This window comes from Myotis myotis, unplaced genomic scaffold (genome assembly GCF_014108235.1).
Source record: "Myotis myotis isolate mMyoMyo1 unplaced genomic scaffold, mMyoMyo1.p scaffold_m19_p_5, whole genome shotgun sequence".
Lineage (NCBI taxonomy): Eukaryota > Metazoa > Chordata > Mammalia > Chiroptera > Vespertilionidae > Myotis > Myotis myotis.
Window position 1 is genome coordinate 29,219,424 of NW_023416357.1, and position 268,027 is coordinate 29,487,450.

At 52.7% G+C, this 268,027-nt stretch overlaps 4 protein-coding genes, 2 non-coding genes and 1 pseudogene across 20 annotated transcripts; 2 read left to right on the forward strand and 5 right to left on the reverse strand.

The window, feature by feature from the left end:
* The first annotated feature begins 23,594 nt into the window (after positions 1-23,594).
* Positions 23,595-106,599, forward strand: SLC12A7 (solute carrier family 12 member 7). 7 transcript variants are annotated; one of them, XM_036308369.1, is made up of 25 exons: positions 23,595-23,800; positions 77,300-77,385; positions 77,908-78,030; positions 81,753-81,899; positions 83,151-83,205; positions 84,971-85,101; positions 85,383-85,624; positions 86,398-86,609; positions 87,793-87,960; positions 89,550-89,648; positions 90,273-90,330; positions 90,902-91,076; positions 92,545-92,663; positions 93,035-93,133; positions 93,687-93,806; positions 94,677-94,781; positions 95,695-95,863; positions 97,811-98,006; positions 98,371-98,540; positions 98,758-98,889; positions 99,632-99,739; positions 100,131-100,309; positions 100,957-100,971; positions 103,850-103,983; positions 104,867-106,599. In XM_036308369.1, the coding sequence occupies exons 1-25, from the start codon at positions 23,671-23,673 to the stop codon at positions 104,956-104,958; spliced, it is 3,264 nt and encodes a 1,087-aa protein (XP_036164262.1). In that variant the 5' UTR covers positions 23,595-23,670; the 3' UTR covers positions 104,959-106,599. The 7 variants fall into 7 exon arrangements, with proteins under 7 accessions (XP_036164262.1, XP_036164266.1, XP_036164264.1 ...); XM_036308374.1 differs by lacking the exon at positions 23,595-23,800 and adding an exon at positions 56,323-56,510; XM_036308370.1 differs by lacking the exon at positions 23,595-23,800 and adding an exon at positions 56,601-56,811.
* A 3,134-nt stretch (positions 106,600-109,733) lies between these two features.
* NKD2 (NKD inhibitor of WNT signaling pathway 2) lies at positions 109,734-136,743 on the reverse strand. Of its 3 annotated transcripts, none has more exons than XM_036310107.1 (10): positions 136,445-136,741; positions 136,304-136,339; positions 135,896-135,993; positions 114,986-115,046; positions 114,041-114,168; positions 113,566-113,661; positions 112,841-112,910; positions 112,342-112,426; positions 111,601-111,728; positions 109,734-111,407 (listed from the first exon to the last, which is right to left on the reverse strand). In XM_036310107.1, exons 1-10 carry the CDS (start codon positions 136,467-136,469, stop codon positions 110,800-110,802), a joined length of 1,335 nt encoding a protein of 444 aa, XP_036166000.1. In that variant the 5' UTR covers positions 136,470-136,741; the 3' UTR covers positions 109,734-110,799. The 3 variants fall into 3 exon arrangements, with proteins under 3 accessions (XP_036166000.1, XP_036165998.1, XP_036165999.1); XM_036310105.1 differs by having other exon boundaries at positions 112,763-112,910; positions 136,445-136,740; XM_036310106.1 differs by lacking the exon at positions 136,304-136,339 and having other exon boundaries at positions 112,763-112,910; positions 136,445-136,743.
* A 46,374-nt stretch (positions 136,744-183,117) lies between these two features.
* LOC118655982 lies at positions 183,118-183,675 on the reverse strand (annotated as a pseudogene).
* Positions 183,676-194,188: 10,513 nt separating this feature from the next.
* TRIP13 (thyroid hormone receptor interactor 13) lies at positions 194,189-216,837 on the reverse strand. 2 transcript variants are annotated; one of them, XM_036308631.1, is made up of 13 exons: positions 216,537-216,837; positions 215,543-215,708; positions 208,097-208,226; positions 207,069-207,124; positions 206,266-206,356; positions 205,300-205,372; positions 201,222-201,285; positions 200,397-200,483; positions 200,009-200,115; positions 198,953-199,106; positions 196,874-196,986; positions 195,560-195,629; positions 194,189-195,133 (listed from the first exon to the last, which is right to left on the reverse strand). In XM_036308631.1, the coding sequence occupies exons 1-13, from the start codon at positions 216,626-216,628 to the stop codon at positions 195,038-195,040; spliced, it is 1,299 nt and encodes a 432-aa protein (XP_036164524.1). In that variant the 5' UTR covers positions 216,629-216,837; the 3' UTR covers positions 194,189-195,037. The 2 variants fall into 2 exon arrangements, 1 of the variants encoding a protein (XP_036164524.1); XR_004967461.1 differs by lacking the exons at positions 194,189-195,133; positions 198,953-199,106 and having other exon boundaries at positions 195,565-195,629.
* On the reverse strand, positions 204,909-205,042 carry LOC118657212. Its single transcript, XR_004967933.1, has one exon. It is a non-coding gene; the product is annotated as a small nucleolar RNA SNORA55 (small nucleolar RNA).
* On the reverse strand, positions 208,389-208,495 carry LOC118657130. The gene has a single exon (XR_004967869.1). It is a non-coding gene; the product is annotated as a U6 spliceosomal RNA (small nuclear RNA).
* Positions 216,838-242,485, forward strand: BRD9 (bromodomain containing 9). 6 transcript variants are annotated; one of them, XM_036308624.1, is made up of 16 exons: positions 216,840-217,030; positions 217,618-217,832; positions 218,127-218,259; positions 220,358-220,418; positions 220,815-220,959; positions 224,375-224,485; positions 225,168-225,343; positions 226,670-226,802; positions 229,008-229,083; positions 230,304-230,405; positions 231,701-231,833; positions 233,788-233,899; positions 234,845-234,883; positions 237,400-237,499; positions 240,140-240,307; positions 241,621-242,485. In XM_036308624.1, exons 1-16 carry the CDS (start codon positions 216,979-216,981, stop codon positions 241,719-241,721), a joined length of 1,857 nt encoding a protein of 618 aa, XP_036164517.1. In that variant the 5' UTR covers positions 216,840-216,978; the 3' UTR covers positions 241,722-242,485. The 6 variants fall into 6 exon arrangements, with proteins under 6 accessions (XP_036164522.1, XP_036164521.1, XP_036164523.1 ...); XM_036308626.1 differs by having other exon boundaries at positions 225,228-225,343; XM_036308627.1 differs by having other exon boundaries at positions 225,231-225,343.
* Positions 242,486-268,027: the final 25,542 nt, after the last annotated feature.

A 268,027-nucleotide genomic window follows, 5' to 3' on the forward strand; every position in this document is an offset into this window, starting at 1 on the left:
TATCGTGGACAAAATCATTACCAGGAGTTATTCTGGGCTCATTTCCATCTTATAAGAAGCTTCTGCTATTTCACCTTGGATCATTCAAAATGAGAATTTTTGTATGTATGAACTCTTGCCAGAATAAGGACTACCCCTTCTATTCTCTGTGTATTGAGAGGTGCTTTTATTTCTTTGTGTACCAGATTTATTGAGATGCAACGATCACAATATACAATCTACTTTCTTTTTAGTGTATCACAGCACTGTGCAAACATCACTACAACCAATCTGAGACCTTTCCATCACCTCCAAGAGAAACCTGTAGCCATCACACGGCCCCAGCCTTGAGGGGCCTCTTTTATTACGAGTGGGTGATAAATGTTATGAAATGGGTTCCTACATTTTTGTGATGATTACTAACTTGTTTTCCCTTATTCTCCAATATGGGAATAACAACTAGATGTTTCAATATGAAGCAACCTTACATTCCTAGATTAATCCCAACTGTGACCTCCTGGTTCATGGGTTGATGCTCAACCACTGAGCCACACCAGCCAGGCCCATAAGTTTTATAAAATGTAGTTTGGCCATGGTCGGTGTGGCTTGGTGGATGAGCATTGACCTATGAACCAGGAGGTCACGGTTTGATGCCCGGTGAGAGCACATGCCTGGATTTTGGGTTTTATCCCCAGTGGGGGGGCTTGCAGGAGGCAGCTGATCAATGGCTCTCTCTCATCATTGGTGTTTCTCTCTCCCTTCCTCTCATGAAATCAATAAAAATATATTAAAAATAAAATAAAATAAAATTTTAAACAAATAATTTTTTTTTAATGTAGTTTGAACCAGGAAGCTCATTGAAGCCCTGAGGAGGAGGATGTGGTCCTTAATCCACTTTGTGTTTGTCTCTCACATTTTATTTCAATGGGCCCACATTCAGCTCAGTATTAGGAGGGGACACCCCACCCGTCAAACTGATGGAAAATATGTGGAGAAGCCCAAGTTGTAACCTCTTCCTGTGGTGGGCCAGAAGCCAAGCGAGGGGGCCCTGCTCCTGAGATGTCCCCTGGACAGGACATGCTAAAGGATAGGAGGACCCCCAAGCCCTAGGACAGCAAGGCTTGGGACTGGAGCTGAACATTAGTGACTGACGTCTGCCTGGCCACATGCCCCCCATCTCGTCCTCAGTGCTGTATCGCAGCAGGTGAGGGAGGGCCGCAGACTGATCTCGTCATTAACCTTTGTCTTGAATGGGGTGGTTTGTTTTCATGAAGGAGTCCTGTTTATAAGGCCCGAGTTACTAAGTAGTAGCCTGAGAAGTCACGGGATGTTTCTCTGTCCTCAACCCTAAGTCTGCATTCACTGATGGTTGCAGGAGTAAAGCTGACAGGGTTAGTGTCACCCTATCTGACAGTCAGCTCTGGCCTTTTACCTGTATTCCCTCTGCCTTTGTCTTCCCAGGGAAAAGGAAAGAGGGAGGAGGGTGTTGTCTGTGCAGGAGAGAGAGAGAGAGAGAGAGAGAGAGAGAGAGAGAGAGAGAGAGAGAGAGAGAGAGAGAGAAAGGGGGAGGGGGGAGGGAGAGGGGGAGAGAGTGAGGGTCCAGCTGTCCTGCACCTGCCAGCTCAAGATGACAGCCCCTGCATTCACAGAAGGCTTCCTGCCCCAAATGCTTTCTCACGGGGAGTGGGATTCCCCAGTGGGCCTGCCCTGAGTGGAGTGGCCCTCAGGGATGCTTGCGTTGAACTCTCACTCGGCCTGGCCTGGGGGCGGGGGCAGCCAGAGTAATCGGAGTCTCATGCCTACCTGTTTGTTTACTCAGTTGTTAACAACCTGGATCTTTGAGGAAATAGCCCAGAGATAAGCTGGGACAGGATGCACTGTGATTCTGCCTGTGTTATGGCAACAGCTGCCCTTAGAGCCCAGCTGGTAGCAGGGGGTGGAGCACAGGGGGTACCCAGGGCCCCACTCCCCTAAATGGTCCCCAGGAGGCCTGGAAAGAGGAAACATCCCCCGGGAGCCCAGGATCCAGCACACAGAGCACTCACTTTATTTTACAAGTTTAGGAAAAGTGGACACAGTACTGGGCTAGGGGGCTAAGGTAATTTTGCTAGATAAAAAGTAATATGCGAGCATTTATATTTTTGTAATTTTTGCAATTATAAAAGTCACACATTTTTGTAATGTAGTTGAAAAATTCAGAACAAAGAGCTGAGTAAAAAGCATTCATAATTGCACCATTCACAGATGGTTATAAACAGTTAATTTAGCATTTCCTTCTTCTATATGTATATATGCATCTGTACATGCATATCACATATATATTCCGATATGTATTCATAATTGGTACCATTTTGCATTTTTCCACTTAACATATTGTGGTTTCTCATGTCATAAATCACACCCTGCGCACTCGCCTGCTTGCAGGGACCTGTTGGATTGTTGCCCATTTTCTATTGTTGGGCAGCTATGTTGTTCCAGCTTTCCGCTACTATAAATGTTGTGGCAAGAAACATCTTTGTTCAAACACCTTTCCCCCAATCTTTGAACTCCTGGGACAGGTTTTTCTAGAAGTGGCTTAGTCAGTTGAAGGAATGAAACTGGACGGAGAGACTTAGCAGACCCAATAAGGCAGTGTCCCCTATGACGTTCCCCACCCGTGACATGGCCTGCAGAGGAGAGAGAGGGCATCGCCTGCTCACCCAAATATCCAGGAGGACTCTTACAGGCGCTCTGGGGGTTCCAAGCCCGTGTTAAATCCTTGTCTAGAACTGTTTGTTCAAGTGAAGCTTGGAGAGGAAGCTCAGTCCAGAAAGTGTGGGAAGTCAGGGCTGTGCCACCTTCCACCAAGGACTCCAGGGCCCTGAGGGCCTGGCGGGGACAGAGGAGATGGTCTGTGAGGGAGCCCTGGGGGCAGGTGGCGCCTCTAAGCCCACCCCGCACCCCCAAAGTCCAGAGCAAAGGGGTCCCTGGCACATATGGGCTTGGGGCTCACATCCGTCCACCTGCTCACTGGCCTGGGGGAGCAGAGGAGCCCGGCCCACCCTCCCAGAGGGCCGCGTTTGCAGGGGGCAGAGGGCAGTACCCAGGCCACCGCCCCCTGTGCCGCTGTCCTGGCTCCTCCCTGCTCAGGCCATTCTCAGAAGAGCCAAGTTGTTTTCAAACTGACTAATGTGATTAACCATCAACCTGAGGAAGTGACTTCTCAGCAGACTCCCAGGCGGACTTTTCCAAGAGGCCCTGTGCCCCGCCCTGCCCTGTGTCCCTTTGGAGGTGGGCAGGGCTGGACAGAGTGGATGAGACAGCCTAGTAAGCTCGGACCAGAGGGACAGGGAAACCAAGAGACAGTTAAGTGGTTTACAGGCATCTAGTAAATCACAAAACCCGATTTTCCCTGAACCAAGGACACTTAAGGGTAAAGGGGAGAGCATTCACGATATTGCTCCCCAGCATATGTCATCAGTTTGACTCAAACTCATAAAAACTCTCCCTAAAATAAAAAAGGGTAAATGGTTTACACTTCTCCTTCCCAACCAGAGGGTAAATAGCTTAAATCAGCCTACTCAGGGAGGTAGATAGCAGAAAGCCAATTAGTGCCATCTGTGCCAACCACACCCAACAATGGATAAAGTCAGGGGAATGCCTCTCATTTTGGTGCATCAGCATAAAACTGATGAAAACCTCAGCTTTTATTTTTTTATGTTTTTTATTGATCTCAGAGAGAGGAAGGAAGAGGGATTGAGGGACAGAAACATCAATGATGAGAGAGAATCATTGATCAGCTGCCTCCTGCATGCCCCACACTGGGGATCGAGCCCACAACCCAGGCATGTGCCCTGACCAGGAATTGAACCTCGACCTCCTGGTTCATGGGTTGATGCTCACCCAGTAAGCCACATTGGCTGGGCAAACCCTAGCCTTTAAAACCCGCAAGATAGTATGGGCTAGTGTGACTCACTTTGTTGGAGCATCATCCCTTCCACCAGTCAGAGCATATATATAGGTTGCAAGTTCAATTCCCAGGCGGGGTACTTTCAGCAACCCACCTCTCTCATGTCAATATTTCTCTCTCTCTCCCTTCCTCCCTCTCTAAAAATCAATATAAAAAAACAACTATCCTCATTCTTTAAAAACACACACACCTCAGGACAAATGAGCTCAGCAAGGCCTTTCACCTCCCCTCCTCTCTCCCCCTGGCCTGTTGCCTTTACCTTTCTCTCTCCTAAGGTCCAAGGGTCCTTCTTTTGCCTCTGTAAGTTTCTAAATAAACTTTCTCCTATAGCTCTAAACACTTTCTTAGCCAGAACTCAAGAACTGAAGTCCAACTTTGCCGATAACTGGTGCCCTTTTGCCACCAACATCACATGGGAACCAGTAACATGGGAACCCAGTCTTTGCACTTGCAGACCCTTTGGGGGACTCCACACAGCATTCCACGTGGAACCCTGCTTCTCCCAGTCCAAGCCCCTTCTTCCCAAAACTCCTGGTCCCCCCGCCCCCATTCTTGCTTCAGAGCAGCCCCAGCATCTTCCCGGCCCCCAAAGGTCAGCACCTTCTTGCATCCCAGCTTCTCAGAGACGCTCAAAATCCTTCCTCAGGCCAAGCAGAATGAGCTCAGTGGGTCCAGTCCTGGGGCTGCCCTCCTCCACTTACCCTCCTTACTCGGGACCCTAGGTCCCCGACGGGGGCAGGGCTCCCCACCTAACAACACCCAGTCCGAGTGCCAGAGGAGATCTTAGGTGCACACAGAGCAGGTCTGAGGGAGTCCACCCGTCAGGGCCCAGTACCTGGCATATGTACATTTCTGCTGTGCCCTGGGCAGAGCTGGCTGGGAGGACCCAGCAGTGCCCCCTCAGGAGCAGAACCCCATTGTTGGCAGGAGCTGTGTGTGGACATGAAAGGGGTGATGTAATAAATTATAAACCCACAACTGGGCAGGTCACGGTGGGTAGTCACACCCCAGGCATATAACTTTTTTTTAGTAAAATGTTTTATCTTTGTCTTAAGCAAATCCATTGTTTCTGTGCATCTAAGTTAACACACCTTTGAAATAAGTCATGACTGAGAGAGATTCGAGGTTTGCATGCACAGGGGAAAGACCACATGAGGACACAGGGAGGATGCAGCCATCAGTACCTCTGCCATCATGTGGGGTACATGTGTGGATACCAAGAAGAGAGGCCACAGTTGTGCGAGAAGCCTGAAATTGAAGCCCAGAGAACGAAGGAGAGGGGGCTACAAAGAACCACGCTTTGCAGCCCTACCCAAGATGCAGTTGTACTGCACAGGTGTGGGGTGTCCCGTACAGGTGTGGGGTGTCCCATACAGGGGTGGGGTGTCCCGTGGTGGGTCTGCCACAGCTGCTGAAGGATGCAGAGCTGGAGGCACCTGGGTGGGGAGATGGGAGACTTGAGGGATGTCCTGGGTTAGAAGCCCAGAGGATCTTACAAAGATAATTGAATGAAAGGAGCAAGAAAGATAAGAAAGTTCTGAACAGGATATTACTTCCTAAATTAAACCACACACATTCCCCAAGAACTCATGTAAACAAAGTTAATTTTTTCAGAAGAGTTGCTGGAACAGGGAAGGAGAAGATGCAACAAGCTCTCCCACCTGACTCTCCAGCTGAAGGTAGGGATGGGGAGGGTAGAAGAGCTGATGGAGAGAAAAAGGAGGGGTCCGTGGAGGGGAGGGGCCTTGGAGAGGGGTGCCTGGATGGGGAGGGCTCACACAGAGAGAATCTTGAAAGGTGGTCAGCAGCAGTAAGGTTGGAGGTCAGGAGTATGGAGCCCATTGAGAGGCTGAGCTGAGGAAGGGAAAGGAAGTAAAACAAGACCCCCCAAGCTCCCAGGGGCCTTTGTGAGGGACAGTCTGATAATGAGGGGAGGGAGACATGGGGCTGGCCTAGAGAGGAATCAGGAAATTTGGAGGAAGGGGTCATAAAGGCCCCTGCCCTGCTCCTCTGGTCTAAGGGTGGTGCTAGGACGGCCCAGAGCTTGAGGACAGGTGAGGGCAGTGGGGCGAAGTCAAGGGTCACGGTGAGCTCAGCCTGGGCTGTGTGGCCTGTGGTGGGTGACCCAGGTTGTCCGGGAGGCTGACCTTGTCCTCAGGGCAAGCAGACCAGACTGGGAGAGAGGGGCCCAGGGCCCTGGGTACTGACCAGGCCAGGCCTTGGTTAAGCAACCCCGGATTCCGGGGCTGGGGGTCAGTTTGGATGCTGGGCAGAGAGTGGGCTTGGGGAGTGCCAGGCACGGGTGTGGTCTTGGATGGGGGCCAAGGTTCAGAGGGCAAGGTCACTGGCTGGAGGCCTGAGTCAGCTCTAGGAACAAGGAGGAGCAGGGTGGAGACCTGACCAGAGTCTTCAGAGGAGAGGCCTGGGTCAGAGGTCTGAGGTCAGCGAAAGGAGGAGGGGCAGCAGGGGCTGTGGTTTGGGAAAGGCAGGTCACAGACTAAGGGGGGAGCAGGGCTGACCCCCGCCCATCCTGAAATCCTAGGGGGCAGGAGCTGGAGAGAAACAGCATGGGGAGCCCCTCCCTCCAGGTCTCAGCTGAGCCCCTGAGCAAGGGGCATGAGCCCTGGCTTTCTCAGGGTCAGGAGCCTCCCTGCTCTCCCTGTGCAGGGAGGTGGGGCTCACAGAAGGGGGACAGCCAGACCCTTACTCTGCCTTCCCTGCCCCTCACCCTCTCCTCCCCTCTGTTCCCCTTATCCCCCTCCCTTCCTCTCACCCCCTACCACCCCTACAGGCTCCCCTATGTGTGCTAGGGTGAGGGACTGCGGCATGGAAGGGTTACAGAATGTTACAGAATGTGCTAAGGGGAGGAAATGGGACATGAGAAATTGAATGTGCTGGGAGGGGGGACTGACGTATGGAGGATTGTGTCAGGGTTAGGAACCATAGAAGAAAAATTGCTAAATTGTCTTAGAAAAACAATGTATTATGATACGCTCCAGCCAAGTGTGACTCTGTTTACCCCCCCCCCCTTTGTTCTTATGAACTTTCTATGAACTTCTAAGGTAACACTGTTGTGCTATAAAGGATCATACTGCACCCTTGATCTCTGCCACATGCTCCGAATCTCCCAGAGGGGGAGATAGGCGCTGTGGTCAGCTGGCCAGCGTAATAAAGGCTCTTAAATTTAAATTCTGAGTCGATGGTCTATCTCGTTGAGCTAACCCATAACACATGTGGATGTAAGAAACATCCAAATCTGTAGAGAATTTTTGTAAGAATATATTTAAGCCAAACTGATGACATATGCAGGGGAGCAAGACCTCAGATGCTCCAAAGAATGCCAGTTTTGCAACTTCCCTTATGCATTTGGACTTGAGGGAACTTAAGGAAGATTACATGAAGGTGAGAGAAAGCAAGTGGGGATTGGGTTACTGGATAGCTAGCAAGGCTCTGTGCTGTCTTAGGGTTAATGCCCCCTTGGAGGTGTTACTTGCCGTATTTCAAAGGTGTGTTAACTTAGATGCACAAGAGCCAGGGACAGGGCTGGCTTAAGCTGAGGTTGAACCTTTTACTGAAGAAGCTATGTGTCTGGGGTGTGACTACCCACCATGACCAGCTCCTTAGGAATTTATGATCAGATGGCCTTGCGAGGTTACGTTCCAGGATCAGGTGTGGTCTGCTCCTCTGGCCCCTGCAGAGCTCTGCCTGGAGCCAGCCCCTGAAGCCATGTCCCTTCTGGTTCACATGTGTTGACGTAAGAAATGTCCAAACCTGTACAGAGGTTTTTTGTTTTGTTTTGTTGTTTCTTTTCTTTCTTTTTCTCTTTCTTTTTTTTTTTCCTATTATTTCTTATGTACAGAGTTTTTATACAAGTTTACCTGAGTCAAATTGATGACATGTGCAGGGGAGCAAGATCTCAAATGCTCCTGAGAAGACGAGTTTTGCAGCTTTTCATTTTGTTGTTTTTATAATTGTTGACACTATTACAGATATCCCCCATTTTCCTCCTCTCTGCCCACCCCCACCCAGCCCCTGCCTCTGGCCTTCACCACACCTGCAGCTTCTTTTACAAATTTGAAATTAAGGAGGGAATGCAAGGAAAATTATAGGGAAATGGGAGAAAGCAAGGCAGGGATTGGCTACAGGAGAGTTAACAGGACTGTGTTCTCTTGAGGGTAGCTATGGCTCATTTCAAAGGTGTGTTAACCTAGATGCCCAGAAACAATGGACAGGGCTTAAGGCAAAGATAAACACTTTCCTAAAACGTTATATGCCTGGGGTGGAACTACCTACCATGACCTGCCCAGTTAGAGATTTATGATCCGATCACCCTGTGAGGTTATTTTCCGTAAACCCCTTATTTTCTTATTTATTTTTAAATCTTTATTGTTGCAAGTATTACACATGTCCCCTTTTTTCTCCCATTGACACTTTATAACCTGCCCATGCCCCGTTTCATTTTTTCATCCACATTTGGCCTCAGGACCCCTCCCTCGGAGACCCCACCATAACTCAGAGTCCCAGTCTCCCTCACCACATGCAGCTCAAGAAGTGCAAACCCTGATGCAGATGACCCTGGCCACACAGGGGACAGATTAGATGGGCCAGGATGGGTCTCGGGACCCGCCCCCCCCCCCAGACCCCCACCCCCGCTCATGTGAGTGCTGAGAGGACACCAGTTCCCTTGGCAAAGAAGCTGCCTCCAGGCCCAAAGTCAGCAGGGGGTGTGTCCAGGGGTGGGCCCCAGGAGGCCCTGCAGTTTGTCCCAGCTGGGGGACCCGTTGAGGCAGGGGGCTGAGAAGGTCAAGCAATTTCTTCCTGGGAAGGGAGGCTTCTCAAGGAAGACTCTGCTCTGAGCCACACGGAGTCCTGAGGAATCTTCAAAGAGGCAGCCTGGTGTGGATGAAAGGGGGTCTGTAATAAAACTGGCAAGTCCAGTGATGGAAAGGAAAGTCCAGTGAAGGCGTGGGGACCTGTCTCCAGGTGCCATGGGGCAGCAGGAACAGAGTGTCAAGGCTCTGACCGCTGCTCCTAGTGCCCACTGCAAAGTGCCCATCCCTGCAGCTCCGGGAGAGAACTCCCTACAGGGACACCAGCGGGTCCCTGGCATGCAGGGGACCTCTCGGCTGCTCTGCCTCCACCCACCCAGCAGCTGGCTGGAGCCATCACTCCAAGGACACAGGGGGTGAGGGGACTGCCAGGCTGCACCGTGAACATGGGTGACTTAAAAAACAGACATTTTCGCCCTAGGTTTGGCTCAGTAGATAGAGTGTCTACTTGTGGACTGAAGGGTTCCAGGTTCGATTCTGATGAAGGACACATGCCTGGGTTGTGGGCTCGATCCCCAGTAGAGGGTGTACAGGAGGCAGCTGATCAATGATTCTGTCTCATCATTGATGTTTCTATCTCTCCTTCTCCCTTCCTCTCTGAAATCAATAAAAAAAAATACTTTTAAAGAAAACAGACATTTGTCCTCACAGTTCTGGAGACTGATAGGTAATCCCTTCCTCTAAGGAGACCAATCAGATCAGATCAGGGCCCCACCCTTGTGACCTCATTTAACCCTAAATACCACCTTACAGGCGCCATCTGTAAATATAGCCACACCAGAGGTCAGGGCCTCAATATGAATTAGCGGGGACACAACTCAGTCACAGCAAGGAGTATGTCTACAATACAGGCATTCTCCAAGGTGCCTCTTAGCACATCCAGAGGGGATGTGAGGAGAAAGTTTCAGCAGCCAATGCAGGCAGGACCCCAATGACTGAGACCATTCAGATGTGATGGATGGGTCACCTGTCAAGTCAGGGCTCTGCGCTGCTGAGCTCTGATACAATCAGAACACGGTGACCAAGAGTGGAGGAAGGACAGGCTAAGCAAACCCCAGGCAGGTGCCCGCTGAAGTAGGGGTGCGTCATGCAGATTTCCCTGTCGTCATGCTGGGGATCTCTGTTCAATGGTCACTTCCTCCCAGCCCTGTCTCCCTCACATTGCACATAAATGTGTTGGTGTTGCTAATCTTATAGTAGAATCTTTAATCCAAGGCACGTGCCTGGGACGGGTGAGGCGATCGATAGATGGCAGGACTTTGGACACCCAGACAGAGATAAGAGGGTGTTCCCGCTTGCATGGGTGGGGGTGGGGGGTGCACTGTGTTGCTGAAGCATCAGCTCTGATGGTTAAATTGGGAAGGTGTTCATAGAGGTCCAAGGATGGAGCACCCAGGGTGTTCTGCTGGCACTTTCCCTCTTCTGAGCTCTTTACTCAGGGACTCGGGGACCTCATTTCCCAGAGACTCTGCCACTGGGTTCTGGGCAGCATCCACCAAGAGGCTGTCACAGCCCAGCCGGTGCAGCTCAGTGGCTGAGTGTCGACCTAGGAAGCAGGTTGGTCATGGTTCGGTTCCCGGTCAGGGCATATACCTGAGTTGTGGGCTCCATCCCGGGGGGGAGCATGCAGGAGGTGGTCGATTAATGGTTCTTTCTCATCATTGATGTTTCTATCTCTCTCTCCTCCATTCCTCTCTGAAATCAATTTTTAAAAAAATTTTTTAAAGGGACAGTCACAGAGCATGGGGCCAAAGAGGGGCTGCCACCTCCACAGCAGGAACAGAGTAGAGTGGGGGGTGGCGGGGTGGAGGGAGACACAGAGAAGACCCTGGGGGTAGAAACCCCCCAACGCAGACCCCAGGAAAGGCTGGGCCTCTGCCAGCTGGAGACCCCAGGAGGATGCTGCCATTTTAGTGTGGTCACCAGCACCCCCCTCCTCTCCGGCCAATCACCCTGGCTGGGAGTTGAGATGACCAGAACAGGGGGCCGCTTTGGATGGGTGACCAGAGAAAAGAAGGGGGCCCCAAAGGAGGGGTCAGTCCCCAGAGGAAGACTGAGGAGGAGTTTGCTTTCCAGACGGACATTTCCATAAGCCGTTGTCACCGGCGAATACTAACATTGCCCTGCGCAGCCTGCCAGGTGCTAAGAGCCACCTGCTTTTTAACAGCTGAGGATGCACAGCTGGTCCCTTTAATCCCAAGCACCACCCCCTGCATAACAGGCCTTGTTCGTGGCTGCTCCATGAGTCCTCCTCACGTATCAGTCACGTGGGTTCACGTGGGCTCACGTGGGGCAATCACCTTTCGGATCACGTGTAGCGGTCACGCAGGAGTCAGGCAGGCATCACCAGCACAGAGGCCGAGACAGACACAGAGAGGAGGCTGTGCAGCAGTGTGAGGTGGTCCTGAGTGGCGTGAACCACTCTGGTTCCTGTGAGCTTCTGACTGCTGCTGGCATCTTGGGACCCCACCTCTGGACCATCGCCTCAGCCCACATTTTGGCAGAGGGTCTCTGTTAGGCCATCAGCATACATTCTGCCTCCCTCGCTTCCCCTCGCCCTGTGGGACCTCCTGGGAGGACAGGCTGGCTCAGTCCTGCGACCCTGGACAGCAAGGTGGTGGCTGAGTTCCTATCGCCTGTCTTGTGTCAGGCAAAGTGCTTTATTTATTTGTCAAAATAGGGATTGTGCTGTACTCTGGCTTTACCGTCTGTCCCCCCCTCTCCCCATCCTCCCCCGAACTCCTATAATGAACATTTTCCCATACCAGTGAACACTCCTCATGTACCTGCTGTTTAAGGGTCACGTGCACCTGGTGTCTGATTGTTCCTTCACTCACCTGAGCCTTGCCTCTGAGGGGAGGAGGGGCCGCTGCCAGTTTTTGTTCTATAAATAATGCTGTGTGCTCATAGTTCATGCTCCTCCGGGTGGATGGCCAATGTGGGCTCTTTTTAAAGCTCCTGCTGCAGCAGACAACCAGGGGAGGTTCTGGGCTGGGGGCTCCCTGCCTGAGGTTCTGCTGTCCCCACCTCTTCCTCACTGTGGGGGGAAGATGCGGGGAGTGGGAGAGGCAGGGTGCACAGATAGCAGCCCTCTATACCACTAGAGGGAGTTGCTTCCCCTCGTGAAATGGTCAGGATCAAGAGCATTAACTCATTCCTGTTGGGCTGACATTAGGGCAGAAGGAAGGTCTCCTCCCTCCATCACCCCTGCCCATGGCCTTGGGCCTGAGAGGCACCATTGCCAGCTCCCGGGAGCGCCAAGGGTCTACAAGCCCAGGACTCAGGTACTGGGCCAAGACCTTTGCTGACCTTTGTGAGTGGTGCTGCGCAGACCATTCAGCGGCTCCCTTTCTGCCCTGAGTCTGGATCTTCGCCCCTCCTCCCCCACACCCGGGAGCGGTGAGGCTGGTGGGAGAGCCTGCAGGCCCTGCGTCCTCAGCAGGTCCTCTTGGTTAAAGGGGATAATCACAGTATTCGGTGCTCCCTGGGCCTGCCCGCCTCATAGACCTAAGATGGTGTAGACCGCAGGCTCACCATCATTTCATATGCGGCGGAGAAAGAAAAAATACTGCCTAACACAGTGGTTCTCAACCTTCCTAATGCCGCAACCCTTTAATACAGTTCCTCATGTTGTGGTGACCCCCAGCCATAAAATTAGTTTCGTTGCTACTTCATAACTGTAATTTTGCTACTGTTAGGAATCGTAATGAAAATATCTGATATGCAGGATGTATTTTCATTGTTACAAATTGAACATAATTAAAGCATAATGATTAATCACAAAAACAATATGTAATTATATATGTGTTTTCCGATGGTCTTAGGCGACCCCTGTGAAAGGGTCGTTCGACCCCCAAAGGGGCGCGACCCACAGGCCCTAACACGTACCTACCCCCACTCCCGTGGATGGTGGGAGGTGTCAGCACCGACAGGTGTGCACCTTACCGGGGCAGGTGTGCATCTCAGCGCCTGCGCAGTGTGGCAGGAGTGCTCCTTGACGCCCACCCGCCATCACTGCCGTGGGTGACGGCGCCACAGCTTAGGAGAACCTCGCTGAGCGCCGAAGTGGCCGCCATGACCCACATTCGTTGTGGGGACCGATGAGGGTATCTCAAGCCACGCCCACTCCGCAGCCCTGGCCCGGCCTGGTTGTGCGCGCGGTGGCCAGCAGGGGGCACCCCCGGGCTGGGCTGCACACTCCGGGGTGCCTCCATGGGCTGCGAGACCTTGCAAACATGGGGCGGCTCAGCACCCTGGCGCACCCCTGCTCATCTCGGTTTGCCCTGGGTCACCCCGGTTCACCCCTCCAGGGGGCCCTGGGCAGGTCGCTCCGTCTCTCTGCGCCTGTTTCCTCCTGGGGTCAGCAGAGCATGAAATGGGCCCTTGCTCAGGGATGTCAGCAAGATGCGGGGGAGGAGGGGAAAGGGGGTGTTGTGGGTTGGGGTGCAGCTGCTTTTTAGAGATGAGCAGAGCGCTGAGCCCAGAAGGGACTTGCACCCGCTGTTCATGGAGACCTCAGAGCAGAAGGCGGGGAGGGGGCACACAGGTATTCAGGGTGGGGGCCCACCAAGGGGAGAGCTGTAAATCCTGACCACTCACACCAGAGTCCCTGGGGTCCCGGGTCCCACCTGTCCATCTGACCCAGTGGCAGAAGGACCTCCAGGCAGGGGGCCTGCCCGGAGGTTCCAGGGACAGTGGCAGTTTTCCCCTCAGGCCTGGGGCAGAGGTGTTGGGACCCCTGTGCCTCGGCCTCTCTGCATGAACACCTGCTGCCCCTTTTCTTAGCTGATCTGAATGCTCATCTTTGACTTGATGGGCAGCGTGGCCCCCACTGTGGGGCCTATGCTCCGTCCCCCACTGTACTGCCCACCACATGACTTTGCCCTTTCCTGGGGTCCTTACACATGCCCTTGGCTCCTCTCACCTTCCTCCTGATAGCAGGTACCTCCGGAGAGCCACCACAGGGGGCTCCCATTTGTGTCCCCAGCCCTGCTCAGCAAGCTCATTCTCTGCACGTCCCTATATCATGGATGGACGACGGATAGATATGGATGATGGCGGAGGGATGACAGATGGATGGCGAGTGGGTGATGGATGGGTGGTGTGTGGATGCATGGATGAGTGATGGATGAATGGATAGATAAATTTATGGATAATGGAGGGTGGATGGATGGATGGTGGTGGTGGATGGGTAGATGGATGGATGGATGGGTGGATGAATGAGTGATAGTGTGGAAGGGGGGTGTCCACTAGTGGAAGTGGGGGATCCCCTTCCCCACTGGGTGCCTGGGGTCGGATCCTTACAATATCTCAAGAAAAATAATTTTCTGAGCTTGCAGGAAGGATGAGTGATTTTTATTTGTGTGGAATTACATCTCTGGGTTTGCAAAGTCCCATTTCCCAGCAGAGCTAGAAGCAAAGCCAGTGTCCAGACTTTCCGTTCCATGGTGGAGCTGGGTCTGCTGTAGCATCAGCCTAGCTGCAGCCTATTAGTCTATTGTGCGGGGGGTCCACATGGCCGTGAGCCAAGTGTGGGAATGCAAAGCGTGAGAGTCCGAAGGCCAGCAGTCAAGTGAGAGCAAGAGGCAAGAGAGAGAACTCCTTTGTTTAGGAACTCAAGTATCTTAAATCTTCCTGCACTTGTAGTGGCCACACCGCCTCTGGCCGATGATCTATTCCCAGGTGTGACTGATAGGTAAGTACCTTCTCTATTTCACTCAGACTTTACTGGGTATGCATCTAAATTGCAGCTTTCTGGCCCAGCCAGTGTGGCTCAATGGTTGAGTGTCAACCCATGCATCAAGAGGTTGCCAGTTCAATTCCCGGTCCGGGCACACGCCCGGGATGTGAGCTCAATCCCCATTAGAGACATGTGGGAGGAAGCTGATCGGTATTTCTCTCTTATCGATATTTCTATCTCTTCCTCTCCCTTCCTCTCTCTCTAATGTCAATAAAAACATTTTAAAACATCATTTAAATTGCAGCTTTCTGGCAAAGCTGCATAAATGGCCTGCCTCTATTATCTGGCCTTCCCTTTGCCCCTTTCCTGTTAATTAATAACTGGGTTCATTACAATGGTATCAGTGGGAAGTAGATTGCATGTACTGAATATATTCTTAGACCTTCTCAGAGAGCAGGCCGGCTGCTACGTGAGAAGCCTTGGGGATTCAGACTGTGCACCTGTGGGCAGTGCCCAAGCCATTCAGTACGGGAGGCAGAGCTCACTGGGGTTTGCAACACTTAGAGCAGTGGTTCTCAACCTTGGCTGCACATTAGAATCACCTGGGAATCTTTTTAAAATCCTGATTTCTGGGCCTCATCCTCTGTTTCTTTGTTATGGGGTGGGGCCACAACATTAGTAACAAAGAAACAGAATTTCCGGAGGATGAGGCCCAGAAATCAGGATTTTAAAAAGATTCCCAGGGGATTCTAATGTGGAGCCAAGGTTGAGAACCACTGACTTAGAGAGGCTTGAGGGCCACAGGCTTCCATATACTACGTGCCCAGCAAACCATGGGAGGCATCTTTTGGTGGCTCGGGGCCAGGATCACCTCAGCACCCCTTGCTAGAGCAGGCTGAGATGCCCAGCCCTGGAAACCCGACCTCCCAGGGGAGGGAGGGGCCAGAGGAGCCCCAGGGATCGTGTCACTGTGATGAGTGAGACAGCGGGTCGGGTGGCCCAAGTTTCCATGTTTACACGTCCAAAGTGGAGCAGGTCTCGCCGAAAGGAGGGGTTCTTGGTCAAGGGCTGTCCCAATGACATAGAAGCAACATGGCCAGGGTTGGGACTGTGGCCTCCGGTCGGCAGAGGCAGAGGGTCTTCCCTGGGGGTTTGTGAGTATTCTGCGACCCCCTGAGATTGACCTCAGAACCAGGACAGTCCTGTTTGAGGCTAACTAGACCCACCACAGCACCAGACACCAATGAGCCCAGACAAGGACCAGGGCCACCTAACCCGGCACTGGCCATAGGGTACAGCAGGCAGACCTCATACCCAGGTACAGGGGTCCCCTCGCCTCTGCCACAGGCCTGAGGGGAGAACGGCCACTGTGCCTGGAACCTCCTCCCCTGGCTCTGCAGAAACCATTCTCAGCAATGCTTCTCTTTCCCCAACCCTCTTCCCCCACACCTACCCCACAGCTCATTGGCCAGACCCTTATCACCTGCTCACACTTACACCCAGCAAGAAGGGGGAGGGGCTACAGAGATGGGCGCAAAGTCTCTGAACCTGCTGGGTCCTTCCTGAGAGTGTGGGCACCTGGACCAGCCCGGGCTTCCCCAGCAGGGTAGAACGACAGGAGGGATGGCCATGGAGATGAAAGGCAAAGGGGGTACCCTCCACCTGCCACAGCCTGCCCTCGTGTGGTCCTGTGTGGCCTCCCCCCGCCCCTCGCTTTGGTTTCCATCCAGCCGAGTGGATCCCAGCCAGCCGCGTGGATCCCAGCCAGCCCACCACTGGGACCAGTCCTGGCATCTCAACCAATGAAACCTGCCACATTCCACTCTCCCACGTGCCCGGCTCCTGACCTTTCTCTCGCTCCCTCCTCCTCTAGGTTAACCTCCCCAAGGTAGTTACACTATCTTACCTCAGCCCAAAACTCAAGGTAGAGATGCAGAACTGAAGCCCAAGAGCCACAGAGTTGTGGGAGGCTAAAACATGTGAATACTTTCCCTCCTGCTTTCTAAGTTCTGGCTGAGCTAATGGTCAAATTCACAGAGACAGATTAAGGGGGGTAATCAAGGTTTTAATACGTGTGCCGGAGGAATGCCCGTGAGCATGAAGAGTCCAAAGACAGCGAAGCAACATTGGTGTATAACACGTTTTGGACAAAGGAGAAAGGAGGGGAATAGGTAGGTATTAGATGTCAGAAGTGAGAATGGGCCATTTACAGGTAGTTGAGAAAGAGCAGAACACACCTGGCAGGAAAAGCCTTGCTAGGGGACTCAGAAACAGGCTGTCTAGCTACCTGTCTGAAGCCCTCTCTTTACCTACTTAATTCAAGTTAGGCTAAATGACACGCTAAGATCTCCTTCCTGAAGCAGGGTTCTCTGTCTGAATCTCTTGGGCAGGAAAGGGGGATGAGTCTTTTGTTTATTTTATTAATAAATATTCAGCTTAAAATGAATATCCCAAAAGGCAGGGAAAACAGTAGAAATTTTGACACTTTCTAGAAGCTAAGAAACATTTATTGAGTGGCGACTATACCTATTATCCATCCATTTGTCATCTATCCACCACCCATCCATCCATCCACCCACCATCCACCCAGCATTCTTTCATCTACCATTCATCCCTCCCTCCTTCCATCCACCATCCATCTACCATCTCTTCATCATCCACCCATCATTCTACATTAGTTTATGAATGTCAGTCAGAGGCACTGCACACTGTCCTGGGTGCTGGAGCAAAGCAGGAAATGACCCAGAAGGGCCCGGAGAATCAAGGGCACGGACAGCTGCCTTTGTCCAAAGGGGAAGTGCTGAGGCAGAAGGGGGCTGACCAGCAGGGGCTTTATGTTCTGCAGCCAGGAGGGGCCCCCCTCTTGCTGAGGGAAGAGTGTTACCATAAACACTCAACCCTGAGCCTGTCCTTCTGGGGCGTTGGGGGGTCAGGTCTTCCACCAATTCAGGAAGCAGTGAGAGGCCAGGTGAGGAGGCTCTTGCAAACCAGGTGGCCTCAAGCTGAAAAGGAAGCCTGTCTCCTTCCTAAATGAAACCTCCAAGTGTGTGAGAGTAAATGCCTTTCTGTTCTGAGGGAGGAACACCGCAGCCAGGACCCCACACTCAGCACCACTGTTGCTGTCCCCAGAAGCAGCGTTAAACAGGACAACTAGCCCTGACCGGTTTGGCTCAGTGGATAGAGCGTCGGCCTGCGGACTCAAGGGTCCCAGGTTTGATTCTGGTCAAGGGCATGTGCCTTGGTTATGGGCACATCCTAAATAGGGGGTGTGCAAGAGGCAGCTGATCGATGCTTCTCTCTCATTGATGTTTCTAACTCTCTATCCCTCTCCCTTCCTCTCTGTAAAAAATCAATAAAATATATTAAAAAAACACACACACAAAAAAACAAACAAAAAAACCACAGGACACCTAAGAACAGAGGACGAGTGTGAGGCTGCTCCCGGAGGGCCCGGGGCCTCCTTCCCCTCTGGCCCTCCTCTGGAATGAGGTGTGGCCTCTCCTCTCACAAGCAACATTGAATTTCTCACAGAGGTGACACTTGAAACCCAAGAGGGATCTGAGCCCCCAGGAAGGTCTAGGATTGTAGCTAATGGGGGAAGACTTGGTTTTACGAAATAAAAGGGAAGCTGAATATTTACAGGTGAAACCCTCTGATGGCTGGGATTTTCTTCAAAATAACACAGGTGGGGATAGATGGGACGTGCCGGCGAGGCTGAGCCACAGGCGGGATGGGCATTAGATCAGCGGTCCGCAGTATGGACCCCCAGTGCTCAGGCCTCCTCACTGTCCCTCATGAGTGGCTCATGGGCACATGGTATGTGACACACAGCTCAGCCCAACTGGGGATGGAGCTGCAGGGTCTGGGCCTGATTAGCCTGAATGGCTCAGCCCTTGGACCACACTTGTAACCCCGTCTGTCCTCATGGCTGACTATGGGGCCAGGGTTCAGGTTCAGAATGCTGGCACAGGCTTCAAGCCGTCCTAGACTTGTGTATGTGTTTGTGTGTAAGGGGGTGTCGTCTGCCCGGGGAGTCACCAAAGATGGTTCCAAAGTGAGGGCTCTAGGCTCCAGGTTGTTACTATCCTTGCCCCCAAAGCTTACCATTTTCTGATGAGACCCAGAGCGCCCTAATCAGCCAGCTGTGTGTTCTGATTAACGTGTGTCTCAGTGCCCTTCCTGGTATGTCATAGGGTTGGCCTCTTGACCGGCACATACTGAGGGGGGAAGCAGCTAGGCAGACAGAGGCTCCCCTGGGCCGCATGGACTGCAGCCCACAGGGGCCCTCCTTGGTTTTGATCCTGTGGATGGCTAAAGATGTCAAGTGGGACAAGCCCAGAACAGCAGTTGGGCCCAGGAGTGACTGCTGGGTGGTCAGGTGAGTATTGGGGATGTGTGTGTGTGTGTGTGGGGGGGGGGCATCCTGGTCAAATGACACAGAGGACTGCTATTCCCACATGCTTGCACCCATCCATGGATGTGCTGATTGCATGCTGAGTCCTCATGGGTGCCCAGAACCTCAACCCCAATACACGCACACGCACATACACAAGCACACACGTATTCTCTGCTGGCCATCTTCTATCATCAAAAAGACTCCGAGGCTGTGACTTCGCCTGAAGAGCCTTCACTTTGCCATCACTCCAGCCTGGAGGCCTGGCCAGTGTTGCCCCGGAAGTTAGACGCTCCTAGGAGGTTTTCTATAGCCAGGGCAGGCACTTTTAACATCAGCTTTAAATTTTTCCTGACTTGCCCTGACTGGTGTGGCTCAGTTGGTTGGGCATTGTCCAGTGCACCAAAAGGTTGCTGGTTCAATTCCCAGTCATGGCATATGCCTGGGTTGCCGGCTTAATCCCCGGGAGGGAGCGTGCAGGAGACAGCAGGTCCATGTTCTGCTCTCACATCGATGTTTCTCTCTCTATCTCTCCCTCTCTCTTCCTCTCTGAAAACCAATTTTAAAAAATCTTTTAAAAAACCAACAACAAAGAGCAAACTTAAAATAAAAGTAAATTTTTCCAGGCTAAGACTAAAAAAGCTACATATTATATGATGGATGCCACTTATAGGACATGCTGGAAACAAAGGTAGGGCGAGAAACTTGGCTGTGCTGGGGGGACAGGGGTGGCTAATGGTGCTCTGTGTTCTGCTGCACAAATTTGCCAGAACCCATGGGCTCCCTCAAGAGATGGTGACTCCTACTGTTGGTACATTAGACCTCAGTTAACAAATAAATTGTATACACACACACACACACACACTCTAGAGGCCTGGTGCACTAATTCACGCACAAATTCGTGCACGGGTGAGGTTCCTTGGCCTGGCCCGTGATCAGGGGTCGCCTAGCCTAGTCCATTGGGGCCGCCTAGCCTAGTCCACATCAGGCCAACCAGGGCGGCAGGTAGGGGGGAGGGACCATGGGAGGTTTGCTGTGGGAGCTCACTGACCACCAGGGGCCAGCTCCTGCATTGAGCATCTGCCCCCTGGTGGTCAGTGTGTGTCATAGCGACCAGTCGGTTGTTAGGTCGAATGGTCATAATGGTCGCTTAGGCTTATAGATAGATAGATAGATAGATAGATAGATAGATAGATAGATAGATAGATATAGATAGATATAGATATAGATATATATGTGTGTGTATGTATATGTATATAATGTAAAAAGTGGAGGCTATAAAAAGTGGGAGAGATTAAAACTATAATTACAGTCTATATAGAAAACAATGACATGGAGAAAATACTCAGAGAAGATTGGCCTAAGAGAGGAGGCCAATGCTGTTTTCAAAGGAAAAGATATAATCTTCAGTGTTTTCATTTACCGAGACATAATGATGGCCAGTTTTTCAAACTGAGTAGTCAGATCAAGATGATGGAAAGAAAGATGGAAAAAGAAGGAAGAGTGAAGATAAAAGCAGAATTTATGACGTGGGAGAAAAGGGGAAAGCAGGACTGATTGCTAACTCATTCTTATGAATGTCTCCTGTCCCTCTGCATGTTTTTCTGGCATCCCTGAGCTTCTTCCTCCTGCCCGGTATTCTGTACTCATAGCCTTCATCCTTCTCATCTCCCTTTACAGGCACACTGAGAGCTCACATGAACCAGGCTGCATTTTTCTGGTTTGAATATTTTAAAGAAGCAATTAGATATTTCACAATGTTCTCTCTTGCAGATGGATAGCGAAAATCAGAGGCCACCCCCACCAGGACAAGTAGAGGGTTCTGTGGTAAACAGAGGCATTCACCAAGAACCTCCCAGGTTAGCTGATGCAACCACTACCTATGTGGGGCCATTCATCCAGGCCAAGGTTGTGTGGCCAAGGTTTTGTGTGCAACTCCAATGTCTTTGGATTTCTACAATGGCCACAGAGAGATGAGGTGGGAAGAGAGTCTGTTTCATCAAGGGTACGGCTGGACCAAGTAGGTTTGGGCATTTTGAAGGGAAAGCTGGACTTATATGCTGTCCTACAGCAGGCCCTAAACAGAGAAGGCTTGTGGAAGAGAGCTGAGTGTGGGGATTGCCCTCGGCAGCTCCATTCCAGGTCTCCCAGGTCAGGTGTGTCCACAGCTGCCTCTGGGCCTTAAAGGTGGCTGCTGGCTTCTGATGGCTAATGATGGCCACTAGTGCCAGCAAGAAGAGGGCAGCAGAGCAGGAGTACTCATCCCAGGCCACTGACCAGCACAATGCTTCATGGGAAGACAATAGGACTGGTCCCATTCCAGTTCAGACCATCGCTCTATCAAGCATGGTATTTCATATTGCCTTGGAATTTCTAGAAAACTCCAAAACAAGAAAAAAATGGGAAAAAGAAAACAGAAGAGATAAAAACAATGAAGAAAGACAAAGCTATCATTCTTTATATGTTAAATGATTCCTTTGCAAAACATACCAAGTTGAACTTAAAAAGGCAATTGAATAATAGTATTTAGAATTATGTGAGCTGGCAGGTTGCAAAAGAAATACACAAAAGCCAGTAATGGTTTGTTTTTGTTCTTACATATCAGCATAGTTGCAAGATCCATTACAATAGTAACAAAAAGTGTGAGTTAACTTAATAAAACAGACATTCAGGACCTGATGAAAGATTCAACACCATAAGGATGTCAATTCTCAGCAAATTTACTTATAAACTAGAGGTCCGGTGTACGAATTCATGCATGGGTGGGGTCCCTCGACCTGGCTGGAGATTGGGGCCAATCGGGGCTGGCCAGCTGTGGGGAGGGACCACAGGAGTTTGGCCGGCCGAGTGAGGTTGGCTGGGGGAGTGCACTGACCACCAGCGGGCAGTTCCTGCATTGAGTGTCTGCCCCCTGGTGGTCAGTGCGCATCATAGTGACTGGTCGACTGGTCGTTCAGTTGTTTGGTCTTTGGTTGCTTAGGCTTTTATATATATAGATTGGACACCATTTCAATCAAAACATAAATGTATTTGGGGGAAATTTTCTGAAGTGATTCAGATGTTCATCTTGGGCAAATAAAATAAAATAAAATGAAATCATTGCTCAAGAACAGCCTAGAAAATATTAAAGAATGGCCCAGCTGGCATGGCTCAGTGGTTGAACATCAACTTATGAGCCAGAAGGTCATGGTTCAATCTCTGGTCAGGCACATGCCCAGGTTGCCAGCTCGACTCCCCAGTGTGGGGTGTGCAGGAGGAGCTGATCAATGATTCTCTCTCATCATTGATGTTTCTCTCTCTCCCTCTCCCTTCCTCTCTGAAATCAATAATATTTTAAAAAAGAAAATATTGAATAATGGGTAGCTGAGAGGCAGGGCTGCTGTGCCCATTTGTCATAGGCAGAGATCTGCAAAGTGGGAAGAGGGGCTCCTGTGCACCCAAAAGAGCCCAAAAGGTTGTGCAGGAAGGAGGTGGGTGTGGCCAGGTGTTCTATAGGTGTGAGAACTTGGACCCTGGTCCTCTCCTCTTCCAATGAACGGAGGTGGGGGACATAATGAGAGGGTGGGTGCAAGAAGGAGTCCTCATCCTCCAGACCCCTGGATCTTTTCTCTTGTGTTTGTTGCGCCCCTAATAGACTAAGTTCTGGCTAATGGGTCAAGCAAAGATGCTGTATGCGACTTCTGGGTTGGGTCCTGGGAAGAGAGCTAATTGCCCTTCCCCTGTTTTCTCTCTCCACTACTGGAATTCAAATGTGACAGGTGGGCCAGGAGCAGCCATCATAAACCATAAGGTGAGTGAATTGAAGCCACACACAGCTGACCACTGCCCTCCTGTAAGTCATTGCTCAGATGTCATCTCCTCCTGGGGCCCTTCTGAACACCCCTTTCACAATTTCACCCCTCCCAGATCTCTTCTTGTTTGCTTCTTAATCAGAGCTCTGACCTCCGCCGCCACTCTAGAATGTATGCTTCAGGGATTTCTGCCTTCTTGTGTCAGCTACAGGGCCTGGGATAGCCAGGCACTAATAAATATTTGTTGAATGAGTAAATGCGCAAACCACGCTGCATACTGTAAAGTGCAAAGTGAATAAATGTGCAGTGGCAACAACAGTATGGTAATATGAGGCCCTGGCGGTGTCGGTATTGTAGGAGCCCATGAACAGAGTGGCTGATTCTCACCCAGGTTTCCTTGTCCATTCGTTCCCACCCCTTCAGACCCCCAGTCTCACCTCACCCTCCCTGCTCTCCACTCTCCTGCGCATACCTCTCCCAGACTCCAGGGACTGACGCCCACGCCCCCTGTCCCCCGCCCCCCCCCCCCCCCACACACACCTGGGTCATTAGTACCTGCTCTCAGTGGGCGTGGTCAGTGGTCCCAGGCCGGCGTCCAGGTGCTGGGGGTGCTGGCCTCCCGGAACCAGACCTCTCCGGCGTCCCATTGCCTGTCCCTCTCCTGGACCAGGCCCTGGCTCGCTGACCCTTGACGCCTGGGATGGGATGGGATGGGGTCTCCAAGATCTTGCAGCGCGACCCCCGAGGTTGTGTTGCTCGCAAGGGACAGGACTGGCTTCAAGTCAAGATTTTACCCGGTGCCCCGCCCCCGCCCCCGGCGACGCTCCTGGCTCCTCCCGGGAGCCTGAACCCGCAGAGTCCATCGACGGCCTCCTCCGGGCCGGCTGCGCCCCGCCCCCACCTCCGCCCTGCCCCTGCCCGCCCCGCCCCTGCCTCCCGCCCCCACCTCTGCTCCGCCCCCCGCCCCGCTCCGCCCCCACCTGCCTTCCCCCGTACAGGCCCGGCTCTGGTTCCGCAGCCTTCCCCGCGCCCGGGGACCGGAGGCCACCATGTCCCAGCGTTTCCTGGTGACCCCCGCGGGGGGCGGAGTGGAGAACCCCGACCCCGAAGCTGCCCCGGAGTCGCCGCGGGTGGACGCGCTGCCCATTCTGCACTACGGACGTGAGCCGAGCCGCTACGGTAGGTGCGGCCCGACGGGGACTCCCCTGGGGGCGCGCGGGCGTCGGAGCGTCGCCGGAGGGGGACCCGTGGCTTAGGTGGGTGAGCTGCCCGGGTGCTGCCCTTGGGGATGACCAAGTGCCGCCCCGGGGCCAGCGCCGGGTGAGCCGGTGCGGTGCGTCCACAGCGTTCTCCCGGGAGACTTGGACAGCAGCCGACCCCCGCCGGCGGTCTGCCCTGCCTCTGGGCCTGGAGGGAGATGCGAGGGTTTGTCCTTGGGAATTGGCGGTGACAGCTCCCGCCCTCTGACCTCGTGCTCCTGGAGCGCAGAGCGTTGTGTATGGGTGCGGCTTGCACCCAGCAAGGCAGTGCTCTGCTGGGCTCCTGTCGGGTGATGCAGCCCAGGGTCAGTGAGCCTCCCTGCAGGCTGTGCTTTTATACGGAGTACAGCCCTCCGTCAGTCGCTTGGAGCGCGTCCTTTCCCCCAGTGACCTCACCCGCCTTTAATCACTTTAACATCTATCGTCTACTTTCCTGCACCTTCCCTTTTGAGAACTGACTTCAAGGGGTTGAGAAGTGTTGGCAGCCACATTGGTGACCCCTGCCTGTCCCTGTGTGAGGGGATGTGCAGACAGTGTCTCTCCTGGGCACTCCCATAGGTGGGTGCCCACAGCCCTGGGTATGGAGGGTGGGGATGTGGGAGGGCAGGCAGAGCCTGGGTGCCTGGCAGCGAAAGCAGAAGCAGGGTCTGACTGAATCTGAAAGGCTGCTGGAGCCCTGTCCCTCCACTGCAGTCTCTCTCCATGTGGGTGAGGATTGGCTAATGGGTCCCCCATCCGATCCCGGGGCACATGCCTTGGGCTCTCACTACAGGACCTCGGCCATTCCAGGGCTGATGTAGATCTGAGCTACCTCCCATGCCCAGTAGTCCCCGAAGGTCAGCTACGGGGAGGCAGCTCTTTAGGTAGAAGGGCCTCCTGTCTGTCCCACCCCCAGGGGAAACTCAGTGCATGTGAGTGTCCTGTGTGTGCACGCGATGAGAGAGGGTAGCTCTAAGTGTGAGGGCTGACAGAGCTCAGGTTTTGTTTTTTTAAATATGTTTTTATTGATTTCAGAGAGGAAGGGAGAGGGGGAGAGAGAGAGAGAGAGAGAGAGAGAGAGAGAGAGAGAGAGAGAGACATCAATGATGAGAGAAAATCATTGATCAGCTGCCTCCTACACACCCCCTATTGGGGACTGAGCCCACAACCCAGGCAGTGCCCTGACTGGGAATTGAACCGTGACCTCCTGGTTCATAGGTCGACCCTCAACCACTGAGCCATGCTGGCTGGGCTGGAACAGAGATTTTAGATGTATGTCCAGCAGATCTTCCACTGAGTTACTGGGAAGTTCCATTAGCTTCACGGTGACATCTGAGTGGTGCCTCCCACATGAGCAGTAGGCTTTCTGCGATGCGGGTATGGGTACGGTATGCATACACATATGCGTGTGGGTATATGTGTTGCAGACACCCGCTCATCCAATTCTACTCTGAGTTCTAGGTCAGGTGTGGATAGGTGGACAAGACACTTGTCACATTGGTAGTGGCTGGTTCTCAGGTCCTACTCCCTTCCTGTCACCCTCCAACCCTGGGAGCCATTCCTTATGCTCCAGGCTGGGTGTGTGGCACCTGCTGTGCACCTGTGGTATCAGCCCCAAAGCAGAGGGGACCCTCTCCATCAGCCCCTCAAACTGGCTGTGGCCCAGGGGAGGATGCTCTCTAGTGGGGGGCTGAGGTGTCACTTGCTCCTGCTTACCCAATAACGCAGTCCTTTTGTTTTCCGCTGTGAGCAGGTAAGTCCACAGGTCATTGATTAGAATGTAAGTCAGAGCAACTGATTATTTCTCAGGGGTTGTGCGGGCCTCCAGCCTGTTCTGAGGGAAATGGCTTTGATGCAGGACTCAGTGGAAATTTCAGGGAGAGTACAGGTAAGAAAATGAACTGTGTCCGAGAGCCGGCAGGTAAAGGCTTCCTGACTACAGTCAGCAGCAGTGATATGAGCTGTTGCTTCTGGGCAGTGGAGCTGGGTCCGTACTCCCTCCCCAGGGGACCCTTAGGGTGCTGGTCCTGGACTGCACTGACCCTGGCCTGGGCTTGCTCAGCCCCAGGCTCTCCTCACAAGAACTGGGGTCCCTGTGGCCTTGGTCTCGCCTCTAGGCTGGAAGATGGACTCCCAGTGGGCACCGCCCCAGCATGGGGTTGTTCTCCTAGCCAGTAGGACTCAGCACCCCAGGCAGGGGCACAGCTCTGGGTCAGCTGACCCTCCAGGTCCTCCTCTCGCCGCATCCCCCCTTTTGGGCCTCTCTGCTTCCCTGGCCCTTGGTACTTAGCGTGCTGGCCGGTGCCCCTGCGGAAAGGGTTCGGTGCCAGGAGACATGCTCAGGTCTCGACTTGTCTTTCTGTTCTCTGTCAGGCTGTTGAGATTTTCATCTTCATGCTGACACGGAAGAAGGGCATTTACCAGAGTCCTCGATGTGGCAACCAAGAGATAGGCTGTTGGGGCCAGGGGATCCCGTCTGACCCTAGAATTCCCCCACACCCACCTTCACCTCTTCTTGTGGCCTGCTGTCCAGGGGCAGGCCTCCCTAATCCCTCCCACCATCACCCAGGCAGGGAGGGGCCACCCCAGCCACCCCCACCTCAGCCCTCAGGTGTGGAAACTGCTGAGCCTGCAGCCACTTTCTGCTCTGCTGCTTGGCTGGCTAGTTTTTGCCCATAGACCTTGGGCTCTATGGTGCGGGAGTTCTAGCCAGCAGTCAACCAAATGATTTTATGTTGTGCCCACTATATGAGGAAAAAAATCCCTATTGTTTGGTGCTCCATTTAAACAATGCAACCGGGCTTTATTGGCACTCCTTGATCCAAGCCAGGAAGTGGAGCATGGTGGACACTTACCCAGAATTGTCCTTTCACTTCCAGTATGTGTGTTTGTGTGTGTGTGTTTGTGTGTGTTTGTGTGTGTGTGTGTGTGTGTGTGTGTGTGTGTGTGTGTGTGTGTGTGTGGCGGGGGAATGGGGGAAGGGAGGCGATGGAGGGGAACTTCTAATCCTTCACGACACCAGCCTCTCGACTCCACAGGCTCCCAATGCCTCGTCTGTGTCTGTCTGGTGCTTCCTTCAGTGTCCACTCAGACCAGTTCCCCTCAAGTGCAGTGTGTGGAGAGAGCACACTGCCGTGGGGTCTCCCTTCTCTGGGTCAGGACACAAGTCCAGCTCTGAGTCCCAATCCCTGTGTCTCCGGCTCAGCCAGCATTTCCTGAGGGCTCCTGCTGGAGTCACAGCACACACTGGTCACAACAGTGTGCCACTAGCATGTAAGGGTACATAGAGCCTTCTGTCTCACAGGTGTGACTCCCTGCCCCCCACCCTCCCCCGCATGGCTGCAGGAGGGGAGACGTCGTGTGTAAGGGAAGGTCTGGCTGTGCTTCCATGGGGTGGAAACGTCACACGTGATCTACCAGGTTCCAGTGAGTGAGGCTGAACCATCGCTGTCCTCTTGTTCCCAGTACAGGGGTGCTGGTGGGAGCCCCAATGCAGTTCTTTTGGTGGGGTGGTCAGAGGTTGTTGCAGATCCAGAATCAAGACATGAGATGGACATGTCCCGCTCAGCCTGAGGGCAGAGGAAGAGGAGAGGGTCCCGCCTGTGCAGAGGCCGCCTAGCGGACAGTGACATTCAGGGAGGGTCAAAGCCAGCTCTAGGCCACGTGGAGCAACACATGACCCCCAACCCAGGGCCACACCTTGGAGAGCAGCTTGGCTCCCCAGGGGCCGGACTCCCCTAGACCACCTCCTTGTTTCTGTAGCCTGGGTGGGCTGCACCTGCGTAGAAGGTTCTGGATGTGAGTAGGGCAGCGGAGCGGCTTGTCACCTCCCCGGGGGCTGTGTGGGAGGAGAGCATCCCCCTGGGCTGATAGGGACAACAGGAGGCCATTGGCATTGGAGGATCAGTCGGACAGCTGTCCATCTGGGCAGGGAGCAGCAGCCAAGGGACCTGGTCTGGTCAGGCACCACAGCTGCGGCGGTGGGGGGAGGGAGGGAGGGAGGGTGTGGAGCAGGCACATAGATGGGGTGGAGTGAGCGGCTGGAGGACATGCTGGCTCCCCAGTCACCCTGTGTGACAGACCCTCAACCTGTCCATGGACCCCAGCACAGTCCCCCCTCCCCCCTCCCAGACGATGCATCTGTGCTTCATGCATTCATCATCATGGCCATTAATGGTGTTGGTCATAGGATTCTGCTTGAAGAAAGTTTTGGGGAAAAGCCCCATTTTTCTGGCTGAATATGTTGTTTTTTGTCAGGACCCAGGCTGCTGTAGTTCCCTCTTGGCCAACTGACACCCAGGGCTGGCTGGCGGCTCTGGTGTCGACCCCACCCCCTCCCCGTGTGCTGGGCAGACTCTGTTTCCTTTTCCTTAAATATTTCATGGAGCACGGCGCATGCTAATCTGCTGGCCGCCTCCGGAGCAGTGCTTCTGTCCAGGACACCCAAGGGTTTGGTCACTCTAATCCTGAGGGATTCTTGCCTTGGTGATTTCTAACTTGGCTTAAAAAAGCACACGCTTAAAGTCACAGCCATTGTTTCTTTTTTTTTCTTTCTTACTTTTTAATATCCAGTTTGGTTTCTTTTCTTTTTTAAAAATATATTTTTATTGATTTCAGAGAGGAAGGGAGAGGGAGCGAGACATAGAAACATCAATGATAGGAGAGAACCATTGATTGGCTGCCTCCTGCACACCCCGTACTGGTGATCGAGCCTGCAACCCCGGGCATGTGCCCTTGATCGGAATTGAACCTGGGACCCGTCAGTCCGCAGGCCAACGCTCTATCCACTGAGCCAAACCGGTTAGGGCCAGTTTGGTTTCTTTTTCCATGGAGTGAGTGTCATGCATTTTGAGGCACCAACCTTCCTTGTATATACATCAAAATTTTCTTTAAATAAAGGCTTTACAATCCAACAGGAGAATCACAGCTTGGTCTCAAAGAGTGTGAGTCGGGGTCTGCACAGGGAGGTTGACCCCTTTGGTCTCTGAGCAGAGCTACCTCCACACAGGGACTCCTGGGGTCCCCCAGTCCTCGCTGCCCATCCCTGCAGTGGTCATTTCACACGGGTAACAAACACGAGAACATCTGTGTTCGGTCGGCCACCCAAACATCCTTACCCGACTGGGAGGCTGCAAGGGCAGGTGCAGGACCCCAGGAGCATCACCTGGAAGCCCTCCGGTGCCCTGTAGGCATCGCCTGCCTGGAACTCTGGCTGCCCTGCCCTCCCAGCCTCCACCCAGGCCTCTGTCCCGTGGGCTCAGGCTTGAGGTCTGTATCTGCATCCATGGATGTTGGCTACTATGTGAATGGGGGGAGGAGCAGTCAGAAGGTAACTACAAGCACAGGGCTTAAAAAGTGCAAACATGCACCACAGAACAACTATGAAAAGGCAACCCACAGAATGGCTGAAAATATTTGCCAATCATATCTGATAAGATTTTAATATCCAGAACACACAAAGAGCTCCTGTAACAACTCAACAATAACAAATGAAACCAATGACAAAATGTGCAAAGATTTGAATAGACATTTTTAAAAAAAATAAATTTATTGGGGTGACATTGGTTAATAAGGTTACGTAAGTTTCAAGTGAACAGTTCTGTAATACATCATCTGTATATTCCGTTGTGTGTTCACCACCCAAAGTCTACTCTCTTTCCGTCACCATATATTTGACCCCCTTTACCCTCTTCATCCTGCCCTACCCGCTTCTCCCTCTGGTAACCTTCATACTGTTGTCTGTGACTCAGTCTGTTTGTTTGTTCATTTGTTGCTTTCTCTTTTATATCCCACATATGAGTGAAATCATTTGTTCTTTTCTATCTGACTTATTTCACTTAGCACGGTACTCTCAAGATCCATCCATGTCATCACAAATGGCAGTATTTCATCCTTTCTTAGGACTGAGATGTATACATAAGTACCACATCTTCTTTATCCAATCATTGGTCTAAGGACACTTCGGTTGTTTCCATCTCGGCCACTGTGAATAATACTGTAATGAACATAGGGGTACATATATCTTTAGGGATAAATGTTTTCAAATTTTCTGGGTGGGTACCCAGAAGAGGGATTCCTGGGTCATATGGTAGCTCTCAAATAGACAATTCTCCAAAGAAGGTATACAGATGGACAATAAGCACATGGAAGGATGCTCAGCATCATTGATTATTAGGGAAGTGCAACCAAAACCACAATGAGATAGCACAATGGATAAACCCCATTTGAATGGCTATCACACATAAAAAAAAATAGAAAATAACAAATGTTGGCAAGGATGTGGAGAAATTGAGAAATTAGAACCCTTGTGCACTGCTGGTAGGAATGTAAAATGGTCCAGCTGCTATGGAAAACAGTCGGGAGCTTCCTAAAAAATTAAACATAGAGTTGCCATATGACTCAGCAATTCCGTTCCTAGGTGTTTACCCAAAGGAGTTGAAAGCAGGGTCATGAAGAGATATTTGTGCACCCATGTGTGTAGCGGCATTATTCACAATAGCCTAAAAAGTGGAAATAACCCAAAAGTCTATCAACAGAAGAATGGGTAAAGAAGATGTGGTCCATCCATACAATGGAATATTATTCAGACTGAAAAAGGAAGAGCATTCTAGCACATGCTGCCATGTGAGTGACCCTTGGGGATAATATGCCAAGTTAAATAAACCAGTCACAAAAGATAAATACTGAATGAGTCCACTCATACAAGGTCCCCAGAGGAGACAGATTCACAGAAAGTTAGAAGGGTGGGTGCCAGGAGCTGGGGGAGGGGGGGTGAGGAATTAGTATTTAATGGGGACAGAGGTTTAGTTTGGGAATATTTAAAAATCCTGGAGATGATGGAGGTGATGGTTGCACAACAATGTGAATGTGCTTAATGCCACTTAACTGTACACTTAGAATGCTGAGCTTTATGTTATACATATTTTATCACAACACAAAATAAAATACAAAATAAAAAAGCAAAAAGGAGCAAAGGGCCAAGAAGGAACTAAATCCCTCCCCTCCCTGCTGGTTCCTGCCGGGAACCCCTGGTCTCTGGTTTTCCAGGAGGAAGCCAGTTTGATTAAATCAATTCTCGCCATTCGTCATTCCGGGCTCTCTCAGGAGTGGGTCCTTTTAAATCTAAATTGCTCTCTGCAAGATGTAAGTTCAAACCTCTTACAGGAGATATTTTTGTCCAGGGACCTTCCTGTTTCAAAGAACCCTGTGTGACCCCTTCTGGGCTGGTCCTGAAGGGGAAGAGGAGGCGGCTGACGGGCTTCCTGCATGCAGATTCTGGGAAGGGGGCTGCAGACTGGCACAGCCCCTCCTTACACTGCTTCCCCCAAGGACCTGCTCTTCCCTGGACAAAGATCGAGCAGCAGCCTCAGCCACCCAGCCGGGCATGGGGAGAGCTGTGTCCCTTCAGGCCCCGAGTCTTCCTGCCCACTCAGATCCCCCCCCCTTCCCTGGACATGCGTAGAGAGTCTCTCTCTCTCTCTCTCTCTCTCTCTCTCTCTCTCTCTCTCTCTCTCTCTTTTTAATATATTTTATTGATTTTTTACAGAGAGGAAGGGAGAGGGATAGAGAGTTAGAAACATCGATGAGAAAGAAACATCGATCAGCCGCCTCCTGCACACTCCCCACTGGGGATGTGCCCACAACCAAGGTACATGCCCTTGACCGGAATTGAACCTGGGACCCTTGAGTCCGCAGGCCGACACTCTATCCACTAAGCCAAACTGGCCAGAGCTGCACAGGCTCTCTTAGTGCCCAGAGTCAGGCTCAGCAGGCGGCACAGGCCACAGGTCCTGGCTGCTGGGCCTGCAGCTCCTGCATTCCCCTGGCCTCCAATGTCCTTTCCCAGAGACCCCTGAGTGGGGGCAAGCTCTCCTGTCAGAAGGAGGGGCTGGGCTAGGTGCTCCAGGGCAGCCTCACTAGCCTTCTGGGTCTCTCCTTGTCGTGTCTGCTGGTGTTTGCCCTTTCTTAGCATTAGTGGCATGTCCCCAGAAACAAGAAGGTGGGTTCTGTCTTCTCTTCCTCCCCCAGGAGGCAGCAAATGTTGGCTTTTTGCCTAGGGCTGCTCAGATTTGGCCTTGGGGGCGGGGGGTGGGGGAAGAGGAATGAGGTCCCAGCTTTGTGCCCAAGGAAGGACCTGTGGACTGCATGCAAGGCAAAGCTAGTCCTAATAGTCCCCTTGATGGACATGCCATGTCCTAGCCATGGGAGGGAGTATGTGTGTGTGTGCACATGTTTGTGCGTGCATGCATGCAAGGTTTCTCCTGCCTTAGTAGAGGTGCCGTGTGACCTGGTCCTCATTTTGGACAGTTTGCAAAGCAGTATCACATCATTACCTCATTCATGTCTGTGACAGCCCAGTGAGCCAGGGAGAAGGTATGCTGCCTGGTGGAGACTGTGCCTCCACGATGTCATCAAGAGCTGAGCAGACCTGGCCCCCAGGCCTCGCTGGGAATGGGGGAGCTAGAGCCCCTCCTGTAGCAGGCTTGGTCCCGATGCAACCCCCACGGGGAGCCAGATGGGCTGGTGGGCTTTCCAGCCCTCTGCAAAGTTCCCTCAGAGCCATGCTGAGTGGTGATGCTCACTGCAGACACCTGGGAAGATGTGGGGAGTGCAGTCGTTCGAGTCCCAGAGAACCAGTCCCAACAGGATGTCTGTGGACACATAGAGACTTATTGGCTCCTGAGATTGTGGCTTGGTGAGTCCAAAATCTGCAGGGCAGCCAGAGGGCTAGAGACATGGGGGAGAGTGCAGCTTAGTCCACAGCCATCTGCTGGCAGGATTCCTTCCACTCTGTGAGGTCAGCCTTCAGCTGATTGCATGAGGCCCACCCACCCACATTAGGGAGGGCAATCTGCTTTCTTGGATTCCACCAATTTAAATGTTAATCTCATCCAAAAAACACCTTCACAGAAAGACCCAGAAAAATGCTTGACCCAATATCTGGTCAGACTTCCAACCTCCAGCACTGAGACAATAAATTTCTGTCATTTAAGCCTTCTGTCTGTGGTGCCTGTTATGCCAGAGCTGATTGAGATAAACTGTTACAGCCTGTGGGCACCCCCATCACCCTTAGGTGGGCCTGTCTCAGCTCAGCTTCCTTGGTGGCCGTGCCCCACAGCTCTGCTCTGTCCTGAGCCCCCATTGGCTCCCTGTGAACAGCCTCCCCACAGTTACCCCCATGAGGTCACCCTAAGCTGTCACACCAGAGCCCTGTGCCATCTCCAACCAGGTGGTTTTGACTGCCTCATCTGGATTGAGTCTCCCTCCGTGGCAGCCACCTCCATTGGGATCCATGCTCCCCTCCCTCTGGCCACCTGAGCCCTCCCCCGGGGCCGGGGCTCCTCGTTGCCTCTCGTTGCCTCTCGTTGCCTGGAGACCCTAGTGCTCCTGTCCCTCCGGACTACATGGCACAGAATGGGTGGCACCGAGATTCTGAGCAACGAGAAGGTGAACCACACAGGTGCCATCACTGAGCACCCATCCCTGAGAGAAGCAGGCCTGCCGGTGCAAGGGGACAGGTGTGCAGAGTAGAGCATGGTTGCTCAAGGGGACAAGCCAGGCAACTCTGCCCTTTGTAGGAAGGATGGTTGAGTGGACACCTGAGATATTGGGGTTCCCCAGGCCCCATTTCTCCAGTGTCACCCCCTCCCCCACAGGGACTACCTCTCTCAGAGCAAGCCAAATCTCACTGTGTGGGCCAGGCCCCACTGTCCTGAGTCTTGGCCAGGCTATACCTTCTTGGCTGGGGGGTCTGGGCTCATAAGAAGGTGACCCCCCACAGTGCTGCCTCTCACCACTGGCCACCTGCTCCTATGCTACCTCAGCACCTGCTCTGGCCGGTGTAGGCCCATGTTGTCCAGGAATGGCTATCACCAGCCCAGCGCCCCTCTGCAGGCATCCCTGCCAGGCTCTGCAGAGGCCAGGGTGACCTCCCCGCTTCCTCTCACCCTCGGGCTTCGCGGGTGTGAGTGGGGACCGGCCAGCCAGGCCCATGAGGGTGAAGGTGGAACCCAGCTTGTGGGACCATAGGGGGCTCTCAGAGTGGCCCTGCTGCTGTCCTGGGGTCCCTCAAAGTGACTGAGGGGCCACCCCTGGCAGCCCTTCTAAAGTCATGACCAGATCCACAGCCAGGATCCCCCGGGGACAGGGCACAAGTGATCCCCACCTGCCTGTCCAACTGTGAAGCGATCCCCCCTGTGCATGGAAAGTTGCAGTGGTGCTGTGGGAGTGACTCCCTGGGACCCCTCCCTGGGGTTCACGTACTCCCAAGTTTGGGCCCGAATCATCTAGATTTGAGGTGTGTAGTGGGCTAAGTGGCAGCCCTCCAAAGTTATGCCCACGCCCCAACCCGTGGCTCCTGTGAACGGGACCTTATTTGAAAAAAGGCTTGTCACAAATGTGATTAAGTCATGGACCTGGAGATGGGGAGATCGTCCTGGGTGATTGGTGGCCCTGAATCCAGGGTTAAATGCCCTTGTAAGAGACACAGGGGGAACAGACTCAGAGGGAGAGGCCATCTGAAGAAGAGGCAGAGCCTGGAGTGCCGCACCACAGGCCCAGGATGCCTGGAGCCCCGGAAGCTGGAGAGGCGGGCAGGACCCTCCCCTGAAGCCTCCAAAGGGAACCTTGATCTCATACTTCTGGCCCAGAGCTGTGAGAGCACGCATTTCTATGTTAGGCCACCATTTGTGGCTCAGGGAACAGCAGCTGTAGGAGCTGATACAGGCTCTCTGAGTGGTGCCTGCAAGGCTGAGTAGGTTTGCCTGAGCGGTGTTTCTGGAGTGCTAGGGGTCCGGGGGGTTGGAGCGAGTGCAGAAGAACAGACATAACTGCTGCTCTAGCCTCCTCCGCCCCCCTCACCGCACCCCCCACCCATGGAGCAGCATGGTGGCTGCCATCCAGGGGCTCTCCCATGTGCTGCAGCTCTGGGCTCCCGGGTGGACCCCATAGGGCAGCACCACTCTCTGTGTCGACAGGGACAGAGGGGGAGCCTGGGAAGCAGCCTCCAGCCCAGATTCAGCCCGTCCTGGGGCACACAGTCTGCAGCCAGGCGCCCAGGGCCTCCTGGGGCCGTCCCAGGAAGAGACTGGACCCAGCGGAGAGGTGACTCCTGTGTCCCGGAGTCTGTGGGTTGTGGAAAGAGTGGGACTGAGGACTGATCGAAGGAACCACGGACGCTGGAACCTGAGCCAGAAATCAGCGCCCAGAGCTGACCTGGCTCCAAAGTGCAGCCCTACCAGTGACTGAGTCACCCAAAGGCTGCCCCTCAGGAAGCATGGGGTGGGGCAGTGCCACCTTCCACCCTCCAGGGCCTAAGAAGCAGCCCCAAAGGAGAGTCACCACCCGCTCCCCTCAGCCAGAGACCTCTCCCACGCAGACCATTCTGGGGTTCCATGCACAGACCAAGACCTGACATCCACACGAATTGCCACAGGAGCACAAGGTCTGGGGTGTGCGTGTGTGCGTGCACGTGTGTGTATGTGTGTTCGTGTGTGTGCGTGTGTGTGTGTGTGTGTGTGTGTGTGAGTGATTCTCACAAAGGCCAAGGTGTCTCCTGGAGTCCAGAATGGGAGGCTCCACGGCCCCTGAGCCCCACCTGAACTTTGTTCCCTGAGCCCTTTGAACTTTGCTCACGTTTGGTTACAGGCTTTCTTGGAAGCCAGGTTGTGACTTTAAAACCCAGCAGGGGGTGAGTGACTGTCCTGACGGTGAGGTCAGGGCTTGGAGCCACAGTGGTAGAAGGAGGATGCAGACATGTGCATGCGGAGCGGGGCCAGCGCCTGCTCCATGGAACTGGAGTACCAGTGGCTGTGGCTGTTTTCCTGGAGGGCAGTGTTTCTCCTCCTGTGCTCATACTGAAGACAAAGGACTCGGTTTGTTTGGCTCCATGGCGTTATTCTTTCAGCTGAATGTTGGTGCTTCTGGTGGCTGGGCACGTTTACCTCCGCATCGGGCCAGTGGGGTGGCTGTAGGTGAACCCTCACACTGGATGACACTCTGAACACAAAGCCTTTGTACCAGTGACAGTGGAAATGAGAAACTGTCCTGGCAGAATCCACTCCGTCATCTCAGAAACATGTGGGTCGCCTACGTGTGCCGGCAGAGTTCAGTTCTCAATGTGAGGTGCCACCTCCCCATCAGTCCTGACTGTGGCTTCCAGTGACGTGCTGGAGTGAGTGGGAGGGATCTCGAAAGCAAAGGCTGCTTCCAGGAAGAGATGCCTGCAGCTGCTTGCATGTCCATGCCAAGGACAGTAGTGCAAAGGCCCCGGGGTGCTGATTTCTGGACAGGGCTGTGGATGTGAACAAAGACCTGCCAGTGTGAATGGGCAGAGCTGGCTGTGGTCAGGATCGGCCTGAGACTCCTGGGCAGGTAAACGAGTGGGAGAGTTCACAGCAGAGAAAAGGGAGTGAAAGCACCCCAATGGGGGCCATGAGCCTGGGAGCCAGGAGGCAGGAACAGAAGGGGGCATCGCATGAGGGAGTAGAGAGCATTGCTTTCTGTGGCTGGTCCTGAGTGGAAGTGGGCAGTCACTGACCAAGTTCTGAGCATCTGGACCCATCACCGCTGAGGTTGTGGTTGGGCTCTTGGGCTGTTGGCTGCGGAGGTTGTGGGGCAGGGTTCTGTGTTATCTGTGGTCTGGCCGCTGACTGCTTTTTACCCAGTGTCTCAGGGTGCAGATGATGGGGCTACCTAGGGAGTGGCTCCAGGTCATTCAGTTTTGTTTGTTTTTAGGTTTACAGGGGGTGAGGGGGGGGTGGGCAGGGGGAACCCATGGCCCCACCGATTATGGGGGTGGACAATCCTTTCAGTACAGGCAGAGTGAGCTCAGGGGAATGGGAACCCCAGGGGAAACCCCAAGTGGCCAATGAAAGTTGTGGCTCGTCTTCGTGGGGGGCACGGTGTGACACTGTGGGGCCCTGTGGAGCTCTGTGGGGGACCCTGTGGGCACTGTCGGGGGCATGGTGTGGGAAGGCTGGGTACTGTGGAGCTCTGCGGGGGGCACGGCGGGGTACTGTGTGAGGAACTGTGAGGACACTGTGGGCATTGTGAGGCACTGTGGGAAGCATCAGGGTCATGAGATTCCCCCCACCACTGGAGGGCGGGGCTAGGGCTTCTGGCCTCCAGGTGACCATTGGGAGAGGAACAGGATGACCAGTAGGGGGCAGGGGAGGACCGTGACTTGGGACCTCTGAGTGGGTTTGCAAGTCAAACTTGTGTCTGGTGCCCAAGCTCTGCTTCCAGCCTGTTCTCCTGAGAGCGCTCCTGGGTCTTTTTATTTTTTAAATAAAATATATATTTTATTGATTTCAGAGAGAAAGGGAGAGAGAGAGATAGAAAAATCAATGATGAGAGAGAATCACTGATCGGCTGCCTCCTGCACGCCCCCAACTGGGGATCGGGCCCGCAACCCAGGCATGTGCCCTTGACTGGAATAGAACCCGGGACCCCTCAGTCCACAGGCCGACGCTCTATCCACTGAGCCAAACCAGCTAGGGCCACCTGGGTCTTTTTGAGCTCTGCCTCCCCTTCTGCCTGTTGGGCTTCATCCCCTCTTTTCCTTCCTCCTTCACCCAGTGACCCTCCTCCACTTTCCTGTTTTCCTGGAAGGCTGGGCAGTGGTCACTCCTTGCACCCAGGTGTGTCAGAGGAAAAGGTGGAGGCTTCTCTCCTTCCCCCCACCAGGCCAACTAAGGGGAATGCCCAGCAGGAGGCGGGCAGGTTTGCACCCTTGGCCTCCCACCCTCCCTGTCTGCTCCTGGGAGATAGAACCTTTCTCTCCCTCACGTCAGGCCCCGGGAGGGCAGATGCCATCCTCCCGCTCCCCTACCCACGTGTAGAGAGTTCTCTTGCACATGGGGCTCAGGGCCTGCCCCCATGAGGTTGCCCTCAAAGGCCGTTCAGATGAGGTGTGCCCTGCCCAGGAAAAGGTGGAGGCATGAGGGCACCGCTTTGCAGCCATCCTCACTGAGGGGACCCACTTAGCGCCTGGCCAAAGAAAATGCTATGGCTTCTGGAAGACCCTAGAGCAGTGGTTCTCACCCTTTGGCTGCACATTAGAATCATCTGGGAATCTGTTTAAAATCCTGATTTCTGCCCTGACCAGTTTGGCTCAGTGGCTAGAGCGTCGGCCTGTGGACTGAAGAGTCCCAGGTTCGATTCCAGTCAAGGGCATGTACCTTGGTTGCCGGTACATCCCCAGTAGGGGGTGTGCAGGAGGCAGCTGATGGATGTTTCTCTCTCATGGATGTTTCTAACTCTCTATCCCTCTCCCTTCCTCTCTGTAAAAAATCAATAAAATATTTTTTTTTTAAAATCCTGATTTCTGGGCCTCCTCCTCCAGAAATTGTTTCTTTGTTATGGGGTGAGGCCACAACATTAGTAACAAAGAAACAGAATTTCTGGAGGAGGAGGCCCAGAAATCAGGATTTTAAAAAGATTCCCAGGTGATTCTAATGTGCAGCCAAGGTTGAGAACCACTGCTCTAGAGGGTTCTGGAGCTGCCAAATTCGGCCACCTTGACGGGGGAGGCCCAGCAGACCCATCACCACTGCAGCTAAACCTGTAACCAAACAAGCACAATGTTAGGTTATTTTCAGCAATTTTTCTGAACCACACCCAGAAATACAATCATAGAGGTAACATCAGAGGTTTCTTGTTTTTTGTTTTGTTTGTTTTCTTAACTCACTGGAGGGCATGCCTTCATTGATTTGAGAGAGAGGGAGAGAGAGAGAGAGAGAGAGAGAGAACCCATCGATGTGAGAGTGATACATCAATTGATTGCCTCCTGCACGTGCCCAACCAGAGATCAAACCTGCAACGTGGGTATGTGACTTGACCAGGAATCGAACCCATGACCTTTTGCTATATAGGATGATGCTCCAACCATCTGAGTCACACCGGCCAGGGCCTTGGGTTTTTTAACTTCCTTTTTCAGGGGAAAATGGAGATATGCACCCGAGGCTGCCCTGGCATGGATGTCCCTCCCTTGTGGTCTGACCCCAGGCCCTCAGGCTCAGGGCCCAGGATCGGATTTTTGCGCTCTGACGACAGTGAGGCGCTTTCCTTTTGAATCACCAGGTTTGGGCGGAGAAATAATGCTGGGCCTTGGAAGCAGCTCGGGTATCTGTGAATGTAACCCCATCTGAAATCTTTTCTTTTCTTCCTGTTTAATCATGTCAGTTCTACCCACAGTCGAGGCTGTAATTTTCCTCCCCAGACCATGTCGACTGTTGGTGACTCCTGGGTGTTCTCATGTTCATTCATGGGGTGGCTGTGGAGCCTCTAGCCTGGCTGCTCCCAAAGGCTGGTGGCATGCTGTCCAGGCACCTGGAGGCCACCCCGCCCCGCCCCGCCCCACCCCTGGGGATCCTGAGGGCACTGTGCCTTCTCTTGGTCTGGGCCTCAGGACACAACCCAGAAGAGTACAGGGCAGGGGGTGAGCAACCTGGATCTGCTCCTCACGCCAGGGGAAGGCCTGGACGTTCCTCTGGCCTCCTGCACCAGGGCTCTCAGGCTGACCCTACATGGCCCCCAGGGACACTCCTGGTGACCCTCTTCCCAGTCCGTGCCTGAGAGGGTATCACCCCTTCTGGCTCTCCCAGCTTCGGAACAAGAGTCACAGTCGAAACTAGCAGCCCCCTCACCTTGCTTGGAACTGCTCAGGCCTTTTAAATTTATTGTGGTAAAATATACAAAACCTAAAATTTACCATCTTATGCATTTTAAGTGGATAGTTCAGAGGCATTGAGTACACTCACAGCGCTGTGCAGCCATTACCGCTGTTCATCTCTAGGATTTTCATCTTCCCCAGCTGGAACTCCACTCCCATGAAACACTGGCTTCCCATTCCCCTTGCCATCTCCAGGCCCTGGGGCCTCCGGAGAGCCTGGATCATGGGGAGCAGGATGAGCAGACTTTTGTGGACGCTTTCCTTGTCTGTACTGAAGTGTTTAGCCGTGGGCTGGAGCCCTGGTAGCCTGTGTGCACTCTTCCTGCAGACCTCGCAGACCTCCGGCCTGTTCCTCCCGCCCCTCTCCAGCCCTTGACTGCCCTTGTTGACTAACAGCATAAATGAATCAGGAGCTTAGCTAAAAATAAATGATAAAGATTTATTCAAGGGCCTTAGCAGTTGTGTATTGGAAGCACAACTAGGCAATACCCAGAGTACTCTGAAAAGGAAAGAAAAGCTGAGGTTCTTATAGTGGAAAGGACACTCTTGAGAAGAATGGGCCCTGCATTCTTAGTCTCCGGGTTGGTCTGAGACGGGAATCCTCTAGAATCTAGACCAGGGGTGGGCAAACTTTTTGACTCGAGGGCCACAATGGATTCTTAAACTGGACTGGAGGGCCGGAACAAAAGCATGGATGGAGTGTTTGTGTGAACTAATATAAATTCAAAGTAAACATCATTAAAAGGGTACGGTCTTTTTTTTTTTTTTTAGTTTTATTCATTTCAAACTGGCTGGATCTGGCCCGCGGGCTGTAGTTTGCCCACGGCTGGTCTAGGCCCTTGGTGGGGGGTTCCAGCCTTTGTGGGTGGTAAGAGGTCCAGGGTGGCACTGCGCCTGCAGGCGGGGCCCAGGCAGTGTGGCCATGACCTTGGCTTCCTCACTGTCATGATTCACCCTGCTTGCCCCTCACTGTAGGTGAGGTTTTCTGTGTCCTGACCCCTTTCTCGTTTTCTTCTGAAGCAACAAGCAGTGTTTTTGGCTTCAGGGCAGAGAGGCCGCCCCTGTGTGAACGGTATGGGAGCACTCTGTGTCAGACTCTCTGGGCTTATCTTGCACCAAGACACCTTCCTCCAGACCTGCCTGGTGCCCCCCTCCCTCCGCCCCCGGGTACACTCGGCAATGTCCCAGTCAGGCGCAGGTCTTTGCCCTTTCGGAGGCAAAAGGCAAGCTTTCTCTGCAGCAGTGAGGGCCCCAGCTACACACACACATCTTCCCTGTGCCCCGTTCCCCTGGAATGGGCTGAGGGACCAGCAGGAGTGGCCTGGCCCCTTGGGGAGGTGCCCTTGATGCTTAGGACACAGGGCCATACCCCAGGAAGGACAGAGCCTTGGGTGAGAACTTGACCAGAGTCAGCAGGGGTTTGGGCAGGTGGGGAAGGGCTAGGTGAGGCCATCAGACCTGGGATCTTAAGGGGTCCCTCTCTCTGCCTGCAGAGGGCAGCAGGGTGTGAGTGGGCAATTCAGAGAACGAATAAACCTGGAAAGAGCATTGGGGTCAAGGTGAGGGGTGGAGCCCAGCGTGACTTAAGTGCCAGCCTTCGGGGTTGATGGAGGGAGGTGGTCTGGCCTGTGTGGGAGCGGGGTTGACGGAGGGAGGTGGTCTGGCCTGTGTGGGAGCGGGTCCAGATTGGTGTCTGCATGAGCAGGGTGCCTTGGGGCCACTGACCAGGCTTGTGACTGACCCTGGCTGCCCAGGCCACTGAAGGAGCACAGTGTGCCATGTGAGCACACACCCACAAGCCAACCCGCACTCACAGCATGCATAGGGCACAAACAAAAGGATACACACTCACAGACAGGCTCACACTCATACACCAACACAGACTAACAACTCACATAGACACACTCGCGCGCGCACACACACACACACACACACTCCACTGTAGTCCTCAGGGATTGATGGGAGCCAGGGGACAAGTGGCCTTGATTTCACTGGACTCTGAGTTAATGCTGACTTCCTGCCCAGTCGCGAACAGAAGACATGGGCAGCTCTTCAACCACATGTGGCTCCCAACCTCACCACTGGGCTGAAGTTGCTACTCTCCAACCATTCTCTCCACTCTGGCCTTTCCTGATGGACATGTCCATTTTATATAAACGGGCACCAACATGTGACATAAATGGCCAGATGGACACAAATTCTACATTTACTGCTTGCATGTAACCAGCCTGTTAAACAGAAACTTTCATGGCTGGGAGCTTTTCTGGGGGGGGGGGGGGGTGTGGGGGGGGAAGGTTTACTGAGCCACATGCTACCCAGAAAAAAGAACAGGCCTTGGGCATCAGCCTGAACCACCAGCGAAGGGCTGGATGGAGAAGGCAAACAGGTCGCTGTCCTGTTATTACAATAAGTTTGGGGAAGAAGAATGTAAGTTGTTTTGAAAGAATGTACACTAGCTGCATAGGGGGAGGGAGCAGGTAAAGAGGGGCTAGGCTGGGGCCAGTGAATCATCGTAGGAAAGCGGTGTTTGCTGATTCTGCACGGGTATGGGCCACAGCCCGGAAAGTTCCCGTGTAAGCAGGAGGCGGTGGTGTCTGGCGGTCATCTAACTCTCCAGATAAGAGCTGAAATAGCCATCTGGAAGTCGATCCAAAGTTTCAACAGAGTCAGGAATGTGAGCACTTTTGGCTCTAATTGACCAACTCCCTATCACTTCTTCCCACCTCAGGCTGCTGTAATTTAATTTAGGACATTTCAGAATTTTCCTCTTGTCACCTGCCAGGTAAAAAATAGAACGTTACAGACACCCCAATCAGCAGCATTTTAGACATTTTTATGGCATGTAGGATATCTCATTGTGGCTGTTATCTTTCAGTTCCTTGATGAGCAAGGCTGATTTGATAAAACAAGTTAGGCAGTATTCCTTCCTCTTTTTTTTTTTTTTATCTTAACTCTCTGGAAGAGTTTAGCATAATTGGTGTTATCTTTTCCTTACATGTTTGGAAAAATTTACCAGTAAAGCCATCTGGGCCTGAGTGTGTGTGGGAAGGTTTCAAATTATGGCTTTAATTTCTACATGAGATATAGTGTTATTCAGAGCTTCTCTCTCTTCTTGTGTAAGTTTTGGTAGAAGAATGTAAGTTGTTTTGAAAGAATTTACACTAGCTGCATAAGGGGGAGGGAGCAGGTAAAGCAGGAAACAGGAAGTGCCTGTTCCCAGAGAATTTGTCTATTTCATCTACAATTTCAGAATTATTATCATAAAGTTATTCTTCCTATCTGTATCAATTTCTTAGGGCTGCTGTAACAAAGCTGCACAGACTGGTAGCTTAAAACAACAGGGATGTATTTTATCTGGGTTCTGAGGCCAGAAGGTGTTTCAGGGCCACACTCCCTTCAAAGGCTCCAAGAGAGGACTGTTCCTGCCTCTTCTGGCTTTTGGGGGCTCCAGACATCCCTTGGCTTGTGGCCACATCACTCCAACCTCTGCTTCTGTTGTCACATGACCTCCTTCCCTCCATCTCTCCTCTGGTGTCTTCATATCTCTCCTTTTAAAGGCACAAAGCATATTGGATCAGGTTCCCCTCACTCCCCTACTCCAGTGTGATCTCATCTTATGTCAGTCACATTTTCAATGACCCTATTTCCAAATAAGGCCACACTCACAGCTACTGGAGACCAGGACTTCAGCTCTATCTTTGGGGGGGGGGGGCACAGTTTAACCCACCACACTACCTTTATAATCCTCACCCAAGGATATTTTTCCCATTGATTTTTAGAGAGAGTGGAAGGGAGGGAGGGCAAGAGCGAGAGCGAGAGCGAGAGCGAGAGAGAGAGAGAGAGAGAGAGAGAAACATCAATGTGAGAAAGACACTTTGGTTGATGCCTCCGGCATGCACCCCAGCCAGGGCCTGGGAACAAACCTGCAACCCAGGTACATGCTCTTGACTGAGAATCAAACCCACGACCCTTCAGTGTGCAGACCACGGAGCCACACTGACCAGGGCTATCTTGGTAATTTTTGCAGGGTCTCCTGTCATGACAACTTTCTCCTTTGCCCAGTTTTAGCTGCATTTTACAAGTGTCCATAGGTTGTATTTTCATTATCAGTTAGTTCAAAATATTACCGGCTTTCAATTGTGGTTTCTTCTTTAGCTCATTGGTTTCTTAGAATGTGTTGGGGATTATTCAAGTATCTCTCTGTGGCTAATTTTCCTTTCTGTGCTTTATCCCTTTGTGGTCAGAGATCCTACTGCTATTCCATTCTTTGAAAGTGATTAAGATTTGCTTGACGGTACAGAACGCCATCTGTTTTGCTAAGTGTTTTGTGTGCATTTGGAGAGAACATGAGTGGTGCAATTGTTGGGTGCACGTCTGAGTACCTGTCGATTATATCCATCTTGTTACACGTATGGTTCAAGTTTTCTTTATCTTTGCTGATTTTCCCCCCCTGTTCTATCAGTTACTGAGAGAAGCATCTCAACATGTCTAACTACCAGAATGGAAGTGCCTGTTTCTTCTAGTCCCATTAGGGCCCAGGGGTGGGCAAACTTTTTGACTCGAGGGCCACAATGGGTTCTTAAACTGGACCGGAGGGCCGGAACAAAAGCATGGATGGAGTGTTTATGTGAACTAATATAAATTCAAAGTAAACATCATTACATAAAAGGGTACGGTCTTTTTTTTTTTTTTTTTTTTTAGTTTTATTCATTTCAAACGGGCCGGATCCGGCCCGCGGGCCGTAGTTTGCCCACGGCTGCATTAGGCTCTGCTGCTCGGGGGGTGCCATCAGCACAGGAGTTGGCTGAGCTAACCTGCCAGAGTGGCTATCCAATTGTGAGCATGGAACTCAGTTCTTGCCATCTTTGGTATTAAACATGTCCTTTATTATTTTGTTTTCTCCCTCTATTAGTTGGTTAGTTACACAGGCTCCTATTCTTGTCATGTTGCCCTGGCTGGATGGGTCTGTATGAATAAGCACAGTTACCACGCCCCACACAGCACAAGAATCCACGACCTCGCCCCCCTGCTGGGCCACTGTTACTGCATGTTTCATTTTACACGTGTGTGACATCTGTACATTGTAAGCCCACAAGTATCACCACTGCTGTCCTGTCCAGCCAGTGCTCTTGCCCCGTTACCTGCATACTTTTCCTCGTGGTTATCCTACATTTCTGTGCTTCTATTAGGGGCCATTTGCCTGCAGTTCGGAAAGAGTTCTCTCAGGTTTTGTCTGTCTGAAAATGTTCTTATTCTGCCTTCTCTTTTCATGGGGTGGGAATCCAGGCTGGCTCCTGTTCCTGGTGCGCCTTGAAGAGCTCTTCCCCGTCTTCTCCGTGACCGCCTCCCACAGGCACTTGTCCTGGCCCCCAGCCCAAGTTGCAAATCTTTCTGTTTGGGGTTTTTAATGTGCATCCCTCTTCTCCTCACAAGCAGAGTGTAGCAATCAGAGAGTCTCGGTTGACCCTGTTTTTGTTTCCTTTTCTCTGTGCTTGTGGGCGCCTTTGTATTACTTGGTTTGGGCCTGTGACTTTGTCTGGGAAAGATTTGGCTATTTAGTGGGTTTTGAGCTGTGGATGAATCAAAGGGATTCTATGGGAAGTAACCTCACAGGGCGATCTGGCCATAAAGTCCTAACTGGGCAGGTCATGATGGGTAGTCACACCCTAGGCATATAACTTTTTAGTAAAAGGTTTAACACACACACACACACACACACACACGCACGTGTGTGTGTGTGTGCACACGCATGCTCGCGTGTGTATGAAGGTTTATTTAGAAAATCTCAGAGGTAGAAGAAGTGAACCATAGAAGAAATGGACTCAGGAGTTACAGAGGCAAAAGAAGGGCCCTTTGGAGTGTAGGGAAGAAGGGAAAGAGGGAGGGAGAAAGGAGAGAGGGAGAGGGAGGGAGAGGGAGAGGGAGAGGGAGAGGGAGAGGGAGAGGGAGAGGGAGAGGGAGAGGGAGAGGGAGAGGGAGAGGGAGAGGGAGAGGGAGAGGGAGAGGGAGAGGGAGAGGGAGAGGGAGAGGGAGAGGGAGAGGGAGAGGGAGAGGGAGAGGGAGAGGGAGAGGAGAGGAGAGGGAGAGGGAGAGGGAGAGGGAAGGTGAGCCTTGAGAGACAAAAGAGGGAGGAAAATGCTCCAAACAAGGGAGAGTTTATCTTAGCCTTAAGCAATCCCTGTCCATTGTTTCTATGCATCTACGGCAGGGGTGGGCAAACTTTTTGACTGGAGGGCCACAATGGGTTCTTAAACTGGACCAGAGGGCCGGAACAAAAGCATGGATGGAGTGTTTGTGTGAACTAATATAAATTCAAAGCAAACATCATTACATAAAAGGGTACGGTCTTTTTTTTCAATAGTTTTGCCCACGGCTGACTAGGGTAACAAACCTTTGAAATAATCACCCTCGAAAGAGCACATAATGTTAACTGTCCTGTAATTCATCTGCACTTGCTTTCTCCCTCCTCTGTGTAGTCTTCCTTACGTTCAAATTTGTAAAAGAAGCTGCAGTCAGGAGCATTCGAGATCTTGCTCTCTGGCATGTGTTGTCAGTTTGGCTCAAATATACTCTCTCTCTCTTTTTTTGTATTTGACATTTTTATTTTAGGCTACAAAAACAAGCAAGCAAACAAACAAAAAACTTGAACTTGTCAAATGATGAAAATTCATCCTTTCCAGGGAAGTAGAAGGTAGACCAGTGCAGGTTATCCTCAAGGCCATACATCCTGCTTCACTGCTGTTGGCACTCTGCTGGGTTTTGATTCTTCTCTGAGTCATAGTCTGGATCATTTTCCTCATCTTCTTCTTCCCCTTCCTCATCCACTTCTTCACCTTCATCATCATCATCATCATTATCATCATTATCATCTTCAATAGCTTCTCCAGTAAAGTATTATGAAACTTCCCTACAGGCCTTTCTTATGTCGACAGAATTGTGAGGCCTGTACAACCTTGGTAGATGTCTGCGGCAATCAAAGCTTATTTTAAAAATGTGTTTTAAAATCATTACCCCGAGAAAATAGAAATCAATGACTTGCAGTATTTACAAAAAGTAATTCTCTGTAGAGAGCAGGAAATCTTAATAGTCCATTCATCTGTCTGCTCTCATGTGAATCAAGCCAAATATTTAAGGTTTGAATGAGGTCCCTAAACCAAGAAATAGTTGTCTAACTCAGAAACTGTTCATCAAACTTTCCCTTAAACAGAAGAAAGTCAAGAAAAAGAGGTGGCTTTTGGTTCAGTTGGCCAAGCAGAATCTCAAGTTTAAAACTTGAGCTGATGGCTCATCCAGTCAGGGAAATGTTAGGCACAATTGACTCCAGCTGAGTCTGTGCCTCCAGGTCCGTGGCCACAGACACGTGCGTGTAGCTCAGATGTTCATGTGGGGCCTCAGCCCAGAGCCACGCTCGGCCCCAAGCCCATCATGGGCACGTCCTCTGCCTGGGCCTCTGTTTTCACCGGTTTGTTAGGACCCCTTGGTGTGACCTTGGGACAGGCCCTTGGGATAGGCCGTTGGTGACGTTATCTGGGCTGTGGGTAATAATAGGATAGAAATCACTGCCCTGGACGCCAGAGTGTGACCTGCTTATCTCCGGGCTCAGCAGCTGCTTAATTGAAATGATTGTAAAGTATTTTTGTCTCAGCAGTACTGGCACAGGCTAGACATGTGAAAGGTACAGAGGAGTGTGCAATGGAAACTCTGTCTCCTTCCTTTCTGCCCATCCCTGTCCCTGCAGAGATGTCCCTCTGCCACAGAGGGGTGTGCCCGTGTGTGTGTGATTCTTTACAAAAATGGTGACCAATTGCTTCACGTCACTCTATACAGGGGGAAATCATTCAGTAAAGCAAGAATCATTCACAGTGGCCAAAAGGTAGAAGCAACTCAACTGTCCATTGACAAATGATAAACAAAATGTGGTCTCTCCATGCAATGGAATATTATTCAGCCTTAAAATGGGAAGAAATTCTGACACATGCAACAATATGCATGACCCTTGAGGACATATGCTCAGAGAAATAAGCCAGTCGCAAAGGACAAACACTGATAATTCCACTTACACGAGGTCCCCGCAGGAGTCACATTCATAGAGACAGAAAACAGAATGGTGTTTGTCAGGGGCCAGGGGACGGGGAGCTAGTGTTTTAGTGGAACAGGGTTCCAGTTTTGCAAGATGAAGAGCATACCGGAAGTGAAGGTGGGGAGGGTTGCACAACGACATGCTAAAAGGCACATCAAAGTGTTTAAGAGTCTAACTGAGCAAATGCCCATTTCAATGGGTGGAAGTGGTTGGGAGTGCTCCCCTGACAAGAGCCACAGGAGCAACAGGAGTGTGGCTCGGGGTTTATAAAGAAGGTGTGGAGGTGAAGCAAGGAAACTGGTTGGTTGGCCTCAGCTGAAGCGGCTGTCCTTCGGGAAGCCTCGCAGGTGTCTGCGATGGCCGCTCTGACCAGGTCCCGGTTTCTCGGGTCCAGGTGCTGACTCTGGCTGAGGTCTCGTGTTGCCTGCAAAAGGCGCCCTCCTGGTTTAATTACTGAAAAACACGGGAGTGACTTCCTGCACCGGGCTGCACACTGAAACGTGGATATACGGCTAATTTTACCTCATATATAGTTTACAACAAACAAAATTAATGTTTTTAAGTGGGAAAGAAAGTCAAAGCTAGTAAACAGTTTTTGACAAGTTCCTGAGGTTGGTGTTGAGGAAGGCAGGGGGCCACATGGCACCAGGACCTGGAGCAGCAGTGGCCCCAGGGCCATATCTCACATATGGTGATGGCGTGGCCCTGGATGGCCAAAACCCCCACCCCAAGGAGGTGCTTTCATCCCCACCAACCATGTGCTGAGATTCTGACGCTTGGTGGGAACCCACCGCCGCTGGCCACTGGAGGACAGGGCCAGCGCCCCTTCCCGGCTGGCTGTGCACAGAGCTGCTCCTTCCTGGGAGAGCCTGCACCAATTCAGACAGCCTGTGGACACTCATCCAGGGCTCACCCCACGCATCCTTGGGGATGTTTGCACAAGCAGTGGGCTCACCTCCCGGGAAAGACACAGCTGCATCCTGGCCCCTCCCTTACCATGCAAGGGACTGGGGACACCCAGCTCCTGGAGCTCCTGTCCTGGTCCCAGCCCCACCACTCAATGGCTGCATGGCGTCTGGCAAGTTACTTAGCCTGTCTGGGCCCACAGATTATTGGCCCATCATTACTGTGCTAAGACAGTTGGGGTTCCCCACATAAAGACTCAGAGTAGTGCCTGCCAGGGTGACTGTCAGTGACAGCTCCCCTGAGAGCAGTTGTCCTTTGGGAAAGCCTCGCTGGAGCCTGTGATGGCTGCTCTGACTAGGTCCCGGGATGGGAGATCAGCACACAGGGCCTTGGACATGGCTCCACGCTGCCCAGCGAGGCAGTGGGCTACTGGAGAGGACATGTGGAGCTGCTCTGGCTCCTCTACACCTCCGAAAACCCAAGGTTGTATAGACTATTGTCTGGGGACTGACACTGGAATTCCATGTGCTAACTCCAGGCCTCTGTCCCAGGTGCCTTTGTTGGGACTGCAGGCTGGTAGAGTTCTGCCCAGATGGCTTTGTGATTTAACAAATATTTGCTGGCTTGTCCTTTCCTTGTTGACAGAAGGATGTGATAGAAACAGGCCCAGTCCTCCCACTGTCAGGAAAATGAGAGATTCAGGACCTGGGAGGCAATTCAGGGACCAGCGGAGGCGCATACATGTGGAGGGGTGGTCTCAGGCGCTGCTTCCCTTTCATAGTATGCTGTGAGGTCAGTCTGCACTCACCCCCCATCTCAGAGGCTCCTCAACACCCCTTTATCCTGTGAGGAGTGGCCAGCCAACAGTGGAGCACATGAGTCTATATCTGGTGAGTTCTGTGCCATGCAGCCCCCATCCAGGTCAAAGCAGGGCCTGAGGTGCCCTAGATCTTCCCTCCCACTGCCAGGGAGCCCCCATCCTGCCATCAAGCCCCTGAGCTTGAGGTAGACAGGCTCACACAGCCTCTACCCCAGGACTGTGAGATGGGGTGTGGCTGTGGTGTGTCCCTCTCACCGCCATGTGCAATTTCACTGGACACACACGCCTATCTGTCTGCTCAACAATGTTGTTGGGCATGTGGGCTATTCCCAGCCCAGCTGACATGAAGGTGCTGCTGTGACTGTTCTTATGTGTGTCTTCTGTGCCTGTACGTTTCTGTTGGGAGTGAAACTGCTGGGTGATTAAAGAGGTGTGTGTGTAGTTTCCCAGGTTACTGCCACAGCTTCCAAGGTGGCTGTATATTTTACATACCCACGTATGTAGGGGATTCCCTAGGGTGTAGGGGGCCCATTGCTTCTGTTGTCCATGCTGTTCGTGGTTGTAGGCTTACATGTCCCTCACACATGGCTGCTGGCTCTTCCTCTTGACTTTTCCTCTGTGGACTGTCTTTATGGAATCCAGGTAGAGACCTGGGCTGGGTGCGTGCATGTGGTATCTTGGTACACTGGGGCCTGTTTTTCCTCTCCTAATGGTGTCTTTTGAGGAACAGAAGTATCTGATGTTAAGAATGACACTTTGCCAGTTTCTCTTCCATGAAGAATGCCTATGAGGACACAGAGGACTTTGCAGCCATCGTTTGTAGTATAAATCTGCGGCCCCTTGTTACATGCTGTGCTCCGCAAGGTTGGGCCCTCCCCGGTGGCTTTGCCTCTGGTCCAGGCCCAGCCCAGCGGGATGACCTCACTGGTGTCCCACCGGGTGGGCCAGGCTCACCTCAGCCCCAGGAGGGACCCATGACACTCGGCGTGTGTGTGTGTGTGTGTGTGTGTGTGTGTGTGTGTGTGTGAGAGAGAGAGAGAGAGAGAGAGAGAGAGAGAGACAGAGACAGAGAGAGACAGAGAGAGAAACAGGAGACCAGGGCAGCACCCAGCAACAGAAAAGTCCGAGTTCATACCAGTAACATGCAATGGAGTCAGAGAGAGTCACATCTGATGGCCCCAAAGGCGCCGAATGTCTGGGGACAACGTGAATGTGTGTCAGACCAGTGTGGACTGGATTTTGGGGGGAAGATGGGGCAGCAAAGGGGAGCAGCCAGGCCTAAAGTGAGGTCAGAGGTACCAGAGCCCAAAGCTGAGGGTCCTGTTCCCACCATTGGCACAGGACAGCCTGGGGCTGGCTCATTCCCTGGAACTCTGGGGAAAGTCCAGAGGAATGGGGTGTGTTCCTGGCCTGCACCGTGAAACACAGATTCCCAGAAAGGGTGGGGCCGCTCTGCCCATGCCATCTCGGTCCTGGGCTAGGGTGTGTGTGTGGGAGCCTGGGGGAGAGGGACTGGTACAGGGATGGCAGAGGGATGGCAGCGTGAGCCAGATTCACGCCCTGACAGTTCCTGCTGGCCCTTACCACCTGTGCTGGGACTGCACCTTCGGGAGGAGCTGAAGCCAAGTCACTGGTCCATCTGGCACTGGGGCACTTGCCGTGGGTGACATGACAGTGTGGCACCTGTACCGTGACAGGAATGGGCAGAGATGTGTGCTTCCTCCCAGCCTTTCCCTGGAGCTGACGGCCCTTGGGGGATCTGGAGGGTACAGTGAGGGTGAGGGAGACACAGGGTTCCTCACCTATGCCCAATGCTGGCTGGTGGATGAGGGCCCTGTAGGCCTGTATGCTGTGACCGCCCCCAGAGGGCACTGGGGAGAAGGCAGCAGCACTCCTGGGTCTGGCCTCTGCCCCCAGGTTCCCAGTTGCAGGCTTTCAAGATGCTGCTGGTGTGTCTCTCATCTCCACTGGTGAAATGTAAAATGACGTGCTGATTAGAGAACATATTCTTAGAGCTTCCGAAAATGCCTGTAACCTGCTTCATGTATTGTCGTGTGTCAAGAAGAATGATCTGTAATTCACAGACTGAATTTCCACAGATCAGACTTTGCTTTCACAGAAGTAAGGCAGACCTCCTTTTAGGACCAATGATAAAACGCTGCTACACCCACCTCCCTCTCTCGGACATTCCAACAGAGGAGAGTGTCTGCTGTGCTTATCACTGACAGATGTGCAGGCAACTTGTCTTCTTTTAAATTAAAACAATGGGGCCCTGGTTCTGGCCTGTTTGGCTTAGTTGGTTGGGCATTGTCCCATGCACCAAAAGGTTGCTTGCTGGTTTGATTCCATGCCTGGGTTGTGAGCTTGATCCCCAGTTGGGGGTGTACAAGAGGCAGCCCATAGATGTCTTGCTCTCACATTGATGTTTCCCTTTAAAAATCAATAAAAACCTTAAAAAAAAACTTTAAAAAGGGGGCAAGGGCTCTGGCTGGTATGGATCAGTTGGTTGGAAGGTTATCCCATACACCAAAAGGTGGGGGACTGGATTCCAGGTCAGGGCACATATCCAGGTTTTGGGTTTGATGTCCAGTCAGGGCAAGTGTGGGAGGCCACCAATCAATGTCTCTCTCTCTCTCTCTCTCTCTCTCTCTCTCTCTCTCTCTCTCTTCCTCTTTCTCTATAAAAAAATAAATAGATAAAAACAAAATAAAATCAGAACAAATACAATAAAACAGTCGGAGCTTACGATCCCCTGAGGCTGTGGGCCGCCAGGAAGGTGAGGCTGTCTGTGGGTGCTAGTGCTGGGTCCCCCTCTCTCTGCCCTGTGGACCCTGAGGGTCCCAAAGGGGGCTGAGTCATACCCACCAGCTCTGCCTTTCTAGTCAGCCAGGCCAACTGCTCGCCTCTCCACCTCCCCAGCTTAGAAGAAATCTCCCCAAACTGCAATGTCCTCAGGGTTTAGCTCGGTTTATTTTGAGGGTGGTTCCTGGGTTTTCTCTATTTTCAAGACCACAGGAATGGACTTGACCAAGCCCTTTCTGGCCAGACCCTGGGCCAGGGTTTTCCTCCTTCGTGGACTCAGCATGATTTCCTGGTGGGATGACCCCTGAGACCTTTCATACCCAAGAATAGCAGCATTGGGCCTCACATTTGAGTTTATCAGGGCCAGCCATCTGGGCTCACAGTGACTGTCCTCCAACATGCCTGGGGGGTTACTGCAGTCGGTCAGGATGCATTGCTGCCACTGAGAGTCTGAGAAATTTGGCTGAGTCTGGTCTCCTCTCTCATCCTACTCTGGTCAAGGCTGCCTGTGCTTCAGCAGGGACTGTGCCAGCTCCAGGGACCCTGGGACACTCCTGGGCTCACTCTCCAACTCTAAAGCCTGGACTCTGGCACAGCCTTTACCTGGAGCCAACAGCAAACATTTGCCCAAGATTTCCTTGAAAAGAAATTACTCGAGGAACCAGTACAAAGGTCGGAGGGCAAAGTGGTGTGTGGGCCAGTTCACACTTTGCGAAGTGCTCAGATGGCTGGCTGCCGTCTCTGCACCATGCACCAGCCCCCCTTAAAGCCTTCCGTTTGTCCTGTAATTCACGAGTGCTCACAGCGAAGTCACTACGCATGTGCAGGATTTCCTCAGCATCAGAGAGTAACAACCAGAGGGGAGGAAATTTGTGCACAGTGCTACCCAAGTCCCCAAGCCTCAGAAAATGAGAGGATGGAGGTCCACAGCCAGCCACCCCGGAGGGGTGTGACCTAATGGGCTGGAGCTCTGCCCATTAAAGGATCTAAAACCCCCTGGAGCACTCAAGTCCTAGCTGCTGTGTTCTTTTAACACTTGTTATTTTTCTCAATAACAAAACAAAGCCCCAATGCCCTGGCCACGAGATTCAGTTGGTTGGCGTGTTGTCCCAGACACCAAAAAGTTGAGGGTTCGTTTCCTGATCAGGGCACATACCTAGGGGTATGGGAGGCAAGTAATCGATGTTTCTCTTTTACATTGATGTTTCTTTCTCTCTCTTTCTCTCTCTCTCTCCCCCTCCCTCTCTCTCTCTCTCTCCCTTACCCTCTCTCTAAAATCAATAAAAACACCCTCAGGTGAGGATTAAAAAAAGGAAAGTCCCAGCATGTTCTCCAAGAGCTCTTGCCGGGGTCCAACCCCAGCAGGTCCAGGGGTCCCCAAAGGTGTGGACGGAGTCGGCGAATAAGGAATGACACGGAGACAGCGTTCAGTTGATCAGCAGCCTAGCCAGGATCTCCAGCCAGGATCTCCAGCCAAGTTCTGGTCTGGATCTCCAGAGAGGTTCTGCTTAGGATCTCCAGCCAGGTTCTGTGTCCATGTTCCCTCGCTAGGTTCTCCAGCCAGGTTCAGTCACCAGGTTCTAGTCAGTTTCTCTTGCCAATTTCTGTAGTCAGGTTCAGTCCAGGATCTTTTGCCATGTTCTCTCCAGCGAAGTTCTTCTGTCTCTAGGTTCTGAGTAGGTTCTGTGTTCTCAGTTCTGTGTGTAGGTTCTGTCTTCTCAGTTCTGTGTCCTAAGTTCTGTGTTCTAAGTTCTGTCTCTTTCTGTCTTGTTACATCTGTATTTATACCAGTTGATTCAATCCTATCAATCTCAATTACAAAGGTTAGGGCGTTTCTTATCTCCATTCCAGGGAGTAAAGATTATGTAGCTTAAGCATGATTGTTCATAGTTAAAGTGATTAATTACCCGCCTGGCACTTAGTTAAGAGGTTTTATTCCCTCCCTAACTTCAGGGAAAAATCCCTACCTGGGGAAACAACCTTTCTTGGAGAGGTGACCTTGGTTAAAACACATAGTGCCAAGAAGGTGAGCAAACATTTTAAGAACAGTATGCCATATATGCCAGGTCCCTTGAAACAGCAAGCATGGACCGGCTCCCGGCAAGCTCTGTTGGTGGGGATCCCACTTCCCATCTTGAAGGGACTGCCCCTGCACCACCCTGTACCCCAATCCTGGAGGCAAAGGGCAGTGTGGGCAGCTTGAGACATCCAACTATGGGGTACCCAGGATGCCCTGAGCTGGGGACAGAGGAGCAGAGCAAGGCCAGCAGGCAGTAGGACGGCAGGATAACTCACTAGGGCATTGAAGGGCGTGGCCACTAGTGTTTTCAATAGAGCCACCTGTCACTTGGCAACAAGGAGCTCTCACCTAGACTTATGAAATGTTTTGGTTTAGAAAAATTTCAAAACGACAAAAAGTGAAGAGTGTGAGGACACTCACATGCTGGCAGCTCCACACTGCCCTTCCCAGCTGCCCCTCCCTCCCTATCCTGTGGGTCTTTTTAGTCCCTTTGGTCTGGTGAGTCTGTGCTTTCTGTTTGTGTATTCTCAGGTGACAATGACGTGTTTCAGGATCCAGGACATTGTTTTGCTGAGCCTCAGAACCAGTTAGGTCCTCTGGGCAGGCAGCCTGCCCTGCCCTGTTCCTCTGAGAGGAATATGTGTCCCCAGGGCCAAAACAGGGCTTCTAAGCAGGAGGGGCAGGGAAGCCTGGCCACAGGGGTGGAGCCTGGGGTAGAGAGGCCCACCCTTGGAGCCCCCTCCAGCTACTGGGGCAGGCAGGGGACATCTGCTATCCCTGACAGCAACAGCCCCTTTCTGAGCCACTGCAGGTGGGACAGACCTAGGGTCACCAAGACCACCCTGGACAGTCCTCTCCCAGAGAATTCTTCCCACCTTGGCAGCCAGGAGAGCCCTGGTCCCTCTGGGCAGCCAAAGGCCCGAACGTCTTCTACCCTCTGGGCTTTGTCCCTGTGGTGTCCCTACATCCCATCCTGCCAGGAAAGGCTCTAAAAAATGTAACTTTAGCTTTAGGTAATGGGCTTCCCTCCTCTCACCCTTCCATTTCTCTCCTTCCCCTCCCCTTCACTTCTGCCCCTCCTCTCCCCTGCTCTCCCCATATAGGGAGCAGCAGCTAGAGGGCATCTTCTGTGTGTGTGTGTGTGTGTGTGTGTGTGTGTGTGTGTGTGTGTGGAGCAGGGTGTGGAGGTAGGGAGGAGTGGGGGGGATTGGCTTATTCATGGGGCGTGCGGCTTCCAGGCCCCCAGAGCATACACCTGGGTGGTCAGGGCCTTTCCAGGTTAAGTGGGTGGAATTCCTGTGAAGAGTGGTCTTGGGCCTCCTGGGCCCCGGGCATCAGATCCCCAGATTCTGCCAGGAGCCTGGGACAGAAGGTGGGAACCTGACAACCCCACCTTCTTCTCTTCTTTGTCTTTCATTGGAAATGGCTTTTCTGAATTTGGTTTTCCGTCGTTTGGTTGTTTCAGGAATACAACGGGGGAGGGGAGAAAGCAGAGCTTCCAGGCACAGAGAGAAGCTGGTCTCCACGGCCTTTGGGGCCTGCAGAAACACACACTTTTCAAACACGATCGGACCATTCTGATGATTGTTTCAATATGTTGTGACCACCTTTGTCCATACCACCTGTACTTCTTCGTCATGGGTATACAACTGTTTGGGGTGACTCACTGCACTTAGATGCCCTAACTTTTCGGACGAACATCCCTTTGATGGACATTGGGTTGTTGGCCTGTTTCCATGTCTCCTCATTGGTTAAGGAGGTAACCGGAGGCTGTAAGACACAAGGACATGGATGCTGTGCTGGCCTCGCCTTCCCCGCACTGAGCTGCAAGCTCCCTTTCCCTGTGGCTTCCCCAGGCCCGACCAGTGGGGTGAGGGCAGGGCGGGCTCCCCTGAGCAGGCAGGGATGGGCCTGGGTCCTGTCGCAGAGCGGTGGTGACTTCTGTGTACCAGATTAAGTCCCTTGTGGACCAAGTCCGGAGCAGCCCAGCCCCCTCCTCCCAACCATAGCACGTTTCTGCCAGAAACCCCTGCCCAGGGGCTGGGTGAGCTCCAGGCAGGCAGGGAGGGGGCGGGGAGATCAGATTCCAGCTCAGTCTGGTTGGGGGGTGGGGCACTTCTGTTTCTCGAAGGAGCCAGACTGTGTCGGGAGCTACTACGCGGGGTGGTGGGGACCGCAGGCAGGGGCCTGCTCTGCGGCGGCAGCGCCAAAGCAGAGAGTCACCCATCGGGGGAAGGTGACACGGGGCGAGCAGGGGGCGCCGGCAGACCTGGCACAGGCTAGGGGAGCCACCTCGGCCGAAGGCACCCCGCTCCGCCCCTCGCAAACTTTCCGGGGCCTCGGACCGCAGGTGAGATCACGTGGCCGGGCGGGGCGGGGCGAGGCCGGGGCCGGGGGCGGGCCGGGGGCGGACCCCGCGGACCCCGCCCCTGCGCCCCTAGGCCGGCCGCGCGTCGGCGGGAGCGGGCGGAGCGGAGCGCGGCTGGAGAGCGCGTTGTGGCCTTGAGCGCGCAGTACCGGGAGTACCATGCCCACCAACTTCACCGTGGTGCCCGTGGAGGGGCGGGCGGACGGCGACCAGGACGAGGCGGCCGAGCTGACTGAGGCGCCGGGCGCCCCCGAGGGCCACGAGCCCGACTGCTCTAGCCGGGGTGAGCGCGGCCGCACCTGTCCGCGGGACAAAGGCGGAGCCGGGCTGCGCGGGGCTGGGGGCGGGAGGGGCGGGAGGGGACCGGAGGAAAGAGTGTGGGACTGCTTCCCCGCCTCGCCTCCCCTTTTCCGGGGTCACCCCGCAGTTCCTCTCACTTCTGAGGTTCCCTCACCCCCCTCCAGCCCGCAGAGCCCCCGACCAAGTTCAGTCGCGGGGACGCAGGGCGAAGTATCCCTGCGGTGCCAGCGCTCCCAGGGCTGTGGGTCCCCCCTGCTGTTTGCCCTGCTAGCCCATCTGGGGACCATGTTTATGCCCACCCCCCACCCCGCGCCCAGGGAGCACCTTCTTTCTCACACTCAGGGTGGGGCAATGGGGAGGTGTGGATGGTGGGATACACCCCCGGGTAACTATGGGAACGGGGGAGGGGCCTCCTGAGAATCCTGGGGCCAAGGTGGGAGGTGGGGTGCTGCAGCCGCAGCGGGTGGTTTGCCCTCTGAAGCGCCTTCCTGCTTCCTCAGGCCTTTGCTCCCATGCGGCCGGGCTGTGGGCCGCGGGTCAGATTCGACCCTGCTGAGGTCCCAGTTGCCTGCGCCCACTCTGTGGGTCATCAGCAGGTCCCTGGCGGGGCTCCCCAGCTGTGCACAGACTGAGGGTCCCCCTGGCCTTTGTTCTGGAGTCCCAGGTCAGTAACACTTTCACTTTCTCTTGTGGGGGCGCCCCCAAGCCTGGGTTCCTGCAGCTGATGGGTGAGTTCTCCCCAGTGAACAGCTTCATCTCTGCTCTCAGCTCCCCTCTAGAAATTGGGGGGAATGAACACCCAGCCTAGCACCCACAGCTGGGCTCTCTCCGCCTGTGCCGTCCCCCCTCTCTCCCTTTGCAGCCTGGGGTGGAGGCTCCCAGCTGCAGGCACTGAAGGAAAGAGGGTGAGGTCAGTGGAGGCCACAGGTCCTGAGTGGTCACTACTCTGGCAGAAAGGCCAGGCCCTCCTGGGGACACCATGGGGAAGGCATGTCCTGATGGGCTGTTGCATCCTCAGTCATTAGGGTCCTGTCCCCTCCCTCAGGTGTCCCCTCCCTCAGGGCGAGCAGCTGCCCAGCTTTGCTCTGCTGGGTGTGGGCTGGTCACAGCTGCTCCCTGGCTGCTTCCTGGCACAGGGTCTTGAGATGAGGTAGATAGAACATGAAGGCAGAGTCTGTAAGCTCGGCCTTTCTCTCACCACTGCCCAGTGGTTCTGCATCTGAGCATCAAGGATGAGCTTCCCTGGCCACCAGCAGCCATTGTGTTCCCCGAGGAGCCCTCCGCCGCCCTGTTGGATGTCTGGCTCCCTGCCTGCTAGCCCCATCTTGGGACCACACTCACTCTCTCTCCAGGCTTTGTGGCTTGTTTTAAAACGGGGGATCATTTTCCTCCTGCTTGTCCCTTCTGCTTTCAGTAGCTCTCGTGTGGTGCCCTGGGCCTAGGAGTCCCGAGCTGATGGTTTCCAGCCCCCAAGCCCCCTTCCCTGAGTGCTTTCACTTTACAAACCTGGATCCCCCAGTTCCTGCTGGGGGCGGGACAGAAATGGCACCTGCCTGGGTGATCTCAGACTCAGGAGCACCAAGTGTGGGCTTTGTGCTCATTTGTTAACAGACCCTTTAGGTTTGCGCTCAACTTGTGACACTTGGCTGAGCTGGCATGGAGCTGACTTGGGACTCCCATGTGTTGTGTTCTATAAACTTCATGTTTCCTCAGAGGGAGGCGGCAGAGGAGGTGGTCCCTGCTGAGGGGTCACAGTGCTGTTGTCTTTCGGGGTCTCTGAGTTTTAACGTAAGCTGTCAGACCACAGTCAGCGCTCAGATGCCCTGTGAAGGACAGTGTGTCACCAGCATGATGCGGAGGAAGCCACCATGTGCCCTCTTATGGGGGAAGGTCCTGCAGGAACTGGGAACATCAAGGCTGGAGCAGCTTCCAAAGTCCCATGTGTGGGGTCCATGTTGTGTGGGGTCTGAACTTAGGGTCCCATGCCAGTGGCCCTGCCTGCCCGATCACAGGGTCACTGGCGCTACTGAAGTTCCTTCATGACTCTGGGTGACCCTCGAACCCCCTAGGGAGGCACTTGGCTTTCTGGGTGGGCCTCCTGGTAGTGGTGGAGCAAGTTTGGGGAGATCTTGTACCTGGAAATCCCTGGGCTGTGGTGGAAAGAGGTGGTGCCATCCTCACCCCTCACCCTGGGTCCCGTGCCTCTTATTTCCACTGCAGCCCAGGAGCTCATGAGATCAGACTCGGATCTGTCTGGCCTGGAGGCACGAGGGCCTCTTGACCCTGTGACACTTAGAGCAGGAAGGATCCCACAGCGTCCTGGGCCCTCTCTGTGCTCCAGGCTGGAGCCTCCGTGGGAGCCGTATCTTTGTGAAGTTCAGCCCATTTCTGGCTATTAGAAGCCCCTAGGGCGCCCAGGCAAGTGGCAGCGTGGGCAGGTGGTGGATGCTGAGCATTGACCTTGAACTAGTCCTGCTGCCTTGACCCCAGCTCTCTTGGCAGGCCTGTGCCTGGTGCTGTACCCCAGCACTGCTTCATGGAGTCCTGGCCCCTTAAAGGAGACACTCCCCCAGTGAGTGAAAATTGGCTGGGTGCAGAGAGGGCTGGTGTGGGAAGCAGAGGCCAAGATCAATGTTAGCTTCTGCTGTGGACACATTTGAGTGCCCTTCCCGCCTCCCCGTTCCCTTCCAGCGAGGTGAGACCTGGTGTACTGGGATGACTGGGGTTCACTTTTCCTGGGGGCTGGTCCTCTCCCTGAGGATGGACACCACACCCTGGTCCCCTGTGTAATTGGGGCATTTATTCTGCATTTTATTGTGATGGGAGACTATTCCGGAAGTGGATAGGACAGATTTATATGTATACCCGCATTCTCGATACCTTCTTAATAGAAATACCTTATAGAGGGGAGGTGGTGAAAAGGGTGCTTTTCTGACTATGGTGATTTTTTTTTTTTAATTGATTTTAGGAGAGAGAGGAGAGAGAGAGAGAGCAATGTGTGAGAGAAATATCAATGTGAGAGGGAAACGTTGATCGGTTGGTTAGCTGCCTCCTGACCAGGGATTGAACCTACAACCTGGGTAAGTGCCCTGACCAGAAATCAAACCCGAAAGCCTTCAGTGTATGGAATGACATCCCAACCATACAAGCCAGGGCTAATTATGGTGGGTTTTTAACTGACTTTGAGGAGTCTAACCCTCCTCTCTTGGTGACCCGCCCCCCTCCAAGTGTGGGTGAGTCCTAGAGACCATGAACAGCCTATGGGACCATGGAGTGGACGGACACACAAGCTCTTACTGAGGCATGGCCACAGGCCCTGGCCCCCAGAGGAAGTTCCACCCCCTGCTTCTGTGGCTAATGGGGTGGGACTGCCCTTGGAGTGTACATGGAGCCCTCTGAGGGTTCATGGATCCTGCAACTCCCGTCTCCTACCCCAGCCGAGATCGTTCCCCACGTGGCATTTCCCGTGGCTCTGACTCCACTTCCTCTTCCTTGGGTTGCTGTTCTGCTTTCTGGATTCCTTTCTGTGATTTCATTCTGCTGCTCAGGTCCTGTTGGTCACTCAGGGTCTCTCCTCCCGCCCTCTGTGAAGGGGACCTAGGTACCCCGATGTGCTGATCCAGGCAGTCCTGGGGAACATCACCGTTATCCTGTTGCGGCTGGCATTCTACGAGGCCATCTGCTGGGCCAGTTCAGGGGTTATGGGGCCATGACCCCAGGTTTGGAGGGAGTTTTCTGCCGAGCGTGGGGCTGCTGAGATGGTGAAAGCACAACTCCGGGGGGTTGTACGTGGGGCTTCAGGCAGCAGTGCATTTGAAAAGTGGGACAGGACAAAGCTTTCGGGTTCTGTCCTGCTGAGCAAGGGCACGGAGCAGCATCCGCCCCTGGGTTTCCGGAAGGAAAGGGATGTGTCACACTGACACAGGAAGGACAGGCAGCACGGCTGGCCCATCCATTGGGCAGACCCCATGTTCGGCCTGTCTCCTTGGGACTCGCTGTCGGCGGCTTGGCCCATGGATGTTCTTTAGGGAGATTTCGTATGAGGTGGATAGCGGAGGTTACCAAACATGTATTTTGTACCAAATTCCATTTGTAAAGGCTAAGGAACAAAAAATAGTTGGACACACGAAATGGAGCGTGGCTCCGAGTGCTGGGCGCATGGCCTGTGTTTCTGCGTCCTCCGTGCACTCACAGGGGTTCCAGACCATCTTTAGGCGATAGGTCCTTTTCTTATAAATCAAGTGAAGATGTGGTTAAGGCCTCCTGCTGAGGCCGTGTGTTCACATGTGTGTGGGCATGCCGCCTGCATGTGCACATGTGTGTACATGTCTCTTTGTGCATGCATGTGGGCATTTGTGTATGTTTGTGTGTGTACACCTGTGGGCATGTGTGTGCGTGACTCCACACATGGCGGATAGAGAGGGGCGTAATCACTGGCATTGGGTCACATGGTGTGAGGGCATCTGTTCTTTCCTGCAGCTCCCCAGCAGACCAGTCCAGTCACGTGGCTGGGGGTGCCAGCTCCATCTTGGGCCATGAAGGCAGTGGGGACACGTCTGTGCCCTGGTCTGAAATGTGTTTCGAGCTTTCATGCTCTGTGAACAGTGTGGGAGCCCATCACCTCTTAGGTCCAGTTCTGTGGTCTTTTCTTCTGGAGAGTTCCCCAGACCTGGTCTCAGTGCTTTGTTGGAGTGGACGTCTGAGCTGTGGACACCAGTGGCTGCTGCTGCTCAGAGGAGTGGACGCATGGGATTTGGCTTGAGGGATGCCTCCAGAGGCAGCCCAAAAGGATCAGGCAGCTGCAGGGCCACTGGGCACTGGTTATGGCAGCTGCTGTCTGACCTGCAAAGGTTGTGGAGTGTCCGTCATGGCTGATCCATCGTGGTTCTTGGTGCATCAGTGAGCCCTCCTCCTGGGGGATGGTGGCTGTAGGATCTCGAATGTGACTTGTGGTGCAGTGGGGAAAATGGAGTACCATGAGGGTCCGGGTGTTGGGGTGGCCTCTCAGAAGGGGACATTTGTTCAGGACTTGGGGGCTGGGGACAGCAGTGGCATGGGCAGGGAGAGTGGCGACCAGGCAGGGTGGGCCTTCAGTCTTGAACCCTGGGCCTGTCCACATGGAGACTATATGCATTGGGGCCTGTTCTGCTCTGATGCCCTGGCTCTGTGACTGTCCAGAGGGTTGCTGCAACCAGGAGTCACGAAGACTGGAATTGCTCCATCCAGGTGAGCCCATCGCCCACCTGTCATTGTTCATGAGGTGGGCTGTGGCTGTGAGCAGGGAGCAGCTGACTCCATAGGCAGGCTCCCTGTTGTTGCAGTCCCCTTCGGTGACATGGACATATGACTGTCCTCATGTTGTCTTTTTTTTTTTAATCCTCACCTGAAAATTTTTTTCCCCCATTGATTTAAGAAAGAGTGGAAGTAAGGGGGAGACAGAAAAATATTGACGTGAGAGAGAGACACATTGATTGGTTGCCTCCTGCAGCTGCCCCAACCGGGGCTCGGGATGGAGCCTGCAACTGAAGTACGTGCCCTTGACCAGAATCAAACCCATGACCCTTCAGTCCGTGGGTGATGCTCTGACCACTGAGCAAACCGGCTAGAGCCCCATATTGTCTTATGGGCCCAACTGTCAGACTGTCCGGTGACTGAGTCAGGTTCTGAAGCCAGGGGTGATGACTGGCCCAGGGGAATTCCACAAGGGGCAGCCTAGAGCCGATGAGGCTACACTGCCTTGGTGCGGGGGATGAGAGGGGCAGCTGGAGGAGCGCCTGGTGTGTGGGTTCTGAGGGCCCTTGGCAGAATGGGCCTGTGTACTCGGCAGGGCTCTCATCGCTGCCAGCCGGGAAGGAGTTGGCCATGAGTTCCTGCAGAGCTTGGATGTGGTGGTACCACTGTGCTGTGTGTATAACTCACCTCCGTGCCAGGCAGCTCTGTGGGGTCAAGTGAGCCTGTGGAATTTCCTGCTGCTCCTAGTGCCTTCAAGGGGCCTGTGCATCGTTGGTGTCTCAGGTGCTATTGGAGAATGGAACCCCTTTTCTCATCTCTGCCTTGGGACCTGGAGGGGACAGGAGCCATGTGGCACCATCTATCCCTTTCTCAGTTGGCCCAGGTTCAACTGAATTTCAAGGATGTTTCCTTCAGATAATTGACAGCAAATGTCTTCTCCTCAGAGGTCTGTGGCAGGCTTACTCTATACCACTGGGATTTTGGATGACGTTCTTATGGGGCCATTGGAAAGAGGGAGCTGCAAGGGTAAGGTACCTTGTGGTCTTAGGGCTGGTCAGGGCCGAGGCCACGTGGGACCTTGGGAGATGTTTGGCTTGTGGTCATGTGCTGCAGCTCAGGCTCACAGACCATGTTGGGACAGCTGGAGTGGGCCAGGGGTATCTGTCCAGGTCGGACCCAGCCCGCTGGGGGACCTAGCCATGGTGAAGAGCCTCTGTCAGGGCCTCTGACCAATAGACCTGTGGCCACGGTCCTGGGTCCTGACCTGATGACCCCCAGGCCTGGGCTCCTACATCAGGGGACAGGTAGCCGTGGACCAGGACACCTTCCAGGGCAGCAGTGCTGGAGGGCCACTGTCGATGGCTTCTTGTTGCTGCACAGCTGTTACCAGACTGAAGGAGTCCATTTGAAGGAGTCCATTTGTCTGCTCACCTCAAAGCCCAATAACGTACAAAAGGAGTTTACAGCCAAGAAAGTTGGTTTATTTTAAGGAAATGATGCCAAGCCTGGAGTCACAAGTAAGCTAGGGCTCCTCGATCGCTTCCAGGGGGTGGGTTATGTGGGGAAAATCATTAATCATGGTGGCTAAGGGAGTAGGGTCTTGACTCTACTGATTGGCTGGGGCCGAGGTGGGGAGTAGTTGATCATTTTGTCAGGTCGTGGTGTCAGCCAGGGCATTCACTGTTCTATTTTCATGAGGGTGTGCTCCACAGGGTCATCCACTTTCTTGCTTTCTTGGGCCTGGGGCTGAAAGACAACTGAAGGCAAGATGTTATCTTTAGCTGGGCGGAAATTCCATGGTCAGCAGACCTGATGCTTTGTTCTTAAGATAGCTTGATGCTGACCAGAATCTGTTGTCCTGAGGGTTTAGTGATTAAGGAAGAGGGTGGAGGGCCCTGTTACAGCAGGGGCGCAGCAGATGGGACCGGTGTCTGGTTGATCGCTTTGTGTTGCCAGCCTCCCAGGTCTCCTGTCATCACCTCTGTGGGTATGGATTTTATAAGCGTCAGGCTCTGTAGATGTGAGACTGGAGGGCAAAATGTGATGTTCAGTGTTAGGTTTTAACTACTGTTCACACAGCCAGGTGCTTTCCGTTTCAGCATGTTTGTGGGGGTGTCCCGTAGAGTCATTTTGTAGAGACAGCTGTACTGGGGTGTGTGTGCAGATGTCTGCCAGCTCTGGGCATGTGAGGTCAGCTAGGGGCCTCAGGAGGGAAGATCCACCTCTTGGGGCGTGCCTGCCTTCATGAGGGCCCCTGTGGGGCTGGGGCTGAGTAACAGTGGCATGGATGGCACCTGGAATAGATGGGTGAATGGGCCGTCCAGACCCTGCCAGGCGGCTTGGCTGTGGTCACCTGCTGAGAACTGACCCCGGGGGGCCTGGGCCCCCTTCTGGGGGATGCTGGGCAGTGCTGTGCAGCAAAAGAGTAGGCACAAAGTGTTAATACCTTCCTTTTGTGGAGAAGAGGGGGGTTCACTTTTCAGAGCAGAGAGCTGCTCTGTGCAGTTAGCCCCTGAGCTTTAGCAGGACCAGCCAGGAATGAGGCAGCCCAGCTTCCCCATCCATGACTGCTGGCGCCATGTGGGTTCTTGAACTTCCTGCCAGGGGAGCCCTGGTGAGCTGGCTCCTTCAAGGTGGTCTCTATGGCTGGTGGGTGCTACGGGGCTGGGGTCATGGAGCTGGGTCCCTGGGTCCCTGGCCAGGAAGACGGTGAACTATTAGCGTGGAGGTCTTGCCTGTGGTGGAGGTGTCTGTGTGGACCCCACGGGCCCGCCTCTGGCAGGGCCCTGAGAAAGGCCCTGGTCCCTCCTTGGGGTTCCTGGCTGGCTTCCTCTTTCTTTCCTCTGGCGGTTTCTTTCTGAGAAAACAGTTGGGGGAGGAGTGGAAGTGCGTTTTTGTTTTGTGTGGATGGGGGTGGGAGCTGGGTTCCAGGCGGCAGTTTAGTTTCCTGCGTCTGGGTCATTCTCCAGTACAGTCTCCACTTGCCTGGTCCTGCATGACTCACAGGCCTGGGGTCTCTGGCTGTTGGGAGGAGAGCCAGTGGCGCCTGAGGCCTGTGCTCACCACTGGGCGCCAGAACCACTTTCGATTTGGCTGTGTGATGCGGCTGGGTGTTCACACACAGGCCATGCCCTTGGCCAGCACAGTGGCTGTTTCCTGGTGCCGTCTGCGAGGTGGGAGTGTCTGTTACCCTCTGCTCGAGTGGGCACATCCACCTTAGGATGACGTGAGGCCCTACGGGATTCAAGGCCATCCCTGAGTTCTCCTTGTGCCTCAGGTTCCCTCTCTAGGAGTCAGTCTGCCCACCCCAGAGGTGGCTGTGACCTCTTGTCTCTGGGCTCCGTCTGTTCATGGCGCCTGTGGGTTGGGCCTTGGTTCTCGGAGGCTCGGAGGATGGTCACTGGGGAGGGATCAAGTTGAGCCGAAATCAGAGGAGAGAAGCGCCAGGTTGTTCTTAGGTTTCCTATTCCTCCCACCAAGGGTCTTGACCACAGCCAGACAGGAGCCGGAGTTGGTAATGGGAGCTGCCCCAGGGGGCTGGTGGGGGTTCTTGCCTACCCCCCTCAGATTGCCAGCTGCTGGTCCCTGAGGTGGGAGGGGTCGGTCCAGGAGCAGCGAGCAGCCACATGACTGAGGGGATGTGGGGAGTGGAGTTCCCCAGGAGCCTGTCATTTCCACGTGGGGGGTGCATCCTTTAGAGAAAAGTCTGGGAACACATTCTTCTCTTGAGAAGCTCTCAGACCTGTGGTCCCCAGTGATGCCTATGAGCTTGTGTGTGAGTGTGTGCACGTGTGTGTGTGTGAACATGCATGCGTGTGTACATCTGCATACACAACTGAGTGTGTGCCTGCACAAGTAGGTTAATGTGAGTGTGATGTGTGTGCTGTGTGTGTGCGCCTGAATGTGTGCTGTGTGTATATATGCCATGTGTGTATCTATGTGTGTCTGTGTCTGCTCACATGTGCCTGTGTTCTGATGTGTGTCTGTGTTTGAGTGTGCACACATATGTATGTCTGAATACTTTGCCGGGACTTTATGGCCACCCCTGGTTGCCATTTCTCTGCATCAGTGCCTCTTGGTAGCTGAGCACCTGGTACTGTCTTTGCTTTCTAGACTGTGTGAGTGTCAGATCTAAAAACCTGCCAGAGGTGGGGTCATGTCCAGACAGTGGGGACTGAGGGCCCTGAATGGAGTGATGAGTAAGTTGAGGCGGGAGCAGGGGCCTTGGTCTTTGGTCTTTGGCCTCAGAATTCCCCAGATCTCCTCAGTGTTTTCCATGGGAACCTCCTCCCAACCAATGGGCACCGGAGGAGACAATGGCAGGAGCCCCGTTGGATGTGCCTGGTTGGTGGGGGAGGGCGAGGAACACACCTGCACCCAGGTGGGCTTTAACCTGAGGCCGTACATGGGTATCATTATCTTGGGGTATGTTCTCAGAGGACCCTTTTACTCCCCTGGAAGCCCCGATGGGGAAGGGGAAGGCTGTTCATTCCTTCCAGAGGACACGCTGGAGGGAACACCCCTCAGGAGCAGTGGTGGTCGTGGCTGGTGGATTGTGGGTGGTCCTCGTCCTCTCAATGTTTCCTCTGTTTTTCATGTAGAAGGCGTTTCTGTTTCAGCCAGAAACTTGCTGTTAAAAACGTGGGAACTCAACCTCAAGCTTTCATGTTTTCTTGGCCTGAATAGAAAGCCCATGGGCACCCTGCTGGCCTCGATTGCCAGGCTGCTGGATTTCAGGTCCCAGAATTGATCCTGGCGCAAAGCATGGAGGGCAACGGGCAAGGGCCAGGGGTCATTATCTAACTGTTAGGATTGTGGAATCTAAAATCACTTTATGCCAGCACTGAACCACTTCTAAGAAGACCTGGCCTCTGGGGTAGTGGCTGTGGGTGCTGTGGGGTCTGGACGATGGATGCACCATGAGGTCACCAGAAGAGACTCCACTCTGCTGAGGTGCCTCTCAGCTCTATGGGCAGACCATGTGTTCCCCCATCGCTGCGCCTATGCAGGCCCCTGTGTGGCCCTCAGTGTCCAGTGATGGGCAGACTGCCCAGGCGTGGTGGCAGGAATGGGTGATGGCTGCCAATGTTGGTCCAGCCTAGCCAGCTGACCCTTGGGAGCATGCCTGGCTCTGAGTCTCAGAGGTCACTCTGCTCCTCCCTCGGGAGCTGTTCTGGGAGAGACTGTGATGAAATCCCATGTTTGAGCTGGAGGAAGAAGGCGTGGGGGAGGAATGTGCTGGCTCACTCGGGGAGGGGAGAGTGTGCATGGAGATGGGGGGGCTGGTGGAGGCTGTAACCGGAGAGTGGAGAAGGGCACAGTGCACTTGGGGCCCGCTTGGGAATTCTGTCCTTGGCAAGACTTGGGCTCTGACCCAGTGTCCACAACAGACCACCACAGTGGTCTGGGCTCCCAAGCCACAGCAGGACACAGGCTCTGGGTCCGGGCTCCCGGGACACAGGCAGAAGGTGGGTCTGCGGCCTCCTCTTTGCCCCGGAGCTGGACAGCCTTGGCTGCCTCCCACTGCCCCTCCTGCTTCTCTGGGCGGATGGCTGCCCTCTCTGACCCTGCAGAGGACTCACTGTGTTTGCTCAGTAACGACAAGGGCATATACACTTCTCTCAGGGACAAAGCTCAAGTGCCCCACAGCTTCTGTGCAGTCCCCAGAGTGACCGAGGTCGGGCGTGGCCTGGGGAAGGGAGTTGTCCCTGGTCACCATCTGACGCTTACTGATGTTGGGATTAAGTCTGTATTTCAGGGAGCCAGAAACATGGGCATCAAAATCGATGCAGGAGAAATTGATTGAGGGCAGAAAAAGAAAAAGCCCAGAGGTTGCCTGGAGGGGGATGGGAAAACTGGGCCAGTGGGTGTCCTGTATCCTAGGCGTCAGGGTCACCGGGTGTTGGTGGCTGCTGTGTGCTTTGAGATGCCCCTGCCTCAGCTGGCTGGACGGGGTTCGTGCTTGGGGTGTGGCCAGCACTGGGGTAGGTGCGGGGCTTCGCAGAACGTCTGTCAGCTTGCAGAGTGCTGAAATGTTTTTGGAGTGAAATGACAAGGTGCAGATACAGATGAGTGGCATCATGGGGAGGAGTAGGATGGAACTGGTCAGGGCTGTGTGCTCCGGCCTGTCCTGCTCCTTCTCGCTGCAGTTGCTTCCTCAATCCCTTGGTTCTCCACCGGTAGATGCCAGCCAGCCATCCAGTCTGTTCCTGGGTGAGCTGGTCTGTGTTCTTGTGGGCTGCAGCTCTGGGTCCTTGGCCTGAGGTGCTGAAGGTGCTGTGAGCAGATGTATTCCTGGAACTTCGTTGAAGCCTTGAGGGGACCCGCAGGTGTGTGTGGCCACTGAGGCCCGGTTATGCCATGTTGAGGAGTAGCCCATGAAGTGCTGGCTTCCTTGGACTTCAAGCCAGAGAGCCAGGGGCATGGGGAGAGGGCCTCTCCAGGAAGTGGGCTCTTCTACCTGCTGCAAGGTGGGGCCACGTCCTAAAGCTGGGAGACCTTAGGCCGGGCTGCAGTAAGAACCTGCTGGGGGACCTCCTGGCTGGTGAGAGAGTCACATGAGCTGTGTGGTGAGAGCTGGCTGCTGGGCTCTGCAACTTATGGCCCAACAAACTAACTTTTGTCAGTAAAGTTTTATTGGAACATGGTCCTGTGTTCACACATTGTCTTCAGTGGTAGTGAGTGATTTTACAGAGAAAGCTTGCTGGCTTATGGTCTAGAACAGCCGTGGGCAAGATCCGGCCCGTTTGAAATGAATAAAACTAAAAAAAAAAGACCGTACCCTTTTATGTAATGATGTTTACTTTGAATTTATATTAGTTCACACAAACACTCCATCCATGCTTTTGTTCCGGCCCTCCAGTCCAGTTTAAGAACCCATTGTGGCCCTCGAGTCAAAAAGTTTGCCCACCCCTGGTCTAGAATGTTCTCCACCTTGCTGTCTTTCCTGACATCAATTTACTCAAAGATATCGGGGTCACACACCTTGTAGAATGCCACAGAACTTATATATGCCCATTTCCTTGGGGCTATTTTTAGGAGAAACACTTTGAGGCAAGAATGCTATGGGATGTTGGGTCACACCTAAGTATTGGGGTCAACCTCCCACCGCCTATATGACCTCAGATGACCCTAGTTCTGAATCCCGCACCTTTGTAATCAATATATGGAGACCTGCCCCCCACCACTACCTTTCACCTGGTGGTTTCCGGGTGTCTCTCGGGTTCTTGCCCAATCACTTAAACATAGTGGTTCCTAAGGACGGTCCCTCTCATGCCCTGATGTTCACGAGCTGCACCTGTCTGTGTTTTCCTGGCCTTCATTCTTAAAGTGCCTCTCTGTGGTCCCACCAAGATGAGAATTATTTACTCAGTGAACTGTGTGTTTGGCATAGCTCTGATTTGTGGGGCATGTGGAACATGCCTGGGAAGGGTTCCCGCAGGCCCTGGTGTCCAATCTGCACTCACCATGGTAGTCACAGCTGAGGGCCGGTCCTGCATGCCACTGCCCACTGCACTCCAGACCCTCAGCATCTCACCTCACCCTCGACATCCTTCTCTGTCTCCAGACCCCATCCTGCACTCGGCCATCATGCTGCTCAGTGTCCTGTTGCTGCAACAGGTCCTGCGACTGTTGTTGTTTTCCATGGCGCACAGTCTGAGGAGGTAGGCCATGGGCTGGAGGATGGCCTCAGTTGGGGTGTGACTCATGTTGCCCTCATGACTAGACTAGGGTTGTGGGTTTGGGGAGGAAGCCCTCAGAGGGTGACCTTCTCATCTTGTCACATGCTGGGTGCCCATATCACCGTGGCTCATGCGACTGCGGGAACCTGGGTGATGGGCTGAGGTGTGTTGGTTAGGTTTCTTTCTGCACTTTACTAATTAGAAACGAGTCATTCTGTCCAACCCCCAGCCTTTTACTTTTTAAAAAAGGAGTGGCACATGGCTTTATGATTTCGTGTTATTCCGTGTTGTACCCAGTTGTCACTGTCTTGCTGCCCAGGTCACCCCGTATTTGGGACAGCCACTCTGCTGTGGAGTTGGGGGGCTGAGTGCTCAGCGTTTCTGCTTTCAGTTAGGTGGTGGGTGTTGGTGTCCTTGGCCCAGGACCCCCGAGTGCTCTGAGGGCTGGTGGCCTCGGGACAGTCAGGGAGCGGGGCTGCTGTTGCCCTCTGCTGCGGGACCATTAAATATGCATGTCAGAGGCTATAAAAAGACGAATTCTAGGAAGTGGCTGCTGTCTCACAGAAAATCAAACGTCTGGCCTGAGCACATAGGAGTTCAGAGCTGACCGAGTGGCAGAGGTTGGGGCCATGTGAACCAGATGCTAATGGCTGGTGGCCGTGTGACACTCCCTGGCGTCCTGGTGGGTTTTGAACCCTGACAGCGGTCTCCTCGGAATCCACCGCCTGTACCAGGGCCACTGTCACGGGCACCACACCGAGCACACGGTGCCTCCCCGCATCTGCCATGTCAGGGATGACTTGATGGACCCATTACCATGTTTCCATAAAGTCTCCCATTTCACTCTATTAGGAAAATTCTCTTCTGTTCTTCAAGAGTCATTGGCACCTCAGTTCTTTCTCGTGTGATGTATCCACAGCTCAGCCACCCCATGGGGGAGCTCCGGCCAAGGAGAACCCATCCCGTCATCCCCAGGGCCACTCTGCAACCCCCAGTGCCACCCAGTCCGGCTGGTGGTGTTTCCTGGTCAGACTGGTAGGGGAGCTCGGTGAAACTCATGCTCACTGGTTCTGCTGCAGGTTTGATTGGCTGAAGGGTCTGTTTTAAAATCTAACTCGTCTGTTTTCTCAGTGATAAGAGGAACTAGTACCAAGCCATGGAGGGCGGGGGGCGGGGTAGTTTTGGGGGAGTCTTTCTGGGACGGGCTCTGTATCTGTAAACCCGCCACCACCACCACATGTCACCTTAAGGAATTGGAATCCCGCCTGCTATCTATGCCGAGTGACCGACGGCTATAACATGTCCTTGTGTCTCAGCTTTGGAGAGAGGGCTCGCATGAGCTGTGACCTTCCACATTAGTGCAGTATTATTCTGTATAATAAACAACAGGTAGTTACATCTAGATTGTAAAAGCAACAGATTTTAAAATTGTTTTTGTAATGGTGAGGCCGGTGTGCGTTTTCAGCCCTCAGATGTGGAGGTGAGTCGGAAATGGGTTATCTTTGGGCAAGGAGAGGGAGTGTTGTTGGCGGATGATTTGGGGTTAATCCCCTGACCTCTGGGCCATAACTGTGATTAAACGTCTGACTGCGGACACTGGCTCCTCCATTAGAGCAGATTACCCGTGCCCAGGGCGTCTGCTGAGAGCGCTCCTGCCTGGGGACAGCAGGCATGGGGCCTGCCCTCCTCCGGCTTGGCCCAGGACACCTGATCCTGCTGTGGGGCCCTCCCTCTTCACACGGCCCTCCACTTCATCCGGCCATCAGGAGCCACCACCGTGCAGCAAGGGCACCTGGAGCCTGGGGGCTGTGTGCCCAGTGGGGCTCGCCCAGGAGGACGCCTGGGGGCCTGGCCTACCCCTCCAGCACCTACATCCCAGGGTTTCCTCTGCTCAGGCTTGTCCTCAGTCCATCATGAATGAGCAGAATTACGAAGCGGGTGTGAGCCCAGGTGAGTGGCCTTCCCAAAACTCGGCCAGAGGAGGACCCTGCCCTCCAGAGCTTCGGCCGGCCTGGCAGTGCTGTGTCTGGGGAGTGGGAGAGGGTTGGAGGCCTGTTTTGCCCTCTGAGCTCCATGTGTGGGAATGGATCAGGCCCTGGGGGTCTTTAGGGCCCAGTTTCCTTTGTTCAAACTTTAATTGTAACCTGACCCTCCTTTAAAAATGTAAAATAGCCGAAACTGGTTTGGCTCAGTGGATAGAGCGTCGGCCTGCGGACTGGGGGGTCCCGGGTTCGATTCCGGTCGGGGGCGTGTGCCTGGGTTGCGGGCACATCCCCAGTAGGAGATGTGCAGGAGGCAGCTGATCGATGTTTCTCTCTCATCGATGTTTCTGGCTCTCTGTCTCTCTCCCTTCCTCTCTGTAAAAAATCAATAAAATATATTAAAAAAAAAACAAAAACAAAAAAAAAAATAAAAATAAAAATGTAAAATAAAATTTGAGTGTATTCAGAAGTACAAATAGTCCCAGGAAATCATAAGAACCATTCGGGTGCTGTGTGAATGGAGATGTAGGTGAGTGTAGGTGAGTCCCTCACGTCAAAGCATTTGATTTTTACTGGGGGGTGTCTTGACTGCAGCAGAGATGAGGAGAAGTAGTCACATTTCCTACTCGGGGGGCTGCTGCTCTGTGCCGGGGGGCAGGGGGCAGCAGGGAGAGGGGGCCATGTGTCCGCGGACGCTTACAGGTTCCTCTGAACGCAGGCCCTGTCCCGGTCTCCTGGCCGGGAGGGTTTGGGTCACACTCCAGCTCGGTGTTCACCCTGCAGAGACGCTTCTTGTCTCCTGATGGGTCGTCCGTTCTGCTGGGCACGCCTGAGGGCTAAGTGGGCACTTCTCAGAAATGAGGGGAAATGTATGTTCTTCACAGGAGTAATGACTACATTATGGTTTATGCCTCGGATGACAAGAGGAAATGTGGTTGGTCATAAACATGGGGGCAGTCTCCAGATGGGAGGGATTCACCCCAATACTGAGAGCACCTACTGCTACTTTTGTTTACTTTTTGGAAACCTGAAAAGGGGGCAAGCAGCTCCTGGGTTTGCAACTTGTCCCCGGCCAGTGGCCCCTGGTCCCCCGGCTGCCTGTGCACCCGGCGGCTCATACGTGCCTCCCGCCGCTGGACTGCCCCGACCTGTCCCGGTCTTTGTTCAGGGTGGTTACTTCACCAGGTTTCCGTCTCCGTGTCAGGCTCATCTACAGGGTAAACGAGTCACCAGATGCCCACCTCGCATGCGTCGTGCCTGATGTCCTTTCTTTTCCGCTCCCACGGGTAGCCCTGGGGACACTTCTTATGTTTCGTTTCTGAGTCCTCTGTCAGGATGCCTTGTCTTAGGTGTTCCTTGTCACAGCGAACGGGTGGGGTGCTTCAGCGCCTCTTTGACGGCCTATGAGCCGCCTGCTCCTGTGAGCGTCAGATGCCTGGGAAAGACATCGGGGCCTCAGGTTAAGTACTTGGAGCTTCTGTGCGGCTGGCAGGGGGGCCAGATAGACAGCGTTTACTTGCCAACAAGTCCCAAGAGCCACGACTACCAGCCTGTGCTTTCCCAGAACACAGCGTGGGGCTGTGTCTGGCAGTGAGCTGAGCGTGGACCTCTTGGGTGCCCGGGGACACTCCGGGAGCTGCCAGCCTGAGCTGTGCCGCAAGGCCCTTTCCATGTCGGCCGCCTTTCCCCAGGGACAAGAACACAGAACCCAGGAGCCTGACTTGCATACGTTGTCCAAGGTTGTGGGGCCAGGCTGGCTCGTCAGAGGGAGAACCTAAAACCGGGTGCATCGACTCCCTCCCTCCCCTCCTACCCCTCTCCCTCCCTTCTTCCCTCTCTCCCCGGGCACCTTGGGTGCTGGGCAACCATGTCAGGGCCTGGCCCAAGTATCCTCTAGACCAGGGGTAAGGAACCTTTTTTCTGCCAAGGGCCATTTGGATATTATTTATAACATCATTCACAGGCCATACAAAATTACCAACTTAAAAATTAGCCTGCTATATTTGTTTTTTGTTTTTGTTTAACTTAAATTCTTTATTGTTTAAAGTAGTACATAAGTCTCCCTTTTCCCCCATTGACCTCTCCCCGACTGCCCCCACCCCCCACCATGTCGTTCCCCGCCCCCCCATTTTTTTTTTTTTTTTTTTACAGAGAGGAAGGGAGAGAGATAGAGAGTTAGAAACATCAATGAGAGAGAAACATCAATCAGCTGCCTCCTGCACATCCCCCACTGGGGAAGTGCCTGCAACCCAGGTACATGCCCTTGACCGGAATCGAACCTGGGACCTTTCAGTCCGCAGGCCAACGCTCTATCCGCTGAGCCAAACCAGCTTTGGCGCCCCCCCCCCCTCCCATCTTTGTCCATTGGTTATGCTCATATGCATGCATACAAGTCCTTTGGTTGATCTCTCACCCCCCCACCTTCCCTCACAGGTTGGACAGTCTGTTTGATGCTTCTATGACTGGTTCTGTTTTTGTTCATTAGTTTATGTTGTTCATTATAATCCACAAATGAGTGAGATCATGTGATATTTATCTTTCTCCGACTGGCTTATTTTGCTTAGCATAATGCTTTCCAGTTCCATCCATGCTGTTTCAAATCGTAAGAATCCCTTCTTTTTTATCGCAGCGTAGTATTCCACTGTGTAGTGTACCACAGTTTTTTAATCTACTCATCTGCTGATGGGACCTTAGGCTGTTTCCAAATCTTAGCTATAGTGAATTGTGCTGCTATGAACATAGGGGTGCATATATCCTTTCTGATTGGTGTTTCTGGTTTCTTGGGATATATTCCTAGGAGTGGGATCACTGGGTCAAATGGAAGTTCCATTTTTAATTTTTTGAGGAAACGCCATATGTATTCCCACCAGCAGTGCACGAGGGTTCCTTTTTCTCCGCATCCTCACCAGCACTTGTTTGTTGATTTGTTGATGATAGCCATTCTGACAGGGGTGAGATGGTACCTAATTGTTATTTTGATTTGCATCTCTCGAATGATTAGTGACTTTGAGCATGTTTTCATATGTTTCTTGGCCTTCTGTATGTCCTCTTTCAAAAAGTGTCTATTTAGGACCTTTTAGCTGCTATATTTGGTCATTTAATTACCTCATCCCCAATGCCTTGGCAGGGGCAAATCACATGATTGCGCGGGCCTTGCAATCCAGGCGTTCCCCACCACTGCTTTAGACAGAGGCTGGTCTAGACAGCCCTTTGCATCTAGTGTTCACTCCAGAAACACCGTCAGGACCTGTGCTCTGTGTCAGCCATTGATCCTTATCACTAGAAAAGTAAAATCGGTATTCCCAGAAGATGTGCTGGTGACGACTCTCTGGTGGCCGTGAGCTGGGGCCTGGGTCAGGCTGTCCTGGCAGACTAGCCATGGAGGCAGGGGTCCGAGATGGCCACCTGTGGGCCGTGTCCTCTGTTGCGGTTCCGTGACACCCAGGGCAGGATCTGCCCTGAACAGCTGGGGGACTGCAGGTGACCCGTGAGGATTTGAGTGCTGTCAAAACAACTCTCCAGCTGTCTCCTCGTGGCCCTTGTCTAAGCGAGCGTTTTCCCGTTACAGGAACTTACAGGCCCGTGGTCAGGTGTTATATTTTAGATATTTGTCCCCAGGAGTTCGGGTGAAGCACAGGGTCTGTGGGACCCAAAAGGGATGGATTGGGACTTGACGTTTCTGATCAGAAGGCTGAGCACCCCCTCCCCAATAGGGACCTTTAAAAGGTCACAACAACACAAAGAGGTTATTGTCCGCAGTCCCAGCCCCGCCGTGAGCCCCACTTCACCCTGAGCTGCCCTTTCAGAGGCCACAGACTTGTGTGCGTTACCCGCTCTTCAGATACATGGGCATTCATCACACAGGCAGCCCCATATTTTTAAAAATAAGCGCGGTTTTATTACGTAGTGAGCCATATTTAAAACTAAACTCCCCCTAATGGGCCATTGGGTTGTTGAGCAGATTTATCCTTATAGAAAGAGCTGTATGTTTGGTCTGAAAGCGTCCGGTTCATTGTAGGGAGGGGCGTAGAAGTGGTGCCGGCCAGAAGCCTGTGCCTGCTGTGGGTCCCCTCCCTTCCTGGCAGCGGCACCCCAGGCCAGGTCTGCCTCCCACCGCCCGTCCTCTTGCATTGGTCCTCTTGCCGGGGTGCACAGTGGAGTGAGGCCAGACTGGCATCGCTTTCTCTGGCCTCTTTCCTCTGAGGTGGACAGGCTTTGTGTGTTGGGTTCTCAAGCCGCCTGTTGTCCTAGGGAAGTAGGTGAGAGGCGGTTGCCGTCCCTCCCTGGCTGGCCGTGGGCCTGGGAGCTCTGCTGCGTCTAGGCCCTCGGTGGGGGGTTCCAGCCTTTGTGGGGAGTAAGAGGTCCAGGGTGGCACTGCGCCTGCAGGTGGGGCCCAGGCAGTGTGGCCATGACCTTGGCTTCCTCGCTGTCATGATTCACCCTGCTTGCCCCTCACTGTAGGTGAGGTTTTCTGTGTCCTGACCCCGTTCTCGTTTTTTCTGAAGCAACAAGCAGTGTTTTTGGCTTCAGGGCAGAGAGGCTGCCTCTGTGCGGAGGCACTCTGTGTCAGACTCTCTGGGCTTATCTTGCACCAGGACGCCTTCCCGCCAGCCTGTGTGCCCAGCTTGCTGACTGCTCTGTCCTCTCTGCAGACTGGACAGAGGCATCCTGGCCCAGTGCCTGGGGCCTAAAGCCCCGGAGGTACACCTCCTGCTGGGTACATGGACTGCCCCCTCAAGGTCAGGCTATTGTCTGGGTGATGGGGGAGCCATTCTGTATGGGGTCCTGTAGCCGAGCCTGAGCCCCCAAGGCATCCAGCTCAGGTTTCACTGAATATCTGGGGGCAGTGGCTGAGAACGTGCCTCCGGGTAGAGGGGTCTTGTGTGTGTGTGTGTGTGTGTGTGTGTGTGTGTGCGTGTGTGTGTGTGTGTGTGTGTGTGTGTGTGTTGGGGTGTGGGGGGGAACACAGGGGCCTGATTCACCTGCACTGCCTTTCCTGCCTGGGTTTCGGGTTGGCAGGGATGGGACCATCGCTCCCCTCCATTTGCCAAGGACTTTCCCTGGTTGCTGAGTGGCTCCATGGTTCGTTGGTTGTATTGTTTGAGGGTCACCCGGGCTCTGGCCCGTTGCACCTCCATGGTGGACGGCAGCCCGATCCTGCCCTGGGCCCCGGAGGACCCGCGCTGAGGGCGATACAGGATGCCTGGCCTGGCAGCATCCTGGTGCCGCAGTCACTGTCCCGTCCTGGCGCCTCACTTCTCAGCAGCCAGAGCAGGGGGCTGGGACCCTCGTAGGCCTCGCTGGGTGGGGGTCTCCGGCAGAGTGTGGTGTTGGCAGGTCACCTGCACGTCTGTGTTCCCAGAGAAGGAAGACTGGCCACACGTGGCTCGCAGAGCCCCGTGACCTCATCAGCGCCCACTCTTCCCACAGTGCCCTGTGCTTGGCTCGGCTCAGCTGTGGGTTCCCATCTGTCTCTGGAACCCCGCCCCCCAGCCCCGGCCTGCCGCTCCCCTGGTTCCCTGTTCCCTCCACCTCCTACCAGCTCCTGGAACTGACCCGAGCTGTTTCCCCGCAGGAGATGGACAGTCGAGAGAGAGCAGCCCCAATGGCGACATGGAGCGAGAGAGTTTCTTTGAAGGAAAGAACATGGCACTTTTTGAGGTAAGTTATACTTTCTCCTGCAAAAAGCAGGGGTCAGTACAGTAGCTGTAACTTGGATAAGTAAAGCGGTCTTGGTCTCGTGACCTCCTGTCTAAGAGTGGACTGAGGAGCTGGGCCGCCTGACTGGACACCGTGTTGGGGGGAGCTGGTGGCCTGTCCCACAGCCCTTACACCATGTGCCCCCTTGGCCAACACCTCCCTGTGAGGGCCTTAGAGAGGCTGAATCCTGGGCCACCTCGGAAACCCTGATCTCCCTTGCTGGTGGGTGCCCTGTTCAACGTGTCCTGGAGCCTGACCTCTGGCCCCTGACCCCTGACTTCAGACCTGTTGTGACCGGGGCTGGCTGGCGCATTTTAGATTTGTGGGCTTCAGACCGGGGCGGAGCTGGGCTCCAGATGGCCCTGGAAATAGGCTCCCTGGAGTGTCCACATGGCAGGATCCCTGCTGGGGTTGACCTGGTCGGTTTCGGAGTGTTTGATGTTGGGATCTGGGTGACTTATCTCATATCTTGGTTCCAAACAGGAGGAAATGGACAGTAACCCCATGGTGTCCTCGCTCCTCAACAAGCTGGCCAACTACACCAACCTGAGCCAGGGCGTGGTGGAGCACGAGGAGGCCGAGGACAGCCGGAGGCGCGAGGTCAAGGTACCAGCTCCTGTGCCCCCCGACCTCCCAGGACCCCTCGGGGCCTCCTCTCCTCCCCTTGGTTTTCCAGTGATGGGACAGTTGGTCTCTTACTGTTTTCCTAGGAATTTTATTTCTTAGGGAATATTTCTAGGAACCTGTCCTAAAAAATAAGCAGAGCTGCCGCCATGAGGACTCGTGCAGAAAGAGGTTCTTGAGGAGAATGTGTAAGATCCACTTGGGAACCACGCAGACACCCCTTGGGGGCTGGTGGGTTGTGCGTGGTTCCAGGACAGAACAGCCAAACGCAGTTCTCACTGCTTAGGACGATGTTCACTAGTATATGGGTGCAGATGAAGCCACAGTTGAGGGTCTTTCTGTGGGAGAATGACGAGTGATTATTCGTTTCTTCTCACTTCCCTTACGTTTTAAATTCTCTTGCAATAAGTATGTGTTACTTTAAAATCAAAGATTCAAACTAAAAATCAGAAATATGTAACCACCAGAGGCGTCCCCACAGTGTAGGCCGCAGCTTCCAGCGGTCTTGATGGGCCATCTCTCTTCCTGCCTTCAAACTGACAGAAAGGGCGTTTCCCAAGTCTCGGCAATAGTTCCCTTCTGTTCACTTTTCCTGCAGGTGGCTTGCACAAGGGTGGAAATTGGCTTTTCTCTATTTTAAAGGGTGATTCTCCCCCCCCAACCCCTATTGGCTCTGAGAACACCAGGGAAGGATGCTGAGTCCTGAAGGGAGGGGCTTGTGAATGGGGCAGTGGCCTGTCGAGCAGGACAGAAGGCTGTCTGGCACTTTCTGCAGTGTTCTGCCGGCTGGGTGACCCCACAGTGTTGAGCTGGGACAGAGTGGGAGGGGGCTCGGCGGCTGCCTTTCTGCCCATCTCTTCCCCACCGGGTGTCCACCTGCCCATTGGGCCAGTGCTGGGGCGGAGGTGCCGGGAGCCAGTGTCCACACGGCCTCGCTCACTCCCCCTCCAAGTGCCTCTCTGTGCCTGTGTCTGGCCTGACCTTGGTCCCCTTGGGCCCCAAGCCAAGGCCTCTTCTCTCCGCCCTCGGACTGTAAACCCAGCAGGATTAACTCGAGTTTCCTGACACTCAGGGCATTGGCTCCTTGTGTTCCAGAAGAGCTGCTTGTTCAGGATGCCAGGAGTAGACGGGGGACATGGGACATGAGGCGTGGCCTGTGTGTCCAGCCCTGCTGATCTTCCTCGGCAGAGGGCAGTGGCCTCAGCAGCAGAGGTGTGTTTGGATGCACCTTTCCTGGTCCTCCTGCCATGATTTTCCTGGCTCCTTGGGAGCCTGTGGCCACCTTGGCTGTTCATGGAGCACTCCCCTCCCCCAAGGCAAGGGACAGGGAACACCGACCCCAGGTGATGCTATGTGGAAGGTTATAGCTTCCCATGAATGCCCTGGGCACTGCCTGTGGCTCCACTGCAGGAGCCCAGCTGTCCGAGTACACGGCACACGTCTGTCCCTCTGTCTGCTGGAGCTGGTGTTTCAGGGAGCCGTCCGTCTGCTCGGGGAAACACACTCTCCGCAGAGACCTGGGTCTGAATGTTGCTGTAACCGACCCTCAGCCTCAGCTGGGCACCACCTGGGCCTCCGCCTGCGCTGCAGCTCCTTTTAGGCCGCGTGGCGCAGCCTTGGGTCGCAGATGTCCTCCTGGCACAGACAGAAATGCAGCCAGACCCCTTGTTAAGGTTTTGTTGAGATGTGATCTCATGTTCAGCCTGGTGAATCTGAACAAGTCCGTGGTTTGCACCCACTGCCAGGTTGGGATCTAGAACAGGATTTGGTTTCAGTCACGGGAGGGACGGCCACCCCGTGACCCTCAGCAGGACTGTGTAGCCAGGTGGGCAGGTTTCAGTTGGGATGAATCTAGTCGCCCTGCTTAGGACTGAGTGTAGGTAGGTCCCCTGGGAAGGGAGGTGGGGGCTGCCCCTTATTGTCCCTTTGACCAACCTGACATAGGAGCTTGTTCCCAGAGATGGGTGTGTGTTCCCCCAAGGCTTCCTCTCCAGGGCCTCGGAGCCAGTTGGGCGATCCTTTAAAGCTGCCTTTTATGAGAGAACTGAAGGCCGCTGTGCCCTTCCAGGGTGACTCAGGACCATGTCAGCCGCTGGGCACAGAACTGGCTCCGGGCGGGCGGGGCCCACATGAGGCCTGGAGTCCAGCTGCTCTGGCTGCAGGGTTTGCTTAGCCTCCTGTGGTGGTTTATCGATCTCTTCATATGTTCACTGAGATTATAAAATAGAAGCTGGCAGTTTGTCCAGGGTGGTTGTCACTGCATTTCCATTCTCATTTTTATACAATTGAGATACGCCCACCCTGTGTGTAAGACACATAAATCCTTTTATTTACACAAAAAGCACAGTTATCCCGTGGGTGGGCGGCTTGGGAGGGGTGCGCTGGCCAGGAGCTGGAGCTCAGGCCAGACGTTCAAGGAGTCAGGACGGGCTTTCAGACCCTGGCTCCCACTCCCCGGCTGCTCTCAGCTCATTCTCCCCAGGGCCTTAGCATCTGGGAGCTCTGTGGGCTGCCTGCACTTAGTGGCAGGTGTTCCTGTCTGTCGGCAGCTCCATTTTCACCCGAGGAGCCCATCTGCTTCCTTGAATGGGGGTTCAGCCCCTTCTCTTCGGGCGTTTGCCCTCCAGCCACCTCCCTGGGGCTGGGCTGTGTCCCTGGGCGGCAGCCCCTCTCTGAGCTGCCACAAGAGCTAGGCTGTGTCCTTGTTTTCCACCAGCCTTATCACTCACAGGAAAGCTGCTCAGGTGTGTGCTGGTTTTCTTTTTAATGCAGGATATTTTCTCCATGAAACAGCAGCTTGTCTTTGCACCCAGATGTCCCGAAATCACAAGTGTGCTGCCTGACTGTGTGGTCACACTGGCTGTCATCCCAGGTCACAGACCAGGAGGGCCTTATCTGTCCTCTGTGGTGGGTGTAGGGCTGGCCTGCAGGCTCCTGGCCATGTTGCCACCCTGTTCTCTGGGCCAGTCTGCTCATCCCATAGTCTTTCCAGGATCAGAGCAGACATTTCTGCCAGGCGCCTCCCAGCACCGTCCATCCCGCAGCTACCTGTGTCCTTGCCCTGTTTCTGTATCTGCGGTTGTGGGTGTGGGGGAAGGAGGGTGCCCAGGTGGCCACTTCTCTGAGCTGGTTTGATGGTGCCCCGATCTCTTCCTCCATGTGGGTTGAGTCATTGCTGATATCTGCCTGAAGTTGGTGTCCTTGCACCTTCTGTGGTTTTAGGGAGCAGGACCGTCTCATCCTCCATGGCCCTCACTTCTCCTCATATTGTGGTCTCCTGAGGGTCTGGAACCCGGAGCTGTGGTCGTGATGCACAGAGCCTGGAGCCTCTTGCTCCCATCTTTTCCCAAACTTTCCCACCGTCCTGTCATTCCGCTCACAGAGGAGGGAGGCCAGCCAGCTGCTCCCCGCTCAGCTCCCTGGCGATGATGTGGCTCTGGTCTCTCTCAGAAGACCACCCTGCTCCCAGGCAGCCAGGGTCCTGCTCTAGAATCTCCTGGAGCTTCCATTCATTCTGGGGTGTGGTTCCCCTCAGCCATCTTCCCATGTCCAGGCAGCTGAAGCTTTCCGCCCTCACCGGTTCCTTTTCTTGTGTTCCTGGGACCTCTGTCTGGGCCTGAGGGTGTAGCCAGGGCTCCCAGAGGAGGGGTCCTTGGGGAAGGTGCTGAGGTTGGCCTCCCCAGAACCACTGTTCTCTCTCTCAGAACCCAGGCATGGGCACCTTCATCGGCGTCTACCTGCCCTGCCTGCAGAACATCCTCGGCGTGATCCTCTTCCTGCGCCTGACGTGGATTGTGGGCGTGGCCGGCGTCCTGGAGTCCTTCCTCATCGTGTTCATGTGCTGCACCTGCGTGAGTGGCCGAGGCTGTTTCTGGGTTTGGGGCAGTGGCAGCTGGACTCCAGGGACCTGACCATGTGGACAAATGTGGGCTCTCCCCGGTCCACTGCTCTCTCTCTCTGAGGTTGACCGCGTGGATTCTGTCCCTGGGCGGCCTCCTCACCAGTGCTGGTGTGATCACTGGGTGTGGCCTGGGGGCTGTGACCAGGCTGTCCAACAGCCCCAGGGCATCTTACTTAGTTGCACCTGCAGAAATACAGGGGCAACCCAGCAACCGAGGGTTTTCACCAGGCACTGTCACCACGCACGGGAGCCCTGCACTTTGACCTGGTCCCCTTCCAGTTGGACCATCTGCACATTTTCAGGGACCCTGTTTATAGGAAGGGACACGTGCTGGTAACTTGCTGAACCTCGACCCCAGCATGTGAGACCTGCCACTTGGCCTCCACACCTGTGTCCCTGTCTGTTAGGGACACAGTCTCTTCTTGCCACCGATAGTTGTGTCTGCTTTAATCTCTGGATGCTCCTCAGTGCCTCCTCCCGGCCCTGACTTTTCCTGCTTCCTTTATTGTTAAGAGGGTGATTAAGCTGTTGTGTTACCCCGTGTCACCTGGAGACGGCTGTCTAAAGAATTCAAACCATGCAGATGAGTGGGCGTCCACAGGCCCCTCTCAGGCCACTTTCCCTGCTGCCCTGGGTTTCCCAGAGCTGTGGTGCGGTCACCCAGCCTCACTGCATTCTCCCTGGGTCACAGCATGTTTTTTACGTTCAAGAGTCGGAAAGTGTCTGGAGTGCTGCTAGGCACACACAGGAAAGGATAACAAGCAGGACAGTGGGGTGGGGCCTTGCTCAGGTGGCAGACACGGCCCAGCAGGAACCTGGGCACCGTGGTCACCGGGGCCTTCGCTTCCCAGGCTGTTCCTTCTGGTCCTTAGGTTCTAAAATAGTTACTCCCCAACCCATGGGTGTGGCTGCTTCCTGAGAAGGTGGGCACCTTGTACCCCAGGGGGCGTGGGCACCCAGGGAGAAGCTGCCCTTCAGTGCTGGACGGGGTCCTGAGTCGAGTGCTTTCTGGGCAGCCTGTGGGAGCTCAGTTTTGGGAGTTCAGTGGGAGAGAACGTGGGGCTGGGGCTGCGGTCCTGTCTGAAGCTCTGCCTGCTGGTTACTCGGCAACCGGAGCTGGGCCTGCTGGGCTCTGGCCCGGGCCTGCTGCTGGGCAGCCCTCAGAAGTGCTCTTCTAAAAGGGTCACCTGTCTTTCTGCAGACGATGCTCACCGCCATCTCCATGAGTGCGATTGCCACCAATGGCGTGGTCCCAGGTAAGGGGGTGCTGGAGGCTGGGTGGTCTGAAACGAAGCCTTCCTTTTGTGAGCAGGAACTGAGCTGAGCCCTGCCTGGGCTCCGTGCATGCTCCACTTTCATTTTGGCGATGACCTTGGCGTTAGCCCTTCACCCAAGGCTGAAGGTGAGGCAGGAAGTGGGGCCCGGTCCCCAAAGGCCTAGTGTGGACATGCCCTTACCACCTGGAGGTTGTTGCCGGTCATTCATGTCTGAGCACAGAGATCTCCCTGTCTAGAGGGGTCGGGTGGGTGGGAGAGGCGCGTCCTCAGCCTGGCCAGGCGCTTCCAGAAGCTCTGTCGGTGTGACCTGGCCTTTGGGCAGTGATGCTCATGCAGCTCTTGCCTCTCACCTGCATGAGGACTCTCCAGGGCTAGTGCCCCTGGTGTCCCGGGGCCTCTTCCCCTGCCTCCCCTGAGGGCATGGGCATTGCTAAGACCAGGGTAGGGGCCTGTTATACGAGTGCTTGAGGCTGCTGTGCCATTGAGATTCTCCTCAGAGCGGGAACCATCAACACCCCCAAGATTTTTTCTTCTCAAACATGTCTTTGCTGTCTGGACAAGAGGCTGGCATTTATGACCAGCTGTATCCCTTTGATTTTGAAGTTTCATCTCCACAAACCATCATTCTCTTTTTAAACCAACAAAACTAATGTGCCACAGGCTTCATTTGTTGCCTCTGCCGCTGTCTGACGAAGTGTAGGAAGAAGGGAGGGGCTGCCTGGGTGATGGGGGCTGGGGGCGGGAGGGCGGGGCTCTGGTCTGCAGGGTTCACTGGTGTTTGAGCCATGAAATCATGGCTGTTTGTTCCCCCCTGCTTTGCAATGTAGCTCCCATCCCTAGGAGGCAGTGCCCACAGGACAGTGAGCTCAGCAGAGAACGGGAGGCAGGGGGGCCAGTGCTGCGCCCAGTTTGTGCCTGAGGCTGTGTTGTCTCTCGGAAGCAAAGGTGCAGGCACAGATGCCTCTAGTTTATTTGGCGCCTGGATTCAAGGAACTGAAACGATGCCACCTTGTGCCCCTGCAGCTTGTGCAGCCTGTGTCTCTAAATGAGGTCCAGCATGTTTTGCACCCTAAGTCCTTGAATAGTGACCCCTCCCCCAGAACTTCCCAGGCTTCACAAGGAGCAGCAGCTGTGTAGATGCCGTAATCCCGCTGGCCATCCTCCTGCTGGCCGTCCTCCCCTGGCCATGGAGCATGAGCCCCGATGGGCTTACCGGCTGGGCATGGGGACCAGTCTCCCTTCGCTTGATGTCCAGCTGGGAGGCGGCACCGACACTCAGTGCTGAAGAGCAGGTGTGACCTGCTCACGTGGAGAGATGATTCTAGTGGCAGGGCGGCGTTTAGGTTTGCTTTTCAGACAGAAGGGCATGCCCTGAGGGGTCCTTCAGGCTCTCCAGAGTCACCCATGGCCTCCCAGTCGTGTCTGAGGGTGGACTCGCTGTCCGGCAGAATAGCCAGGGACCGATCTGTGGGGCATGGGCTTCAGCTGCATGCTGGGGGTGATACAGAAGTGAAGCTTAAGCAGCCCTGGGTTCTCAGGCCTTTGGGAGTAGAAGCTAAGAGGATGGAAGTGTTGGTTTTACATCAAAATGTGCAGACTTACGGGCTCTGCCCCCTGCTTGTGGCTGATTTCCCCCAGGACCTGTTTGGTCACAACTGCCAGAGCCGCTGTGTGTTCTGTGAAGTCCACGTTCACGGTACCCGGTGGGTCCTTAGCCCCATTTCCTGTTTGGTGTTTTTTGCAGCTGGCGGCTCGTACTACATGATATCGCGGGCCCTGGGGCCAGAGTTCGGGGGCGCCGTGGGCCTCTGCTTCTATCTGGGCACGACCTTTGCAGGGGCCATGTATATTTTGGGGACCATTGAGATTTTTCTGGTAAGTGCTTTGTTTGGGGCTGGTTCCCCTTGCCTGGCACCGACCCCAACGGCAGAGCTTCTGGCAGGCCTTCTTAACTTTTGTTCCTTATGTATCCGAGGGTCCCTTGTAGATGCATCCTGGTGGTGTGGGGGCCCTTGGGGAAGGAGGGAGCCAGCGCTAAGCCCCCCCAGAAAAGGGCCCTTTGGAAGGTCGTGCCTGGCCCCGTCCCTCTCCCCATGTGGCCATCCTCTAGGCAGGGATGGATAGGCTGCCTTTCTTGACCTGCCTTATCCCCACAGACCTACATCTCCCCTGGCGCATCCATCATCCACGCCCAGTCGCCGGACGACGAAGCTGTGGCCATGCTGCACAACATGCGAGTGTATGGGACGTGCACCCTGGCCCTCATGGCCATGGTGGTCTTTGTGGGTGTCAAGTACGTCAACAAGCTGGCCCTGGTGTTCCTGGCCTGTGTGGTGCTGTCCATCCTTGCCATCTACGCCGGCGTCATCAAGACCGCCTTCGACCCGCCGGACATCCCGTGAGTCCCAGTCTTCTGTCCGGGGTCCTTGTCCTCGGTCCTTGCTTGGGCCAGGCCTGTAAGGATGCAGTGTTTCCTGGTTTGTAATTGTTTTGTAATTCATGGCATGACGGCGGGGTCCCGGGGTGGTGGTGCTGTGTGTCTGGCAGTCTTACCTTCTTCCCCTGGCATCGGGGATGAGCAGTCGGGCTGCTTTTGTAGCAGCTACCTGCAAAGACCAGGACGGGAGGTTTGGCGAAGGGCGTATAGGTTGGCCGGCGTCCCTGAGGACAGCAGGCAAACTGATCTCCTCCTGGCTGTGGTCTGCTCGCCTAGTCCTCATGAAAACCCTCAAGTGGGTTCTTCCCTTGTCCCCCTTTTGAATGAGGACACTAAGTCACAAGGAAGTGGCCCTAGGTCACAGAGCGAGTGAGTGAGCTGGTGCTCAGGCAGCAGGTTGCCCACTGGCCTGGGTGGGGGCGGCTGGGAAGGGGCTGGTGCCAACCCTCTCCTGGCCCCTGCACTTTGCTGTCTCCATGTGGAGGGAGCCACCTGGGTGGGAATAGTCCCATTCACTCCAGGACAGACCGTCCCTCAGCCCCACGCTGCGTGAGAACTGGACTCCTGCTTAAACACTGATTTCCAGCAGCTCATGCCAATGTTCTCATCGTGCTAAACGGGGAGTGTCAGCAGCTACTAGCAGGGCCCCCTGCAAACCTCCACCGTCACTGAAGAAAGTGGTGGGAGCCATTTCAGGCCCCGCACGTCCCCTCCCGCCCCCACTCCCGCTCCAGGGTCTGTCTGCTCGGGAACCGCACGCTATCGAGACGCAACTTTGACGTCTGTGCCAAAGTCCTCACCACCAACAACGGCACGGTGACCACCGCGCTCTGGGGCCTCTTCTGCAACAACTCCATGCCCAGCGCCATCTGCGACGAGTACTTTGCCCAGAACAACCTCACAGAGATTCAGGGGATCCCTGGCGTGGCCAGCGGCGTCTTCCTGGGTGAGTGCCCAGTGGGTCTCGGTGGGGCTGAGTTGTCCAAAGCCCAGTCCCTGGGAGCCGGTGCTGCTGCCCGGTCCCTGGTTGTGCCACCCCTTCCTCGATGCTGATCTGCCAGGGCCGTGGATGCAGCCGCTTGTCGAGGCCAACGGGTCAGGGGCTCCAAGTGGATCCTTTTGCTTTAGGATTTCATAGCAGCTCTGTTAATAAGGGCAGTAATTAACCGGTGGGGACTGGTTTTTCCTGTCTCCGAGTTCCTCTGTGATGAGAAATTGGGCTGCCCCCATACTCCCCTTATCAGGTGAGAGGCCTGACTTTTTATGGGAGAGGAAGTGGAATAATCCTGAGGCCGTGATCACTGGGTCCCTAGCTGTCCGCCCCAAGGCAGATGGGTATCACGGGTCCCTCTGAGGCTGTGATGACAGCGGGTGTTGGGGGAAGGCGGGGGCTGTACTGCGTTGAGATGGGTCAGGGCTGCACACGCCCACACATCCCTCAGCCTGGGATCCTGTTGCGCAGAGGCCCCTGGCTAGTGGCCCAGAGCAAGACCCTTGGAGGGGCAGCCATCACAAGTCACACAGGAGGGTAGTGGTGGAGCAGGGATCTGTGGAAGGTGGGAGAGAGGCATAGAGACCTACGGGGTTGGGTGTCTCTGTGGGAGGACAGGATCCATGTCGGGGGAGGGGCCCCTGAGGGGATGGGCTCTGCAACAGGGACCCTTCAGGGGGTTTTGGAGGAAAAGGGGGTCTGTACGGAGAGGGGGCCTACAGGCTATAGCCCAGCCAGCTGGGATCTGCTCCGGGTGCATTTGCACAGGTAGGAGGTGGGCCCAAGGTGACACCTTAATAGTGTGTGGGGCTAGGGCCATCACTGCCCCGAGGGGTCCTCCATCAGTGAGGCGACCTGTGTGAGGGGATTGCTGTCCGACCCTCCACTTGGAGACCTCCCCCCAGAGCCCAAGACAGTGTGTCAGGGACACACTTATTCAAGTGAAATCTTCTGCAGATGTGACTGTGGGACCGGAATCGTTCATTCAGTGATTAGTGAACAGTCCTCAGAGCTCCGGTTCTGAGTTTGATGCCTCATGTGAAGTTTGAGCATGCCAGGCGCATCTGCTGGGCCTCCCGACGGCAGGAGCCCTGGTGGGAGGTTCCAAAGTCCTGTGACCCATCCTTTCCCCCCACAGATAACCTGTGGAGTGTGTACACGGACAAAGGCGTGTTTGTGGAGAAGCAGGGCACGCCCTCTGTAGCGGTGCCAGAGGAGAGCAGAAGCAGCAAGCTGCCCTACGTGTTCACCGACATCATGACCTATTTCACCATGCTGGTCGGCATCTACTTTCCCTCCGTGACCGGTGAGGCCACGGGCACTCCAGTGGGCCAGGCCGGCTCTTCCCTCAGCTCTAACGTAGCCAACCCCGTCCCCCCACCCCGTTTTCTTTCCTGTTTGGCTCAAAAAAGGAGTTGCAGTCTGCTCCCCATCTGTTCTGAGTGGGGAGCGCAGGAAGTGTGTGGTTTCAGGCAGCTTTGTCCCGCGCGCTCCTGAGCGGCCATTGTTAGAAGTAACTGACTGTGGCGTGGCCTTGCTGAGACACCCAGTGCGCGATTAGGTGGTGCCTAGGAGTGAGCACGGAGAGCTGTTAGTGGCCAGTACTGCAGCCATCCTGGTCCTTACAAGAGCCAGCTGGCCTCCGGGAGGGCCCTCAGTGTGTGAAAATCCCTCATCTTGCCGACATAGACATGTACATATGCACATGTATGTGTGCACACACACAGGTTCACACACACACTGCTCCTGGAGACCACCTCCCACCAGAACACCCCCATCCTGACCCCCACAGAGCAGACGCCTGACACACCTGTAGCTGTGGTGTGTCTGTCCCTCTGGTTCCTGTCCAGGTCGGCTCCTGGCCCCCACTGCAAGCCTATGTGCACTCTGGGAGGCTGGCCTGCCAGGGGCCGCTCCCCTGCCCCTCTGTACTCATCTCTGCTCTGACTAACCATGGGGTTTATAGGTAGTAGGGGTGCTTCTTTTTAGTCTCCCCTTAAAGGTGGGGTTATGGACTCACTTTGGTGAGTGAGTGGGGTGTGGATCTGGCCCCTGGGGGTCTTTGTCCTGAGCCCCCTGCAATCTGTCAATATAGGATGGACGTGTTCTGGGATGGCAGCAGATCTGGGGGGTGGAGAGCGTGGGAACAGCCTCTGTGGGTGTTGGTGTTCCCAGAGCCTGGTGGCACCTGTCTGTGGGCTCTGCACCAGCCACCCACCCAGCGCTGCCTCTCTAAGCTCCTTGTCACTTCAGGTCACTCCTAGAATACACTCATGAGGTGCTCAACAAACCTGCCAGCGGTTGGCGTTTCTTTGAGCCCAGTTGGAGCCATTGTACTCTATGTACCAAATGGAGTGAGTGAGCCTTGAGGGCGTAGGCTGTGACACACCCATGTGCAGAGTAGCAGGACTGAACCCCGAGTGGAGTCAATGTGGGGAGGCCTCGAGTTACTGTAGGGTCGCCTTCTTATAATGCTTGATTCAGACCTGGCTCCGTGAGCATTTAGCATCATTGTCCCGGGAGTTTCTGACCCCAGCCACCTGGATTAACCCAATCTTAGCGGGAAGTGAGGTCGGAGCCAGGTGCACCCAGAGGCTGCCTCTGGCTTTGGTGTCAACGGCAAGTGTCTGGGTTGAGCCTTGCTCTGGTCTTGACTGTGACTTGGTTCATGGTGGGACTCGCTGTCCCTGTGGAGAGTGTGGGGGACACTTGGAGCCTTTTCCCAGGTGCCTGCAGCCGCCGTCCCACATCGACACAGTGATGTCTGGGCTGTGCTCTTGGAGGCCTGGCCTGGGGACAGTGGCCCCACGCCGGTGTGGTCTTCAGCTCACGTCTCTGCAGCTGAGGCCCCGGCTGCGTCTTCCTGAAGCTCTGCCTGCCTGTCTGTCTTTGCAGGCATCATGGCGGGCTCTAACCGATCGGGGGACCTCAGGGACGCCCAGAAGTCGATCCCCACGGGGACCATCATGGCCATTGTGACCACATCTTTCATTTGTATCCTTAAAGGGGTAAAGGTGGGGGGCGCAGGTGCAGGTGCTGTCCGTCACGCCCTCCGCGGCTCGCTGCTGTGCCATCCGCAGCTTGGGTGAGCTGCTCTGGCTTAGGCGAGTTCTGACCACAACGCCTGTCCCTTAGAGAGGGGCCAATATGACGCGAGAAAATAAGACACGACACCTGCCACCACCTCCACAGTCGGTTACGGAATGTGACACTGTGTGTAAACTACAGACAGTAGCCATGTTACCACATGCAGTATACCGCAGATGTTAGTAACACGTATCTGTGTGTGTACCACGTGATGGTCACACACATGTGCTCTAGTCAGTTTTACCCGCTGTGTCACGGAGCTGCCGGCGGAGCCTTTCCTCTCATGGCAGTGTGTCCCTTCTAAGCGAGCCAGTGTCCCTGCAGTGGTCACACGGCAGGCCCGCACGTCCTCCCTGACCGGAGGCCCCGTTCCCTGGAGCCAGAGCTCAGCAGTGAGGAAGGTGCCCGAGGGCCACAGGGCATGGCAGTGCCCAGAGTGGGTGGGCAGGCACAGGTGGCTCCAGGCCCGTCTGCGACCAGGGCCCTGCTGCCAGCACGTGGTGTCCACTGTTTCCTTGACATGAGCCATAGACCTCTCCTGCATCATGCTTTTTGGGGCCTGCATCGAAGGCGTGATCTTGCGAGATAAGTATGTTGGTTTTTATGTGCAATTTCTAGAAACTTCTGGGAACAGAGTCGGTTTTCTTTAGCTGTGAAATGGAGATCACTCAGGACTTCACACTGCTTGTGTAGAGCAGTGGGCCCCCATGGTCCCTTTGTTGAGATTCTGTTTGGTCTGATGCCTCCATCCTGCTCCTGCTGGGAGACCACAGTCACCTCAGACCTGACAGAGCTGGGGGTGCAGGGGATCCTGGGAGAGGCATGGGGAACCCCGCTGGCCCCACCACCGCTCAGTGGAAGAGCGGCCAGTGCCCCAGGCTGTTGCCCACCAACCTGCTTTCTGGTAGCTGCGTGTCCATCCGCCCCTCGGGTGTGAGGGCTGCAGGTCCCTGATAGTGAGGCCGTGCCACTGTCTGTCACTTGCAAGAGTGACAGTGGCCTCATGGACCCTGGACCGGCCGGCCATGGCTTCCTGGGGGCCCTCGGGGAGCAGGGCCTGTGCGTTTACTTGAGGGGAGTGCCATTGTGCCCACTCTGCAGCTGGGAAAATGTTTAATCTTCAGCTTATGTTTTCAACATGCACCCCGCCCCTCCCACAGGTTCGGGGAGGCCCTGCAGGGGAACCTGGTCATCGGCATGCTGGCCTGGCCCTCGCCCTGGGTCATCGTCATCGGCTCCTTCTTCTCCACCTGCGGCGCCGGCCTGCAGAGCCTGACGGGGGCACCGCGCCTGCTGCAGGCCATCGCCCGAGACGGCATCATCCCCTTCCTCCAGGTGAGCGGCTGCCCGCAGGTTGGGGGCTCCCTTCCGAGAGCGGGACCCTTGGGAAGGAGCATGTCTGGAGGGTCCCGTGCCTGAGGTTCTGCCCCAGAGCACAGCCTTTACGGTTAAAGGTGGTGGGAAGGACCCCTGTCCCCACCTCCAGCCGGCAGCCCCCTCCCCAGATGGTCACTGGGCTGAGGGCACGGGTGCCGGCAACAGAGGCAGCCCCTCACCGCCCTGGACTGGCAGAGCGGTTCACAGGCGTGGCTGTGGGAGCCGCCTCTTCCCAGGGGGTTGGCATGTGTCCCGTGGGACTTTGCGCCCAGGACTGCCCCACTGTGACGAGGGCCATGGAGTCCGGAGCCCCTGCTTCCTCCCGTTGGGGCTGACGCCCCGGCACCACATGACAGGGCCGCACACGCGGGGCGTAAACAGCACAGGCTGAGCCTCCCCCGGGCTGGAGGCCAAAGTCCGAGGTCAGGGTGTCCGGGCTTCCTCCTGAGGCCTCTCCTTGGGGAGCAGACGGCCCCTTCTCCCTTAGTGCTCACATGGCCATCCCTGTGTGTGTCCGTTCTACTCTTCTTACAATGACCCCAGTCAGAGTGGGTCAGGGTCCAGCCCAGTGACCTCAACTCCAAACATGGTCTTGTCCTGAGGTGCTGGGCAGGACCTCACCAGGCGCATTTTGGGGACACACCGACCTTCATATTTATCGAGCATCTGAGGCTAGCGTGTGGCTGTGGCCCAGCGCCTGCCATTCCCACGTGGTTTCCTGAAACCAATCCCAGCAGACTCGGGTTTCTTCCCCTTTCACGGCTTCCGTCTGTCCACTCAGGAGAGACAAGGTCGTGGAGGGTGCACTGCCAGCCCAGGGATCATGCTAGACTGTCAGGAGGTGGCCCTGGTGTTGGGGAGCCCCGCCTTGGACCCCCCTCCCCCCCCGCAAAGCTTGGCTGGTGGGACTGCTCCCCTGGATCTGCATTTTGTGTTTTGTTCTGTGTCTTTGCCGTGTGCTCAGTTTCCCTTCCCAGAATCCTGGGCAGCGGGCAGTGTGTGGGAAGAGCTTCTCAAGCCTGGTGTCCCTGAGCATGGGGCAGATCTTCTGGAAGGTTCTGTCACCCACATGGCTGTGGGTGAAGGTCCAGGTGCTTTGTAGGGAGGTCCTTGCAGAATTCTTTCACCTCAAGGCTGGGCTTAGGATCCCAGGAGACCCCTATCCAACATACTGGGTGTTGCCCTGTACCTGGCAGCCCCCTGCCAGGGCCCTGGGTCTGATGGCACACAGCTGCTGACTGCCTCACCAGTTCTGGGGGTCAGGTTTTCTTCCTGGGCCCTGGGATAGGGTGCAGGGTGCATCATGGAAATCCACTTCTTCATATGTTGCATCTCTGAGGCCCTGTGGGTTGGACCAGCCAACCCCAGGCGTCGTTCCTGTGGCCATCGGGCCCTGGCCCCCAGCCACGTGCCCTTCTCCCTGCAGGTGTTCGGCCACGGGAAGGCCAACGGGGAGCCCACATGGGCCCTGCTGCTCACCGCCCTCATCTGTGAGATCGGCATCCTCATCGCTTCCCTGGACAGTGTGGCCCCCATCCTCTCCATGTGAGCTGAGCACGGGCACGGCAAGGGCATGTGGGGATGTGGTCGCCACTGTGGCCACTGTAGGACCATGAGGCCCTGTTCTCAGGGCTGGCCTTCTGCTCAGGGGACCACAGACAGGGATGGGCCCAGGGGCCCAGGTGATTAGGTGTGGGACAGTGATGTGGATGAGAGGAGGCCAGGGAGACCCGAAGGAGGGACAGTGATGTGGACAGTGGGACAAGGAAACCCCCCGCCCCCCTGCACTGGAAGAGCAGTGATGGGGACGAGGGCCTCATGGGAGGTGGTAGGCAGGGACTCCCGCAGGACAGAGCAGATGCTGAACCACCGTGGGACCTGGCTCGGCTCCTCTGATGCTGCTTCTTGGCCCCCAGGTTCTTCCTCATGTGCTACATGTTTGTGAACCTGGCGTGCGCGGTGCAGACCCTACTGCGCACCCCCAATTGGCGCCCACGCTTCAGATACTACCACTGGTAAGACTTCTGCCTGTAAGGCTTCGCTGGGAGGGGTGCACAGTGCATCTGCCAGGCCAGCTGCTGCCGGGCCCGGAGGCTGCGGGGCCCTGGTTGTTCTTCGTGGAAGCGTCCAGCCAGGCTGGTGAGGACGGCATGCCTGTTTGTCACCCGGGACGCCCACTGTGGGCAGCCCTTGTCTTCACTGTGGGACCCAGGCTGCTGGGTCTTGTGTTCCCTGGGTGTCAGGTGCTGGGTTTCAGAGAGCCTTGGGGAGCGAGTGGGCGTTCAGCACAGTTGAAGAGCCAGGGCTGCAACAGGTGTCATCAGGCCGTTCCAGCCCACAGAGCCCACTCAGGATGGAGGAGCCAGCTGCCAGGCATCCCTGCCATTTTGTAGGAGTAACTAAAAGAAAGGTTTCCATGAAGGGACTAGTCCTGTTTTTGAGGCAGCTGCTCAGATGCTAGTTGGGGCATGGGACAGGCCGTGTGTGAGATGTGGGGGTCGGGGTCCGGGCCGGGGCATGGACTCTGGTCCCCACTTGCAGCCATTGAATGACCACATACTCCCCCAGGACCCTGTCCTTCCTGGGCATGAGCCTGTGCCTGGCACTGATGTTCATCTGCTCCTGGTACTATGCCCTGTTCGCCATGCTCATCGCTGGCTGTATCTACAAGTACATCGAGTACCGAGGGTGAGCTCTGCGGGCCACACGGCCGCCGCGGTCACAGGGTCCCTGCCAACCGGGGCATGTTCTCAGAGTGGGGCCTCCCTGAGGGGGGGCGGGGGCATTGGACCGGAGGGTGCAGAGGGACCTGGGCAGGATCTCAGCTGCAGCCGTCATATCAGTGGACAGGTGGAGAGCTGCCATGTCTGCTGTTCTCAACTGATCCCATGTTGTGAGACACAACATTAGGTTTATCTGTGTCTATATATAAACGCCATGTTTTAGTGTGCTTTTTGGAAACAAAAATCCACCGGATGGCAGCACTGATGTGTGACAGGTTCCAACATTTCCAGAAACCACACTGTCAATAAAAAACAAAGCCGAGGGCAACCATAGTGCCCATAGGTTACCTGTATCTCAGAGCCTGTAGTTCCTCACTGGGCGGTTACCCAGCCGCCCTGGTCCCTGCGGGGTGGGGTGGGGCCTCTCAGGGAGGTGGGCCCTCTGGCCAGGTGGCAGGTGGGCGGCTGCCAGAAGCTCTGTCCCAGCTCTTGTGGTTTGGAAGGAGGGTCTGAGGCTCATGCTGGTGAAGCCCAATCTTTTGGAGCCAGCTCTGCCCAGGTCTCTGCCTGCCCATCAGCCCCTGCCCCACCTTCTCCTGCAGTTCCCCCAGTTGGCCCATCTGAGGTCCCTTACAGATGCCAGGGTCACCTCCCCCACCCCTTCCCGCCAGGGTGCCCCTCCCCCATGTCCTGCTCCTCCTGCTCTTGGCCTGCCTGCTAGCCCCTCCTCTGTCACAGAAGTGCAGAGACCCCAAGGCAGCTTTCTGGGCACCGCCCTGCAGGCACCTTCTGAGTGTGCTGTGGGGGGGCCTCACTGCCGCCCCTTCCTCCGCAGGGCTGAGAAGGAGTGGGGCGATGGCATCAGGGGGCTGTCGCTCAACGCTGCCCGCTACGCCCTGCTGCGTGTGGAACATGGCACCCCCCACACCAAGAACTGGAGGTGAGTGCTGGCGGCCCTGCCCTCTGATCCCATGGAGCACTTGTTTCCAAAGTCAGACTTAGAAACTGGTCCTCCTCTTGTTAGGGAATATGTATCAGAAGCTTCGAGTGCCTTCCCTCCATCCATGGGGTTGAGGGGGAGGGATGTGATCAGCTTGTGTCTGATCAGACATCTGGAGGGCGGTGCTGGCTCTAGGCTGGGCCTGAGCTGTGGGTGTGGGGAGTGGTTAGCTTTCCTAGGGGCACCCGGGATGGAGGACTTCAGCGTGCAACAGCTGGGCTGTGCCCTCTTCTCACTTCTGGGAAGGGAGTGGGGGAAGGAATTTAATCTGTACTGAAAGTCCTTGGTCTCCCCTCCTGTACTTACCTGAGGAGTTAACAGGCAGGGACAGGAGGTGCCCACTGGGGTTTTCAGCAGGAGCCTCAGGCTCAGGGGCCCCAGGCGGCATTTGACTATTCACCTGTCCCATCTGTTTACCTGTCCCAACTGCTCACCTATCCCACCTGTCCACCTGTCCCATCTGTCCACCTGTCCCACCTGTCCACCTGTCCACCTGTCCCATCTGTTCACCTGTCCCACCTGTCCCACCTGTCCCATCTGTCCACCTGTCCCAACTGCTCACCTATCCCACCTGTCCACCTGTCCCATCTGTCCACCTGTCCCACCTGTCCCACCTGTCCACCTGTCCCACCTGTTCACCTGTCCCACCTGTTCACCTGTCCCACCTATTCACCTATCCCACCTGTTCACCTGTCCCACCTGTCCCACCTGTCCACCTGTCCCACCTGTCCACTTATCCTATCTGTTCACCTATCCCGTCTGTTCACCTATTTCACTTGTCCTACCTGTCTCAACATGTCCACTGATGAGTGTGTGGTGGTGAGTTGCCACGGTAACTGCTATCCTTACACAGGCCCCAGGTGCTGGTGATGTTGAACCTGGACTCTGAACAGTGTGTGAAGCACCCCCGCCTGCTGTCCTTCACCACGCAGCTCAAGGCTGGCAAGGGCCTCACCATCGTGGGCTCTGTGCTGGAGGGGACCTACCTGGACAAGCATGTGGAGGCCCAGCAGGCTGAGGAGGTGGGTGGGCACAGACTTGAACTGGAAGACGGATGTGGGACCAGGGTGGCCTGTGAAGGGGGCGGAGGGGTGCGGGCAGGCCGTGTCTGTCTGGGCTGCAGGTGAAGGTCTCCGATCGCCGATGCCCCAGGCACAGTGTTGTGTGTTTTGCTATCACTGGTCTCAGAAAAGACAGTGGCCTTTGAGTTTGAAACATGGAAGACTGAAAACTGCTTAAGAAATGCCCCCAACATGCGCTGCTCTGAGACCTTAAGGAGACAGCCAGTGCAGGTGACGCTCAGGAGGCTGCAGGCCCGGCGGCGCCCAGGGCCGTTGAGCTCAAACCTCGGAAAGGTCTTGATGTTCCGATTTCTCTAGAGCCCTTGTGATGGCCCAGCTCCAATCCGTTTCCTTCCTCGTTGGAGGTCCCAGTCCTGCTGGGTTGCCTGCTCAGAGGCTCTGAGGTCTCAGCAAAGCCAAGGGAGGGAGTGACTCTAGCCCTTTGTATGAATGTCCTGCCTACAGTGGCTGTAACTCATCACACCTGAGGGGCTGACAACAGGTTTATCCTCGCTCTCTTCGGGCCGGAAGTCCAAAATCAAGGTGTTGCAGGGTCCTACCCCCTCCCAAGACTTCGAGGAGGACCCTTCCTGCCACCTTCAGCCCTGGAGGCTCCAGGTGTCCCTGGGCTTGTGGCCACATTCCTCACATTTCTGTTCCTGTCTTTCCTTCTGTGCATCTGTCTTTCCTCTTCTGTCTCTTATAAGGACACTTGTCACTGGATTCAAGGCCACCTGGATGATGCAGGATGGTCTCTTCATCGTAGGATTCTTACCTGCAAAGACCCTTTTTCCAGGGTCTTTGAATGTTTAAGGCCACATTCACAGGTCTTCAAGATTAGGATTCAGGCATATCTTTTTGGGGGCCACCATCAACCCACGATAGTCTGTCCTCTGAACCCCAAAATGCTCATCTCTCTTATGTGCAGAATACATTCATCTTACCCCAACACCCTCCCCAGCCTCTGCTCATTATCAGTTCAGCCCAGAATCCCATCTGGCTATCAGAGGTCCCGAATCTCATCTCCATCATTTTAATTGAGTATTGGTGCACCTCTGGGTATAGTTCATCCTGGGCTGAATTCCTCTGTCCACAGACCTCTGAGACTTAAGAAAACAAGTGATCTGTGTTCCAAAGTACAACGTGGGGCAGACCTGGGAGAGACATTCCCATTTTAGGAGGCAGACACGTGAGGAGTTTGAAATCCAGCGGTTGGACCCATTGGTCTCAGGGCCGGGAGTGCGTCTCTGTGGCTCATGGCTTGTGGCTCGTGGCTCTGCCTAAAGCAAGCCTGAGCCTGGCCTCTGTGGGCTGCTCAGCGTGGCCAGGAAGACCAGCATCTGCCCTTGGCATTGCTTTCATGGAAGACATGCTGTTGGTCACTGAGTTGGGCCTCCTCTGATATCGAGCTGGCTGGTCAGATGCCTGGTGACCGAGCAGACAGAAGCTGCACACGGCAGGGCGCCTGGTGGGCACCTGGTATTTCATCCTGAGCCTGTGGAGTACCGCATTTTTTCTTAGAAGAGTGGTTAGCTTTGACGTGGTCTAGTGAAGTTCTCAACAAACCAGGCGTTTAACCCCGGGCTCAACGTGTTCCAGTGAAATAGTGGGCCGTTTTGTGAGACATATAGATCATGTTGAAAGAACCACCTCAAGTTTTTTCCCCGCACTGACCATCCCTCCCCTCTCCCGCACATGCATGGCCGCAGGCACACACAGGCAGGGGGTCCCCTGGAGCATTGTCAGGTCCTAAATCTGGTACCACAGGCACCACCCACGCTGAGCCTGTGGCCTTACCTGAGACGGTGATGTCGGCGTGGGGTCCGCCCAGGCTGCCCTGGCCCCTTGTGGGCTGGCGCCCGGTCTGCGCCATGGGCACTATGGCACTGACTCCTGGCCTCTCCCCAGAACATCCGGTCCCTGATGGGCGTCGAGAAGACCAAAGGCTTCTGCCAGCTGGTTGTGTCCTCCAACCTGCGGGATGGCATGTCCCACCTGATCCAGTCGGCTGGCCTGGGGGGCATGAAGCACAACACGGTGCTCATGGCCTGGCCCGAGTCCTGGAAGGAGGAGGACAACCCTTTCTCCTGGAAGAACTTTGTTGGTGGGTAACGTCTCCCACAGTGTGTGGGTGTCAGGGTCAGCCTGCTCCCCGGAGGCCTGTTGGGGCCCCAGGCTGTAATATTTCACTTGAAAACATTTGAAAAGCAAATGGCCCTTTGAGCCACCCTCTCCCTTTCTCCCAACTATGCCCCCCAATTGGCCATCCCTGGGGAGGTACCTGGCTTGGCCGCCCACACCCCTGTGCCAGCTGCCAATCTGCTGATGGAGCAAGCGCTGCCTTTGGAGCCACCCCAAGTGTGGGCTTCGTGGGGACCCTGTGGCCGCCTCCGCTGGCTGGTGCCCAGCGTCTCCATGGCATGTGCAGTGCTGCCGAGACCCTGCTGACCCGTGTGCTGCCTCCACAGACACCGTTCGCGACACCACGGCCGCGCAGCAGGCCCTGCTGGTGGCCAAAAACGTGGACCTGTTTCCGCAAAACCAGGAACGCTTCAGTGATGGGCACATCGACGTGTGGTGGATCGTACACGACGGGGGCCTGCTCATGCTGCTGCCCTTCCTGCTGCGGCAGCACAAGGTGGGAGCGGGGGTCACGTGGGGTGGCTCACAGGTGGGGGTTGGGTCACAGGTGGGAGGTCAGGGGCCATTCATTGGTGGGGTGGGGGTTACACTGTCGGAGAGTGCCAGGGGGAGTCACATGAGGTGGGAGACTCTGGGTGGCCTGTGTCCCCCGAGGTGGGCAGTGGGGCCAGCGTGCCAGAAGCTGCCCTGAGTGCGGATGTCCGTCCCCCCAGGTGTGGAGGAAGTGCCGGATGCGCATCTTCACGGTCGCGCAGGTGGACGACAACAGCATCCAGATGAAGAAGGACCTGCAGACGTTCCTATACCACCTCCGGATCAGCGCGGAGGTGGAGGTGGTGGAGATGGTGAGGGCCTGGGCTCAGTGGCGGGGCTGCTGGCTGTGCTGTTTTGTTCACGTTCCCCAGGCCCTTTTCTGTTTCAGGGCCCCGTGCTGCACGCCCTCCTCTGGGATGTGACAGTTTCTTTTTTCCTTTGCAACCATGGCAGTTAGAGGGATTCGGGTGCTTTGTAAACTGTCCCCCAGGTTAGGTTTGCCTGATGTTTTCCCCATGGGCGGGCTGGGTTTTGTGTGAGAGGAAGACTCCCAGAGGTGGCCTGCCCTCTCTAGTTTGTCCTGTCAGGGGAATGTGACATTTTACCTGTCCCAGGTGATGAAGACAGAGAACTGTGAGGGCTGTTCACACACATGGGCGCTTACACAGTCTCATACTCTTCCTCACATGCTCACGTTCACCATCGTCATGTCCGTGCACACACACACACACACACACACACTCTCTCACTTACACACTTGTGCACATGCTCACCCACAGATGTGCTTACACACACTCACATGCTGATTCATATACATGCTCACTCGCACATGTACACCCACACGCACATGCTTACCCACACACGGGATCACACTTACATGCACTCACACGTGCACACACGCTCACTCTTACTGGGCTGGGGGCTCTGAGCCACAGAGGGAGGGGCCAGGCCACCTGCTGTTTCAGTGCCTGCTCCACCTGAAGCGATGATCTGTGGTGAGAGCATCGCGTTCTGTACACCCTGAGTTTACTGCTGTGTCCTGGGGCGTTCTAGGTTGAGAACGACATCTCCGCCTTCACCTATGAGAAGACGCTGGTCATGGAGCAGAGGAGCCAGATGCTGAAGCAGATGCAGCTGTCCAAGACGGAGCGGGAGAGGGAGGTGTGTGTGGGCCCAGAACCCTCAGTAGAGGGGGCCAGTCACATGGGTGCGGGTGCAGGACCCATTGTTCCTCCAGACCCCCCCGGGCTGTGGGGACCAGGGTCTTTGCGGTCACTTTGAGCCAGCTTTCCGAGCTGGGGCAGGAGGAGACGGTGAAGGAGGAGAGGGAAGTGATGAATTTGGCCTGGAAGCCCAGGCGGAGGGTGGGCTGGTGGGAGTGGGGGCATCACTAGGACCCCAACTGGGAGGCTGTCCGGGGGTCTCTGGTTTCAGTTGGGCACAAACCTTGGTTCCGTGGGCCAGCAGCTCCTCCCTTCCATGCTCACTCTTCCCCGGGAGGTTTGGAGACCTGCTGTGGTGAGTCCTGTTGCTGCCCCTGCCCTCCCTCCAGGCTCAGCTAATTCACGACCGGAACACCGCATCCCATTCTGTGGTGGCCACCAGGACCCGAGCCCCTTCCACGCCCGACAAAGTGCAGATGACCTGGACGAAGGAGAAGCTGATCGCCGAGAAGTTGAAGAACAAAGAGGCCAACATGTCCGGGTTCAAAGACCTCTTCAGCCTGAAGCCGTGAGTGGCAACCTGGGGTACCGGTGGCAGGTCCCACCTCCCTGTGTTGCCTGTGACCGGGCAGCGGGCACACAGCTGCAGGCTGGCAGGCCTGGAGGGCAGGGAACCAGCCCAGGGGCCGCAGTGTCCTCTCGGGGCTGGGTGGCTGGGCCCGGGCAGTGAGTCAGTCGTGGGGCTACTGACTGTTCTTGGTGAATCATACAGCAGCTAGAAGTGAGGGCTCCTGGACGGGTCAGAACTCCCAGCTTGAACCTGCTGATGATGCAGGTGCCTGTTAGGGACAGAGACCTGTCCCCCTGCCTTGGCTCCCACCTGTGGCGTTGAGCTGAGAACCGCCAGGGTTGGCAGAGATGCCCGTGGAGGACAGTGTGGCTGGGCCCCAGGAACGGGTCTGGGTTGCGTCATAGTCACATAGCCCCTGTGTCCCGGATTGGAGGGCAGAGCAGCGCCTCCCTGGGGTCGTTAGCGGAGGGCTAGACCTAAAGCCCGGGTGGTTGGGAAGGGCCTGCAGGCTTTCTAGGACCCTCGCAGAGAAGACCAAGGTAGGCCAGGAAAGGGCAGCCTGGGATGAGCCTACAGTTGTTTAAAAGTGTTTACCGTGATCACTGCTGAAGTAACATATTCTCTCTGTTTTCTCTTCCATGTAGAGAATGGGGAAACCTGTAAGTCACTCACTTGGTTTAGGGTATCTGTTAGCCTGCTTGCTTCGCATGCCTGACTCACGTACCCCGAGTAACCCGTGTGTGCGTGCTGTGCGTGCGTGCGTGTCCGTGTGCAGGCGGAGCTTGCTCACCGCTGCTGTAGCTTTCCGTTATTTCCTGTCTAATTGCTCTTCTCCATTCAGAGCGGCTCACGGCACATTCCTGACATTCATTCTCTAAATTCCGCAGAAGCGCAGAGATCTGGGCCGGTTGGTCCTGAGCCGGCTCCGAGCGGAAGCATGTGTCTTGGTAGCTGTTAGTTGATTCATCCACATCCCTAGATCAAGGCACTCAGATACCAAACCTCAGCTCTGTGGGGACAGGATTTCCTGTGCCCCCCACATCCGACGCCTTTTCACCCTGTGGGAAGCTGCTGTTCTCTAACGTCTGTGTGAAAAGGGATGTGGATGAATTCTCTGTACGGTCAGGGCAGGACTTAGTCCCACAGACAGGGGGCCGGGGCCAGGCTGGCCAGGGGGGAGGGAGGGCCCCCTGAAGCTGCTGTTGGTCCATCTGTCCGTCCCTCTTTTTCTGTTGTGTCCCTCGTTCCCTGGCTGCCCCAGGAGCTGTTGGGCTGTGTTCTCCTGCGGTGGCCCAGTCCAAGGCAGTGTTCACAGCAAACTCTGGGGTCTTGGGGGCTCCACTTCCTTTTTTGACCCCTAAACCTGAGTGAATTAGGTAACAGTGTTGGTTCATTAAGATCCCCCCCCTCCAAAGTCTATAAATTAAACAAACAAACAGGTAGATACAGGATAGGGTTCCTCCCTACAGCGCTGTGGAACCCTGGGCCTGCTGAGACCCCTGTGCGGCACCCGTGGGCTCAGGACAGGCTCCATGCACCCGAACCCCCAACCCCTGCCTGGAGCAGGGGTCAGAGTGGACCCCCATGGGGGCCTGGGGGCTCAGAAGAGAATGAACCAGGAAGAGGCCGCTTCCTGGGCAGAACTGAGCCTGTGGGTGTCCATTCCTCCAGGGCCGCACCCCTGCCCGGCCCTCCTCATGGTTAGGCTGGGAGAAGCTTCGGAAGGTGGGAGGTCAGCCCACCCTGACATGTGCGCGCCTTACGGTAGTGTCCCCAGGGCACGTGCACTTCGGGGTGGTTTGCTGGCTGTCCGGGGTCTGCAGTGCGTGTTGTTTCAGCGTTTCCCCAGTCCTCGCCGTGTTGCCACCAGGGACCAGAATCGCCATTTGACTTACCACCCCTGTCCCCCCCACCTACCCCCACCCTGGACTTAATTCCCAGCTTCTGAAACCCTGTTTCAAAAGCTCTTCTCCCTCAGACAGAATCGGTGTCTCTGATACCTTTCCGACTTTGTGGACTCCCAGACTCTTAGCTTCTGGGGACGTGAGGGCCACCCTGTCCCTGTTTGGGCCTTTGACCTGCACTAGGGTCACTTTGTTCTGGAGCCACGGGTCCTTCCAGACCCAAACCTCTGATTTTAAGATTATATGTGCTTTCAAACTCTCAGCCCTAAGAGACCCTTTAATACCTCACACATGCGTTTCTGGAATTGCAGCCCTCCCCAAGCACACTGGTAATTGTGGTCTCTCCGGGCACCTAATTCATGGTTGTTGTGATGAGAGGTCCCGGCTGTGCCTCGGACAGAGACCCGATCTCTAATTTTATCAGATGGAATTGGAGGGAGAAAATAAAGGGTCTGTGTCCCTGTTTTCCTGCTGGTAATAATTGGTGGTTATAATCAGGTTTATTGGGTTGAAGGGTTGAGTTGTTCAAAGAGTACGGCCTGGGCCTTTGTCCTGCAGGCCTTTTCCCGACCCCTCGTGTGCGGCCTCTGTCTGTCTGTCTGTCTGCCCGCCGTCCCTCTCGTGTCCCGGGCACAGTGCCCTTGTAGAAGGGCTGCAGCCAGACTGGATGTCCTGAGGCTGGCCACGGATCCCCCGTGTGTGACCCCAGAACTGTCCAGCACAGGAAGATGCAAATGCTTTGAGGTGGGCGGGCTCCAAAGACAGCTGCTCCCAAGTGCTCATTGGAGCAATCCCCTAGAGAGGGGACCCGTGGCCACCTGGCTGGGGACCCATGGGGGCCTGAGTGCCTGGCGAGCTGGAGGGTGTGGTCTGCAGTCTCCCTAGATGTGTGGAGTGTGGAGAGCTGGGTAGTGAGTGAGGCCCCGCGACACAGGGTCGTGGAGCGTTGGAAGCTCTTGTCCTTCAGACGGAGCCAAGAGCAGCAGCAGCCCAGGAGGACCCAGAGCAGGTTGGAGCTCACAGTGGCCGCATCCTTGGCCAGGATCTCAGGCGCTGGTACCGGACTTCAGACTGTAGTGGGGGTGGGAGCCAGGTGCGGGGGCCTGGCTTCTTCCCCTCTACCTCTGGGCTCCTCGGACCCCAGCCTGTGTCAGGATGTGAGAGGTTGGCGTGTGCACTGGGTTTAGCAAACTCACCTCAGGGTCGTGTTTAAAGCAAGGTTGGGCCGCCACGCCAGGGATGCCAGTGGACACAGTTCAGAGCCCCCGGATGTGTGAGCGCCTTTCTGCGCCCAGACAGCTAGCCCCCCCGAAGCATTTGTTTCCGCCTGTGTGGACAGCTGCTTGTAAACTAGACGCTCGGCAGCTTTAGTGAGCCTCAGTCTGAAGTGTCGGGAGGCCAAAGCCTTCTGGTTGCTGAGTGAATCCCCCTCCCTGCCCTCTATCCCCAAAAGGGTCCTCCGCCCGTGGACTCGCCGCCCATGCAGCCTCAGGGCTGTGAGTCCGTGCGAATCGGATTTGTTTCCACTCGGCCCTTTCTAATGCGAGCGAAGTGGGGCGGATGGGGGTTCAGACCTAGCCTGGTGCCCAGCATCGTGGGCGGGGGGTGCCGAGTGACCGCTGTCCTTTTGCAGGAACCAGTCCAACGTCAGGAGGATGCACACGGCTGTGAAGCTCAACGGTGTCGTCCTGAATAAGTCCCAGGATGCCCAGCTGGTCCTGCTGAACATGCCGGGGCCCCCCAAAAACCGGCAGGGGGATGAGAACTGTATCCTTTCCCAGTTGCCATCTTGGGGCAGGAGGCAGGTGGGGTGGGCTCTGGGCTCCGAGCACCGCCTGGCAGGCTCCTGTCCTGGTGTTTGCCTGAGGCCTGTCGGGCATCTCTGGGACGGACCAGGCCTGGGTGACGGGTTCACAGGCTCTGCCCAGGCTCAGCTCTGAGCCCCCTCAGCACCTTGCTGCCCTTTAAACACCTTTCTATCCATTGAGCCCTGTGTCCCCACATGGGCCCTTTGACCCCACATAGTTGATCGGGGTGTGCCAGCCACAGAGTGGGAGGTTGTGACCTCAGAGGTCACAGGCCAGCCCTGCCCCAAACTGGTCTGTTAGCCTCTAGATGCGTGTCAGCTGCCACAGGCTGCAGGCTGCCTAGGGGTGGGGCCTGGGACCATCCTCCCCGACCCTCCCCTGGGTGTGCAGGGGAAGAGGTGAGCAGGAGTCTGCAGCTTGGCTCTCAGGTTCAAGCTTCTTGCTGACCAGTTAGGGGTTTATGTCCTGGTGACCAGCATGTCCCGGTCTCTCTGGGTGTCTTGCTGGACAGTGGACACAGCTGTCAGGCACATCCCTCCTTGTGGGTCTGCACCCAGAGCCCCCGGGAGGGCAGGGGTCTCTTCTAGGTTCGCAGTTAGACCACCTGTGTCAGTGGAGGCCTCTTGTTGGGGTGGGGTCAGTGCCTCCAGCTGCATTCCTGGGACCCCTGCCTGCCCTGGGTGTCTTTCCCACCCCTACCCCCCAGCTTTCCCTGACTCTGTCCTCACCCTCTTTCTCAGACCGAATCCTAACAACAGAGGACCCTGAGTAAGTCCCTCTTCTCACGCTTTAGGCTACGTGTCCCATGGGATCAGCTATGGCCTTAACTCCGTCCACCCCAGATATGGAGTTCCTCGAGGTCCTGACCGAGGGGCTGAACAGGGTGCTCCTGGTCCGGGGCAGTGGCCGGGAGGTGATCACCATCTACTCCTAATGCTCCGGAAGCTCGCTGGGCAGGCACAGGGGTTGTGTCCAGCACAGACCACAGCCTGACCTGCCAGCGTGGCTTCCTACAGAAGTTTCTAGAATACCATCGGGCTCTCCTGTGCCAGCTGGGAGCCAGCGCATGACTGGAAAGGTTTCCTCGAGGCCGAGGGGAGATGAGATGCCCGTGGTGCTCCGGGTGCTCCTGCGGGAGGCTCCGAGTGCCTCGGGCCGGGCCGCCCCCCTGGTGAGGGCCAGGCACCGAGCCTCTGGATTCTAGAATTCATTCTCCTGGCCGTCCCGCCCGGGCTGGGGCTGTGTCACATTTCAGTTCTCCCCCATCCAGGACATTCATAAGAAGCCACACCTGGTCTGAAGTTGACCCTGGGGCCATTAGGGTCCGTGTATGAAGGCGAAAGGTCAGCCTGTGGCTAAGGGCTCAGTACAGGTTCTCCAGCAGCCCCCGATCTGTCTGTTCTGTTGGATGTCCTTGTCTGTTTCCATATGTAAGGCAGAGAGGCCAGCCGCCCACGCCCACATCCCTGGCTCTGCTGATGGCATTGGTCAGGTGCCCGTCTCGTTGGGGACCGCTGGTAAGGGAACGTGGTTGTGTGGGAACATGAGGTGGGTTGTCCAGCTGGGCTTGTGCCCCAGGAACCTCTGAGGGAAAGCACCCCGATGAGCCCTCTGAGCCCAGGTGTGCGCTGCTGGGAACTTCAGCCTCTCAGAAGCACTGGCGGCCCGGCCCTGTGGGCACATTTCTGAGACACGGAAACTGTAAAAGCCGAGTGTTCACACCTTCAGAACCGTGAGCACACCACACAGCTCAGCGTCTGACACACTTGCTCCTGTGGCCTCCATGTCCCCCCTCGGGCTCTGGGGAGGGGTACCTGCCGAGGCTGTGGGGGTCCTGGGGCGGGAAGGGCACATGCACTGAGTTGTCCGGCTGCAGCCTGGTCCCTCCACCGCACGGAGGGGTGGCGACAGCTGTGTTTAGGGCACTGACGCGGTACCTTTTAGCGATCCGTGGACTTCGCACTTTACCTTGTGGTCTTTCTGCTTGTGGTTGTGAACACGTGCACTGTAGATGCTGCAGTAATTTGTGCCTCACTCCCCCTGTGGCTTATTTATTTCTTTAAACACCTGGGCATTTCAATGCTGCGTGGTCCCAAGAGGTTGTCTCTATGAAAGGCCTGAAGGACCACGTCCTTGGCTCTCTCAGGCTTCCATAGGGTCCCAAGAGAATGGACCTGGGCCTGGATTTCACGTTGGGGCAAAGACTAAGCATTCATTTCTAGATGGTTCTGTGGAGCCATCGGGCAGCCTAGAGGGCCAGCATTGCCATCCGAGTGGCCACTGGCCAGAATGTGTGCCAAGTAGCTGCAGCCAGCGGGGGGTAGGGGTGGGGTTCAGACTTGGACCGTCCTGGTTCAGCATTGAGTTAAGCAAAACCGTCTCACTCACAGATGCCTGGTGAGGGGGCACGTGTCTGCCCCACCCGCCTGTCCTCGGTCTGTGAGCACCACCCAGCCTCCCCACACTGAGCTTTGTGTAACTGTAACCGCAGCCAGTTCAAGTGGATTTTGTTCTTTTTACAGGCTCCTTGTCTTTGTATGGTTTTTGTTAGAACAATAAAATCTATGTTGAAGAATCTGATGTGTCTCATTCAGCATAAAAATTAGATAATTGCAGACGATGCCCCCACGCCTCCCTTTCCTTGGAGGAGTTTGCTGACATTTCTGTCAGGACAGAATCAGCAAGTAAAACCTGTGACCAGAGGGACCCCTTATTCTAACACAGGATCACAGCCAGACCACGTCATGCCCACCAGGATAGGGGGGAGCCAAAGGGACAGGAAAACCGCCAGGTGGTGTGAGGTGTGGCTGCTGGAGAAACTGCTGAAGCTCCTAAAGTTGTTAACAGTCACTGTGACCCGCAATCCCGCTCCTGAGTGTATAGCCCAGAGGGATGTGTGTCCACAGACACTTGTGCGTGCTGGTCACACCAGCCAAAACGTGGGAACAGCCCGCATACCCATCCGTGGACAAGTGACTAAACAAAACATAAATGTATTCACTGGCGTCCAATTCAGTTGTTAAAGGGAACGGCGCTCTGACGTGTGCTACCCCACGGGTGAGCTGCGTGGCAGAAGCCAGCCTCGGATCACGGATGATCCCACTTACGTGAACTGCAGGATAGTGGGATGTGGGTTGGTGGTGAGGTAATGGGCTGGGGGAGGGGAAGGTGGCAGTGGGCATGGGGTTCTTTTTGGGGTGAAGGTGTTCTGAAGTCTCATGGTGAAGCGTGCACTGTCTGAATGTGAACACGATGCCATGTAGTGAGCAGGCGTGTGAAGCTGTTAACCGTGTCTCCTGGTGCCGTGGGAAGGGTGGACACAGGACTGCTGAGGGACCTAGAGTGCCCAGGTGTTCTTTGGTCTCTGCTAGGGACCTTCACATCCATGACCTGGAGCACAGGGGCCCGGCCTCCCGGGCAGGAGTGAGGGTGTCATGGGGGAGTTGAAGGGCCAGGCCCCCGGGTGCTGTCAGACTCGTGGGAAGACATGGTAGGGCCCTAGGGTCCCGACTTGGCCACGCACCTGAGGGCACCCACGCAGCGGGGTCTGCGGGGAAGCAGGTGTGGGCATAACCAGTGCAGCACAGGGTCCTCCGGGCCTCAGGCAGCGTGGCACCTTCGCCACTGGACAGCCCTGGGAAGGGGTGCAGATGCACCAGACACCAGAGCCCAAATGTGTGAAAGGCAAACAGACTGCCGAGATGCGACACTGTTGTGTGTCACCCACAGTGCCTGTGAGTGCCCCTGAGCCGCTGCGGCAGCACTCGGCCTCTCTGCGGCTCCACTGCACTCACCCCGGTGGACAGGCACCTCCTTGGTGGGCAGGCTGTCGGCACCTGGCCCAACCAGGTGCTGCTAGCTATGCCTGTCGCCGCCGAGGGACCCCTTCCACCCTGGGGGCTGCTTTCCTCGAGGTAGCCCAGCCTGGGCCGTGGACCCTGGTGCGGTTGGTCTCTGGGCCCCACTCAATGCCACCCGCCTCTCCCTCCCACACGCAGGCTCCTGGGGCCCGGCCAGCACCGCCTGTCCACTCTGGTCTCCGGCCTCCCTGGCCCGGCATTGCTGGGTCCTCTCTGGTACAACTTTCCCCAAAGCCCTGTTTTGCCAGGATCTCGTCAAGCGCCCAGGAGACAAGAGGGTGGCTGTGGCTTGTCTGTTACTTGGTTTTTTTGAGGTTGTCCCGAGTGAGAGGCGGATGAAGGTGCAGGAGTCAGGGGACCCAGAGGTCTCGGACAGCGCTCACATCTGCCCCATAGGCATGACTGGTGGAGAAGGAGGCCAAACAGAGACAACCACCCACTGGGTTCCAGTGCCCTGATCTTTGAAACGCCCCTGGAAGGACCGTCTTTGTGTTGTCGGACCAGAAATGAACAGTTAATATGTGGGAATGTCTGCGCGAGCTTTCATTCACATGTCAGGCGCAGTTATCTTTTCTTTTTTAAAGTATATTTTTGATTGCAGAGAGGAAAGGAGAGGGAGAAATAGAAACATCAATGATAAGAAAGAATCATCGATCGGATGCCTTCTTCATGCCCCCCACTGGGGATTGAGTCCACAATCCGGGCATGTACCTTGACCAGAAATCGAACCGTGACCTCCTGGTTTGTAGGTCGGTCGATGCTACACGGGCTTGGCAGCCAGGCTGTCTTTTCATCTCTTCGCTGTGGATGTCACGATCCTGAGGAGGCAAGGTGTGTGCCCCCTGCCCGCCAGAGGTCGCTACTGCCCGCAGGAGCTGGTGGGATGGATCGCGCAGGCGCAGTCATTCCCATCTGGACAATGATAGGCTTCTCTGCAGCTTGGGCTCACGGGCAGCAACACACTCGGCTTCCGGTGTGTTTGCTGGCATTCATTGCACGCACGAACGGTTCTTAAAACCATGGTCTGGGGTCAGAGGCTGGAGTTCAGGCCCACCCAACTTCCCTGCCATCTGGTGATCCAAGCACCTGTCCAAGGGCTGTGGGGGGCCGCAGGGTCTGCTGGGATTAACTAAATTCGGTCCCTGAATGTGGAACCACGTGCAGGGGCTCTGCACCCTGAGAAACGGACCCAGGTTGGGATGACGGGCGCCTCTGTAAAAACCCTGCTGCCAGTGGTGTGGGTGTCACTGTGCAGATTCAAGCGTGTTAGTGGAGTGTAGGCGTCTCGCCAGGAGAGGGCGCTCCGCCCTGGGCAGCCGGCACCAGCCGGGGTCTGAGGATCTGAAACACCTGGAACTGAGATTCCAGTGCTCTGGCCTCTAAAGATCCTAAGACCCCGCAGTTCTCCCTACACACGTGGCCTCGACTCAGGGACAGACATTAGTTACTCGGAAATCCCGAGGGGCTTTACAACGGCCAGGAACAGGAACAGGAACGTGACGGCAGAAGGGAGGAGACGGTGGCAAATGGCACGGGGGCTCCTCTAGAGCCTCGGCACAGAGAGCCCCGCGGCTCCATGGGCAGCGCGGTCCTCCCAGCCCCAGACAGTGGCCTGAAGTGTCCTGTTATCATAAACCCAACCTGGGGCTTAGGTTTGGGTTTTTTGTTTGTTTTTTAGAGCAGTAACGTGGGGGGAAACGTTACCCACACACCTGGAGTTGTGCATACATTTCCTTTCTGCAAACGTCTGTGTAAACACAGACACGCTCTCCGTGCAGCATGAGCCCCCACAGGCTGGTGCAGGTGGACTGACTGTATCTATTTAAAAAGCTCACTTTGAAACAGGGAATGACATATTACAAAATGCACATATTTTTATTATGCCTGAGGGGGGAGGGAACTCAATTACAAGTCAATCACCAATTAGCTTGATTCTTAGACACAGTTCCACAGGAGAATGCAAAATCACCTGCACAGACTCTCAAAGTACCAGAAAGTCACTTGCTTGTCTCAGATGGAAGAAGGGGCAGCAGTGTCCTGCCACAGGGGGACGCTGCCAGCCAAGGCTCCATGACCCTCGGACACCGTCACTGCCCCTTTCCCTCACCCACCCCCCCCAGAAGGATCGACACATATTCCCACAGGTGGGCATCGTGGAAGCTTGATGAGCACTATGATGGTTTACATGAGCCCAGAGAACAAGCGTCCTGCCTCCTGCCTCCTGCCTGTGCGGGTGTTTTAGGTGGAACCTTCCACCTGCCCCGGCCCTGCTGTCCACTGAAAGATGCTGGTGCCAGCCCATCTGGACCTCCTCTTTGCTCTCATGGCCTCACCTCCAGAATTTCGTGACCACTGTGAAGAGCGCCTTGCACCCGCCAGTCTTCTGTATGATCTGTGCTCCGTGTGGTGAGACAGAACTCCCCACCGCACAAGCAGCGCACAGAGGAACCACTGCTCCCCAAAACCACCTCCTTTGGGCTTCAGAACGAATAATTACACGAGGGCTGCAGCACTACGTTCACCCCCGGCTAGGGGACAGCAAGGCCCCACCACCCTGCACGTCTCGGTCCCAGGCCCCCAGCGCATGAGGCACCATGAGACAAACATGGATGTCAGCTGAGCAGAGTCCCTTCTGCGCCACGAGGGCTCATTTTGGGATCACAAATGAAAGATACGATGTGCTTCTCTATGTGTACATACGGTTTTATGGGTTACACAGAATCACTTCATAACTGGGGAACGTCAGTGGCATCAGACGTGCTCATCCCAACACGACATCCGTCAGGAGCACGGAGGAAAGGCGAGCGGAGGAAGCGCGAAGGGCCCGCTCCACGAGTGTCCACGGGGGCCACCGCAGCTGCCACGGGAGACCCGCAGCCGGGCTCCTGGCCGGGGGCGCCGGGCGGGCGTGCACGCTAGGACGGGTGGTGGTGGTGGTAATGGTGGTGGTGGTGGTGTTCGTGGTGGTGGTGGTGCTCGTGGCGCTGGACCACGGGCACCGAGTAGCCCTCCCCCACCAGCATGGGCGGCAGGTCCCGCACCACCTCGTGCTCCATCACCGCAGGCTGGCCCAGCGCGGCCTTGAGGGGAGAGTGGCCCTCCCTGCCCTTCTGCCGGTACCGCTTGTGGCCGTAGGGCTGCGGCGGGGGCTGTGGTGGGGGCTGTGGGAGGTGGTGAGCGTCCTGGGGGGCCTGGGGCAAGGCAGCCGGTGGGTGGTAGCTGAAAGCCCTCCCGGGCTTGCCCCCACCTGGCATGCCCCCAATGGGCACGCCCCCACTGGGCACCCCAGGTGGCCTGCCCGCGCCCTTGGGGGACTTGAGGAACTGCTTTTCCTGCCCCTTCAGCCGGGGCTGCACGTCCAGGGCCCGGGCAGTGGGGTCGCCGGCCAGCAGGACATGGTCAGCCAGCACCTGGGACCTGCGGTTGTGCACAGTGTGTGCCTCTGACTCCTGGGAGCGAGACCTGCTCGGGGGGTGTGAGGCCTTGCCCTGGTGCTCCTGCTTGGCCTGTGCTGGCGGGGACCCTGCACACACGGGACACAGACCATGAGACCCTCTGTAGGGCCTGACACCTCGCCTTGGACCAGGCATCCCCCCGCCCCCACGTACACGCCTGGAAGCAATACTGCAGCGTAGTTGTGGCAGGAGCCCTAGAACCCCAGGCCAGGGCTCATGCTGCTAAAGGAGGCCTCTTACCAGGCCCCACCCAGTACCTACCAGGTCCGAATTTAGACGTGTAGTTCTCTATTCCGGCCAGGTCCAGGTAGTGGTTTCTCCGCTCAGTGTTCTCATCCACGCAGTACAGCCCCCTCACGGGGCAGGGGTGGGGGTCAGCATTGGGCCTCCTGCGTGGGGCACAGGGCAGAAGGAGCCTGACCTTCACATAAGGCCAGAGCAGACCTTCCTCAGAGATGAAGGGGGCACTGAAGGGGATGGTCCCGGGCAGTGGACTCTGACCAGCACCCACCACCCAGAGAGAAGCATCAGAAAGGATGGGTGTCCGGGACAGCAAGGTCCCCAGCTGGCCCGGGACCCCACCAAGACCCCAGGATCACTGCTGCCGACTGCCTTAGGGAACCTGCAGGAACTCCTGTCTCCTGGTCCTTGAGGCAGAGACTGGGTCACTGCTCTGAGACCTCCACTGGCTCGGTCACCACCACAGCTGGTGAGTGGAATCACAGTGTGTCCGAGCGGCCGGACTGAGGGCCCTCGGCTGACCTGCCCTTCAAGCCTCACCCAGCCCTCGGACAGACACTGGGTGTGCTCAGCTCCTGCCCGAGTACCAGGCCACAAGACAGCAACCTCACCCCAACAGGGGCTGTACCCAGTGCTCCTCCACACCCAGGTCAGTCTGCCCTGAGGGGGCAGCCTCTGAGGATGCAGGAAGCAGGGGTGTGGGCGGCTGCTCCCCGTGAGGAGGGTACACCTGGAGGGTGGAGCCAGCCCCCAGCCCCTCACCTGATGTGAGCAGACAGCCTCCTGTCAGCCACCCTGGGGTCCTCGAAGACCTCGCCCTCCATCCTGCAGCGAGTGGGTTCCCGGTCTGAAAGAGTGAAGTCACTCATTCATTCGTTCACTCCTTCATTCATTCCTTCCTTCATCCATTTACTGAGCAAACACTTCTGAGCCCCTGCCTGGTGCTAGTGCCTGCTTTCCATGTTCAGGAAACCAGAGAGTTTGCCCTGGTGGTGAGAGGAGGGGGAATGGGGCGCTGAACAGTAGACACAATTATGATTCCCCTGACCTGGTGTGTGGGAGGTAAGGGCTGTGGGGAAATGCAGAGTGGGGGTAAGGGCCAGGCGGAGGGTCTGCAGGGAGGGGTGGGCTGCCAGTTAAAGCCGGGTCTTCAGGGTATCGGAGCAGGGGCCCCGCCCCTCACCCTGGCTGGCGGGGAGACCCTCCCTCCTTTTGCTGGAGGGCTCGGGGCTGACAGTCAGCTTCACTCGGAGGGTCTTACTGCTGCCGGAGGAGTGGTTGACGGAGGCGTCGACGACCTCGTAGATGGTGTGCATCAGGCTGGACATGTCCTGAGGATGGCACCGACGTCACTGACACAGGCAGACGGGCGGGGGAACTGCCCACGCCACCGCCTCCAGGCTGCCTGCCTGAGTCACCTGCATCCCATATGCCCCTGCCTCAGACAGTACGACTCACCGAGCAGCCTTTCTCACCCCAGCGTCAGCCCCGTGTGGCGGCCCCAAACCTCCGGGGTAAGGAGCCCTGCTATTGTTGAAATCACATCTCTTGGACCTTTTAAATTTCACTGTGTTCTGGATCTATATGTTCAAAGGACTTAGCAGTCAGGTAACTACCTAAGTTTTGCTCTTTAACCCAAAGACACTTATTTCTGTCATCCTGTGTGTCTGCTTCCTTCCCAGCAGCTCTTTGCCCATCCTGGACACACAGCCAGCAGAGGTGAGCGCCGAGGGCATCCCGGGACCCTCGCCACCTTGCCCAGGAGCTGCTGGCCCCACTGAGCCTCCGGGGGATCCAGACACGGGCTCTGCAGGAAACTGTGCCAACAGCCTGGGTCACCGCAGCCCCCACGCCTGGGGAAGGTCCGGCCTCTCCTCCCACCCTAGAGGGCTTGGCCAGTCTCATCACCAAGACCAGGGCCCTGGCATCTGTCTGCTGCCAGCTCCCTGCCTGGTGGACCATCTTTTGAAGACACAAGTGCATCACCTCCCTGGTGGCCTTCCCACTGTTGTCGAAGCCGTAGAGCGTGAAGGTCCACTCCTGGCGGTTGTCCTCCTCCACCGAGACGTCGCACTGGAGCGCCTGCAGGGCACGAGGGGTCAGGGCGGGTGGGTCGTCACCCCACGCTGGGACCCCGAGCCTCCCCCCACCTCTCAGGAAAACAGGTGTCCTTCCACTCCTCCCAGGGGCTCCTGCCTTGGAAGGCCAATGGTGGACCTCTGTGGCATCCCGGGGTGCTGGCGCCACACCGGGAAGTCCCCCGGGTTATTTGGTGCCACATTGGCTAGTTTCAGATGGATTTGTGGCCACACTTTCCTTGTCCATCCCCACCCCCTTTCCCAGAGCTGGCGGATGTCGGAAGCACATGCAAGCTTTGCTGTAACTCCTCTAACCGGCTGAACCTCAGGCAAACTGCTCAGGTGCGGACCCTTTTGCACCTTGAGGCAGAGCAAAGACCTACGTCGATGTTCAGGCGCTTCTTGCCCAGGCCTCGCAGACCTTCGCGGTTTGCTGCTCTTTCAACATCATCTGTACTGAAGAGCTGTCCGGTACCCTCTCGACCCTCAGCCTTCTCAGGGGGCAGTGCCACTGGAGGTAGAAGAAGGAGTGAAGCAGAGCCATCCGCCACCCCCATCCCACCCAGGTAGGTGACTTAGAGCAGCGGGGATGCCGGGAGGTGCGGCTGGGAGCCTGTGCTCCTTCCCAGATGGGCCTGAGCTGAGAGCCCAGCCTTCTAGAACAAGGAGGCATCAGATCTGTGCAGAGGGCAGGGCAGCCCTCACCTGGGATAGCCGTGGTCACGTGTGCCCTCAGCCCTGCCTGGGATAACCATGGTCAAGTGTGCCCTCAGCCCTGTCCTGGGTTAGCCATGGTCAGGTGTGCCCTCAGCCCTGTCCTGGGTTAGCCATGGTCAGGTGTGCCCTCAGCCCTGTCCTGGGATAGCCATGGTCATGTGTGCCCTCAGGCCTGGCCTGGGATAGCCGTGGTCAGGTGTGCCCTCAGCCCTGTCCTGGGTTAGCTGTGGTCAGGTGTGCCCTCAGCCCTCACCTGGGATAGCCATGGTCAGGTGTGCCCTCAGGCCTGGCCTGGGATAGCCATGGTCAGGTGTGCCCTCAGCCCTCACCTGGCATAGCCATGGTCAGGTGTGCCCTCAGCCCTCACCTGGCATAGCCATAGCCAGGTGTGTCTTCCTGGATCTGCCCACCCAGCCAGCAGTGGCTCCGGAGATCAAGGTGGGGAGGAGGCTGCCTGTATTGGTCTGGGTTTGGTGGGGAAGTTAAGGAGTATGGAGTGGGCGTGCCTATGCCATCAGGGCTTCAGCTTGTCCAGGTGTCCTCAGGGCAGGTTTCAGGTATATGCCTGGGGTACAGGGTAGAGTCTGTGGGGTTTGGGGAGCAGGACTTACCCTCTAGAGGACACTGGTCCTCCCGGAAAGGTCCCTCCTTGGGGTCCCCACTGTGAAGCTCCTGCAGGGAGAACAGGGAGTGTGTGACCATGTGGCCCATGGGCAGGTCATAGATACCAGCCTCCTGGGGTGTCACTGCAGAGGAACAATCTGGGCATACCCACGAAGACTCAGTTTTTTAAGTAAAATGCACGAATCCCACGGTGTCATTGGTTCCATTACAATCATCTCCAGGCTCAGCAGGCGTGGCTCAGTGGGTGAGTGTCAACTTATGAACCAGGAGGTCACGGTTTGATTCCCGGTCAGGGCACATGCCCAAGTTTCAGGCTTGATCCCCAGTGGGGGGGCATGCAGGAGGCAGCCAATCAACGATTCTCTTTCATCCTTAATACTAGTGACCCACTGCGTGAAATTGTGTGAGCCCCAGGACCCCTCCCCCCACCCTCCCTCCGCACCATGGGACCGCCCTGAGTCCCAGAGTCCCGCCCCATGTGGCTGGCGCACAGCGGGATGGCCCCAAGTTCTGGAGTGCTGCCCCGATGCCCCGCCTCCAGACCACGTGGAGTGGCCACCGGGCCCCGCCCTCAAAGTGCGCACCACCATCTTGTGATGGCATGATGGAGGGAGGGTCAATTTGCATATTAACTCTTTATTATATAGGATTTCTATCTCTCTCCCTTTCCCGTTCCTCTCTGAAATCAGTAAAAATACTTTTTAAAAAAAGAAAATCTAACCTTGAAGGAAGGAAGGAAGGAAGGAAGGAAGGAAGGAAGGAGGAGGGAGGGAGGGAGGGAGGGAGGGAGAAGGAGGGAAGGAAGGAAGGGAGGGAGGAAGGGCAAAGCCCCCAGACCAGCATCCAGGAGTGTTGGAACCCAGAAGAGCCAACGGCACAGCTTCCATGGGGCACACAGCCAGGGAGTGAGAGGGCTGTGGGAGCGACCCCTGAGCACGCCCAACGCTACAATAACGACACAACAAGGAAGCCAGGTACAGCAGCCAGCCTGTGACTAGAGCCCTAAAGTGCCTTTTGAAAAAGTGTTCATCCACATATATCCCAACACTAGAATCTACAGTGTTTATCTACGAGCTAAATCAGCAACTACCTCTGAGATAGGCTCAAATAAAGGGGATAAAAACATTTGGGAGAAAAGTAACCATTCTTGTCCCTATGACTGGTGGTTTCAAATTCATCCTGGTTACATAAAAGTGCCCTTTAATCTGTGCTGCTTTGGCTAAACAGAAGGGCCAAAAGCTTTAATTGCAATGGGTAAACCTACCACAGGGATGCTGGCCAGATGTGCAGCCCCTCCCCATGGGGGTGACCTCGTTGGCAGCTGAATCCCAGATAATTGGGACCCTCAAGTGAGACAGGGGCACGGGCAGATACCCCATCTCCTAAAGTCCAGCAAGTGCCCACCTCCCACATCACCCTGCCCAGGGCGGGGCCATCCCTACCCCTTCCTGGGATGCCCCCACCTGCCTTCCCTGATCTGAGCACCCTGTGGTGGGGACCCCCCTTCTAAAGCACAAATTTCTGCTCTCCCTTTGCCACCCCCAAAGGAGTCCCAGCCTCATGCCCATAAAAGTCCCTAACTCCCCTTCTCATCCCAATCTGGCCCCCTTCTGCCTGGCCAGGTTTCCATAGAGGGTCTCAGCACCATCCTCCTTGCTCCACTGGCTGACAGAGCTCTGTTCCTGCACTCCCCGACCCCCATCCTCGGAGCTCTGCTCCTGAACCCCCCACCCCCATCCCCAGAGCTCTGTTCCTGCACCTCCCCCACCCCCACCCCCAACCCCGGAGCTCTGTTCCTGCACCCCCCCAGCCCCCATCGGCGGAGCTCTGTTCCTGAACCCCCCATCCCCATCCCCATCCCTGGCTCCCTTACCCAGCCAGCAGGCCTCCCGGCGGCACTGCCCATCCAGCTCTACTGACCTTCTGATCCCCCCGGGTATCTTCTCCTTCCTGCTCCCATCCCCAGCGGCCCTGGTACACTGTCCATTCATTCTCCAGCATCTGCTGGCCACTGGGGACAGGATCTCAGCCCCACATGCCCTAACGCTTTAGGGATCCCAGGTCCTTCTTCTGCATGTCAGTGTTGGGTGGCTGTGACCCTCGCTGTGGGGTCTGGTCCCTGCCCCTCTCACCCTGGGGGGCTCTCAGGAGGCTGGGGGATGGGGGAAGATGGGATCCTCCCTGTCTCTTCCAGCTCTTGGTGGCACCAGGTGTTCCTGGGCTTGTGGACGCATCTCTACAATTTCTCCGTTGTCACATGCCTCTCTGTGTGCCTCTGTGCCAAGTCTCCCACTGCCTCCCTCTTACAAAGATGCAGGTGCAGGCAGTTAGGGCCCCACCAGGATGAAGGTCACGTTGGCAGAGCCCCTCTTCCACCGCCCGAAGCTGGGCCTGGTCTCCGTCCTGTTGCTACTGGCTGACAATCCTGAATCCGCCACCTAATCACTTGGGCCTCAGTTTCCTTTCCATGAAACAAGGAAGGGATCCCGAGGAGGGAGTGGGGCTCTCCAGGGGCCCACGTGTGCCAGGCGCGTCCTCACCCCCCACTGTGGGACCTGCACCCCAACAGGGAGAGGTGTGCTGGGAGGACACATGAGGTAGCACCGCAGCCCTGACACCGGAGCTTCTGACTCGAGTTCCTCCTCTCACCTAAACCGGCCGGGAACAAGGCTGAGGGCAGGGAACACACAGTCCCTGCTCTGAGCGAGCCATGTGATGCACACACACCGGGGAAACGCGTTTGCTTCTCCAAGTGGATTTCTTGCAGACTCCAAGGGGCCTCTCGGCTGCATTCCTGAGAACGTGGTGCTCCCCAGGGGCGAATGTTTACTCTGTCCAGAAAACCAGCTGTGTGCGGAGTCCCGGGAGCAGGTCCCCTTTCCGTGAAAGGGCCCAGGGTATTGGTGATGAGAATCCAGCGTGACTGTCAGGAGAGCGAGGCTGGCACCTGGGTAACCACCCCCCCTCCAGACACACACAGGAGCTGCTCAGGAGCCCTTCTTTCCCATTAAAACAGCCTCAGGCGACCCACTCAGTGGAGCTCACAGCCCCTGATGGCCCACGACCGAAAGCCCCAGCACATCTGGGCTTCTGGCAGCACTGCCCTCCTGAATCTGAGGTCAGGGCTGCTCCTCAGAGCTCTGGGCGTGTTCCAAAGTCCTGTGTCTCCTCCCCCAGGTGCAGTGGGGATGCAGGAGGGGGCTTTGTGCAGACCAGAGTCCAAGCAGGTGAGAAAGAGGTAGTGGCGTGTGTGCGGGGTTTGGCGGGGGTGGGGGACAGAGAGAAAGATGGAGGCAGAGAGGGGCTCCTTTGGAGGAGGGGCTCCTCTAGGGGTGACGGGGAGGAGGCAAACTGAGCAGGACTGTTGGCGGCATTTTCCCAGAACTCACTGTTCCTAGGAGGACAGTCACGGGATGCCCCCTCGGTGACGGTGGCGGGGTGGGTCCCTCAGGACAGGATGGTCTTACATGCTGGGTGACCGTTTGGGATCGCAGGGCCTACACTCCAGGTCGCAGGGTGATCTGGAAGGGGGAGGGGACCAGCTGCTCCCAAGGCTGTTTAAATGAAAGCCCCCCCTCGCCATTCCGGGCGGGGTTCCGGCCGCCAGCAGGCCGAGGGCTGTGTGGGAGCCCATCTGCCCCGAGTGGCTCGGAGTCCGGCTACGTTCAGAGCTTGCCTTTTGTAAGAAAGGCCCGGTGAGGGGGCAGAGGCCGCTTTCTGCTGGTTGCCAGGGGATGGAATTTGACTTCAAGGTGATCCGCCAGCGTCTGTCTGGAAACACCACGGCAGCTTTGAAGTGGAAGTCTCGGTTTCAACGGCTAACCGGTTTCAGATGTGACAATGTAGTTTTATGGGCTTAATAATTCCGACACATGTGCGGCTGGGGCCCACGCCGGGCCCCGCTCAGGGGGCTGCTGCAACTGCTATTCTGAACTCCTGATTTTAAAGCGAAAGATTAGGGATGATGAAACCAAGCGTTCACGGGCAGGGGGCCCTGCAAACAGGCTTCCCAACGAGCTGCAGATGGTTTTCGTTTCTTTCTTTTCAAACTTAAAACAGAGCTTCCAGATCCGGCAGGGGCGTTCCTAGGTTTTGCCCATCGGTACTTCTGGGTTAGGACGATTTAATCAGACTTTGTAATAACCAAATTTGGAATTTGCATGTGGAAACCCAGTCATTTGGGATCAAAGGGTCTCCTAAAATAAACATATGTGTCTCTTCACATGAGAGTGGAAACTTACACCCTGTATGAGGTCTCTGGCTTCTTCTCATCCCTGTCCCAGCCTCTCACAATTCTGCTCATTTTAAGAAGACACGAAATGTATTTCACACCCCGCTTCCCCTGGCCTGGGAGACTTATTTGTTGGCACTCATCTACTCCCAAACCACCCTGACCCTGGAGGGAACGGTTCCCCAGGCGCCCCCCCCCACACACACACACACGTGGACCTTGCTGGAGATGACGGCCACGCCTGTGGTAAGGAGACTGAGAGCACACCCACTGATGACACACATACTCTGCCAGGAATCCCGCCCGTGGCTGGCCCGCAGTGTGTCGGTATGAAGAGGTGACCAGAGGTGGACCCAGGCCACCTGCTGCAGGAGTGATGCCCCATAAACACATGCAGGGCCACATCGTCATCGGCAGAGGGTCAGCAAGGAGCTGGGTTTAACAACGTGGTGGCCGGGATTCTCTTTCTCCCACACTTGGAGGTGACGCATGTTCCCTCCATTAACCCACATGATTCGGAGGAAAAGCAGTTACAGCCCTGACCCCAAACCCCAGGCTTGTCCCGAGGACCTGAACCCATGTCCTCCCAGAGTCTCCACTGGGTCTGGGGCAGTGGAGGGTAAGCAGGCTTCCCCAGGCAGGGACGACGCGTTTCAGCACAGACACTAAATGTATGTGAGCACACACACGAGTGTGTGCATCTAGCCTATGAATACTTATATGTACAGACGCGTGTAATACACACCATATAGACACAGTATGAATGCACGACACACACGCAGTATCTCACCCTCGATCACTGAGAAGTGACCATAACATATGCCCCCACCCTCAGGGGTTTCCAGCCTCAGCACCTGGAATGTTGCTTTCTGTTCAACACTAAATGTTATAGTCACTTTGCAGGCACGCAGCGAACCTTACTTTCTCCTTCCGGTTGTGCTGCTACTGTTTTTGTCTTCAGAGCTAACGATTCCGAGTTTCACAGAAAAAGGAAAGTCCAGGGTGATCGATCTTCCAAACGCAGCTGCTGTCCCCTGAGCACACTGGCTGCAGGTCACAACACACACACAATGAAAGCAGGACCCGCAGCTCCCAACGCCTGACCCCTCCACACCCTCAGCCACCCCCATTCAGGCGAGGGCCATGCCCCCGCGTTTCAGATGCACAATTGGTCTTCCCCCAACCTGGATGCTTCCATGGGAAAGCCCGCCAGACGGTTCATTTTCTTTCATTAGTATTAAAGCCTCGTGCTTCCTATTTCGAAGGAAGCTCATTTCAAAGCTGGGAGGGAACAATGTATGTTTAAAGGCTGTAAGTCAGAAGGTGCCGTGCGTTACCAACCCACGCATGTCCGTGCCCTTAGCAAAGAGGAACAGACTGGACGTGTGGAAGGGCTGCTCTCTGATGACAGCGCCGGGACCCCCGGGCTGAGCAGCTCAGAGAAAAGCAATGAGTGTGTTTTCTCCTGCAGAAAGCACCTCTGTCGTGTCATGTGGAAACACACCCTGCACACGGAGACGACGTAATAACCTCAGCCCAGCTCTGTTGTTGTTGGCCGAGGCTCCCGAGATCAAAGGAGGGAGGCCCAGGCCGGAGGCGCAGCCCTCCCTCAGCTCTGGTATCTGGCAGCGGCGGCCTCGGGATCTTAAAGGAGCAGAGACAAAACCTAAGCTACTTTTACAACCACCAACCCAAAGCCAGCCTTAGAGGAATTTAGTTGAGACCCCACAAGTGAAAGATGAAGTGTTTGGAGGAAACCTGCACACACGTGTGTTAAGCGACAATCTTGTCCTGAAGCCAGGCCCAGGTTCTGTGTGGTTTGGAAAATGAGGGGGTGGGGGGAGAAGGGCACAAGCCCAAGTGCAGGAACACCCTCTCCGTCCCCCCCGCCCCCCGCCCCCGTGCAGTCCTTCTGAGGTTGCTCTCAAACCACAGAGCAGGAAAGACCCCTGGCGCAGGGTTCTCGGGATGAAGACCGTCTGGCACCGTGATGGTGGAGCTGGCTGGCCAGCCAAGGACCCATTGTCTAGCCCAGGGGTGGGCAAACTTTTTGACTCGAGGGCCACAATGGGTTCTTAAACTGGACCGGAGGGCCGGAACAAAAGCATGGATGGAGTGTTTATGTGAACTAATATAAATTCAAAGTAAACATCATTACATAAAAGGGTACGGTCTATTTTTTTTAGTTTCAGCCCGCAGGCCGTAGTTTGCCCACGGCTGGTCTAGCCACTCGGGCAGCAAGCCTTTGACCCAATCCTTGCCTGTCGGGGCTCTGAGCCCCCCAGACAAGCCATGGCTGATGTGGTCAACATCCACTGGCCCTGCCTGCTGACCCTGAAAAACCTGAGAGCAGGAACTCTGTTCCCTCTGTCCTTGCAACAGAGGACGAGCACATTCCTTCTCCAACTGGGTGGTGTTCTGTCCATGACAAGCCCAAAAGAAGGGGAACCAAGGACAGGGCTCCCTGAACACTAGGCCCAGCACCTTCTGGGCAGCTCCCCTTCAGCGCAGCCAGAAGGCTGGTGCCGCCCTGCGCTCCCTCGCCACTCCAACAGAACACCGTGTGGCACTGGACATCCCCAACGGAGGTCCCGAGCCTGGCCAGGCTGGTGCAGGTCCTCCTGACCACAGGCAGGAAGCGTAGGACCGTTACCACGCTCTAGCCGGGGGCCTTTCTGCTGGTGGCCGCCAGAGTCACCACCTCCACTCACGGACCACAGATGTGGTTGACTCATCACCCCAACCCCTCCCAGAGCTTCCTGAAGAAAGCAGGGTTGGCCTCTGCTTAAAATACACCTCAGGCCTCTGGAGGAACCTCACCGAATAGCCATAGCACCACCTTCTCCAAGGCAGCGGTTCTCAACCTGGGGGTCGAACGACCCTTTCACAGGGGTCGCCTAAGACCATCGGAAAACACATATATAATTACATATTGTTTTTGTGATTAATCACTATGCTTTAATTATGTTCAATTTGTAACAATGAAATTGGGGGTCACCACAACATGAGGAACTGTATTAAAGGGGCGCAGCATTAGGAAGGTTGAGAACCACTGCTCCAAGGGCTAAAGACAGTTTTGTTTGAAAAGAAAACCTAAACCACTTTAAACAAAGCAATGGCGGCCCCCCTTCTCGGCTCCAGCCCTTTTATCACAGCTGGGAAGGCGGGGTCTGGGAAGCCCGAGAATGCTGACCCGGTGGGTGTGGGGCCCAAGGGCCGTCTGGCCCGTCTCCTAGCAGGCGACACTGTCACAGACAAAGTGTCCAGCTTCCCAGAGCTGCAGACAAGTCTGGGAGGCAACCATGCTGGCGTTTAGTGTAGCTGCTTCTGGGAGGCGGCGATGGAGTGTAGGCCGGGGTTACTGTCACCACCCTTCTCCTCCCTGTCCTACCCGCGCCCCTACCCCGGGCAGAACCTGGAGATACAGGGATGGCCTCTCCCACTTCTGTCAGAGCTTTCGTCAATGCCACGTCACTGCTGAAGCCTCCACCCCCCTAGCTTCTCATGCACCCTTGCTTTAGCGCTCCGGGCACCAGAGGCCCATGTTCTGACACTTGCTGCCTGGGTCTCCCACAACCTGTGAGCCGCACAGTGCCTGCCACAGGCAAGGGAGCCTGCTGGTCAGAGCACAGGCCTGGGGGGCTGGCTGGGTTGGGGTTCCAGCTGCACGACTCCAAGCAGTGTGCCTTGGGCAAATCGCCTCACCCCACTGTGCCTTGGTTTCCCCTGTGAAAGGGGAAATGACTGTTGTAAGGGGTAACCAGTAATTGCGCCAAGTGCTGTGAACGCATCACACTCCTGAGTTAACAAGTGAAGGTCTGTGGGTGTCACCCCAGGGATGCCAGGTACGCCCGGAGCTGCAGGGGATGCAATGGGGGGTGGGGGGAAGATGCCGAGAGGCCTGGACGCCGACCATGGAGTGTTGGACCATCCAGGTCCCCGGACAAGAGGGAAGGATGAGCCAAAGGCCACCGGCATTGGTACACCACCTGCAGGGAGGTCCTTCTGAGCCTAGGATCAGGTACGTTTCTTTTTTTATTTCAGAAGACAAACCTGGGCCTCTTGCTCCCGAGCGCAAGAGGCTGCGTCTCAGAGGGTTCTCCACTTGAGACCTGAGACACACAGGGCTACAGGCAGGACACAGCCCGGGAGGGTCCTGCCACCTCCGACTGACAGCCCAGGACCACGGCCGCAGCCTCATGTTAGCCAGCGCTGATAGCAGAGGGGCTCCCACTGTAATGAGCCACAGCCCTGGCCCACAAGGGCTCTGCACAGAGGCGCTCCAAAGCCAACCCGCCCAGGCACTTCCAGGAGTGTGTTAAAATAATCTCCAGTTTGAATTCTTATATTAAAATATGCCAGGTTTTGCCCGAGCCAGTTTTGCTCAGTGGATAGAGCGTTGGCCTGTGGCCTAGAGGGTCCCAGGTTCAGTTCCGGCCAAGGGCACATGCTCAGGTTGCGGGCTTGATCCCCAGTCGGGGGCATACAGGAGGCAGCTGATTAATGATTCTCTCTCATCATTGATGTTTCTCTCTCTCTCTCCCTCTCCCTTCCTCTCTGAAATAAAAATATATTTAAAAATATGCCAGGTTTTGTTATTGTTGTTGTTTTGGGTTTTGTTTTTGTTTCTTGTTTGCTTCTCTGATTTCAGAGCTCAAACTTGTTACAATATTCTTGGGAGACACTGCAGAACAAAAGGAAGTCCTTCCCCTTGGGCTGGCCCTCATGGTGAGCGAAATTCCAGCTGGCGCAAGGAACAGGACCGAACAGACCCAATTTGTTTCGTTCTGGCACGAAAAAGGCTGCCAGGGTGCCTGCCACGTATCCATCAACATGAAAGCGGGTAAGGAGCTCACAGGCCGCAGTGGGTGTAGTTCAGGGTGAGGCAGATGGTGTCCCTGCAAGGCCCGCAGACCTTTACACTCAGACTTCTCAATGGAGGGGCAACCCAGCGAGGCGCTCAGGCCTGAGAGATGGTCATCCCAGAGAGATAGTGATCCCAGCGAGGTGCTCAGCCCCAAGAGATGGTCAGCCCCAGAGAGGCGGTCAGTCCAGAGAGATGGTCAGCCCAGAAAGATGGTCAGCCCAGAGAGATGGTCATCCCAGAGAGGTGCTCAGCCCAGAGAGATGCTCAGCCCAGAGAGATAGTCATCCCAGAGAGGTGCTCAGCTCCAAGAGATGGTCAGCCCCAGAGAGGCGGTCAGTCCAGAGAGATGGTCAGCCCAGAAAGATGGTCAGCCCCAGAGAGGTGCTCAGCCCAGAGAGGTGGTCATCTCAGAGAGATGGTCAGCCCAGAGAGATGGTCATCTCAGAAAGATGGTCAGCCCAGAGAGATGGTCATCTCAGAAAGATGGTCAGCCCAGAAAGATGGTCAGCCCCAGAGAGATGGTCAGCCCAGAGAGATGGTCATCCCAGAGAGATGGTCAGCCCAGAGAGATGGTCATCTCAGAAAGATGGTCAGCCCAGAGAGATGCTCAGCCCAGAGAGATGGTCATCCCAGAGAGATGGTCATCTCAGAGAGATGGTCAGCCCAGAGAGATGCTCAGCCCAGAAAGATGGTCAGCCTCAGAGAGGTGCTCAGCCCCGAGTGATGGTCATCCCAGAGAGGTGGTCAGCCCAGAGAGATGGTCAGCCTTAGAGAGGTGCTTGGCCCAGAGAGGCACTCAGCCCAGAGGTGCTCAGCCCAGAGAGGCGCCCCAAGAGGCGCTCACCCCAAGAGGCAGTCAGCCCAGTAAGGCTGGCAGCTCCCCGAGAGGCGGTCCTGACCAAAGCCAACACTGCGTTTTGCTGTTTTGTTTCCAGGACTGCATGGTGTACTCCACCCACATGGGTGACTGTTACGCTGTTGAGACATCCAGTTTGTGGGTGGGATCACATTCACCTTGTGTAGAAATTAAACAATGGCTGTTCCTCCTATTTAAGGAGAGTGACCCAAGCTCCAGGCATTGTGGCAGCTTTGCCTGGCATCCAGTTGGACGAATTAGGCAGAACTGAGCCTTCAAAGGCCCCTCAGTGTCTCTAAGGAGCAGCTGATCACCCGGTCTGCAGGTACTAGCCTAGCACTATGAAGAGAAATTAGAGGGGAGGTGATGGAAGGTGCCAGGTGGGAATCCTAAAAGGCCTTTGGAGAGGGACATGTAAGCAGACACCTGAGCACAGGAGGCAGCAAGCAGAGCTGTGGGGGGTAGGCATCTAGACAGAGGGGCAGCATGTGCAAAGGCCCTGGGGCAGGACTAGCAAGGAGGCCCCAGCAGAATAGGCCCTCTCTGAAGAGGTTCAGGGTCAAGACACAGGGTGAGGGGTATCAGCCACCTGGGCTTTCACTCTGAGGAGGTGCTGGTATTGGCCAGTCTTATGTTCCAAACACCCACTTGGCTCGCAGAGGTAGAGGGGAGACGCTGAGGTCTGGTTAGAGGGGAGGATGATGGGAATGCGGCACAGGGGAAGGGGAAGAGGTAGAAATGGCTAATTATGAGAGACCAAGTTGACGGGTTTCCTGAGGAATGGGACCTGGGTGTGACGGACAGAGGAGGAAGGACCACTTTGCTGCGATGGAGGGGCTGGCCAGTTGTGTTGTGTCCTGCCTTATTCCCACAGGATGCAGGCAGCTTCCTCCTACCTCAACTGCACTATGAGGAGGGAAACTACAAGGCGGAAAGTCTCCTTAACATTTGGGGACACTGCTGTGCATGGTGTGGAGAGCGGCTACAGCGTTTGGACAGGTTCAAGCCTGGGACTAATGAGAGGGCACGATCCTCTCGTGGCAAAGCCATGTGTTAGTCCCAGCACAATTATAGCCAAAGGCTGTAGTTGTAAGCTTGACCTTATGGTCCAAACCTGTGGTCCCACGTGGCTGAGTGATATGGGCTGCAGGAGGTGCAGCAAGTAAACAAAGCTTGATCAGGTGCAAGTAATTGAGTAGATTTGAAACCCGAGAGAACGTTGTAACCACGCCCTTACTTTGCCTCCTGGAATTTGGCTATAAAATAAAGATGGCTTTCAGGCTGTGGTGCTGTCGCTAGCTCTCCATCAGAGAGGGCAGCGTCCCACCCAGACCCAGCTTTATTCTCTTGTCTGTCTTTTCTCAATCCTTCACCGCCCCCTCTCAGGCTCACCGATCCTGGCTGTGCTGGTGCGGCACACATGGAGTGACCCGTAGCCCCTGTCAAGGGGGGTGCCTCAGTCTACAGTGGACCCCTGCTGTGATTCTTCTCAAGCTAGGTAAGTCAATGAGCCTAAACTGGCCCCAGGCTAATTAAACGTTGTTCCAGATGTAGAGACAACCACATCCACAATCCTGCGTCTAACGGGGCCAGATGTGGGGCTGAGCTGGACTACAGTGCCGGGCCCGCCCTGCCAGCACCCTCCCTTCCAGGCCGGGCTACCAAAGAGTCACAGAGCTGACCCAGATGGGGACCAAATGGTGAGCTGCAGAGCACGGTCGCGTTCCGGCTGAAAACGAGCTGGTCAGTACACCAGAGGTTTGTCTGCATTCGTGGTTTAATACCTAGTTTTCCTGAGCATAGAGCTCAAATCTGGATACATTCTTAAATCAACACATGCTAAAAATGTAACAGTGTTCAATTGTCGCTCAGTGTGGACACAGGGTGGCCTCAAAATAAGGATTCCAGGTGGCAACATTAACGCGAAGACCACACCCACCTGGGCAGAAGAGCTTTGCTGAGGGCATTTGTTACTAAGTCCCTTTTGTGCCAAACAGAACAGAAAATTGCGAGCAATCTGACTCTATGTTTTCGTGGGTCATGTACTGGGCTGAACAGCACCCCCAGAACCCACGCCCGCCCACCCGGAACCTCAGAATGTGACTGTATTTGAAAGTATTTGCAGATGTGATGAGTTAAGATGAGCTTATGCTGGATTGAGGGTCAGCCCTGATCCAATGACTACAAGTGTCCTTGCAGGAGGAGAGGACACCGATGCAGGCGAGAGGCCACGTGAAAACGGAGGCGGAGACTGGAGCCATTCGGCCAGAAGCCCAGGGGCGCCTGGAGTCCCAGACGTTGGAAGAGACAGGAAGGACCTCCTCCAGAGCCTTCAGAGAGCACAGCCCTGCCAGCAGCGTGATTTCAGACTTCTGGCCTCCAGGACCGTGAGAGAATACATGTCTGTTGGTGTCACCAGTTTGTGAAACGTGGTCACGGCAGCTCCAGGAAACCAACATGGGTAGCTTCAGGCTACTTTTTTCATTATTTAACATATTTAACCCTAAGGCCCTCCCAGCATGTGCTTATATGGATTGGTTGTCAAAGTCCTATAATTCCTGAACGATCTACATCAGAGGTCAATGACCACATGACAAGACCATGTGGCTGGCTTCCTTCAGGAAGAACTACCCAAACAGTACCGGTGGGACCTGGGTGGAGTCAGCCCAGACTTCTCCTGAGGATCCAGGGGTCCTACGGGGCCGTGGGCCAGCCCTGTTGGGTATAGGACACACACGTGGGCATCTGTAACCCCGAAGGCTGGGGGTGCTTGTCCTCCTCAGGGAGCAGGATCTGAGAGAAGCTGTCCCTCCAGGCCGGGAGGATGGCCACACACCCCAGAGCATCAGGGTCTGCGGAGCTTCTGGACAGAAGAGAGGAGAGGCAGAGAAGGAGGAGGAGCAGCAGGAGGAGGAGATGAGGAGGCTAAGGGAGTGGAGGAATGGGAGGAGGAATGGGAGGAGAAAAGGAGGAGGAGGGGGGGAAGAAGAGAGGGAGAGAGGAGGAGGAGGGGACTGAGGAGAGCAGTGCCCATCCCTGAGAAGAGAGTGGGGCAGGGGTGAGGCCGGCCTCTGCCTCACCTTGAGCTGTGTCCAGCAGGCAGGCCCACCCCACCGGGCGGGCATAGTGGTGTGGCCTATGTGAGCGTCCCCGGCCCGGCCCTCACAGAGGCTCCGGGTGTCTGTTGCAGGGAAAGGAAATGAGTGCTCAACGCATTTTCTTCTCCAGATGAGAACAGGGAAACACTTTCTTATAAGAGTTAAAGTGGGGATAGTTGAACCACAGAAAAATATCCACCCTTCCTTCTTCCAACCAAAACAACCCAAAGGAGTTACAGGAATTGGCTCTGGAAACAGGAAACAGAAAATGTGGCTCACAGCTCCCCTCCCCAGACCCACCTCCCCTGGAGCCCTTCCGGGGGACCTACGGGTAGCAGCAGGGGACGCTCATGGAGGCAGCGATGCCCAGAGACTCTGCAAAGCCAGGGCACGGGCAGCCACCTGGTGCCGGGGGCACTGCCTGCGACAGGTTGGAGAACGAGGCCGTAGGAGCCTCACTGCTTGAGGACCAGACACCCCTTGGTCCTCCTCTCCCAAATGACAGGTCCCAGGTCGGAGGACAGCAGAGCCGAGAAAGCCCTCTGACGCCAGGGTGAGCAACGGGGAGAGACCATCTCAGGAGAGACAAGAGCATTTGCAGTCCTAAGCACCTGGGGGGCTCAGGAAATACAGAGGGTGCTAAGGATGGGGATGCAGAGTCAGGTACAGTGAAAAGACATGGTTCAGAAAATAAAACGATAGGAAAAGGTGCCCAGGGGCCCGGGCTGAGAGTGGGCTGCGTCCCCTGGCTCCCTCCGCTGGGACCGACTGCTTCCTTCCGATCATCACAGCCGGCAGCCCAGCCACAGCAGAGGCAGTGAGGAGAGCACAGGTGGACGTGCAGGGAGGACAGGTGGGGGGAGAAGGGAGCTGAGGAAACCCTGTGGTCTGTTAGGGACTGAATTGTGCCCCTTCCCCCATATGTAGAAGTCCTGCCCTGGGTGCCTGTGGATGTGACCTTATTTGGGGTTAGGGTCATTGCAGATGTTATTAGTAATATTAGGGTGGAACCGGGTCCAATATGGCCTGTGTCCTGACAAATGAACATCCCATGAAGAGGAAGACGCACAGAGGGATGCACACATGAGGATCTTGGGAGGTGACGGTCTACAGGCCCAGGAGGAACCACCTTGATCTCAGACTTCTGGCTCCAGACAGTGAGACCAGAGTCCTGTCGCTTAAGTGACTCCTGTCGGTGGTGCTGGTGCGGCCGCCCCAGGAAACCCATACTCGGCCAGCCGCCAGCCTCCCCTCTCCCTGTGCAGGGCTGGGGCACCTTCCTTCTCACAGCAGGTGTGTTTCTGCTGTGATGCTGTGTCAGCTCCTCACCCCACATGTGGGGAGTCATCAGAAAAGCACCTTCCAGGTGGGCACCAGGGACCATGTGAGGCGGAGAGCAGACCCTCCGCCCTCCCCCCAGGTCTCCCCACAAGTAAAAGGGACACAACTGCGGTGGGTGGGCCCTGGGGTCGGTCCCCACTGGCACCAGCTGGGCCAGCCTGCAGGCTGCCTCGGGCCTCAGGGGCTGCCCTGAGAACTTCCGGGGACAATACAGGCCTTTCCTTCCAAACCGGACACTTTCTGAGGCAGGTGTCCACCCAGGAGCGGCTCCGCTGCACACCTGCAGCTCCGGCGATGACCTCACAGGGACTCGGCCAGTGGTCTTCCTCAGATCCTGCCTATTGGACAACTCAGTTCAGATGAACTGTGCCCAGCTCAGGCCTCAACGACTGCTTCCGTAGACCACGCCTCTGCCAGCTCAGAGATTAGCACGGGCTTCCTTTCTTGGGGAGAGAAGAGGCAGGGCCACGGGACACCATGTCCCCCACGCCTGCTCAGTGCACCTGTCCACGCAGCTCGGTGCTCCTTCGTAAAGAGGATGACCCCGTGGGCATAGCTCACCGGTCCTGGTGCAAACTTACAGCCTCATGCCCCCAGCCCAGGAGCACCTGGTGTCAGAGCTCGAGAAGGTCAGGAATGGAGCCTGACATTGGGATTTACTGACCCATGTGGGCTGCTGTCCCACAGGCCACCCTCGCAGCCCACCCATGGCGAAGGATGCAGAACCGCCCCTGCCCAGCAGTGCCAGAGCTGTGACCTAGGCCTGGAGCCGGGTCTGGGTGGCTCTGAGTCACCACACAGGCCACCTCTCACTAATGGTCCTATAAGGGAAGCCTTCGGGGGACAGGCTGCCACATGTTAAAATGGCCGTGTCACGGGGTCCCCAGTTGTTATCTGTGAGCAGAATTTCTTTGGCAACCTCTGTTGGAGCTGGCCAGGAGGGTACTCCTTGGCCATACAGCGAGGGGTGGAGACAGAGGACATGGGCCTTGACCTCTCACCTCCTGAGGCGGGGAGGGCAGTGCCGTCCAATTCCCATACCCACACTCAGGAGGTTAAGCCATGTCTTGATCTGTGTTCTCACCCCCTTTGACTTGGCCAGATAGCTACCAGGGCTGAGCGCTGATTTCTGAAGACTGCAAAGTTGCACAGATTTTTGAAGAAAAGATGAGGTGTAAGCTCTTCAACAACCAACACCCTCAAAGTTATTCAAATGCCTTAACACAGTGAAGATGTGGAAATAGGTGGCAGGTGTGACCTGGCTGCAGCATGGCGTTTTCTGTGGTGGCTGATCACCTCCCTGAGGAGGCAGGGTGGCTTCGGGTCCCTTCTTCCGCTTGGGCAGCTGGAATTTCAGCTCCTGCAGCAGCCACATGGGCTGTTTGTGCCTGAGGAAGCCGTCACCGAGATCTGCAGTCTGCGGGCTCCTTCACTCTGCCTGCGAACCCCCCACCCCCTCAGAATTGTGTCCCTGGAGCAGCCCTGGCCTTGTCTGCCTGTGGAAACCAGCGTACCCATGGACATGGAGGGTCCACATTCTCTGACGCCGCTGCCCCATGAGAACATATCTTAACAGGTGCCATGTCTCCTGGGCAGGCCAGCAGCACATGGTGCATCTCCAACAGCTTCCTGGGAGCTTCTCTCGAGACCAGCATCTCAAGGGAAGTGCCTCTGTGACCACTGTCCTGGATGGGGGACAGGCTCTGCAGCCAGCCTGCGGCCCCACTGTGGCCAACCCCAGGATCTGCTGGCCTAGCCCCAAGGCCGGGGTCCAAGCTCAGCCTCGCCTGGTGGACATGAGTCCTTGACACACAACATGAGAGTGCCTGCATCTGAGCTAATGAGAGGTGGGCATACACACTGCTCGTTGGTGGCTGAGCCCTTCAATGGGCACCTGGTTGGGGCAGGTGAGGTGCATGGCATCCAACCCATCCACATGGCCCTCAGTCTCTCCTGAGTGTCTGATGCTGTTGGCTGCCTGCCCACAGATGACCCTAGCACCTCCTGCAATCCCCATTGACATGGGGACAGCCAGCTGAGCACGGTGGCTCCTTTTCCCTCTGGGAGTCCTCTCTGCAGACAGCACCCATCCACATTTCCAGGTGAGGAAAGGAGGCGAACTTCAGCTACTCACTCCAGAAACACACTCGGAGCAGTGAGCTCCCTCAGGGTCCTGAGGTGGGTCCCATCACCCCTTTCCAGGAGGTGTTTCCCACAAAGTGGCTTGGTGGCTCCTCAGATGTGAATTAGTTGGGACCCCTTGGCTCATCCTCAGGTAGGATGGGGTCCAGGAGAGCCATTTGCAATTTCAGAAGCATGGGTGGGGGTGAGGGGCTGATGCGGCTGACCGTGGGGAGAGGCCCCTGGTGCTTGGCAAGACCTGGACCCCCAGGACTTGTTGTCAGCTCCCCCGCATCCATGTGAGCCTTCAGGCCTCTGTGCACATTTGTGCCGGCATCACCACACGGCGGGGCCACGCCTGAGGGCAGGGACACGGCTGCCTGTATCCAGGGTTCCCACAGTGGGTGCCAAAAGAAAGTGAAGATCTGCCAGCCCTGAGGCCCGGACACCCCACAAAGGCTGGGACTCGGTGAGGTTAGTATCCCAGAGCACAGGTCACAGAGACAGAAGGTCGTCCCAAGGGGCTGCACTGTGGCTGGAGGACCTGCCACCTGTCTCACTGCAAGTCACACGGAGGATGCCTCTCCTTTCAGGAGGCCTGTGGCTGATAGCCAAGGGCTCCATGGCATCCACACGTCTCAGGACACACGTTGATTGCTCTGTGTTGACTACAGACGGGGTGGTGTCCAGACTTCGTGCAAAGCCAAGGGAATTTCCCAGGGATTTCGACAAGAAGCCAGAGTTAACGTCTCAACGAATCTTAACTGAAATGTGTACATCCTGCTGCCGCCATGTACTCTGGCGGCATGGTGAGTAGGTGGGCAGGTGAGCGCTGGCTCCTGGCTGCCAGGTGAGGGGGAAGGAGCAGCCCTGCCCCACCACAGCGGATGAAAGCCTGCTGCAGAGACAAGAGGGGTCGGAGGTCCTGGTGGCTCGCCCCAGGGAACTCCAACCAAGCGGAAGGCACCAAACCATGCCATGGGGCCGAGTCCCCAGATTCCAAAAGCAGTGAGAGGCCACCTGTGGACAAGACCACATGGAGGGCAGGTGGAGTTCGCTGGAAGCCAGAGGTCTGTCCAGAGGTGAGTCTCTCAGTGGGGTTTCAGGGTTTGCCTTCTAGACTCCCTGCAAGTCTGCTTCGGTCAGGAACATGTGCAGCATGTCAGTGCACACAAAACTGTTGTGTGCAACTGTGTGTAGATCCTTAAAGCTGAGAGCCACCCAAGACAGTACGGGCAGAGCCTTGCCCAGCCGCCTGTCCCGAAGCCTTAGAGGCTGAGAAGTTGCGTCCTTTCAGACCTCAGAGAGTCCCACCAGGCAGGAGGCCTCAGCCAGGCCCCAGGGGCCTTCCCCACTCATGCACTTCTGTCTCAAGTCTCAGTTAAAATGCCACCTCCAAAGTTGCCAAAACATCCCTTTCTCGGGCTTACAAATGGAAATCTGTGTTTTATCCACAACAAAATTTCAATTGTTAGCAGTGATTCTTATCTTCTGAACTTTCCCCGCCTGGTGGACATGAGCCTCAGGGCGCGTTGGAGAAATTATAGAGGCGGACAGAGGGTGAGCAACTGTGTGCAGGGAAGGGCGAGTTTCCAGAACAGTGACAACTGAGTCTCCACAGAGCCTCACCGTGACCCCTGCTGCTCCATGGCTGGCCCCACCTGTAGCCATGGCCCTGCTGCTCCGTGGCTGGCCCCACCTGTAGCCATGGCCCTGCTGCTCCGTGGCTGAATCCACCTTTAGAAATAGCACTGCCAAGTGCTGCTGGTGCTACCACCTGTCACTTCTCATAATTTTCACAAATGTATGAGCTCAGTTACTCCACTTCTTAGATCCTCTGTGCTGCTTGCCAACATCCCACATCACCCTGGCACAGCCTGGCCCTTCAGGGGCACTCAGCAATGAACCAACACAGGTCCTGCCATGACCAGACTGCAGCATTTTGCAGAACCAACAGCCAACACTATTCTACTAGTAGGCTGTGAAGCAGGGAGTGCACTCACCAGGAAAACGCTAGTATTTATAAGAACTTTTTTAGATGAACACTAAGTAGATACCAGGAGCCGATATAACCCATTAACAAGGGACAAAACCAACTTCATTTCCTTTATTTTGGCGACAGTTAGATGCACTTTATTTCCATGAGGCCATTTGCCACTGTTCTTGGGCGAGCTTCAGGGAGGGGAGGAGCGTGTCCCCTCACTGGCCCCAGTCAGACTCACTGGGTGGCTGCCTGACCCAGGCTGGCCCTCCTCAAGGACATCACCTGGAAGGCAGAGGTGATGGGTGGAACTCTGGGCACCACACAAAGACAGGGGCACATGACACTGGGCTGGAAACCAGAGATCTGTAGGATTCAACACCCAAACATCCCCCGATTGAGCAACTTCCAGGGGCAGACCCTGGAGCAGGGGTGGTGAGGCAGGGGTCCCACTGAACCTGGGCCAGAGCCGCCCAGTGTATGCCCAGCGAAGCCTGGCAAGCACGGGAGCAGTGACGTGGCAGTGGGGAGGACACCTGTGCTTCTGTGGCCCGGTGAGGGGCCTGGTCCAGGAGGTCTAAACTCCAGGCTGGTGCCTGGCGAGGGGCTCCCAGCCCCATGACAAAATGAAAATACAGCAAATGCAGTGCTATTGTCTTAAAGCTAAAATGTATTTAATTTAAAGGACCATCCTGGATTCTGAGATTTTGCTAAAATGACCTTTCTTGCATGACATGAGGGTGTCTTAGTCAGCTAGGGCTGCTACAACAAAGACCACAGACTGGGTGGCTTATACACAGCAGACACTTATTTCTCACGGTGCTGGGGGCTAGACGTCCAAGGTCAAGGTGCCACAGACTCAGTGTCTACTGAGAGCCTTATTCTGATTCACAGACAGCACCCTGCTGCTGGGTCCTCACGTGGCAGACCCGACAGGGAGGAGTCTCTCAGAAGGGCAGGGACCCCACCATCAGGGCTCCTCCCTCATGACCCATTCACCTCCCTACTGCTTCACCGCCTAACACCATTACCTTGGGGGTTAGATTTCAACAGATGAATTTTGGGGGAACACAAATATTCAGACCATAGCAGAGGGCAAAATGAAAAGAGAGCAACCTCAGCTAACTCCCACACCAGTCTTTCAAAAACTGTCCCAGGAGTGGCGTCCATCAACCTCAAAGATTGGTCCGGCCCGAGCTCCCACAATCTCACAGCAACGCCAGGGAGCCCTCGGCTCAGGGGAAGCACTGCCTGGTGCTGCTGGAACCACCTCATTATGCCACCACCTTCTGAACAGGTGAGAGCAAGCGCCCAGAGAGTCCTAAGGACTGAGTGAACCATGTCCCCAAGGACAAAGCCCCCAGGCAGTACAGCTGGTGGAACCAGGCCCAGCCTAAACCCTGGCCCATGAAGCTAACCCTCACACAGCTTCCCGCCTGCCCCCCCACCCCCTTACCTGCTACACACAGGAGAACCAAGCTAAGATGTACCATTCCGTTATCAACACCCCACTTCCCTCGGAAGAGAAAGACGGACCCGGGCTGCTCCTTGGGCAGCACCCTCATCCTCAGTACCAAGAAGCACAAGTCCATGTAACATTACCATCCAACGTTACGGTGACATACCCACAAAGTACCTTAAAATGTATTTCCTATCTCCACAGGCGTGGAATTAAACCTTCGCTCCCAGAAAGCAGGAACTCTAACCCCAGGATGGGTTTGAGTCAGGTGCAGTGTTTACGAATACACTAAGAACTTTTCATTTGTCAACTGGCCAGAAGAAGGTCGTTCCAAAAACAGACATGACTTATGCAGAGCAGTGGAAAGGGCGTGGGGGGTAACGGGCCAGTAGGGGTCTCAGCCATTGGTGTGGCCGGCCACCTACACAGATCCAGGTCACACTAATGCCCATCCAGGGCCCACTTTCTCCTGCTTGGCAAACATGTGAAAGTTTACCCAAGGCCCCTCTGGTGCCACCCCTCCCTTCAGGCAGTTCTCTGCTTCTGGTTGCCCCTGGCAGCACCTGCAGTCTGGGACACCCCCCCCTCCTCCCCAAGTCCATCTGGAGTCTGACTTTCCCATGAGCCTCCCTGCAGGCCAGTGGTCACCCACCCTGCAGATGGGAGGTCTCTAATTCTGGCCATCTTTGCTGTGCAAGCGATTGATCCTAAAGCAAACCATGCCCCCTCCCCGCCAAGCCTCCAGCCTGGGATGTTACCGGCTCATCCCACTGGCCTGGCCTGTGGAAGCTGGGAAGGACAGGTTCTCTGGGCCCAGCGGGCACCACTCCCGCCCGGACATCTCAGCTTGCGCCTTCTAGATCTGGGTCCCGGCGAGGGGGCACAACTCTGGCACTGGCGTCCCTGGGCCCCGCGGGCCGAACCCCCACCCGGTCACGCCTACCTGCTTGTCCCGCGCGCGGTGCTCCACGCCGCCGCGCCGCTCCGCCTCCACGGTGCCTTTGCGGCCACTCGAGTACGCAGACACCACGAAGCTGTCCCCTGCGGCCCCGCAGAGGAAGCGCGGGAACCGGGCGCCAAGGAGGGAAGGAGATGCGCGGTGAGCCCCGCGGGCGCTGAGCCTTAAGGATGCCCCGCCGCCGGCGCGCCCGCCCCATTCCCCGTTTCCGCGCGGCCTGGGGCGTAGGGCTCCAGCTGGGGAGCCGGGGCCGGGGGTGGGGTAGGGTGGGGGCCTTCGCGCTCCCGGAGATCCCGCGGCAAGGTCCCCCCACCCCAGGGCACGGGGCAGAACGCACGTCGGGCTCTGGGCGCTGGGTCCCGGCCGGGTCGCCGCCCCACCCGGCCCGCTCACCTTCAGGGCTCTCTCTCCGCTTGAAGGCTGCGGCGGCTGCGGCGCGCCAGAGGGAGGGCGCGGGAGAGGGAAGGGTGAGTGAGTGGCCGGCGCCCGCCCGCCAGCAGCCCGCCCGCCGCCCGCCCCGGGCCCGAGTCTCACCGTGCTTGGACTGAAATTTCCCCATGCTGCCCAGCCCTGGCTGCCGCCCGCGCTCCGGGCGCGCGCTCAGGTGCGGGTCTGGGGTCCGGTGCTGGGGCTGGGCGTGCGGAGGGGCCGCATGGACCGGGCGCCGGGCCTCCGCGCCAAGTCGGGGGGAGTGGGGTTCCGGGGTCCGGTGCAGCCGGGACGCTGGAGCGGCGGGCGCGGCGACAGCAGCGACAGAAGCTGCCCGGTTCCCTCTGAGCGCGCGCGCCCGCGCTCGGGCTTTAACGGCGGCCCCTGCAGCGCCCCCCGCGGCCGCCTCCCGCAGCGCACCGCCCCCCGGATCCCGACCCCCACCCACCTCCAGGCCCCGCGCAGCCTGGTCTGGGCCGGGCCTTGCTGGGGCGTGTGCCCATTCCCGTACGTACGTGGGGAAATGCGCTCGTCCGTCAGCAGCGAGGACTCCGGACATGCGGCCTATGAGAGTGGTCAGGGGCTGCAGGGACCCTTCGGTTCGGTGCTGACTTTTTGGGGGAAAGCTCTTGATCAGGCCATCCTAAGCCATGGGGTCCCCAATTCTAGAGAAGCCAAAAGACTCTCCTTTCAGAGGAGAGGGCCCTGGAGCACTGCCCCAGGAGCACTGCCCCAGGACTTGGGAAACAACGTGCATCTTTGTGGCTGGTTGTGTGGTGGGTGGGGGAGAAAACTTGGGGGGAGGGGATTCAGCAGGCAGGAGGCCATGGGGGAGGAACCTTGGAGAGGGGGCCCAGGTGAAGAGAGGTGTCTCTCCACAGGACCAACTCCCAGCCTTGGCCTGGCTAGTATGGACCAGGTGACCTTCCCAGAGTTCCAGCGCCAGCCTCTTTCTGCCCCCACAGTAATCCAGGATGGGAAAGGACCAGCACTGGGCTGTGGGTGGGATGCACTCTGACCGCCCCTCCCCACCCCAACTTTGACCTTGGCTGAACTTCTGGGCAATGTGAGAGTGTGTCAGCCACCTCTCAGAGTTCTGGGCCTGGGCACCTGCGCTCAGCTGCCTCTATATGAGGGACAGGGCTGCCAGCGCACCTTTCCTCCCCTCTGCATTCCTCCCAGCCCATCCACCTGCCCCGGTGACCCCCCCTCAGCACCCTCTCTGTTCCCTCCCCTTCATCCCTCACTCTGTGAGGACCCCTGCCCTTGCCCAGTTCTGTATTTTCCTGGGGGAACCGTCCTTTCTCAGGTTGCCACTCTGCTCACCTTCTCCCCTTGCCTCCCCTGAACTTCTCTTGCCCACCTGTATCTCCTCCAGTGGTTTCAACTTAGCAGGTGCCCTAAGCCTGTGGTCACTCCCATGTCCCCAGTTTCCATGGATGACCCCACCATGGCTTGGTGCCAGCTCCAAACGCTGGAGGTAGACTGCTGTGACAGGTTACTCACCTGCCCAGGCCTGGCCCACCTCCTTCTGCTTTATGGAACTGGGCCTCTCCAGCTCACTGAGGTAGCCAGCCCCCACCATCACCAGGACCCTTACTACCTCCTGCCCTGAGATAACAGACATTGATGAGTTGATGTCCAGCCAAGCCTGGGGGACGATTCTTATGTATCATCTTATCCAATTCTCAGGCCATCGAGGGGCAAGTACAGTCATCACCCACTTTGCAGTGGCCCAGAGCACCCCATGATTCCCCCAGGTACTCAGCTGGTCAATGACAGAACCAGCGATAGAACCAGTGTCCTGCTCCTGACTCCAGCAGACCCCTTCAGTGACCATCAGCCTGCAACCAAGCTGCACACAGGTGTGTGACTACAGGGCATGTGAACCATGCAGTGGACACCCTTGCTTGTGAGCTATTCCCACCAGGCCGCACCTCTCTCTGGGCTGTCCTCCCAGACTCTTCCAGCCCCTCTCTCTGTCTCCCATAAACTTATGTGGCCTTTAACCCTCAATTTAGAACATAATGGTTTGTCGTCTCTAGTGGCTTCATGTGTCCTATTAGTGTGTTTGTGACAATAATAATAATACTGTTGTAGTTTATGCAAAGTTACAGCTTAGAGATTGAAGCCCTTTCAAATGCTTGTGACTCTATCCATCACCCTGTACCAACTAGAGGGTGGGTGTGCAATCCGTGTGCAGGTGCAGTCCTGTATGGAGAGCCCTGCAGTGATGCTCACAGACGCTGGGAAGTCCACACCCCCCCTCCACCCCCCCCCAACACACACACACACACACACACACACGCACGCACACACACTGCTATGGAGAGGTTGGCTGGAACACCAGGCCAGGTGTGTTGGCAGGGACTATTGAGTCTCATTCCTGAGGCTCTGGTCTTTGTTACATGCAGATGGTGTAAAGGCTGGAGAGGGCCAGGATGGTGCATGAGTGCCCCTGGAACCAATTCCCCCTCCCTCATGCCCCCCCCCCCCCCGGGGTCTGTGGCAGTGTCTACGGTCTCATTTATCTTGTCACACAGAGCCAGGCAGCAGAAAGTGCTCACGTGATCCACCTTAACCTGTATTACCTGGAAAAGATTTTAAATTTATTCTTAAACAGTTTCATAGATATGTAATTCATATACCCTTTAATTCACTCACTTAAAGTGTACAAGTCAATGTTTTTTTAGTATCTTTGCAGATTTATGCAACCATCACGTCAATTTTAGAACAAACCCTAATCTTCCCATCAACCCCTGCCTCAGGGAGCCACAGTCTTCTCCTGTCTCTTTGGATTTCCATGTTCTGGACATTTCATGTGAATGGAATCGTGTGATTTCTGCCCTTTTGTGTCTGGCTTCTTTCTCTGAGCGTAGTATTTCCAAGGTTCATCCCTGAGGCGGCATGTGTCAGAATGCCATTCCTTGTCATGGCTGTGTAAAGTCCAGTGTATGGACGGACCAGGCTTTGTTTACCCATCCATCTACTGGTGGACATTTGGGTTACTTCTACTTTTTGGCTCCTGTGAACAGAGCTGCACAAGGCTTGTGTGGACACGATTCAATTGCTTTTGGATGGGACTTGAGCGGGGACTGGCTGGGTCACATATCAGCTCCTTGTGTAATTGTGTGAGGAGCCACCTCTCCGTGGGCCCAAGTGTTTTCCAGAGCAGTGGCTTCACCTCACAGTCTCACCAGCCATGTGGCGAGGCTCTGTTTCTCCACATCCTCGAAGACACTTGTTACAATCTGACCTTTTCTTTTTGTCTGACTTTATTATTTTGGCCATCCTGGTGGGTGGGATGTGCTGTCTCACTGGTTTGATTTGCGTTTCCCTAATGGGTAATGATGTCAGGCTAACGATTTCATGTGTTTATTGGCCATTTGCATATCTCCCTTAGAGAAATGTCTGTTCAAACCTTTGTCGGGATGTAAAGTTCTTTATATATTATGGGTACAAGTTCCTCATCATATAGATTATTTGCAAATATTTCCTCCCATCCATGGGCTGTCTTTTCACTTTCTTGATGGTGTCGTCTGAAGCACAGAAGTTTTCAGTTCTGAAGTTCAGTTTATCTATTTTACCTTTTGTTATTCCTGCTTTAGGTGGCATACCTTTGAATTCTTTGAGTCTTGATTTTTTATTTTCTGCCCACATGGCTGCAGCCAGGAGGCAGGGCATAGCCAGTCATTCTGGGGACTCCCATAGTGCTGGGAAATTTTTGACTGCAAGAAACTCTATTCCTGCCCTACCTGGTTTGGCTCAGTGGATAGAGCGTCAGCCTGCAGACTGAAGGGTCCTGGTTTTGATTCTGGTCAAGGGCACATGCTAGGGTTGCAGGCTCAATCCCCAGTAGGGGGTGCGCAGGAGGCAGCCGATCAATGATTCTCTCTCATCATTGATGTTTCCATCTTTCTCTCCCTCTTCCTTCCTCTCTGAAATCAATAAAAAAATATATTTTTAAAAAGAAAGAAACTCTATTCCTTAAGCCCCCAAAAGGTGTAATAGAGGCACAGATGGATGGAGATGAGACTAACTCGGGCGAATGGGCAGGGGACCCACCCACCAGGACACTTTGGAGGTCTCTCAGCCAGATGTATGGACTTCCTCCTCAGGTGTAGACAGGACCACGGCAGCTTCAGGCAGCCCCGTTCACACTCGGAAACTGGAGAAGGAGCTTTTGCTAGGAGGGTCCTGTGGAAGGGCCTGTGTGCAGGGCAGGAAGATGGGGCCGGGGTAGCCCTCCTGGTCAATGTCCACCCCTGTGCCTGTGGAGATGATGATGGAAGGAGGTGCTGCACTGAGGCAGACACTTCCTGGGAAGGCGTGAAGGCAGCTACCAGGGCTGGGGCCAGCCCCTAGTCTTTGCTTATTGCTCCTGCGTCCTGGTCACTCTCTGCCTGGTGGTCACACCTCAGCCAGCGACTCCCACCTGCTCCTTGGAAAGACATCCAGGCCTCCGAGGGGTCTGTTCCTTGTTTCCATGATCAACGCTGCTCCATCCAGCCAGTACCCAGGCCCCTCCCAAGCCTCGTGCTGACTTTCAGGAAAGAACACAGGCTTCATTCCTCATCTGGGCACCGCAATCAGGCACGTCTGTGGAAAGCCTGTCCACATGCCCAATGCATGGAAAGCACAGATCCACAGATTTGGAGAGGGCCTTTACTGGAGGCCACCGCACCGTGCTCAGACTTCAGGGATCCCAGAAGGGCTCACCTGGTGTCCTGGCCTCTCCACTGGGCATAGCTGTGGCTGTGTCCCTGACCACTGGGCACACAGCTCCATCCACCTGCCCAATGAGACACCAGTCCCTGCTCTGCTCAGCTCCCTGGACTCTGTCTGAGAGGAGCTCACAGTGGGCACCTTGGTGCCTCAATGACCTCCCTCAGCTCAGGCTCCAGGCCTGGCCACTCAGCCTCTTGTCACTGTGTGCCTCCCAGCAGCATAAGGCGTTCAGCTAGGCGACGATGCACACGCCTTGGTGATGCCCACGCCCCTCTGCTCAGCCCATGTGGGTCTGTGAACATCATCCACCCAGGGCCACATCGTGACTGTCCTGCCAACCTCCTAGGCACCAGCAACAGGCTTCCCCACATCTCCAGCTCCATGTGGGTTGGGTTTGAGGGTGGGGACCTCTCTGTGGACCCAACTCTGAGATTTTGGGGTGCACTCACGGCTTGAGCTCAGGAAGAAGGGGCTGGAATGCCAGCTTAGAAAATGACAGGTGCACTTGCCCATTGAGCAAGGCCTCCCCTAGGAGCATGTCGTCTAGCTGTTCTGCTCCCTGGCCCCAAACAGAGGCCTGCAGAACCTTGGGGGACCTGTGAGTCCCAGGCCTTCAGAGGTCCCTTTCTCCATAAAAATACAACAAAAAACTGACCCTAGCCACTCAGGAGATAGAGTGTCAGCCTGCAGACTGAGGGGTCCCTGGTTGGATTCTGGTCAAGGGCATGCATCTCAGTTGCAAGCTTGATCCCTCGCCCTGGCTGGGGCGCATGTGGGAGTTAACCCATCGATGTGTCTCTCTCACATTGATGCTTCTCTCCCTGTCTCTACCCTTCCTTCCACTGTCTTTAAAGATCAATAGAAAAATATCCTTGGATGAGGGTTACCAAAAAGAAAAAAAACAAAACAAAATGCTGTATCTTAGAACTGTGTCTTTCCTTGTCATTCTCCCAGTTCCGTGGCGTCATGTCTGAATGGTGGTCAGCCACCTCCCCTGTGCCTGTGGGGTGGGCCTGCAGGGACTCTGCCTCTGGACACCCTGCTCTGCCCTCCCCTGGCCTTGGGTCCCTGAGCGTCCTCACCCCAGGGAAAGCCTGTGGGGAGGGATATGTGCAGCATTTCATCGACCACAGCCCACCCAGAGGAGAGGGATAATGGGAACACCGGATGCGCCAGGAGCTGAGACCAGCTCTGGCCCAGAGCAGCTACAGCTCGAGTCCGGCCTAGAGCCCCTGACCGCCCTGCATCCTCCAGGTCACTGGGCAGCCCTTGGGAAGGCGGGGGCGGGGGGAGGGGGCTCACCTGTGTCCTGCATTCTCCCTTCTGCATCATGGAGCCTCCAGGACAGTTTCACCTGTTGATAAAATCAGTTCTCAGTACTTTCAAAGAGAAGGGCTATGCTACAGCCACACCTGCCGTTACTAATAGGCATCCTTGTGGGTTTTCAAAGCCTTCTCATTATCACATCAGTGCTCCCAAAACCCCGGAGGTGGGGGTGAGGGTGGGCAGGGTGGGGCACCTTTTCTCTAACAGGAGGACATGCTTCCTGGGGGCCGGACAGCCCAGTCACCCCTGGCCTGAAGGACATGCCTGAGACGTGAATCGCCTGACTCCCACATCTGTGCCCACAGCTGCACTGTCTGTGCCACGTGTGCTAGCCTGGGTGAACTCTGCCAGGTGGGAGCCACTATTGCCTCTTCGGGGTGGGGAGCAGCTCTCTCTCCAAGCCCCTAAGGAAGCTGGCACCTTCCCCTGGTCACGGAGATAGGGGGAAGAACGAGGTCCCCGCCCCAGGGGTGTGAGGTGGGGACGGCCAGCTGAGCGTGGGAAAGTCTCTGCTGAGAGAGGCGAGGGTGGCTGAGCTGGGTCTCTGATGGCTGAGCTGGGTCTCTGATGACGGTGGGGGAGGCAGGCCTGGCCAGGGAGGGACACGGGGCAGTGACTCAACTCTGGTGAGAACCCCAATTGTCTAGCGGCCCCGAGCATGGGGTGGGGGTACTGCTGGGTGGCCCAGGGGGTCCAGAGGCATGGTCAGCCTGATCCTGAAGGTGCTTGGGGCTCCAGGTTCCTGAGAGCCACAGAGGGTCTCTTGTCTCCTAAATTGCACTTTGTGGGGGAGCAGGGACCTCAGGCAAGGATTCCAGTCTTCCCAGGCTTCACTGTAAATACTGTATCAATATGACATGACGTGGGAAATGCCCGCCAGGCCTGAGGCCAATGGGTGCCTGCTCCCGCAGCCCAGGGTGGGGAAGGGGGGGCAGGGGCTGGGTTACTCAGTGAAGGTGGGGGGGTAGGCTGTGCTCACGTCACTGAGGTCTTCCCCTCGGCTGCCAGCGAGGCCCCTGCTGGATTTCCAGGACTCTGAGTCATGGGTCCGTGGGGGCCCCACACGTTCATGTTTCTCAGCCCCTTGGGTGCCCCTGTGAAGACCTGGTGCTGGGACCCTGCTTAGCTGTGTGACACTGGGTGGGTCCCTTTACCTTTTCATCCTCGTAATGGGTGTAATTATGGCAGTCTTCAGCCAAAAGATGGACGGAGGATAAGACAAGATAACCATCAGCAAGCAGGACGAAAGAAGCCGAGGCTGCCTCGCCTGAGCTTATCTGGCCCCTGAGAGGGCCCTTCTCTCATCGCCTGTGTGAGGGCCTGGGCTCAGGCTCTGAGAGGGGCCTGAGAGGGGACGAAGCCTGCTCAAGTTTCCTGCCGGGGATGCCCAAGCCTCTCAGCACAGGTCCCAGGAGAAGGGGTGGGGTGGGGGGGCCTCTTCTAACCCAGTCCCAGCCAGGCAGGGCCTCTCCACTGTGCTCCGCTCCCCCTTCCAGGTCCCAGAGGGCTGGGTCCCCCTTGGTTTGGGAAGACCGTCCCTCGGGGAGCCCTCTGTGTGAGGTGCACAGGCAGGTCGTGGCCCCTCCTGGAGAGAGTGTAAGAGCCTCCTCCGGGGGGAGGCAGCCTCTCCCTGAACTCCCGTAGCCTTCCGGGAAGACCGTCCTGGGCTCCGTTTCTCTTGTTTTTACCACAGGCAGGGTGGGGAGAGAGAGGAGGGGAGAGGGGGGACTTCATTACGGCTCTCACTGTCTCTCTGGCCTGGGGACCAGTTTCTGGGAACCACAGATCAAGTGCCTCCCTAGAAGAATTTGCAAATAAAGGAGGAAAGAGACTGAAATATGACCGTAGGGCTGGAGCTGAAGGGGCCGTTCCTCTGTGACCAGAACAGCCTTGACGGAGATGCCAGGGTGATTGTCCCTCCTTCCTGCTGATGGTGGGGAACCAACATGACACTCAGGCCAAAGCCCACGCGAGCTGCCGGGCTCCCAGCGTTTCCCCGGGGAGGGGGCTCCGTTGCTTCCAGGGGACTGGGAGCTCCTGGGCCAGCAGAGTCCTGGGTGGGGACTGCCTGTTATGAGGCCAGTCAGGTCCCCAGGAGTGAGGGCCGCTCAGCCCCGCCCATTAGAGTTGACCTGGCACCTGGCCTTCCCAGTGCCTGGGTCCCCCTGAAGAGCTCCTAGACCTGCAGACGCCCTGGGGTCGCACCTGCTGGATGCGGGAGCCGCTTCAGGAATGAGGCGAGACTGAGTTTTATTTTGTTCGTAACGTTGATGGATGTGGGACGACTGGAGTGGTGACATCAGTGCAGTTCTGGTTTACGGAGCGTGTTCATGACCGTGCGAGGCGGGGCATCCGTAGCCTCTCAGAAATCCAGTGCCCTCAGCTCAACTCTGGTCTCTCTGATGACTGTGTGCAGCCCCCTGAGGTGTCTTGTGGATCGAGTCCTAAGAACTCGCGTCTTGGGCTGCCCTGGATGAGATTGTGGAGTAGGAGGAAGGGGCCTTTGGACTCAGTGACCACTCGGAGCACCTGTGAGCACAGTGGGCACCTGTGTTCTGGGTGGAACGTCTGAGAAGAGAATGTGGTAACTTAGTCATGTTGAGGGGTTCCACACTGAGAAACATGTGCTTGTCTTTTGGGTCAGGGCACCCACCATGGGGCATTTTCCTACAGACAAGCGTGTGTGTGTGTGTGTGTGTGTGTGTGTGTGTGTGTGTGTGTGTGTGTGTACAGGTGTGTGTGTGTACAGATGTGTGTGTTGTGTCCCATTGCAACCCAGCTTTTGAATAGTTGAAATCATTGGAAACACCCTAAACGTCCACCAATGGCAACATGAGTGCAACGATCACATCCACGTGACGGAATACTATGCAGCCTCTAAAAATGGTCACGCTCTGAGCAGACTGCAGTGGGACAATGTCCAGGACTTACTGTTAAATGAGAAACAGAGCCATCCTCAGAGCATATTTTTGCTATGATTCCATTTGTACAAAAACAGCCCTATCTGTGGACGCGTGGGAAATGTCTGCAAGATACACATTAAATTGCTAACAGAAGTTGCTTCTATTAGAAGGAGGATGGGAGACCTTTGTTTCAGTTCTGAACTTTAGTGGCTTTTTTCTTTCTTTCTTTTTTTTTTTTTTTTACAACAAACACATGCTTTTTAATAGATGGGGGAAATTTTTTTGTTTTAATTACAAGTGTAAGGAGAGACAGATGGCAGAGAGTGCCCCGGCCAACCCGGAAGCACTTGTGCTGAGAAACGTATGTGCAGTCGGTTTTGAGCAAGGATCCTTCTGCAGCGTTCACTCCAAGGACTGGCTAACTGGTTAACTGATTAACTAGTCCTCCAGCAGTCCCCTCTGGTTCTAAGGTGACTAACTGCTGCAGCTCCAGGCCGCAGACTCCACCAGGGAGGCCTGAGGAAAGTGGAAATCAGAGAGAGAGCACTTTAAGGACTAGGGTGCCCTGCTTTATGGAGTCCTGTTAGTGACCACGCGGAGACTGGGCGTCCGGTTTTGTTTTCTTTAGAGACTCATCCATAGGGACCAATGAGCTTTAATGTCTTGGATTGGTATTGTCTTATTTGTTTCGCTCTAAAGAAATAAGGGTCCGAAGTCTGTGTTGAAAACTGACCACCATGTCTCGGTACAAGAGGGGTCGTATGAGAAAACAGGGAGCACGTCTGATCCAAGCAGTCGGGCTCAGGCTAACTTTTCCCGCCTGGACACTGGCACCGAGAGGAACCGCTGCTTCTCGGTCAGAGGCTGGAACCCTGGCCCCTAGTCCTGCCTCCCGGTGGCCAATGTGGGAGACGTTTTCGAGGTGCTTTTCTACCTCAGCCGCACAAAGACAGCCGCTTTTCCAGGAAAGACTTCCTGTGAACGTGTTAGGTCTTCTTTCAATAAGAAGAGGAAAAACAGAGCCTCTGTCTGTCTCTGAAGACACGCGTGGCTCAGACTCAACACAAATTGAAGGAGTAGAATACATATGATTCTTTGTTCCTCACCCCAACCTTCCCTGAGGTGAATGACTGCTTAGAGACAGAAGGTAAATGGAGGGGTCGCCCACCCCCAGAAGCCTGGCCCGGAGGCCCAGGCCCCGCACACCGCGGGGCCCACTTGCTCTGACGGACATACCTATGGAGGGGGCGTATTTCAGTCCCCATGCCCCTGCCCGCCTCCAGAGCAAAGGCAGTGCTCTTCTCCGGACGGTTGGCAGGACAAAGAAGGAAGTCGGCTTGCAAAAGGCCAGCGACAAAACATCTCTTTTGTCTTCCTGGGGTGGTTTCCCCTTTGGGGGAGCTGTGAATGGCTACTTATGGCTTGGAGGACACAGGAGAAGCCCAGGGCGGTCGGGCCCCAGCTGCCCAGCAAGTGCCTGGTGGCTTCTCTTTTATGTTCCCGTGTCTCCTCACCTGCGGGAAGAGCTGCTGGATGCTTTACTGCAAACCTCCTCTCCAGACTGGAAAGAACACACATCTTATTCTGCCCTCGTGGAAGGGGGCTTCTCCTTAAAATGTGGCCAGACACTTATTTCCAGCTTCCCCAACGTGTCCCAGGAGGAGACACCAACTGTGTTCACCCTCTTCTGCAGGACATGGTGCAGCCCGGCCAGCCCACAGTCACTGGGAGTGGACACTGAGCAGGGCACGTGGGCTGAACCCAGCAGTTGCAGGCCAAGGGGACATCTGAGAGAGGAGGAAGTCCGGCAGGATTGACTGGTGAAGGTTTCCAGGTCTGCAGAGGGGGTTCCCTGCCCTCCCTGGCTGGAGTGAAGAGGGAAGGGAAGCTGTGGCATCATTTGGATATTGCTGGTCGGCATCCCTGCAAGCTTTGGATGAAGACCTGACAACCATGAAAGACAGAGAGGGAGGAGAGGTGCTACTTCATCTTGGTGGCACAGAGTAAGTTCGTCCTGGATAGATGGAGCGGGAACCCCAGAGCTTCAGAGCATGGCCCCTTTTTTGTTAATCCTCACCTAAGGTTATTTTTCCATTGACTTTTTTAGAAAGAGTGGAAGGGACGGGGGAGACAGAGAGAAACATCAATGTGAGAGAGACACATCGATTTATTGCCTCCTGCACATGCCCCCACCAGACAGGGGATCCAGCCAGCAACTGAGGTACATGCTCTTGACCAGAATCGAACCTGAGACCCTTCAGTCATCGGGCCAACACTCTATCCACTGAGCCAAACCAGCTAGGGCTGTGACCCCAAATTAAATAGGAAGAGAGATGTGGCCACCTGTGATGGGGGGGGGTCTGCATCTCCTCCCGACGGCAGGACCATAGGAAAGGGCAGGCCCCCGGCATTTGCACCTGCTGGGAGGACTTTATGCTCTAATGCAGTTGTCCCAAAATGCTCTATTTTTCCCAAGAAAGCAGCCCGCCATCCTCACTTATGAGAGAAGGAGGCATCATTAGTGAGACTCTTCACTGGGTTATTTTGTCAAAATATGGCTAAGCTGCTGAAGAAAACGCCCTGCGACACCCCTCCCTCCAGACCACCCTGCAGGGCCTTCCTGTGGAGCTCCCCTCTGCGTTTTTAACCGGGAGACCTGTGTCTTCTCCCTCCACATCATCTGCTCCCAGACCCTGCCCCCCTCACTGCCCCTTCCTGTGCCCAGCCCACCCCTTCCTCCCTTCCTCCTGAGCTATGGCAGCCCCAGCACGTCTCACCTCGCAGCTCTGGAGACCACAGTCCCAATGGGCTGCCTGGCTTGGCTGCAGGTGTGCATAGGGCTGGCCCTTCTGGGAGCTGACGGGATAGTCATTCCCTGCCTTTTCCAGCTACTCCAGGCCATGGTAACGCTCCCCCACTCAGAGCCAGCATCGTACCTGAGGGCTCCCCAAGCCACATCTCTTGGACTCTCCATGTCTTGCTTACCCCCCACTTGTAAGGACCCTGTGGTTGAACTGGGCCACCTGGATAACCCAGAATCATGTCCCCACCTCAAGGCTGACTGGTCAGTAAACCTGGTGCCCCCCGGCCCCATAATCTAACAGCCACTCCCAGGACTGGGGTTAGGACCTGACATCCATGAAGGCTGTTATTCTGCCTGGCATCCCTTCTGCACTCAGACTGGAGCAAAGGGAACGTTTGAAAATATACTGGGATGTCTTAAGCCTGCCTCACCCCAGAGATCAAAGCTCCTCAGGAGATTCAGGAAATCATGGGTTTCCCCTTCTGCCGAACCTCATTCCCTTTCTCGCCCACACCTGTCACCGTAGCCCCTGCAGCTGATGCCGTCCTGCCCAGCTTCTCCAGAAAGTGTGTGTGAGGGTAAGACAGCAGGGGTCTCTCTGGGTCAGGAGGGGCCCAGAGAGAGGGAGATCTAGAGACAGAGAGACAGAAGGAGAAGAGACAGAGAGAGGAAGAGCCAGTGTCTGCTGCCTCCGGGGCCGGCATGTGGGATGAGCCTCTTCCTTGGGGAATGCTCTTTCTCATGCAACCAGGTGAGGCTCTGGGCATCAGGGCTCTGGCACCAGCAGAGCAGGCAGTTGCCTGAGGCCCTGGAAGCCCAGGTCGGCTGCTGTCATCACATTTGAAAACCAGCGGTTGACCAAATGTTCCCTGAGAAAGTTTTCACTTTGTGTTTTTATTTCCCAATCACTTTAACCCGAGGGAAGAAACCAGAGTCAGGGCTTTCTGGTGGGGCGCCTGCCAGAACCCTCCCCCTCACCCCAGGGGCGCTGGCCCCACCCAGACACACCTGTGGGTTCCCAGGAATGTATGTGCAGTCACCTGGGAGGAGGACCAGCAAACACTGTGCATTTGTGTATCCTTTAAACCGAGGGAGCCCACATCCAGGAGTGCACGCAGCTCCTCACTGTGGAGTTTGGCCAATATATATAGACACACACAGGGTGGGGCAAGAGTAGGTTTACAATTTTATATATATATATACTAGAGGCCTGGTGCACAAAATTAGTGCACTCAGCCGGGGGGCGGGGGGTCCCTCAGCCCGGCCTGCACCCTCTCACAGTTCAGGAGCCCTCGGGGGATGTCCGACTGTTACCACCACTGCGCTCACCAACTATGAGCCTGGCTCCTGGCTCCCTGTGGGAGCGCACTGACCACCAGGGGGCAGCTCCTGCATTGAGCGTCTGCCCCCTGGTGGTCAGTGCGCGTCATAGTGACCAGTTGTTCTGCCATTCAGTCAATTTGCATATTAACCTTTTATTATATAGGATACTAGAGGCCCAGCACACGAAATTCATGCGCAGGTACGGCCCCTAGGCCTGGCCTGCAATCAGGGCCATCTTCCCTAGCTGCCCGCAGCTGGTCCTGCCCCCCATCACCACCCACCCCCCCATTCCCCGTTCGCCATTGGGTGATCGGTGCCTGACGGCCAAGGGAAGGGACCAAGAGGTGGTCAGTGAGCCTCATAGTGACTGGTCCAGCAGTAGTTCTGGTTGTTCTGCCATTAGGGTCAATTTGCATATTACCCTTTTATTATATAGGATAATTTCCCCAAATAAGGACAGACAGGAGGTCCCTCTTGGTCAGTGCCTGGCCCAGACATCCCCCCCCCATTCCTGCCCCCTGGGCCAGTGCCCACTGTTTCTCAGCTTCCAGAGCAGAGCTGCACCGTCCACTGGCCAGCCTCCTTCCACCCTGGGGACTCTGGGAGGCTGCCTCCTGTGATGTGACGTTCTCCATCCTGTGGCTGACCAAACTGCGGGCAATCCCACGTGGTGCTGTGGTTGACGCAGTGTCTGGGACATCTGTGCTGGCCTGTTGGCCTCTCACACACTTACTCTGGGTGTCAGCCTTGGGGAGATGTGGCCCAGGGATGGGCATGTGTCCAGCAGAGTACCTTTTTTCTCTCGACATCACTGTCTTTGAGCCCTGTCCTCTCCCCAGCCCCCGCCTGTCCCTGGCCCCTGTCCTTGGCACTCGCCCCCCGCCCCCAGCCTCCTCACACCAGCCGTCCAGCATCTGCGGAGTTGGCTTATTGTGGTTTCAATTATGAGCATTATTGACAAGCATCTTCCCGCACGCTTGATGGCCACTTGGAAGTCCTCCCTGGGGACGTGCCAGGTCCGGCCTTTGCTTTTAAGTCGGCCGTCTCTCTCCTCAGTCCAGGCTCCGGATGCCTCTGTCCGTTCTAACATCTCCCCAGACAGGGCTGGACTCCTCCCTCCAATGGTGCTCTCCGATGAGCAGACGTGCTTAACTTTAATAAAGTCCCCTTGATCCCGACTTTCTTTTATGATGGGTGCTTTCTCCGTCCTATTGAGAGATCTGTCCCCGGGTCATGAGCATATTTTCATTGACTTTCAGAAGTTGTATGTTTTTCACATTCCCATAAAGGTCCATGATCCATCCTAAGTTTATTTTTGGTTTGATGTGAAGTAGGGGTCACGGCTCATTCTCCCTCCCATGCAGATATTCAGTTCATTCGGGACCAGCTACGCAGAGACCTTCCTGCTCCACTTACGGGAAGCGGTGTCTTTGGCACCAGCAGCTCTGTTCTGTTTCACTGCCTTTGCCTTCCCTGCACCAATGCCCCACTCTTGGGGAGCGAGGGCCAGGACCCCTTCCTCTGCTCTGGCCCTGAGTGGGGCCCTGAGCAGAGGTGCTGGGTCCTGCAGAGGCTTCCCTGCGTGTCCACCTCTCCCGTCATGGGATGCCAGCTCCAGGGCCCCCACAGGCTGGGCGCTGGGCTCCACAGAGGGCCCCTGGTGAGCAGAGCCACGGGGATGTCCACAGAGCAGAAAGAAGAATGCATTGTTTTCCAGGAAAGCATTTAACGAGACACCAGCCAAGACAGTGTAAGAGAAATAAATAAGGCACAATCGGATCCTTTATTCTGCAACATTCCCGGCTCCACTGTTTTTACAGACTACGCGCTGGCATGCTTTTCCTGCCGCCCCCCGTTTGCCTCACGCCTCTTCAGCTCTCACGGTGAGCTGACCATAGTGTTTATTAAATATTGATTGCAGTAATAAGAAACGATTTCTACCAAAGTCAAGAGGAAAAGAAAACATATCAAGTAAACCAGAACGTTTTTGACTTGCTCCTGTTTTAAAAGGCAGAGCCCGTGAAAACAAGGCGGGCATCTGATGTGCAGGCCATGGAACTGCGACTTCTCAGCGCATGAGCTTGGGAGGGGGAGATGGAAGGCGGCTGAAAACGTCTTTTGTCATACTTGTAAATGGGGAGTGTCTTGGCAGTTTTTTGATAAATGCATGAAAAATAAGAAAGTCAAAAGCAAGAACCTGAAAGAAAATTGGGCCCCGGGAGCAGCCACAGAGCTCCGTGAGGAGCTGTCCACTACACATCCCCTCCCCAAGGCCCCCACCCCCCACCTCACCCCCGTGGATGGTCCAGACATGGCGAGTCTGGGGCCATCTGGGTCACATGTCTTGTTCACTGAATCTGTGTTGTTGTCAGGAGGATGAGGGGTGACCACCGGCAGATCCAGGCCGACCCCTGGATGGACCTCATCCCTGGACAGAAATCATGGTCTTGCTGAAATCATGTATCAATTAGTAGTTGTTTGCAGATTCCTTTATATCTATGTGCTATCAATAATTAAAGGTAATATTATTTCCTCCTTTCTGTGTCTTTTACTTGTTTCGTTGCACTGGAAGGAGCCTCGAGGAGAATGTTTAATTAAAGTGGTAAAAATTGGTAGCCGCGGCCTTTCATTCAGCATTCTGCACGAGGTTTGTAGAGAGACTTCTTCATTATACAAAGGAATGTACTTGCTTTTCTTTCATTTCTGAGAGTTGTAATGAATGGGAATTGAATTTTTCAGAGCTTTTTTCCTGCATCTGTTGAGAGGATTGTTTTTTATTTTACTTGGTTACATGTGATGTATATTGATTTATTTTTTAATGTTTTACCATGCTTGCATGTCTGCATTGTACCTCAGTTAGCTGTGCTGCAGCTTCTATTCTGTTGACTGTGATTTGCTAATTTTTAGAGCATATTTTTGTCCATGTTTTTAACAGGACTATGCAGACTATTAAATTGCCCTTGCATCCATGTTGTCAAGTTGTGTTTTACAAATTTTGTGTAATTTATCTAAATTGTCAAAATTGCCCTAGCCAGTTTGGCTCGGTGGATAGAGTGTCGGCCTGTGGACTGAAGAGTCCCAGGTTCGATTCCGGTCAAGGGCATGTACCCTGGTTGCGGGCACATCCCCAGTGGGGGGTGTGCAGGAGGCAGCTGATCGATGTTTCTCTCTCATTGATGTTTCTAACTTTCTATCTCTCTCCCTTCCTCCCTGTAAAAAATCAATAAAATATATTAAAAAATAATAATAAATAAATTGTCAAAATTATTGGCATAAATTGTTCAGCATACTTTTTTATTATTTAACATTGATTTTTAGCGAGAGTGGAAGGGAGAGAAGGAGGGAGGAGAGAGAGAGCAAGAGAGAGAAAGAGAGAGAGAGAGAGAGAGAGAGAGAGAGAGAGAGAGACATGTGAGAGCAATACATTGATTGGTTGCTTCTGACCCAGGCCGGGGATCAAAACTGCAACCCAGGTATATGCTCTTGACTAGAAATAGAACTCACAGCCTTCCAGTGTGCAGGCTGACACCCTAACCATTGACAAACACCAGCCAGGGTTTATTTGTTCATTTGTTGCTTTCAGTTTACCATGTATCTTGTTATTTTCGATTTCACTGTGGTCATAGACTATTCTCCCTATGCTCTCAACCCTTAACAAGCAGTTGAGGCTTTTTACTGGCCCAACAAGTCATCAATTTGGGTTTATGATCCCTATGCACTTCGAGAAAAAGTATATCCTGCAGTATCTCTTAGATGCAGGGTTCTGTGCATGCCAACAAGGTCACATTTGTTTAATTATGTTTTTCAAATCTTCAGTATTTCTACTGATTTGTGTCTGTTTGCATGGTGTACCTTCTCCCATCCTTGCGTGTTTATGTACTTACATTTACGTGTCATCTGAAGAAATGAAGTTTGTTTTGTTTTATTTTTGTAATCCAGCTTGACAATCTTGGCCTTTTAATTAGGGCATTAATGTAATTTAATGATGTGATGAAATAATGATTACATTATTTTAGTGTAACTGATGGTATATTTGTGTTTAAATTTACAAGACAGTTTGCTTTGTAGTAGTCTCCTCTGTTTTTTTATCCTTCTCTGCCAGTTTCTGACTAATCAAATGTCTTTTTATTATCTTCATATTAGATTTTTATTATTCTTTTAATTATTTCCCACATGCATTCTTTTCCTTAAAATTGTTTTAAATTAAATTTATTGGGGTGACATTGGTTAATCAAATTATATAGGTTTCAGGTGTACAATGCTATAATGCATCATCTGCATATTGTATTGTGTGTTCACCATCTCAAGTCTCCTTCCATCACATTTATCTCCCCTTTACCCTCTTCTTCCTCCCCCTTTCCCTCTGGTTGTCACCATATTAGTCTGCATCTATGAGCTGGTTTTTTCTTTGCTTAATCCCTTCACCTGCTTCACTCAGCCCCCCAACCTTCTGACAGCTGTCAATCTGTTCTCTATATCTATGAGTCTGTTTCTATTTTGTTTGTTAGTTTATTTCGTTCACTAGATTCCACATATAAGTGAAATCATATGGTACTTGTCTTTCCCTGACAGGCTTATTTCACTTAGCATAATACTCACCAGGTCTATCCATGCTGTCCCAAAGGGCAAGAGTTCCTTCTTTTTTACAGCTGAGTAGTATTCCATTGTGTAAATGTGCCACGGCTTTTTTTTATCTACTCATCTACGGATGGGTACTTGGGCTGCTTCCAAATCTTGATTACTGTAAATCATATTTCAATGAACATAGGGGCGCAGATACCCTTTTGAATCAGTGTTTCTGGTTTTTTTGGATACACTCCCAGAAGTGGAATTGTTGGGTCACAAGGCAATTCCATTTTCAACTTTTTGGTGGTAACTCCATACTGTTTTCCACAGTGGCTGCACCAATCTGCATTCCCACCAACAGTGCACGAGGGTTCCTTTTTCTCCACATCCTTGCCAACACTGGTTGATTACTGATTTATTGATGAAAGCCATTCTGACAGGTGTGAGGTGATATCTCACATGATTGTGGTTTCAGTTTGCATTTCTCTGATTATTATGTGATGTTGAGCATCTTTTCCTATATCTATTGGCCATCTGTATGTCTTCTTTGAAGAAGTGTTTATTCAAGTCTTTGGCCCATTCTTTAATTGGATTATTTGTGGGGGGTCAGGGGGCTGTGTGAGTCGACTTGTATAAGTTCTTTATAAATTTTGCACATTAACCCCTTATCAGAGGTATCATTGGAGAATATGTTCTCCCATTCAGTGGGTTGTCTTTTCATTTTGTTGATGGTTTTCTTTGCTGTGCAAAACTTCTTAGTTTGATTAAGTCTCATTTGTTTATTTTTCTTGTGTTTCCCTTGCCTAAGGAGACATATTAGAAAAAATATTGCTACAAGAAAAGTCCATGATTTTACTGCCTATGTTTTCTTTAATCCATTTTGAGTTTATTCTTGTGTATGGTGTAAGAAGGTGGTTTAATTTCATTTCTTTTGCACGTATCTGTCCATTATTTTGTTGATATTATTGAGAATTTTAGTTCTGAAATTAGTGTGTTTCTTTTCTTTGGTCTTAGTTTTTTCTTAAGATAACAATAAACTTTGTAAAGGTATCGCTTCAATCTTTCTTTTTTCTTCTCATCTCTCTTGCAGCTTTCCCTGAGTTTGTTTCCCTTTTTATTTTGAAGTTTCTTCCCAAAATATTTTCATTGTGGGTTTTGTTGGCAAATTTTTTGAAACCTTATGAGAATATTTTTATTATGCACTCAAAATAGTTTGTTCTTTCAACTATTATATTTTATACCTACTATATCTTTGTTGTTTTTTTAAATGGTATTTCTTTTTAATATTACCAATTTCTTACCTTATATTTTAAAAAATATTTTTCTTACTTATCTTAAATATGCTGTCTGTCCTAATACTTCTGTTTTAGATGTTATAAGCTTAGAGTTTTTCCTTTTGTGATTTTTAAACTTCTTGGGTATTTAGGGTTTTTTTTTTTTTTAACTCAGCACTCACCTTCCCCTTGAAATGACTTAAGTGGCCTCAGGAAGGAAACACATCATCTAAAACCTTTGTTTCCATGCATGGCATTCAAAATCACTCACAATTTCCAGCCATACCAAAGGCCAAAAGTCCAAACACTAAGAGAAAAAAGGACAAAATAGTATAAACAGAAACAAACATGATCAAATATTAGATTTACCAAGTATGGATTTTATTTTTTGGCTTTAAGTTAACTGTTGTTATTATGTATACAGAAATATGACAAAATAGACAGTTTCATGGGAGAGCTAAAATATATTTTTTTGAAAATACTAGAAATAATATTCAGTAGAGAATAATAAGGACAAAGAGATGAAAGCTAGATGGATTAAAATAGAAAAAAGAGCATAAAACATATGCAATGAAAATATGTAACATGAATGGATTGGGGTCCAGAAGGAGAGGAGAGAGAATGAAAGAGAAGAAGTATTTGAAGAAATGCTGGTCAAGAAATTTCCAAAAGCAATGAAAGACATCAAACTATATATTTGTTAAGACCTGCAAGCATGAAGCAAAATGAATACAGAGAAAACCAAAACTAGACACATCACAGGCACTGTCAGAAATAAAAACAAAGAGGAAAATTGTAAAAGTAAACAAATTGACAGACAACTGACTTCTCAACAAAAATGATAAAAGCTGGAAGGCAATTGAATAATATGTTTGAAATCTGGAAAAAAATAACAGCTAACTTAGATTTCTACACACAGTTAAAAGACTTTTTGAAAATAAACAGGAAGTTGCCCTAGCCAGTTTGGCTCAGTGGATAGAGTGTCAGACTGTGGACTGAAGGGTCCTGGGTTTGATTCCAATCAAGGTCATGTGCCTCAGTTGCAGGCTCCTCCCTGGCCCAAGCCCTGGTCCCCTGGTCAGGCGCCTGCAGGAGGCAACCATCAAAATGTTTCTCTCACATCGATGTTTCTCTCTGTCTTTCCCTCTCTCTTTCACTCTCTCTAAAATAAATGAAAAAATATCCTCAGGTGAGTATTAAATAAATCTATCTACACTAATAAAAGAGAAACATGGTAATTGGCGTACGACCGCTACCCTTTTCATTGGCTAATCAGTGAGATATGAAAATTAACTGTCAGCCAAGATGGCGGCCGGCAGCCAGGCAGCTTGAAACTAACATGAGGCTTGGTTGCCTCAGTGACGGAGGAAACCAACGTTCCCCGCCTGCGGCTGCAGGCCTCTGAGACGGCAGTTTGAAACGTTTTAACAAATACCGCCGGACTTCAGCCAGCAGGTTCGCAACATTGTATGCAAAGGCCAGAAACCTACTTTCAGGAGCGGAGGCCTAAGAGCTGGAGCCAAGCCTCAAAGCTAAAGCTGGCCCAGAATTAAAAAGAAAAAAAAAAAAAGGAAAAAAGGAGCGTTTGGGAGTTCAGTCACCCCCAGCCTGAAAACAGCCCTCAGCCCCTCACCCAGACTGGCCAGGCACCCCAGTGGGGACCCCCACCCTGAAGGGTGTGTGACCAGCTGCAAACAGCCATCATCCCCTCATCCAGGCTGGCCAGGCACCCCAGTGGGGACCCCCACCCTGATCCAGGACACCCTTCAGGGCAAACCAGCCGGCCCCCACCCATGCACCTATCCTATATAGTAAAAGGGTAATATGCCTCCTGGCACCGGGATCAGTGTGACAGGGGGCAGCGCCCAAACCCCCTGATCGGCCCTGCTCTGTGTGTGACAGGGGGCAGTGCCCCAACCCCCCTGATGGGCCCTGCTCTGTGTGTGACAGGGGGCAGTGCCCCAACCCCCAGATTGGCCCTGCTCTGTGCGTGACAGGGGTTGCGCCGCAACCTCCCCATCGACCCTGCCTTGAATGTGACAGGGGGTGGTGCCCCAACCCCCCAATCGGCCCTGCTCTGAGCCCGACCAGGGGCTGCACCTAGGTTTGGGCCTGCCCTCTGCCACCTGGGAGCAGGCCTAAGCCAGCAGGTCATTATCTCCCAAGGGGTCCCAGACTGCTAGAGGGCACAGGCCGGGCTGAGGGACCCCCCCTTAGCCCCGAGTGCACAAATTTTTGTGCACCGGGCCTCTAGTATATATATAAAATCCTAATATGCAAATAGACTGAATGGCAGAACAACCGAACAACCAGTCACTATGACATGCACTGACCACCAGGGGGTGCGCACAGAACAAGGCATGTGTAGGCAGCAGGTGCAGAGCACAGAACATGGCGGGCATTGGCTACAGCGGGATGGTGGAGCAGGTGAGCAGGGCACCGGTCATTGTCATTGGGGTGAGCCTCTGGTGGTTACTGAAAATTCTTTGCTCCCGCATGCTGCGGTCCTGCCCAGTGCTTGCACCTGCTGCCAGCGCGGGCCCCACTTGCACCCACTGCTGGCACCAGCCCCAATTGCTCTGCACCATCAGCAGGTGCAAGTGGGGCTGGTGGGAGCGGCAGTGGCGGGAGCGGGGCTGCCAGCAGGCAGGGGACAGGGGTTCGCAGCGAGAGGGGCCGGGTGGGGGCGTGGAGTATGGGCTGAGACCTGCCCCTGTGCCCACCGCAGCCTCACAGCCCACAGTTCCTTTCAAGGTGCACAAATTCGTGCATTGGGACCCTAGTAAATAAATAAATAAATAAACAGGAAGTTAAGATATATTCAAATGAACTAAAATTGAGAAAACTTGTCAGCAGTGATGTTCACTAAAATAAATAATAAACATTTTCAGACAGAAGGGGAATGCCCCCCGCTCCCCAATCTTGTGGTTTTAAAAAAAACCAACACAAGAAAATGGAGGAAATTGTGGAAAACAATAGAAAAGTTTAATGTATGGCAAACCCCAGATGACTACTGGCTGAATGCAATAATAACAATAATCTCTTGTAGAATTTAAATATATGTAAAATTAGGATATAGAACAATAGCACAAAGGCTGGGATAGGTAAATGGGATTAAAGGACTAGAATGAGCTTGAATTGTCCAGGGGGATAACAGTGCCAAGTATATTATTAAGGATGCATATGAGCTACATCCAACTAAAAATGTTTGCACAGCTAAGAAAACCATCAACAAAATGAAAAGGTAACCCACTGAATGGGAGAGCATATTCTGCAATGATATAACTCAACACAGACACACACACACTCTCTCTCTCTCTCTCTCTCTCTCACACACACACACACACACACACACACGAAACAATCCAATTAAAAATGGACCAAAGACCTGAATAGACACTTCTTCAAAGAAGACATACAGATGGCCAATAGATATAGGAAAAGATGCTCAACATCACATAATAATCAGAGAAATGCAAACTGAAACCACAATGAGATATCACCTCACACCTGTCAGAATGGCTTTCATCAATAAATCAGTAATCAACCAGTGTTGGCAAGGATGTGGAGAAAAAGGAACCCTCGTGCACTGTTGGTGGGAATGCAGATTGGTGCAGCCACTGTGGAAAACAGTATGGAGTTACCACCAAAAAGTTGAAAATGGAATTGCCTCGTGACCCAACAATTCCACTTCTGGGAGTGTATCCAAAAAAACCAGAAACACTGATTCAAAAGGGTATCTGCGCCCCTATGTTCATTGAAATATGATTTACAGTAATCAAGATTTGGAAGCAGCCCAAGTACCCATCCGTAGATGAGTAGATAAAAAAAAGCCGTGGCACATTTACACAATGGAATACTACTCAGCTGTAAAAAAGAAGGAACTCTTGCCCTTTGGGACAGCATGGATAGACCTGGTGAGTATTATGCTAAGTGAAATAAGCCTGTCAGGGAAAGACAAGTACCATATGATTTCACTTATATGCGGAATCTAGTGAACGAAATAAACTAACAAACAAAATAGAAACAGACTCATAGATATAGAGAACAGATTGACAGCTGTCAGAAGGTTGGGGGGCTGAGTGAAGCAGGTGAAGGGATTAAGCAAAGAAAAAACCAGCTCATAGATGCAGACTAATATGGTGACAACCAGAGGGAAAGGGGGAGGAAGAAGAGGGTAAAGGGGAGATAAATGTGATGGAAGGAGACTTGACTTGGGGTGGTGAACACACAATACAATATGCAGATGATGCATTATAGCATTGTACACCTGAAACCTATATAATTTGATTAACCAATGTCACCTCAATAAACTCAATAAAAATTAAAAACAAACACAATGAGGGACCAGGAGGTGGAGATGGAGGGCTGTGAGAGACCACTAAGACCCTCATCTGGTCAGGGAGAATATTTGGTATCGATTTAAATAAAGGCAAAAACGAGAAAAGAGAAGCAGGAAAGAAAGAGCAAATAGAAATGCAAGAGATGACAGGACATGTCCCAGTACATCAGCAGTCACTGAAAACCTAAGTGGGCTGCCATGTCCTGCTGGGGCTTCACACACCTGAGTGTGCTGCACACCCCTGCCTCTCGCTTCCCCTGACCTCACCAACCTTGTTCTTCCAGAGCCCCTGCCCTTGGTTCCCTTCATCAGAGTGTCCACATGCCCAGCCTCTGCACTCGGGCGGCATGGGTGTGGGTCCAGAGCCAGGTTGTCCTGGCTCACGGGTCACGTGTCCCCCCACTGACACTCTCAGCTTCTCTCCCTGGGATTCCCGGTGTGAATTTCCAACCACTCCCATGACATCTGCTGGATGCCCCTCAGCACATTCCCTACACATGTCCTCTGTGGCTCCTTCCCTCAGGAACCAGCACCCACTCCTGCAGGGATGCGTCCTGGCCTTTCCCTCACCTGCACCTGACCTATCAGCAGGTGCTCTCAGCTCTGCCTTCAAACGCACCTGGAACCGGTCACTCTCACTGTAAAAAAATCAATAAAATATATTTTAAAAAAATAAATAAAACTGAAGGTCAGGCTCAGTCAACTTGCAACCCAATCCCCACGCCTCCCCACTTCCCCAGTAGGAGCTGGGGTCCTCAAATTGCTGCAGCCCCACATCATCCCTGCCCCACCTCAGCTCAGTCCTGCCCCCAGGGACAGGGAGTTCTCTGCCAGAGACGTCCACGGGCTCCGTCCCTCCATCCCTTCCGTTTCTGCTCAGCGGCTGCTCTGCCGTGTCCCATGCTGTCTTCTGGGCCCTGGCTTTCGCCGGCCACCGTGTGGATACTGGACATGTGAACCGCTCACAGCTTTTCGCCCCTCACCAGGTGCCTTTATCCAGGCCCCAGGGCGGGGAGCCCCACAGTGGGTGAGTTAGTGCCCCGGGCAGAGGTGATTGGAGAACATCCCTGCTCGCCTGTCTGTTGTTGGGAAGATACTTCTGGTTCCTGGGACCACCTCCTACTATGATCACTTCTCTCAGTCCCCAACCTGGGGTCTGCTTGCGGGGACACCCCCTTGGTGCTTAAAGCAGCAGCCCCTGCTTCCCTTCTCTGCATTTGTGTGAGCCTCTGCCATCACATCTGTGTGCTGACCATGCCCCCGGAGGACAGGTCCCCTTTATCTCACTGCGGGACCCCAAAGCCTGGAAGACCCCGCTCCCACAGCAGGTGCTCCGGAAATTGCTGATACAGGGAATGAAGAAAGAAAGAGGCGACCAGGATTGAGTGAGGGAGGGCTGGTTGTTCTGCGTAGGCACAGGAGGCATCTGGAAACTGAAGCTCCCTCCATCTAGGCCTGTGGGATTTGCCTTTATGGTCGCCTCCCCGCAGGGACCCCGGGAGATGGAGTGCTCTGCACAGTCGCCCCCTCCCTGCCCTGCCCCGGGGAGGGGGGACCTCTGTTGAAGAGGAAGCAGAAGCAGAGTCCTCGCAGCTCTCAGCTGGGCTGCGGGGACACCACCAGGACGCGCCCGCCATTCTAACCACGTTCTCTCCAGCTCTGTTCCTCATATGGAAATAATATTGGGCCTCATAAAAGATCCAGGTTCTTGTTTCAAATTATGAAACAAACATTCTCCTCGGATAATACCATGTCAAGCCGCGAGTGAGGTTTTGAATTCCAACTTCAAGGGGACGCTGAGATTAGCTCTAAACCAGAGCATGTACGTTTGTAATAAACCGGAGGCCACGTCCTGCTGCCAATTAGAAGGAACTGTGGGATCCGTTCCTTTGAATTATTTAAATCTATGCGTATGCGAGGCCCCGTGCAAAGCCTTAAAATTGTGCACAAAAGTATAAATTCAAAAATAATTAATGCGATTTAATGTCAATGAGTAAACTTCAAAGCGCTGCAAAACGGCAGAACCTCATCAAAGCAGAAAAAACAAATGTGTTTCCAGTTCAGATCTGAAACCCTCCCAGTGGCCCAGCATTTAATCTTGCGGGAAGGCTTGCGAAACCCTCTGGACCGAGGGTGCGCGCCTGCCTGCTCCCTGCCCTCTCCCCCGACGGCGAGGCAGGGTCATGTGTGCGGCCCACGAGTCCCAGAGAAAAAGTTAACTGCTTCTAAGGGAGTAAAGAGAGAAGTCTTCCCTGAGTAAGCAGACAAGGCTAACCCTCAAGACACGTCCCAAAGCTTAGCAAAAAGGTGTTTAAACTCCTGCTTTCACTGAACGCTGCTTTTTATAAAGGACCCAGCTTCTTCACTTTGGGCATTTTCTGGTCAACTTCAGCTCAGGGCTTTGCGGCTGACACATGTGCCTCTCTTCAATGCCTTTGGAAACGGAAAACAAAATGAGCATGAACTCGGCGTTAGTGTTCAGAAGAGGAGCGTGAGTTCGCGAGCTCCGTGCTAAGTGCCTGAGGATTAACGTTAAGTGCGCATCATTTGGAACTGATTCAGAATTAACAGCGGGCTCCGTCATGAGAACTGCACGCCTTGTTTTACAACGCGCCGCTGCTCGAGAAAGCACACCCAGATCACTTAAAATGTGCGCATAGCTGTGAGCACGTGGCCTTTCCTTCAGTGACTCTGGTGGCTCAGAAGGGTCAAAGTCATCCAACTTCAAAGGCCCTCATGACGTCTTCCCAAGTCTTTCTCTGCCCGGAATTGACCCAAACACCCTCCCATGAGCCTCCAGAGAGGAGAATAATGCAGTCTTTCTTGGAAATCTGCTCTAATGTTTAAGCCCCTGTCAGGAAGTTATTCCTTGTCTGCGTCTCCATGACACCAATACATTAAGTCAATTAGGCCAAAAATTGAGTCACTCACCCACATGTTGTGTCTGCATGGGGCTCAACAATGGGGGGCTGGGCTGACAGGAGGTTTTGACATCCCTGTAGCCCAGACTGGGCACCTCAACAAGCGTTCCTTTGATACAATGTCAACCAGTGTTTCTTTTCCATGTTGATTATAACATTTTGCTCCTAGAAACCTCCTTTAGACAACCCAGGGAGTTAGAGGCGTCTCTGTGTCTTTGAGGAAATGGTCACCTCACCCCTGGCCTGGGCAGGGAAATGAGTGACACCACATGCCCAGGTGAGTCAGGCCCAGCCCTCATCTGCCCCTGGGCTCCTGAGGGAAGGAGTGTGGACAGTGGGCCACCTACCGGGCCAAGTCCACACCATGGCAGCTGTGGCTGGAAGAGCTCCGCAAGGCCCGCGTCGCCCCCTCCTTCCTCTTCCCTTACTGGTGGTCCATCAGTTTATTGAGTGCCTACTGTGCGCCAGGTGCTGGGATGGACATGAGGACTTCAGGAATGGCCGCTCCTGCTTAAAAGAACTGAAAGCTGAGAGGAAGGGAAATACAGCGCTAAACAAGAGGACTGCGGGGTCCCTCCCTCTTCGCCCTGTCCTGCAGCTCCTCCATCAACCCAGCGGTCTCCTCCTCTGCTCATCACTGCCCAGGGCCCCAGCCACAGCTGCTGAGCCCTGCCTGCTCCCTGGGGTTTCTCAAGGCCCGCGTCTTTGCTGGGGGTAGTGCGGATGTTGGTGGTTTTTGTCATTCTCTGGAGCCCTTGTTCCAGGGAGTCTTCAGCCAGAACTGCCGGAGCCCAGCTCACCACCATCTTGGTAGGAACCAGCACTCCGCTGGCCCCCATCTGAATCATAAAAACAGGATTTAGATGCAAATCAACAAGTGCCACCCAGCCCCAAAGGAATATTGGCTGGAGACAGCGGAAGCGGTGTCCTCTTCCCCAGCGCCTCCCGGAGGAGCGCAGACCCCTGAAGCTGGAGCCTGTCTCCTCCGTCTGGCTCTCTGCAGAAGGTGGGTGCGAGCAGGTACACACAGCTGCGCAGCTGCCCCAACACGTCGGGGGCACCGAAGAGCTTAGGGATCCATGGCTGCCCATCTGGACTCCTTCTGACAAAACAGAAAGTGAGGGTTGAGGTGTGTGTGCCTGTGAGGGAAGGTGATCCACACAACAGTGGGCCCGGCGTCTGCCATTGTTTCATAGTCTCCTGGCTTTTCCTTCACCACAAAGGCCCCAGTGAGGACGCGCAGTATTTGACTAGAGGGAGGTAATTATGTGTAGATGTTTCAAGGTTGAAGTTCTTGTGTGTGTGTGAGTATGTGTGGACATGTGAGTGTGTGTGCACGTGCGAGTGTGTGTGTGTGTGTGTGTGTGTGTGTGTATGAGCATGGGTGTGGGTGTGGGTGTGTGCATGACCTCCTAGTGAACCTCAGGCAGGTGTGGCCGGGGGGTGGCTGTGGGGCCCCGGGGTGTGGGCAGTTTCCCACCAAGAGAAGCCGGTCCTTCTTCAGGGCTGGAATCCCATCACCGCAGACCCCTCTGTGCAGGGCCAATGCTCCAACCACTGAGCCACACTGGCAGGGGCGTGTTTGGCATCTTACCCCTCTCAAGTGCATCTTGTTTTTTCTCTGATTCAGCGGGAAGCAGCTTCCTCCTCCCACAATCACAGTCTGAAACCTCCTGGCCTCTGTGCTCTGCCCCAGTGCTGCCAGGTGAGTTTGGACCCGAGTCCTCTGCAGCTGCTCCTGCTCCAAGTGGGGTAGGCTCCAGCCCCTGTGAGGCCCAAAACCAGTGGGTGCTGCGGGGCTGGTGACCTTAACCTTCGGGAGACCTCCCTTCCCTGAGGAGCGAAGTCAGAATAATGCCTCTGCCCTCAGACGTTGTTTGGGTGGATGGGCCTGGCCCATCGTGTCTGCTCTCTCTACCTGCTGGGTGGGGCTGAGGAAACTGTGCATTAAGGAGGGTCTGGAGCCAGCACAGGGGGCTGGGGCTGGGGCTGGGGATGAGAGGGCATCTGTCCCACAGGTCCTGCTTGACACCCGGGAGCACATGGCCCGCTCAGCCTCCACGCTGAGCATCAGGCAGGGAGGGGGGAGCGGGCTCTCTCCGAGGCAGCCACCAGCCACACAGGTGCCTGCAGTCAGGGCGATGCGGCTTCCTTCACACATTCACTCAGCTGCCGGGAGGGAGAAGCGTCCCGGCTCAGGTGCCTTGGAGGCAGAGCAGTGCTATGGAACCCAGTTCTGGGGGCCCTTCTCCTGGGCCCCTGTAGGTGGGATTTCTCCAGAAGGGCCACAAAGAGGAGCTGCAGGCCCTGGTGGCCCTGGTAGGGACGGTGGGGACCTTGGGACATGCCCCAGGTTTGGTCCACAGGGAGTGCGGTAGCAGTAGCCAAGGGCACCCGGTGGCTTCCAGGGACAGAAGTGGGGACTTGAAGCCCCACCTTCCAAAGTGCCTCCTGGGCTGGAGGAAAAGCAGGAACCGGCCCTGACACACGGGCCAGGCTTTCCCGCTGGGCCGGGAGCCTCATCCCCTCCTCCTTCGGCCACACAGCCTATCTTGGTGCCTGCAGGGCCCAGGCAACCCTCCTAAGGAAACAGCAGTCCCGCATCCACAGCCCTGGTTTCTCCCTGTTCTTCCCCAAGGTCCCTTTCACCGTCCGCCCCACCTTCTCGCCTGCTGGGATCCTCATCCCTTTCTGGGAAAGTCTCTGGAACATGGAGCCTTCCCTCAGAACCCAGGAAGGTGCTACAAGGCGTCTGTGATCGCCCAGAGGCCCCTGGCGGCAGGCCCCCCATGTTCTGGGTGGAGGTTCAACACACATGTCTAGTCAGACTTCACAGAGCACCTCCGCTGCTGGCTGCGCCTGGTTTGGAAAACTTCCCTCTTTCCTCCCAGGACGTAGAACTATGACTTTCACTTCGACGTGTCCCCAATCGCCTTACTAAATGCAGTGATTCGTTCTGATAATTTTCTTTTCTGATGTCAGCGTCCAGGCTTCTGTGAGGGGCTGGTCTATCTTATTTGACCTCTTTTTCTCACCACAGGACCCGGCAGGCCCTGTGGAGAGGTGGGAGAGGCTGGAGCTGGCGCCGTCTTTTCCTGCCACTGGAAAGCGCTCCGTGTTTTCCACAGTGCTGTCCCCGAGGCCGTGGATGCCTGTCACCGAGTCAGAGCCACCCCTGCCCCTCCCAGGGCCCTCCGTTTTTTTCATGAGTAAGTGCTTTCTTAAAAACATCAATTAAGATGATCTATGCCTTGTCTCCTTTATTCTATTAGCATCTTGAATTGCCGACCTTGAATTTTTTGAAAAATACAACTTCGTTATTCTGAATTATTCTTTTTATGTAAAAAATAAAATATGCCATCTGATTTGCTAATACTTTGTGTGGGATGCTTGCATCCATGTGCGTGAGATTGATTGGTAGTTATTCTTCCTGTACTGTGTCTGGCTGTTGGATACCAAGGTTATGCTGCTCATGGAGTTATTTGGGAAATATTTTCTCTTTCTATTCTACGGACTGATCTGTATAAGTTTGATAGTAATTCTTTCCTAAATGCTTGGAAGAATTTACTACTAAAGCCACTTAGGCCTAGAGCAGCGATGGCGAACCTTTTGAGCTCGGCCTGTCAGCATTTGAAAAACCCTAACTTAACTCTGGTGCCGTGTCACATATAGAATTTTTTTGATATTTGCAACCATAGTAAAACATAGACTTATATTTTTGATATTTGTTTTATATATTTAAATGCCATTTAACAAAGAAAAATCAACCAAAAAAATGAGTTAGCGTGTCACCTCTGACACGTGTGTCATAGGTTCGCCATCACTGGCTTAGAGGTTTATCTGTGGGAAGATTTTAAATTGCAGAGTCCATTTCTCTAACAGAGTTAGATTTCTCCTCTTTCCTAGTGTTAGTTTTGGAAAGGTGTGTTTATCTAGGAATTCACCCATATCCTCTATATTTGAAAAAATAATGGCACAAAGTGTTTCAAAATAACCACATTACACTTAAGCATCTATAGAAGGTATGGTGGCCTTTCTCTTTTTATTTTGATGTTCAAAATCTGTGCCCTGGCCCTTTCCTCTCCACTTTGTCAGGGTGTTCTTGGTCTTCTCCGGCTCATCTTTTTAAAAACAATACTTTATTGTGTGGTTTTTTAGTTTCTGGTTCTTCCTGTTTCACTGGCAAATTTCCATGGGTGCTGGCTCTAGACCAGGGGTGGGCAAACTTTTTGACTCGAGGGCCACAATGGGTTCTTAAACTGGACCGGAGGGCCAGAACAAAAGCATGGATGGAGTGTTTGTGTGAACTAATATAAATTCAAAGTAAACATCATTACATAAAAGAGTACGGTCTTTTTTTTCAATAGTTTTATTCATTTCAAACGGGCCGGATCCGGCCCACGGGCCGTAGTTTGCCCACGGCTGCTCTAGACACATGTTCTGAGGCACGTGGCTGGGGGTGTTCTAGCCCCTCTCCCCCCACTAGGCCAGGGGCGTTCTAGCCCCTTTCCTCTCATTGGGGCCGAGCATGTGTGGAGACCAGACAGGACCCAATCAGGCCTCCTCCTCCTTCCCCAGCCTCTGCAAGCGCTCACTGGCCATCCAACAAACAAGGGTCCAACACAGGCCAGACTCCAGAAGGAGAGCAGCAAAGACAGCAGGGCCCACCATGGTGCGACCAGGCCCAAGTTGGCTCCTCACATCCACTCTCAGCAGAGGCACAAGGGAACGGAACTTCTAGCCTGTCCACACACCTGGCGCATCACTGGTGAGTGGGAGTGGGAGCTCTTGGATGAGAGAGGAACCCCGAGGGCACCGTCTTCCCTGGGCTCCACCATCCTGGATGGTCCTCAAGGCTCCAGGTGACTGGCTGTGGGTGGGGGTGGGTTCAGCCAGAGCAATCTGGAGGCTCAGCCCTCATACTCTCTTACCTGTTTGTATCACTACATGCTCTGCATCCAGTACCATGACCTCATGTCTGTCCCTTTGACACTAAAGGGAGACCGTGGACAAGAGGGCCACAATCCTACAGAGACTCATGGGCCTGGGGAGAGCAGTCCGGGGGTGGCTGGGCTCAGAGACACCTGGTGCTCTGGTGCTGAGCCCGGGGCAGCCCCATCTCCAGAGGCCACTTCCGCAGCCATGGGAAACCGTGGGTCTGGGGTGCGTTCTCCGGAATTCCCTTCGTGGAACATAACAGATGAGCATCTCCAGCTGCTGTCATCCCCACTGGCCCTGGAAGTTCATGTTTTTCTCCAAGTGGCGGTGGGCGCAGGCCATGACTGCGGGCAGGTGAGGACTTGGAGAACAGGGGGCATTTGCATTGTTGACCTTTGAGCCTGGGCACATGGCCAGCCTCTCTGTCTCCCCACACCTACAGCCCTATCCCAGGCCTGCGCTGACTCAGAAGCTGACAGGCTCATGCCTTCCTTATACCTGGGCTTTCTCAGGCCCAGTGTGCTGTTTCCGGATGTGGACAGAGCAGGATGGCACCAGGGACCTTGAGAGGTCCGGCTGCTCCAGTCACTGAAACCATTCATGTCATTTGTGGGTGAGTCAGCGCAGACCACAGTTAAAAACAAAAACACACTGCAGGTAGGGCCTTAACCATGACCCGCTTAGTCCTCACAATTCCAGAACTAGAAGGTCTAAGACACCACATGTGGCTCCAACGCAGCTGTGAGCTGGCCACGGAGGCAGCCACAGGGCCATCATTTCCTGTCCCCACTGTCCTGGCTCCAGCCTGTGACTCATAGGCCCCCTTTCAGGGTTTTCACCCAAGAATTTCATTCCTTTTGTGTGACGTTTTTAGTCATCACAAACCTATGAAAATAGACTTTTCCTTTGCCCCATTCCGACTGTTCAGAAATGTCTCCTCTCTAATCTTCACCCACGGCTTGGGTTTCTGATGAGCAAATGCAGACGCACGGAGGACCCGCGGTGTTGCCCGCCTGGGAGGAAGGCCCTGGCACCCATCCCTCGTTCCATGGAAATCACTGGTGCCTGGTGGGGGAGAGAAGTCAAAGATTTGCAAGTCCTTAGCACTGGGTGCATCCAAAGCTGTGGGCTTGACGCAGAGCCCGGAGAAGTCTGCTGGTGGTGGAGAGGAAGCTGGGAAGAGAAAAAGTGGGGATCAGAGGAGTACATGACAGGCTCTACTGGTCTCCCCAAAGTCCTCCTAAAAATTCACAGGGACCATCATGGAGTGACACCAAGACCCACGGACAGCCTCCTTCAGGACTGGCCACACTATCCCAGCATCCCACAGCCAGCAAGGGGCCAGCGCATGCCCGGGAGAGTAGGGATCAGAGCCCAGGATGGCCCTGGGCTACGCACTCCGAATCACCAATACCACTCACCAAAAGGAGAGGACCAGGATGGGAGCAGGGCCTGGGGCTGGGCGGAGGAAGGGGCGGGTCAGAGGGGCCATGAGGACAGCCGGGACAGGGTGAGGACATCGCCACACAGCTGGGCCAAGGGCAGCGCTCTGTAAACAAGGCTGTGGAATGTTCCTGAAGATGCTGAGCAAGGACCAGGGCTATACTCTGTGGGGAGGACTGTCTGGGTCCCATAACAACCAGAGAAACCCAGCTGGGAGGACACTTCCCAGGAGCTGCCTGATCACTGGCCATGCAAATCCATCAGTGTTCACCGGAAGACGCACACCATACATCCAGACATGTGCATGTGCACACACATACATCACACATGCCACATACACATTCAGACATTACACACACATGCACACGCATCACAAACAGACATGCATACACATCACACACAGATACACACATTCAGTTACACTCATACACATACATGCACACACAGAGACACACATCACACATCCAGACACAACACCGCACTCACATAAATGCACACATGCACACATATACACAGACAGACACACACCCTGTACACCATAAAAGCACACCCAAAGATACACAAACACACAAGCAATGCACACGCACTCCCCATCACCTTTTCCTGCTCTGACACGCATGACTTTCTCACAGGCCTTTACATTTTTTTATTTGTTTCTGTTCAATTTTCTTCACTCCTGTCATTTCCAGTTCCTTTTTTCTGACTGCTTTCCCATGATGTCTATTCTTAGATTCGTTTAAATTTAGTCTCCATTTCTGAAATTGCATTTCCTTTGTTTTTTGCAGTATTTCCTGATTTCACGTGTGCCTGTGATCTGGCTACATCGCCACTAGCTTTCCTGTTTCTGACTTATACTATTGTCTCAACATTTAAATATTGCCTTCATTTCTTGAATTCATTTTGAAGTATCTTATGGGGTAGGTTGCAGTCTGGGTGTGTATGCCTGTGGTGTGTGTGTCCCAAACAGTCAGCATCAAGATACATCCTAACAAACTAAACTCTAAAGATAAGGGGGAAATCCTTTGGACATTCAAACAAAAAGAGCCCGAATTTGTTTACAAAGGAAAGAACATAAGATTGGCATTAAATGTCTCAATAGCAACTCTTTGCTAGAAAACAATGAAGCAACATTTTAAAAATACTCCAGGGAAGAAAATGTGAGCCAAGAAGGCGGACTCTAGCCAAGCAGCTCTGCGAGAATAAAGGCAGAAGAGGTCATAAATTTGCAAGCACTCAGGGAGTATCGGCCCCCTGAGCCCTTCCTGAAGAATTTGCTAAAGAACCAACTTCCAACAACCACAGAACAACTGGAGCGGCTTCAGCACTGCCCTGAGGACAGGCCTGGGATGAGTCCTGGAAGAGCTAAGACAAGGGACCCAGACAAGGATCACTGGAGAGGATGCACATGTTACAGGTTGCAATATAGAAACAGTGCAGTTAATGTGAATCAAATAAACTTGTAATCCCCACACAGCGTCCCCTCGCCCCACATGCAGGGCTTGGGAGAGGAGGCAGAAAACCCCCCCACGGGGCCCGCTCTCGGGGGCTCACCTCCTCAGACCCTCCTAGCAAGGCCTCTGTGCTCAGCTACACCCTGGACCCTGACCTCTAACTGCACCTGGAAGGCGCCAGGCACGCCACGGGCAGACATGTGTGCGGTGTGCCATCCATCCCGGGGCCAGGGTTGCCTCGATGTCAACTCCTTACGCAAGATCATGTCATGTTTACCTTTTGGTGAACTGGTACCATGAGTCTTTCCAGGCAGGACCACAAAACTTCAGCAAGACCTCTCATGCTTCCTTCCTCTGAAACCCTTTATCAGTAAGTACATCAGGGTGTCGGGATTTATTGCCCAGATGGTCCTCCGTCTGGACCAGGGCCGTCCAACTGAATGCACTGCAAGCTCAGAGGCGAATTTTCTAGTTGTCACATTAAAAGCCCCAAAGAAACAGATGACATTAATTTTAATAATATGGTATTTGACCCCAAATATTACTATGTCAGCACGCAACCCAAATTTAAAGTTGTCTCGCATTCCTTCTCAGTACTGCATGTTCCCAATCTGGGGCCTCACACTCGCCCCACAGCTCTCCGTCGGGGGCGGATTTCCGGTCAGTGGACGCCAAATGGCACACTCAGGCTTCGACTTCTCCCTTCACCTTCAGATGCTGCCAAGCCCACCACAGAGAGCCTACACTTGTTTATACGGCCTGGGGTGGGGAGACAGTGTGAGCTCTGCCCCCTAGGGCCCTAGGCTGAGGATGAGTGAGGTCCAGGGCCAGGAACACATGGTCAGGACGGTTAGGGACCCCAGAAGACCTGCCTTGCCCTCCACGCTCTGCTCCCCCCGCATTGACTGTGAGCCCCACATGGGTGGCTGGGATCAGCTCTGAGGCCAGCACCTAGGCATGTACACACTCCTCTGCTGAGGCCCCGGGTAGGCGCTGTCCAGGCCACAGACCATCGCCCTAGTGGTTCTCAACCTTCCTAATGCCGTGACCCTTTAATACAATTCCTCATGTTGTGGTGACCCCCAACCATAGAATTATTTTCGTTGCTACTTCATAACTGTAATTTTGCTACTGTTATGAATCGTGATGTAAATATCTGATATGCAGGATGTATTTTCATTGTTACAAATTGAACATACTTAAAGCATAGTGATTAATCACAAAAACAATATGCAATTATATATGTGTTTTCCGATGGTCTTAGGCGACCCCTGTGAAAGGGTCGTTCGACCCCCAAAGGGGTCGCAACCCACAGGCTGAGAACCGCTGCCCTAGAGGGTCCTCATGTACCCACCTGGGATGCTTTCCTCTGGCCTGGGCCTGTGTTTCCTGAAAAGAAGGACTGATGGCCAGTGAGGCCTCTCAGCTCCCCCCGTCCCCCAGCCTCTCCCTGGGGTGGGGTGGAGCCTCAGATGGGCCCAGGCTTTTTTCCTGATACCAGCAGTGCCCTCGGACCCTGGCCTGTAGTTGGAGGGGAGGCAATGAGGGGGACTGGGGGAAAAAGGGATAGCCTCAAGAACAGAGTGGACACTGAGGGTGAGGCAAAGCCTCGGTGGGGGACTCCACTCCCTGGGTAATGGTAGAATTGCCCTGGCTTCTCCCAGCTGCAGCATGGTCACAAAAGGGTCAGCTGTCAGAGCCATCACAGCCCTCTGCAGATGCAGATGCTGGCGGGAGCGCTCTGCAGGCTGTGTCCTCGCCGGGGAGCTGACCCTGGTTTCAAACCCCTGATTTTGGGAACGGGTTTTTTTCACATATATCTTTTTGCCTGGAAAAAGCTCTGCCCTAGCCGGTTTGGCTCACTGGATAGAGTGTTGGCCTGCAGAACTGTGGTCACTGGGAACTGAGGCTGTGAGTGTCCTTGAATCTGATTGGGGTGCAAACCCTACATGGGCTGGTCACCTGTACTCTGTGGCCCAAAAGGCAGAGCACTGAGTTGACAGGTAGCTGTGGGGACAGCCAGCAAACTCAGCGTAAGGACCTCCCAAAGGCCAGGTAGCTCAGTTGGTTAGAACATCCTCCTGATATGCCAAGGTTGCAGGTTGATCTCGAGTCAGGGCGCATATAAGAATCAACCAATGAATGCATAAGTAAGTGGAACAACATCTATGTTTCTCTCTCTGTTTAGAATCAATCAATTAAAAAATTTTAAAACCTTATAATTGGAGGCAGGAGTCCATTTTCATTAAAACAATTTCCACGACATAGCAGTGAATCTTGCAGCTCTGGGATTACAAGAGCCGCACGGGAACAAAAGGGACGTGCGTCACCTCAGTGCAGTGAGGAGGAGGCGCTCCGACACATGCTCCCGGCCTGTTCCGTGTGCGTCGCCTTCACCATCCGAAGCAGCGCATCTCAGAACAAGAACTGGCACTCATTAGGCGAGGCAGCATCTGCCAGCTGTGGTTATTTCCTGTCCAGAGCTGCCTGGGGGAAGAACTGGGGAGTGGCCCCCTCTCCTCACCCCCAGCCTGAGAAGGCACCCTTTGTTGAACTACAAAGGGAAAATAAATGAGGCCATACTTGATTTAAAGCTGAGTCTGTTGTGTCTCCCACTGGATTGATCTCCCGCCAGCCAGATGTGGCCAGGCTCCGCCCCGAGAGCTCCAGCGTGGCTGGGTGTGTTTCTGGCAGGGAATCGTGGGTTTGGGGCCATGTTGTTTCAATGAACAATTTGTTCCCTGTTAGCCTCAGAGGCTAACACTTTCACAGGTGGCCTGCGGGTGGGCAGTCGGTGGCAGGTTCCCCACCCAGCATTTTTTGTTTTGCAGTTTGGGCAGGAGATGGGGAGACGGGAGGGAGTTTGGCTGGGGGCGACCACTCCCTGCTTCCTGGCAGCGTGGGCTCCGCAGCTCAGGCATTCACAGAACAAAAGGAACCGTGTCTCAGCTGACAGACAGCAGGACAGATGGTGCCATTTTCTTCCACAAGGGATGGCGCTGGAGCCGAGGAGGCTGGTGCTCCTGCCCACGCTGCACAGGCCCGGGTGAGGGGACCTTTCCAGGCCTCTCGCATCTGTGGGCCATGTCTGCAGGTGAGCTCCGGCCTTAACTGCCAGCCATCCTGGCCCCACCTCACACCACTTTCTGGACTCTGACTTCTGAGGGGAGTCCTGCTGGTGGTGCATGGAAACCTCACTGCTGACATCACACTGGGTGAAGTGGAAGGGAGGGTAGATGCCTCCCACTTTTGGAGGCTGACGAGGGACCAAAGACCTCTTTGCAGTCACACCCTGTGGTCTGAGTGATACCTGACGTAGCTCCCAGGGGGTCTGCTGTAGAACGTGTGGATCCTCTCTCTCAGCTTCAGCAGAGTCAGTGAGTGTGGACCCCACGTCTACGCCCAGACGCCTGTCCCGGAGCACGTTTCCTGATTGTGTGAGCTTACGTTTGTGCATGTGGCCTTTTGAATCTGTTTGCATGGGGCCAAGCATTTATGCAAAGCCATTCAAGACCAGAGTCTCTAGGTTCACAGGCCCTGGGAGGGCCTTGTAATGCACGCACACAGCCACTTCTCGGAAAAACCTGCAGAAGAAAAATATCCTGTCCATCAAGACCACTGCGTCCTTCCATCCAAGGCCCCTCTAGCTCAGATGAAGATCAGGCCACCACTCTCTGAGTCAGAGGAAACGTGGGGAGGCGGGGCATGGGCAGTAGGTGGAAAAAAACGTGATCATGTGAGGCTGGAGGCCTCTGTCAGAAGTTCTTGCTTTTTAAGAAAGCATTAAAGATCCCTGAGATGTAGTAAAGAGACAAATGCCACATATCTGTGTGGCTGCCACTGGTTAAATTTGAGACATTTGGGCAATAGAAAAAAATGAGGATAATGGATTCTAAAATACTGAATTTTCAAATATCCGTGCATTCCTAGGGATGCCTGAGAGAGGGAGAGAGGGAGAAAGGGAGAGAGGGAGAGAAGAAGAGAAGAGAAGAGAAGAGAAGAGAAGAGAAGAGAAGAGAAGAGAAAGAAGAGAAGAGAAGAGACGAGAAGAGAGAAAGAAGAGAAAATAGGTGGCAAAAATAACTATTTGAAATACTTCTGGAACCTTGAAACATACGTCTAGGTGACTCCTGGGTCACACAGCAGTGAGAACACTTTGGAGTGGGTGCTGTAGGGTCCCGCAGGACTGGTGCCGGGGAAATGCATTAAATGCTTATACTGGAAAAGAAGAGGGTCATTGTGAGCTAAGCATCTGACGCAGGAAGTTACGAGAATCACCGGAGCACAGGGCAGGCTGGACAATAAGGAGCAGATTTGACCGCCGTCCTTCTCCACACCCTTCTGTCTCCACCCAGCTGGGGCCGATGCCCTCTGTGCACAGGATGTCCTCCGTGTCCCCCCTCCATCTGTCCTCTCTCCCAGGGCCCTTTCCTGCTGAGCTGCCTGACTCCAGAGCCAGGGTCACTGGGCCAGGGTCTGGGAAGGGGAAGGAAGTGGCCTGGCCCAGCCCGGAATGTGGAGCCACTCTGCCCAGCCAGACACCTTCCTTGTGGCACTGGATGGGTCAGCGGGGCCAGGACTGAAGGAGCATGGGAGTGGCGCTTCAGTCCTGCCTTTGACCAGCATTGTGATGAGAGGGAAATGTAAGTCAACAAAACCCAGATGCCACATCGGATTCTGCATGAGGTCACTGCCCATGAGCATCCTGGAAGTTTTCACACCTGAGGGTCGGCTGGAGCCACTCCCTGGGTCCTAGCCTGGCAGTGATAGGTGGTTCTGCTCCCCTGGGGCAGCCGTGGGATGTGGCTTTGTTCCCTGAGTGACAGGTGAGCATCACTGCAGGTCCCTGCCCACCAGGGCCCACTTGGCGGCTGTTGCTGGTATTGCTTCTTGGCTTTCCTGTTAGGGCCCAGAGCACCCGCTGACTTCCTCTCTCAGCAAGCACCCCAGCCCCAGTTCGACAAGACCCAGTTTGGCAGAGTCGATGGCTCCTGGGGGCCTGCTGTTTCAGTGGCTGGAACTCCCGTGGAGCTCAGCATGGCTTTTCTGCAGCAACACCCATGCTGCGGGCTCCATGTTATGGGGCGTGGGGTCTGGGATCTCGGCAGCTGAGCCACAGGACCTCTCCAGCTGGCCCCGGTGAACCAGGGCACAGGGCCGCTGGCCCAGCCACCCCAACCGTCTTCTCTTTTCCCTCAATGTCACGAAGAGATTGCGAGGCTCCCCGTGGGCTCCCAGGTGGGGCTCTCCTGGAGCCAACCGTGGCTGCTCCCCCTAACCAGTCCCAGCACAGGCCTCTCCCAGCCTGCCCTCCCCACACTGTGTTTTCCCACCACAAACAAGACAGACAGAACGTATCCTTCCTGAGAGGCAGCTTGCAGGAGCGGCCTCGGTGTGTCGCGGACGTCCCCCGACGGGCCATGTGTCAGAGCCACCACGGAGAGGGGCAGGTCACGCAGAGGCCACAGCACCAGCCCAGGGCCCCGGTTCCACCTGCCCTTCAGCCAGAGAAGCTTTGGTTCACCTCATTCACAAATTGGGATTCTGGGTGAGATTTCTCCTGAAAGAAGTGTTGATGGATTTTAAAAACTATGAAAACCACTGCAAAGGGGTGAAGAGGTGAGTTCTTTATAAAAAAAAAAAAAATCCAATTTCGATCCCAGACCTCACTTGTGACGAATCCACGTTGAACGACTGACATTTCCCATAACCCCAGGCTCTTGTCTGAGGCGTAGAGGTGCCTCTGGGGCTGTTGTGAGGAACCTGGGAGGCCAGCCACACGTGCTCACCTTCGCTGCACGAGTCGCCCTCTCGGCGTCTGTGCCCTGGGCACGTGGCAGCCCGTGATGCTCACTCCGGTGAGAGCCAGCTGGCATCCAGGCACCAGACAGGCAGGAGTGAAAGGCTGTGTCGGCCACACTGACCAGGTGCACCATCTACACTCCAGGAAGCCAGATCCAGGGAGGGTTAAACCTGGCAAGAAGGAGAAAAGAACTTCTCTTCCAGGGATGGGTCCAGATGGCCCGGGACCCTGGCTGGAACAGCCGTTGATTCCTCCTGCGGCTGCCCTGCTCAGGAATCCAGTCCCGGCTCAGGCTCTTGCTGGCTGGCAGCCTCAGATGGGTTATTTCATCTCAAAAGCCACATTTTCCTGTGCTGTAATATGTTTAATATGCTATCCATTTTTCCGCCCCCACATCTCTCACACCCACCAGACTAAGGTTTGCCTGGGAGGAGAGGAGGGAGGGGAAGAAGCTGGAGGAGACACAGAAGAAGCTGAAAGTGTCTGGGGTCTGGCCCTTGCCCCACGTGGAGCCAAATCCAAGGACCCGACGTGAGTTCAGGGACCTGAGGGGAGACTGGCCTGTCATTGCCCCCTTCCCCAGTGGAGTCTGGGAAGACAGATTTTCCTGTGCGGCAGGAGGCAGGGATGGGCCTGCCGTGGACACCTGACATGGCCTCTCGGAGCAGCCAGCGAGCGTGCACCAGAGGCGAGACTGCACAAAGCCTGGTGTCGGCCGTCCCACCCAGCTCCATGGTGCGACTAGGAGCCCAACCCAAGGAGTGCAGCCTGGATGGAAGCAAGATGTCAGCTGAACAGCCCAGCCTGAGCCAGACGTGGTGGGACAGCGAGAACGTGATGCTAAAAAGCACATAATCAACGTCCTCAGAGAAGTTTGGAGCAGCAAGTTACCAGGCCAGCCACCTGCCAAAACAGCAAAGCACCAGTGACATTAAGAGTGCCTCCTCTCCCCACTACTAGGAATATATCCCAAGAAACCAGAAACGCCAATCAGAAAGGATATATGCACCCCTATGTTCATAGCAGCACAATTCACCATAGCTAAGATTTGGAAACAGCCTAAGTGCCCATCAGCAGATGAGTGGATTAGAAAACTGTGGTACATATACACAATGGAATACTATGCTGCAGTAAAAAAAGAAGGAACTCTTGCCTTTTGCAACAGCATGGATGGAACTGGAGAGCATTATGCTAAGTGAAATAAGCCAGTTGGAGAAAGATAAATACCACATGATCTCACTCATTTGTGGATTATAGAGAACAACATAGACTGATGAAAAGAAACAGATCCAAAGACTGAGAAACAGCGATCAGGCTATCAATCCCCAGAAGGAAAGTAGGGGAGGGCGGGGGTAAGGGGAATAGATCAACCGAAGGACTTGTATACATGTATATAAGCCAAACCAATGGACATGGACAACAGGGGGATGGGAGCATGAGTGTGTGGGGTGGGGGGGGGGGGTTGGGGGTTAATGGGGGGGATGAGGACACATTTGTAATACCTTAACTAATAATAAAAAAAAAGAAAAAAAATTATTTCCCCATTAAGTCCATTAAAAAAAGAATCTACTCGCTGATGACTCCAAAATTTATAAAAAATAATAAAAAAAAAAAAGAGTGCCTCCTCTCCCGGCTGGTGTGGCTCAGTTGGTTGAGCAGCGTCCCATGCACCAGGAGGTCGCTGGTTCAATTCCTGGTCAGGCTCCCTCTCCAGTAGGGGGGGTGCAAGAGGCACCCAATCCATGTTTCCCTCTCATCGATGTGTCTATATCTCTTTGCCTCTCCCTTTCTCTCTCTAAAACCGATAAAAAACATATATATATTTTTTTTAATAAGAGGGCCTCCTCCAAGGCCTTCGTCAGCTGGCAAGGATGGGAGGATGCTCAGAGCCATCCCTGGGAAGCCATCTGCCCGCCCACATCTGAGCACCAGCCTTGTGGCCTCACAGAGAAATGTGAAGACAGACTTGACAGAACCCAGATGCGACATCGCAGTAAGGAAGGGGAGGAGGGCTGACAGCTCCAAATGTGTGAATAGGCCGACACAGATGGTGGCTGTGAAAAGGGCAGTCAGGGCTCGGGGTCCGAGGTCGAATGCAGCGACAGCACCGGCGTCGGGAGGACCGACAGGCACGCAGCTTCCCAGGTGCTCTGTACGGAGGCCCAGGTGTTCAGACTCCAGGGAGCACGTCACACCCCACAGCAACCATGGCAACAGCAGAGAGTGTCACTTCCACGTTAACAGAATAACAAGGAAACGTTGTCAGATCACTCTGGAGACGAGGAAGGGGTGTGTAGCATGGAAGGAGCAGTTATGAAGAGAATGAGTCAGAAACATCAGGAATGAGAGGAACAGTAGCTGAAATACAGAACTCAGAGGGGTAAAGGCTTCCCAGGCCCCAGCCGCCGGGTGAGCCCAGCCAGGTGCAGGCGCACGAGAGAGAAGCGAGAAGAAAGAAGGCACTGAGGACAGAAGGGCACCGCATCCGAGGGGTCCCAGAGGAGAGAAACATATTGGTGAACATGGAAACACATAAAAAGATTTATGACAAGAGAAACCAGACTGTGACCGACAGGGTCCGCTGCATGCCACAGGGCACGGGGAGGAAAACACTGCACCTGTAACCACTGTCCTAACAACTAAGAGCAACAGCCCAACTGCAACCCCGACAAGTCCAGAGCAAAGAAGAATAAAGATGATGCATAACCTTCCAACCAGCCCAAGAAAACCTGCTCTCAACGGTGGAAGGAAAAGAAAGCCACAGAGGCAACGTGTGGGCAGTGACTCAGATGGGAACCTGTAATTTGAGGGAACAGATGAGCCCCCAGGTTTCAGACACCTCCGCTCTAAGGGGAGACAAAAAGCGGTGCGCGCCCTCCCACCCTCCCACCCTGCTCAGAATTCCCCGTCAACTCAAGACAAGAACAGAGCAAGGCTGGCTGAGAACCGCTTTCTCAGGGTTGAGTTTCTTAGTGCTGCTTTGTGTTTGAAAGCCTGTGGCCTCCTAAGGGACAGTGTGTGGCATCGGCCACAGACCTGGCCTTCTGTGCGCTGCATGCCGTGGCCCCAGAGCCACTGCTGCTAGTCACGTGGCCCTGGCAAGGCTGTGCCAACTCTGTCATTCACCAGCATAACAGGGAAACCTCAAGTAGGGTTTATGTGGGGGACAAATGGGGCCCATGTAAGAATAACATGATGCATGAGGCAGGCGGCTGCCCTTGCGCCCACCGTGCTCATCCTTGGAGCACTTCAAGAAGCACTCTCTGAAATACCTGCCAGTGCCTGGCCGGTGTGCTCAGTGGTTGAGCATCGACCCGTGAACCAAAAGGCCACTGGTTCGATTCCCCATCAGGGCATATGCCCAGGTTGTGGGCTCGATCCCCAGTAGGGGATATATAGGAGGCAGCTGATCAATGTTTCTCTCTCATCAATGTTTCCATCCCTCTCTCTCTAAATAAATTTAAAAACATTAAAAACAAACAAACAAATAAAAAACACCAAAAATGTACTCTTGGCTTAAAATACCCCCCAGTAACCTGTGAGGCCATTATGGCATCGTTTAGATGAGGTGCCTGGACTGAGCACAGGATGGACTCACTCAGCCATTGCAGATCAGCTGAGGCCAGGCCAGCTCAGAGTGTGGGGGCCGTTAGGGTGTGAGCAGCTCCCCGGGACTCTGGTCTGTCACTGAGGGTTCAGCCTTGGTGCTCAGGAGCACCCCACTTCCTAAGGGTCTCCATGACTGAAGGCTTTATGCTGTGCAAACAAGGAGTCAACTCCAATTTCTTACAAAAATGAGATGAAGGGTCTGCTGGGTAGATACACACAATTTAAGATCAAAGCCTTTGATCATTGTAACCTGACAGCTCCTCGTTCACTGGCTGGACATTTAGTTCCCAGTAATTATACTCGCTTCTTGTGCTAAGTAAACACTGAGCAGGGAGAATGGGAAAGTACACAGTCAGGACGCGGGCGAACACGGTTTCTCCATCTGTCCGTCCAGCCCAAGAAATGCCTAACTTCCCTTCCATTCCAAACGTGAAGCTGAAGGAAAGCTAGCTGGAACATTTGCCAATTGTTCTTCAAAGGGAGATGAAAGAAGTCGTGCGTCTCAGTAGAAAGCATAACAAGCCTGTGGCAGGCTGGTGGGCCAGGAGTTGGCTTTCCCTGCTGGGCCTGCGTGGCTCTGGCCGTCCTGACACAGAAGGTGCAGAGGCTTTCCCGGCTCCCAGGCGGGCAGCCCGCTCTTCCCGCGCACCCAGGAGGGGGCTACTAGTTGATGATGTTGCACGGTCTTATCATCACCATCAGTTCTCTGATTTACTCCACGAAGTGGACAGCAAGGCTGCAGTTCACCCCTCAAGCCCAGTCTAGAGCAGCCGGTGTAACGGGCAGGGGGAGGCCTAGATGTAGGGATGAGGGCCTCTGCCACGTGGCCACTGTGTCCTCTGAGCAGACCACTCTGTTCCCTTGAGAAGGAAGCAGCATGGGACTGAATGGTGGGCACAGGGTGGCCACGCCCTCCCTCCGAGCACTGGTGCAGAACACAGACACGCGGCTGAGTGGGTGTGGAGGCCCGAGTACAGAGGTTCGACTTGAGGAAGGCTGGGCCGGTTTGGCTGAGTTTATGCAAAGGGAAGAAAATTGAGCCAGAAACAGCCGATTCTGGCAGGACGGTGGCATCCTCGCCGAGTGCTACCTGTCTTCCCCTGAGGTGAGAACTCCGGCCAGTCCATCTCAGAAAGGAGGGCCCAGCAGGGTGGGCCTGGCACCAGCAGAGACTGGGCCTGCGAGGTGTAAAGTTTCAGCCTGGTCTTGCTTTTCTTGGAAAATGGCTCCTTCGTGTTCCTGGATGTCTAAGCCCCTCCCGCGGATCGGGAGGCCCCAGTTTGCTGTCCTCACTGCGTCACTGAAGGGGTGCTCCCCATTCCCGAAGGCTCCTGCTGTCAGGATCGCTGATGGTGCAATTGCTAAATTCGGGGCCTCCCGTGTGCCTGGAGGCAGAGAAAAGAACTCTTCCTGAAATGACTAAAAGGAAATGTTTTGTGTGTGTGTGTTGTTTTAAAGCAACAGCCAACAGTTCGATCTAGCCTCTTAGTTGGGTTTGGGGCCGTCCCTGCTAGTGGGATTCAAGGCCACTCAGACATCAGCCCTTTTTCCTCAAGTGGGGAACTGTGGCCGAGCTGCCTGAGACTTCAAGTATGGGCAGGAGAGACGGGGTGACAGGCTGTGTGCGGTGGAGTCAGCGGTGACCAGGCCTGAGCCCATGGAGGACAGAGCTGATGGCTGGGGGCAGGAGGGACACGGAGACTCTGCCTGGGGAGCTGACTGGTAGGGAAAACATAGACCCCGGCAACAGAAGCAAGGCAGTGGCCCCTGCTGTGCAAGAGGGAGAAGCCGCTGCACGCTGGGTTGTCGACACCCGCAAGCCCACAGCTACCTTGCAAGGCAGGTCGGTGTTTCTGAGCCCTTTCCACCTGCCCACAGCCGTGCACAGGACTGATGGGGAGTGGCCATCTCATCACTGTGTGTCCAAGCGAAACCAGAGAGAGCATGGTGGCCATGGGCCAACACATCTGGGCAGACTCTGGGAAGACTCTGGGCAGACACAGCAGGTTACACATGTGCATGTGTGAGATTGTGTGTGTGCAATCACATGCATTTGATTGTGTGCATGTGGTTGTGTGCATACAATTGTGTGTGGTTGTCTGTGTGTCCCAGGCCTGCCCAGTGGAAGCCAAGTCCTGCCATCTGTCCGTCCTGTTGGAGTCTTTCTGGCACAGTCCCTCCTGTCTTCAGGAGGAAAGCTGAACTAAACACACAGGGCGTGGGTACAGTTTCCTAAGAATTGGGTAACTTGGACTTAGATTCTCTTGACTGACACAAGGACGGTGAAATGCAGAGTGCCACCAGCCACATCACCCACATACCCGCCCCCTGTGAGCAGGGCCCCAATCCCACAGGCTGGAGCTTCTCACACAGATGCACCCACCACCCGAAGGGACAGGTGACACCAGTCCGTACGGTAAATGAGGGAAGAAGAGTCCTCACCCGCTCCCGGGACAGCTGCAGGCTCAGCTTGGGTCACAGGGCCAGAGAGAATCATGCTTGTATTTTCTGCTAAGTCTGAAGATGTGCTCTGGGCTCAGCCAACTCATTGCCTGGTCAGGCAGGGAGGCCCCAGCATCCTCTAAGCCAGGCACGCAGCTGTGTAGTTCTGAAAACGTGTATGAAGTCAGAGCAAATGCTCCCTCCACTGAAACTTTCCACGGAGCCACCCGGGGTCACAGAGTCTGGGGTGGGGGAAGGGCGCTGGCTGGCGGGTGGCAGCCTGTCCCAGTGGGCATGTGGGATGGGTGTGTCAGTCAAAGGTGATCTACGATGATGCGATTCTGTGTCCAGAATATTTTATCTTTTCAAAAAAATAAATACATGAGGACTATGAGAAACTGTTTAAAAGCTGTGAATGCCTGAAACTTATAAGCCTTGGTGTTCCCTGTCTGAGCTTAATGCTGTTCTTTCTTTCTTTCTTTCTTTTCTTTTCTTTTTTCTGCACAAAGCTTTATTGTTTCCATTCGGTCTGATGCATGGGAGAGGGCTCCAGGGTGGTTAAAAGAACGGCTAGTAGTTTCGGGGAGAGGCTCAGGGAAAAGCCAGACACCAGGGGATGCAGAGGGGCCCCTCAAAGGCCCCTGGGCTCCAAAGGCTCCTAGTCATGCTTGGAGGTGAGCCTTTCTTTCTTTGTTTGTTAATCCTCAACTGAGGATATTTTTCCATTGATCTTTTAGAGAGAATGGAAGAGAGAGGGAAAGACAGAGAGAAACATCAATGTGCGAGAAACACATCAATTGCTTGCCTCTTGCACGAGCCCTGACCAGGGCCCGGGCCAGGGGGAAGCCTGAAACCAAGGTACATGCCCTTAACCAGAATTGAACCCGAGACTCTTTGATCCGCAGGCTAACACTCTATCCACTGAGCCAAACGGGCTAGGGCATTGAGTGCGAGCCTTTCAAAGAGATACTTGCCCAGCCCAGCCGGGGGGCCGGCCAGCCTGTGGATATGAGTCAGGTGTTGCCCATCTTCTTGATGAGTTTCACCTCCTCACTCAGGAAGTGGTTCTCCAGGAAGTCACAGAGCTGAGGGTCTGGTGGGTAGAACCCAGGGCCTACAGCTCCAAAAGCGCCTGGTTCAGGTTCCTCTCCAAGGCCAGGGCGGCTGCCATGGCGTCCTGAGTTTTGCCCACTCACGTTGGGACGGCTTTAGCACGTCCTGGAAGAGAATGCGGCCACCGCGCTGGCTTTGCACCTTTAAGAGATGCTCAGCGCCCTCGCGCTTCTTCTCCCCCAAATCACAGAAGAAGTGACCCATGCCCTGGAGTGCCACATTCTCGTCATGGAGATTGAAATAGAAGCCCAGAGAGAGGTGGGTGTGGGCGGCCGGCAGATGCAGGTCAGCCAGGCTGCTGGCCACAGCCTCCACCACGGTGGAATAATTCTGTTGAATTTGAGAGCTCATGATTGTTCGGCAGCAAGGAGTTAAGGCAGTAAAAACAACAATAGTGTGTCGGCTGGTCTTAGAGGTGGTTCTGAAGATGGTGACTGGATAAGATGGATAAGATGCTGGAAATTGGCCGGAGGCTGAAAGGGGTGTTCCTGGGTCTGTTCCGTCCAAACGCTTTTGAAGCAATAGTTGTGAAGTTATAGATATTAGCTTGCCCATCCAAGCCACTGGCTGAGGTATCTGGGGAGGGGAGAGGGTGGCATAGGAGGTGCGAGAGTAAAGAGAAGGTCCCATGCTCTTAGGGTAGAAAACTCTCAGAGTCTTTCTGTTTTGAACTTTGAACTCTGCAACTATTGGTAACATCAAGTTCATTAAATCACTTCAAGAGTTGAAATAGCCCGACCGGATGTGGCTCAGTGGTTGAGCATCGACCCAGGAACCAGGAGGTCACCGGTTTGATTCCTGGTCAGGTCATATGCCCGGGTTGCAGGCTTGCTCCCTGGTGGGAGAGCCTGCAGGAGGCGGCAGATCAATGATTCTTTCTCAACATTGATGTTTCTATCTCTCTCTCTCCCTCTCCCTGCCTCTTGGAAATCAATAAAAAATATATTTAAAAATAAAATAAAATAAAAATCCTTAAAAAAAAAAAAGAGTTGAAATATTTCAGAAGCCCTGGTCTCAAAAGGAAGATTAAAGTTTCCTACTTGGGTAGTAGTTCACTTTAAAACACAAAACAAAAGAATTCTTTTTTAATCCTAAGAACTATTTCATACCCCAAACGCTGTCTTGAATCATGAGATCCATCAGACTTGACATCACCTAGACCTGCATCCAGAACCTCACTGTGGAATCTCTTTAGGCATGTGCTAGGTTCCTGTGAAAGCTTTGTTTAAATATGAACTTCACACCACACTGCCAGAGTTTGTCTTAATAAAACTACATAGATTTATTTTTTTAAAGTTTTCGAGTACAAATAATAACTTAGGGAAGAGGGAAAGAAAGATTTCCAGTCACTGATGATACTCATCAGATACGGAGAGTATGTATCCAGTATTAATGATAACGTGGGTGATAGAGAAAGACGGTTTCCAGTAATAAATGATAACATGAGTGATAGAAAAAGGCTTCTAGTCATAGATGATAACTCAGGTGATAAAGCAGGTTTCCATCAATAAATTAAGTCAGATGATACAGAATAAAGGTTTCCATTCATAAATGAGACAGAGAAGCAGGTTTTGTGTCATAAACAATAAGTGAAGAAATAGCGAAGGAAGGATTCTAGACATGAATGATAATTCACATGATAGAAAACTCAGGCAATATACAGAGCGGGTTCTTAGTCATAAAGAATAAATCAGATGCTAGAAAAGAAAGATTTCTAGTCATAAATGATAAATAGGGTGAGAGAGAGAAAGTTTCTGATATACATAATTCAGTTAATAGAGGAAGAAGATTTCCAGTCATAAATGATAGGGTGATGCAGAAAAAAGTTTTCCATTTATAAATAATTACTCAGTTGACAGAGAAAGATTCAGTCATAAAAGATAAATAAGATGATAGAAAAAGAGTGCTTCCAGTTATAAATTATAACTAAGGTGATAGAGAAAAAAATGTTTCAAGTTATAAATAGTAACTCATGGGATGGAGAGCCAGGTTTGGAGTCATAAAAGGTAAGTGAAGTTATTTGGGACACGTTTCTTTGTCTCCGTGTGTTGGCTGCCTCCCTGTGTTGTTTCTACGTATTAGGTAGAGCTGCTATGTCTCCCAGGCTTGGTCAAGTGGCCTCTTGTAGGAGGTGTCCCGTAAGGTCCTGTGGCAGAGCTCGCCTGACCACCGGAGCTGGGCACTCCAAGTGCACTCTCTGTGTGGGCTGTGGACACCTCCTGTTGCAGTCGAACCTTGATTGCTGTTGGCACCTCAATGGGAGGGATTTACCCCCAGGCTGATTGGCGTGAGGACCAGCTGCAACCATTGTGGAGGACCAGCTGTGCAGGGGCTGACACCATGAAGCAGAATCTATTCAGCAGGGCTCTGGTGCCTACTGAGTCCACCCCTTGAGTGTGTCCCTTATGGAGGAGGTTGAGTGGCGTTTTGATGTGGTCTGGAATTGTCCATAGGATGTGTTGGCTCTGGGGCATCTCAAGAGGTACAGGCCAAGGTGAGCCACCAACGATGCCCTGCCAGGGGCCACCCAGCATGAGCTACAAAGCAATCTTCAGAGAGCTACTACTGTGCTGGGCTCAGAGGTGCCCAGGAGCGGTCAAGCTGCAAACTAAGGCCAGCTGCCGTTAGAGCTGGGTCTGGGGCCACTTAGTAGGAAGTATGCAGCACGCTTTTAGGGAAGTTCTAAGCATAAACCAAGGCAGGCCATTCGTATTGAAAAGACACTGGAAGCAGCCTGGGTGAGGCTGCAAGTTGGGTGAGGTGGGGTCTCAGGGAATCACCAGGGCAAGGGGAACAGTGTTAGCCAGGTTATGGAAACTCAGATATGGTGCCCTACTGCTGGCTCTGTGGGAGAGGGCCCAGAAAAGGAGCAATGGCCTCTGACAGCACTTCTGTCTGGGAGAAAGCTGTCCCTCCAGCTCTCTCCCTCCTCCCATGCCAGACTACTTGGTTCCTCCCCATATGTCCCTGGTGCCCCAGCACTGGGGCTCAGAGCCAGTGAGTCTGAGTAAGTCCACACATGGGCCCTTTAAGAGGAACTGTCTGGGACTCCTGCAGCCCTTTGTCTCACTCAGCTACAACCCAAGTTTGTTTATAAAACTAGAAGTTATGGGGAGTTCTCTTCCTGGCACTGGAAACCTGGGCTGGGGGTCCTGCTATGGAGCTGGGACCCCTTGCTCCTGGGAGGGGGGAGGGTATCTGCATCCAAGATATCCCTCCCTATTTTTATCCAACACACATGGGGGTGGGGCCAGCCCGTTCCTTGTCTCTACCCCTCCTACCAGTCTTGATGTGGTTCCTCTTTATATCCGTGGTTGCAGGACTTCCATTCAGCTAGATTCCAGGTAGTTCTGAAAGATGGCTGTTCTATAGTTTAGTTGTAATTTTGATGTGGTTGTGCGAGGATTCAAAAAAAATGTTTTGATCATAAAAAACAACAGGCAATAAAAATAAAGGTATCCAAGCATAAGTGATAAGTCAAAGGATGAAGAAAAAAGGAAGCCAGTCATCAATGATAACTCAGGTTATAGAGCAGGGGTGGGAACCTCTTTTCTGCCAAGGGCCATTTGGGTATTTATAACATCATTCACGGGCCATACAAAATTATCAACTGAAACATTAGCCTGCTATATTTAGTCAAACATTTAATTAACTCACCCCTATTGCCTTGGCAGAGCCAGACCAAATGATTTTTCAGGCCTTATATAGCCCATGGGCGGGACGTCCCCCACCCCCGTTATAGAGAAAGAAGATTTTTCAGTCATAATGATAAATCAAAAGATATAGAAAGAAAAATTTTCAGTCATAAGTGATAAGATGATAGAGAAAAATTTTCTAGTCATAAAAGATAACCAACATGAAAAAACTTTCTAGTCATAAAGGGAACCATGAGGTTCCATCATAAATGATAACTCGGTCAATATAAAAATTTTTCAGTCACAAATGGTAACTCAGGCTATAGATGAAGAAGGTGTTCAGTCATAAGTGATGACTCAGGTGATAAAGGATATTTATAGTCACAAATGATCATTTAAGGGATAGAAAACAAAATATTTTTAGACATAAATGATGACTCAGGTTATTACAGGTGAAGGTTTTCAGTCATAAATGATAACTAAGGTTACAGAGAAGAAAGATTTTCAGTCATAAGTTGTTATTCAGGTTATAGAGGAAGAAGGTTTCTAGTCATAAATGATAACACAAATGACAGAGACCATAATTGCTTCAGTCATAAATGATCTCAGGTTATATGAAAAGAATGATTCCATTCATAAATGATAACACAAGTTGGGAACAACATACCCAATAATAAGTTATCATTCAGATGAGGAAGGACAAAATGTTTTCAGTTATAAAGAATAATTCCTCAGCTTAAAATGAAAGAAGGTTTTTAGTCATAACGATAAATCAGGTGATAGTGGGAGAATGTTTTCTGTCAGAAATTATAATTCACTAGAGGCCTGATGCAAGAAATTCATGCAAGGGGCTCGGCCCTCGCAGCCCAGGCTTCGTCCGGAAGGTCATTCGGCTCTGCGGTCTAATTAGCATATTTCGCTTTTATTATTATAGATGTGATAGAGAAACATTTCTAGCCATAAATAATAACTGAGGTGGTAAAGAACAAAATGTTTCAGTCATAAATAACTCAGGTAATAGTGGAAGCAGGTTTTCAGTCATAAATAATGAGGCAGGTTATAGAAGAAAAATGTTTTGTCATAATTGATAACTCAGGTTATAGAGGAAGAATGTTTCCTGTCACATTTATAACTCAGTTGACAGAGAAACATATACAGTAATAAATGATGATTGAGGTGAGGGAGCACAAAATGTTTTCAGTCATAAATGATAACACAGGTAATAGAGAAACAACATTTCTAGTCATAGATTATAATTCAGATGATAGAGGACAAAATGTTTCCAGTCATAAGTGATAACACAGCTTATAGCAGAAGGTTTTCAGTCATAAATGGTAACTCCAGTTATAGAGGGAGAAATATTCTATATTTATAGTCACAAATAACAACACAGGTGATAGTGACACATTTTCAGGTATAAATTGTATCAGATGATAGAGGACATAAATGCCAACTCAGGTTATACAGTGAGATTTCCAGTCATAAATGATAACTCTGGAGAAAGAGAACATAATGTTGTTAATAACAAATGATAACTCAGGTGATAAACATTTCTAGTTATAAATGCTATTTAAGATGATAGAGAACAAAATGTTTGCTGTCATAAATGATAACTCAGATGATTTTAAAAAAGGCTTTCTGTCATAAATAATAATTCAGATTATAGAAGAAGATATTTTTGGAATAAATGACAACTTAGGTGATAAGGGAAGAATGTTTCCAGTCATAAATGATAACTCAAGTGACCTGTTACAAATGGTAAATAAGGTGATAAAGAAACATCTCCCACCATAAATGACAACTCAGTTGATGGAGAACAAAATGTTTTGTCATAAATGATACATCTGATTAGTGTTTCCAGTCATAAATAATATCTCAGTTATAGAGTGCAAAGGTTTTTAGTCATAAAGGATAACTCAGGTGATAGAGAACAAAATGTTTTCAGTCATATATGGTAGCTCAGGTGAACTGGAAGAATGTTCCAGTCACAAATAATAACACAGGTGAGAGAGAAAGAACCATTCCAGGTATAAACTATTATTCAGATGACAGAGATCAAGATGTTCCCATCATAAATGATAACTCAGGCAATAGTTGAAGAAAGTTTCCAGTCAGAAATAACAAGTGAGGCGATGTAGAAAAATGTCATTAGTTAATGACATATCAATTGGTAGAGTACCAAGTATTTTTAATCATAAATGAAAATTCAGTTTATAGAGGAGGAAGGTTCTAGTTGTACATGATAACTCAGGTTTTAGAGATAGGTTTTCAGTCATAAATGACAACTCACATTAGAGGGAGAATGTTTTCAGTAATAAATAATAACTCAGGATATAGGGGAGAAAGTTTCTAGCCATCAGATGATAGAGGACAAAAAGGTTTTTATTTTTTAAATCCTCACCTGAGGATATGTTTTTTAAACATGATTTTTAGAGAGAGTGGAAGGGAGAGAGAAAGATGGATCAATTGCCTCCCATAACCTGTGTATGTGCCCTGACTGGGAATCGAACCCACAACCTTTCAGTGTACATGACGATGCTCCAACCAACTGTGCCACCTGGCCAGGGGGAGAACAAAAAAGTTATCAGTCATAAATGGTAACTCAGGTTATAGTGGAAGAAGGTTTTCAGTAATAAATGGTAAGTCAGGTTATAGAGTAAAAAGATTCCCAGTCATAAATGATAACTCTGGAGAAAGAACATAATGTTTTCAATCATAAATGATAACTCGGGTAATAGAGAAACAGTTTTCGTCATGTTATTTAAGATGACAGAGAACAAAATGTTTTCAGTCATGCTAACTCCGATGATTGAAAAAGAAGATTTTTCCATTGTAAATGGTAACTCAGGTTATAGAGAACATTTTTTGTCATAAATGACAACTCAGATGATATAGGAAAAATGTTTCCAGTCATAAATGATAACTCAGGTTATAGGGGAAGAATGTTGCCTGTCTTAAGTAATAAATAAGTTGACAGAAAAACCTTTTCATTCATAAATGACAACTCAGTTGATAGAGAACAATATGTTTTAAGTCATAAATTAGAGGGAGAGTGAGATTAAGTCATGAAATTAGAGGGAGAATGTTTCCCATCCTATATAATAAAAGGGTAATATGCAAATAGACCGAATGACAGAACAACCGAACAACCAATCAAAGCATAATACACTAATGATATGCTAAGGCTGCTCAACCGCTTGCTATGATGTGCACTGACCACCAGGGGGCAGATGCTCCAACCGGTAGGTTAGCTTGCTGCTGGGGTCCTGTAGATCGAGACTGAGTGAGATGGGCCGGACATGCACTGGAGTCCTCCCGCATCCCCTCCCCGGCTAGATGATGGCGCACCAGTGGGGTCCCTCAGCCTGGCCTGTGCCCTCGCAATCCGGGACCCCTCGGGAGATGTCAGAGAGCTGGTTTCAGCCCGATCCCGCAGGCCACTCCCCTGCGGCAGCAAGAACCTCTCCTGATGGGGTCTGATTGGGCACAAGCCTGTGGCAGGCACAGTGGGGCCGGGATGAGCGGAGCAGCAGATAGGAGCTGCAGGCGGCATTGCACTGCGGGTTTCGGCCCGATTCCTTCAGGTCACCCAGAGGGACCCCACCCATGCACGGGACCTCTAGTCATACATGAAAACTCAGGTAGTAGAAGAAAAAGATTTCCAGTCATACACGTTACCTCAGGTAATAGAGAACAAAATGTTTTCAGTAATAAATGGTAATTCAGATTAGAGGGAAAAGGTTTCCAGTCAAATATTGTAACTCAGGTGATAGAGAATAAAATGTTTTCAGTCTTAATGATAACTCAGCTGATTGAGGAAGAATGTCTCAAGTCATAAGTGATAACTCAGGTGATAGAGACACACATTTCCAGTCACAAATGATAATTCAGGTGACACAAAACGTTTTCAATAATATGATAACGAAAGCTTTGGAGGAAGAAGGTTTTCAGTATTAATATAATTCAGGTTATAGAGAAAAAATTATGAGGTACTTGAGAAACAAAATTCGAGGTCATAAATAGTAATTCAGGCAATAGAACAAAATATTTTCAATCATAAATAGTAACTCAGGCTATACAGGAGGAAGGTTTTCAGTCATAATGACAACTCGGGTTCCAGGGGAAGATTTTTCAGTCATACAAGATAACTGGTGATAAAGCAAGAATGTATTCAGTCATAAACAATAACTCAGGTGGAAGTAAAATATTTCCAATCATAAATGAGAATTCAGGTGACAGAAAACAAAATGTTTCCAGTCTTTGTTTTATAGAGAACAACTGTTTTTAGTCATAAATGATAACTCAGGTTATAGAGGAAGAATGTCTCCTGTCCTAAATCAAAACTCAGGTGACAGAGAAGCAACGTTTCCAGGCATAAATGATAATTCAGGTGATTATACACAAAGTGTTTCCAGTCACGTGATAGCTCAGATTTTGGAGGAGGAAGGTTTCTAGTCATAAATAACCCAGGTCTTAGAGAACATGATGTTGTCAGTCATAAATGATCTCGGGTGACAGAGAAACAGCATTTCCGGTTAAAAAGGATAATTCAGCCGAGGTTTTCCGGGAGCCTCGTCATGGTGACAGGAGTCACAGCCAGTGCCCCCACGAGAGCCATCGCTTCCTTCCAGGGCCGTGAGTGGTGCCTCTGACAAGGAGGCTGAGCCTCCGAATGGAGGCCTCACTGGCCTCGATGGCAGGGGCACGTCCTCGTCACCTTCAGCCCTGGGTGTTTACTGCCCTGAGCCATTTCCACAGCAGGTGAGCAGCTTCGCACCAGTGCAGGTGTGACGGCTGGACTCAGCGATGCCCGTTCTTGCTGAGCACAGGGGTGGCGGTGTGGGGGCTGCCTTCCCCCTGGGAGGTGGCAGTGTGGGGGCTGCTTTCCCCTGGGGGGTGGCAGTGTGGGGGCTGCTTTTCCCTGGGGGGTGGCGGTGTGGGGGCTGCTTTTCCCCTGGGAGGTGGCAGTGTGGGGGCTGCTTTCCCCTGGGAGGTGGCAGTGTGGGGGCTGCTTTTCCCTGGGGGGTGGCGGTGTGGGGGCTGCTTTCCCCCTGGGGGGGAGGTGGCAGTGGGGGGGCTGCTTTCCCCCTGGGGGGGAGGTGGCAGTGTGGGGGCTGCTTTCCCCCTGGGAGGTGGCAGTGTGGGGGCAGCTTTCTCCCTGTGGGGGAGGTGGCAGTGTGGGGGCTGCTTTCCCCCTGGGGAGCCGGTCATCTGCCTTGGAAGCTCCTTGTATCCCACTCCTCACTCCCACAGGCCACACCTACTCAAGGGAGGCTGGGGAAGCGAACGATCAGGGGTGGGGTTTTGGGGAGCACTGTCTCTGCCATGATCTTGCATCTCCACCTGCTTCCAAGCCGCCTCATCTTTCCCAGGGTTAGGGCTATCAGCTCATCATGATAGCCCCCAGGCTACCAACCCAGAGTAATTTTCCCAAAGTTAGGCACTGGCCTTTCCACGCCTCCCCTCAAAAAGCACAGCCCTGTGCCAACTCCCTCTGGCCTGTGCAGAGGGGCCTGGGGTATCCTCCGTGGCTGGGCCAACAGGAGCTGGTGCGGCTAGAACCTCGTACATTGCAGCTCCCAGGAGCTGAATGTGGCGCGTCCCCTGCCCCTGGGTCATTAGGATTGACACACGTGGCAGTCCGGGCCATCCCAACAGTGGGTCCTAGCCTGGGTATGAGAGCCATCCTAGTGGGGAAGGCCAAGTGGAACCCTCAGAAACCAACCCCACATGGGGAGCAGCATGTGGGGGGTACACCTATTCTCAACGTTCACTCACGACCTGGCCCTGCAGAAACCAAGGACCCTGGCAGGACCACAGACGCCCTCAGGCTTGGCTGACCAGTGGTTCCCTCGGCATGTCCCTGCCCCTCATGGCTGCAGTGCCCCAGGGGACTCAGGTCCATGGCTCGTGCCCACTAATTTGGAGGACTCAGAAAGGACCAGGTGTAGTCACACACATGGCATCCGTGGTGCTCACGCTCCCCTCCCTTGAGTCTTATGACCCTCTGAACTTGTTGGGGACAGCGCTCTGGTCTGCATCACCAATGGGGAATGAGTGGCCCAGCACAGGAACATGGTTACACCCACCCCTTCACAAATCTAACTCTCACAAGCAGGGCAGTGGGAACATCTAGCCTTGTCAGGCCTGTGCATCTCAGGGATTGACTGCATCCCAGAAGGTGCCCATGACAGCCTGTGCAGGTTCTGTGTCCTCGCCTGGGGCCCCAGGCATGACCCCCTCTTCATACCTTGGCCCTCCCATCTCAAGCAGAGGCCTCCTCTGGAAGGATGCGTGGGTGTGGGAATGGCCTATGTCCCTTCTCTCTACACAGGTCTGGTGAGCTAGGTCCTGAGGAGGCAAGTTCCCATGCCCTGCCCCATCCCCTCCCCTGCAGACACATACACACACATGCAAGCTCATGAACAAACATGGCTTGTAGGGAGGATGGAGGGACTGCAGGGCCTGAACAGGGACACATGGCCGGGCTGGCCACCTCTGCTGACCATCTTTCCATCTGGGGCCTTAGTGAGCCCTGAACTCCCTCCATCCCATCCCACAGAGTGGTGTCGCCCTCTAGTGGCCCATGGGAAGATGTGTCAGCTGCACCCACAAACCCCTAGAACCCACTTTCTGGGAAATGGGTCTAGGTCTGGTGAATGTTACCAATCCCCCCCACCCACCCCCAAATCTCTCATCCTCTGCCGGCAGAGCCTGGGCTCTAAGGCCCTGCCCACCCCATCTTTCTGGGCTCTCTTCCCCATGCCTGCCTCCCTTGCTGTCTATCTCATTATCCACCGTGCCCCAGGCTCTCCCTTTCCTCCCCAGACCCCTTCCTTCCACCTGGGTACCTGGATATTGGGCATTTCAGCAGCAAACCTGTGAAATGAAGTTGTTTCATGGTCCCTGCCTACTCCTGCCCCAATACTAGGGTGTGGAGCATCCCACCCCCTTCTGTCCTGGTATCCAGACCCCATCTTACCCAATTATAGGGTCTTTAGGAAGCCACAGATGGCAGATGGCAGAGTGTACCATGGCCTTGGGGGTCCTCCACCGTGCAGCCTGAAACCCTCCCCACAGCTGTGTGTGCAGTTCCCATAAAAGAGGCACAGCCTCTTCTGCCTTATCCCCAAAGCATAAAACAGGCTAAAAGTTAAGTAATCGTGTGAGCCAATTTTAAAAAATATTCAGAGCCTGGGAGAGATAAAAGAAACAAAACAAGAAAATTCTGGAAAAAACACACAAGTTTTAATACTTAAAAAAGCTATATAACAAAAGGTAACACGTTCTTTAAAAAATGTGTACAAAACACTAATATAAAATTTATTTTAGCGTGAGATAAAAGCAAAACATAATATTCTCTGGAATATACCAATTAATGGCCAGTTGTTTCACATCTGTTAACGTGAATTTTCACTTGAACTGTGATAACGCTATTGCACTGAACGCAGGGAGAGTTGCTGCTGCACCCTTGCCTGCGTGGCTGAGGGGCATCTGACAGGCGTTCGGAGGAACGTCGAGGACTGCCTTCCCACAAGGAGGCCACGTCTGACTGCTGTGAAGAACACTACCTAGAATTTTTTCTTGATTTCTGTAACACAGGAATAGCTTTTCCTTATGCATTAAATAGTCTTTGCAATGTCTGCACTAAGTAAAACAAGCTCACTGCAGGTAGCAAGTGCCACCTTCTATCTTGAGTGATTTTTACATTTTAAATGCTATGACCAGATTCTTATTTACGGCAATGTAATTTCTCTTTTGTTTCTCTAACCTATATTAGTCATCATTTTTAAACAAAATTTGTAAACATTTTGTGTCCGATCAACCGCAGGCAGGATGAAACACATCTAGACAGGTCTTTACAAAGAGATAACAGAACTTGAACTATCTCCCTTTAAAACAGTGAAAATGACAGGCCACCTGTCTTCTAACATGCATTTTAAAATATATAAATACAGCACTTTCTTTTCACAATGCTTGGCCCTGCAGGTCTATGCCACGTTGTACAGATTTCTGGGGAAGTGACCTCACTGGTTGCATGCATGATTTGAAAACCACAGGCGGGGAGCCCCGCTCAATCAATCACAAGAGGAAAGCTTCTCTCTCTCTTCAAACTGCTTGTCCACCGCCAGAGACAGGGCCTGGAGGAAGCCCTCGATGGTGACAGTGGGAGCCTGGAAGGATAGATACGAAGGAATTGAGGGGTGACCCTCGCCTTTGAGGGCCACTGGCAGCACTCACCCCTTCCATGATGCAGACGCCAGAGAGGCAACTCCGGGCAGCTGTTCTGAATGAGCTGGCCCAGACCCGAGGGGCATGAGCACCTCTCGGAGGCTTGGATGTAAGCTCTGGATGTGCTCGAGCAGAGACACACAGCATGGCCACCTCCTCCCAAAGGGCTTGGCGGGGCCCCACCACTAAGGCACCAAGGCTAGCACCTCCTAAGTCCCAGGAGCCTATCCCTTTAGAAACTGAGGTAAAATAAGGCAGCTATCCCAATGGCATTAAGTCTGACTCCTAACAAGGCCACACACTGCTGGACAGAGTGGGTGGTAAAGAGAAAAGTACACAGAGGTGGAGAGTGGCTGTGGAAGACTTACCTGAATGTACAGGGCATGAGCCAGAAAAGGGAGTTTTCTTAAGACACGGCCACTGAGGCCCTCGCTCTTCCTGTGAATGAATGTAAGCCAAGTTTGGGGATGTCAAGTGAACAATTGTGTTTTAGGACTGGTTTTCCTACCCATCTCTGAACGTCCCTTCTCCCACACCCCTCGAGTAGTCCTCAGCTACTGCTCCAGGTGGGGAAGGGTCCTTGCTGCCCTGATGTGCCTGCCACCTACAGGCACCGCTGTGCTCAGGGACCCAACGCCTGCCCAGCAGCATGGATTACCTCATATCTTTATTAATTTTCGCACAAATTTCTGAACTGCTCCCCTCTGTTTCATCTCAACTGGTTTAAATTTCTTCAACAGATAATCAAACAAATACCCTTTAGCCCAGCTGGTGTGGCTCAGTGGTTGAGTGTTGACCCATGAACCTGGAGGTCACGGTTAATTCCTGGTCAGGGCACATGCCCGGGTTGTGGGCTCAATCCCCAGTAGAGGGCATGCAGGAGGCAGCCGATCAAGGATTCTCTCTCATCATTGATGTTTCTATCTTTCTTCCTCTCTCTGAAATAAGTTTTTTTTTTTAAAGTCTTTAAAAAGTACTATTCCTACCCTGGCCAGTGTGGCTCAGTTGGTTGGAGCACTGTACTGTGCAATGAAAGGTTACCAGTTAGATTCCTGGTCAGGGCACATACCCAGGTTGGGGGTTCCAATCCAACCAGGGCGTGTATGAGAGGCAACTGATCGATGTTATCTCTATCACACCGATGTTTCTCTTTCTCTCTTCCCCCCTCTACTTTCTCCCACTCTAAAAGTATAAAAATAATTATATATATGTGAAAATAATAATAATACTGTTTTTCATGCTATCCCTTCATTCAAAACCTTCCACACGCCTCACGACCTCAGAATAAAGTTCAAACTCTGGTCAGAACTCAGAAGTTCTCTGGAATTGACCCTTGGCAGTACAACCCACCTGAGGTCCCTGCACACACAGTGCCTGCAGCCTCGCAGATTTCTCTTCAGTTTACCCTGAATTCTAACTGTCCTTGGAGGCTCTGCCCCATTTCTCCACCTACCTTTGATCCCCAAAGCCGTCTGAGAACTTAAAAGCTCTAGCAGCCCTGGACCAGGAACCCGGGGCTAGGGGGCTCCCGAAGCTCCCCCAGCCTGTGTATGATGACTTGGGGTTCAACTCTCTATCTTCTGACCCCAAACCCTGACCCCAGATGGCTACAGTCAATTATGACTCCCTATCACTACAGCAAATGGACTTTTCTTGGTTACAAAAATTAGGTCCATCCACACCTTGAAATTTCACTCAAAAGGAGGCTCAACTTGGACACGTTGTTTTCAATGAAGCCAATCATCTCCAGTTCTCGGAGGGTCAGCAGCTGCTGGCGAGGGTATATGATCTGACACTGGGAAGACAGGGGCAGAATGCATATGTCAGCAACAGGACAGCATGGAAAGAGCAAGCACATCACATCTTATAAAATGCAAATGGGCCATTTAACAAGCACAGCTGACGGGGAAACAGGCTGGTTTCCCCGATCTCTCGCCGGTGCCCGTGAGCACGCACACACACTCACTCCTCCCCAACACACATCTCCGATTCTTCAAACAAAGGCAAGAATACAGACAACAAAACACGTCTCAGAAACCAGCAGTGACCCAGCCTCTTCTATGCTTTTGGTCAAAATGTGTCTTCACATGTCACGTGTCAACATGGAAGTTCAGTCTGATATTTGGTTTCAAGGACATGACACAACCCACAGACGGCAGAGCTGGGCTTTGGAGCCAGGACTTTGCCTTTCAAGGAGGGTCTGTTTGATGTTTTTAAGATAAGACTCTCATTTGGTAGAATGACACACCCAGGATCTGAGTCAGAGTGCACCTTGTAGACCACAAGCCTGCATGTTGGATGTTCTTTGCCAAGTAGCCACACTGGGCTGTCAGACTGCCACCACTGAATGAATTTCAACATGAACTGTTTTGATTTGGGAACCAGGGGAGAGAAGAATGAAGGAAAGGCTTCCTCCGCACACTTTGGAGGTTTGATGAGGGTCGTGGGTAAAATTAAGAGGCAGGGTTTGAGCTCGATGTATTTTGACCCCGGCCTAAGTGACTGACTACCTCAGGCTCCCTTGCAGCCTCCCGAGCTGCCCCTGCGACCCCTCCATTAACAGGCACCGTCCTGCAGGCTGGTGTGAGATGGCAGACCTCAGGCTCTTGACAGAGAGGGCACAATCACACATCAGCTTTTAGGACCAGCCTAATCACTGCAGCATTGGAATACCCTAGCTTCCTGTAATCTGTGTAAGAACTACCCCGGCCCACATACTCAGCTCCCAGAAAAAGTCCGTGCACTTGGCTGAACCTTAGGACATCCCTGGATTCACAGCACAAGTGTGAGTACAACACCCCACTGAGGGCACTCGGCGATCTTCAGCGGGACCCGCCACCGCACTGGCTGCTTAGCAGCAGTACTGCGCCGCAACACTTCTGATGGCCACTTGGGGTCTCAAGTCAAAGCTCCCTAGGACCTCTCTGCCTCTCCCACTCCCCAGAAAAGTAGGATGTGCACACCAGGACAGTGCTGAGCCCAGCTCTCCTGTCCCTGCCAGAGAGGCTGTGCCATCCTTGTTGAGGATGTTGGGGTTCCAGATCCGTGGTGCCAGGAGGTGGCTGCAAGGTTGGGGGGTGTTGATTCCACCCCATCAGTAATTACAATGATGCCTTACTATGATCACCATGTAAATGCCCATTTGTTAGCTGGCTTGGTTACAGCCCATGTCCTCCCAGTGCCCAGAGCTCCTGGCACCAGGCACAGGTCAGGTCCCTGTTAGACTGAATTATGAGAGACTGTGAACATTGCTGCATTCACTGCTATCACCAGAACACAGGACCAAAGGGACGTGAACACCGTAGCCGATGACAGGCTGTGAGCGTCTTGTCTAGTCAGGATGATTCCCTGTGAACCAGGGCCTCCTGTCAGATGACCTCCCTGTCAACCAGGGCCTCTACTACTCTTCTTTCAGGGGAGGAAAATGAGGTCCGGAGAGCGGATCACTTGCAAAGGCCGTCAGAAACAGAACTTGCCAGCCCACACACCTCCTACCTACTCATTGCCTGCAGGTAAATCAAACAACCATGATGGTAATTTTGTGCTAAAAGAGCAAAAATATTGAGTCAGTGGCCATGATTTTGACCATTAATGCAACCTGCCAGATATAACAAACTGAAATTTTCAATCTAAAGAAATAGTTAATTCCTTGTCAAAATACCTTACTCTACCAGGTATATTCAAACTATTTTAAGCTATGTCAAGGAATTATAAAAATATAAAAAATCTACTTGTTAGTAAGAGAAAAAACATCAAAGCACCTTCATCAGTTCTTCCAAACAGGAGAGGTAGATTTTGAAGATGGCTGCCGCAGAGGGGGGCCCGATATACTGCCTGATGTCAGCCCTGTCCACGAAGGCCACGTCAATCCTCTCCGTGATGTTGGAAGTGGTCAGGATTACCACATTGGAGTGCCTGGAGGCAGAGGAGTGAGGACCAGTCACCCCATGCCTGTGACTCCCTACCCTACACAGGGATTGTCAGGAGCTGCCTGCAGGCTCTGGGCACTTAGCTGTCGTTCAGCTAGCTATCCTTCCTATCCCAATACCAGCCCATGAGGCCTCCTGAGGTCCTGCAACTCTTGAGCTCCTGGTCACACACAGTGTGCCAGGCCCACTCTCTGGGGACCTTTGCTCTGGTCACTTCTCTGCCCTCTGGAAAGCTCTCCTAGACACCTGCTGGTTGTTCCCTTACTCCTTTCAATTGTGGTAAAGGTCTAATCTCTGAGGGCATCCCTGACTGCTCCATCTCTGACCCCTCCCCCAGTACCTACACCCCGTCTGCCGGGGCACAGCATACAACTGCTCATCACACAGCTATCAACAACCATGGAGCAGACTTAAAATCCCCTTCGCCAGCTACTTTCCCCTCTAGCTTCCAAATTCCAAGAGAGCCACCATTGCCACTCTGCTCTCCGACCTAGGCTGGCACAAGGTGCCCTGGGAGCATGCTTCCCAGCCTGCTAGGCTTGAGCACAGGGGCAGTGCTGCCTTCAGGGACCGTGGTCAGCATACAGATGGTTCACAGGCAGCTGTGTGGCCAGGGAGCCCCTAGGAAGATCAGCTTCACCTGGACTCTGGCAACAGGCGTGCAGCCCTCCCAGGGTGAACAGGGCGAGCCAAACGAGGGCAGGGATGGGAGTTTGACACACTTGCTGTACAGGCTTGTAGCTGAGGAGCAAAAGGCTGTACCATATAGCTTAAGTGTGCAGTGGTTATGCCATCTGGGTTTGTATAAGTGCCTCTATGATGTTCATTCAACAAAATGACGTAACAATGCATGCACCCCCATCGTTAAGTGGCACATGACTGTAGTACCTTTTAATTTGATCGATTTGGGTCAAGACAGCGTTGACCACACGGATGGCATCTGAAGGCTCAGTGCCTGCCCTGCAGGCATTGCGGGAAGCTGTGAGGCTCTCCACCTGTGGGGACAGAGCAACGGAAAAAAATTACAGCACTGGCCCCACAGGGCAACCACAGAACATGTCAACTGAGCAAGTGAATGAACAAATGAATGGGTGTCAGGTGTCCGGGTGTGCCAGGAGCTTAACATGTGGGATGGCAAGGAAGACAGGGCTGCATGAGACAGCGACCGCCTGATGGAGGCTGGGCTGAGCCAGGGGCTGGCCGTGCCCTGGCAGCAGTAAGAGGCGCTCAGTCTTGAATTTCCTCCACCACAGGTTTAATGCCTGAACATACCTACCTCGTCAATCAGGACAAACACCAGAGCGTCCTTGTCATCAATCAGATCCTGGATCTTCTGGAACATCTTAGTTACTAGCTTGCCACTCTGGAACCAAAACACTCAGTGTTGACTTGTACTCATCATGCTGCCTGGTGCACACCTGTCCCCACCTGGCATCGCTCTGACCCCAAGTACCCCTGCCATTTTCTGACAGCCCTCGGAGAACTCCCTAAATCAGAGGAGCCAGGTCTGCAGGGGTGGAGGTAAAGCCAAATGCCCTCTTTCCCTGCCTCATGTGCCAGGACAGACACTTGAGCCCATAGACTCCTGTCCAGGGCCACATGGCTCACCTGTCTGCTTTCTTCTTATTTCCCCTTCCCCAACTGTCCCCACGACTGGGAATGAGATGAATCATGGGTGCCAAGATGCAAACCAGCCAGACACACTCCTTACGGACACTCCCTGTCCCCACTCCAACCTACCAGAAGGGCTCACTGGCAGGGCTGCCTGCGGCAGAGCACTTCAGAAGTGAGGGATACCTGTAATGTCACCTTGTCCAAGCCCCTCAGTTCACAGATGGCAGAAAAAAGGCTCAGAACTCCGAGTGCATGCTCAGCTGATGGGTGCAGTCCAGGTTAGAACTCAGGATGCCCTCCCTCCTCAGACAAAGTTGACAGTCAAAGGTCTGTTGTGCCCAGGCTTTCAGGCCTCACACTATTTCCAAGTGACTGCTTAGCTCTGAAAATTTCCTCTGACCACAAAGTCAGATGCACAGAAAGTCTGCCTAATATACAGGCCATCTTTTCAACTATATAGTTGACAATCCAGAGAATTAATACTTACTTCTGAAAACCACTTAGAAAAGAGGCTGTGGCTATTTATTTCAATTAGTTGGCCATATCGGTACCTAGGATGATTAAAAAAAAAAAGGAGTTAAGACAATTACTTTAGAAATTACTCCTCTGGCAACCCCAGTGGCAGCACTTTTGCTCATTAAATACAACAGCTCTCAGCTGCCCAGTGTGGTGAGCATTACTAACAAGTCATTATAATTACTGACAAAGAACTAAGGTACCTCTACTAGTCTGTACAGTGGGGCCTTGACTTACGAGTGTCCCGACTAACGAGTTTTTTGAGATACCAGCTGTCTCTCAGCCATTTTTTTGCATTGAGTTGATAGAGAAATTTGAGTTAACGAGCTCCTTAACGATCTCAGTCTCGGAACGAATTAAACTCATAAGTCAAGGCCCCCCTGTATACTAAATAGTATGAAAAATCTAAAGGAATGCAACCAACAGTTCTGGTTGAAGCAAATTAAGTTTTTCAAACTGAGTATTTTCATTTGAATTAAAAGAACAGTAAAATTCTTCTCATTTTTAATCTACTTATAATTTATATTTATTTTTTTAAAGTACTACTGGTACTAATAAGCAAACAAATCTAAACAAGCATCAGAAGTTTTGTCTGGCACTGAATATTTTTTCCTCCTTCCACAAAACCTTAACGACTGTGACAATTTATTTTCCAGCACAAATTCTAGCACCGTGGATACTCAGATGGCAAAAAGTGAACCTTAACACACAAAATGAATGACATCAGCACTAATCCTGCAGCCACTCAGGAGGCAGCTGAGAGGTCTGACACAATGACTAGTAGTTCTGGCTAGAATCGCACAGGAAACCAGACTGAGGCAGGACAGGAGCTGACTCCCAGGTCCTCTCCAGTGTCTTTCATGTTGAAAGTCTACAGAAGGAAAAGAATTACTTTCAAATTTAAAAAAGAGACTTTCCATTTAAAAAAGAAAAAAGACCACTTACTAATTCTGTTCACAAAAGAGAGGAGAGGGAAGACAGACAACGTAACAAAATAAAGACTGGGTTGAGTCTCAAACAGAGTTATACATTATCATATTTTTGTACAGTCACGTATGGTTTAATGAGGGGATACATTTGAGAAATGCATGGTGAGGCGATTTCCTCACTGTGAGAGCTTTACAGAGGCACTTACACAGGCCTGGGCGCACAGCACACTGCACACCTAGGCTCTGTGGTGCAGCCTGGTGCTCCTCTCCCGGGCTATTAGCCTGTACAGACTCTTACCGTGCAAAACAACAGATGATTAAGTCAAGCACAAGAGAAAATGATAATCAAGAGACTTGGTAAACACGAGATGTATGACCCAGCAAAACACCACATACACACCGCACTGTTTTACAGCAAACTCTTTTTATAAGTAGAAAGAGTACACTGTAAATAAAAATAAAAAGTATAACACAAAAAGCATACACACTAAATGCATAAGCCAGTAACGTAGTTGTTTATTATCATTATCAAATATTATGTATTGTACATAACTGTACGTGCTGTACTTTTATACAACTGGCTGCTCAGTGCGTTTGTTTACACCACCATCAGCACAAACACGTGAGTAATGTGTTGTGCTCTGATGTCATGATGGCTTCAATGTCACTAGGCAATAGGAATTTTTCAGCTCCATTATAACCTTATGGGACCATCATCATTTATGCGGTCGGTTGTTGACCAAAAAGTAGTCATACCATGCATGACTGTACTGGGAAAACTTCTATTTCTTGTAACAACATTTTCACTCTATGGTGTTTTAGGAAACTGCCCATAGAGATCTTTAAAACACAGATGCATTTCAATATGTCAAGACAAAGGCCAAGTTGCTAAGCATAAAATAAAGGGTTGAAATAAAGCAATTTCCCTATGAAAAAATACAAAACACTTTGAAAAGAAAGTAGATATTTAAAAGTAAATCTCATAGAATTCCATTTTCTAAAGCCAAATGGGAGTAACAGGTACCAGATTTACACTGTGCCTTCACCAACTAGACTACTGAACCGCATAAATGAAGCAACATCTATGAAGGGCACTGGACAACAGGCACCAGAGGACTGTGACCTGAGAGAAGGGAAATAAATTGGCGCTAAAATCGTCCGGTTCTCTGTGTGGAGAAGACATGGGAAGAACACAACCACGGGGCTGAATTGAAGAAACAGAGGTCAGAGTTTAAAGAGCCTGAGGCGGCAGAGCAGAGGTCCAGAGGGCAGGAAGAGTCTCAGAAATAAAGCACCAGAAATCATCCTGATGTTCCCTCAAGTCTTTACTGAACACTTGGATATCTATGAGCAGGGGAATCCATGAGGCTCTCCAGACCTATGAGCTACATGGTTTCAGTGCTCACACAGACTGGCTGTGTTCAAGTTCCCAACAGCCAAAGTGGAGAATACTTGTTACTCATTCAAGGTGTTCAACTGAGACCCAGGAGGGGCCCACTGGAGAATTAAAACTAGACTCACCTAGGCCTCTCTCTAACAAAGCTTAAAAACAAACCTCAAAAGGATTACAACAAATCACGAGTAACGGAAATGCCTATCAGAATAAGACCCAACAGCCTTTGGAGAACCTAGACACTTCAGACCACAATGTCTGCATTCCAACAGAAATTACCTGACATGCCAAGAGCAAAAAACGTGACCTGTAACCAGAAGAAAAACCAGCCAATAGAAAGACTCAGAAATAACGATTATGGATTTAGTCAACAAGAACATTAAAACAGCTATTATTCACTTGATCAAGGATTTTAACAGAACATAAGTAAAAAGTATAAAAGGAACCAAATGGCACTTCAGAGAGAAAAAATTCACTATCCGAAATGAAAATTTCTCTGAATGGAATTAAAAGCAAATTAGATACTGCGGGAAACTATCCAAAGTGAAACACAGCCAGAAAAAGTTTAAAACCTGAAAAAACAAAAAAGTATACCAGTGGCCTCTGGGATAACATCACACAATCTAAGATGCAAATTAATGGGCTCCCAGAAAAGGGGCCGAGGGGACACTAGGAAAATTAGTTGAGAAAATAAGGGCCAACTATTTTCCAAATGTGATGAGACCACAAATTCCAAAGCAGACAGAACTCAAGGAGAAACAGACAAATTCCCCATTAGAAGCTTGGCCATTCCTTTCCAGTAAGTGATAGAACATCAGACCAGACAATCAGCAGGGACATCAAGTACCCTGAGCTGACATCCATGAAGCATTCCACCCAACAAGAGCAGAAACACGTTCTTTTTTTTTTTTTTTTTTTTTTAAATATATTTCTTTATTGATTTAAGAGAGGAAGGGAGAGGGAGGAAGAGATAGAAACATCAATGATGAGAGAGTCATTGATTGGCTGCCTTCTGCACGGCCCCCACTGGGGACCAAGCCCGCAGCCCGGGTATGTGCCCTTGGCCGGAATCGAACCCAGGACCTTTCAGTCCCCAGGCCAACGCTCTATCCACTGTGCCAAACTGGCTAGAGCAAATTCCTTGACTTTAAAATAGGGTTTACATACTTATCCTGCTAACTCAGTTGATTTGATTATCAAAGAAAAATCAAGCAAATGACGCAAATTGCAAAACATGGAAAAACAAATTTCCCACTCATCTTTCCTTCCTTCTCAGCCCAGGATGGAAATTCTCACCCCAGCTCTAAAATCCTCACAATACCTTAGTTTAGGGAGAAAGTGTGGCAGAGCTGTAGAGACAGGCCGCAAGACAAATGAAAAACAGCCCGTCTGGATTTCCTCTGCTTTACTGTGGCACCATCTGTCCCCACACTAGCACGAAGCAGCAAAGAATGGGAAAGATTCAGGTGCTCAGAAACACGTTCTTTGAAGTGCACATGGAACAGTCTGCAGGACAGACCACATGCTGGTCACTAAGCAAGTCTCCATAAATTTAAAGAGACTGAAGTCATAACTCAAGACTATGTTGAGTATAGAGGAATTATTTTACAATGAAAGAGAGGGCCCTACTACTCATGTAAAGTTATTAAAAAGACAGCTTATGCTATTATAAAGGAAAAGCAAGGAATCTTATTCCCGCTACTCTCCTCTCTGAAATCACCAGTTACCTGCTTGAAAGTCGAATGGTCAATTTCTGGGCTAAGGCTCTACACAGGGATGTTTTTCCAGTTCCTGGAGGGCCTGTAACAAAATTTAAGCAAATATGTGTTTAAGTCAGTGTTGTGACAAATTTCTTAAAACAACAGCAGTTGCATTTTCCACAGAATACAAAATAAGAAGATGAGAGTTCAATACCATGAACGTTATTACAAGCACTGCTTATTAACTCACAAAGAAGTTTGCTAGCAAAGTGCCATAAAATATTACCACTACTGTACACTTTAAAAGTCTTTTTTCCTAATTTGAATTTAACTTGTGCTTCTCATCTTAGCTTCCACTGCCCCTGATACAAGCCCTGCTTCCAGGCCGAGGGGCTGGCTCAGCTGAGTGAGCACTGCATTTCCTGGTCTTTGTCTTCACTGACACTCTCTTTGTCCCCACATGTCATCTATGAAATTTACTTATTAAGACATCTTTCAAAAGTCAAAACCAGCCCTGACTGGTTTGGCTCAGTGGATAGAGCGTTGGCCTGTGGACTGAGGGGTCCCGGGTTCGATTCCAGGCAAGGGCATGTACCTTGGTTGCGGGCACATCCCCAGTACTTTCTGTACTGTAAAGTATGGTTTTGCAGCTTACTGCTCACAAAGCAAAGCTCTAAGAATGCTACAAAGAAATACAAGGCAATTTCTTTTCCAAGGAATTTATGATCAATTGGGGGAAATAAGAGTTAATTGAAATGTTTAATAATAATATAAAAAGTCACAAGGCAGTAATTGGGTAGCTGCCAGACAAAGAGTCAAGTAACAAATGCCCAGAGTAATGTCAGCTGCATCAGCTTCACGGAGAAGGAACATTCTAGGACAACTCTGGCTCCACCAGAACAAAACTGCTGTAACTCCTCCCAGAAGGACAAAGGTACAAGTAAAACCTGGCATCACAGTCTACCTTGCCAAATGCAACCTCGCATGCCTTACCGTGAAGCAGCACCACCCGGTTCCAGGTGATGAGATTGCTGTCAACATTCCTGTCTGAAAACAGTAACGCTGTCATCACATAATCGAGGAGCTGAGTGAAGAAAGGAAAATGCAGATAAAGAGGCTAACAGGCAAAGGCTCCCACTCTGTGTGCTCCTGCACGAGCAGCAGGGACAGGAGCAAGGCAGCCTTCCAGAGACGCCACAACCAGACGCTTCCTGGATGTAGCACAAGCTTTCATTTTAGAAGGTAACTTAAAGCAGAAGAGGATAGCTGCTGGCTATTACTATTACAAGCATAAAGGATAAACAATATTTGAATGCCTAGATTACACAAAATAACTAAGGGACTTGTCAAGTAGGACTAAGCTCCTTCCTCTGGGCTGACACAGAAGTAGGCAAGCACACAGCACACTCACTACAATGGAACAGTCAGGACTCCCTCCTCTCGCCGTGGCTGCCCAGAGCAGCCTGGGAGGCCAGGATAAAGATTTCCATTTACTTGCTCCATTCTGCCAACCTGCTCGGCCTGCAGTGTTCCCCTCAGCCCCCATGGTTCCTAAGAGTGAAACCCCACAGAAGCTGTCTTCACATTTGGCACCCTCCCTCTTCCCCCGCAGGGGACGCCCCAGAGACCAACTCCACGTGGGAGCAGCCTCTGAGGACAGGCATCCAGGATATCAGCTGCTCGCGGGCAGTGGCTCCCAAAAGCATACTTGAGTCAAAGAGCTCTGAGTTGTTAGCAACACAACAGTGACTCTACTTCAAACAATGGGGCCTTTTGGGGAAAAAAGTGCAACTTACATGAGATTTGACTTCCACATCATACACCAGGCTGTCCCACAGCCCGTGGAATTCAGCTGTGACAAAATGAAACAAAAACTTAACTTTAGGAAGCAAGCATTACACCTACCAGCTAGATCTGCCCTGAGCCACCGATGCTCTGCCCTGCTCCACACACGGCATGCTAAGATTCTGATTACAGGGAAGTTAAATTTTTAAAAATTGTCTTAAAATTAAATATGTAAAATAAATGTCAGCTATGTAGGATTTTTGACAGGTAATTAACTGGGTAAGAGTTACTTTTTATCATGTTGTTACATACAGCCATCTTTTGTGGACCTGCACTTTCCACAACACAGACTCTAATCCACCACTCTCCCTATAGGTCAGTGATGGCGAACCTATGACATGCATGTCAGAGGTGACACGTGAACTCATTTTTTTTTGGTTGATTTTTCTTTGTTAAATGGCATTTAAATATATAAAATAAATATCAAAAATATAAATCTGTTTTACTATGGTTGCAAATATCAAAAAATTTCTATATGTGACACAGTACCAGAGTTAAGTTAGGGTTTTTCAAAATGCTGATACGCTGAGCTCAAAAGGTTCGCCATCACTGCTATAGGTCAACACTTGGTAAGGCAGACCAGCGGGTCTAGTCTAGCCATTAGGACATCAGGCATAAAACTAGATGACTAAGTTAACCCCAGGACTCTGCCTACAAGAACACATTGGCTAGTCCACGAATAAGCATTGAGACAGTAGGAGGAAGGAGTGGTCTAGCAGGACTGACTAAGTAGGCAGGAAAGAAGCGATTGGTCCCATTCTCAATGAACACCATCTGTGAGGATCCAGTGTAAAGGAACTCTCTACTTCCCTCTTTTGTGATATACTTTCCATTTCATAAGATATAAAATACCTTAAAATCCTACAAAACAAATGAACAAAAACCTCTCAGGTTAGCTGACTTGGAAAGTCTGAGATGTATGCTATCCTCTGACCTTGTGGACTCAGCATGCTCTAACTACTGTTGCTATCACACCTACCTGCGGGCAGAACCCAATGATTTGCTGCAATTATATTTTCTGTCTCTTCTTCCAAATTTTCACTGGTGGGGCCATCTTCATTTAGGTGGAAGATGTGAAGTGCAATAGTGCATACACTCAAATCAATGGGCTGTGATGAGAAGGAAAATCAAATAAATCTACACAAATGGAAAAATCACTCGCTTTTCAATTCTAATATCCAATTTGAATCCCAAAGTCCAAAAATAAAGATTGAAGGTGATGTTAATAGAAAAAGTCTATTATTTCAGATTCAGAATTAGCTCTTTAAAAAAATAATATGGAACGCTTCACGAATTTGCGTGTCATCCTTGCGCAGGGGCCACGCCAATCTTCTCTATATCGCTCCAATCTTAGTATATGTGCTGCCGAAGCGAGCACCAGAATTAGCTCTTTTAAATGTGTTTATCCCTCCCTCCCCTTTTGGTGTATAACAGCTATTTGAAAAAACAACTTTATTGTTTTTGTAATTATAAAAGTAACACACTTGTTAAAAATTGCAATTACAGAATGAAGAATGTCAAAGTTGCCCAGCATGGCTCAGTGGTTGAGCGTCCACGGTTAGATTTCAGGTCAGTGCACATGCCCGGGTTGCAGGCTTGATTCCCAGCATGGGGCGTGCAGGAGGCAGCCGATCAGTGATTCTCTCTCATGATTGATGTTTCTATCCCTCTCTCTTTCTCCCTCCCTTCCTCTATCTGAAATCAATAAAAAACATTAAAAAAAAAAATATGTCTAAGTCCCCTACACCAACCTCATAGATGTTAGCCTATAATACATCCATACATATATCTGACCCAAAATTGATTCTATCCCAGTTTTCTACCCATGCTTTTCCCAGTTATTAGATCTAGGAGACATTTTCCATTAGTAGATAGAAATATCATTCTCTTTCATGGTTATAGCATATTTGGTGTGAATATGTCAGACATTTAACCAATCTCTAATAAAGTTAAAATATTTTGATAGCTAAAGTGGTGTGGTTTTGGAACCAGTGTGCCCATGAGGCCTTCCTGACTCCCCAGCATCCAGACAATTGCAGAGGAAGCCCTTTCTTCGGAGGGTGGTTCTGAGTTCATATCCTGGGAGTCACTCCTGGAGCCATAGCTAGAGCCTGCTGCTCTCCACAATCTAGCTCACGTTCATCTTACATTACTCAAATGTTTCCCATTATCTAAAAGATTAAAAATGGCAGCAGAGTAAGTGGATGTTGCACAGACATGCTTACAGGAACAAACTGGAATTACAACTAAAATACAGAAAAACTTCCTGAATAATCAATGGAAAACTCGCTGGAGAGAACCCTGATACCTGAGGACCGAAAGTGGAGACCGCATAGAGACTGTTGGAGGGGCAGAGGCGCAAAAGGGCTGGCTGGGCGCCTACAGACAGCAACTGAAGTTCCGGAGAGATATCTCAGCTGTGGGGGGTTGCCACTGAGAACTCTGGGATCTAATCCCCAAGCTGGGCCCAGCAGAAAGCACCAGAACTGAGAAGGGTAGCCACATAACATCTGGGTGTGAAAAGCAGCAGGGCTGCTGTCTGCCAGGGAGTGATGGCTGGAAATTCAAGCATCCTCTTAAAGGGCCAACACACAAAATTCCCTGTGAAGCCACCCACCTTGTGCTCCGGCAGGGAGGGCAGAGTGGACTGGAGCTGTGTGAGCAGAATCCAGGGTTGGGGACTCAGGGGTTAGAGCTCAGAAGGCAGACACTCCTGGTTTCCAGTGCTGAGTCATTCCCTCACACAGTGGAGAACACCTTTCCCACACAGACACTTGCTATTCAGGCAGCCTTGCCTGGGGGCAGACAGGTGACCCACCCTATTGAAAACACCTTGCCCTGAGGCCACTTAAGAGACTAAAAATAACAGCCTCCAGGCAGAAGCAACTGCCCCACCCTATTGAGAAAAAACAACAACTCTAGACACCCCTGAGGATGATTGCCTGGGGCAATTCAAGTCGTCACTCTATCAGTTGGTAGCAGAGGCTGTCTCTGGAGGCTTTGAGTCTTTGCCTGATCTAATTAGTCAGAAACAGCATTTGACACTGTCCTGCACTAGAGATTGAGAGGTGTAGCAGATCTACCTAATACCTAGTCACAAACCCAAACAGGCAGCCAAAATGAGGAGACAAAGAAACAACACCCAAATGAAAGAACAAGAGAATTCTCCAGAAGAAGAGATAAGTAAAATAGAGATAAGAAATTTATCTGAAAGAGTTCAGAGTAATGATGGTAAAGATGCTCAACAGCATGAGAAAAGATATAGTAACTATAAAAACAGAAATAAAGCATGACATTGCACAAATAAAGAACACATTGGGGAGAAACCAAGATGGTGGCATGTGTAAACACCGGAAATTGCTGCCTCGCAAAACCACTTCAAAAATACAACTAAAAGACAAAACGGACATCATCCAGAACCACAGAAAGGCTGGCTGAGTGGAAATTCTACAACTAGAAGGAAAGAGAAAAGCACACTGAGACTCAGAGGAGGTGCGGAAGTAAAGTGCAGAGGTACGGCGGTGCACGTGGAAAGGGCTGGCAACTGAGGACACGGTTGTCTTTTTCAATTGGGAGGGAGTCTCAAGCTCCCAACTGCTCTGAACTCCAGTTCCAGGCAAGTCTCTGGGGACCCAGACTCATACCGGGAGAAACTGGACTGTCTGGCAGCGGGCTGAACTCAAGGGCGGCTTTCGCTCAGAGGTGCTTGCAGCGATTGCTGGGACACTGAGACACAGGACCTCTTAGGGTAGGACTGAGGAGCAGCCATAGCTGTTTGCTCCGCCCTGTTGATCCCCTGAGACCCCATCCCACCCAAGCTGTGCAGAGAGGCTTTTGCATATGAAAAGCCTGGCCCTTTGCAATCTGAAAATTACCTAACAAACTGCAGCTGGGTCAGAGAGACCCAGAACTTCCAAAAGAAGGCCCAAGGCCCCACAGCAGCTTGCATTGCTTCACAGCTAGGCCTCATCTGGGCACCTCCAAACCCCGAACAAAGAAGAGGAATCTCTCCATAGCTCCTGCTGGGTAGCCAAAGGCAGAGGCTAAATTAGCACCTCCTTAGAGATCCAAGAGCCAGTGTACCCAGTGGTCAGAGTGGGACCATCCAGATTACAACTCCTCAGATCCATAAGGGACACACTCAGTGAGCACTAAAGCCTCACTGAAGCAAGTCTTGCCTCAGAAGGGTGTCTCCAGCAGAGAAGTTCTCCCACTGCAGACACAGCTGATTCTCACAGCCAATTGGCATGGAGGTCAATTCCTCCCAGTGATACCTACAACAATCAAGGCTTAACTACAACAAGACTGTGCACAAAGCCCACAAAAGGGGTGCACCAAGAGTGTCCACCTCAGGTAATTGGGGAGGCTGAGCCACTAGGCCCTATAGGACCCCTAGCACAGAAAGCCACTCTATCAACACAAGGAAGCATAAAAAATGCGGAGACAAAGAAACAGATCACAAGTGACAGAAATGGAGAAAAGCAAACTACTGGATATAGAGTTCAAAACCACAGTTATAAAGTTTTTCAAGAATTTTCTAGAAACCGCTGATAAATTTAGTGAGATCCTCAAGAAATCTAGTGAGACCCTCGAGGTTATGAAAAAGGACCAACTAGAAATTAAGCATACACTGACTGAAATAAAGAATATAATACAGACTCCCAACAACAGACCAGAGGATCACAAGAATCAAATCAAAGATTTGAAATATGAAGAAGCAAAAAACACCCAACTGGAAAAACAAAAAGAGAAAAGAATCCAAAAATATGAAGATAGTGCAAGGAGCCTCTGGGACAGCTTCAAGCGTACCAAAATCCAAATTATAGGGGTGCCAGAAGAAGAGAGAGAGCAAGATATTGAAAACCTATTTGAAGAAATAATGACAGAAAATTTCCCCTACCTGGTGAAAGAAATAGACTTACAAGTCCAGGAAGCGCAGAGAAACCCAAACAAAAGGAATCCAAAGAAGACCACACTACGACACATCATAATTAAAATGCCAAGAGCAAAAGACAAAGAGAGAATCTTAAAAGCAGCAAGAGAAAAACAGTCAGTTACCTACAAGGGAGTACCCATACGACTGTCAGCTGATTTCTCAACAGAAACTTTGCAGGCCAGAAGGGAGTGGCAAGAAATATTCAAAGTGATGAAGAGCAAGAACTTACAACCAACATTACTTTACCCAGCAAAGCTATCATTCAGAATTGAAGGTCAGATAAAGAGCTTCACTGATAAGAAAAAGCTAAAGGAGTTCATCACCACCAAACCAGTATTATATGAAATGCTGAAAGGTATCCTTTAAGAAGAGGAAGAAGAAGAAAAAGATACAAATTATGAACAACAAATACACATCTATCAACAAGTGAATCTAAAAATCAAGTGAATAAATAATCTGAGGAACAGAATAAACTGGTGAATGTAATAGAATCAGGGGCATAGAAAGGGAGTGGACTGACTATTCTCAGGAAACGGGTGTGGGGGGGTGCGGAAAGAGACTGGACAAAAATCATACACCTATGGATGAGGACAGTGGGGGGGGGGGATTGTAAGGGCAGAGGGTGGAGTGGGAACTGGGTGGAGGGGAGCTATGGGAGGGAAAAAGAGGAACAACTGTAATAATCTGAACAATAAAGGTTTCATTTAAAAAAAATTCAAATGGAAAAAAAAAAAGAACACATTGGAAAGACAGTTAAAATATTTCAAATTGTTAGCTATTATTAACAACTAGAGGCCCGGTGCACAAAAATTTGTGCACTCGGGGGGAAGGGGGGGTCCCTCAGCCTGGCTTGTGCCCTCTCGCAGTCTGGGACCCCTCGGGAGATAACGACCTGCTGGCTTAGGCCTGCTCCTGGGTGGCAGAGGGCAGGCCCAATCTCTAGGTGCAGCCCCTGGTCGGACTCAGAGCAGGGCTGATTGGGGTGTTGGGGCGCCGCCCCCTGTCATGCACAGAGCAGGGCAGATCGGGAGGTTGCGATGCCACCCCCAGTCACGCTCAGGGTAGGGCCGATTGGGGGGCTGGGGCACCGCCCCGTCACACTCAAGGCAGGGTCGATGGGGAGGTTGCGGTGCCACCCCGTCACACACAGAGCAGGGCCAATCCAGGGGTTGGGGCGCTGCCCCCTGTCACACACAGAGCAGGGCCCATCAGGGGGGTTGGGGCTCCTTACCCTGTCACGCACGGAGCAGGGTCGATCAGGGGGTTGGGGAGCTCCCCCCTGTCACGCACAGAGCAGGGCCGATAGGGGAGTTGGGGCGCCGCCCCCTGTCACACACAGAGCAGAGCGGATCAGGGGGTTGGGACGCCGCCACTGTCACACTCAGGGCAGGGCCGATGGGGAGGTTATGGCTCTACCCCATCACACACAGAGCAGGGCCTGTGGCGGGGGGAGGGGGTTGTGGCGCCACCCTCTATCACCCACAGAGCAGGGCCGATCAGGGGGTTGGGGTGCTGCACCGTCACACACAGAGCCGCAGGGCGATCAGAGGTTGGGGAGCTCCCCCGTATCAGGCACAGAGCAGGCACTGATCAGGAGGTTGGGGTGCCTTCCCATCACAAACAGAGCAGGGCGGATAGGGAGGTTGTGGCCCCGCCCCCTGTCACACACAGAGCTGCAGGGCGATCAGGGGGTTTGGGCGCTGCCCCGTCACGCTGATCCCGGTGCCGGGAGGCCTCTCGGCTCCGCTGATCCCGGTGCTGGGAGGCATATTACCCTTTTACTATATAGGGTAGAGGCCTGGTGCATGGGTGGGGCTGGCTGGTTTGCCCTGAAGGGTGTCCTGGATCAGGGTGGGGGTCCCCACTGGGGTGCCTGGCCAGCCTGGATGAGGGGATGATGGCTGTTTGCAGCTGGTCACACACCCTTCAGGGTGGGGGTCCCCACTGGGGTGCCTGGCCAGTCTGGGTGAGGGGCTGAGGGCTGTTTTCAGGCTGGTGGGTGACAGAAGCTCCCAACTGCTCCTTTTTTTCTTTTTTTTCTTTTTTTAATTCTGGGCCAGCTTTAGCTCTGAGGCTCCAGCTCTTAGGCCTCCGCTGCTGAAAGTAGGTATCTGGTTTGTTTCGGTTCGAAACAATGTATAACTCCAGTTCTGACTCCAGCTCTGAGATCCCAGCTCCCTGAAAGCTGGTTTCTGGGGTTTTTTTAGCTTCTATATTTGTTCAAATGTTTCAAACTGCAGGCTCAGAGGCCTGCAGGCAGGCGGGGAACGTTGGTTTCCTCCGTCACTGAAGCAAGCAAGCCTCATGTTAGTTTCAAGCTGCCTGGCTGCCGGCCGACATCTTGGCTGACAGTTAATTTGCATATCGCCCTGATTAGTCAATGGGAAGAGTAGCGGTCGTACGCCAATTACCATGTTTCTCTTTTATTAGATAGGACATTTGTTCATATATCGCTACAAAATTACATAATTATGTTAAGATAAATTCCTTGAGGTGAATCTGTAGTCAAAGATGAGAACATTAAAATGTTTAGTGGTTAGCACCCATGTCTTCCAGCTAGGCTGTGCTACCTGTCCCTTCACAACAGTGTTGGAAGGCTCTCCAGTTCCCCTCAGCTGGCCAAAATCGAGTACAATGACATCAAATCTCAGTGTGGATAAAATTCCAACAACCCCCACAATTGTTGGTCCTAATCTATAATAATAAAAGCGTAATATGCTAATTAGACTGGACAGCCAAACAACCTTCCAGATGTCCTTCCGGATGAAGCTGGGGCTGCGAGGGCCAGGCAAGCTGCTGCAGCTGCAAGGGCCGAGCCCCTTGCATGAATTTTGTGCAGCGGGCCTCTAGTATAAGAACAAAGAGGTCCACCACATAAGAGTTATTTTAGTGTCATATCAATTCTTCCAAATTGATTCTTTATAAGACAGAAACTGTCCAGGTATCAGTGACGTGAAGCACACACTTTGGCTTGTTTTTACTCTGGTGACAGAACTGCCCCAGTGCATCCACACTGTCATACGAAGCTCCTCTTAGCTCCCATACATGAACAGGTGAGGCAGTCCATACGCTGAGCTAGGTGAAGAGATTCAAGAAGACAAGCCCATCTCCTCATCTCTGTGGCCCCGGCATGCCCTATGGTCCTAATGCATTCTGAGCACCCCATACATTTTGTTGCCTGAAAGAATAAGAGAGAAGGCACACAGGCCTCCTCAGCACAGCCCACTATTCTTGGTGCTGCCTTCTAATTCCTGGTTTCCGATTTCTCCCCGCCTGTACTGGCATCAGGCTGGCAGTGGGGCCACGGCTACTCCCAGCACCTGGCCCCTGCCAGAGAACCAGTACTTATCCCATCGTCAAACCAACAGGTAAGCAAAGCAAACCAGTTTCTGACATACACTATCAAAGCAGCAAGCAGACAGCCATGGCAACAACTTTCTATGTAGCTAACGGTTACCTGTTTCTTGGCACAGGGAATTAGTAACTTACCTGTGGGTCTTTCACCTTTAATTCCGTGTCAACAATAGACACAGACTGCACATTTCTGGACAGGAAAGGATCATCAAACTCAGTCCACGTGTAGTCACCAAACACAATATTATGTCTGTTAAGTAGCTTTCTAACACTCAGCTTTATGTCTTCTTTTTTTGCCGTGCTGGACAAATAAACAAAACACAAAGATCAGTTCTAAGTTACAAAACACACACCAAGGTTTTAACGCTTACAAACAAAAACAGAAATTGGGGCATACATGAGAAGTGCAGTAGGTCAGAGTACATACAGGAGGGAGTGGGCCTGCCTGGGGATGGAACTGGAGCCACTCCTTGCCTGCCAGCTGCGGGACCTGGGGAGCCGCTCACCTGGAGCCTCCGCTCTTCCTCAGGTAAAGGGGGCAGCAGCAACAGTTTTTGCTACACTGGGCTACTTTGGAGATTAGTCAATACATTCAAAGTGTTTAGGACAATGCCTGGCATATAGTACGCACTCAATAAATGAAAGAAGGACGGCCCATCGCTGAGGGGTCAGGTCAGGAGTTTGCATTTTAACAAGTGCCCCAGGCCTGGCTTTCACACTGAGAAAACCCAACACTTCCGGCTCGGCATTCAAGGCTCCCCTCCGCCCACCTTGCCACCTGACGGCCACGCTGACTGGTGCTGAGATCACACCAAGGTGTGCGATCACTGCGGTACGCCTCCTGACACGGAAGAGCCTGAGAAACCCCGGCTCCAATGGCAATATCTATATTTCCCCTGGAACCGAGAGCTCTGGGTATCTGGCCCATCCAACTTCCAGCTTTCCTGGGCTGCGCCCGGCTGGGCTCTGCGTGGGTCCCGTTCAGGGCCGGGCCTGATGGGTCAGGTCCGTGTCCGGCGCAGTGGGCTCCAGTCGAGGTCTGGGCCGAGTGTTGTCCGTCGGGGCCACGCAAAGGCCGAATCGGCTCGGACCTACCCGGGTCCCATTGGGTCGGGTCAGGCCGGCTCACCTGCCGCTTCGCTGGTGCACCTCCACATGGATGGACGGCGTCTCGGGCACGCAGGGCAGCGCCTGCTTCAGGTCGCCCACGGCCTGGTCCATAGCACCGCCGCCGCTGCCGGGAGCAGCGGGTACCAGGCCCGAGCGTGGCCGCCGCCTGACGCCCGGCGCCACCACCACGTCCACTTCCACCGCCTCCTCCACAGCTGCCAAAAGAACCGTCTGCCCAGCCCGTACTTCGAATCTGCCGCGCGCAGCGCGCCCTCCCCTGACCCGGAAGCACTCGGGCCTGCGAGCGGGCGGGGCCAGTTCCGGCCTCGGGTCTACTTCCGGCGCGGCCCCACGACCTCCAGGGGTGAGGCGGGCACAGAGCCAGGGCCGCGGGGGCGGCGGCCACGCTCTGGCCGCGCTAGCTGCTGCCCTCGGCCCCGCGCCCCTGCCCCGCCGCCGCCATGGGCAAGAAGCACAAGAAGCACAAGACCGAGTGGCGCTCCTCGTACGAGGGTGAGGCGGCGGGCGCGCTTTGTGACGCCGGGCCGGGCGGGCGTTCGCGCGGTGGACGGGCGGGCGAGGGGCCCGGGGACGTGCTCAGGATCCGGGCTCGTGTGCTTTCGCGGTGGGCGGGGGCTCCACCTCGGAGCCCGCTTCACCTCGCAAGTCTTGGAGAGGAGCCGAGCATGTCAGCTGTCTTGTGTCCGGGTCTCCGGGAGAAGCTCTTACTGCTCCGTCCTCCCGCCTTTCCCCGCCCGGCCCTGCAGCAGCTCGTTGGCGTCAGCTGACAAGGGGGTGGCCCGGGGCGGGGGGAGGCGGGATCGAGCGGCGGGGTCCCAGGGCCTGGCGTTGTGGCGTCGCCCTCTCTCTGGCTCCCTGAGGATAATGCAGTGTAACGGGAAAGCTAGAAGAGGAAGGGGAAGTAACGCCCAGCTGCTCTCAGCGGTGCCCCGCCGTTAGCGTTCTCCTGCTCTGCCTGAGTAGGGCCGGTCCTCCTCCTCCTTGATCCCTCACGGTAACAGCCACCCATTGGGCCCGCCCCCCCCCCCCCAGGTGTTTTCTCTAAGCACACGCCGTGAGGGCCGTCTCTGTCTCTGCAGAGTACGCAGACAAACCCTTGGAGAAGCCCCTGAAGCTGGTTCTCAAGGTTGGAGGAAGTGAAGTGACTGAACTCTCGGGATCTGGCCACGATTCCAGTTACTACGATGACAGGTCAGACCATGAGCGAGAGAGGCACAAAGAAAAGAAGAAGAAAAAGAAGAAAAAGGCAGAGAAGGAGAAATACCTAGACGATGACGAAAGAAGGAAACGGAAGGTGAAGGAGGGTGGCGGCCCCCGGGGGTGGGGCATACAGAATGGGCGCTCCAGGGCTTAGGAAAGGGGGTGATTTGTTTGAAGCAAAACAGACCGCAAAGGTAGTTGCTTCATTTCTGGCTCTTTGAGCATCGCCTCTCCGTTGACCCCTGGGGAGGGTCTTTGCAAGGGTGGGAGCCTGGATGAGAAGAGTCTCTGGAAGACGGTGTTTCTCTCTTAGCTTTGTGTTTCCCCCTAGAAACAGTTCGTTTAAAACTGTTTGCATTGCTCTCGCTGCCGTGACTTTGCCTCACAGGAAGAGAAGAAGCGGAAACGGGAAAAGGAACACTGCGACACGGAGGGGGAGGCTGATGACTTTGATCCTGGGAAGAAGGTAGAGGTGGAGCCACCTCCCGATCGGCCAGTCCGAGCGTGCCGGACACAGCCAGGCAAGTGCTGGCATTTTCAGACTTTCTTGGAGTGTGGGAGCTTGGTACTGTGTCCTTCAGCTTTGGGGGAGAAGCACAGAAGGAAGGAGCAGTGTTTTCTCTTCCAAGGTCTCACATGAAATATAGCTGGGTCTGAGATTCTTTACCATTATTATTATTATTATTATTATTATTATTATTATTATTAAATGAAGGGGTTGACTTTATTATTGTTAATCCTCATCTGAGGATATTTTTCCATTGATTTTTTTAGAGAGAGTGTAAGGGAGGGGAGAGACAGAGAGAAACATTGATGTGTGTGAGAGAGAGAGAGAGAGAGAGACATCGTTTGGTTGCCTCCCACACGAGCCCCGACCAGGGCCAGGGATCGAGCCTGCAACCGAGGTATGTGCCCTTTGACCAGAATCAAACCCAGGACCCTTCAGTCCGGGGGCCGATGCTCTATCCACTGAGCCAAACCAGCTAGAGCAAGATCTGAGATTCTTGCCATCATCTTCAAACTTCTAGAGCAGTGGTTTCTCAACCTGTGGGTCGCTACCCATTTGGGGATCGAAAGACCCTTTCACAGTGGTCGCCTAAGACCATCGGAAAACACATATATAATTACATATTGTTTTTGTGATTCATCACTATGCTTTAATTATGTTCAATTTGTAACAATGAAAATACATCCTGCATATCAGATATTTACATTACGATTCATAACAGTAGCAAAATTGCAGTTATGAGGTAGCAACGAAAATAATTTTATGGTTGGGGGTCACCCCAACATGAGGAACTATATTAAAGGGTCACGGCATTAGGAAGGTTGAGAACCACTGTTCTAGAGCATGGTTTGGCCAACTGCTGCTCCTGGCTTTTTTCTTTAAGCACATGAGCTAAGAAGCTCATCGTAGATGGGAGGAGGCTAGTTTTCCATCAGTTATTCAGGACTTCAGAACCTGGGAGCTGTGCTGGCTGCACCAAAGGAGAGCTCCCAGAACCCTCTGATCTGTGTGTGGTCACTTTCCTCGAGGCTTCCAGATGGTTAGGAAGCTTGTTCTTCGGGGAGTTCTTTTCTTGCTCAGGGGGTCGGAGGTATTATATCGAAGTCATGGCAGGTGCTGTTTTCTAGCAGTACCCTCCCCTGTACGAGTCTTACCATGGTAAACCGGTAGGACTCGTGGCTGCTGAGCTTGTTGAGAAGAGAAGGTCAGGTGCAAACAACATTTCATTAAATGAATGTGTCTACAAAGTTAGTACAGTCACTGGTAATTGTTAGCTTGATCTGACTTCTTCCTTGAGGTCATACACTGGTGCTCCCCTTCTCCCTCCCCTCCCCCCACCCCCATATGTCTGAAGAGCTAATGATCACATGATGCTTTCTTGGTGAATCTGAAGAGGGTCACTGTTGGGGACTTGCTGGTCTGCACTCCTCTTGTGCTTCGGCCTTGGTTCCTCAATGGAGAATGGCATTTAGAAAACCAAGTCTGGGTCCTGGGTATAGCCCTCAGTGGGCAGAGCTAGGAACGGCCATTTACATACATACAACTTGTAGAGGGAAACTAAACTGACATCTGTGTTTACATTCACCAAAAGCCATGTTTTCACAAGTGTGCCCAGAGGTGTAGCTAATAACTGCAGTGCTCGCAATAACCCGTGTAGTGTGTGTTCCTAGCCCCATTTCACACATGAAGAGCAGGCATATGCAGACATTTAGGACTGTCAGTGAAATGACAGTTGGTTAGTCCAGGATCAGCTTCTATATCCAAAGCCTTTGTTCTCCCCTTCATACCTTGTCTGGAATGTACCAGGCCCTTTGATGATAGGCACTAGAAATAGATTGATGACTGATATCTGTGTGTTGTTTTAAGGGGTATTGGCACTCGGTTTTGGGGACTGATGTGTGAGTGTCCTTTCTACCCAGCTGAGCTTTGGGAGGAGGGGGAGCAAGGCTGGGTCTGGTTTATCTTTGTATCCAGTTCTTATTTGAACCTTCTTATTAAAATGCTGTGGAACTCGAAACAAATAAGTACGTACTGTGAAATTGGAGCTCGCCAGTGAAGTGATATCAAAATCTTCTTGTTCAATTTATTTTTTCTACTTTTTAAATCATCAGCTGAAAATGAGAGCACGCCTATTCAGCAACTACTAGAACATTTCCTCCGCCAGCTCCAGAGGTAAAGAGTGTTTCTAAAGAGCTTGTGCTTGGGAACATTTGGGTGTCCTTCTCTATGTCTGAGGTGTTCTTGCCCTCACCACCATCACATGTGAAGTAGACACTTGCCTTTCACTGGTAATGCCCAATCTGACTGGGTGGGCAAGCATGTGGGCAATGTGGGGGACTGTCAGAGATGCTGTGATGTAGATGTCATAGCTGCAGCCAGGATGCTAGTTTTGGAATTTTTTGTGTATTCAAAAATACCTACCACAATTTTAAAGAGCATAAATTTTATTTTTTATTGCTAAGAAACAAACTTTGGTCAATTAACATTTTTATTGTGAAGGATTTTGTATCATTCAGAAATTTAGGTTTTAAGGGTTTCCAGTTTAAATAAAGATGTTTTTGTTTTCAGAAAAGATCCTCATGGGTTTTTTGCTTTTCCTGTCACGGATGCAATTGCTCCTGGATACTCAATGATAATAAAACATCCAATGGATTTTGGCACAATGAAAGACAAAATCATGGCTAATGAATACAAATCAGTCACGGAATTTAAGGTAAATTCCTAAAATAATTGTTTGGAAGCTCTGTATTAGTTTATGTCCAGTAAATGCTTCATTCATCTTAGGTCATTTCCAGTTGCAAGTTTTCACAGATGTGTCTGTGTTCAGGTTGAACTTTCACACAGCATCAAGGAAATGGGTTGGTTGTAATTTTCTTTGTATTTTGGTCTAGAACAGTGATTTTCAATTTTTTTCATCTCATTACATGCATAAACTAATTATTAAAATTCTGTGGCGCACCAAAAAATATATATTTTGCTGATCTGACCAAAAAATAGCTATAATTTTGATTCATTCACACCAGATGGCTATTGTTGTGTTGGGGGCTGTCATTTTATAAAAATTCTTTATTGTTGAAACTATTACATGTCATTTATTTATTTATTTGACAATCTAAGGGAAAAGAAATCAGTGGCCCTGGCCAGTGTGCTCAGTGGTTAAGAGCATGGGCCCACCCCTAACCAGTTTGGCTCAGTGGATAGAGCGTCAGCCTTCGGACTGAATGGTCCCAGGTTTGATTGCGGTCAAGGGCATGTACCTTGGTTGTGGGCACATCCCAGAAGGGGGTGTGCAGGAGGCAGCTGATCGGTGTTTCTAACTCTCTATCCCTCTCCCTTCCTCTCTGTAAAAAATCAATAAAGTATATTTAAAAAAAAAAAAAAGAGCATGGGCCCATGCACCGAAGGGTCATGGATTCAATTCCCTGTCAAGGGCATGTACCCGGGTTGCAGGTTTGATCCTCCGTCCCAGTCAGAGTTGGAAGGCAACCAGTCGATGTGTCTTTCTCACATCGATGTCGCTCCCTCTCTGTCTCCACCTTTCTCCTTCCCTCCCTTCCTTCCACTCTAAAAAAATCAATGGGAAGAAAAAACGAGGTCAGTGCCCCTGACTAAACTAATCAGGTATTGCATGTTTTAAAAATTCTTGTGGCATAGTGTTTAAAAATATCTGGTTTAGAAGCTGGCCCATAGGTTACATGCTATTTAAAATGCATTTCCATTTTTTTTTTTTTTTTTTAATTTCCTGTGTTGGCATAATAGAGGCATGTTAGGTCAAGCAAGGATGTGTCTTATTTGGCCTGGTTCCAGAATGGGTATTTTTTGAAATATAATTTTCCTAATTCTTAGTTTTGTTTTGTAACAACTGGGTTTTATAGAATATTAAATTCCTACATCCCTTGAGTGCTTTGCTCTTAACTCCCTTTCTTAGTACCAGCTGTGAGAGGTAGAAAGCGTGAGGGGAATAAAAGCAAATGCTTGGTCACATGGGCAGTAGTGCTATTTAGAAAAGGCCATTAGGCTTCTTTCTTAGGTCTGTCAACTTCAGGAAAAGCTTGGCTTTTCTCTGTTTACTGGAGACGTCACTGAAAGGGTGTGCTGACCTGCAGAAACAAAACGACAGACTAGAAGGAGAGTAGGAGAAAAGGAAAGTTTTCACAGGAGGGTCCCCTAAATTCCAGAGGGCAGGTGGTAGCAGTGATCCAGGCCATAAAGTCCTCTGCCTTTTCTGACTGAGGTCCCCAATTTGGTCTCTCACCCAGTGACAAAGCCACGGTGGGAACAATGTTCACCCCATCTCTTGTCCTCAGGAAAGTGGTTGTTTTTTTATTGATTGATAAAATTATATGTGTTTTGGGTGTACAATTCTATAGTACGTTATCTGTATAATGTATTGTGTTCACCACACCAAGTCAAGTCTCCTTCCATCACCATTTATCTGCCCTTTACCCTCCTCTACCTCACTCTACCCCCTTTCCCTCTGGTAATCACCAGGCTGTTATCTGTGTCTATAAAGTGTTTGTTTAATCCCTTCATCTTTTTCACCCAGCCCCACATCCCCCCTCTCCTCTAGCAGCTGTCAGTTTTCTATCTATGAGTCTGTTTCTATTTTGTTAATTTTATTCGTTAGATTTCACATATGAGTGAAATCACATGGCACTTGTCTTATGGATATGGAGAGAGCATTATGTTAAGTGAAACAAGCCAGTCAGAGAAAGATAAGTCAGGAGTGTTCTGAACCTGACACAGTTGCGACCTGTGATGGACAGGGGCTTCATAGCCTCAGTTCCAGCCCTGGGGACGCTGGCACAGTGACTTGGTAAGATCCCTGGATAGCATGTGCTATGTTGGTGTGTAGCTTCAGTGGTCATTGTCCATCCTGATGTCTAACTCACCTGTGATAGCTTTGTGCTACATAATTTGGTTAGGATGTTAAAATACTGATGTTTTAAATAATATAAATTGTTCAATAAGACTGTCCATATTTTAGTCTTTTTCTAATAGCACTAGAATAACTATCTGTAAACAGAATTTTAAATTCCATGGAAAAACCACAGAGAGAGAACATATGATTATGTCCACCTCTCCGTTTGCCCTGGACTTTCGCTTAACTTAGCTTTTGGTTCTTGCTCCTATTTATGTCTGAGTTCCTCCCCAAGAGAGAGGAGAGGGCTGGAGATGGGAATGAAGCAGAGGGAGTCATCATCTTCCTCTCATGAAGTGTGGGTACAGTAAAACCTCTATATAATGGACTAATTCAGGCAAGGGGTGTCTGTTAAAGCCGAAAGTCCTTCATATAATAAAGCAGGTTTTCCAAGTGCATATGTTAAGAAATTGACAAGTTAGTTAGTTTATCTGCTTATGTAGACACATTTGTATAATTAAAATTAAGTATGTATGAAAAGTTTAATTTCACAGAAAAGTTTCCTGTATGTATTATTATAATTTTAAATTTCTACTGAAAAGGTCTAGTAAGTGCGTGCATTAACCAGTCACTGCGAATGAACAAATGCACGTGGCTGGGCATGCCTTAGTGCTAGTTGAAGCATCATGGCCTGCATGCTTTAACACTGCTACAAAAAGTCATGCCATGGGACGACAGAACCAGTTACTGCAAGCAGTGCGGTATCACGTGCTAATCATTTGCTGAACGTTGTTTACGAATGGTGACTCTTGGATTTAACTATTACTGTAGCTATGTAATATTTATTTATGTTGGTGAAATTACAGTGTTTTTTCCAACATATGGCCTATTTGTTAAAATTAACAGTGAATTTAAAAAAACAACACCCTGTTTAATTATAAGCAAATCTTGGTTAAAAGCATTTTAAAATTAACGGGGTGTTAATTTTCAAGTATGATATTTGGAACAGAAATTTTGTCTGTTAAATCAAGATCCACAAAATCGAGGGTTTACTGTATTATGCTCAAAAAAGTATAGGCTTTGTTTAAAGATGAATGAACAATTATGAAAATTTCTCTGAAAGAGTTTTAAAGTTAATTTTTTAATCAGCCAAATTAAATTGTTTTTCACTAATTTCCAGCTCTTCATTTTTGCCCCTTTGACAGGAATCTAAACTCTTTGCTGTTGTCTGGGTGATGTTTCAAGCTTGATGATTTTTTTCTTTCAGGCAGATTTCAAACTGATGTGTGATAATGCAATGACATACAACAGACCAGACACTGTGTACTACAAGTTAGCTAAGAAGATCCTTCATGCAGGCTTTAAGATGATGAGCAAAGTAAGAAAGCCACTAATGGCGAGGAGCCACAGAAACGAGAGTTCTCCTCTACGTTGTTTATGCCTAAACAGAAACTCACAGTGAATGACATGCTTCCATCTTTCCGTCACTGGCCACGGCGTGGACCCCTCTGCTCTAGGGTAGACACCCCAGGCTGCCCCCTCATGTCCCTCTCCTCCAGGCACTCTCCTCTTTCTGTTTCTTCTCCTGCCCTAGCTGTAACGTCTCTGTTAGGGTGGGTGGGAAGTTCTGGATCTGTTGATCTCAAGTCTAGATGTCTGTCTCTCTGGACTGCCGCTAGCCTTTTGGGTTTGTTTTGTATGGCTGCCTCACTGAATCAGCCAGGACATCCTGGCCATCCTGAGTGGCTTCCCAGATCTGTACTGTGAGCCATGTTGCATGTGTCACATGTCTAGGACCAGTGCCTTGCGCCTGATGAGCCTGTGGGTGAGGTGCAGCCCTGTGCCCTCTGGCCTGTTCCCCTCTGCCGGCTCTGAGCGCTCACCAGCTAATTTGCTGCACCCTTTGGTGCTGACCCCACGACCACCTCCCGCTGCACTGCATGGAAAGTTAGCTGTTAGGCCAGGTGAGGCTGTGGCCATCCCCATCCCATCCCATCGTCATGGCGCCTTGGCTGTGAGGGAGAGGTAAAGTCGTGCTGCTCTGTCCTTTCTGATTCTAGGAGCGGCTGTTAGCTTTGAAGCGCAGCATGTCGTTTATGCAGGACATGGATTTTTCTCAGCAGGCAGCTCTTCTGGGCAACGAAGACACAGCTGTTGAGGAACCAGTTCCCGAAGTTGTACCTGTACAAGTAGAAACGGCTAAGAAATCCAAAAGGCCGAGTAGAGAAGTCATCAGGTAAAGAGAAGTGCACTCGCCTGTGGAGTAGGATGCCCATCTTGGGAAGGCTGGTGCTCCCTGGGAGAGCAGGTTAGGGACACCGGCCTGTGTTTCTGCTCTATCTCTGGAGTAGCTTAGGGACAGGCTACTTGTGCAGCCTGGTGGGCAGAGCACAGCTCCTCAGAAGCTTAGGTCTATGTTTGGAGGCACATGACCATCCTTCCTGCCCACCTTGAGAGTTAGGTGACCATCGTGTGTGGGTAATGAATGTCACCATTGTCACTGGAAGGTGTTGGAAGACCATGGGACCCCACAGTCAGTTCTGGGAGGAGTGAGAGTTTGCTGTGTGACCCTACTCTCCCACAGCGAGCTCAGTAACTTGTCCTGGAGGAGAGTCAGTGTCACACTGATGGACACAGAAGACAAAAGGGCTGAGACAATCCCTGCTGTATGCACACATGCTCTGTCCCAGGTGTGACACAGTGAGCTCATCTGTTCCAGCCCTGCAGTATGTCTACTATCACTGCTATTCCCACATGTGTCCTATTTATGAATATTTGTTGGCTCTACTTCCAAGAAGCCTCCTTACATTCAGGACACCTGCTGGTGACCTGGGTTTGCCTGTCCCAGACTCAGGGAACAAAATTGTGTCACGTCGGACAGACAGTACACATGACAACATGCATTTCTCACCGTGCTCCCTGAGCTCCCTGCTCCTTTAGCTATGAATGCTGGTCTGGAGGAAGGGCCTTGCTGTAAGCTCAGGATCCCTAGGCAGGACTTGATCCCATGGTTCCTTGAAGGGGTCCCACCCACTGCTTCTAGAACCTTCCACAGCAGAGGCCGTCTCCCTTCGGTGCTGCACCTCTCAGCTTTTTGAATCAAGAACTCTACTGGAACCTGAGGCTGGCCTGCTAAAGTCTTGGGGAGTCCCTTGTGTCTTGCAGTGGGGGCTGCTCTTCAGCCCAGCAAGCAGCCTTGTGTTCCCAGCCCCAGCTCACCACCAGCACCTCAACCCGCCACAGGATTTGTGCCACTTTTTCTAATGGTGCCTTGAATGGTGCTTTAACCAGTGAGGCTGCTGTTATGTGATGTTTCTTCTGTTTTTCTTAAAGCAACTGAGATGAGAAATATAGAAAGTTTACTTGGCTTACACTTTTCATCTTAGTGAAAGGGTCTTGTTTTAAGTGGTTAGAACTAAAAGGAAAGGGAGCAAAAGTGCACTTTGTGTCACTCCTACTGGCCCTTTGTGTGACTCTGGGGAGCAGTAGGGACTGACCACAGTGGGGAGGGATGAGGTGTGTGCTGTTGCTTCCTGGTGACGTGTGTGTTCCTGCCTTGTAGCTGCATGTTTGAGCCAGAAGGAAATGCTTGCAGCTTGACTGACAGCACAGCAGAAGAACATGTGCTGGCCTTGGTGGAGCACGCAGCAGACGAGGCTCGGGACAGGATCAACCGACTCCTTCCAGGTGGCAAGGTAGTGCTCCCTGGCTGGTGGGTGTGTTTTCTGCCAGAACATTGGCACAGCCGTCAGAATCAAGACGTTAACGTCAGAATGTCCAAGCTCCGTTGCTTTCATGGAGTGAGCACATGCTACAATCAGGGTCAGCTCTTTGTCCTCACTGGCCATTGTAGCCACTGGCCCCATCTCATGGAGACTAAAGGGGTCCTCCAGATGCCTGGGTCAGGCGTTTGTTACTCTCTATCACACCGCGGCTGAGCCTGCCAGCTTCTCTGCTGCAGGTTAATTCTTTTCCCTGTGTGTACTCACGTCTGTGTGTGCCCCTGCAGTCATGGGTCTGACCCTGTGTACTCACGTCTTTGTGTGCCCCTGCAGTCATGGGTCTGACCCTGTGTACTCATGTCTTTGTGTGCCCCTGCAGTCATGGGTCTGACCCTGTGTACTCATGTCTTTGTGTGCCCCTGCAGTCATGGGTCTGACCCTGTGTACTCACGTCTTTGTGTGCCCCTACAGTCATGGGTCTGACCCTGTGTACTCATGTCTTTGTGTGCCCCTGCAGTCACTCATGGGTCTGACCCAGTGTGGCAGGTGGGAGACTCTCTAGGGGCTGCTGGTCCTCAGGAAGAGGTTACACCATTCTGTGACCATCTCCTCTCTGACACAAGAAGACGTTCTAGGCCAACATGTTCAGTAGAAATAACGCAAGTCACATATGCAGCTTTAAACTTCTTAGTAATTGTGTTAAAAGGACACAGGTGAAATTCTAATATGTTTTACTTGACCTGATATACCCAAGATCTTATTTCAACATGTTGTCTGAACTATTTCACATTTTTTTCATACTAAATCTGTGAAATGCAGATTGTAAAGAATTTTGAAATGATAACTTTTCGGATACATTGGATTATATAAATTCTACTAGAGGGCCAGTGCATGAAATTCGTGCACGGGTAGGGTCCCTAGCAGCTGCCAGCTGCTGGCCGGGGCCTTCCTTCGATCTGCGTCGCCCCCTGGTGGTCAGCACACATCATAGCGAGCAATCAAACGGGATTAAGCTTGCAACCTGCGCATTGCCCAGACCTGGAATTGAACTGTGACCACCTGGTTCATAGGTTGACACTCAACCACTGAGCCACACCAGCTGGGCTCTTTACTTATTTTTAACGTGCCTGCTAGAAGTTTGAGGTTCCCTTTGTGGCTTATGCTGTTGTTCTGTTGGTGGTCTGCACCCCTGTTGCACTTCAGCTGTGAATTGGCCATTTCCCAAAGGATCCCTTGTTCCTTAGTGGAGAACAGTGTTCAGAAACCCAGACGTAGGCATTGTGTGTGGTCCTCAGTGGAAGGGTTAGGAAAGGCCTTTACATATAGCGTTTAGAAGGAACCTAGACCGATGTCTTTGTTTATATTCACCAAAGCCCGTTTTTATACTGAACCTCGGATGCCATCCAGTATCCCCAGGCCTGCTTTATCTTTCTCTTTTTCGGTTTTGTAATTCCACAGTGAGAAACCTGACTTGTGTTACCCTTAATACGCTTATTTGATCAAGAGTAACCAGTGTCACATCCCTTATGCCCTACTCACCCTGCTTGAGCTGTGTTTCGCCTTCCAGCCTTGCTGCTCCCATTCAGACATTCGGTTCCTGAATTTGGGCTCCAGCACCTGGACAGGTGGGCACCCTTCTCTACCTCTTCCCCCCACACACAACACACAGGTGCCTTCTCTTCCTTATTCTCCTCGTGTCCTGCAGAGGAGGAGTTGGTCTTATTTGGTGGTTGGTTTTTAAATGGAAATAGCTCCCATGTGCTTTAGAGATGGAGCCTCTAGGCTATTCGTTGATAACATGACACTTGTTGACCAGTGTCTTGTTCTGATTGCTCTGTTGAGGCTTCTGACCTATTGTAAAAGGTTGTTACTAGGTAAAGTTTTCTGTTTCAAAAGCTTCTTTTTAGAAGGTGTCATAAGGAGCTTTTCTAAGTTCTTTCATTGCATTCGTGTGCACTTTATTTGCAAGTGGGTCTTAAACTCCAGGGAAGGGTATGAGAGGGGCCTCTAGTCTTTGTTCATGGAGAAACAAGCAACCATTATGGCCTTTCAGGATTGTCCAAGTTAGGCCGTGCTCCTAGGCCTTTATTTTGTTGGAGCTTCAGTAGAAACCTCAACTGTAGAAGCTCAGGGCTGTCACTTCTGGGGGAGTGTGTACTCAGGCCTGCTTCCTTGCAGATGGGCTACCTGAAGAAGAGCGGAGATGGGAACCTGCTCTACAGCGTGGTCAACACGGCTGAGCCCGATGCCGACGGTGGGTGGCCCTCTCAGGGCTGTTCTCTTTTTAGAGCCTTCATGCTGTTCTAACCTCTGTTCCTATTCAGTGATTTTAAAACATTTTAACCTGTTTGTGATGTCTGTTTTCCCTGGAGTGTGTGACACCGGTGGTGAAGTATAGATGAGAAGTCCTTTTGGTTTCCTGTGCCTGCACACCCCTCACCACCACACCTGACTGAGGTGGTCGCAGTGGGGGCGGAGGTGTCGGCCAGACTTTTCTGACCAAGAGTCACTAGGACAGCCAGCAGGACTGGGATTGTGGTCCCGCAGAGCGGTGGATTGGGGCTGGGCTTCCTGGTGTATTGTGAGGGATCACCTCACAAGTTCACTGAGACCTCCTTTGTCAAAAACCAGAGTCCAACTCTGCCCCACTCTCAGGCTTGAAAGAGGTCACTACCCGCGCAAATACAAGTTTTAGAAGAAAAACCCCAGTTGATGATTATATCAAGGACGATCTTGAAGGAGGCATAAATATTGGTTCCATCCTACCTGTATGTTCATTTTTGTAATCTTGAAAAAGTATTTTTATACTTTTCATCTGCTTGGAAAGATTTCAAAGGCTTGTCCTTTGAAGAAAAGCAAAACTCACTTGAATTGAATTCACACACACGTACACACACCTAGAAAATGAAATACTTTTCTTGGCCTTGCACCGAGTATAAACTCTGATCAGTTTCTTTGCTCTTTAGCCAGAATGAATCTACTGTTCATCCTAAGAGAATAGATGAGTTGACTAGCAGTTAACTTAGAATGAGAACACGAGGTGGAGGTTCTGATTGGGGATTTGCAGAACCTTGTGCAGGTCACATGAATAGTGGGTGAATGATAGCTTCAGCATAGGAATGTGCAGCTGGAGGGTGTACAAAGGCAGGGACTCACTGTTGCTATTAGAACACATACAGCATTTCTCAGAGGTGCTGAGTGTTCAGTTTGAAAATGTTATGTTGCTGGTATCATGGTCTGAGAGCTGAAGGTTTTCATTTTGTTGACTTCGGGGTAATCGTAAAGTGAAATTGGAGTGCAGTTAAGGTTTGAGAATTGTAGTTGGCATTTGTAAATTTGATATTAGGTGGTCTTTATGGAGAGGCCCCAGGCGCTCTCTCCCGCACATAGCTACTGTGAGTTGGAGAGAGTGCTGGAGGTGCTGTGTGGGCTGGGGGCTCCGCGAACTGCCTGCTCACAGCTCTGGTCTTGCAGAGGAGGAGACCCACCCGGTGGACCTGAGCTCCCTCTCCAGCAAGCTGCTCCCCGGTTTCAGCTTCACCACTCTGGGCTTCAAAGATGAGAGAAGAAGCAAAGGTGAGTGTGGGGAGGAGCACGGCTGGGAGCGTCAGCGCAGAGGATCTTCCTCACTTACCTGTCTTTAGAACTGTATCCCGATTCTGATTTTGAAACCAGTAATAAAGACCATTTGAAGTGATGGGAATAAAAATGACATTGGGCAAGTTCCTCCTTTGCCATTGGTTCTTGGATCTCAGCCCTGCACTTCGTGGAATTCTCCAGATGAGCTGTTGCCGTGATAGCAGGGACTCTTGGGGCCAGGTGCTGGTGAACTGTGGTGGAAATTTAATGTCCTCCAACAGACTCTCCATTTCATCCGCTTGGAGGGGTGGTGATGCTGCCTGCAGCCCAGAGAGATCTGTGTGTGACTGTCTCCAGATAGAATGAGGGAGGGTTTGGTTGCATTGGCTGCGTTTGTATTTGTGGTTGGCTTTCTGGTTTGTTTTGGAGTGTCTGTTAGTATGTGTAGCTATTTTGTTCCCTGGTGACATTTTGATTGTCATACTGGTGTGCTACTGGCATCTAGCAGGGAGAGGCCTACTGGTGTGCTACTGGCATCTAGCAGGGAGAGGCCCAGGCTGCTGCTTCACACCCTTCTGTGCATAGGACACAGCCTTCCTGGCTCCTAACATATTCATGCAGAGGTCCCAGCTCATACCTCCTTCAGGGCAGCGACCCTCTGGTTCCTGCCCCCCCCCCTTTTTTTTTTGTTAATCCTCACCCAAGGATATTTTTCCATTGATTTTTAAAGTGTAAGGGATGGGGAGAGACACAGAGAGAGAAACATCAATGTGAGAGAGAGACAGCGATTGGTTGCTTCCCGCACACTCCCCAACTGGGGCTGCCTGCAACCGAGGCACATGTCTTTGACCGGAATTGAACGTGGGACCCTTCAGTCCTCGGGCCGACGCTTTCTCTACTGAGCCAAACTCAGTCTTTACATTTCCTCAGCACGAGCCAGCCTCTGTAGGCCCAGGTCCTGGTGATGTCTGGGATGGGACATGAGCCAGCTCCAGGAAGCCCTTCTACTTGTCAGCCTCACTCCCTTACACAGCAGCCATTTGCCATGGAGGTGAAAAAAAAAAAAGGGTGATGAAGTGTTTCTGCTAGTTATGCCCCCAAAGCTTCCAATAGCTCAGCTGTACTCATTAGTTCAGCAAGAATTTCACAGCGGAGAAAGGGTGCTGCAGGGGGATGCGGTGTGCGAGTGTGGGTGAGCAACACAAGGAGAAAGCTGGAGTGCTTCTTATGCCAGATGTAATTTGATGTAAATCGACTGTTTCTTATGCTTTCCCTTTTTATTTCACTCTTAGTCACGTTTCTCTCAAGTGCCAGTACTGCACTTTCAATGCATAATAATTCTGTATTTGGAGACTTGAAATCAGACGAAACGGAGCTTCTGTATTCTGCCTATGGAGATGAGACGGGTGTGCAGTGTGCGCTGAGGTAAGCTGTGCACAGAGACACGGGCGGGGTTCTTGCTTGCTGTGTGACAGGAGCCATTTCCCTACTGAGCAGTTCAGAGCCCATTTGTAGGCAAATGGAGGAGACAGTCACTGGCAGCAGGTTCAAATAGCAGAAATTTCCAAGTTTTTTTCAGTAAACTCTTGTGGTCTGCTGTAGGCTGGTCATGAAATTGGGGTAACTCGGTCACAATTTTAAGAAGGTGGTGATCCAAGCTGTAGTTCAAAAAAGCATTTGTGTGTGTATGTGTAACTACCTATATGTTTAGTAGGAGTTTGTTTCACGATTGTATTGAGATGTGGTTCTTGATGGCTGTGTTAGTCAGCTTGGGCTGCATAACAAGCCCCACAGACAGAGCAGTGAACAATGACATCCATTGTCTCCTAGTCCCGGAGGCTGCAAGTCCGAGGTGCAGGTGTCAGCAGAACCGCTTTCTTCTGTGGCCTCTGTGTTGTCTCGTCCCTCTGTATGTATCTGTGTCCGGATCTCCTTTTCCCATAGCAACACCAATCATACAGAATTCGGGGCCACCCTGAAGACTTAATTTTAACTTGATCCCCTTTTTAAAGGCCCTATCTCCAAAAGCAGTTATTCTGAGGTGCAGGGGGTTAGGGCTTCAACCTATGAATTTTGGGGACTCGGTTCCATCCCCTAACAGAGACTGCGATGCAATATTAACATTATAGGTGTAGTACTCTGTTTCTGTAGGACTGTGTTCAGTGTGTATTTTTTGTTTTCTGTGGAAAAATAGAAATTGGTCACTTTTGTAGAATTTTAGTAATTTTCTATGGAAAAAGTAACTCAGTTTTTCTATAGCCTCTAAGAAATGGAATCTTTTCATACTATATCTTTGTTTTATTTTTCAAAGAAACAGAATATATGAAATATTAAAAAGTCAGCCCCTCATGCAGTAAATGAATAGCCCATATTTTTGTGAGAAAAAAGGAAAAGCAGAAAAATGAGGAAATTTCTTATAGGAGACTATGAGTGGTGTAAGCTGGTGACCCTCTCTCCACTCCTGCTTAACCTGGCAGCATCTCAACAGCTCTTCAGGGGCACCATTAGCTTTTGTTCAGGTAGCACCATGTAGCTGGGCCATGCTTGCTTCTCCAAGGGTGTTCCTGAAATGCATACAGATTCTGTCTGCCATACAGTGAAAGCACATGAGCACCTCTTGAAGGCAGACAGGCACGGCCCCACACCACCTTCCCCAGACCCTTTGTCCTGAGCACTTTCAGACCCGCCGTGAGTGGAGTGTTCTGGCCAGTCCCTGTCCCCTCTCAGCAGACAGTGTGGTGGTTTCTCATAAAACGTTTCTGGTAGAGACTCTGGTGGTGCCGCTTCTGTCCAGGAGCCCTCCTGGCTTTGTGGAGCCTTTGCCTGGCTTTGATGCTAGGACCATAGGTTTTCCATTTGCTGCTTCCTTTACATTCTTTGGTAGTTTTATTTAGTTTTTAAAGCATTCACCTAGCCCAAAAATCAAAGTGAAACTAAAAGGTGTCCTTGGGGAGCCTGGCTTCCACAACTGCTCCCTCCCCTCTCAGTAAGAGCTATTTACACTATGCATCTCCTCAACCTACTTGTATTTTAAAACCCAAAACAAATAGGTATGAACGTGCTTTTACAAAGCTAGCGAACGTCATCGAGTGTATGTATATACACTCTTCTTCACTTTGCTTTTAAAAATTGAGGTCTTTCTAACTTTCTTGGGTCATGGACCACTTTGAGGATCTGATGAAGTTTGTTGCTCCATTTCCGCTATCTACCACCTCTGGGAGGTTCGCAGCTCTCAGGAAGACCCTCTCTTGGAGGAGCGGCTGAGGTGTACTGATGTCACAGGCTTTTGCTCAGGACTGCTGGCATTGGTGACAGCAGGGTCTGGAAGATGAGAGCACATAGCGTTTGTGTCAGCATGTTCTCTCCTGGCCCTTTCCAGCCTGCAGGAGTTTGTGAAGGATGCTGGGAGCTACAGCAAGAGAATGGTGGATGACCTTCTGGACCAGATCACAGGCGGAGACCACTCCCGCATGCTCTTCCAGCTGAGGCAGGTGGGCTGTGCTGTGGTGCCACTCCTGTAGAAGGGCCCATCCAAACAACTGGATTCTCAGGGAAGAATGCTGTTTTTAGGTCATCCATCACAGTTCTTACATTATGTTTCTGTTGGACAAGGCTGGTCTGGATTTCATTTTTTTCCTTTAAAGAATGTTTATGTTCATTTTGGCAGAGTTGTTACTTCTGAGTGACCTGATCTTTTTGATTTATTTTTCTGCTTAGAAGTTTGTGAAAAACATAACATAAATAAATCTCAGAAACATTATTTTGAAAAAGAGGTCCCAGATACAAATGTGTACAAACTGAATGGCTAATTTTTGGGTATATATGCAGGACTAGAGTATTTTTAAGAGAATGCTCCTGCCAGATTATAGAACAGTGGCTCAGTGCAGCATTCAGACTTTAGTCACATGTAGTAGTCAAGCATAAGCCCTCTTCCAGGTACCGTACAGGCCAAGGAGAGGGGTGTATGGCTCCATAGCTCTGCCCATCCGAGGGCAGTGGCACCATCAGGCACCCTGCCTCTGTCAGAATTCCAGCTGGTCTTGTGCAGCTCTTCCAGGTTAAATCACCAGGCCTGGTATTTTCCTGAGCTGCCCTGGAGACCCAGGGTACAACATCTGACTTTTTTATTTTATTTTATGCCATGCAAAGCTGCAGAAACAAGGTTGGTTGTCCTCTCACCCCTTCATCTGACTCCCCCCCATGCTCTCATGGGCACTCAGCCACCCCCACCCCTCTCCCCTGGGAATCATGGCTGGTGCTGCATGACTGGGGCCTTCAGTGGTGGAGTTAGCTGTCTCACACTTCCAGTTGCACAGAAGTATCCAGGCCCAGCTCAGAGTCATGATATACTGGGAACATAATGAACACAGCCCGAGAGTATTATCCTATATAAAATCACTTGGAAAAACTGATTTCCTGCCTGTTTTGCTTTGCAGAGGAGAAATGTCGCAATGAAGCCATCAGATGAAGTAAAGGTGAGTTCCATGGATATGTAAGTAAAAAGGGTTCTAGGAAGGCAGTTGTGCTCTGCCTTTGAAATGAGATGGTTGAGAAGAGCTTCATGTAATTGTCTTATTTAGAAACTGATTAAGTTTCTGATGAGTAAGAATAAGTGGTAGTCTCTTTCCACCCCTGATTTTTAATGGCTTAGGGCAGTGGTTCTCAACCTGTGGGTTGCGACCTCTTTGGCAGTCGAACGGCTGTTTCACAGGGGTCGCCTAAGACCATCCTGCAGATCAGATATTTCCATTACTATTCATAACAGTAGCAACATTACAGTTATGAAGTAGCAACGAAAATAATTTTATGGTTGGGTCACAACATGAGGAACTGTATTTAAAGGGCCAAAAGGTTGAGAACACTGGCTTAGGGTGAGGGATATAAAGCCACAGTACATTCCTCCAAATACAGACTCATGATTCACAGGTGCCAGGCAGGGAGGGCCTGCTCTGGGGCCTGCAGGGCATGCAGCAAACACTGTCTCTGCAGTGGGTTCTTCCAGTCCTGGAAGGTGTGTGCCATCAGCTGGGTGCATGTGCACTGCACACTTGTGAGAGCAGCTTGGCAGGTCTAGGTCATCGGGACCTCACCGCGCCTACTTTAGACGGTCTCTGTTTGAGAAAACTATTCGTTGTGGTTCTTCCCCCACCCTCCTTTCCTGTTTCTTGGGAATGACTTGGAGCACATGTTGGAGTGGACATGCCAGGACTCTGAGCAGGGCATTGGGGTCTGGGCCACAGTTGTTACCTGGGCTTCGTGGTTGGAGGGCTTGCCTGAGGCAGAAGGATCGGGTACCAGGCAGGTGAGGCTTGTTGAGTGATAGATCAGAGAAGGTGACATGGGATCTCCCCGGAGGGTGTGTTGCCCAGTGCGGCTGGGTACGTGAGGCAGTCAGGCTCTGCTCAGGGTCTCTGTCCCTGAGCAGAACCCCTTGAGGGGTTCTGAAAAGTCCACAACTGTCTTTGAAAAGTCCACAACTGTCTTTCAGGGACTTCACTTAACAAGTAATGTGGCAGATTCCAGAACATTCTCTTTCCTTCTCCCGGTGAGCCTGTGGGATCACAGACTGCAGCCTGGTTATGCAGTTATGCAGATGCCCCTTGTGGTAGAGTGCAATCCCCACACTCATCTTGTAAAACCTGGGGTGCACAGCAAGCTGCCTTGAGCTGGGAGCCTGGCACACGCTCCTGCCTTGCTGCCAGAGCCTCCATGGGCAGAGGGTTTCACTTCAAGGCCAAGACAGCCCCACAGGCACAGGGGTCGTAGGCCTGGTGCCCCCTTGCTTGGGAGCAGGAGCCTCACCTCTTCCAGTCACTGTGAGCCACTGGGTGGAGGTGGACACCTCTCCCTACTGTTCATGCTGGCGGAGGTCCTGTCTGAGTCCTGGGAGAGTGCTGAGGGTCAGTGGGGGGAGCATAAAAGGCGTCCGTACAAGCCAGGCCCACTGACTCAGCATCTCTCATGTGGAACTTTTGTTACTTAACTATTTGGTAAGGAAATTGTCACTCCAGCCTGTCAATTGGGAGGGTACTGTCATTTGACACTAAATTGTCTAGTAATGACTTAGGATTCAGCACCCGTGTAAGAGTATGTGATTTGGCAGAATTTTGAGGGCCTTAAAATACTAGAGAATACCCTTCAAATATTAAAATATGCTATGTGTTAATCCTAAAATTCTAATAGCCTGAGAGCAGCAAATTGCATGGAAGAAAATGGGGGGAAGTGGGGGGGCTGGTAGAGTATTTCTGAGAAGATGAGGCCGGCCATTTCTGTAACAGTGTAGAGAGAGTGGGGAATTGACACAGCAGAAGACTTCCAGAGAGAAGTTGTGCCCCAGGAGATCCAGGAGAGTCGGGTGCGGGGGAGGAGGGCTGCAGTCTGTGATCCCACAGGCTCACCGGGAGAAGGAAAGAGAATGTTCTGGAATCTGCCACATTACTTGTTAAGTGAAGTCCCTGAAAGACAGTTGTGGACTTTTCAGGTGCTGTGTACCTACTGGCCTGATACAGAGCTTCTCCCATGTTCCCTCAGCACCTGTAGTCCCCAGAGAGCCAGCAGCCTTTGTGTGTTGGTCTAGAATTGTTGGTCTAGGTCAGTGATGGTGAACCTTTTGAGCTCGGCCTGTCAGCATTTTGAAAACCCTAACTTAACTCTGGTGCCGTGTCACATATAGAAATTTTTTGATATTTGCAACCATAGTAAAACAAAGACATATTTTTGATATTTATTTTATGTATTTAAATGCCATTTAACAAAGAAAAATCAACCGAAAAAATGAGTTCGCGTGTCACCTCTGACGCGCGTGTCATAGGTTCGCCATCAGTAGTCTAGGTAGTGGCTCACTCGTGAGCTCATACTCCGTGGTCCCTGGACTCTGGCATGGGCTGGACACTCCTTGGGACTGGGCATGACAGAGAAGGCCTGTCCTGCCAGTGAATGTTCACTGCCCACTTAGTAGTGTCTTTCCTTTTTTTGTTTCCTGTGTCTGCAGACTGGGGACTCCCTAGGAGATGGTGGCTCTGTGCTGGATTTCATGTCAATGAAGTCGTATTCTGACGTCTCTTTGGACATCTCCATGCTCAGCTCTCTGGGTAAGTTGTGCTGGGCACATGCCTCCCTTGTAACACTGCAGTCGGATCATCAGTCTCAGGTGATGGAAGTGGCCCCTAGCACTGCATTTCCACTTACTAGTAGCCTGGGGGGCACAGGGCTGGTATAATGCTGCCTGTGCTTGATCCCGAGAGGGTGGCATAGCCTGGTAAGGTGACCATAGGTGAGTGCCCCTCTGTCCTCAGGAACACCTTCAGGTGGCTCCAGATGGGATACGCCTGGACCTCCTTCCTGACTTCAGGCTCTGTCTTCTGATTGCCGGGTCCTTCATTCTGTTGGTGCAGGCACCTGTTGTTAGTGCATTAGTGTGCTTGTGTGTGCCACCAGGATGTTCCCTCATGGACTGCTGGCTCCCGCCCCCGTGAAATGCCCTCTGTATCTCATACAGCCTCCGATCTTTTGAAATCTACTCTGCCATCCCAGCTCCCTTTTGACAAGTGGTATTCGCGGTACATCTTCTTCTCTCTTACTTTGGACACACCTGTGTTTTCACCTGCGAGCAACTCGCCCCTAGGGACATGTGGCAACATCTAGAGACATCTTCGCTTGTCACAATCGGGGTGTGGTGCTTCTGGCATCACCTGTAAAGGCTAGAGATGCTGCTAAACCTGAAGCCCACAGAATAGTCCCCCACAGAGTGGCCCAGCCCAGTGTCTATAGTGCCTTATGTTAAAAGTGGATTTCATCAAACCTTTTTAAGAGCGTAAAGTCAAGTCTTGCTTTGTCATCCATTCTGACAGTCTCTGCCTTTTGGTTGGAGTGTGTTTACACCATTTGTGTTTAAAGCAATTGTCAGTACGATTGGATTCATGCCATCTTGCTGAGCTTTTTTTTTCTTCATTTTTCCAATAATTGGGGGTCCCCAAGACTACCCCCAGGTTCGGTGATTCCTAGGACTTAGTATTTAGTTGTCCTCACAGTTGTGGTTTATTACAGTGAGAGGACACCAACCAGGCTTCCCAACGGAAGAAGGGGTGCATCTGGAGACCAGTCACAGCTTCCAGAGCCCCATCCCTGTGTGTCTTACGGGATGTGCCCAACCCTCAACTGTGATTGCGACAGCGCAGCACCTATGCATGGCACAGCCCCAAATTCCGGGCTCCCAGAAGGAAAGCAGGTGTTCAGCATCAATCATGCCTTTGCGCAAAGGCTTAGCCTCAGGGAGCCCTCCTGAAATCCTTACTCAGTAAGGCAGCAGTCTGGAGCTGCTGTGATAGCACTTCCCTACACCAGCCATCCTGTTTTCCTCTGGTTGCATCTTAAGATTTTCTCCTTATTTCTGGTTGTCAGTAGTTTGGTTGTAATGAGTTTTTTTCTTTAGGTTTATTCTTCCTAGGTTATGTTCAGCTGCTCGATCCTGAGGGTTTACAGTGGTTCTCAACCTTCCTAATGCTGTGACCCTTTAATACAGTTCCTCATGTTGTGGTGACCCCCAATTTCATTGTTACAAATTGAACATAATTAAAGCATAGTGATTAAACACAAAAACAATATGTATTTATACATGTGTTTTCTGATGGTCTTAGATGAGCCCTATGAAAGAGTCGTTCGACCCCCAAAGGGGTCACGACCTACAGGTTGAGAACCGCTGGTTTAGAGGTTTTATCAAATATGGGAAGTTTAGCTATACTCTGATTCTGCCCATTTGTTGTTGAGTCTATGTTTTGGGCTGTCCCATGCTGCATCCTCAAGGGCACTCGTCATCCCTCCTGCTCTGTTGACCTGCTGTTGTCCTTCCTATGGTTTCCCTTCCCGGCTAGCTCCATTCTGCCTCTCAGTGTCGTCGTCTCTTTCTCACCTCATGGTCCTGGTTTCTCTGCCTTTAACACATGGAGTGTGTATCCAGTTGTCATTTTAACACCCTGTATGCTCATTTCTGCATCTCTTCACAATGTTCCTCTCTGGTCGGGGCTTTGTTACCTGCCCGGTGGTTTGTTGGAGAGACTCTGGTCACATACCTTTAAACTGTGGTGGACCTTGCTCCAACAGGCTGTTGGGAAACTTGGAGCTGTTGGACCCTATCTGGGTTTTGCTTTGAGGAATTCTTAGAGCGGGCACAGAGCTGCAGTGTGGGGTGAGCGTGGTCCCACCCATAGGCTGCATTCTTCCACATGCTTGGGACACAGATTGGCACACACATGTGTGAGCTGTTGAACCTCCTGGCGGGGTGCAGAGCAGTGCTTGGCCAAGACCTGTGAGCTCCAGGCAGCCTGTCTTCTCCAGCTTGTAGCCCATTGACTGCCTGACCCTGCAGGTCACTGCCCTGGCTATAGCCTGTGCCTAATCCTGGTCTCTGCAGGCCTCTGTCCCACACATCATCTTGTCTTCTAGCTGTTTGTGACAGGAATGCAAGGCCTCTGTCCATAAGGCCTCTGGCGTGGCGCCTGGTTTCTTGTGAGGCACGTTTCCCCTCCCTTCATTCTCCACCCCTTCCACTTGCTCCAACTATATCACCCTGTCCTCCAAGCTTGTCTGTGCTCATCTGGCTTCACTTATGAGGGGTCATTGTCCTGAGTGTACATAGTGACGAGTGAGAGACTGCAATTGCAGACCAGAAGTGCCAGCACTCAGTGCTTGATAGGTGGACCTGGGTCGATGTCTCATCACCTGTGTTTGCACAGGGAAAGTGAAGAAGGAGCTGGACCATGATGACAGCCATCTGAACTTGGACGAGACGACAAAGCTCCTACAGGATCTGCATGAGGCACAAGCAGAGCGTGGGGGCTCCCGGCCATCGTCCAACCTCAGCTCCCTGTCTAACACCTCCGACAGGGATCAGCACCACCTGGGTAAGGCGGCCCCTGGCCTGACCTCTGCCCGAATCTTTCATCAGTCTGGGGGGAGAACAGGAGTGCTGGTGACTGTCAGGAAAGGCTAGCGATCCTAGGGGGTTGCAGCTGGTGTGGGCAGTGAGTCCAGGCTCACGGGATTCCAGGTCCCTGGAGCTTGGAGAGCAGGCCTCCCTGATCATGTGGGCACTGAGGAGAAGTGTTTGAGTGGAATTCAGTTTGTGTTACGAATTTGTGGCCTTGGCCATAAGATGCTGGCAGTCTATGTGTCAGGAGAAGTCCTTGGTGGCTGCATATTGAGGCCCTGGGTCGTGGCAGAATGAGGCCATGGCTGTAGACCCTGCAGCCATGCAGAGTTAGACATTGGAGTGTTTGTTTCTGTCTGTTGTTCCCATGTTTAGTTGTAAAACAGTGTGTTGACAAGTTTATTCCTCCAGGTTCCTTATTTGGGGAGAGCACATGACCTTCCTTGGCCAGGGGCGGGCCCATGTTTTTTGTTATTTGTTGTAATTCTCACCCGAGGATATTTTTCCATTGGTTTTTAGAAAGATGGGGGGGGGGGGGGGGGGAAGAGAGGTACGTTGATGTGAGAGACACATTGATTGGCTAGGAATAGAACCTGCAACCCAGGTATGTGCCCTTGACTGGGAATCAAACCCCAAACCCTTTGGTGTGTGGGCCGATGCTCTAACCATTGAGGCACTGGTCAGGGCAGGGCTCCTGTATTTAATGAGTATCATAGCCCTGCCAGGAGGGGAACCAAATATTTGCCTCGTGGCTCCTTGGATGTCTGTGCTACTGTTTTAGTTCCCAGGTAGGAATATTGAGTTATTCTTTCTGAGAATAATTGGTGGGGGAAAGTAATCAACTTCAGAGTTTTGGCGAAAAATGTCTGAATAAGAACCAGTATTTCTGGTTCCATTAACCTTGTAAGAAACTGCCCATGAAGTAGGTTCCAGGTAGAGCCCTAGTTAACTCCAGATCTGAGGACTCCATCATCCTGGTGGACTCCAGAGGTGGTAAGGAGGGGATATGGGGGGACCTAGGGTTTGTCTGAGGGACTCCTGGCCAAGGAGCCTTTGTTCCTGCAGAAGGCAGGGCCAGCCTCTAGCTTCGGGTTGTTTACAGCCGTGTCTGTGACAAGTGGCTCTCCGCCTCCTCCCCAGGAGTGGTGGGGGTGGTACCCTGGGTGGGATGAGGGGGTAGCCTGCACCCCAGAAGCCATTGCTCTGGGCTTTGCTAACAGCAGACACGAGATTTGAGCCTGGACCATACAGATCTACTGAAATGTCTTGTCTTTCCCATGCGTGCAGGAAGCCCTTCTCGCCTCAGTGTCGGTGAGCAGCCAGAGGTGACCCATGACCCGTACGAATTTCTTCAGTCTCCAGAACCTGCAGCCTCTACAAAGAGCTAGCCTTGTAGATAGTCATTAATTGTTTTTCTTTGTTTTGTTTTTATTTTGTTTTGTTTTTATTTGCATGTACAGAGTTTTTGTTGTGAGACAAAGACTATCATGTTCCCTTGGGCCTGCAGGAAGCAGCGCGGGGAGGGGGTGAATTGTCTCTGATCATGTTGGCCGCACATGGACCCAGTGTTTCTGTAGATAGTCCTGTGAACCTCAATAGTGGGAACCCTAAATAAAGGGGGTGTAAAGCTGGTGTGGTCTTTCTCTGAACTTCGTGGTGTCAGTGAAGCCCTTCTCTGCGGCGGGTGTGAGCGCACCTGTTCTGCCCCGTGTCCCCCACAAGTGGCCTTTGGGAAGCAGAGTCTGTTGCGGATCCTGTTTATTCTTTCCTACTGTCCCCCCACATCCCCGCATTTCTGAGGCAAAGCATGGTGGGAGCCATACAGAAGCACATGGGGAGCCGGTCGAGCACCCTCCTGGTCCTGGACAGGCAGGGAGTTGCGTACAGCTTCCCTGTGCTTAATTCATGTGCCTGAGAAGGGAGTACATTCTGCTGGAAGACTTGGAGGTCAGCTGTCTTACCAGTTATGGTGAAGTGTTATGTCCATAAAATGTCCTTTATTCTGGATATGTTTGCTGGATGCCTGCTTATATTGGCAAAGTATAAAGATCTTAATAAGATACACAAAGAGTGTAATTGTATAGGATTATTTACAGCACTACTAGGTGTCCACTTTTGTGTGACTTTTCAGTAAAAATCCTTTGTCACAAGAGTTTGACCGTGTCCATTCTTCCTGCCATCTCCTCAGCATCTAGCCTGGTTCTCGGCCCCCACAGTGATGTCTAGGGATTCCTGCACAACTTTCTGCTCTGTCCCCTTTTTGTGAAAACACAAATGTGGAGAATCGGTTACCTTCCAGGTTGGCAGTCCTGGGGGGAGAACGTGTGTGACTTGGAGATAGTGGGCAGTGGGATAAGTCTGGGCCCATGAGCATTGCTGGACAGGGCCCTGCTGGCCGCTCCCTGCCTGGCGAGAAGGGCTGGCTGAAGCCCTGTGTAGGGTAGATAAAGGTGTTCCACCTTTTGGAGAAAGGGAAGCAAAACCTGTCACAAGTAAACCATCAAGAAGCAGCTGTGGCCCCGCTGGCATGGCTCAGTGGCTGAGCATCAACCTATGAACCAGGAGGTCATAGTTCGATTCCTGGTTGGGGCACATGCCCAGGTTGCGGGCTCGGTCCCCAATGTGGGGCATGTAGGAGGCAGCCCATCAATGATTCTCATCATTGATGTTTCTTTCCCTCTCCCTTCCTCTCTGAAATCAATAAAAATATTTTTTTAATTAAGTTATTATATATGTGTCCTTATCCCCACGTTACCCCTCAACCCCCCCAACTCATGCCCTCACCCCCCCTGTTGTCTGTCCATTGGTTATGCCTATATGCACGTATACAAGTCCTTTGGTTGATCTCTCCCCTTTACCCCCACCCTCCCCTATCTTCCCTCTGAGGTTTGATGGTCTGATTGATGCTTCTCTGTCTCAGGATCTGTTTTTGTTCATCAGTTTATGTTGTTCATTATATTCCACAAATGAGTGAGATCATGTGATATTTATCTTTCTCTGACTGGCTTATTTCACTTAGCATAATGCTCTCCAGTTCCATCCATGCTGTTGCAAATGGTAAGAACTCCTTTTTTACTGCAGCGTAGTATCCATTATGTAGATGTACCACAGTTTTTTAATCCACTCATCTATTGATGGGCACTTAGGCTGTTTCCAAATCTTAGCTATAGTGAATTGTGCTGCTATGAACATAGGGGTGCATATATCCTTTCTGATTGTTGTTTCTAGTTTCTTCGGGATATATTCCTAGAACTGGGACCACTGGGTCAAATGGGAGTTCCATTTTTAGTTTTTTGAGGAAACTCCATACTGTTCACAGTGGCTGCACCAGTCTGCATTCCCACCAGCAGCGCACGAGGGTTCCTTTTTCTCCACATCCTCGCCAGCACTTGTCGTTTGTAAAATATTTTTTTTTAAAGCAGCTATGACTTACGAGAGTAGAAAAGGGATTTTTTTTTTATCATTGCTCAAGGATATGTTTTTATTTATTTGAGTGAAAGAGAAACATTGATCTCCTGCCTCTTATTTGCGCCCTGACCAGGAATCGAACCCACAATCTTTGGTGTATGAGACAGTGCTCCAACCAACAGCCGTCTGGCCAGGGCAGAAAAGAAGCTTTTTAAAGATATTTTTATCTTTATCTTTACTTACACTTTGTCAGTATAAATTTAGGCCCAGCCCAGGGCAAGGCCTTTTTGCTCAGAAAGCTGCAGGCCCACAGGGAATGAACATGAAGGAATCGTCAGGCCTGGAGGAACCTCTGACCCAAGGGCTTCATGTTTTGTTAAATCGTTTTATATTGGTAAAATCCACCTGAGAAAATTAACCATTACCCATTGTCAATACACAATTCAGTGGCCTTTGCACCTTCACGGTGTTATTTCCATTACCCAAAGGGAAGCCCTGTACCCAGGTGTGTGCACACATATGAGTGTTCAGGTGAGCTGTGTGTGAGCACCTTTGCCTGGCCAGCCCTGTGCCTACCTCTGCTCCCTCCTGTGGCTGTTCCCTGGCCCTCCCGCCCACACCAACCTCCCTCACCTGCAGTGTAGACCCTTGCAGTGAGGGGACGTTCATCAGGACCTCAGATATGCACAGCAGAACAGCACGCAGGTTCACAGAGCATTATAATGGAAAGTCTTGGACCACCTGGATTTCAGCGTGTCGATCAGTCACACTAGATGTGCAGTCCATAAAGTCAGTGTGGAGCATCTGTGTTGGAAGGGACGACAGCGTGCTGCAGTTAGGGGACAAAAGCAGGCTGTGACGTGGGCCCCACAAAACATTGGTCACATTTGAGTCCCTGTATGCGTGTCTATGCTCAGAAGGCCTGGTGGCCCCAGGCTGGAGGCCTGACTTTGCAGGTTCCCTGTTCTTCTCTATTTCCTAATGTTTATACAGTGAACCTGTTGTGGCCACCAAGAGGGCGATCAACTCAGGTGGCTGTGCCTGTACTCTGATTTTGTAGCTTCTAAAGTTATTTTCATGAAGCAAAGATGACCCTGAGGTAGGGTCATTTCTCAAAGGCGTGAGTGGCTGAGGTCACTATGTCTCTGGGTCAGACTGGAGAACCCCACCACCTGCAGACTTAGGGTGCCCTGGGGTAGTGCATTCCCCACCCCTCAAGCCTGGCCTCCTTCAGTGTCACATGGAAACTGTTTGGGGGCCTGCCAGCCTTCGGGACAGCAAGTGTTGAGATCATCTGCCCCTGGAGTAACGGTAGTGTGGCACCCTGCACCATCCATGGTCTGTGCATGTGTGTGTCGGGAAAAGCATGTTCTGTGTACGAGACAGGACAGCGTTAATCTTTAGTTAGCAGGAAGTGCTTTCAAGAACTGTAAAGGCCACACTGACCAACAGCTTGTGAGGTGAATCCACTGAGACGTCGCTGTCCAGGAACTGGGCTTCCTCAGTCAGTCCTTTTGGAAATGTAGGTACCTTAGACTGACCGCCCTCCCTGAGGGGTGCCGTGCCCTGGTTGTCAGTTACCGTGATCATGGCTCTGATGTCTCCGCAATCTATGGCCTCTGTGTGCCGTTGGCTAGATTCTCAAGAGTCAGAGACCCAGTCCAGCAGCCCAACTGTCTACCCTGTGTCTCTGGTAGTGCTTTGGTCTGGCAACTGATGGGACCCTGGCAACAAGGGCCTGGCCTGGGCAGCACCATGGACAGCGGTGCCCAGCCGCCAGAGTGGCTATCTGGTCAGCTGTGGGTGTCTGGGCTCTAACCTCGCTTGGACATGGCTTCTAGGTGGAGGTCAGTGTAGCAGAGCTGTGTTAGTGCCAGCTTGGGCCTGCCCACAGGTGGTACTGGTGTCCAGGAGCCCTGGGAGACAACCATCCACCCCACAGTGGCCTGGTGACAAGGCCTCCGGACCCCTCATTCCCTGAGGCCTCTGAGGCTGGTGATCCCAGGAGAGCTTCTCAGGTCCTGTCTCCTACTCACCTGTGGTCTGCACAGGTTTCCAGGGTAAGTGTCCATGTCATCCCCAGGGTGCTTTGTTCCTGTGCTGTTTCTTAGGATGACACTGCTGCAGTGTGAGAAAATGAAATTCCAGCTGAGTGGGGAGAGGGCATGAGCCAGGTGTCTGGGCAGAGTGGACTGATCACAACCAGAGGTCCACCTCAGCACCAGCCCTGCGGGCCCATCTCCCACGCTCATGAGTGGTGTGTGCGATGTGTGTGTGCATGTGTGTTTGGTGTGTGGTTTATGTGGTATATGTGTGTGGGTGTGGTGTGTGTGATGTTGTGGGTGTGGTGTAGGTTGCATGTGTTCACATGCAGCGGCAGTATCAAAGCAATGTGTCAGGTAGGGTGGAAGGAGAGCATTTTCCTCACTCTCACTGGGGCCTGACCAGTTTGGCTGCATGGCAGTGGCGGGAAGTGGGCTCAGTGAGGGGTGAGGAACCTGCCGCGTCTACTGTTGCTGGTTGGGTGTGGGAACCTGGCCTGGCCGCTGCCTTCTGTCACTGGGGCATGCGGCCTCCACGGTGCTATCCCAGCCCTGCGGTCCTCATCTCACTCCTCTCAAGTAGTGTGGAGGAATGGGTCTGTGCCATTGGCAGACTAGACAGCACTACGGTTTCTAGGCAGGGTAGACCTGAATCTCAGTAGGAAGTGGTATTTCCAGAAATGCCTTGAAGTTGGATGGATGGGTGGCTGGAAGTGGAGGCTCTGATTCCTTCGTTGCAGGGGAAGGGACTGCCCCCAGACAGGCACTTTGTCCACACAAGGAGACAGTGGGGGTGCTCACGGGGAGCCCACTTGAATTGTGCCCGTTTCACCCAGAAGGAAGCAGGAAGTACCACATTTGTTGACAGCCAGGTGTTTGGTCCCAGGTTTTTTTTAACTGATCTGATCTCCCAAGAGATAAGAGTTTGAACTAGAAACATTTTCCCTTTTGCACATATTTCAAACTGGGTGAAAAGAACACTTGGTTTTTATTCATGGAGATGAGCGCAGCCCCTGCTGAGAGGGGAGGAGTGAGAGGAGGGTATGCAGCACCTTAGGGTGGGGTTGCATCCAGCTCCCCTGTTTCTGAAGAATCGTTTAGATCCCAAAGCCCAGCAAAGCACCTGGGAGAGCTCCGCACAGCACCTGGAAAGCGTCAGGCTTCAGCCACCACCTGCAGATCATCTGTGTCCTAGGAAACCGGGGTACGTGCATGCATCGCACTCATCATTTTGGCATATGTCATCTTGCTGGCACCCTGCCTTCCGACCAAGCGTGTCTGCTGACAGTTGCACAGACTCATAGCTCTGTCATCAGGCGTTGTTTCGACTTGATTTTATTGTAGATTTGATTCAGACATAATTGTAGATTCATTTGCTCACCACTGTGGGTAATTTTCAGATGTGATGGCATGAACATTTTCGGTGTTCTTTGAGTCTCACATTTCAAGATCTTTCAGTTTTCTCCCACACTGTAGTGATAGTTTGGTTTCATCTATTTTAGGTTTAAAAGACTATCAGAACTTGAAGAATTGCTCTGTTTTAAATTCTACAAAATCTGCCCAGCCGACGTGGCTCAGTGGTTGAGCATTGATCGACCTGTGAACCAGGAGGTCATAGTTCAATTCCCGGTCAGGGTACATGCCCGGGTTGTGGGCTCAGTCCCCAGTGTGGGGTGTGCAGGAAGCAGATCAATGATTCTCTCTCATCATTGATGTTTCTTTCTATCTCTCACTTCCTCTCTGAAATCAATACAAATATTTTTAATAAGTAAATAATAAATAAAATTCTACAGAATCTGAAGCCAGTGACAGCTTTTATGTTTCCATCTATTGTAGGTAATTTCATTTCTTTTTCTCATTATTCCTGTCTGGCTCTTGGAGCATACTTTGAGTCTAAAGTCTTAAATCTCCTCGAAGTACATATTTTCTTTTTTTTCCTTTGTTTCTCCTCTTACATCCTCTCCATTGCCTTTTCCAGAAAGCTTAACAGATAATATTGTGTCTCCAGTTTCTGTTCTCCGTGTCACTGAAATTTTCTCTTATAATTTTCATTTCTTCACCTCTTTCCTCCAAGTGAATAATTCTGATTTCACTTTCCAGATTACAAGACTGATTTTTGGCTGTTTTTCTGTTTGTTGGCTCTTATACCTGCTTGTTTTTATTAGTGAAGCATGTTTCTATGTGTTCTTGTTTCATAAATGTGATATTCTCTCAGGTTTTCCTAAGATTCTCATGAAACCCAAATAAGCTCGGGGCCACTGTGACCCCATGTCCACCTGAGAACCAGAGCGGATGACCAAAAGCAGTGGGCAGCAGCCAAAAGTGCTCTTAGGAAAATTCCCAAGAGAATTCATAACTCATAAGAAAAAATCTTAGAATGCTTTTCAACATCTCTGTCTAGTCCCAAAGAAATACATTGATATCAATGACATTTTCTGTGCATTTTATTCTGAAGGGACAACAAAGGGCTCTGCACAGGGACACAATGTGGCAGTTTTCGGAAGGCCCACCGGTAGCTGCTGTGGGACGTTGTTCGCGCCAAATCCCACGCCCTCAAGCACTCACTCCGCAGTCTCCACGCAGGTCGTTTTCTTTCCCGGTGGCTCCTGCCCACCTGACTGGCCAGGAGGAGCCAGGGTTCCCTCCCAGCTGCTCTACCTGGGCACCAGGATGCCCAGAGGTCACAGCCCTCTTTGTCTCCAAGGAAGAAATAACAGAACTCAGCAAACATCTGTGGCTCTGTTCTGAAGGGGAACGTGCAGGGAGAATTCTCAGGGAGGATTTCTGTGGATAAAAGCATCACCTCACCACACTGGCAGAGTTTGCTTTTCCTGAATCACCTCCGTTTCCCCAGGGATGGGGACCTTGTGCCGATGCGGGTTTTCATCTCACACTGGTGGACCTTCTGATGAGTCTGTGCACATTTATGAACAAGCCCCGGACTTGTTTATAAAGCCACTCCTGCCAGGTGATGGCTGGGTCCATGTTCCTAGTCGTGGCCCCAGCCACCTTCTGCATCACTGTAGGCTGTCCCTGGCCATGCAGGAGTGGTAGCTGCCCACACCTGGGGTCCTGGCGGTGGGTGCCCCTTCGGTTCCTTGGCCCTGTGGGCCTCATACCCCTTAAGGACTCTTTTCCACAGCAGCACCGTGGCTGTGGCCTGGCTGGCGCTGCAGGATTTCCTCTGTTTCTCCTGTGGAGGGCCCTCTGCCCGTCCAGCCCCAGCTCCAGCCCCTGCCCTGCCACCTCTGCTACCGACAGTGGTCCTGGGCGATGCCAGGCTGTGGGTTCCCACCCTGGGGTCTCCCCAGCCACACAGGACTGTGGGCAGGAGGCCCAAGGCCTTCCATGCTCCCCTCCTTTGTCTTGCAAATGGACTGCTGTGGCAGAGGCCAAACATGGGTCCTCTCAGGCCTTTGACCAGCAGGGCCAAGTGGACATTGTGCCTCGCCTGTCCAGAGTAAACAGTGGAAGCCTCTCCACCAATACCAGGTGATATCCTGGGCCGTGTTCGCGATCTTGGCATAGCCACGTTTTGCATTTTTATTCACATGCTGCCACATGAGAGGAAGTACCTCACCTATGGAGTATCTTTTCTGGGGAGCACCTGCCTATGGCCTAGAGTGGGGAGGGGCTTCGGAAGGACTCCTCCACCCTAGTGGACTCCAGTGCCTGCCTGCGAACCTCTCCTTCTGCCCTGTCTTCTACCCTGAGTCACTGCAGGGGTCGTCTCCTACTCCCCACTTCTCACCCCATGTACCCCCCCATTGTCACAATGCCCCCCACCACCACACACGCGCGTGCGCGCGCACACACACACACACACACACACACACACACACACATACATACTTCTGTTCTCTGTGCAGCTCAGGGTCCTGGCTAAAAGTACAGATGCTTACACAGGAGCATCTATCCCTCACCTGTGGTTGGTGTAGAGAGTGCACTTGGCTATAAGGGGGCGGCGAGGGGGCCCCAGGGTTGGGGGTAGGGAGCTGCAGGGACAGGGAAGAGGTGCTGCTAAGGGGGTGCTGACACTCACAGGCCCGGCCTGCAAATGGGCTGATGTTGCAAGAGGATTGAACAAGAAACACAAAACCTCAAGCCGCCCTGACATGGACGACTGAGATATAAAGACAGATGTCTTTTGGTGCGCATTGCAGAACACAGCCACCAGGGCGGATCTCAGACCCGAAACCCCAAAGTGAGCCATGTCAGAGCTGAAACTCATGGCTGTGTGAGCTCCCCTGGCTATTGCCATAAGTATCACAGACGGGGCGGCTTAAAGAAATTTATTCTCTCTCAGTTCTGGGGCCAGAAGTCTGAGATCAGGGCACTGGCAGGGCCGTGCTCCCTTCAAAGGCTCCAGGGGGGGCCCATTCCAGGCCTCTCTCCTGTTCTCAGGGCCTTAAGCATCCCTTGGCTTGTGGGTGGCCACCTCCTCTGTGTCCTCACATGGTCATCCCTCTGCATGTCTATGTCCTAATCTCTTCTTGTTATTAGGACACCAGTCATATGGATTAGGACCCACCCTAACGCCCTTATCATAACCTGATCATTTACAAAGAGTCTATTTCCAAATAAGATCACATTACAGGTTCTGAGGGTTAGGACTTCAACATCTTTTGGGGGACACAGTTCAGCCCCTAACTGTTGATTTTGCGTATGTGCTGGATTATCCCAATTATCTTTATTCTCTTTTGACCCAGAACTCAGCCCTGTTTTGCCTCATGTTCTTTGTCCAGTGGTTATCCTGAGCTCATATGTGCTTTATGGGGCAGCAAGGATTTCAGGCTCCCCTGTACTCCCTGCCACACCTGCCCTGGCCTTCCCCACCCCGGGCAGCTTGGAGCCTCGTCTGTGCTGCCCTTCCCACTTGTCCTAAGTGGTGGATGCAAAATAGCACCCCCACCCCGCCAGTGACATCCTTCAGGCCCCAGCAGCTGCACTGGGGCTCCATGCTCTGGCCACTGGGGGGACATCAGCATCATTCGGTGCTTGCAGAGACCGGGCCCAGGGCCCTAGAGCAGGCAGGGTGGGGTCCCCCAGTGGGAACAGCAGAGATGGACCTCTGTACAGGGCAGAGGTCAACGTCCAGCACTGGCTGACCCTCTGAGCCAGTGCTCCCCTTGCTGTCTGACCCCTGTGGTCCACAGTGCAGAAGGCACTGGAATCTGATGGAACTTCATTTAATCTGGCATCCTGTGCTGTGGCCAGAGGCAAAGTGCACGTGGGCACGTGGTAGAGAAGCCTCCAGTGAGGACAATGAAGCTGGCACCCCCAGCATCTGCTCTGGCTCCAGGGCTGGCCCGGGACGGGGGATAGGACGTGACTGTGGCAGTGGGAACCCTGCTGTGGGCCCTGTTCTCCTCCCCTTCCTGCTGCAAACAGGACAAGAGGTTAACAGTGTGACGAGGGCGTGTCCTGGGCTGGCGCCCTCTGTGCTGTTTGTTTACCAAACAGAGATTGTTGCTAGGGGACCTTCCAGCCAATTCTCAGAACAGCTCCTGCGAACCCTCAGGGCTGGTCAGGCGGCTCCTGATTTGTAATGGAAGTGTGATCACAAACCCCCTTCTTTTTTCTCTTTATTATAAACTTGAACCTAAGATGAAATTGCCTCTGGAAGTGAAAGCAGGGAACTTGAGGTGCAGCTCCTACCCTGTGACCTTTCCATTCCAGGGGCTCACTCACCCCCAGTGAAGTTCAGTGAGTGTGAACGGCCAGGTCATCTTGGGCAGAGTGCGACCACCTTCCACTCAGCAGTCATCCCTGTGGGTGATCTGTGTGTTGAGGGGCAGCTCAGACCTGGCTGAGTGCTGAGTGCTGGCCGAGGTGTTTGCTCAGATGCTCACGCTGTGCAAGGTGTGCTTGTTTGCTCTTGGTTTGGACAGCTTCATGTCCAAGGGGGCTGCGGGCAGCTTGCCACTGTGTCTGGGCAGGACACCACCCTAGAATCTCAGGGTCCCCTCCCCCTGGAAGCCTCACCTCTTTGTTCCTAGGGGACATGATCCAAGAGGTGACCCGTCCATAGCCTTGCAGGTTTGGGACGGCTTGGGAAATGGGCCGCAGGCAGCTCTGCAGGGCTGGCCAGGCAGGCCCAGGTCAGGTGCCCCGGCACCTCCACTTTGAGGCTGAGGGTCCTAGTGCAGACTCTGCTGCCACCACACTCCATGACAGTGGTCTCGGCTGTGAGGCACGTGTAGACAATGGGGCAAAGGCATGGGCCACATGCGTCAGTCCCAGCCTCACCTGCGGCCCAGGAGGAGGCCCCGCTGGCTACCCCCCTGCCCTCCACCATCCCACCCACTAGTTTCTGACAAAAGCCCTTCTACTTTTGCTCTGCAAGGAGGGGCTGCACCTGGGCCACGGTGCCACTTCCTGCTGTGTCTCATTGTCCTCACTGGCTGTCACCCTCCTGTGTCCTGCCACTCAGGACATGCTCCTGTTTCCCCAGTAACCACACAAACAGTGCCGCAGGCTCCTCAGGCTTCAGGGACCAGGTGCAGGGGGACCAGCGTGCCAAGACCTTGTTAATATTACCAGCTGTGACAGTGAGGCCCAGCCGCTGGCCACCTGCCTGCCACCCCACACCCTGCACAGGAGCCTGGCCTCAGTCTGCTCAACAGCGGAGTAGAGAAGGCTCAGGCCTTACCCCCAGCTCTGCAGGGTCTGGTGGCCATGGGAAGGGCCTCAGTGTCACCTTGTCCCCCACATGGCACCAGAGAGGTCTGGTCATTTCTGTCGACCCCACACACATACATCCCCCCAGGGGATGGCTGGTTCTCAGCCATCTCCCCACTCCCACTTCCCAGCTTCTCCTGGCTCCACACCTGCCCATCCCTGGCCCACGTACCAGCTTCCCTATCTGACTTTCTTGTTGCCTCCCTCTCATCTGCCCACCCTGGGTTGTCTCAGGGCACCCCAACCAGGTGGGCCCTACGACCCTGGGTCTGCACTCGCTACCTGGAGGCCAGAGGTCGAGGGAGGAATGTGCAGCTTTGGCCAGAACCAGGCTCCACTCAGGCTTACTGCACATTGTGGACATTTGTGACTGGACCTCACAGGACAGGGCCACTCATAGAACCCGGGCCCCAGAGCCCCCTGGCTCCACACCGAGGCCAGTGTTGCACGCCGAGCAATAGACCAGGCAGACCCTGAGAAGGGGGTTCCACAGGATGGAGCCCTAATCCCATCTCCCTGTCCAGCACCTGTCCTGCTTGTTGGCCCTTCTGTAAACCCTCTAGAGCAGTGGTTCTCAACCTTGGCTGCACATTAGAATCACCTGGGACTCTCTTTAAAATCCTGATTTTTGGGCCTCATCCTCCGGAAATCCTGTTTCTTTGTTACTAATGTTGTGGCCTCACTCCATAACAAAGAAACAGAATTTCCGGAGGATGAGGCCCAGAAATCAGGATTTTAAAAGATCCCCAGGTGATTCTAATGTGCAGCCAAGGTTGAGAACCACTGCTGTAGAGCCTTCTGTACACAGTGGTGAGTCCGATGACACCCTCCCAGGCCCAGAGAAGGACGCCCTGTGGCAGGCAGCGTCTCCCACCGTGCCGGCTGCCCTCCGTCCTGGAGATGGGCCTGTAACCCCTGGGCCCTTCCTTTCCTCCTGGCTCAGGGCTTGTTCCTAGGAAGCAGGGCAAGGCTAATGCAGAGGCCACGCCAGTGCTTCCGCCCCCTTCTGTTTGGTTTCTATGGGGATGTTGTGTTGGTCCCCAGGGGAGAGGAGGTGGAAAGGTGGGATGTGAGGGCTTGATTTTACTTCTGAGCCCTGCAGGGAGTGAGAGCTGGAGAAAGCCCTGAGGTGGGGGAGGGGGGGTGTGTGTGGGGGGGGAGAAAGCCGGCCCACTCACCCCAAAGCTCATTGGCTGGTGTTTGAATCCTCCCTATCCCCTCCCTCCTTTGTTTCTTGATGATACACTTTCTTCCTAATGCCACCCATGCTTTCAGAGGTCTCTGCTGCCCACAGACCCCCACCCCCAACCTTCTGCAAGGGCTTGATTCCCACCAGTGCACACAGGCCTTTCCCTTAGAAGTGTGTGGGAGCTGCACCCTTAGGGGAACACGTGTTTGCCCATTGTGGGGCCAGGGCTCCAATTTGCAAGCCTCCCTCCAGCAGGCCCTGTTTCGTCCTTCCTGAAGGAGGAGAATGGAGGGCAAGAGAGATCGCCCTCGGTCCCTGCCACTAGCTGGGCTCATAGCTCCGGACCAGCCACCAGGGCTGACACCTCCGGCTGTCCCTCTGAGGTGTCCCTTCTGGGTAACCCTGTGCAAGTTATTCCTTGATAGCAGGTGACTGGGGAGTTTTCTTTTTTCTCTTTGGGAATTTTCTTTTTTCATCTCATCCTGCACTTGGTGTCTGTCTCCATTGACCTGGCTGAAGTGAGCATTAGACATGATGACTGGTCAACCACTGTCCCTTTCAACCAATCCTAACACCGTCATGTCATCCAGGATCTGTATTGCTCTCTGTGAGGTTACCGTGTGAGTGCTGGGGTGTGAGGCCAGGCAACACCGATGGCCCTACACCCACTCGGTACTCAGCCAAATTTAATTCTTCAGCTGCCCATGAGGGCCACTGCGGTACTGTTTCCGCATAGAGCAGGGGCTGTTTTCATGCAGCTGACTGGTGCTGTGGCCCTCAGACACACAGACCACCCCACCCACCCACCCACGCCTGGCCTCATGCTGATCCAGGAGCAGAAGAGCATGTCTTTCTTGGGGTTTCTCAGGCGAGCCCTCTGCCTCCACTGGATTGCAGAGCTGATCAGGACCCCAGGGTCTCTAGCGGTCCTGGGGAACATGTATGGGTGGCCTGGGTGGGAGGCCCAGTGGCTAAGGGTGTGATCCTAGCACGGCCTCCAGGCCTCAAACCCTGGTACCCTGTGGCACAGGTCCTGTCTGGTTCTCCCTTATAGACGAGGGGCTCTGACCCCATCCCTCACCTGTACAGGTGGCTAACAGGCGGCTCCTCCCAAATTGTTCCTTCCAGCTGCACGGAAGCCAAGTACTAGTATTGTAGCACCTGAAACAAGTGCACCGAGGGTCTGACTGTCACTGCAAATGGCTCAACAGACACATTGGGAGTGAGAATTACTGATGAGGGGGTTGGGAGGAGGGAGGGCGAAGGAAGGAGGAGGACCCAGGAAGGGGTCTGTGGGCCGGGCCTCATGGGTTAGAGCTGGGGGCCATGGGCAGTTGGGGGCCGTGTCTCATCCCCCAGCACAGGGTGCTCAGTGTCCCTCGGGTCCCCTCGTCTGGTTCTGAAACGGGTTTGGATGGAGCTGTCCCTGGACATGCCGTGTCAAGCCCATCTTTACAAAGTAAGTCGCTGGAGACCCTCATTAGCTTGATGAGGAGCCGCTATCCACAGGACACAAACCAGGCTGACGAGTCCTTGGCCTGCTTGGCCTGGGTCCCTCTGCCTTCCGCCTGCCAGGCCCTGAGCACAGAGGATGTGGGCTGGGGTCTGTGCCAGGAGGGAGCATCCAGCCATGACCGGAGGCCTTTCCTCTGTGAGCTCTGGGTGCAGGGCTGTGGCCTTACCAGGGCTGTCAGCTCTGCTGGCCTTAGAGAGCTGTGTGTCGCCAGAACACCAGTGCTCCCTCCCCCAACCCATGCAGGACTTGGAAAGGGAAGCCTTTGCAGGCAGTCGCATGGCCTCCCAGCACAGAGAGTGGCTCCATTGCCTACTCACCTTCGACAGCAAACCTGCACAGAGCTCCCACCACCACGCGCGGGAGACCGCACGGGAAATACAGCACTTGTTCCTGCATGAAAGGAAGTTTCATGATTTAAGCAGAAGGAAATGCAAAGATCTCATAATCAGACGAATCCAAGCAGAACTGCATGCCTGGAAGGGAGCTGGGAGCCCTCCTCCCACCGCCCACCTCCCTCCCTTCCAAAGGAGCCTTAACCACAACCCTGGCAGGGTAGGCAGGACAGACCAGGTGCTGGCACACAGCCAGGAGAGGTCTGCTTACCTCGGCAGGAGCACACAGTGGGAGGGGGCATTGTGCCCACAAAGACTGGGACTGGGTCAGACTGAGAGCAAGGGCCATTGCCCCCTGAGTGGTGGGAATAGACCACTGCCGACATCTGTCTCCAATTGCTCCCATTCCCTTCAACTGTAGGGCAGAGAGGAAAGCAGCATTTAAAATATAATTTGGCTCAAATTATATATAACAGAGGCCCTGAGAGAGGCTGTGTCTTTCATCGTCAGGACTAGAGGAGAATGAGGAATGGTGCCAGGTTAAAAGCTGGAGAGAGATGTGGTACAAAAATAATACAGGAATCAAGGGAGGAGACAATTCTTTGTGAATGTTTGAGGGGAGAGGACGATGACAAGCTTGACCTTTTGGTTGAACCCTCACCCCCACCCCCACCCCCACCCCCACCCCCACTCCCACTCCGTCCTAGGGTCTGCCTCTTGCACCAGGGAGTTCTGCAGGGACCAAGGTGACCCTGAGGAGCTGTAGGTGGGGCAGGCCCACCTCTTGCTTTCTCACCTCTCGGGCTCCTGGAGACTAGAGCCAGGTATGGGAGGCCACACCCTGTGTCCTCTACAGCTGTAGGGTCTTGGGCACAGGCCCTGGAGCACCCACACTCCCACAGGAGTCAGCCTGCACAGGGTTACCCAGAAGTGACACCTCAGAGGGACAGTGGAGCCACCTCAAGGCCACGTCTTACCCTGGGCGCCCTTCCACATCCACCTGACCCTCTGAGAACACTCACATTTAACCCTCCGCCTAAAGATGTGTGTAAAGAATCTTCAAGAAGATCTATGAAAGAAAAATGGGATCACCTACATTTCCAGTGAACAAGACGTTAACATTGAAAATGCACAGGAATCGTGTGTGTGTGTGTGTGTGTGTGTGTGTGTGTGTGTGTGTGTGTTTTAATATTATAATGGCACAAGGACGAAAGGAAGATGTTTTTGTGAAAGCATATTCCAAGAAGTGCTATCCAGAATTTACTTTTTGGGTAGACGGATCATTCTCCATGTCCTTTGAGGACAGACACGAGACAGCCTAATCATTTGTGGCCCAGATGTGTGTATGGGCCACAAAGGGGTCAAGCTCCTCCGGGCCTGCCTGTGGGCACCGCATGTGGTCTGGGCACCCTTCATGGTGCACTCCTGGTTCTGTGCCCCTCCCGGGGCCCTTGATGGTAGCATGGCACTGAGGAGCCCCACCACCTGATTCTGTTCAAGGTCATTGCCTGACTCTAGGCTGAGCCAGAAAGCTCATTTTTCATGATTCCAGGGCTTCAGGGTTGGGGGACCGAGGGAGTTGTAGGTTGGAGGGAGCTCTGGCCTGAATAAGAGGGAACAGGGAAAAGCAGGTGGTCTGTGGGCTGTACCGACGTTCTAGGTGGACTCAGGTGTGTTGGGCAGGTAACACCCCATCTCTGAAACTCAGTTTCCCTATTTGTGAACTAGGGGTGCCCCCCCCCTCCTGGCAACATCTTGTGGGGATTAAATGAGGTCATGTTTGTATGTTGTGAGGCAGCATAAAGCTATAGATGTGGTCAGTGGTGATCACAAATCAGTGATGTCACCTAGAGTTCCAGAAAGAAATGTTCAAAGGACAGAGGGGGAGCGAGAGGGCTGAGCTTGGCAATGCAACCGGGAGAGCATACAGATTGCCCACGCCATGGGGACACTTAGGCATTTGTCCTCAGCCACCTGGGCCGCCCGAGTCCCCTGCACCTTAGGGACAGGCATTGGTCACAGTGTTGTCAGGGCCACAGTTGCCCACTCTGAGCCATGTCTGCTTCTGCTGCAGCTGGTACTTCTTTTTTTTTTAATTTATTGGTTTTGAGAGGAGAGATTTGTTGTCCCACTCACTTATGCATTCATTGGTTGATTCTTGATGTGCCCTAACGGGGCATTGAACCCGCAAGTAGGGACTCACAGGAGAAGACGCATACTGAGCTCAGGACTAAACACGTCTATTCTAGGGCATTTGGACATCAAAGAGCAGATTTCCAGGAAAACGTTGGGATATTATAGAATTACCCTAAAATGCAGCCACTTAAACCAATACCCTTATTACCTCCCAGTGTCCGGGTCAGGGGTCCAGTTCAGCTCAGCTGGGTGCTCTGGCCCTGGATCTTCGAGAAGCTTCATCAAAGTGCTGGTGGGGCCTGTGGTCTCACCTGACTGGGAAGACCCCTCCAGGCTCATCACCAGGTTGTGGGCAGGGGCGGTCCTCATGAGTTGTCAGCCAGGGGCCTCCTCTAGTCCTCACCTCATCGATGTTCCAACATGACGGAGCCTCTCATAACAGGGCAGCTGAGCAAATGAGAGGGGGCAGCCGGGGGAAGGAAGCCAGCCTCTCTAACCAGCCGTGGAGGTGGCGTCCCATTGCCTTTTCTGTGAGTCACTAGAAGCCGCCCGCACTCCAGAGGATAAAGTCCACAAGGTACCAACGCCCTCGGAGGGCGCTGCGGGGGACATGGGGGAGGCTGTTGGCCATCGGATGCTCCGCGTTAAAGCTGGAGACAGGAGCATCCTGAAGAGTCCTCAGAACATGAGTGGGAGTGACACTGGTGAGGGTGAGATCTCCGGGGAAGACGGGCAGACAGGGAGAGTGCCCACTGCAGAGGTGTGAAGAAAAGCCACACCCGCGGAAAATAACACAAAACACATCCTGGATGATACGAAGGGAGAGCAGGATTCCACAAACTGCCCCAGCTAATGTTAGAGGAAGCACGGTGGACGTCCATTTAATGCACACTGCACTCTGGCCTCCAAGTTCCTCGCCTGTGAGGTAGGTTTAAAGTCCTGGGCTGTGTCTCCTCTGCTTTATCATTATGTCAGACCTAAATGTTTTACATGAAACTCAGAATGATTGTGAGCCCTGGGAGACATACGGGACATGTTTTAAAGCTGATTTTGATTCGAGCAAACCCATGCAAAAGGATGAATATTTCCACTAGAATATACACAAGTGCAAGTTTATATCCTCCAACTGCGACCCAGGTTCGGAGGGAATGTGGAAGAATGCAGTAAGAGCCAGGTCGAGTGAATCAGGAAAGATAAGCCAGGCCCAAAAGCAACAAAAACAAAAGCACTCGATCAAGACTGCCCAGGGAGGGGATGGGGTTCTGCTCCACAGAGCTCCCCCCACCTGAGCGAGCAGCTGGGGGTGTCACTGGGGGCCCCTCCTCCTGCTCCTCGAGCTGCAAATAGGCTTCAGTGGGTGGCCCTTTTCACTTTCCAGAAATAATTATAAACCATCTGTTCTCATGTTAGTTTCTAGGGGAAGAGAAACGAAAGCTTGGCCCCTCCTCGGAAGCACATGGCTGAAACAGGCTAGAACCCATTCTCATTGATGTTGCTTTTCTATTGACAAACACGTCTCAGATGCTCTTTCAGTGCCCTGGGTGCTCCTGCCACAGGCTGTGCACAGCACTCCCATAGGTCCACATTCACACTATGGCTGTGAGGCAGGTAGGGCAGCAGCCCCCAGGGACAGCCGACCTCAGGCCTCAGGCAATTGTGAGGAGCTCCTGCTGCCCAAGGGCCAGGTGGGCTGGAGTGGCTGTCCTGCTCCCCAGGGTCTGGGTTAGGACCCAGCCCGACACCTTGGGGAGGAGCCCTCGGTCGTGAGTCATAGTGGGAGGTTGGAAACTGCCCTGGCCTTTCTTCTCCTTTCCAGTGTCCAATAGGACGGGTACATTTGATTACATGAGACGGGGCCACACACAACAGGTCAAAAGCCTCATCGAGGAATAAAAATCTTACCTTTTAAATACAAGGATGGCCACAGACAGGTACAGATGTCCCTGTGCCACATTCTTCCTGTTTATCCAGAGTTGGGACAAAGCTCCAGGTCGCCTGGTGGCTAGGACCACTTAGTCACGGTCCTTTGCTTCTGTGTGGGCATGACTCTGTGTGTGCGATGCGGAGTGTGTGTGTGTGCGTGTGTGTGTGTGTGTGTGGTGTGCATGTTTGTGTTACATCATTTCTGCACTCGCTCTGCCTGGGATCCCGCCAGCAGGGCTGACTCCCTGTGAGGCCCATTTCTTGGGCTACTCCTCATCAACATTACAAACACTTGCTCCTCAACGAGCACCATTAAGAAAATAAAAATAGCCCTAGCTGGTTTGGCTCAGTAGATAGAGCATCAGCCTGGGGACTGAAGGGTCCTGGGTTCTATTCCATCCAAGGGCACGTGCCTGGATTGCAGGCTCGATCCCAGTGGGGGGCGTGCAGGAGGCAGCCGATCGATGATTCTCTCTCATCATTGATGTTTCTATCTAGCTCTACCTCTCCCTTTCTCTCTGAAATAAATAAAAATATATTTTAAAAATAAAAATAGAAGCCACAAATAAAATATTTGCAAATCATATACTTGTATCCAGAAAAATATAAAGAACTTTCAAAACTCAAGTATGAGGAAAAATGACCCAGGTTTTAAAATTGGCAAAAGATTTGAACAAGCTGTTTACCAAGGTGGAACTATGGGTGGCAAAGAAGCACGTGAAAAGGCGATTGGCCTCACTGGGCACTGGGGGGATGCGGTGAGCAGTAGAAGGTACCACTACAGACAGTGAGGATAAAATCAGAAGACCAGCAGTACCAAGTGTTGACGAAGCTGAAGAGAGACTGGAAGTCTCCCACATAGCTAGTGGGAAGGCAAAACCACACCACTTTAGAAAGCAGTTTGCTGAATACATATTTATCATATGAGCCAGCAACCCCATTCCCAGTTTCTTACGAAAGAGAAAACACAGGTACACATGTCACAAGAGGCGGGAGGACAGGTGCTGTCCCCACAATGAGGTCCTTTTCTAGGACCCAAGAGATTCTGAGACACCAGTACTCAACTAAGTATCGGCTTGAATTTAGTGTGAGATATGCTCAGTGTCAACAACTTCCTTTTTAATTTTGTGAATTATCATTTACCCCCTTTCCTCATACGGGAAAGGAATGAGAACCCTTGGGTAAGTTTGTAAGCCTACCACACCATGGCCTACCTTTCCACCATTACTCTTGGTAATCCTAAAAACCTCCTTCTTGCCATACCCGGGGCCTTTGCTGGCCTGGCTCTCCTCCTGACCTACAGATGCACGTGGCAGCAACCTTCATGCCCCCTCTTTAAAAAAAAAAATATATATATATATATATAAATTGATTTCAGAGAGAAAGGGAGAGAGATAGAAACATCAATGATGAGAGAGAATCATTAATTGGCTGCCTCTTGTGCACTGCCTACTAAGGACTGAGCCCACAACCCAGGCATGTGCCTTTGACCAGAATCAAACCTGGGACCCTTCAGTCCATAGGCCGATGCTCTATCTGCTGAGCCAAACCGGCTAGGGCTTCTGCCCACTCTTGTTCAAACTTCTCTCACTGCTTCCCTCTGCCCCCGCCCCCTCGCCCAAGGTGACCTTTTCCCTGCTCCCTTTTCTGGGGGGTTCCCCTTGTGCAGTAACTCCGGAGCACTTAGAATGCGACTGTATTTGAAGAGACAACTTCAACGTATGAAATTGAAGGGAACACAATTCAGACCATAACACAAGGATTGGGAGGACGTTACCGCCTGCCAGAGACCCTTTCCCTGGACTTGAATTTTGTTTAAGAACAAGCTCAATGTCAACAACTACTTCATTTTTCATTTTATGAATTATCATATATGCCCTCACAGGAAATAGAGTTTCCCTGCACACGGGTATGTTTACAAGCTTACTGAAGTTGTTTTATCTTTCAGAAAAAAAGCTATGTATTTTTCTTAACTAAAATTGCTTAAATAATTCATATATAACGAGATAGTTAAAAATATTGTGATGGCCATAACCGGTTTGGCTCAGTGGATAGAGCGTCGGCCTGCGGACTGAGGGGTTCCAGGTTCGATTCCGGTCAAGGGCATGTACCTTGGTTGCAGGCACATCCCCAGTGGGGGGTGTGCAGGAGGCAACTGATCGATGTTTCTCTCTCATCGATGTTTGTAACTCTCTATCCCTCTACCTTCCTCTCTGTAAAAAATCAATAAAATATATTTTAAAAAAAATATTGTGATGACAAAATAAAAAATAAACTGGTTTCATTTAACATTATTGACACTAGTAGCCATTTATGTAGCTTTTGCACTTACTTAAAAATCATAACAATTCTTCTCTATATTCTTCATGACTAACATCTGAACTCGGGCACCAATGTAAGTAGTGCTCATTTCTCTTCTGTCTTTCTGCAACATTCTATGTCTGGATGCCCTTTCAATGGTTTATAGTTGTGTTTGGTTAAGTAGGGCTTGTCCTTTACTCATTCCGGAGTCAAGTAGATGCTAAGTAAACACGTTCGCAATGACAACTCTGCTCCAAGAGCAAGGCACACAGGCCAACCCAGAGTGCACATGACTTTTCACCTCTAATATCACAAAGGCAGGAAGTTGCCCATTATAAAGATCATAACCCAGATTCAGGCGCACATTTTAAACAGTATACTTTGTCCTTGTGACAAAACTGTGTACAGCCACTACAAGTCTTCTTCTCAAATTGAGTAACAAGAAATATACTCACAACACAAATATAGGTTATAAACTCTTGGTTCCCCACAGTATCTACCTGATCGCACAATGACCACAGGTTGCCTTTGTCATTTGAAGGCTAGTTCTATAAGGCATCTTCCTGTGTTTTAAGCATGTGGATATGGCGTTCTCACCCTCTAAACTCAACCGCTGTTCATCCAGCGCCCCTGGGGCATGTTGGGTCTCAGTTCCTGCAGGCCAGGCCTCTGTCGGAACCACACCAACAGGCAAGAGTCCACTCACTGAGTGCCTGTGGAGTGAGAAGGTGTTAATCATGGGCATATTTTATTGTAAAACATTGTTTAGACTTTAGAAAGTGTCTGTCTCTAGTGGTAGTTATCAGACAAAGTTATTGGGAGTTATTTTTTTTTCTTTTCTAGTCTGTTTATCTGTTACGGGATATTAACTTGAATGGTTGCCTAGAAACCATGGTGCTGACCAATGAAATGAACATATGACTAGGGAGTAGGATCAGTCACACATATGAAGCTGCCACTTGTCTAATTTTAAAGGAGTTTCTCTCAGCTGAGATCCACCATGTGGCTTGCTCTAATTTTCTGTTGGTGGGTGGGAGCATCTCTGAGCCATCCCACCGACAAGCATGCGGGGTCCTTTCCACGCGAGGTGTGGGCCTGCTTATTGTACAGTAAGCTCTCAAGCACTCAACCCCCCAGGAGCTGCCTGTCCCTGCGACTGTGCAGGTAAGAGGAGAACCACAGTAACCAGGCAATTGTATGGCACTTGGCAGCCTCCAGCGGCCTCTGTGAGCTCGACCCCACAGCCAGGGCCTTCTTTGTTGATACGTGTGTTTTTTCTGCTCCAACCTTGCAGAGTGAGTGAACCAAGGGAGTTTCTGGGGCTGTCTAGGTGCTCGAATCCGAGCTCCATCACTCCCGTCAGCCCAGAGAGCGCCCCACCAATAAAGATGAAGGTAAGCCAGGACTGCTGGTTACTGAGCCTCCAATGCAAGGGTAAGAGGCAAGTAGGGTCGAAGGTTACCTGGGAACTGAGGTTAGGACTTCTGGGTTGCTTGTTTGATGTGTTAAGCAGTTATAGTGTTCTCAGAGATGCTACTGAAATGGGAACAAAGGTGAGTGTGGAATGGAAGAAAAAGTGAGGGGCAAAATTATTCTTAACTGTAGGAGGTGTGAATGTGGAGATGGAAGCAGATAGAGTACAAAATGGTTGTTGCTAAAACTGAAGCATCATATGCTTGCTGTGAGGTGTACTGATATCTGCCTCCAGCTTGGCAATGCATCAAATATAAAGTGATGGGTGGACAGTTAGGTGATAAAGGATGTAGGGCAAAGTGTTGCTGGTGTTAGATAACCTTGAGTAAGCTTCTTAAACCTCTGAGGCCATATTTCCTCATGAGGAAATAAGGGAGTATTAATATCTACTTCCCAGAGCAGGATGCATGAGAAGACCCACTGAGTGATCCTGAGCACGGCCGCCCAGTGTCCGGCTCAAAGTGACGCTCAGTAAACAGTAGCTGCCCCATCACCACCACACACTTGCTTTGCACCTTGGTGCACAGAGTTACATTAATCATAACCCTGGTTTGGGTACACAGACTCATCATTGATCTAAGCATGACATGCTTTGTAAGTTTACTTAATGTTTGTTTGTTTGTTTGTTTAATTTTTTTAGAAAGAGGAAGGGAGGGAGAAAGAGAGAGAGAGAGAAAACAACAACATAGATTTGTTGTTCCATTTAGTTATGCATTCATTGGTTGATTCTTGTATGTGCCCTGACCAGAGATTGAACCTGCAACCTGGTGCATCAGGACTATGCTCTAACCAACTGAGCTACCCAGCCAGGGCTAGTTATTTAATTTTGATAACAGAAGAAGGACCACCACTCAAAAAAAGGCAGGGTCCTGACATGGTCTACATCTGCTGATGTGGCCCTCATTCCAAGTCCTTGCACCCTACCCATGTTCTTCATGTTCATGTTTTCTTTTTAATTTAGTAGTCTAGATTACACATATTTCTAAAAGGTACATGCAATACATTGGTTGCCTTTTTTTTTTTAATAGAAGGGACACTGTGTGTATGTAAAGTTTGAATCTTTGGGGAATTGCCTTTTTCACTTGATACCAAATTGCCAAGACTGTCCACATTGTGCCACTGCAGTCCATTTGCTTTTGCTTCTGTGGCTATGTCCTTCCACATCACATTGACCTGCCCCCCTGCTGTGGATGGGCCTCGGGATGCTTCCCAGGGTTTTGCTACCAAGCTGGTGCTGCCATGCCCAATCTTTTTTTTTTTTAATTTAAATTATTTATTGTTGAAAATATTACATGTCTCCTCCGCCCCCCCCCTCCGCCCCCCTCCTTGACCTCTCCCTGCTTGCTTCTGCCCCCAGCACAGGCTCTCACCCTCCCTAGTGTCTGTGTCCATTGGTTATGTTTATATGCATGCATACAAGTCCTTTGGTTGATCTCTTACCCCCTCTCACTCCCCTGCTTTCCCTCTGAGGTTTGTGGGTCTATTTGATGCTTCCCTGTCTCTGGATCTATTTTTGTTCATCAGTTTATGTTATTCATTTTATTCCACAAATGAGTGAGATCATGTGATATTTATCTTTCTCTGACTGGCTTATTTCGCTTAGCATAATGCTCTCCAGTTCCATCCATGCTGTTGCAAATGGTAGGAGTTCTTTCTTTCTTACAGCAGCATAGTATTCCATTGTGTAGATGTCCCACAGTTTTTTAAGCCACTCACCTGCTGAAAGTGCCACCTCAGGAGCCCCCAGGCCGCCCTTCCAGAGTGTGCCGCCCCCCACCATCATCATTGTGAAGGAGCTAGATGAGGGGCAGGCCCCCAGGATGAGTGCCCTTCCAGCCTAACCAACTTCCAGAACCTAAACAGGAAGTTGGGCCTCTGCTGGGCCAGGAGGTTCAGCCAAGTGAGCCTCCACATCCCTAACCCTCCACACCCCTCAGGGATGGATCAGGACCAACCTGTCCCTGGGCCCCAGAGTGGAGCTCAGCTGCTCATTGAGGTTGAAGCAGACACTCCTCCAGAGTCACCCCTGACCATGGTGCCTTATGACCTGGAGCTTGGAGGGGACTGGCCCAAGAAGGTGTGTAAAATAAAAGAAAGAAAATCAATGTGTGCCCATCTCCCAGACCCTTCCCTTCCCCACCCTTAACTCCAGTGCCCAGCACCAATCCCCTCTGCCTGCAAGGCCTCCACTCTTTCTAAGAGAGCTGAGAGGGAACCGGGGTTCCTCCATTTTTTTTTTTTTTTTTTTTTTTTTGCTACATGTGATTTTAATGAACTTGCATTTACTTGGTTTGGAAACCATATTTTAAAAGACATGCATAGTTTTCTAAACATGTCTACGTTATTCAAGGAAGAAAGTGAATTCAAAATGGACTTGGCACAATGTGCTTACTCTTGTTGGTTAGTAACGTTGATAAGTTTATGAGTTTAAGTAGCTTATAAAGAAATTCTTCAGCATTCTTTAGAAAGTTTTATAGGAAGTAATCAAAATTAATTTTAATGGCAATAAACTTAAAATCAGTCTTGGTAATTTTAAATCTTTGGCTGCTGGGTGGCTGTTTCAGCGGAGGGCTGTCAGGAAGATGGGACCCTTCCCTTGCCACCACTACCCGAGACACAGGTGCAGGGTTGTCCTGCATGCTCCCCACTGTGTGACACAAAACCTGCTCAGGAAGCCAGGGGCTGGGGGCGGGGGGGGGGGGGGGGTTGGGGGTTGGCAGTGGCGGGCAGTGAGGGACTTGGAGACATCTACTGGCGACCTGCCACGGCTGCTGGGTCGAGATGACCTCTGCCGGAGAGCCAGGAAGAGCATCTGTACTGGGTGACAGCCCACCAGAACCTCAGAATGTGGCTTCATTTGGAGAAAGGTCTCTGCAGATATAATTAGGGACCTCGACATGAGATCATCCTAGATTATCCGATGGCCCAAATTCCAATGAGAGTGCTGTTATAAGAGACACAGGGAAGAGGACAAAGGGGGGTGGGGCACATGAAGATGGAGGAAGAGGTTGGCAAGATCACTGCATTTATGTCAGAGCACTTGTGCTGGCTTTGAAAAATGGAATTAAACCATCACCTGGCTTACACAACTATGGGAACGTACTAGCAGTGTTTTTCATTTCTTCGTTTGCATTGTTAATAACTTCCAGGCCTGTGTGGACACAGAGACGGCACAGCCCAGCTTCAGTCTAAATGGAACAGAACCGTGAGTCCGGAGAGCGGGGCCGCAGGGGGACCTGCTTGAGTTCTCCCTGTTTCTCCAACTCTAAGTTTTCGGACTTGCCTGGCCTCTGGGGTATGGAACTTTTCAGGGGAATGAGAATTAGAAGCCCATCCTTGGGCCAGTTTTAAGCGGAAGTAGAAACCAGCGGGGTCGAGAGGAAGGCGTTGGGACCCAGGACCACTGTGAGGGCTGTGCAGCAGCCACCATGGCTCCTGAGCATCAGAAAACCATGTTCTCTCAGTCATGGTCTGGTAGACAGCCAACACCTATCACCCCTTCTCAGGTTCAGCACCCCAACTTCTGTCGCCTTTGCCAGGCTCCCTGACCTGGCTGGACTCTGCGGTGAGCCTGGAAGCTGTGCTCCCACAGGCTGACTCCTGCTTCCGGTGCTTGTCGGTCAGCTGAGGTGCTGACAGGACACACCTGGAGGATGGGAATGTGTGGGCAGGGGATCTTCATTGAGGAGAATGAGGATAGAATCTAGAAGTGTTTATAGGGAGGGCGTCTGCAGCTGGGAGAGAGAGGACAGAGCGTGTGTGTGTGTGTGTGTGTGTGTGTGTGTGTGTGTGTGGTGATGGGGGGGGGGGGTGTCTTTAGCCAGGAGGTTGAAGACAGAGCCTGGGGTGGGGCTCCTTGGCTAGCTCCAAGGGAACCATAGCAGTGAAGCTAGAAGTGATCTCAGGGCCACCCTCCCTGCTGGAGGCTGAGCCTCTCAGTAGCCTGAGGAGACCTCTTCCACTGGAGGGTGAGAGGGAGACCCCTGCACCCCAAGTCACAGCACTCCGGCCAGTACTCCCTGTCATCCTGGCTGGAGAACCTTCTGCTGAAGGCAGGCCTGCCCCTCTCCTGGGCAGTAAGGGCCAGGTGGGGGGAACAGGCAGCAGGTGTCCCAAAGAAGGGGAGGGAAGAGGAGGGGAGGGGAGGGCAAAGAAACTGGAAGAGGATTTCAGGATGACGCTTTTCACACAGGCAACCAGGGGAGACCCACTTTGTCCATAGGAAGAAGGAAGGCCGCAGCTGAGTGGAGGCTGAGGTGGTGGTGCAGCCGCTGCTTGTCCCGGGGAAGGTGAGCCAGCTGCCCATGGTGCTGCTGCTGCTGCTGGTGCTGGGCACGGACCTGCTGCCTTGCTTCGGTGCTCCACCCAGGTGCTCGCCGCACATCCCTTCCCCCGGGTACCCTCAATTCTCTGGACGCGGCCCACTCCCCGCTCCCTGACCTTCCCACCTTCCGTGGGGTCCGAGTCCCCCGCCACCCCGGCCCCCTCCTGGCCCGAGCGCCTTAGCGAAGAGGACAGTGCTCTTGGCCGCCCCATCCTGGAAGGCCCGTCTGCGCACCCATTCATCTTCCCTCCGCCTCCACCCTCCATCGCCTGCGCCCTGGTGGGAGGTGGCGCGGAGACCCGGCTGCGGGCCCTACGGGCACTGCCCCGCGAGGTTCCCACGGCCCTGGGCGTAGAGCCGGTGGCCTGC

Bases quoted from the DNA above. Each gene is read 5' to 3' on its own strand.
- NKD2 (XM_036310105.1), bottom strand. From the start codon at position 136,469: ATGGGGAAATTTCAGTCCAAGCACG. The intron at 113,662-114,040 runs GTAGGTCTTTGC...CGTGCCCTGCAG, and splicing joins AGAAGCGCCTGAACATCGAC to GCGCTCCAGTGCGACGTCTC. The intron at 111,408-111,600 runs GTAGGTACTGGG...CCGTGTGTGCAG, and splicing joins CACGTCTAAATTCGGACCTG to GGTCCCCGCCAGCACAGGCC.
- TRIP13 (XM_036308631.1), bottom strand. From the start codon at position 216,628: ATGGACCAGGCCGTGGGCGACCTGAAGCAGGCGCTGCCCTGCGTGCCC. The intron at 215,709-216,536 runs GTGAGCCGGCCT...TTATTTGTCCAG, and splicing joins GTGCACCAGCGAAGCGGCAG to CACGGCAAAAAAAGAAGACA. The intron at 201,286-205,299 runs GTAACTGGTGAT...TAATCATCCTAG, and splicing joins ACCATTCGACTTTCAAGCAG to GTACCGATATGGCCAACTAA.
- SLC12A7 (XM_036308369.1), top strand. From the start codon at position 23,671: ATGTCCCAGCGTTTCCTGGTGACCCCCGCGGGGGGCGGAGTGGAGAAC. The intron at 86,610-87,792 runs GTGAGTGCCCAG...TTCCCCCCACAG, and splicing joins GGCCAGCGGCGTCTTCCTGG to ATAACCTGTGGAGTGTGTAC. The intron at 91,077-92,544 runs GTGAGCGGCTGC...TTCTCCCTGCAG, and splicing joins GCATCATCCCCTTCCTCCAG to GTGTTCGGCCACGGGAAGGC.
- BRD9 (XM_036308624.1), top strand. From the start codon at position 216,979: ATGGGCAAGAAGCACAAGAAGCACAAGACCGAGTGGCGCTCCTCGTAC. The intron at 217,833-218,126 runs GTGAAGGAGGGT...TTTGCCTCACAG, and splicing joins ACGAAAGAAGGAAACGGAAG to GAAGAGAAGAAGCGGAAACG. The intron at 240,308-241,620 runs GTAAGGCGGCCC...CCATGCGTGCAG, and splicing joins CAGGGATCAGCACCACCTGG to GAAGCCCTTCTCGCCTCAGT.